Below are 229,317 nucleotides of genomic sequence, written 5' to 3'. Positions count from 1 at the left end.
AATAAAAAATAGACAAGTATATGAAATCAGGCGGTAATATTACCTCTTCTTGAGCATCTATATATTATCCAAGTGTTTGGACAAATTCAGCCGGGGTACATTTATGGTCTAACATTAGCACCGATGTTAGCCAGGTAGCCTTCTCTAGCTATGAGAGTGTGCACAGAACGATATACGTCGACTGTTTTATTCGCATTGTTAACAATGCAGCTAAACCTAAATATTTTATTGGCTAAACCCTGGTGCAACTTCACGGTTCGAGTTTCGTGGACTCAGTGCATCGTGGCTTTTCAAAAAGTATTCATCAAAAAATAAAAATGAAAAAATACAGCAATATTGCAGAAAGACACATTGTTTCAAAGAGATGAGCTGACTCGGAGGCTTTGTACATACACGCGGGCACTCAAAGGCACATGATTGGTTCCCGGCACGATATCGACCAATGAGAGCACGAGTGGTTTTATCAGTTAGTCAGAGTCAACCCGGATAAGCGGATAGTAAACAGCTGAGTTCAGAAGTTGTGAGCGGAGCGTGCCCAGCCACCCGGCCAGCACGACGCGCTCAGCAATGACAAGGACAACGAAACATGGGCAAATAAAATGTTAAATTGTTTGCTAGTTTTGTCTTAAGATTGTCTTAAAACAGCTTACCTTAACTAGAATCCCGAGTTGCATTTTATCCAAATGACCTTGTCGGTGTTATTGTGCAAATAGAAAGTTAAGTCATGATTACTTCCGGCGGCCGTGCTTCTTCTTCGTTTTAAAACGAGAAGAAAGACAGAAGAAGACGATGACAACGAAGAAGAAAAAGGCAACCAAGAAGAAGCGCAGCAACAACATCAGCAGAAGTAATGACAGCTTCGCTTTGCACAACAACGACGACAATGGTTTCAAGCGCATTCCACAGGATTGTACCTTTGGCTAAAATGCACCACGGGATTCTAGTTAAGGTAAGACAATTTTGGGATAAAAATGAAAACTTTGACGTAGTTAGCCAACATCCCGTTGCCGGGTTGTAGCTCACGTTCCTCTCATAGCCTGCAGATTGGTATTGATTCTTCATTGTGCATTTTTAAAGTTACATTTCTTGTAAAACAATATTTGGAAAGGTGGGAGCCATGTCAGTCGGTTCGCAACGGCGTAAAGAGGCGTAAATCCCCCCAGAATAACACTTTAAAAAATAAGTATAACATTTTAAAATAATCACAATAAAAATAAGTCAACCTCTACTTTGCGGTTTTTCACCTATCGCAGGGGGTTCTGGTCCACATCAACCGCGATAAACGAGGGATTACTGTATATATAAACCTTTTGTTCCTCTCTTAGCGTTAAGGAGAAAATGTAATAACTTTTGACCTTTATTAGTCAGCATGAATCCGTTGGTTATTTTCCACTATGCATGAAAATATACGCGTCAGCAAATGGGCAAAAAGGCCACTGCATAATCCTTTTTTTTGTCTTGTGTAAGAGAGATGACAAATAAGACTGTATGAGTGATTATGAAATCTTTCCCCACAAAGGACGATTGCATAAAGTCTTGTTGTGCAGTCAGCGTACAACACCCCAGGGTGCTGTGCAAGGTGGGAGGAAACGCTCTGTATTATGTGTAGTTCAAGTTATACTCAATAGGAGGAGCTGTTGACCCACCTACCTATTATTCGGACGTTTCAGTGGACTTGAGTACACGGTAATTCTTTTTTTTTTTTAACACAGTAATACATCTTCCCCATAGTACTACAGCACCTACTCACCACACTTCTACTTAGAATTGATACTTGGAAATGACAAAAACAAACACTACTTGGAACTGATACTTGGAAATGGTGCCAAAAATAAACACATGCTTAGTTTACCTTGTTGGTGCGCCCTTGCGCTAGTTACTTCCGTATGATGCTCTAGTTTCCGCTTGGCTTTCACCTTGCCATCCCAGCGATTAAAATGCGCTACACAGGAGGAGACCCTCTGTCGCTTTGGTAGCATGTCTCGTTTTCGCAGTTTGCCGCATTAATTTTGAAGTAGAGGTGATAAGATACGGAGATAAAAGTCACTAGATTTTTTTGGGGCATAATTTTGAATAAAGATACATTTTTTGTTTTGTTTTTGTATTTTACTCCTCCCATCCTGTTGTGTTAAAAAGATGACGTATAGCTGTGACAAATTGCATATGGTTGCAGCAATATGCCACCTTCAGGAGGTTCTATGTAAATGGCACAACAATGTCAAATCTGCCGTTTCAGTTTTGATAGATATTTTATGGGATCTAAGCAGCCCCTGACCAAACTACCTTTCAAAGCTGGCATTGTTTTCGCCTTCCTAGTGTGACAATGTTAAGTTTAAAAAAGGCTTGGTTATAGTAGTAGCTTATAGTTATTTTGAGGGATCTCTAGTTCCTTTCACACTGTCTAAAGAAGCTGCCATTTCCCCCATTTGTTTTACATGATACACAGAGCTGGGCACTTGAGCATTTTTTGCCGGTCTGGCCGTGACCCTCCACCCTTGACTTGGGTACCCTTGCGGCCGCGACCCTCCGGCCATATTCATAAACATTGTTGGTCCCCGCCCCATTCTGCCCTCCGACCCCCCCCCCCCAAAAAAAAAAAAGCGTCCGTGATTGACGTCGGCCTTCAAAATAAAAACATACCAGCAAACCACTATACACTGCAGGTTTGCTATGGCGTATTTCCAGACATAGTGAACGCCAGAAAAAGTGCATGAACTCCACCTTGATGTGCTAGCGTCTGAATATACTCGTGGACACAAATTGTTTTGAAACAAGTCGGGGGGCGTCGCTTCAAAAAGACAGCGACAACAATGCATATCGTGCTTGCTACAACCATAAAGGGATGACTAGACGATGCATTTAATTTTATTGCGAAAACGATCTGGAAGGTGGCAGCTAAGGGGGAACGTGGGTGAGTAGCTTGTTTACTTTGAGTGATGGGACTTTGCAGCAGCAGCAGCAACGAGCTGCGTGGCTCATCCGTCTCCGTGTGGGAAACTGGATGTCATCGCAACATGTGAGACAGCAACGTGCGCTCAAGCGCGTTTGTATTTCCTCATTGTCACATCACGTAACCCGCGCCTCCCACCTGCAACTGGGGCATACCATTACAAGAGGCGGCAGAGGGCCAATACCATAATCCCTATAACAGCAGTTGTCGCTCGCGCAGACGCGGGAGTAGAAAGAAGCCTAAAAAGAAGCCTTTCACAGAGAAGGCGGAGATGATTTTTGGCCGCCTCGCGAATAGTGGGCCGGACTAAAATCAACTTCCTGCCATGCTTAGTCCAGCCATTTAAAAAAAATTGTCACCCCCCCACCCCTCCGCCCCAAAAATGGGCATCCGGCCGGGCCGGAGGGTCCGACCGGTCCGGCCCAGGGACGGACTGCCCAGCTCTGATGATACATGATGCCATTTTATGCCTTTGGAGGTGGTATCAAAGCCACAACACAGGTTAGAAAGGTACGTTTTTGTCAGAGAATGCTGCATCAGAGGTGTGGAATTTAACACCTGTCTCTCACTTCTGCCACTCTATTGTGTAAACCTTATTTTATTCATCGCGTCACACCAAATGTGGTACTGGCATCAGTTAAACGTGGCAATGGCAGTGTGCTTTGCTTCTTCAGGACCTGGAAGATGGGTGTGTGAAGTTGAACACTAATTTCCCCCGCCTTATTTATGAAGACAGTTTCATACGTCACACCAGATGTTGCAGGATGCTGTCGCTGTGTGAAAATGCACACAATTGCAGCCCACTTCGTTGGGTACTGCGTAACAGATACTGGTGGATACATTTTTGGGCAGTTTTGCACGATATCTGCCAAACCGAGGCGCCTGCATACGTGTCGTTTGCACAGTGGTGATTGTTGTTGGTTTTTTAGGTGTCATGTCACCAGGCATAGGCAGCATCCTATTACGTACTCGCTGAAGGGAGACGGTCATAATGAAGTAGATGAGGACGCCATCAGGAAACAGCACGAGACAGGGAGGTAATTAAGGCTATCTACCGCATCACGAAATCACCCAAAGGAACCCCGCGCATCCAATTAAGAGTCACCCCGCGCATCCAATTAAGAGTCATCTTCAGCATGGAGGGGGGTGTTTGGAAATGGGAGAAGAAGCATGCGGGCGCCCTTTGTTGTGACATTGGAGTGCACTGTTTGCAGCGTCACACCTTTTTAATGGCTCTAAATGAACAAACATCAATGGCCGGAGAGGAGAGCGGCGTTCCAGGGAATTTTAATTAGGCCGTTTGCCGCATTCTCTTGTGATGGCCGACGTGTTGCTTTTGTGCGCACCAACGGCCTTAAAAAAAGAAAAAAAAAGGCCTAAATTGCCTTGTAGGCCGTCAACGAAAAAGAGAAGACACCATTAGCGTCCTTGTTTATGTCAGGGAGGCGGCGGCCGTGACGCAAGGCGTGGAGTTTCTCGTCAGGGACTTGCATGAGTGCAGAAAAGTTGCCATACTGTTTAATAAATACTAACCACATAAATATAGTGTGTGAAATCGCACTAACCTAATGCTAAGAATCTGAGAGCCATGGCATTTATTCACTCAGCTTCAGAGTAACTAATAATTGTCAGTAAGTTTATTAGTGCATAATGCTGCATGTTTTGTGAATACAAAAAAAATACAAAAAGAAAATTATCCTATTTATGTAAAACCTTCAACAAAAACCTCCAAAATAATTAAAAACGATTTTATTAGTAACGTTTTCTGACACAGAATTACATTTCATTAAAATAGTGGGATGCCCATTGGCCCCACCTCTGCACGCCCCTGGTAGGTTACTTGTGCGTGTGTCTACGGGGCACGGCTGTTAGCATTTGATCATGTGAGTGACACCCTATCCCTTTAAGCCTAGCCACCGCATGCCGGAACTCTGCCGTTAAAATGGAAACATTAAAAAAAGAGATCAAATTTGAAATCCTGGAATTTGAAACTGAAAAACACACCAAAACAGTGTCATATTAAAATTCCCTTTTTATAATCAAAAATACAATCCAAGCAACAACAATTCTATGCAACTCTTCACAGCCTTTACAGAAAATGAAGAAATATATCATTTCTTTTTTTTCATAAACTATGTTACAAACCAGGAAGGACAACATAAAATAAAATAAAAACAATATGAGGCGGGGCGGAGGCCGCAGGGTTTTGGAGGTTTGCAGAGTTCGACCCTGATGACTTGGCAGCTAATAGCCCTGTGTAGTCCTGCTCGCGCCCACCCAAAAGGCTCAGAAAGCTTTAACGTCCAACCCACGTGGGGCGCGCTCACGTCCGAATCCAGTGACTCCTCTGCCCCAACTCCCGGAGAGTCGCGGCGGTGTCAAGCAAACATTTCCTGTAACCGCGGAGATCAACATCTTGACAGCTGAGGAGGGTTTTGCGCTCCCCCCCACGAGCGCACCCTTACGTGCTCTTGATGCCCTGGAATCCGCAGAAGTTCCAACGTTTCTCCAGACTGGCGCCCACACCCGTCAGCTCCTGCCTGAAGGTGCAGGGCAGCCGGGAAAGGAGCGCCTCCACCTCGGTCGGGTTGATCTACAAAGACAAGAGAAGGCTATTCAAATCGGAAGTGGGGGACTCCAGTCACAATATTTGCGACTTACTTCCATTGGAATATAAGCTACAAAACGCTGGGTTGTTTTTCTAACCCACTCGAAAGGGAGCATCGGAATGGGTTGAAGATTTGGGAATTGGGCGGGCTGAATAGCTGAAGCAGGTCGATATTTATTTTTAAGCACAGCCATAGTGACAACCTGGTAACCCAATGCGCTGGGTATGAATGACCCAGCACCGGCTCAGTCCATTTTGGACCTAGCTCTGGGTTCGATATTTGACCCAATTTGGGATACTTTTGACCCAGCGGTGTGTGTAACGATATCGCTCAAGCCCTGTCGCATGCTTGCTCATTGTGTCGTGACACGACAGCGTCGTGTGTGATGTCACCAGATAAGCAGAGCGGCCTTGGCTCCTTCTTCTTCTAACTTGTTGTTGTTGTAGGTGGAGGCCAGCCAGGCATATTGACAAATGTGCGTGCGGCTGCCTAATGAGTGTTCTACACTGGAGTGTGTGTGGGAAGAGCAGACAAAACGTGGGCGCCCAAACGCATCGCCGCAGCAACAAATAAACACGAGTCAAGAGAAGACTTCTCGGACATGTGTGCGACACGATGAGTCACAGCGGTGGAGAAACATGCTGGCGCTGTATCATTTCTCGCGGTGGCCGAGTCCATAACGAGAGAACCTGCATGCACGTAACAAATTAATGAATGCTCAATAACAAGTGACTATTTTTATCATACTCTAACTAGAGTATTAATAGCAATAAAAAGTAATTCATTAGTAATTTACACTCGTAGAACTGCTGGGTCAAAATGAACTCAAATTGGGTACAATAGCTAACCCAGTGTTGGGTCCAAAAGGGAATGAGACAATGCTGGGTTATCAATACCCAGCACATTGGGTTGAAGATTTGACCTATGTGAGGCCAAGATTTTGCTCCAACAAGGGGTAGAAACTACCCATGCTGATGAGTTAAATGCTACCAACAAATGGGTTCCCAGATTATCAGTATAGCTATGGTTGAAAATAATGAAATTAACACTAATTTTGGGCCATTTGCCCTGACTGATTTGAACCCTGGCCCCGTGTTTCCAAAGTCAGCAGTGCTACCCAGTGGGCCAATAGGAACCTTTCTTAAGACTTTACTTCAACTGCACTACACATAGTCAAAGACAAGTACAAAACCAAATCTTCAACCCCATCTTCTGGGTCAAAAATAATGAAACCAACTTTGGGTAGAAAGCTTCTCCAAAAAATCTTCTCAAAATCCACAGCAAGTGGTTTAGAAAAAGCATTTTTTATGTGTATACACATTGGCTGTTAATATGGAACTTATCTACAGTGAGGCAAAACACATTTCAGCGTAAGACGGTAACTTGACTCAAGATTTTTTTTTTTGTGTGGCGAGCAAAAATTTGTCTTACCAATTTAAGAGCTTTGAATACACAAAAATGGATCAATTACGGTACTCGAAAGCCCTTGCGTGTGGGCACAGTCGCCGATGCACTTTCAGCGTTTTTTCTAACCTGAGAAATAGTCAAAACACACAAATGCAAAATGATAACGCTTGCAAGGAGTTGCTGTCGATCCACAACTCACGCCGACACGCTCCCACTTTTTTTTTTAGGTTAACCATTTTCCGGACATTACAAGGCCACACCCCTTGATGGCATACAACACTACAGGCTTCTTTATACTCCCGCAGGTGACGTCCGTGACCAAGTCACTGCGGCAGTGCCGCATGCAGTTTGCCTTTATACTCGCATGCGTTTTGAAAATGTGTTGCAGTTTCACTAAGTCGTTGCTACGGCTGATACTGACGAGGACACCGCAAGGCAGGAATTTCCTCTGCCTTTTATAGCCAATTTCAGTCGGCGTTTTTACTGCCGGGCGACGATCAAAATGACAGCGACAAAAATGGATATCGTCAATGCTACAAGAAAGGGACCTAAATGACTAGACCATATATTTCATTGTATTGCGAAAACGATCTAGAAGGTGGCAGCGAAGGTGGGACTGTACCTGCGTGTGTCGGCTTTTTTACACACACATACGTGACATAACACCCACCCCGCTGCCAAACTAGTTTCATTCGCAGCAGCAACAAACTGGGGGTGGATCCCCTCCTCCATGGTGACAAATTGCCCTCAAATTAGCCGGGGAAAAGTACGTCATCGCAACATGTGACATAATGGACCAATCATGAGAGAACGCGCGCGGCGTATACGCAGCAACAATTTTTGCAGACCTGTCGCCATATATATATATATATATATATATATATATATATACATATATATATATATATATATATATATATATATATATATATATATAAATAAATCAAACTCTCAAGTCAGCACCACCATTTGTACGCTTTTCAGAGAACTGAGTGGGAAAGAATTTGAGCGTAAAACAATGAAAGCAAGAACGGCAGATCCGAACAGTGGAGTAATAGCATGTCCAAAACGTCACTTGCAGACGGACAGAAATAAAAGAGGGGCACTTGGGCAGACGTGACGTGAGTGAAAGGAACGGCGGGCGTCCGTAGGATTGATGCCGCTATTTGGCTAGCGGCGTCTGGACGTGCTTTTAATATGTTGCGGCATCGGGGGAAATGGCCCAACCGGCCGGATCGTGCAAGACGCGTTCACCGATGACATTTCAGTCTGGGAAACGGCGACAAACTGTCTGAAGGAGTCTCTTGGAGTTTTACTTTTTCAACCTCTATTCACAGATGGCGACTGGAGCTGAACCATTGACTGTTTTACACAAACAACCTGGATGCAATTATAAGGCATTTCCTAATGGCCACTTCACCGAATAGGGAAACAGCATTGGGCATATGCTTTCTTAAAGGGATCAATAACCCTTTTGGCTTTGTGAGCTAGCCAATTTGACTTCATTTTCATCTTGAGACAACATACAACCACAACATGAGAAAAAAAGATATAGTTCCACTCCCAGCCTTGCAGGTGGCGCTCACGCACACCAACATATGCACATCATATTATACGTCTCTGCAATTTGTCATCAGTTTTATTCCTGGGAACTTGGCTGCTGTGGATCTTTAATTTTTGAGTTGCAAGAATTCTGTTGAACCACAATTCAAAAGCAATGAGTACTTTTCATTGGTTAAGTTTCATAAATGTTTTCTTTGTTACTTTTGTCAGACTGAAGTTATTTCTGTGAGCTCCGCGGGGTTTCCTTTCATTGTGCCTACAATTTTGTCCATGTGTGTAATAGGATTTGTTAGCCTATGCTAACAAATCATATTTATGTGGCGGTGTTATAATGCTTTAAGCAATGTATATTTGCACATAAATTGTGCGCCAACACATGAGACAGACAACATAACAGTACTCACAGGCATATATTCTTTATCTGCTGTGAAGAAAAACAACTAAAATTATTGCTGCTGTCGCAAAAACCCAAAACATACACAATTAATCATTTATGATTCATAACCTGTTCAACTCTTTACATTCTATTTAATCATGTTATGAGTATATCTATTTTTATATTTTATAAAGCACAATATTATAGAGTGCTATTTTCCTCACTTAAAAAAAAACTTTAGGTGGGTGAGGCTGGAACAGATTCATGGCATTAATTAAATGTTCTGTTCATTACTGCCCAACCAATAAATAGTAAAATATAATTATGTGCTCGGTGTAAGGATGACACTCATTTTGAACTGATAATGTCAGATGTATTCTTTTAATTAACTGCTACTCACAGTTTGGTTACTTTTTTAGCTACATGAGAGGATCAAACTGCTCGGAACACCTCACACTTACAGTCCAACAATTCCTCCTTTTTTTTTTATTCTTCCGCAGAATTCCCCATTTTCATGAGCACATTTTGAAATGAATGGGAAAACATTAGCACATTCTATACTCATGTGGCGCTCTTTTACTTTATGTCAGCATCCTGACTGTTAGCATGCTAGCATTGCATCTGGATGACGTGGAAGTACCTTGGCGTCGAGGCGCTGCAGGTAGGAGCAGATGTATTCGATGCTGGCTCCAAAGGGATGCACATGTAGGAACGTGGAGATGATCCCTGAGGGAGGCCACAAACAACTTGCATGTTAATATTCAAAATGTAAAAATAGGACAATGGCGGCACCACCTCTTCTCCCCCCTTGTCCTGAAAACAGGATTAGGACGAGTGTTTAACGACGGCTTTGTCGCCAAGACCTCGTCAAAGACAACCTCTCCCCCAAGTGAAAGTAACCATCTGCTTTGTGCTCACACACGGGGCCCCCGGGGAGCTGTAATACACCCGCTCCGCTCCTACCGACCTCCTGTGGAGCATCAAGAGACCTGTCGTGATGGCGGATACCAAGGCCGCCACCGCTTGAGGCTTTTTGGTGAGCAAAACAACATTACGTCCCTTGTAGCAAGTAGGTGGATGAACACCAAACAAAAAGGACGAAGACATGGAGAATTCTCCGTGCTTTCAGTGACACATTTAAAATAAAAAAAAAAAGAAAGAATGAATGAATGTGAATTACAGCTGCAAATCTGCTTCGCTCGTTTGCGCCAAGGTCCAATTCAAGCACTTCAAAGAAAGTTTTGTAAATCGTTCCAGCACATTACTCAGTGGATGTAGATGCACAAAATATGACTTTGATACGTCATTTCAAAACATTGAAAAAACAAAAAGCCCATAAATATATTTAATTCCATTGAAAAAAATGTTAACATGTACATGTGTTCTACTTGATTTATTCTTTGTGATATCAGGTAATAAATATTTTTTCATTTCATCTTAGTTAAAATGTTCAGTTTTACTATATGCTATCAATGGTACCATTCTATGTTGGCAGTTATAAAAAGCCAAATAAAAAGCAGAACACACTTGAAGTAGATTTTTCCCACGTTCAAATTGTAACGCTTTCAAAGGGTTCCACTGTACAGCAAAATCTTATGGGGCTTAACTAGGGTTATTGTAGTTTTGGAGTGGAAAAAACAAGGGGAAACATTCAAGCCAAAAGTCAAACACACAAACTCATCGCCAAGAAGCGATGTCATCCATTGGCACTTTTTTATTGGCCGGTGCTAGATGACGTTGCGTTAGTGCGACACACATTAACACAACTTCCACTCCCAGAAGATAATACGGCTAATACCGAAATAAACACATTTAAAATCACATTTCAAACCAACCCAATGTATTAAATGAATTGCCAAAGATGAAAACGAATGACATTTTCGCTATAATCTATTTGTTTTGTAAATGTAAAATGTAGTTTCATTTAGTTTTCATCTTATTTAGAGCATTTTGATTTTACTTCGTTAATGAAAACTATTTAAATTTTAGTTTTGGTTATTTCCTTAGTTTTTGTTGACGAAAATAATCTTGGGCCGAACATGACCCTCTGAGGGTATACCGGTAACTGCAAAATAAACTGTCCGTTGGGTCTTACCGACGAGCACGGCTTCTCTCTCTGAGTTGACGGGGCTTGGTGACCTCCTCTCTGTAGGACCTTCCCTTTCCTGGCTGCAGGACAATGGTGTACTTTCCTGCGCACACACACATACAGTATACACAAATACACATTTGAAAGGCATATATTCCAAAACAACAAATACTAGTAGAATTCAACAACCAAGACAATTTTTCGTGAGCTACCTATTAGAAAGCCAGTGATTGAGCAATTGTGAATTTTGTCTAATTGTGACATAACAGTGGGAGTAATTTGCATAGTACCACCACCCATACTCCCACATGCAAAAGAGGGATACAGAGCATGTAGTGTGGCCTCCACGAGTGGTCTCTTTCCTCCAAACTACTACGATAGTCTGGGTCATTAGTAAATTTGGTATATGTTTTGAAAAGTTAAATGTGTAAACATGTAATGACTTTGTAAAATATATGTTTATTTTGTAATCAAATAAAGTATTATAATAAAAAAAATCTATAATAATTATAATTAAAAATAAACTACAGTAATAAAAAATACCAAATTGTAAAGTTGTTAATCTAATTGCTTTAATTTGCTATTTACAATATATCAACTAACCAATTATTCAAGGAAATAAATTAATAAAAAGGAACACAAGTAAAATGCATAAGCTTATTCTAAACATAAAATAATCATTAATGGTACCTTATCTTAAGAGTCCTAATTAGCGTTTATTGTATATGTTACAGCTATACTCTTGCGTAAAAAAAAAAAAGTCAAAAAACACAAAAAGCAAAACGTCAGAGTAGCTTTCAAGGAGGATGTCATGTCATGTCATCTTCCAAAGCGCTTATCCTATACAGGGTCGCGGGGAGTTGCTGGAGCCTATCCCAGCCGTCAATGGGCGAAGGCAGACGACACCCCGAACTGGTCGCCAGCCAGTCGCAGGGCACATTCAAGGAGGATGTTTGCGACTCAATAAATAATAAACACCCGCGCGAGGGGATATTTTCACATTCAACAAAGGCTTTCTATTTACAAGACATCTCCTTGGTTGACTTCAAAACAAAGAAGCAAATAACTTATTTAGCTATTGATCATCTAGACTTGTGATCCAGTGTTTAGTGGTTGACAAACTGTCTCGCTCCTCACTCCTTCACCACAAAAAAAAAACAAAAAACCACACCAGCCCAATCAGCTGTCTTAAATCTTGAATCAGCAGGATAGCCTGAGGAGGAGGAGGAGGAAGAGGGCCAAAAACAGCAAAGAAAATAATTCAAATATTCATTATTATTAACTTAAGATAGATGGACAGTTGTGCAAGAATTAATACACATGCTCCTACAGTAGCATATATATTTAGTGTAATTATAATTTGTTACATAATTATTTAATACAATAAATACAAATTGTGTGTTAACTACATGTTAATCAGATACATTAATAATAAATACAAAATGAATACATGTAAAATATGTCAACATTTATGGCAACAAAATAATGATCCACATTCATTTTTAAAATTGTTTTACTTATAACTGATACAATTATTGGATTAATTAACCTTTTAAAGCAATAAATAAACGATTGAATACATGAATGCATGTGCATATACATGAATGAATACATTTTAAGTAACAATTTAGTGGGAAAATAACGATTTTAAAATGAATGCAACACATATTACAGGACTCTTTATAATGTCAAAAAGAGTGGAACAGGACATATGTGACCCGGAGGTCACACTTTGCCCACCCTTGATGTCAAGTGTAATTTCATTCCTAATCCTTGGGCTATTTTGACCAGAACATGTTACAAGTGTTATTGAGATGCCTGGGAATGGGTTGAAATTGTGAAATAAACACACAGTATGTCTCATTTTACATCATATTAGCTTAGAAGGTAAATAAGTAACCAGCAGGCGTGGAGAAAATCAAATTGATGCAGACAACAAAGAGACAATCAGCATGTGGATAAGTGGGGGAAACATCATATGTGGAGGGAAGAATGGGTGGAATGAGGCGAGGAAGGCACTTTGCCTGGAGCGACACACAAACAAACACACGCAGAAAGTAAACTTGGAAGAAGAATCATCAAACTGTGTTTGGGAGCTGTGACAGGTGGCAAAAAAGACAAGGAATAATGTTTGTGTTTGGCGTCCAACGTAATATTGCGCGCTTTACAAACACTGCCGAGTGGTGAGCATGTCGTCTTGAAGCCACCCCTCTGCCCCCAAACCGTAATCCCCCCCCACACACACACACACGTGTGAAACTATATTGGGTGACCAATGCTGAAAGGAAGGCCAAGGGAAGCAAAGGGAAGAAGGCTGCCACTTACATGGGTTTGATTAGCAGCCTCGTCGCCGCCTGTGTCATCTTGTTTGGATCCTTCATGCTGCAACACATAGTGAAACACACATGAGGAGCTGGACGTGCACTTCTAATAGAGCCCTGAGTATTTCCAAGGTTGTAAAACGAGTTGGGAGGAAAGCATTCAACTTTATTGGAGGGGTTAGTGGTTCTCTTTCGTTGACGCAGCTTTTCCCCTGATGCTGTAATTATAGATAAGGTAGGTGTTATTGTTGCTTTTAGTTTGATAGGTAGGGTTAAATAATTGGTAGTTATTCTGTTAATTATTCTGGTGACTGCTGGGGTGGACTGATGCATTCACATCACTATATGAGTCAGAATTGTTTGCATCATTGATATCATGGACACACAGGACTGCATTTTATCATTGAAATTCATTTATTATTTAATGTGGAAATTAAAGAAAGTAATAATTAACAGTCACTACATGTTCATAATCCAGTTTTTCTCAGTCACTTCCGCTCAGAAAATTCTTTTTGAGTAATCCTGCTACTCAACTAACTAGCTAGTAACTTCAGGGTGAAGAAATTAACAATATTGTGAAGAATCGCATCATTTTCTATAACTATTTTCTACCTTACGTAGGTACCATCACTGCCCAACAAACTAACAAATGAACAAACTAACAAAATAGCTCCCTAACTAACTAGCTATGGTTTATAGTACCGTAAAACATTTTCTGAGTAATTTCACTACTCCCATCCCACACTAGCTAGCTATCTAACTAGACAAACTAGTCAACTAACAAAATAAACCAAATGTCAAGCTAAAAAACGGACTTAGCTAACTAACAAACCAGTCAGATAACTGACTGCATAATTAACCAAATCGTTAACTAACGCACACTAACGAACAAGCAGGCTAACTAATTAACTAAACTGTTAACTAACAACACAAAAAAACAAGCTAAAAAATGAGTGTAGGTAGTGAACAACTAACTGGCTAACAAGCTAAAAAAGCAAACTATTACTCTAATAAGCTAACAAAGTTTGTTGACTAACTAGGTAAATAACAAAATAACTAACCAACTAAAATACTAACTAAGTACAAAGGCTAAAAGTTGCAAAAGTACCATGTACTAACAAACTAATTAGCAATCTAGATAAGAAAACAACTTGCTAGCTGACAAACCAAATCGCTAATGAACAGACAAATTAGCCAGCTAGCTAGATAACCGATTAACTGAAGGATATTAATATTTATCAGAGCTGGGCATTTTACGAAAAATTGAGCGTCCGTTATTCGTCATCCGTCTGCAACGTGGGTACCACGTAGCCAACACACACACACACACAGACACACACACACACCCACACCCCCCCACACCCACACACTGTATGCTATTTGAACAGAAATAGTGACTCACTCGCTTTGGAAGCCTGGTCACAGCCTGGTCCCTCACTCAAATATGTTCCCCAAGCAACAACAAGTCACTATTTTCCTCGCCGCTGCCATCGAAGCCTCGCCTCGAAAAATACACTAACGACGGACTGCAGACGAATGGTGGACTAAATGAAGCGGTTCCCGTCTATGCTTAATCCATCTATTTTAGAATTTGTGACCGTCAGCAAAACAGGCATCCATCAATGACGGATAGACAGACCGGTCTGTCACATAGATGGAATGCCCAACTCTGATATTGACAATAATACATCTCATTTGGTTAAACGATGAAGCTGAGAGTCAGCAGTGTGCTGCCAAACCCGCTAACGCATGCTAACTCCGAGGTTAGTGGCGGGAATCGCAAGGGAGTTGGGATCTGTCGATGGTTGGAAAAGATCTCGTCAACATGACAAATAACCCAACAAGTGTAGCTAATCTTGAGGGAAATGCACACCCAGAAATGGATTTTTCTGTCTCCCAATAATGAGGGTGCCTCTCGCGATTCATGTTTGCCCCAACGCTGGAATTTAATTAGCATATTTCCCAGCGTGCTCCGGGAGGGGGGAATGTATGTATTATAAATCCCATTGGTGTTAATGCAGTATTGACAACTTTGTCCCAGGGCTTGAAGCGACGGAAGGAGGAGACATACTCAAATCTACCCGTAAGTGGCCATATGGTTCCAAACATGGACTGCAATAATATCCGTCCTTGGGCCCGCTTTTAACGAGGGCCATTCCTCTCACATGCATTAGTGAGGGCATCACTGTGAATATGAGCCGGCAACACCTGAAACTCGAGTTGATGGACAAAATATTGAGTGTCATCCTCTCGCAACGATGCAGGCCGTCGCTGATCGATATCAAGCCCTTTGGATGGGAAACGTCTCAAGGGCGGACACTCGAGTAACAAAGGTGATCCTGGGATGAATGGTTGAATAATGATGACAATGAAGAAGGAAACTTTGAACATTAGGAGTCTATTTACACAGTTAATGATCTTCATTATGCTACAATTCAAGGTTGATTCACATATCTGACCATTGACGAACAGTGAACCCCGGTTTATTAGGGATAGGCCTAAATTTCAAGCCCACCCACAAAAAATGGTGAAAATCCACAAGAGAACGAGATCATAAAAAAAAATAAATAAATAAAAAGATTACTTACATACATTATAAACATACATTTAAACTTAACTTCAAAACAATAACACTTACTAGGGCTAAAAAGGGTCCTCGAGTAATTCGGATACCACGGTAAAAAAAAAAAATGCTTGAGGCATTCTTTCTGTCTCGAGTACCGGCTACGTGTACACTGTCAGAAAGAAGAAGCCAAGCTAACCGCAGCAACAATAGTTCATGGTATGAATTACAGTAACACGCCACCAACGCGGTATGAAGGGCAACTTATCTTATCTTATCTTATCTTAACTTCAAAATAAACCTTACCATACCAAATAATATATGGATATCAATGCCTTGGTCCGCTTTTACTTTCAAAATTGCTCCCGGCAGCATGTCGCCCATAACGGCTGACTTGACTCATCCACTATCGACAACACAATGACGTCCTGAAATAATGTTTAAGCGATTTATTTATGCTGACACTGTACTGTATGGCGCCTGTTGCCAGCATTTATCGACAGGTCCAGCGTTAGCGGCTAACAGATAGCTAAGCTAAGCTAAGCAAGCAAGACAGCGAGAGCCATCAGATCAAAGCTAGTTTAACAATCGTAAATGACTGCGCTTTTTGATGCTGATAGCCTGACACAGTTGCGGCTACTCTTGATACAAAACAGGCTTACTCAAATGTGTTGTATTAGCCAGCAAAATCGCTGCTGGAGTTATGTCACTTGGTCTCAGACTAAAAAATGGGGAGAAATGTGTGTAAAATCTCACTATTGTTTTTAGAGAGGAAAATAGAATGCTAAATTTAAGTATTAAACCTTGATTACCTAAAAACGAAAACCAGTTGGTCGGTCATTATTAAGTGGAAATAACAAAATCATAATCTCATTAAAATTTGCACAAAAACATGACCAAACATAATAACCCTTGTTATATATCCCAACTGTATCGGTACAATTCTGTACAACGTAATTGTTTTTTGTTTGTTTTTTGGTCCATAAATTCTAACATGAAATAGACCATCCTCTGCAAATGTAGCAACCCACCATACCAAGGCAAAGAACCACCATACCAAGGCAAAGAAAACAACCCTCCAATAAGGTATAATAATCATTTCCAATATGGAACATTTGCTTGGTTATGCAAGCTACATGTGAGAAGATGCGATGTGGGCAAATGAATCGGCTCATTTGGTAGCAAAGTGCAGGAAAATGACTGTCCATTTTCGAGCGTCTTTGAGAAAGAAAAAAAGCACAAGTGGAGCTCATTGGGAGGGAAACAAGAACATTAGAAGACTCAAGCGGCAAATCGGCGTGCTCGCTGTGCTTGCTTCAGTCGTGCAGCACTGGAAATGAAGCCAAAATAAAAAGACATTTTTGGGGATGTCTGATGGCGCCTGTATGAGTTTATTCAAATGAGCCAGCTAGTTCCTGCGATGCGAAAGGAGCCCACGCTGTCCTTTTATTAACAAGTTGGACGTTTTGGAGGAAAATATTCCTTAAATGGGACTTATCATGGCAAATTAATTGTATACAAATAGTTGAGTCCCTGGACTGCGTCTTGAACACAACCGTGTAAATACAGTGGTAACTTGACTTACAGGTTTATTGAATCATTTTAGTCACGTATCATATTTTTCCCTTTGAAATGCTATTAATCCACATGAGGTGTTGCTAGAGCTGAACAATTAATTGAACAGAAACGGACATCACAATGTAGTATTGTGCTATATACAGTATATACATATATATATATATATATATATATATATATATATATATATATATATATATATATATATATATATAAATATATACATATACATATATACATACATATATATACATCTACATATATATATATACATATATACACACACACACACACATATATATATATATATATATATACACACACACACATATATATATATATACATATATATATATATATATATATATATATATATATATATATATATATATATATATATATATATATACATACAGTATAGTGGTATTTATTTATATAGTGTCTCAGAATGTTTAGTGAAAATGAATAGTGGGTTTGTATACTGAATGATCAATGAAAAATAAAAACATTCTACACATTGTCCCTGTAACTGCTCTGTTTTTGGGGGGGGGGGTGGGGGTCATCAAAAAATTGATCACACAACAGCTGGTAACTGAAAGAAAAATCACAAATTGGGACACTCGTAAGTCAAGGCACCACAGTATTTTTTTGATCTGTGCATTTTTGGAAAGGTTTCAGTGAGTGGCCCACAAGAACCAGAGGCAATTTCGAGCTCTGGCCGCTGCACTACGCTGTCTGAAACGTTCCAATGGACAGGCCCTATCTACAGAAACTGCCACATCACCCATGTGTGCTGTTCCCCTGCTGCTATCACGCCAAAGCCAAACGATAAGCATATCTGCTTGGGGTTTTGGATACCCAATGAGTGCGAGCTAACAGCGTTAGCTTCTGAGAAACAGTAGATAGAGGGAATCTCTGCCTATTAGCTGTTTGCTATTCACAAATTCACATTTTCAAGTGTTTTTCCTGAGGACCCTATACTCAGCCAGTCACATTTTTTCTACTCGTTCTCTAACGCCCTAAGATGGCACAAGAGCCCGGGCTACTAGGAAAGTTGCAAATGGTGTCAAGGAAGTATGTTGAAGTGATGTCGACTGATAGACTTAAAAACTTTGAATGTCGAGGAGGAGCTAAGCCTGGCTTGTTCACCGAAGTTATGTTTTTGCTTGCTGAATGCATGGTAAAAAGCTGAAGCTAACAAACAATGCCTGACAACTGTTATTTTTACAGATTGAGGGAACGTACATGCCCTTCCGATACAATTTTTTTTGTTTGAAATCTAAGGATATTATTCAACTTTTTTGTGTATTTGGTTGTGGAATATTTACGGTTTGAAGTATTGATATGGTATGTATTATATATGGTATGTATTTTTTAGGGGGAGTCAGGCTATGTCCCTGTTTGGTTGCTTGGCGAATTTGATGACGTGGAGGTGGCAGATTGGTATTTGCGTTTAGGGATGTGTCTATGTGCCATGTGTGCTGCTTACATGAGTGCTTTTATTGTCTTTGTGGTTGCTTGCCATTGGCCCAGCAGTATATGGTTCGGGCTACGCAATCGCTCATTTGCATGAAACGCCGCTGGCCCCTTAAAATTTGCTTATTTCAGCCAGACAAGATATGAGGTGTGTAAAGTTTATTCTAATTCTAGATCCTTGTGGAATTTTCACCTAAGCTCTCACATTTGTTATCAAAGCACCAGGAAACGGTTTTAAATTGGGAAAAATTTGACAACAATGCAAATTGCTGTGTGAGTGATGAAAATCTATTGGTTCACTTTGACTCATATTTTTGTGACAGCAAATAATATTCAAATGTTACTCACTTAATCCTTGCCTGTACAGTTAGTAAAGGATATACAGTAGGGTGATGGCTACGGCTAATTTCGATTATAATTGCCCTCAAAGGGACTTTTTGTATTATTTTGAAAGTGGACCGTGTGATTGTGCGTGTGTTACCTGTGTCTTCTGCAAGTTTTGCAGTCCTTCCTTCAGGGTGTGAACTTGATTCTTGAGTTGCTGTTTGTCCTCCAGACTCTTCTCCAACTCGCACTCCCGCTGCTTCAGCTCCTCACGTATCTTCAGGAGTTGCTGTGACGAGAAGAACCACGACGACGCTTATTGTGGGACGGGGTGCATGTCATTTGCTTGCTCAATATTTAAGGGTTTGAAACTGCAGTAAGACCAAAGTGTGACGATGGAAAAGCAACAGGATTCTGCTCTGAAGAACAGCAGCACTGCAAACTGCAAACAAATTAAAAAAGGAATAATTTCTCTTCCATCGCTAACAAATATTCTGATCATCGCAAAAAGGAGGGCATCCTGTGGTGAAGTGATGTTTCCCGAGACAAGAGTAGGGTGGTGGGGGGTCTTGGCGAGTGCTTTTGCACTCTCGCTAATTCAGCGGGAGGAACGCGTGCGAGATGCGGATGGGCGATGCGCGGACGCCCCGGTGAGGGAGACCAATTTACAGCCTTCCAATTCATTTAATCCATTCACCTGCTCAATATAAAAGGTAATTACTCTGCACGCGGACATGAACAGCAGGACATGAATGGAGCGTCTGCTCTTTAAGCATAACACACTGAGAGAGAAAAGAGCCATGCGATGCGAGACGAAAGATGATAAACAGACTTTCAAAATTAAGATTAGGGCTTTAGAAAATGAATGGCAATGTTCTTTTGACGGTATCATACTACCATCAAAAACAATGTGGCTGAAAAAAATAGTCGCACGTATTAATCAGTATTTCAACTATTGTGTGCATCCTTTATTTTGTACGGCATCCCTCTCTCATATTTACAATCAAGCACAAAATTATTCATATATCAAAAAATCCTCGAGAATTCCGGTACCTCGATTAAAAAAAATATGAGGCATTTTTTTTTTCTGCCTCGGGTACCCGCTTATTTCCGTGTACACTGCCAAGAAGAAGTCAAGCTAAACACAGCAACAATTGTTTATGGTATACTTGACAGTAATAAGCGTCCTGACTTACAAGCGTGGTCCTGGAACGAATTAAAGCCATATCTCAAGGCCCTACTGCATGCATATTTGTATTTGTATTTTTTTTAAAGTATACAGGGACAGTGCATATTAGTTAAACAGTTTCCCGAAACATTTGACAGATTATAGCCAATGGCTAATTTGCATCTGTTGTCCCTGTGGCAGGTTGATGTTATAACATCATAACATCAAGTTTAAAATACATCATGATTTCGGAGAAGAAAAAGAATACAATAATGGACAGTCATAAATATATATGACAGAGTATCAGTATGATTTGTAAAGTGCTACAGTGCTAGGTTTCATACATGTTAACGTGCTTTTGTGCAAAGTGCATATCATCGCTGTCCTGTGAAAAACACTTATCTTAAAAATGAGAAAATGAAAAAAAAAATGGAGATAAGTGTTTTTCACATGACGGCGACGATATGAGACATGGCAAACCACTAAATTGCCACCAGGTGACGGTATGGATACCCCAATCCCTTCAAGTTCCCTCTCCGTTACATGTCCGCAGGCGTCTTCAATTGACTAGTTTTACTTGATTAGAGTTTCCTAATATAGCGGATAATTCCTTCAGCAACGTGCTGTAGTGGTTAGCACATCTGCCTCACAGGTAAGAGGTTCTGTGTTTGAATTTGCATGTCCTCGGGCTGTTACCTTCTGCATGCCTTGCAGCGCCTGCTGGAGAAAGCTGAGCTGCTGAGTGTGCGTGCTGTCCTCCTCGCTCCTGATTGGCTGGTTCTTGCCCTGCTCTTGCTTGAGCAGCTCTACCTCGTTCCGATAGGCGTCCAGCTGACAGCGCAGCGAGTCGTTCTCCTCCTTCAAGGCCTCGGCTTGCAACACGCCTGCGCACACGTCAACGGGAAGGCGGTACGATGACGAGTGGTCATACGGTCACATTGAAGAGATTTTAAAACGTTGCGAACAAAATGTTACGATTCGAACATTTTCAAGAATGTCAAGCACCTGTGGGAAGCATGCTATCATTTAGGATGGATTGAGACATGCCTGCCTGAGAGCTGTCTGCTGGTAAAAGAAAAAGTAGGAAAGAAAATAATAGCCATGAGATCTCATCACTTCCTGGGGTATAATCAAAAGGCTTGAAATTAAACCCCAGACAAGGAAAAAAGCTCATATGCAAAGGGCTTCATAGGTGACAGATGGGCGGATGTGGCTCACCACCATCATCATCAAAAGTGAGAAACTGAACTTTCACAAGAATGATGGGCATCCTTTCACTATAGTTATGTTGTCCCAAAGGCTTAAAGTATAATTGCTTTAACCATTTGGCAAAAGGCACAGCCAGTCAAGTTTTCTGCCTAGATGTGCTGCCATAGAAACATAACAGCGCGTAAACAAGAGAGCAAAATTTGTGGAACTATTTTTAACTAAATATAAAATATGCCATTGCATAATACAGTGGTCCTCAAACCTTTTTCAACCAAGTGCCACCCAAAAAAAATACTGAGCATTTCAAGATCCAACATTTAAATCCAGTGGCAAAGGAGGTCGAAGAATATCATTGCAAGTAACTGTAACATTATGCACGGATTCAACATTAACACTGTGGCTAAATATAGCAAAATTTTACTATTAAAAATGTAAATACAATTAACTGTACATGGGCAGTGATTCTTTCAAATTTTTGCCAAGTTTCAATTTCAAGAGTGAGCCCGAGCACCAGAGCGGTGGTACAAGTACCACACTTTGAGAATTACTGGCATAAAATATATAACAAGAAACTAGCAGGGGGTGCAAGATTTTCAGGCTCGGCTCTGTTTGGTGCTTAGAGAGGCTGCCACAGAAATCTTAAGAGAGATAAAAGGAAGAGAGCAAAGTTTGCATCGATTTAACAATGAGGCTGCCACTGCCAGAAAGTGCAAGGCCCAAATCGTCTGCTTCCCTAGACGGGTTGCCATAGAAATTAAAACAAATAATAAGCAGAAAGGGAGCAAAGTTTGTGGATAACTGGGAGAAAAACAATTGTATTCATTGTATTCAATACATTATTTAATGTGGCAACCACCAGTCGAGGGGGCGATTCATTTATGCTTAACTAGTTTGCTGCTTAGACAGGCTGCCACAGAATTATTAAGAGAGAGTTCAGGAACAAAGTTTTCATTGAATTAAAAATGTGGCAGCCACCAACAGAGAGTGCATTTAATTCCGTCCCAACTTGTTTGCTACTTGTTGCCGTAGAAAAGGAAATTGAGAAGAAACAGGAAGCACATTTCTGGGGGATTTTATAACTATAAATACTGCAACGGTCCATGGGTGTATTTATTTTAATTTGGCAATTACACATTTCAGTTTTAACAAAGCAGCCAGTATTTCATTTTTACGTTATTTATGAATATGGCTGTAAAGTAAAATAAAGTGTGTGAAAAAACGGATTTGATCATTTTTCCGGAGTGACCATGCCTCCAGCTAAGATCTGCGAAACGCTTCAAACAACAATAATGCAAAATCCATCCATCGATTAATTCCTTTGCTAAATCGCTCATCGTGAGCTGGAGCCTATCCCAGGCACCTTTGATTCAATATTCCTCGCAACCCGTGATCAACAGCAGATTAGCGACTACTGAAACGAAGGGATAATCCCACAGCGTTTTGTCCACCAGATCTCCACTGGACATATGACCCGGCCTATCGAGCAGAGCCAAAGGATGGGTTATTGTACGCTCGCCCTCCGGGGAAGTCAATTGGAAGACGGGGAGGGAAAAGCTCTTCGGGAAAGTGCAACACGCCGAGAGGAGATAAGAGCCATCCTGTGAGTGAGAGTGCTACGTTTGGTTGGTGTATTTATGAGTGTTGCATCGAGGACCATTCATGAACACTCGCTCGGCATGATTATAGTCTTCTGGCAGGTTTGGAGGTGAGAAGTATTGATTTGAAACGTGTCAAACACTTGGACAGATTCGGTACGTTTGTTATTTAACAGGCGGCGCTATCGACCCGCAGGCGTCCATGATAGGGTTCGCGCTACATGCACACGTGGACGGATCTTGCGCTTTTCTATTCCGGAGTCCGACGCAGCTTATGGAAAGCGGCGGTGGGGTCGTCGTGGGGCTGGATGGCGTGTTTAAAAGGTCAAGAGAAATGGCGGAAGTTTAAATGGTCAGGCCCCGGCACCCGCAGAAAAGACCAGACATTTGAGAGCGCGCCCTTGGTACCGCAATGACCGACGAGAAGGGTGGCAAAAGGTCGACGGCTTCATTTGCATACACCTCTAAATTGATTAGCAAATTAGCAAACAGCAGAAATTAGGACCGTTATAAAGTAGGCGGTCGTTAACGATGTGTCAGCAAACAGCAGAGGGCACAGTGTCTGCTGCCTAGATGAGCTGCCATAAAATATAAACTGACAGTAAATACAAAGAAGTTTGGGGGAATATTTTCAAATGATAATAATAACTACAACGTCCCTAAAATGTGACAGGAAGGGGATGCAATGTTTTCAGGCTGCTTTGCTGCCTAGACTGGCTGCCACAGAAATATTAAGAGTGAGTTTCTTTAGATCTTAAGAGAGATATTGTTGCAGCAAACAGCAGAGAATGCATTTAACTCTGGACCAAATATTCTTCTGCTTAGATGGGTTGCCACAGAAAATAAAACAAGAAGGTTGGGGCGAACTAAAAAAAAAAAAATCATTGTATTGAATAAAAGACGGCAACAACCAGCCATACATAATTGTGTTAAATAAATTGTTCCATGTGGCCAAAACCAGCAGATTAATTCGGGCCAAACTAGTTTGTTACCCAAACGGGCTGCCATAGAAGACAACACTGAGAGTTCCAAGGAAGAATATTTAGTGTGGATTTGTTTTTTAATAAAAACATGACACAAAATTTGATTTCACAATGTGCAAGCATGCGAAAGGCACAGCTAATTGAGTTTCCTGCCTAGAGGGGTGCCATAGAAAATGTAATGAAGAATAAACAGGAAGGATGTTTGTGAAATAATAACAAGATTAATAATAATAATAATACTAATAATAATAATAATAAAGAATAGTAAAATAGACCATGTTAATGAGCCAAGGTGTCCTGTTAGCAAACAACGCAAATCAGTACCATTATGAGGCCAGGAGGGAGCTAAAGTTAGGCGGCACCGTTCCATTTTTGTTACTTCAGCAAACAGCCGCCTTGTTCTATCCTGGGCTGACAGCTGCTGGCAGCTTTGAACTGCTTCACACGCTACACTCACACTATTCACATACACTCTGAACGTGTCTTCTGCAAGCCTGAAAGGTGATGGAGGTCTGAAAGTGTTGATGATGATGTTGATTTTTTCTAAAGGCCTAGATACACCAATACGACGTCGGTGAGCGTTGGGGCGTCTGATTGCGCCGTCTGATTGATGCAGCGAACACCGTCGTAACATCGGACCTCGTCAGGAAGCGTATGGTGGGCGTTTCAGCATGTTGAATCAGTGTCGTGAGTCGTGACATTTGGTCATTCTGATTGGCTGTTAGCTAACAAATCAGCGCTCGGAGCGCACGAACGGGAAGTGACAAATGCGGATAAACAGTGAGCACGCCTTTGCTGCCTTAATCGTCTTACAAGTACAGGAGCGAGGGTTGACAATGTAAGTATTTCACGTTACCGTGTCAAGAACGTGAGGGTTTACTTCGCGCGGGAGTTCACCGTGAGCGAAAAATATAGCTGAATGCATTGTTTACGTTTTTTATATTCCGCACCCGGCCAATAGCTTTCCGGTTGTTTTTTTCATGAGGAATAATGAATACCACCGCCGATGGTATGCAGAGGTATTGCATCTGACGCATGCGCAGAAGGTACTTTAATGGTCAGCGTCGCTGTCTTTCGTGGCGTGTATTCCTCCAGCGTGACGTGCCGACAGTCTGCCCGACGCCACAGGGGTAAGCGTCGGTCACAGTTGGCTAACGTCGGATTGGTCTATCTAGGCGGTGACTAGAGCACGAGCAACATTTCCTGACACTTAGCCATTCTATGTGGCAACTTGGTACACCTCAGTCCTGTTCTGAAAACATCTGAATACAAATAAATGTACTTTTTTACAAGCTTCCCGCAACCCGCAAGTTGAGTACCACTGATTTAGGGAATCATTGCATTAGAACAACAGCCACTATGAACTGTCCTCTACTTTATGGACAAAAGTATTTGGACATTCAGACTTTGTATGTTGTCACATTCATCCAGAAAAAAATTCATGAAAGGCGTACCCGGGTCCTCAGAGTCTTTGCTGTCTGGCACCTCCTCCATGTCGTCGTCGGACATCTCCATTTCTTCCTCGCGCCGGATGCCCATCAGCTGCTCGTTGTGCATGTTCCGAATCTCCTGGAGGACAGAACAACAGGGAGACGGCGTCAGGATTTGATTTCACAGTGCTGGTGTTAATGGGACAAAAGGAAAGAGTACTCTATTTCACTTGTATTTTCAGAACCCATGCTTTTTTTTCTCTGCTTGCAGGTTTATTGTGGCATAGAGAAATCACTTCATCCGCGGCGACTCGTTTTATTTATAACGCAGGAAAGGGCAGAGATACCAATCGGCTTTCTTGATGTTCTCTATGGCTGATCAAAGAAAGTTTTCAGTCAAAGAAAAAGATGCAAACTAAAAAACATCTATGTTTATAAAGCATGCTAAATGTTCAGGCTGCTCTGTGGGGGACACATGCACAAATAAGAAAAAAAACAAGGTGACATGATCCCCATGCCCCCCTGCTGAAAGCTGCCATTAGAAGGCAGTCACATGACAAGATGGACGTGGCGAGCGCCAGGCGAAGGCGATAAGCGGCCCTCGATTGAGGGGGAATCGTTAGCACACGAGGCGAGAAGCATCCATGCCACCTGCAATCTGACACACAATTCACACACTTTTACAATCTCTTGTGCCCCCCCTCCCCATTTGAGGCCTGTTTCCTGTTCTCAAGTGACGAACAAGGGAAGCTTTAACCAGTTTTACTTTTGTTGTGAAGTGGAATGTGCTCTGCCCTCAGAGATGCCCGTCTGCACAACAAGAATGAAACTCAAAAATTATTGGTATTTGTGCTGCTGTTTGTCTTTCCTATCAACCCTGGCAAGAGCACGTATTTTCTCTGCTGTCTTCAAGGAGTCCCCACACAGAGAAAAACATCCGCTCTCTCGATTGTTTCTCTCATGGATCACAATAAAAATACAAGACAATAATTCATGTAAATGAAAAGCAATGACAATACACAAGTCTTAACCTTAAAGAAAAGGCAACCCAAACATATTTTTTTCCAGAATATGTTCTATGCAGGCCCACAGGTCTAAACACGGCATTCTGATTTATACTGCGTTTGTGGAATATGAGAAATCCACCTGTTTTTAGCTAGCTCTGGGGGCGGCCATTTTGTCACTTCTGTCGATTGAAGATGACATCAAAGTTGTTACGGGCTCAGATAACGACCAATCATGGCTCAGTTTCAGAAATCAGGTGATCCGTGATTGGTCATTATCTGAGCCCTGAGGGTGTGTGATGTCATCTTCAGTCAACAGAAGTCACAAAATGGCCAGCCCCTGAGATTGCTAAAAGTGGGTGCATTTTGCTGCTTAACTTATATTACACACACGCAATATTAATCAGAATGGCATATTTCAACTAGTGGGCCTGCATAAAACATATTCTGGAAAAAAATATTTGGGGTGACTTTTAACAATGTGAATATAGTGCTAAAGTGACTTTTGGGTTTATTTGTTCAGGGAAGCGTGCAAACAACAGCATATGAACAAATTAAGAAATATCACACAAATGTAGCAATGTACTCACCAATATTTTTCAAACTGAGCTACTTTTTGGGTACTGATTAATGCGAAGGGTGCTGATTAATGCTGGTATACATATATGGGTTTGCTTCTGTTTCAACTACACGTCAGTTACAGGTCATTCATATTACGGCTGCAAATAATTATTTGGACAATAGATTAAACTGACTAACATTTTTTTTTGCCAAAATTTGAATTATGATTCAGTTACTGGTTTGGTTTGTAACCTCATAAAATAGGCAAAATTGTTGATCATTGTTTTTCAAAGTAAAAGCTGATGTTTGCAAATGGCTTTTCATTTTCAGAATAGAGGCGACTTTCATGAAGGACAACAGGAATCAGAAACATTGAAGGCACAGCGACGATAAAGACTGCATGCCATGTTTTGTACCAAAGGTTGTTGACAACATTCTGTGACGAAAACTCAGAAGAAAAAAACATGACTCCTGTTATCTATTTTGTAACATGCATCCTGTAAGGTATTAATAATAGAAATCAAACGCGGCCATCATCATAAAACCAACAGACTGAATAAAATATTTCTCCCAAAAGTGCCAAAGGGAGCTTAAAACAAAGTGCCTGAGAGTAAATAAACTTTGAGCCATCTGTCAGCTGACATTTTTCAGACGGAGCCCGATGGCAGAGGTCACACACAAACACCTGCAGATACACACAACCATCTGCTGTGTACACGCACACAAAAAGGCTAGCGGAGGGAGGCAGCTGTAGTCTCGACAGCGCCTGGGAGGATGGAGTGCATCTTTCCATGCTTCAACTCCAGGCCAGTCAACCCCACAGAATAGACACAAGATGGCCGCCTGTGTGACGATCGGCTGACTCACCTTGTCCGGCCACTCTGTTCCTGACAGAATGTATTCATCCAGTCAAACGCCACCCCCGTCCGTCCCTTAATAGTTATTTGGCTCCCAGGCACCGCTAAATGCTTCTAAAGCGCCAACGATGCATTACTTAGCAGGAAGTAGCCTGTCATTTTCTCGCCTTTTATTTTATCTGTGACGGAATATCGGCCGCAAAAGTGACAAGCAGCACTGGCAGAACCGCATGTGGCATAAAGGAAAAAACAATTTGCACAAAAACAATAACACATTGCATCAGAATTCTTTGGGGATTAAAAACAAACAGAAAAATACTCTCAAACTGGTTTTATATATCATAAATACTGGACACTGAGTCCCACCAACAACTGTCGTGTTTTATGTGTGCCTTTGAGAGGCGTGGCAGGGTTGGTGATGTCAGGAACATGGCCGGTAAGTCTTCGTGTGAGCGGCAGGATTTTAGTATTGGCTTACTGTAGCTGCTTGCGTGTAACAAAGAAAAATACACAATGTGCATCGAACCAAAGCACAAAACTTTGCCCTACAAAAGTCACCTAGATTAATGGAAGCGCTAATGAAACTAGCACCAATACTGCATTAGTTATAAACCTTTGAACAATTTAAATTTTGAACACCAACGGTAGTAACACATGCAGACAGACATGACAAAAATACTCACAGGCATATATTCTTGATCCTCTCTGAAACACAACTAATATTACTGTAGTTTACAGTTCAGACAATATTTTGTGTTTCATTATCAAATTTACATGTACCTGTAGTATGTATGTATTATATTGCCCCCTGGTGGCCAGGGCACACACAGCAGAAACACAATACCCTTTGAATGAATGCATAAAATCATGACCACAATCTGTCTCATTGCACTGCTCAAGATTTTTTTTACTACATTTCTAATAAGAGATGCAAGTAAATGTTTCTAGATTAAATTGTTGCGCTGATTCCGGATCTTCCCTCGTATTTTCCTTTAGCATGTCAGGTTTTCATAATAATAATAATAATAATAGTAATGTGTAATATAGTTATATTTAGAAATGTTTATCAATTAAGTGTAGTTTCAGCAACAGGCAGAACTTTTTTTTATGAAACGTCAGAGCTATAAATTACAATGCATAGTTAAGAACCCGATGTGCTAGAAAAGCCTTAAAAATATGTTTGTGCACTATGTTTGTGCACTTTTTAATCGTAGTAAAATTTTGAAATAATAGACAACTTTCAATGCCTTTTCCTTCAGCACACACTCAATAAACCCAATATAATTCTGTACATTTACACTATTTGCTGCCAAGTGGTCGAACGAGAGGACTACAAATGCTATTTTGCAGCACACTGAAATATGGAGTACTTTTTCATGGTTAAGTTTTGCATGAATGAGGCCGTATCTGCCCACAGTGTTTTCTTCCGCTCGCATTGACGGTCATGCTTCACCTTTCTGAGAGTAAAAGCCTTTTTAAATGGGCCTGTTTGAAAAGGAAGAATGCCCGAATCCCTGAGGCCCGATGAAAACAAAATGGTTTTCACAGACCAGTCGGATGCACTGCTCATCCAGAGGCGGCAATGGTCAGATGGAAGAAGTACAGTATATACGAGAGGAAGGGTCTTTACAGCATGTGCGCATGCAAGCAAACCATGTGTTTGCATAGAAACACATCTCATTTATCACCCATTAGTCTCACACTTGGTCACAAAGCCTCTTTCACACAGAAAAGTTGCCACAACAGAGCCGTAACGTTAGATCCGGCTTTTTACAGGCAGTGTTCAACACCTACCTTTAAAAAGCCCTTTCTGTGAAATTTGGACATGTATGTGTGTACATGTTTATTTTATTCCAATTAAAACCAGATACAGTGGTACATTGACTTGTGAATTTTTCCATTAACAATCTTGTAACTCAATTTACCCGCCTATTATTAAATCAATATTCCCCATTAAAATTACTTGAAATGTCATTAAGCCGTTCCAGCGGCCCCCAAAAATATAGATTTTGTTTTTAATTAAAAAAAAATAAAAAAAATTGCTAATTGTATAAGCATCATAAAAAATAGAAAATAACTAAAAAAAATAAAACAAATAATTAACTGGTTTAATTAAGTGTAATTACTGTACATCAGGAGTCACCAACATTTTTGAAGCTGCGAGTTATTTCTTGGGTACTGGTGAATGTGAAGCGCTACCAGTTGGACACACACTTCTGAAATTACAAAGTTTCTCAAAATACCTTTAATAATCTTACTGTTATTAGTTATAATGAATGACATTCGTTTATGTGAAGACAATGATCATGTTAATGATTTATCGCAATAATGGGAAACAACAATATGCAACACTTTTTTTCCTATAAATCTCTGCTAATGTTTACATTTGCAAACAATCCCTTCTACAACATTCCTAAGAAATCACCACGTGACATCACTGGTGAACCACATTGAGGACAGGTGTGTAGACTACTTATGTGGTTCTTGAGGGGGCTACCCGGTGTCCACAGGCCCCAAGTTGGTGACCCCTGCTGTACATACTACAGTATTCGTGTGTTGGTTGTGCGCCTTTAAGGGCGCGGCCAAGTGAGTGACGTCAGGAGCTGGAGTCCGTTTGGTTGGGTTACCGTAGTCTGCGTGATTGCATATGGCCGTCAGTTGCGGCCTACAGCAACTCCGTGCGAGTGCTCTCATTTTGATTTTGTGTATTTGACTTTTCCTTTCAATAAATGGCCTAAGGTGCATCTGCAACTGTGGTCATATTGCTCATATTGCTCATATTGCTCATATTCCAGGGCATTACGCTACCCTAATCGCTCAATTTGTTCCACTTCAAAACTTGTCATTTGTAAGTCATGGTACCACTGCATTAGTTCAAGACACTTACCAAACAGATTTGTTCTTAAGCGGTCCAGGCTGCACCACAATCAAAATATTATTAAAAAATATTGTTAAACAATTACATAGCATCACGCTAATCGATCGAGTTGATGAGGTGGTATAAATTACATATTTATTGCTACTGCAATGATTAGTTGAAAAAAAAAAAAAAAAGTTGCTTTTTAAAAAAGGTTTTGAACAAAGTTACCTCATATCTGGATTACCCTGTAGTTTGTTCCCTTCACATGGGAGGCAAGTGATGAAGGAGCTCTCGTTTTCCAGGATTTCCTGGCTTCATTCAAGTACTTACTGTCACACACGGAGTCTTTAATGTTCACCTGCCTGATCTGAGTTGTGCTTCAACAATCAATTGGTTTGAAAAGGAACGTTTCCATACTGTGTAGAACGAACAGCAATCGCAACAATCGAGTAAAATGTAAAAAAAAAATCTCAAAAATGTCAAAAAACAAAAACAAAAACAAAAAAACAGTACCAACCTCTGCTTGCTTGCGCCACACATCCAGGTTCTTGCGCTGCGCTTTGGAGAAATGGTCCCATGCCTTTTGTTTGGAAGCGGCTTGGAATACAGACAGAATCTGCTCAACTGCGGCGGGATGCAGAGAGGATGTCGGGGGGAGGATAGCAGAGACCATCCAGAGAGATAGACAGAGACAGAGGGCAAGGTGGGAGGGAGCAGAGGAGCGAGAGAGTGGAGTCAAACTATAGGGGTCTAAAAGAACTGACTCTCTTTGTGTGTGCGTGTGTGCATGTGAGTGCGTGTAAGCATGTGGCCTTCTTACCTGCGGATGCCAAAGCATCATCTTGCAGTTTGATGGTCGTATTTCTATATACACCATATGGACAAAAGCATTGGAACACGTTGAATCTTCACCAATAAGAAATCAACATCATTAGTTCTCCTTGATTTCTTCATGTTGTGACAATTGTGCACTTCTGGTTTCAATGGGAACAGTTTGGAGAAAGGTGCACAAAGGCATGCTTGGAAGAGTTTGGTGTGGAATAAATGTGAGCCAGGCTCTCTGGGATGTCCAACATGAGGGAGCTTGCCTGGGCAAAAATTCCAAAATGTGATTATAATTTAAGAGTTTTCATTTCCTGATCGGTGTGATTAACACGTCCAAATACTTTTGTCCAAATAATGTAACTGCCGCATGTCTTGAAAGGCTGCCATTCACTTTGTTGACACGTTGCTTACTTTTGATTATTTACACAGCAGTTACCTTATTTATTTATTTTTTTTTTACTTTATGACAATTAAGAGTTAAAATGTTATGTAGAATATTGCCTGAATAGTTAATAGAGGTTTGGATCTGGAAGGGATTTTCGTATTTCCTCAAATAGTGGCCCCAACTCCCCAAAAAATGTTGTCAACCTTGAACCAATACACGCCTTCCTCAAAATGATGCCATCCTTGATTGTTTGCCAACCAACTACAGGAAACCTATAGACAAGCAAGCATTCACACTCACATTCACAATGAAGGACAATGTAGAGTATTCAGTAGGGCTGGGCAATTCATCGAAATGTAATCGTGATGTTATCCTGCCCTCACTGAGCGTGCTTTAAGATGTTTATCGGCACCACAGTTGGAGTTTACTGCACACAATACATAATACAAAATATGCTTTGTTTTAGAAAGATCAACAGCTTTTTGCTGCTAGCAATCGAGCAGTCTATGGAAAACCGTATTGACGGGCGAGCAATGATTTGCAATAGAAGTTAATGAATATTCCATTAACACAACAGACAGGTAATATAACAATACTCACAGGCATATATTCTCCCTTACCTGTGAAAAACGAGTTATATGAACAAAGTTCAATTTCATCACTTTCTTCTTCTACTGTTTTTATCTTAATGTATGTGTCCATCTCCAGGCTCGACACTGCCCGGAAGTGGCCAAGGTGCGCACAGCAGGTTTTCTTTACCGCTATTATTTCAATGTATTATTACTTTATTTATTTAATAGTAGTTCTAAGTTATATTTAAAGTTGAATTTTTGGTGGTTGAATATATGCAAAATTTTGAGATCAATGACTATTTGCATTTATTAATCAAGATTTCAAGATCAAGCAAAAGCAATCGGCATTATTATTTGTTCCAGAATCGGCCAGAGAAAACCAACGCAACTAACGGGAGAAGATGAACTCCACACAGGAAGGAGCTCAGAATCGAACCCCGAGTCTCAGAAGTGCGAGGGCGACGTGCTAAGCACTTTTCTTCATCATGCTGCACCTAAATACATCTTGAACAAAACCGATTTCAACTCTATGACCCAGCGAGTACACGATCTGCTTTCATGATGGGTGGTCATGAGGGACAGTACGGGCGGTCTGGGTATCCCGCAAGATCTAATGCATAAAAGAGGGAAGTCAATACGACCACCGCATCAGAAGCGCGTGTGTGCACAGAGTGGCGAGCAAGAGATCAATAACGTCATCCCGCGCGCTCTGTAATTTGATGGCACTGATCAATATTGAAGGCAGAGAGAGTGCATGCGCGTTTACGGCTTTCATGCGAGACGAGTGAGAGGCCGGCGTGCTTATTCCGCTGGTGTTGATTGGGACTATTTATCTGCTCGGAAACACGAGTTGCTTTGGAGACTTTTTTAATTGTTATTCCGCAGCTTGTTCAGCACCGCAAATTGTATTATCTCCACTAACAATGTGCTTTAGTGCCGCACTGCAAATATGAGCTCAGTGCCGTGTTACCTAAAGTGAGTAAAATACAAATCCTGTTTCAAAACAGATGGCGTTTGTATACCTTTTACCAACCTCATTTGGACAAATTTGTTTCTTAAACATGGTTAAAGGATATTACCGGGATATTGAAAGTTATATCAAGCGAAACTGGAGTCTAAAACTGAATAAAAGGGCTATTATAGAGAAATACAGAAAAATGGCAGAAACTACAAATCAAAATCATGGTTGCGCACAACGTTTTGGGATGCTCATGTCAGAGTCTACTGGAACTTTGTGTACATAAAGTGAGATCGTCTTTAATACTGCGCAGGGAACTGATTGCTTCATACAGTGAGACTCCACACACTCCCGTTCGTCTGCTTTGGTTGGCAACACAGTTCAAATTGTCTCAGCTGTTAAGCAATAGCGTTCGTAACCAGATTTTTTTTCCCTTTGTCTTCAAATTATGGAATCGCATCTACTACAGGTATGAGGCTATTTGGGGAAATACTGTACACAGGTGTCACGCCACGGGGCACGGTGTAGTAGATGTGCACATTGCATACATGTTACAACAGCGCTGTTGTGACAACTATTTTCTATAACACTGTATCAAACATTGGCCAACAGCAAGGGCTTTCTTTGTAGTTTATACACTACCTCGCAATATGGAGGATAGATTGCGCACAACAAATGCACAGGACCTTTTTATACAAGGACTAACAAATAAGCTGCTGTTCCACTTTTACCAAACGAGAAGCCTCCTGGTGATAATGTAATGAGTTATTGTATCATAATAGTCACTATCCAGCTGGCTTCTGCTCAAAACCACGTAGCACAAACTGAACCAAACCCGACTATTGTTGCGATTTCTGGAATAACAATACCTTGATGTTACCTGCTGCTGGTCAACTTCCCTGCGAGTCACCGTCTCCCATCAACGAGCGATGATACGCAAACAAAAAATACTTACTTCTGGCGCAGCATTCAGAGCTTCAGATACGACCGCCTTGTTCAATTTGCGTGTAAAATCATTCGAACCAGCATGCCCTATGCTATGTTTCTATCATTGGAGACTTACATCAAACCAGAAACAAAGAAACAGAATGGACTTATTCACGTTGCTTTTCCATTCATAGCATATCATGTGTATTATATAAAATTATAAGAACACTAAACTCCCTATAAAGACTTTCAAAAAGGTTTAAAACTCACACTGAGCAAGTATGCCCCACAGCGCCGTCTTGAACTTGTCTTTGGCCTCCTCCATCTCTTTCTCGTGCTGACTCTTCTCCGTCATCAGGCGGCGAATGTGGCTGCTGGACGATTGGATCATGGAGTAGAAGTTGTTGGCGTTGCGGCGGTTGACTTCGCCGCGCTCCAGCCACGTCAGAAGCACGCGCACCGCCTCGGCGAATTTGCTGTCGTCTGATTAAAGAAGGGACATGAGAAGGCAGTCGGGTATTATTGGATGGCGAGGCACTGTCACTGTTGACAAGGGAGGGACCTTCCACGTCAAATAATTGAGACAATCAATGATGATAAAAGACAAAATCAACTTTAACATTATGTAATGTGATTTCCCACCTTTTCACCGTTTGCGATTCACAAACTCATTTTCCACATTTTTGCTAAGAAACAATCTTCTGCTATTCCCTGTTATTTTTCTATTTCAATGCATTTTTGTGCTCGTTCTGCCATGCGTTTGGATGTTACAAGATGGCATCAAAGCTCTGGCTGATAGTAAAGTAGAAATGGATTAGTTGAATGATAAGAATCCTGTCATTTCATTGTCGACGCTATGTGTAACATAAAATGAATGTTCTTGAAACCTACAGAAAAGTAAAAAAAGTACACGAAATAATAGCAGCCGATAAAAAGACCATCATGCCAACAAATAAATCTTTTGGGGAGCAGTTCCGGGGCTGCTTTTACTTCAGGGCGTGGATGACTTGCTGCAATTAACGGGACAAGGAATTCTGTTGTCTCGTAGAACATTCTGCTGGCGAGGGTCTGGCCATCAGTTTGTAAGTTGCTCAAAGACCCTCCAATAATTGAATTACAACAATTCTGCAAAGAAGAGACTCATCACTAGATATCGCAAATGCTTGATTTCAACCGGTTATACGTAAAGGGCAGCTACTTTTTCACAGACTGCCAAACAGGTTTGGATTTTGTTTTCCCTTAATAAATAAAATTAAAATAAGACACTGCATCTTATATTTACTCGGGTTGTCTTGCTAAAATATTAAAATTGGTTTGATCATCCTAGGCGGCACGGTGGTCGACTGGTTAGCACGTCCGCCTCACAGTTCAGAGGTCGCGGGTTCGATCCCGGCTCCGGCCTCCCTGTGTGGAGTTTGCATGTTCTCCCCGTGCCTGCGTGGGTTTTCTCCGGGCACTCCGGTTTCCTCCCACAGTCCAAAAACATGCATGGTAAGTTGATTGGATACTCTAAATTGCCCCTAGGTGTGATTGTGAGTGCGGATGTTTGTCTCTGTGTGCCCTGCGATTGGCTGGCAACCAGTTCAGGGTGTCCCCCGCCTACTGCCCAAAGACAGCTGGGATAGGCTCCAGCACGCCCCGCGACCCTTGTGAGGAGAAGCGGTACAGATAATGGATGGATGGATGGATGATCATCCTATACATTTACATGTGAAAAAAAAATCTGAAATCAGATAGGGGTCAAATACTTTTTCATGGCACTAAATCTATTTTTGCCATCAGAAATTAATAGAAAACTCCTATTTATTAAAAAAAAAAAATGACAATGGATTTTAGGAATTAACAGGGACCCAAGTGGTCATGATGACCTTTCAAATCAATAGTGTTCCTACTTTGATACAGAACAAAACATCCCTGTGGGTTTGAAGAGCGCTGACAGGAAATATGAAACAAACCTGTCGGGCGACCTTAGCTCCCTCAAAGTTATAGGCTTAAAAAATAAATCAATAGGGTTCTTGGTTTTGATATAGGCCTGCAAGTCTGATGGAACTTGCAGAGCCAATGAGACGAGCGAGGGGAGGGCTTGCGGAAAAGATGAAAAATGAACCAAAAAGCAAAGGTGAGTGAGTGGAAAGCTGGCCTAAGGGATGAAAGGCAAAACACAAGCATACACATAACAAATGGCCTTACACGGACATACGCAGAGAAAGAGGGGTGGGGGTGGGGGGGTCATTTATCGACTGTCAGCTTGTAAAGTGCATCTCTGAGCTTGTTGCCATCAATAGCAGGGATTGTTCTTTGGAAGAACAGGAAAAAGGGATTCCCTGCTGCCTTTTTCCCCCAGATTCAGGGAAGGCTTCATTTCACAAGAGCCAGTGCCAAGCGATTAAAAATAAATCTCGGGCCTGGGCCGAGAGAGGAGAGCCAAGAAAGACACAATGATGGAGAGCGGCTTTCAAGTGAAGGGGCGTTGTGTTATCAGGTAGCCTGCGACTGAAAGAGACCTGGAATTGTCTGCCCTCATTAGGGTAACAAGTTTGTTCAGCCAGAAACAGAGAGGGCAATTCACGAGTGCGGAGAGGAAGAGACAACCTTGGAAAAGGCTCGCTTTAGTCGGTGATCAAACTTGATGGATTTAACTTGCTACTGTTCAAGATTGGATCCCCCAAAAGGAAACGACCCAAAAAAGTGCTACAATTTGGAGGTCATCCAGCTGGATGTGATTGGTTGACCCTGAACACAGACATAACCCAATTAACCCATTAAGCGCGGGAGCGCATAACCGCGTTTCTACCACTAGAGCCGGGAGCGCTGTTGCGTCTTTCTACCTTTCAAACCGGGAAAGCGGATACCTCACGGTCCTTTTATAATCCAATTCTCAGTCTCTTAGCCAACTTAATGCATCAGAATATACACGTGACGGTGTCGCGAGACCGCGGACGATGTCATGGCATTGTTTCGAGCCGTAGGCAGGCTAATGGCGGACGCCGTCGATCGCCGGGAGCTCTGATTACAAAGTAAGTTAGGGCAGTGATATATAGACGACGTGCACGACCAGTGGAACCAGTCGAACGTGATATGATATGGTTTATCGACAATTACGATATTGACGTCTTTGTAACAGAATGGTAATTCCCACTCGATTTAAAAAAAAAATTAAAATAGTGCTTCTCTTGCACTGACACGTTATTTTTACATCTTCAATTGAAACAGTAAATAATAATAAATGCTGCCTGTGTAAAAGCCACGTCTAAGCTCTTTAATTCTTTTGGAATTATGTTTCTGTCTGCAACACGGCCTGAGACATTAATCATTTTGTTAGTGTTGAATTTCTGGGAGAACTTCAGGTTTTCCAGGGTAATTCCAAAGGCAACCTTAGGTTTTGGGGAGCTGTTGAGAAAGGCGCTTTAGGCCTTAACGGGTTAAAGATCAGTGTCAACAAAATGCTACCAGAATTTAGGAACTTTTATTTGGGGTTACTCCGAGGCACTTTAAATGGTGGCAGTTTTGTGCTGACTCGATGGATGGCTGGTTAAATTGGAACACATTCAAACCTCCAAATTAAAAGGGTGTGAACACTTGTGCAACTATGTTATTGCAGTTGTTTAGTTCCTCTTTCAAAAAGATGAAATATATAAATAGAGTTGTACAGGTTACAAGTCACATTAGAATTGTTGTCTATGTACAAAAATGGCAAAATTTCTTTTGGAATTGATCTATCTTGGTCTCATTTTTTGAACAGTGGTGTGCAGACTTTTTAGCAAGGGATCAATAAAGTGAAGTCTAAGTCTAAGAAGAAAAGGAATTCCCTGTCTGTGATGTGATAGCAATAATGAGCCCACTAAAAAGATAAAGTACCGGTCATCCAAAGACGCTTTCCAGTTGAGTATTAGTTCGTAGTTAGTAGTTTTTTTTGAGTAAACTACTTACTTCTTTACTTTGCTTTTAAATGTCTTAAAAGAGTTTGTAAATGATTCTTAACATGTTTTCTAATTATGTGAGGCACACTACGTTAACGTGTATGTGAAATGTGCTATAAAAATAAAGCCGCATTAATAAAGTCACCTTATATAGCCGATGCTTTAAAAGATTAAAAATGGGAGAGAATAAAGTCATGCTTATGTGAGGAAAACAATCTTGTTGTATTGTACAGACAGCTTTTGAAGTAAACAAAAAAAAACTAACTATAAATTGTAATCAGATGAGAATAAAGTCATTTTTTCTCAGATGAGGTCAAACTACTTTTATTCTTGTATGATGGTTAAGAATGAAAAGTGACTGAAAAATGAAAAAGGTTTGAAAATAGTAACAACCTGGGATCGATTAGTTCACTTGACATTATTTTCTGTGGGAAAGTTGCTTCGTAATTAGAACAACTCTGAAGTAAACCAGAGCCCTGAAACTGACATTGGAGGTTCCACCGGTATTTTACATAACACTAAATTTGATACTTAACCTTTAATCTTGTCTCCCAGCTGACTGCACTCGTGCTCTGAGAAGTGCACAATCGGGGGAGGCGAGGGAGGACGAAGGCGGTCTTCCTCCATCTTGCGCCGGTGCCGCTCTTCCCTGGCCATCATGCGCTGGCGACACTCCCACTCGTAGAGGTCATCCCGGGCCTGGGCGAAGTCCACGTGGAGGCGGCCCGCGTCTTTTTTGTCTGTACTGGATCCCAGACGGATCCGATAACCTTCAGAGACAACAGATGAGACCAACCGTAACTCAAAATGCAACGCCGTGCATCTTAAGGTCCGACAACCTGACGTCATTATTCCCCGCAGTGTTGAGCGCAGAGGCGCCAATCGCTGTCAGCTTTTCAAATGTTAACAAAAATGCATATTTAGCGTTTCATCAGATATTTGACAGTAAAACGCGACTGTGCCGAGCAAGGGTGTCAAAAAGATGGCGGCGGAAGCCTCCTCTTTGACAGCTGTCGACTTTTTACCGCCCATTCACACGAGAGCGAGTTATAATTGTCTCAACGATGCCTTCAGACTTGCATCTTCACCACAATTTACATTAATTTTGGGGACCGCACAGCTCCTCGTGGCATGGCAGCAATACCATTCCGTTGAGTATCAGGATGAAACAGGAGTCATGAAAGTGAGCACCAAGGAGACTTAGTCCATATCTTGAACGCCTTCCTCCTCACCCAATATGGCTGAGATCATTTTCCACAAATTGTGTTTGGGACATTTGAGACTATTGATTCTTACCGTCAGCCACCATCTTCGTTGATTGTTGGCTACCTTTGTTTCAGAGGTTGTACAGACTGGGTTAGAAGATGAACAGCAGATGTATAGGATGTATTGGACTATAAATGGTATTTAGAGAGTATGAATACAGGGGGTGTGTATACAGCTAGTGTATAGCGGGGGAATATACAATTTACGCCACTTGTCACGCTGGTCACGAAAACAGAGCCCATGTTGAAGGTGGGTAGAAATGAATGAAGGTGTAAAGAACGTGTTTGGAGGGTGTATACAGTGGTATGGAATGTATAGAGGGTGTCTATCTGGAAAGGTCACAGATCCTGTTTGAATTGTATACAGGGGGTTTATAGCCATGTACGCTCTAAAAACAACTGGGTTAAAAATAACACCATTTTGGGTCAAAAATGGACCCATCCACTATTTGGGTCAATTTGATCCACCTTCTTGCATTGTTCTGTACAAAAGTACCCATTTTTGGGTTGATTTTGCGGAAAACAACCCCCCAAAAAAGTAGTTGATCGGTCCATTTTTGATCCAAAATGGTATCATTTTAAACCCAACTATTTTTAGAGTGTATCATATAGTGGTATACAAATGGTGTATACAAGGTGTACAGAAGTGTATAGAGAGTGTACAGTGGGAGTATATATAGTTAACAGAGGGTAGGGCGGGCATACAGAGGACATGCAGAAGATATATAGAGATGAATAGAAGGGAGAATGAGTTGTTATAACAGAGGGCCTGCAGTTCTTAACAGCGATATGATGTTCGTGATGATGTCAACTCTACACATTAACTACTCATTTATATTCAATTTTCACTCAGGATGACTCATGGATTTAGAAGTCCATTTTATGAACAAATTGTTGTTGAAATGATTCAGAGTCTATTTTCATCCGGGTGCCCTCCAACGTAACACCTGGATGGTGTCCAGTGTGCGTGATTCACTCAATTCTCATCACTAGAGACAGTGGAAGCGGTGGCAGGGATTTGTAATGGGGTGGGGATTGCGCAAACAGGAAAAGAAATGAGCTTGGGGTCCGGGGCTTAAAGCTAGGTCTGCCGCGCAATGTAGCACACTTCAATATTTCATGTCGAGAGATCTCAGAGTGTTCAGGCTGCAGTGTATGTGCAATGTGTGTGTGTGTGTCCAAAGTACTGGCTAATACATGAACTGGACTTACACTTCACACACAGACAACCCCTCAGTCAAAGTCACATGACCACACCAACAAACAGGCTTCCAGCTGTTTATTGCCACTCTCAGTTGAAGTTTACTGTCAAACTAAATATAAAACAAAGCAAATGACATGATGTGTATTTAAAACAAGCAAATAGATAAGTCCCTTTAGCATAATGCTAAAAACAATACAAAAGCCATACCATCGTGTTGTGGTTTTATAATCCTTAAAGTTTAAGACATTTGAGCACAAACGGTGCAGCAACACATGTGGACAGGAAATATAACAATACTGAGTCATACATACTTTATCCTCCGCGGAAAACGACTAATACTATTGAAGCTTACAGTCATTTAACGTAATTGTGGAACTCGTATTCATTGGCGTCTGCATGAGTGTATTACACTGCCACCTGGTGGCCGGATCGCTGGATAATAGAAAAATAGCACTTGGCATGAAGGAGGTGTGTTGAAGTCCTATATCTTGATTCTTCTTCTAAGATACAGTATGTGGATGTTAGGGTGGAACCAAGTTTAGTATTGGTTGTTAGCGGAAATTACAGAAAATATCTACCATCTATGTGTTAGTGTTGCTGAAGTTTTTTGTTTAGCAGATTTTTTTTTTTTTAAATCAAATAATCTGTAAACCATATATGTTTAATGGAAGTCCTAATGCTGTAGTATGAATTTGAAATGACAGTTTGCAGTTTATTCACAGCTTGCCATAAACTATTAATTTAGTTGAATTATAAAATATTTAAGAGATGTGAATTACTACTTTTTTGTTGCTATTTGCTGTAGGGCATTCCTCTGTGAATAGCAAGGGTTGACACTACTGGTAATATTGGTAAAATTTAGCAACACTTCTGACCAAAACAGACATCTAGGCCATCTGCAGGAATTAGGTCTTTTTGCGATTTAAAGCAAGCTAAAGTGCTGAAAAGTGACGATCCCATGGGTGACGCGTTTTTAATCACTTCAACTTCATTGAGCCAATGCTAGATGAATCACACGTCAATAGTTTGGGAAGACAGATGGCGTGGGATACTACAATACCCATGAGCCTCGGCTAGCGTTGCTGTGCAGAGGCAGGTGTGAATCAGCATTGCGGCAAATAGGCTGTTTATGTCCCAGCTGGTAATTGAGGATTTGCAGTCACAGTAAGTAATGTGTTGGTGTCGTCCTTACTGAATGTATGAGTTGTTGACCCACAATATGGAACCATTCTTGTCAATAACTATTCTTCTATCAAATGACAATGACAACTGCAAAGAGCACCAGGTGCCTATTAGAAGGAAGGAGTTTATTTGACAGGAGGCCTTTATTTGTGCATACTTTTTTAAAGAGGGAAGTCAACCCAAACATATTTTTCCAAGAATATGTTCTATGCAAGTCCACTAGTTGAAACAAGGCATTCTGATAAATATTCAGTTTGAGGAATAAGAATGAATCCACCCATTTTTAGCCATCTCTGGGGGCGGCCATTTTGTCACTTTTGTTGACTGAAGATGACATCACAACTGCTGGGGGCTCAGGTAATGGCCAATCACGGCTGACCTGTTTTCTGAAGCTGAGCTGCGATTGGTCGTTACCTGAGCCCCCAGCAGTTGTGATTGTCATTTTCAGTCAAAAAAAGTGACAAAATGGCCGCCCCCTGAGATAGCTAAAAAGGGGTGGATTTTGCTGCTTTTCTCAAAAAATATATGTTTGGGTTGATTTCCGCTTTATGGTTATTTGTATCCATTCATTGTCTTTAGTGCTTATCTTCATTCATACATTTAGGTTAACATTCACACCTATGGATATTTTAGAGCAGCGATTCTCAAAGTGGGTACGAATTCCAGTGGTGGTACGAGGAATCTCCCTCTAGTGGTATGCAAAGACATCAGAGAAATACACACAAACTGTGCATGTTAAAGTGATTGAATACTTTGCAAACACTCACTTTGTTTGTTTTCACACATTCGGACAGAATTTATATTACACTTTTATGTGCAATACATTTTGAATCATTATTTAAATTTTTTTTTTTTTTTAATTCTCCAATATTCATAAATATTTTGGTAACTTTTAAAGAGTATCAGAGTAAATGTAGGAGTATTTACATAACTTTAAGGGAGTACAGGTGTTTAACTTTTTATTTGAGTACATGTAGTAGAATTTCGGTCACTTTTATGGAGCACTGCAGTAGATTTGACAATATTTAGGAAACTAAGTATCTGAGTACATCTAGGAGTATTCATTTAACTTTTTGGGAGTATTTCACAGATTTAGGAGTATTTTGATGAGTAGAGATTTATATTTTAATCAAGTATTTCAAAGATTTAAGAGTATTTCGTTAACTTCCAGTGAGGATTTAAGAGTATTTTTTATATTAAGTATTTGAATATATCCTGAGGCGTTTAGGTCCCAAACATATATACACGAACACTTGGGCCTACGACACTCCTGTATATTAATGTCGGCCATTTTGGTGGTACTTAAAGAGCAAGTATTTTTTTGGAGGTGGTACTTGGTATAAAAGAGAATCATTGATTCAGAGTCTTCGATGAAAATAAGATGCGTGTTTTTGGAATGTGGGAGGCAGCCGGTGTAGCCGGGGAGTAAACACACAGTCAGTAGCTTTAAACAAAGTAAAAACAAATAAATAGAACAGACTACTACAAAAAAAAATCTGAGAAACTATAGCCAGTGGCTCCTTGAAACAATCTATTTTGGGAATTTTTTGTATCCATTCATCTGTTCCAAGGACCAAAAATTACTATGTACTTAGCCTGTTTTCAGGAGTGCGGCCACTACTTACCCAGCCCTGTCTCTACTGCCTGGCCAACGTGGAGTACGGCTTTTGCTACATGACAACTGGGGGTGGAGCTAGGCAGTTGCGACTAAGCGAGCCACTGCTTACTATTAGCCCAGAGTGTGAAGAAAAAAATTAAATACTCACGAAGACAGTAAAAGCATTGATTTTCACTCATGGTGACGGGAGCACTTCATCAGCAAGCCTCCTAATTACATTTGGCAATTTGTGGAGCAGATCAGCATGTTGTAGACACGGAGCCAAACACAAATAGCCTCCAAGTGTGGAGGTCTATACCATATATAGCATAAGTAGTGCAGCCCATTTGCGCTCAAGACGTGATCAACCATTGTGATTAACCATCAATCAATCAAGCAGGGATGCATTGATACTGATGTAAATAATAGTACTGATGCAAGTGTTGGTATCAGTACCAATACAGTACAGTAAAACAGATGGCTGTATTAGTCATCTGTCCACTAAAATAGTTAGATCAGTTTGTAGGAAATGATGATGTTCATGCTCGAAGGCATCATTATGGATTTTCAAAAGGTCGGGACATACAACGTTTCCATCAATCGATGAAGGAAAAAATAACCGCCAACAATAGTGGCAAGGCTGAGAAATGTTCCTTACCAGACAGGAAAAGGGCCTTGTCCACAGTGAACTCCTCGGCGAATCGGATATGACAGAAGTTCTTCTTGCTTTTGCGAATGGCCATGATATCGCCGCATTGTCCGAAGATCTCCATGATGAGCTGTTCATTGGCATTCTCCGGCAGGCCACCGACAAACACCGTCTTACAACCTGGAGGGCGCTCTCTAGTTGCTGGAGGCGGGAGATCTGTTGGTTGAAAAAGAATGGCTGGACTGAAAACCGGAGATGGGGATAGTAAACAAACAGTTTTTTTCTCCATCCACAGAAGTACTAGCCAATGAATCATTTATTCCTAGCAAGAACATTCTGTGAAGATTAAACAGTTGAGCCAACTTTTTGAAAGACAATAAAATCCAAGTCACAACACTATTTTACTATTAAGAGCAGTGAAGGGAGCAGTAGCGACAATTGAAAAATACTAAATAATTTAATACGTGCTTGAAACACCAACATCTGAATAATGTCTGTTCTATCGGGCTCAATAAAAAAAACGTTTAAGTGCTGCAATACATCAAACTGGAGGTGGGAAAAAGTGATAGCCGACATTGCTATCCTGAAGAATAACAAAAATCCATTAAGCCGTTCAAGTGAAATTTCCAAAGAGGGAACAACAAAAGTAGCAAATAGCAAAGAAGCCAATCTAAATTATCCAGTGCTCACGTGACGCTCGAAGAAATACACATCGTCATCAAAAGCCGAACACATGAATAGTGATGACTTGGGAGCAATGGTTTCTTGATTGTATTTGTAAGATTAATGCAACTAGTAAAGCATCCCATGCATGAAAATGAACCAGGTTTAAGGCCCCTCCGCATGGCAGCAATCACTTATAAAAAGCAGTCGAGTGTTGACTGATCTCATCTCCAATAGATCAGCCACGATCGATGTGATTGGAGGAGTCGACGACGGGAGAGTCAGATAATCAAAGGCACGTCAAGGATGCTTCTCGCTCTGTCGAAGAAGCTCTGCAAGCTTCCAGACAATCTGATTTGAATACTTTTAAGAGGAACAGCAACCCTTGATTCACAGTTGTGTCCAAGGGTGTGCCTTCATTTGCATCACTGTGAACAGAGACGTTCAGGTGGTCTGCTTGTTGGTGTGATCTTAGCACTTAGTTATTATACTGTAGCTTCAAATATTGGGAAGGTAAGGTTTATGTTCTAATGTATATACATAGAGATACACACTGAGTCCATTTCCTGGAAGCTTGCAGATACGGTTCAAATAAGATTGAGATTCAGATGAAAGCAAATCATTTTCCCTCAATTACTGCGTTCCAGTTTTGAAAAACCTTCAAATATGTAGAATAATATGGACTTTTTTTAGAGGGTTTCACAGGGCATCTCAAAGAGTAAAACAGCATAGACAGGTCGTTTATTTAACTTAGTACTTATTGGACTTTAAACCACAACTGGTTGACAATGTAGGCTCAAATTCACACATTTTTTTCATCACTAAAAGTTTCAACAGTAAGTGGTTTTAACTCGATCTAGTGTGAATTTATACAAAAACTGTCACACAGTTTCCAGACAACTGGTAGACACTCCCAAGCATTTTTTGACAAAATGCTCTCCGTAGCTGTTAAACAATAGTGTTTATACACTTTGTACTGTAAATTCAATAAATCAAGCTGGCATTTGTTGCTGAGGCATGTTCAATGAGATTGGTTACTCACAATGTGCAGTCTTTGTTGGTGACCCCTTTCACACAATAACTACTATGTTTAAGTGGATCAGTAAAAATAATACAATAGATGTTTTAGAACATTTGATTTTTATCACACATTATTAAGCATCTATTTCGAGGGTGTCTAAATAGTTTGACAATCAGGTTTTCAACAATCCACTAAATACTCTTTGAAGTTGTGTTGGGTTTGGATATATTTGAAAATTAGGTGCTCTGTAGGGCATTGCTTTTGTTTTGTTTGGTTAAGTGGTCCTTTTTCTGAAAAGGTTTGAAATTTGAGTGAAATGCATTCAAAGCATATGTTCAGCCCTTAAGGGCAAATGTACAACAAACCAGCTGTTGAATCTGTCTGTGAAAATGATAAATGGTGTGGCCTGGCTTGCTCAAAGCACGCTAATGTCTCCCATTTCAGGACAGTTTTACTGTATACATGCAAGATAAATCGGATTTCCAATCAATGTCTTGACGCGTTACTGGTGTGTTAATGGCTTGGACTCTGTACTAACCTCACTAAAATCATGGCATTGTATTGAACAAATGAATATGAATGTTTCAAAGATTAAATCAATCAGAAAATTATTAATATGTGTACTTTTTTCAGTGACATCACGACAATGGACATTGCACACATATACACACGGACACATTTTTTTTTTTTAATTAAAATCATTCTTATGTGAAGACATAGGCCTACTTCCAAGGACCAATACAAAAACAAATGGCTAAAAATGTCACTCACCATTAGCCATGCTTCACTGAGCATGGTCATTTGGAGTATTTAAGCAAGTATAATTATGACCCTGACAGTAAAACAACACAGTGCAGTGTGATGGCGTTTGTTGTTCTATGATGGATAAAGTTGTCATTAGCACATAATTGTCATCTGTGCATCAATGGACAAAATAATTTGCCAATAAAGCTTCACTTTCACTCCATTGATATGAATTTATTAAAACTAGCAGCGATCGGGATGAGCCTCCAGTCGTTAGCTTTCGGCTAACTTTGGGCTCATCTGCTAGCTTGCGCAGTGAAACATTACATCACCGGAGTCACTGGCAGAAGCGGCGTGTTGTCAAATGCATGTCGCAATTATCTACCAAGTATTTTTGCTTGTTTTCAACCTGTTTTGGCAATGTGACCTATGATTTTTGGCAATGTGACCTATGACTTTATTTTAAATATCCGGAAAACCACGTTCAGAGATTTACGTAACACAAACAATGCAGAACAGTTGGCAGCTCCGACAATGTGTCATTCCCTTTGTTTGATGTCCAGTTTGCCAGATTTGGACTAACTCGTCGACTGATGCACATTTATATTGCACAAATTAGGCCAATAGGGAGGACCCAAAGGGGTCTGCATGTGTTGGGCTGGACTAAGCAAAGGTGAGATGGAAGTCAGGAGAAATGAGGTAATGCACACCGACGGTGAGGTTACTTCGCAGCAAGGGGATAGAGGAGGAAAATGAATCTCCGACGGGAGTTGGCGAGGGAGGGGCAAGGACTGCAGGTTTTAATGCTCAGCTAAAGGTCAGCCAGAGGGGACGCTGTGTGAGGTGTAAAGGAGGGCCTTTGATGGAAGCCATATGCAACACTGTTACACAGACACTAAACACCTGAATGCAGTTAGTTTCACTGCTGTGGCTTTTGCAAACAGGCACATCTTGTGCTACCACAGTCATTTTCAAAATAATACCAAAACACAGTGGAAAATTCTTCATATTAAGATTAAAGACAACTGGTGCAAGCCAAAGCAAACTGCTGCACTCATTTTATGCTCACATTTTATTTTCCTCACTTAATTTTGTGCTCACATACAACCCTCTTGACGACGTACATACTGTACGATATAATTACAAGGCTCCTTCATGGTGTTGCGGTTACTTATTACATCCTCAAATCTAACACTTTTTTACAGCACGGCTGTCAAACTCCTTTCCATCAAGGGCCTTTTCTGAGTTTCAGGAGCTCAACAGTAACTGTGCAACCACACAATTGTAAAAACAAGAGTACACTGTGCTCCCTGCGTTTCAATGGAGAAATGGAACTGCAATGTCAAAAAGTGTTCGGTATATCATATGAGCAATCCTCTTTCTAAAATGACCTTCCCTTCCTAGGGCAGTGAAGCAACTGGGATTTAAACTTAAGTCAGAATGTGACGGTTCATCGCGGGATGGGAGTCAACTTTACCTTTAATCACGCACAGGATTGGGACAGTACAGGATAAAAAGTTCACAGGAGCAGACGGGAGCGGGATTATCCAGTGGCGAAAAAAAAAAAAAAACTTTGACAGAGGTACAGCCTTTTTTAAAGAAGCTGACCTCCAAAATGGCAGCGGTAGAAGAGTGGGAGTCATTCTGAAGGGGAGGAGGATGGGAGTGGAAGTCGTTTTCACCTGACCTCCAAAATGGGAGCGATAGAGGAGTGGGAGTCATTCTGAAGGGGAGGAGGATGGAAGTGGAAGTCATTTTCACCTGGAGCGGGACTGGACAGGATTCTATTTCTATTTTTTTTAATGTGTTCTGAGACTGGGACAAGATTTTTTTCGATAGGAATGGAATGGGACGGGAGTGAAAATCCATGTCACCCTGTAATACAAAATATGAGCACAAGTAATTATAATTAAGATCTTTGCGATACCAAGTAAAGTGGTACCTCAAATTAGAAACTTAATTGGTTAATTTGTAACCTGGGACATTCATAATTCGAGGTAATGTTTGCCATTGAAATGAATGAAAATGCAATAAATCAAACCAAACTAAGGCTAGGTTCACACCGTACTTATTTTCCGGACTATAAGTCGCGGACTATATGTCGCGGACTATATGTCGCGTTTATGATGTTTTGCCTCCCTCTGCAGGCGCTTTAGCGCTAAAGCGCCTGCAGAGGGAGACAAAACTTCATAAATACAAGTCAGCACTAACAAGCCATGACAATTATTTCTATATCATTTCACATGTTATTGTAACCCACGTAAAGAAACATAAGATACATCTTAAAAGCTATTAAAATGCATGAATAATTTAAACGGTTAAGGTCTAAAGTCTAGTCTGTTTTGTTAAATAAGTAATTAAAATGGTATGATAAAAAGACAATTTGACTGTAAAGGCCTTGCTAGTCGTGGAAGCCAGCTTATCCATACAGCTAAACATTCACAAACAAACGCCACAGACTCTAGGTGTGCAGCGAAGTTGCCTGTTTATATTGTGAAACTGCACAAGAAACAGAAAATACTATCGATCTATGCATTACATACACATGTATTTTCATAGACATGAACAAGATGAGCCTATGCTAACGATTAGCGATCACGATTAGCGATAGCTATTAGTATGTTCAGTCAACAACCTACAATCATCCACAATTCAGCTCATATATAAATGTCATTACACACAATTGTCTAAGTTAGTTTCAGACGATGGTTGAACAAGAATAAACCACAAACAGGCAGACATACTAAGGATTAGCGATCGCGATTAGCATTAGCGATAGCGATCAGTATGTTCAGTCAACAACACAGTACAATCATCCACAATTCAGCTCCTATATATACGTTACATGCTCATTACACACAATTGTCTAAGTTACTTGCAGACGATGTTTGAAAAAGAATGAACCACAAACAGGCAGGCAATTCTGGCTGGGGTATTGCATCATGCAGCCACACACACATAAGAAGCCGAGCACAGAGGAGACGAAGACATAATTACGAAGGAATACATAAATACTTTTGGAGACTTGGTCGGGGATAAATAAAAGGCTTATTTAATCAATCTACAACCGTTTTGGTGAGTTTAAAGTTATCTTACAGTAACTTTCTTGTATGCTACATGTGTGAATGTTAGCTAAATGTTACCATCGTAGCTCAGTGGAAATGAGCGCACAATTTCCTCCCAAAATGCGACTTATATATGTTTTTTCCCTTTTTATTATGCATTTTATGGCTGGTGCAACTTGTACTCCGGAACGACTTATAGTCCGGAAAATACGGTATTCATTACTGACACCTTGAGCCCTTTGTCGTCCAGAGTCAAGCAGCATGTTGTGGAATGGGCGACGGGGCTCGCCTAACAGATGACTCTGCAACCTGAGTTGAGGTAATCATCCATTTTGCAGAGCATGATTTGCAGTCGGTTTTAGTGTTTTCCCTGAAAAGGACAGCCCCCCTACGGCTACCATGGCTACTACTTCAGGCTATTAAATGGCTAAGAGTGCTGCATTGAGAGCATTTTACAGACATACAGTATCAGCGCCAATACTAATACTGGTATCAGAGTATCCATAATTAAATTTCCTTGGATGTAACTGTGAAAGCCATGCTTCGGGATATATCACTTAATTGGAGCTAATTTATTAGAGCAGGACAATTCAAGTAAGACATCTTGGCAGAGAATGGACGAGCATATTTTTCCTTGATTTGTCATTGTATCCCATACAAACATTTGACAGGTATTATAATACCCCAGGTAGACATTATATCATCTACCCATTTCCAAGTCTTAAAGGTCACATTCTCCAGACACCCTCACAGAATTCCGACTTTTCAATCTTAGGTAGGATGTGAAATCCATCCAGAATTACCAGGAGGAATCCAGGACACATTCCTACTGATACATCCCGACCGACTCGTTTAAATGTTAAAGAGCTGCCACTAGCTCGCAGGATGTCCCCAGATGAACTCAGACTCTGGAGCGACCCTCAATCATGAGCTCTGAGAGAACAACGATGAGAAAACGGGAATGACTTACAACAAAAGGTCTGGAGATCCAATTGAGCCCCCGGACGCTGCGGTATGCATTTAAAGAATGCATCTACTCAACTCAAACAATTCAACCACGAACTGTATATCAAGACTGTAACAGTTTATTATCGTCAATATACTATTTATGCTGATTTGTGTTGGGTGTTTGCAAATCCGCACGGGTTCTGATTTGCAAATGGGACTCATTGATATTCAAGGAGAAAGAAATGCTGCGGTCCCACCTTGAAATAAATGCTTGTAATAAGGAAAGGGGGTTCTGTGCAGTTTGCCAAGGTGACCCCAGATCACCAGCTTTAACACTTTGTGATATTTGTGGACCAGCCTGGTACCATCTTACATGTTAGAGTTTAGAGTTTAGTTGGAGCTGCTTGTGGCAAGGAAGAAATCATTTTTGTTATAATTTGGTGAGGGGCTGTATAACTTTCAAGATAAACCAAAAGGATCAGGAATGAGAAAGACAAACATCAAGAACTGATGCAAACTGGGTGGAAAAAAAAAAAAGTGGTGTGGTTTCCCGGAGCACAAAATTACACACACAACAGAGTGGAGGAAACACAAGACAAATTCTACCACCAACTGTTGTAACAGATGGCGTCGCCACAGAATGGAAGATACAGCACAGGTAACCCATTTACTCCTCGCACGACACCACACTAATTCACCCAAGAGGATATTTGTGCCTTGTTCGGTGCTGCTGTTTTGGTTAACAACATAGTTCAAATGGGTTAAGCAAGTCTTTAATCACTTGTTCGAAAAGTATATGCCTTTTCACTTTTGAAATGTATTCTACGTTAATTATGTAATCTTTGGCTTCAGTGCGAGGATAGGAGAATGGCCATTGTTCCCCTGGCTCTCTCTAATATAGAATTTCCACTGTACAACAAAAAACGACTTGAATTGGAAAGTCGTTTTTTATTTTAACCTAACCGGATCGTTCCACCTGAAAATGTATCGTTCTCGAATCGTATTGTACCCCTTGTAGCGAATCGATTTTTACTGGAGAGATGCACATCCCTACTTGCAAAACACACCATGCAATATTTTGGACCACACTATTGGGGCAATAAAGAACAACAAATGAACCATTCCTCATTTGTCGTATAAAAAACATCCGCGCTGTCTTAAGAGCAGAATTGAGAGCAGAAACTTGGCTTTCTTGACGAAAATCAACCCTATCATCTGTTTCTTCAGATGTCGGCTTCTTTGTTGGCTCGCCGGGAGATTAAGTGCTTTACGTGACATATTGTGAGATGTGAGGCGAGGCGGGAAGAGAAGAGCAGGGCGGGAGGAAAAAAAGAGAAACTGGGGCCCCCAAAAAAGGCTATAATCAGGGTGATAAATAAAACCACATAGAGGTCAAAAATAGACTCCGGCTTGAGGCACAAGCAGATTTTATGAGTGTTTCAAGTGGTCCAACCATAATCATTGCTGTAAACAGGTGAATCTAGACTTTAATAAATCACCTTTTCCCACCACACTACAGTAGAACTCCCGAGAGCAGTTTCCCATTACGCCACTCTGTGAGTTTATTTAGCTAAACTTTCAAATGTGACACTATCAAGAGCTTTTATCTCATAGAAGATGACAATAAGAAGCCCCCCAAACTTTTCTTCTGAAAACGGAGCCAAGGTGCGAACCAGTGACAGCGCCGCCATTGTGACTCGCAGTAATTGGGGAGGCGGAAGGGAGATAAATAACGCTTCACACTTGTACTCTGAATAAACAAATGTGACCTGAAAATATCACAAGCTTGCTTTTGTGTGTGACTATGAACCCTCATTATGGGCTGACTTGAAGCTAAAAGAAAAACAGCACACGTTTTATCTCTTAGAATAACTGTTCAAGTCAAAACTGAACCTTTTCTTTTTTTCCCGGGCATTTGATGACTAAATATTCACTCACATCAACACGAAATGTTTTCTACTGGGGCTCAACAAAACTGCATTTGCAAAAACTAAAAAAAAAAAAAAAAAAGTATCTCGAGATATTTCTTCTTCGCAAGCAGTTTTTGTAGAAGAGCATTTCACTTGCTTGAAGCATGTTTTCCCTTAAAAAAAAAAAAGAAAGTATTATAAATTGTTGTTGACATTTAATTTCTGGTTATTAGTACATTTATCTTAAAAGTAAAAAGTAAAGAAAAAGTTAAAAGTAAAAAGTGTGATCAAAAGGTCAAAAGTGTGATGATAACCGTAGTACCAAAAATGGAAGATAGTGCAACATAAGCAAGGGCCTGCATGCTCAGTATAACATCAGCAACACAATTAATTAAATATAGTATCAATTTAAAATATTTACACAAATTAATTTCACGTAGATGATTCTAATGTAAGTAGCATAGGGGACTCACAAGTAATGGATAATGACTAGAATGAATGTAACCACAGAGTAGCTTGACAAACAATTTCCTGTCTGTCACGTGTCATTAAAGGACAAGTCATTTGACTTTATTTTAGTTTGACTTGGAATTATTTATATGGCAGGTAAGAATGTCAAAATGAGCAACTAACACATTACTAAGGTGTGTTTTTAACGATTATTTAATTATGTATGCTGATGTGCAAGACGCTTCACTTCTTACGTTTTAAGAAGTGGAAGCTCCATCTACTGACTGTATAGAGACAGTACTATTAGCAATATAAGAAAAAAAAAAGTGATACTAAAAATATGCAAACATTTTGTTTTAAAATATGCCCACTGTGTAAACAGACTGGAACTTTTAAGGGCTAAAAATAGATTTTTTATAATAATGAAAAGAGCTGATTAAAAAACCTTCATTAAAATCTTTATGAAGTAAAACACGAAAAAAAAATTCTTACAATTGTAGACAATGACTTTGTGATTATACAATGACTGGCTGTGGTAAAATCAAATTAAGCCTTATCCGATACTATGACCCTGATACCACTTTACAAGCCTGACATATACGATATTTTGTGACACTCCCGGTTCAGGTTTACTGCAAAACTAACAAAAATAAAGAGAATCACATATTGTATATCGCTGGCAACACGTTTGGTCAATTTGATAATTTTTCCAAAATCTATCCAATTGGCCAGTCCACATGTGTGGGTGTTATTTTTACCATTTTTTAACACAGTTCTGCAGGTGCAGTGTAGTGGTGCAGTAAGGTTATAACGTGACTTACTGGGGTTGGCGGGGAAGAGGGTGCAGCTCTTGCAGTGGATGATCTCCTTGATGACGGGCATGTCGTGCGACAGGGCCGTGGGCATCATTCCCAGGCCGGGCATCAAGGGGTTAATGGGGGTGATCCCGGCCATCATCCCAAGGCTGGGGTCGAAGTCTGGGAGGAAGGCAGACACCGTGATCAGCTCTTGCAGCAATTTCTCACCCGGTGACACATCATCACATATTGATCATATTTTTCCCCACAGTTTAAAAAATTCATTGTGAATTGATTGTGTGGTTATTCCCATTCATGACTAAATAATGCTGCAAACAATCTACATTATTAAAACGATAGCTCAGTGAGTGCCTTCTGTGACACCTTTCACTGTCGTTGCTGCTGTTGGGAGTTCGGTTTCCTCCGGCACAAACTTCAACCACGATAATTAACGTGACAAGCCGTTTATTCAAGGTCTCGCTGACTGTGTCAGTACAAACGGAGCAGGATCATTTTTCAACAGGCAATATTTTTTTTATATAGCTCATTAGATTCTGCAGGTATATTCGATAATATGACCAGTGAGTGCAGAAAACATCACCTGCTATTTTGGTACTCCTTCAAAGAAGCTTTGTTGTAACATCATCTACTTCCAGTAATCATCTGTATTTTTATTCTATGTTTCATATTAATGTACATTTTGGAATAATTATATATTTTATTTATCATGAACTAGTATAATTGACTTTCTTGTGACTATTTGTAGAAAAAAAAATGGAAATAAAATTTATTATTTTCATTCTTCCAAGTTTTATATCCAATCCTTAAAAAATACGATTTTTCTTCTATTTTTTTTATGTTGTGTTATGTGATCATTTAATTAACTCAATTAAAAATATTTGATGACATTACACACCATCTGTGTAAAAAACTGCCCAAAGACTGCTGGGATAGGCTCCAGCACGCCCGCGACCCTTGTGAGGAGAAGCGGTATGGATAATGGATGTTTAGATTAGTGGAGGCGCATAGAACATATTATTTTAAAGACAATTATTTGTAAATAATTCTTCAATATATTTGAAAAAAAGCATCATATTTTTGTTTATTAAACATTCAAATAGATTAAAGATATTTGAGAAAATAACATCACATGCACATAATGTATTTTAGTTGAAAAGAATATTTAAAAGCCATCACATTTCCATTAAAAAGTCTCATAATTTTATTCATAACATCTCAGGCATGCCATATTTTTCATGGCATGGGATAAGCAGCATTGCGACAGATATATTTAAGGACTCAACGATAACATTTTGACTATTTGTACCATAACAATGGCAAATATATCGCTTCCATTTCCAAGCAGACTCATTTGGATGTGCAGTAAATCTCATGCAAGCCACGTTACATCTACAGCACTAAATGGAAATAGATCCTATAATTCCTTATAAATGAAGGGAGTGGTAGAATAGAGGCATTAGCACATTAAAGGTGCAGACTTGGAATACATCCCTGGAGCCAGCGAGGATGTAATAAATACTCAAGTTATAAAACAAGCTGCAATAATGAGTGGAGAGAAATAGAGTAGTGCGCAAATTGTATCAGGCAACGGCACTCTGCCAATAAATCCCTTTGAATTGAATTGAAGGAGACCCAAGTAACATGAAGGGAATACAGCAAAAATATATTTATATCCATATTACTGAACACAAAGCAAGAACAGTGCAACGGGGGCAATGCGTCGCACCACCTTGAGGACGGTGCGCCACGTCTGTGCATAACATTTGCTGGTGTCAATCAAGACCAGCGCGGCACGGTGCATTGCGATGTAGCGGGTAATAAAGTTGATTTCCTCCCAACGAGGTCCCTCATTTCCATTTGTGTGGTACAGCTCCGGGATACGGTTCAGCACCAGCATACTATATTACTATTGTTATTCCCTCCTTACTTATTACAACGTACTGTATGCCAAAATGTGTACATCACACATTTATAAAGGAGAGCAGGTTGTAATTTACTGAACGTTAAGTATTAATCATGTTGAATTGTTCAGTTTTTATGCTAAAGCAATACATTGCTATTCCATTGCTGAAACTGTGAATGCTGAGTGACGATGTCACTGAGCTGAAATGCTTGGAATGTTACAAATGAGTACATCGCAGCATATCATAACAACACCCAGATGCCCCCATTCTTTAAAGCCACACAAACTCAAAGTCACAGATACTAGTCTTTTCTGATGTTGATCATGTTTCAGACCAAACCAGCAGATGTGGGCATTTTACTAAAGTTTGCCGGTCCGTCGAACGCCACCCGTCTATTTTTCAAGCCAGATCAAAATGTAATCGTCTATTGGTCAGTCCGTCTAATATTTTAACTGCGCTTCCATTATCGCTTCAGTCTACATATGAAGGTGAAAGGCTTCACTTTGCTGGCGCTAAACTGGTCTTTTGGACGTCCGCACAAGTTGACCTATCAAATCACATTTATCCCTGTGAGTCTTTGGCTTCGGGAAATGAATAAAAATACATCCTTCATATGTGGACGGTCATAGTGTCTGGAGTCGTTTCTGCAATTTCCATAGCAGCTATGTTTATGTGGCATGTTTTTTTCTGAGATAATTGGGCAGAAAACGAGCAGTATTAACAGGAGCCCGCGTCTATGTTGTTCCTCTTCCGGTTCACGATGTGATGTCACGTGGCCTTGAGGTTTAAAAACAGCACTTGTGCGGCACGCAATTAGGACCCATTAGCTGACCAAAAACACGCCTGATGAAAAATACACGAATCAAGCAGCAAACTTACCTGAATCAAACAAAACAATAATCATCAACGTCAGGTTATTAACGATTACACAGATAGGCGAAAATCCACTTCTGCCTATGCTTAGTCCATCTTTTTTTTTTTTTTTTTTTTTAAATTTGATTTACTTTAATTTTTTATCGCCTGCAAAACATGCGTCGAAAATGGACCGGTCTATGACGGTCTGCACTGTCAATGTGCTGTTTTTGAATAAAGGCCTATTCAATATCGTTCCAAAATACACACCACTAAACTGAAATGAAGCAAACTGGTTGTTGGCGGGCTTTCTTCAACAGTACGCTGTCAATGATGCATCTTCTTAATCCATAAGTGCCCCACAAAAGAGAAGCTTGTTATCTTTGCGTTGGTGGAAAGAGCATAGAGCATAGTGACATTCACAGAGGTCTTCCTATGGAACCGCAAGAATCAGAAGAAAGAAGATGCCTTGGTCCACCCACAACAAAACATACATGTGTATGATCATCCTTTTTACTTGTCTTATCTTTGTGCTTCAGACTGTGCATTCTCTTGTCCCCTGCCAACAACATCTTGCTCACGCACGATCAACCGCGTTTCATCAAGAGCTCGATGATGCGCATCTTTTGACCACTCGTTCCTCGACTGACTGGACGTTTGTTCATCATAATTACATTTGGAGCGGCCCATCAATCACACGTGAAATACGAAGAGATTCGTGCGAGGCTCGTGGCCAGAAATGTTCCTCGCACCTCCCACTGGTTTCTTCTCGCCCATCCCTGACGTAAACGCTCCTCGGAACAGGTGGTGGTCGGGGACGACATGGGCGCTTTTGGTATAATATTCTTTAATGAGGCGAGATGGCCCTGCCACCTGGACCACCAGTAGGGTTCGTAATATGCTTCTCTCAATCTCTGACACCATCATTGGATTTCTATATGAACACGCCAGCCTTCATTTTTCTCTCCTTCTGCTCGCAACCAGCAGCAGAGACGCTCAGAGAAAGTTATTCCATCTCGTTGATCTTCTCTAAAAGGAAACTACTTGACCTTTTTCTTACCTTTTTGATTTCATAGCTTTCACCCCCCAAGCTAAAGAATAAAAAAGTTTCCATCGAGTGCTGAGTTTAGTTGGGTTTCACAGTTCGCTCTGGGAAAGTGTAAATCCTGATCTGGCTTACTATATGATTCCAAAGTTATAGAATCGCATGGTAATGCACTGTGTTTTTGTACCATAAGAATCAAACCTTTTGGGACTTCTGCTCAGTTAGCATCTCACATACCACAGAGCATCTCACATAACTCCACATGTGCATCTTTATTTTTCTTTTTTATCTTACTGATTTATGCACAAAGTTGTACTCTGTCAGGGCACTTTGTGAACATGTGGTTTTAAATGTGCTATATAAATCAAATTATTATTATGAAACTGTTTTTTACATTTCCGTTCCTCAAGATGATCACGGCCCAATTGCTACTCTTTTCAACTGTATATTATAAATGAAGTCCTGAGTGGCAGACAATTTCCTAAAATGCAACCAGGACTACACTATTGTTTCAGTTATTGGTCTTGGTACTCAGAGAGCGAGAGAGAGCGAGAGTGAGAGTGAGAGTGAGAGTGAGAGTGAGAGTGAGAGTGAGAGTGAGAGTGAGAGTGAGAGTGAGAGTGAGAGTGAGAGTGAGAGTGAGAGTGAGAGTGAGAGAGAGAGAGAGAGAGAGAGAGAGAGAGAGAGAGAGAGAGAGAGAGCGAGATAGAAACATCTCAAAATTACAACAACTTTCTTTTACTAAACCATACAAAGTTAAAAACTTGGGCATTATCTTTTGATGTTGCTCTAAATTCTATTCCATATGTTAATGACAGTGCAAATTTTATTTCACAACCTAAAAAACAATTGTCAGAATCCATCTGATTCTCTACTTAGAAAACACGGGCTTCTAATGCACGCTTTTATCTCCAGCAGTATTGATTACACTCTTCTTTTTGGTCTTCCTAAAAAAAAAAAAACTACTAGTAACTTACAATTACTGCAGGATTAAGCAGCACATTTGCTGACGAGGACCAGAAGGAGAGCGCATTCCAATGTTTGGAGAGGCTTTGCATTAGCACTTTGTGTTTCAGGATCGATTTTAAGGTTCTTTTTATTAATTCATAACCCTTCATGGTCTCAGTCCTTCTTACCTAGCAGATCGTCTTTGAACATATTGACCCCTACTGCTCCTGAGGTCGTTTAGATACCGGCCTCTTAGAAATACAGCGACTCAGATCCAAGACTCATGGGGTGGCGTCGTTCCAGGTCTGCGGACCTCGTATGCGGAACAGCCTACCAGTCGGGGACGCAGAGACGTTGATATTTTTTAAAAGGAGTGATTTGTTTGTGTCTTACAGCACATTGTGTATATTTGTAGAATATTTAGTACATTACTAAACAGAAAGAAATCAAAGAATTGAATTTTTCTAAACTAAATCAAAAATGCAGTTCAACAGTCACTACGTTGACATGGACACATTTATTCGAATTAAATGCCTGATCGGAATAAAAATGTACACACCCAATTCGGAATATTCTGACCCGATCAAGACCATTTCGATCAATATTTTATTCAGAACGAGGGAGGTAGTTTAGGTCGATGGTTAATCCGATCGGGGCGCATGAAAACACTTATTCCGACATTTTGGAACAAACCGTGTTTGCCGCGCATGTCTGTGACGTCAGTACACGCGTTAGTAGAAGCAGGGCGAGTGTTATATTGTTTGTTGTTTGATTCTATAAAGTTTCTCATCCAAGCCGGGGTACCCGAAATATTACCCAAAGAGCTAACCTTTTTGACAAGGGGAAATGTCGACTGCTTGCACCAACAATGGGAGGCGGAGGGGACATGTCACTTTGCCTGCACTGATCCTTTAAAAAGAAAAAGAACAGCTATGATGCATGATGCACTGATGGAAACTTTTAGTGGTTTTGAAAAGACTTTTTAAAACCACGGCATAACTTGAGAATTGATTGAAGCGTTGGTCACCAGTCAATGAAAACCCACGCTATGAAAACCATAAGTGTAAATCAAACAGAAGCGAGGTAGGATGCAACCAAAAGCATAAACACTTCTCCGTGCCTTCTTCATTATGTGTCGGCCAGGCATCTTCAACAATTAATTTGACATTGTTTTAATTTTAGTTCATAACGGCTGACCTGTCCATACATTTTTTTACATGCATCCAGTTTCTTTTCCATATGGTGTCTTGATAGAATGAGTATTTATTCTTCCTTTATCTATCCATCCATCAATGTATTCCTTCATTAGAGTGACAGATGAGCTGGAGTCAATTTTCCAGCTGACTTTGAGCAAGACATAGGGTATACCCTGGATTGGTCGCCAGGTACATTTAGACAAATGACCACTCAAAGGCATGCACATTCACACCGATGAACAATTTAGAGTCATCAATGAATTCCAGATTAGATCCAGACCCCTAGAACTGTAAGGCCCGCAAAGTCCCCAGAAGGTTTACATCAGACCTAAAATAATACAGGTTCCATGATCATGACAGTTTGAGCCTAGGCAGAAATGAATTCACTTAATGACTTGGTCAAGTACCACCCTCTTCCAGCTGGTGCTCGTAGCAAAGGGGAGCCAAAAACCTGTTATAGTACTTTGGAGTCCTCATCATTTTTGACAATAGGCGCACAAATAAATTGCCTGAAGGACATAAGTGGATTGAAGTGTATTGCTTGATGGAAATAACCTAAAAACATCCTCCACGAAAGGGAAGAATCCCATTTTAGCATCTCTACACCCAACCCTCCATTTCTCTTTTCCAGCATACACACACCTAATATGCAAAGTCTTTTCCTCTCCACTCTGTCCGCCTCCACACTCTGCCTAAACCTCTTGGCACCTTCCCAATGCTGCTCCCAGGCAGTCAGCAGAAAGGCACACCGCAGTCCATCCAAGGATGGGAAATGCGCTTACGGCAAAGCAATGACCTCCCAGATAATGTGTGATGTTAATCTAGGTGAGCGACAAAAAAAACCCCACATTGTACTCCACATTCATTTTCAGGAATGGCAGTCAGCTGATGCGTTATGAGGTTTGACATATATTTCGCTACAGTGTGAGTGAGAGTATTTTTTCGTATGTGTGTGTTCGCACGGCGGGGAGGGGATGTGGACGAGTAGGATGCAGCAGACAAAGGAGCAGTTGTTTATTCAAGGAACAATCGTTTATCCCCGGAGCCTGCTTATCTCGTCTCCGCAGTGCATTTGAGCATAAGTATATGCATCTAAATGAAGCCTGATAAACTTGCAAATATATTTGTGTAAAAATAAGAATACTTCTGCCACGGGGAAAGGAAGTTTGTGTGTGTAGTATGATTTTATTAAACACTCACATCTTGGAAAATATCAAATTCTTGATTCTGTGAAAGTGGACACCTCATATTGATATGTATCGCATATCACCCAAGATGGTTTAGACATTTAAATATTTAAATTCCAGGTTGTATTGTGGCAGTGATTTGCGGGAATCCACAGGGGTCTAATCTGGGACTCCTTTAGCTCAATCTTTACATGCTGCCCTGCCCCTTGGCTAGTCAATATCAACAACTATGCAGACTATTCTTGACAGCAGATAAATATCTTTAAACTCTCCTGTCACTGCTTCCAACAGAGCACTGTGGGGATGTAAAACAATTTTCTTTCTAAACACAGACAAAGGCTGAAGTCATTGTATTTGCTCACCTGCAAAACAAACAAACAAACAAAAAACCCCATAAGCAACCATGAATGTTTTACTTTAAATCTGTAAAAGTTTGCTAGAACTCTAATCATAACAATGGGCTCAGACCTAAACTTAAACTCTAAACACCCACACAGAATGAAGAATATCAGCAGCCTTTTGCAGACTCAATAACATTGTTAGAGTCATAGGTTTAAAGTCTAAATCTTACAGACTGACTTGGAGAGACCTATCCAGCAGGTTAGACTACTCTAACAGCCATCTCACGGGACTCTCCAAAAGAACTGGAAGACAGCTGAAGTACACCCAGAACCCTAAATAGAATCAGGAAGTCCGACCACATCAGTCCTGTGCTCCGGTCTCTACACTGGCTTTCTGTCGTTCGGAGAATACACTTCATAACAACTTTGAGTGTGTATAAGACTCTCCCATGGCCTGGGACCAAAGTACATCTCTGACATGTTGGTTCCATATGAATCCTCCCGGACCTATGACAACCTCAGGGACAGGTCTTCTCCTGGTGCCCAGAGTCAGAACTAAACAGGGTGACTCTGCATATCAGTTCCAGGCATATAATAGCCAGGAACAGTCTTCCTGATGATGTGAGACGGGAGCGCATAACCGCGTTTCTACACTAGAGCCGGAACGCTGTTGAGTCTTTCTACCTTTAAAACTGGGAGAGTGGATAGGTCTCTTTCTTTTTTAATCCAATTCTCGGTCTCTTAGCCAATTTAATGCATCAGAATATACACGTGACGGTGTCGTGAGACGGCGGAGGATGTCCCGGAATTTTTTCGAGCCGTAAGATAATGGCGGACGCTGTCAATCACGGGAGGTCTGAAATAAGTAATGGCAGTGATAGAGACAACGCGCTTGTGGACTTTGAACCAGTAGAACCAGTCGAACGTGATATATGGTTAAGATATATGTTTGTAGATAATGGCGATATTGACGTCTTTGTAACAGAATAGAGGATTACCACTCAATTTAAAAAAAATGAAAAAATAGTGCTTCTCTTGCACTGACACGTTATCTTTACATCTTGAATTGAAACAGTAAATAATGATAAACTCGGGCCTGTATGAATTCCACATATATAAGGTCTCAAATTCTTTTGGAATTATGTTTCTTTCTGCTACTGGGGCTGAGATATCAATTATTTTGTAGGTGTTGAATTTCTGGGTGAACCTCAGGTTTAAGAGGGTGATTCTATAGTCGCCCTTAGGTTTTGGGGAGCTGTTGAGCCAAGCGCTTTAGGCCTTAATGGGTTAACGATGTTTTAGTCCAGGCTGAAAAAGTATCTTGTTCATCTGTGCATAATACAACTGAAAGTGTTCTGACTGCACTAATCTCTTTTGTTTTACTTTAATAGACTGTAAGTTATGTTTTATTGATAATGTTTTAGTTGTAATTGTGTGTTTAACGTCTTTGTTTTTTTCATTTTTTTTTGTAAAGCACTCTGAATTGTCCTGTGTATGAATTGTGCTTCATTCAACTCAACTCAACTCAACTCAACTCAAGTGTATTTATGAAGCACTTTAAAACAACCACGGCTGCATACAAAGTGCTGTAAATGGAGTAAAAATTCATACAACAACAAAGACAGTTAAAACATCAAATTAACTAATTCAATAGCAGACATTTACATCCCCTCTTTTACCCTAAAGTTTGAAAAAAAAAATGCAAAAACTGTAAATAAATTCCTGGGATTGAATGGCTGGACTCTGAAAATACATAAATATGTCTTTGGGATTGTTAATAGCAAAAACGGTAAAAAGCACAAAACACCAAAAACAAAACCAAGTCTCATGCTGAGCCAAAGAGTAAAAATGTGCTTTACGACAAGTTTTAAAGAAGGGCAGAGAGGGGGCTAGTATAACACTTTGCGGGAGGTCATTCCAAAGAGAGGGAGCGGCAACGGAAAAGGCTCAATCCCCTCTGGGCTAGAGGTGGGCGATATATATCGTCATCGATATCATCGTCAATCTTGCTTTCACGATGTGTAATTTTACATTATCGAGTATTAATACTGCCTCGATACTGCATCATAACGAGTCAGTCGACGGCCACAATGTATGAGGAAATGCTGAAACTCTCATTTGGCAAAACAGGTTGCATTGACGGCAGAGGAGTAGAAAGTGATAATCATTCGACGAATCAGAGGGCAGGACCCGGTTACGTGACTCTGTCCGCAATGCAGCCGCTCTGTTTCAAGTATTGGCAGTGGTGTCCAGCGGGAAATAATAGCAAGGCGCAAGTCAATGTCGTCGGTAGTCTGTAAATGATTTGATCTAGACAAAACTGACGTCGGTGGGAATAACATTGCCAAAACGTTCACCGTGCAGAGCAATTCTGTTGCACCACGAGCCATATGCATTACGAGGAAAACTTGGCGACCGCAAGTAAGCTAAACAAAAGCTTAAACACACACACTCAGAAAACAGTCGCCGAGTTGAACCAACAAATATAAACGCACGCATGCACAGTCGCACACACACGTCCAGTACTTTAGCGAGCAAGTCAAACGTGACAGCCTTGGATGTTTGGTTAACATTCAGTTTACACGCTTGTAGTCCGCATCATTCATAACTAGCCTGTATTCCCAAGGCATATTGCACAAATTACAACGGTTTATTAGTATGACGCCAGGATACACCCAAACATGAATAAAGTCACAAGTCGACATATCACAGCGATGAATGATTGGGAAAATGCACTTTTCTGTAAAATGCAGCTTTGTTATTCAACTTTATTCTAAATACGGTGGCCAATGTATGAGAATGGGTGTTGTCATGACGACGTCTTTTTTTTATCTCGCTGGGTGACACCCCTGTCACACAAATCACATATCAAATCCATTTATTTCCCATTCTGATTGCTCTAGTAGTTGGCAGTGGTACATCAGTACTTACGGCAGCTCAAAATGTCATATCAGTATGGAATAACAGCAGAGACATTTAAATTCCATAAATATTCCCCAAAATCAATGTAAGTATATACATAATTTTTGTTCATTATTGTTAAATATTGTCCTAGAATATCATTATGTTTTGCAGAAGCTATATTTAGAACTTCAAAAGAGATGTTCACAAACGCTGTCTATCCACAACTGGTCTGTGAAGCAAATGCAGATTTAAAATATTTTTTGTAGAATATCGTCAAATTCTCGTTATTGAGTTTTTTGAAAAAATATCGAGATTTTTTTTTTTTTTTGCCCATATCGCCCACCCCTACTCTGGGCCCTCGTTTAGTACTCGGGACCTCAAGTAGCGTCTGGTCCGCTGACCTAAGACACCGGACAGGTGAACATGGATGGAGGAGATCAGAGAGGAAAAATGGGTGAGACCATTTCAAGATTTGAAAACACAAAACAGAATCTTAAAAATAACTTTTACAGGGAGCCAATGAAGGGACGCCAGAGTTGACGTCACAATTAAGTACTGTATGCCTTGGCTTACCTTGTCTATTTGATACAGTAGCAAACAAAAGGACCTTTGCAGAGAACTGGCCTACCTAGCAGTAAAATAAATAGATCTGTTCCTCTGATGAAGAAAGAGTGTCATAAACCTTGAAGAGTATCATAAAACACTTTGATCAATAGAGAAAAGCTACATGCACCAATATGACCTTTAGATACTCCAGCCTCAGTATTTGAGACAAAAATAAATCGGGTTCTTGCTTTGAAGTACAACAACTTCAATACATCATAATCCAAGAAATATTGACATCTGAGCCATAACCTCACCATTGTAAATGGTGATTGACATTTTTTTTCAGGGTGCAAACGTTTGGCTGGTCAGTTTTGCTTTTTTCTCACTGTTATGCAAATTGTTCTGCGAGAATCTGAATCAGCTAAAACGCTTGCCTTGGCCAAAACAATGAGTCCGTATTCAGAATTTACTTTTTGGCCATAGTCGGAAGTCAAATTTAATCTGAGAGGAGACTGAGGACAACAAGAAAATGGAGTTTCATGGCATAGTGTAGAATGTAGGGAATAATACTGGAGTCCACAGCTAATGCTATCAGTAAGTACTGTATAGTCCGGCGTGTCACCTTGTAGTGGAAAAGCAGCAATAGCTTGTGAAAGAGGGCCATGAGCTACTGGTTGTGGTCCTACACTTAACTACTCATGTTGCGACTTTTCGGTACCTACTTGGCTATACTTGCGATTGGTGCTTTTAAAGTAAATTATATCCCAAACATCCGGAATCTCTGGTGCTCATGCACAGGGGGACAAAATGAAGGCTCATCAACAGGAATGGCTTTCCAGAACTCCAATTGCGTTAAAGGGATGTGGTTGGTTGTCCATGGTATGCTTTGAAGCTGATTCAGTTGCTGGAAGCAAGTTGCCTACGCAATCTCTAAGTGACCCCTGGGTACAAGCATGCAGAACTGTAGAACACAATCTACAGTATAGATGGCCATCTGGTTCTACTTGAAGTCTGGATGTGCTTCAGTGAACACAGGGTGAAGGACGGGTGAATAATGAGGACTGCTCCTGGAAGAGGATATCTTCTCTATGTCAGATGTCGTAGATGTTGGAATCAGATGTTGGCTCTCGCTGATCCTATTACCAGTTATGCATACAAACAGTTGGGAAGCTTGACTTTCCCATGGACCTTTCATGCATGTAGCTTTCTTCTCAATCGGTGAACCGTTTGTGTCATTGATATGGAAATTGTATTATTCACTTCATTACAATATTCATTGCATTATAATTGTATTCTATTTTTAGCATTGAATTTCAATTAACAATGTTTACAAGGTCACATATTAGTAACAGTCCTGCGTTCCAGCCTTAAGAATAGCAAGGCCACATTCCCAGGTTCCTGGTTGCTATGCCAACACATACATTTGAGTGTGATTGCTTTGACTACATGAGCATGAGTGTGAGTTTGGCCACAAAAAGTTCTGACGGAAAACTTCAAGCATATAGCCTTAACAGGTCTTTGGTAGAGTCTTGTCAGCGACAAAGTCAAATTGCAAAGCAGTTAATAAGGAATACTAACAAAAAATACAGGGTATTAAATATCTAAAATCATCTACAACAACCTTGACAGTTTTGAAAAGATCGCGTAAATGCAGAAACTCGCTATATTAGGAGCTCCTCTACTTTGTTTGTAGCTTCTCAACATGCAATAAACCACCACTTGTATTCAACCTGCGCACCGTCTGTCAAATAAAAGCCATTTTCTCAAACGGATTCTGACAAGAAAAGAAAAAGTTATCTAAAGCCAGAAGATTGCAGCAGCAACGACTATGACGACAAGGCATACATCAATACAATTCCCCAACCATTCCATTTCGCTGGGCACAATATAACACAAACACGCCACACATTTTCCATTTTGACCTCGACCGTTATATTATTGTGTACTTTTTATACAAGGCTTCTGCTGCGTCCTTTGTTAGTGGATTGTCAGCTTCTATTTAGACCTCGTCACCCCGCTCTCCTTTTCCATCTTGAAAAGTTTTCCTCATTATGTGTGCTGACACTCGGCTGTACAATATGAGTATTAAAAAGCATCGGCTTTTAGAACAGAACTGGGAGCGACATCACACATCTGTCTGATGAAAATACTACCTCCACGTTGTGAAGATTTTGACGTTTGAGCGAAACGTTGGAGTATTTCCATTCACCACCATAACTGCTTTAGCCATCTACTGTACCTGCGCTTTAAGCACATGTCCTCCATTCACTGCATATTGGAGGAGAAGGAAAATTGTGGTGACAATGTTTCCACGCTGTGTTTGGAACAAGCACAGTGGTACCTTGACTTATCATCTTATCATTATAATTACTCTAGTGCCGTGATCAAGCTTGTAATTATATATTATTATGTTTGTATATCAAATCAAATTTCTCCATTGAAATGACGTAAAATGCCATTAATCTGTTCCTGCCCCGCCCAAAACAACGTTTTGTGTTTTTGATGAATCCGCCAAGATATGTCATTGTCGTCATGTCACAATATTAACAGCAGCAAATCTGTTTAACAGCCCAAGCTGTTTTCCATTTGTGCAGTTCCAGTACTCTCTGGTGGTTAGTTGATTTGTGCCATTTAATTTGATGTGAATGCTGTTATTATGTAAAAAAAAACAGAATATTGTGAATTTGTTTTTTTTTTCTTTTTTTTTTACAATATTGTGAGCTTGTATATAGTATCGTGAGCTTTTTATATATTGCCAACCGCCCCACAATATCGTGACAATTATCATATCGTGAGCTTCATATCGTGATATTATCGTATCATGACATTTGGATATTGTGACATCCCTAATAAATACAAATGTATAAAACCATAATAAAACATAGTAAGGACAATGTAAAGAAAAAAGTGTAATTACTGTACATACACACATACGTGTGGTCGATGTGTGTCATTAAGGCCTTAAGGCCGAGGTACACCACTCCGATGTCGGAGGTCGTGAAGTGTTGTGGCGTCTGATTGCGCCGTCTGATTGTGCCGTCTGATTGTGTAGTGACCACCGTCGTAGCGTCGAAACCCGTCAGGAAGAGTCTGGTATGCGTTTCAGCATGTTGAATCGGCGTCGTGAGTCGTGACATTTGGTCACTCTGATTGGCTGTTAGCTAGCAAATCAGCGCTCCGGAGCACGAACAAGAACGTACAAGAGCGAGGGTTGACAATTTTAAGTATTTCACGATACTGTGTCAAGAACATGTGGGCTTACTTCGCGTGGGAGTTCACTGTGAGCGAAGAATATAGCTGAATGCATTGTTTACATTTTATAATCCGCCCCCGGCCAATAGCTTTCCGGTTGATTTTTTCTGACCATTAGAAATAGTGACTACCGCCGCCTATGGTATGGAGGGATATTACATCTGATGCACGCGCAGAAAGTACTTTAATGGTCAGCGTCGCTGTCTGCCGTTGCGGTGTATTTTTCCCGCATGATGGGCCGACAGCCGGCCCAACGCCACAGGGGCTAAGCGTCGGTCACAGTGGGCCAACGTCGGATTGCTCTATCCAGGCCTTTAGCCACACGATGGTAGTATAATATAGACATACTAAGAGTTTCACAACTGACTTAGTAAGCTGCATTAATATTATTCATTTTTCAAAAAGGATAAGGAAAACATGCCTGTGAGCATTGTTATATTGTCTGTGTAAACGTGCAGCTCCACCATTATTCAAATACTCATAGCTTAAACGGTTATAACGTCATGACATTGATGCAACTTGTTAGCCTAAGATTGGCCAAACAATGGCTGCGATCAAAATGTCCAAGAAAAAGTCAATTTACAATTATGATGCTGAATATTGAAAAAAAAAAAAAGTGCAATGACATTTATTATGGTTATGTTTTTATGAAATACACACTTCTTTCTTCACAGATTCCGCCTCTTGCCTGCCTCACACATAATTGCTCCACTCGCAATGCTGCATTTGGTGTGATTGTTGTGTCAAATGGGAGGAATAACAATGCAGCAATTGGTTTGTGTATTTTGATCTCTTGAGGATCCTTACCCTGTACAAGAGAAGCCCCGTTTGGTTAAAAGAAAACAAAGCAAAACAGCATCACTCTTAGCACTGGTAATCAATAACAAAACTGCAAAACGACTTCACTTTTACACCGCCGTCATAATCCTGACATGGAATAACAACATTTACTGAGCTGTCCCTCATCCATTGCTGCCGCTGGCCGGACTCCAGTCTCCTCCTCTATCCAAACACTTCACTCATGAAAACATGTGCTCCAAACCTCCTCACAGACACAAATGCTGGCAGCCCCTTCCGCAGGAATAAAACTGTCATCATTGCCTAGTTTGTAAATGCTGAAGTGTGTTGGAGGCTTTGCCCTAGGTGGTCTGTTTATTCAGCTGTCTGACTGGACACATGCGCTTGGCCGCAGGCACCGTTAAAGAAGAAGAAGAAGAAAATTAAAATCGCAGCTCCCAGTGGGTGAAACTGGAGGCAAATGTGGAATGAAAGCAGTTGGGCGTCCTGTAATGAATGAGAACAGCAACTTAAATGGTGTATACAGGAAAACACTATACACACAAGACACACTTTAAGGAGAGAAAATGGAAAAGAACAGTGAATTGTCTCACAGGTGTTTAGAGGTGAAAAGAAAAGATGATGTTCAGTCATGGAGAATCGATAGGTAATCCACCTGGATTAGTTCAAAGTCACAACGGTGGTTTGGGACTGCGCGTGTGTGTGCATGCGTGCGTGCGTGTGCGTGTGAGAGATGCGGTTGAGAAAATGTCTACTGGCAATGTAGGCGCACAGAAGTGTGCAGACAGCAAGTACTGTAACCAATGCTATTAGACATAACTTTAAGTAGTAGTATTAATCTCTACTCAATTATATTTTCATTCTTTGGATCAATACCAGAAATGACAACACTGGTGGTAAATTATTGCCTGTGAGTAATAAACCCCAAATGCGAATGCACAATTATTGATTACAAGTTGTGATTTGTGAGTGGATTTGCCTTTATCGAAGATATTTAGAGGCACATTTTGACAACAGTGTTTGGACTATGGAATCTTAGTTCTAAATTAATTTTCTAACTCATTAATCTTCCAATTAATGTTTAATTGGAAGAAAGAATGCAAAAATAACTTTGAATGAGCCACATTCTTCACCAAGTATAAAGACAGCATTAGTTGATGCTGCTCTGGTACATTTTCATCTGCATCACATTTGAATGGTTGAAATACGTCTCATTTTATCTTCTGAATGGCACAAAGGGTTACAGGTTACAGCCCCACCTGTTGTTTCCCTTTAAGTTCCCTTTAAACATCGACGCTTGAATGGATATGTTTTTGAGACCAGCAGTAGGGAAAATATTGATTCGTTTTAGAATGTGTACAGAATGTTCAGCAGGTGAGAACATCCATCAGCGCTCCTGTTTCATCTGCCAATTTGTGTCTTCTCGACTTGATGCACGACAGTGTGAATTCATGCCGAGCCCAGTATAGGACTGCTAATTTTGCCTGATTAGCACTCCTGTCTAGATTGTGTGGGTGTGAAGATAATGTGCTCGTACTCAAGCATAATTAGCCCTTTCTGACTTGTGACGTGTGTTGGCGTCACCAACAAGTTGGATTTAAAGAGACACCATTAAACCCATTCTTCAAAAGCCATCCATCCTGTTCACGGTCACGGGAAAGCTGTAGCCTGTCCCAGGAGACTTTTGATTTAAAATAATAATTCATATTTACTCAACTGCAAATAGGGGGAGATGTGTATTAGGAGGGAGGCCTTGATTTGTATCCATCCCTCCCACCAACCAACCACCCAATCAAGCGCTTGTCCTCATTTGGGTTCCAGTTGAGCTGGGGCCTATTCGAGCATTTTGTGGTAGGAAGATGGACTACCACGAGAAACCAAGCAGCAAAGAGAACAAGCAACAATAGCGATATTAAGAGGTGGATGAGGTCGGGAAAATCCCCACTGAAACCTCTGGCACAGAATGCACAGAATCACAGATGACTTAGTGTAAATACAGAAATTGATGTCAAGTGAAACTGAAGTTTAAAACAAATACAAATGACGCTGAAATGACCATAGATGTGAAAACTAGTGTGAATAGTTGTCTATATGCGCCCTACAATTGACTGGCAACCAGACCAGAATGTACCCCACCGCTCGGCCAAAGGCAGCTAGGATAGGCTCCAGCTCACCCGTGATCCTAAGCTATGTTTACATTATGTTTCCGGCGGCCGCCGCAATAAAGTGTCAGGCCAGTGTGGGCAAGACCGGCTGGACATGAGACGGCAAATTCCAAATGCTGTGATTGCCGTGGATGCTAGGCAATCGTTTTAAATAGGGATGTAACGATTTACTCAAGCCCCGATTCGATTCGATTTTCAGTTCCCGATTCGATTTTTTTTTTTTTTTTTTTATCGCTACCATGCTTGTCTCTGTGTGCTAGTGTGGTGCTGCGGCCATTCACAAATGCAATATGCGATGATGTTTGGCGCAAGCGTATCGAGTATGGCTGCCACAAACTATTATTTTGCTAGTCGACTAATCACCAATGTTGGAAAATTTCAGCAGATCACTCACTTGGGATGTAAACTCAATTATTAGTTCACAAACAACCATTTTCCAATGCGTGTTCGTTTAATCTTTCAAGAAATCATCCAATGTAAATCAAGACTCACACAAGTTGATTGAATTTGCTCATCCATTTCTTTCAATCTCTGGAATACAGGAATCAGACAAGGTCAGATCTGGGCTTCTTTTCTTACGACGGCCGCAAAGTTGGAGGAAATGCTGAAAAATCAGTGTGCATTGACGGCAGAGAAGGAGGAAGTGATAATCATTTGCCGAATCAGCGGGCAGGGCCCGGTCACGTGACTCTGTCCGCACTGAAGCGGAGCTGTTTCCTCCTCATTTCATGGGGGAGTGTCTAGCGGGGATCTATAGCGAGGCGCGAGTCCAGGTTGTCCGTAGTCTGTAAATGCTTTGGAGTTGACAAGACTGACGTCGGTGGGAATAACATTGTTAGATGTGATAAAACGGTCACCGTGAAGAGCAATTCTGTTGCACCATAAGCCATATCGATTACGAGGAAAGCACGCTAAACAAAAGGTTAAACACACACACCCTGAAAACTCAGAGTTGAACCAACAAATATAAACGCATGCACCCACTTACGTACACACACACTCAGTACTTAAGGGAGCAAGTCAAACGTGACATCCTGGTTGATCGGTTAACATTCAATTTACTTTCATAACTTGCCTGTACCCCAAGGCATGTTGCACAAACTACAGCGTCTTATTAGTGTGACACCAGCATACACCCAAACATGAATAAAGTCACAAGTCTACATATCACAGCGATGAATGAGTGGCAAAATGCAGTTTTCTGTAAATTGCAGTTTTGTTATTCAACTTTATTCTGAAGACGTTGGCCAATGTATGAGAAATGGGTGTTGTCATGACGACGTCTTTTTTCTCTCTCGCTGGGTGACACTTCGTCACACATCAAATACATTTTTTTCCTCATTCTGATTGCTGTAGTTAACACCTTTTTCTCATTCTGATTCCTCTAGTAGTTGGCAGTGGTACACCAGTACTTACAAAATGTCACATCATTATGGAATAACAGCATAGACATTTAAATGATATAAATATTCCCAAAAATCAATGTAAGTCTATGCATAATTTTTGTTTTTTTATTGTTAAATATTGTCGTAGAATATCATTATGTTTTGGGCACCAATCCTTTTTTAATGTAGAGGAGAGTGAAACCAAATGAGTAAAATTAGGGAAAGGCACTGTGCTAAATAAAAAACACTTTAAGCGTTTTTTTATTTAGCCTTAATCCAAAACGTTTTGTTTTGCTTCTCTAATACGCATAATTGAATTTACACATTCAAAATGTGGTATACACCTGGAATGGAAAAAAAATTGCAATCTTCAGCAATCTAAATTAGTATATTCTAATGAGTCAATGTTACGTCTTTTATAATGCAGTAACCATTTAAAGGTTTGTGGAAAATAGGTCATGTTGTGTTAACTTGGAGTGATGAGATTTCCGATTCCAAAACGCAACACTCAGTGCATAGTCACAGCGACCATGAGGCAGCACGATCCTATTGCTGATCGATGTTTGCTCACTAATGCCTCCGTAACCCGTAGATGACGCTACCATATGTTAGCGTACCACAACAGCTAACTAAAGCTAGCTTTCAGAAACAACAGTCCCAATGTGAGAAATGAAATCGGGCATCGATTGCTAACGTTAGCGCTAACTTGGGAGCCATGACGCTACTACCCACAATGCTTCAGTTTACATCACCGATGACCCGGATTGCCATTACTGCGCATGTGCGATGCAGAGAAGCACGGCGGCCATTGGATGCTAGGCTTTTTCAAGAGAAAAACACAATAGCAAATAATTAGATATATAAATAAACAACGCGCCCACTATTAAAGTTAAACGTCTACGATTTTGATCGTTGAAGTTGACGTGAAAGATGCATTTTGTCAAGGTGCTGTGTCTTTTTGTTGCTTTCTTTGAAATGTCAAGCAGAAAAGTAGACACAGTTGTTCCCAAAATTTATGAAGCACTTGTTTCAATTTGCTTGGAAGTTTGAACACTGCATAAGATAAAAATTCATATGTACAGTATTCCCCTGATATCAGTGTACGTTAGCAGTTTTTACATGTCACAGAGTCCTGGCGTGTAATAATTTATGGGTCCTGTGAGATATGGTGCGTTGGGTTCGACTGAGGTCTGGTTCGGCTTGTGTGGGAGGGAGTTTATGTTCCACAGTGGCCCTGTTTGTCCAAAACGCAGAGCGGCATGGGACTTTGGACACATTTTTTTTTCTCAATATTCTCCATTTGTAAGTTTTGCTACAAAAAAATGATAACAATAACAAAAAAAAATGAATAAAAACATTTTGGGCAAACAGAGCTGCTGTGGCCACTAAGAACTAAAATAAAATAAACATAATAGCATAATTTTGACAAGGGACATGAGAAACAGTGTAGGAAATTTACTATGACCATCTGAGGACTTCATACAAACTGAAATGACCCCAGATAGGGAAACACAGCAGTGCTCAGTGTCAAAGTTGTTTGTTTTAGCGACCATATTTGGCTGTAAACAAAACAGGTGTTGCTCATTACACTGCTAATTCCTCCACTCCATTCAAGTGTGCAGGCTCACGCCCCGTCCTGTAGCACGCTGCTGCAGAGGCGAGGCTTAATGATGTACTTTAGAGTCACCGCTAATGTCATTAGCAACATAAGCTTGGACCGCGATTAAACGTTTTTTATTTTTCCTTTACACATACACAAAAACACAGCAAGGCCTTGAAGTTGAGACAAGAACATCTGCAGAAGGAAGTTGACATGGAGGCTCACATTAAATGTGACCTTCAATCCCGCTGCTCTTCATTTATTTTGGTAAGTTTTTGTCCCCATGTTAGGTTTGGGCGATTTAGCCTTAAATGAAGAAAAATAACACTGCCACATATAATAACATGAAACATTTTAAAAGACTGTTAAGAAATAAAGTGGTTTCATAAAGTCTTACCAAGTTGAAAGACATGCACAAATTGCAATAGTATGTTGATGTGTGCCTTGAAGGGGTGTGGCCTAACAGTCAGGTAGGCTGGTTCGTCTGTGGGTGTCTGCTTCTTGCTTATGTTTTCAATTTGTATTTGTGTGTTTGATTTAGGGCTGAAAGACTTTCAAAAGCAATCCAATTGCTATTTTTCCCCCCCGCAACTCATACTGAGTGGACGTAAGGCAGGCAAACATTTACCTCTTGGAAGCACATACCATGGGGTCAAAAGTTCCCAACACGTCGATACATCACTGTTTTTGCAATGTATGACTGGGCACCATGTCATTGGCATGGTTAGCATGACTGACTTTGCGATTACCTTCCTGCAGGCTCCTTTCTTGTCATACGCAAAACAATGTGAAAATGACATTTTGTCTGCTCCTACGTGGGAATATAAAACAATGCTAGTCACTATAAGGCTCAGAAATGTTGATGAGAGCAGTAAATATTGACGCTGCTTTTGGAAATTGTTGTCACTAGTGTAAGCATCGCACGTTAACGGCGAAACACTACACAATACGTGGGCAATTCCGTCCCTCGAGTAACTCGGTATCCTGCCTCCATCTGTCCCTGCTGTAACACACCCCTTTGCCCGCCCCTGCAATATGCAAACCCTCCATCAATTGATAAAATCAATTAATCGCAAACTTCTACCCATTTACTGACCAACTTTTGTAAACAAAAGACTTGTATTAGGATCTGGTCTTGTACATTTGAGCCCCATCTGTTTCAGCACAGATTGAAGACAAAGATTGTTGTTATCTTATGGAGTTAGTTAATAGCTTGCAGCCATATGCTTGATCAAAAGGTAGTGTTTTCTTTCCATACATGTTGTGATTGAAGCGGAAATCAACGCAAACGTATTTTTTCCAAGAATATGTTCTATGAAAGCCCACTAGTTGAAACAGGGCAATCTGATAAATATTGCGTTTGTGGAATAAGTGTTCTCCACTCGTTTGTAGCCATCTCTGGGTGGGGCCATTTTGTCTTCCGTCGACTGAAAATGACAACACAACTGCTCACAATGACCAATCACGCCTCAGATACAGAAAATAGGTCTGCCGTGATTGGTCGTTGAGAGCAGTTGTGATGTCAATTCCAGTCGACAGAAGACAAAATGGCCCCACCCAGAGATGGCTAAAAACCAGTGCGTTTTGCTGCCTAACTTATATTCCACAAACGTAAAATTAATCAGAATGCCGCGTTTCAACTAGTGGGCCTGCTGGGAACATATTCTTGAAAAAAATATGTTTGCGTTGACTTCCGCTTTGAATAATTAAACAAACCAAAAGAAAGCATGTTTATGTAAAACATATGACTGCCCTAAATGTTAAAAGTAAAACCCGCAGCCATTGGATGGTTGACATTGTGGGATCGCAACACCATTTTAGACAACTGAGCAGTTTAACATTCACACCATGACCAATGTAACCACACAGGAAATTAACTCACTCTACTCCCCAAGACAGAAAATGAAAGTGCTCTGACCTCGAGAGCAACTCAAGGAAGACCTGCTCTTTTTACGAGACTGTTAAAAAAAATGTAGACGTTCACAAACTCACAACAAACAAGACAGGCGAGTTGATTCATTCTTAAGGCTGTATTTTCTTCTTTTGAGTCTGCTAATCCGTTCTAAATACTCTATGGTGCTTTATCTTAAATGGAAAATAGCCTTAAGGACAATTCAATTAAAAAATAATTACAACTTCGATGACGGGGAACAGAGCAGCTCTGGCAAAGCTCCTGCATTAAACATTGCTTTGTCCATGTTATTTAATGGACAAATGCCCACAAATAGCACAGGTGGGGAATCATTAATACAAAACTAAATAAATACAAATTTAAAAGTAAAAAATATGTGTTGGGTAAAATTGTGCGTTCCACGTCAGAGGTTCCCACTGTATTTTTACATGGTTGTGTTGTGGTACCTGGCATGAGAGGCTGTCCAGTGATGCCCATTGGAGGCATCCCCAGGTTGTTCATGGCGCTGGCCCACACGTTGGGGTCTGACATGGGCATCGATATGGAGTTGGTCTCCATGGTCATGTTGTGGACCCCCTCTAAAGAGAGAAACAAGCAAAACAGGTTACAACCCAAGGAGGTCACATTACTGAAATTTAGGCGGAAATCAGACAAAAAAGCTAAGCACTATTTTGACAATCTTGCGTTTCAACTGTACCTCATCATTTACCGTAACGTGATAGTCAAGGAAAAGTGATAAATCCTACCGCAACAATTTATGCGAACATAACAATAAACCTTGAAAAGAAAATATGTAAAACCTCTACTTTTTTTTTTCTCAAGAAAAACACCCTGAAGCCCTGTACATGCTTTTCACTGGGCAGTAATTAAACTCACCATGCAAAGGCTATCGTTTATGAAAAACATTACACGTAAATAGAGCAACAAAATTTGGAGATGGTATACATGTTTTACAATAGGTAGTGGTGATACTTTGCCGTGAAAAGGCTACATTTTTAGAGTAAAATAATGCTGCTTTTTAAAAGTAAAAACACATTTTTTTTTACAATGCATTTGTATTATCTGAAAAAAACTTTCTAAATAAGAAAAACAAAATTGTGAGGCACTACACATTTTTAATCCTGGGTCATTGGCATTAGTTTGCCATGAAGTCAATTTTAAACAAACAAACCCAAGTATACAAAAGTAAACATCTCCAACTTTTACAATTTTATATTTTTATATTAAAAACAACAAAAATTCCTTTACAAACCGTGAAGAATTAATGAAAAAAACAGGTCCATATTATATTAATATTTCATTATGACAAGGCTATATTTAAAAATAACAACATATTTGACTATGAAGGATTGATTGTTTCTGTGGTAATAGTGTTCAGATATGCGAAAAACTCGGACTGTTCTGAACTGCTGTCTTCTATGCCAGTGTCGTACTGAACATAATAACTGTGCCTCGAAGACGGAGCTCAACTTCCCATAGCTGATGTGCTGTTGTACCTTAGACAGCAAACTTTTTGAGACTCAATCAAAAAGCAGCCCAGTAGTGCACCCCATTTTGCCTCAGGACACGATTCGTCACACATCAATCGAACAAAATTGTTGACTCAATCTTTACGCTTCAAAAAAATTGTTTCTATTCTCCATTTAATTTCCCTCACCACATCGACATACGTGGACAAAATTGTTGGTACACCTCTTAATGAAAAAGAAACCTACAACGGTCCCAGAAATAACTTGAATGTAAAAAAAAGTAATACTAATTTGGAATTGAATGAAAATTAACCAATGAAAATCAGATATTGCTTTTGAATTGCGATTCAATAGAATTATTTAAAAAACAAAGTCATGAAACAGTCCTGGACAAAACTGATGGTACTCCCAGAGTAGGGACATGTTCAACAAAGATGTGTCCTCTAATTGGCATCACAGGTGTGTTCAAACCTGTAGTCAATCAGTCGGGCTATTTAAAGGGTGACAAGTAGTCATTGTGCTGGTTAGTGAGATGGTGGGTACCACACTAAACATGGACCAGGGGAAGTGAAGGAGCGAGTTTTGTCTCATTAGATCAGAAAAGAAAAAATCTGGGCTGTACAATATAATAATGTAATTACAGTTCATTAGCTAAGAATACATTGAGATTGCTTATTTTTCTGCATGAAATAATGTAACTCTTTAGATACTAAAAAGGTAATTTCTTTAGGTACATCTTAAATATCGCAATAATATCGATATCGCTACATTCAAAAACAATATCGCATGTTACATTATCGTGCAGCCCTGCTGTCTGTCTGTCTATCAGCTAATTAACAGAACGAAGGAAAGAAGAGGAGCAAAAACACATCAAGAATACAACTGATTCCCATGAGGACCGTATGCACCAAGACAGCTAGCAGGTTGTTGTCATGGCATCTCCAATCACATTCTTAGAAGAGAGCTGAGTACAGGCCGCCGGGCCCTGACCCTGCAGCCTCACTCAGAAAACAATTGGAAAATTAGCCATCTCCCGGCGGTCTGCACATTTTATTGTGATTCTCGGACACCAGAAATGAACAGGGACTGTTTTCACATGCGGTGATAATCTTGACAGCCAACGTCCACCTGGTGTCAAAGTGCGATCAGAGCGGCGCTGGGCACAACTGACGCTTGGCAGCTCAAACTGTGGGAAATCACAAACGTTTGTATAAATAATAACCCCTGTAACAGCAAGCCTGCAGTCACGTCGCAGCGAACGCATCACGTGTGCTCAGCCGGTGGCCGCCGTCCATTTCCCCGCTCGAAAGCACCTTTCACTCTCTCCTCTGCTCGCCCTCTGTCCAGCTGACGGAGCCACAAATTGCTGCGAGAGCCAAACTGCCCCCTCGTCGCCCCATGACCACACACCGCTGTTCATCACGGATAGCCAATGCTGTGTGTGCTCAACAGAGGCAGGATGCAGTGCAAACAACAAGCTTGTCGGAAAAGCGTTCTCTCGACACCATGAGGATGATGACAAAGACGGCGATTTGCTGATGACGGGGACTTCGAGAGGAGAGGGTATTGCTGCAAGATTATTTCCGGGAGCTTTTAGTACACTTCACAATCAGTGGCTGCCTATCAGCAGGGATACACTTTGAATGGTGATGGCTTCTGGGCCACTGTGACTCAAGACCTCTTATCCATTCATCCATCCATTTTCTATAGCGCTGGTAACTTTAGGCAAGAGGCCGGCCGGGTACACCCAGGACTGGTCATTAGGCAATTTGAGAGCTTTTACTTGCCACCTACAATCCACCCATAAAAAGAAAATGGACTGTAACCTTTAAAGGTGAACTTGAATTGACCTTCTCTACATTTTTGAATGCCCAGTCGTTCAATGTTTCAGTATTTTTGCAAGGCCCGCTGCTTTCGTTGTTTTCGTTAAGTTTCCCAAATCCCCATTTAATTTCCCATGGATTTTTCCGTGAATTTTTCCACTCCTAGTGACACTAATTCCTTATGGCCAATTAAGTGGTTGAGAAGACAGATGGAGTGTACATAATAAAACTCCAAAACAACTTGGATGGACGCTGGATGCATTCATAGTCATTGTTCCGTGATAAAAGGGAGACTTCTTTCTATTTTTTTTTTTTTTTTTTTGTGTAGGACAAAAAGCTATTACGTAAAAAAATATTTTTGGGGCGAAACCATTCTTCTTTCAGCCGGCTCTTTAAATGAAAAGTGTATGTGCGCGTGTGCACAAAAAGAAACTCAACTACATGAATTTCACAAGGTAGACAAATGTGAATGAGCAGATGTGGCATTGATATAGAGGTAACACACAAGCACACAAAACCGCAAACAACTCAGAGTGCATCTTTGTTCAGCTAAGAGGGACCACAGTACTGGGACTCTTATCCAATTCTGCAAACACAATAAGCCCACACAAAAAGACCACACTGAATCATACAGCAATAAAAAATAAATGCTTCAATAAATTCAAACACGCACTCTCATCTATCCAACATCGCTGTCCGATACCAAGCATCCATCCATCCATTTGCTCTTCCTGCTTATCCTTCTCAGGGTCGCGGGGAGCTAGCCCAGCCGAATTAGGGCTAATGGCAGACTACACTCTGGACTTGTCACCAGTCAATCACAGGTGACACATAGAGACAGAAAACCATTGGCACTGACATTGACGTCAATCAAACTATTAAACTATTTAAACACTTTTAAAACACAACAATAATGTATTTGAAAAGACAAAAAAAAAAATGCAAGCATAAAATGTATAGAAAATCCAAATGATGGACAAATACAGATACCAGGTATCGTATCGGGCTGAAATCGGTCGTATTTTTTTTTTTTTAGGTTTCGAGGCCTCATGAAGGCTGCGAACCAATCGCTGATACTTAAGGCAAAGAATATCTGACATTGAGTCAGTCCTCCTCTGCAGTAGTAGCTATACTGTAATTTGACACATTGGTAAATCATCATTTGCGTCAGAAAGAGGTTTTGTTCACAATGTTTTGTCATTGTGTAAAATGAAATTTTATTTCTCAAAAGTATTGGTACTCAGTATCTATGAGTACTCAAAGCACAAATACTCGTACTGGAATCTGTCTGAAAAAAAAAAAAAGTGGTTGAAAATCCCAAGAAAATAGGTATTGTAGACGTGTTAGACGTGTGCCTCTAAGAGCCAGGGCCTGGCGGGGTGGGGCGTGAAATCAACGAGGGAGTGCCCGGGCGTGAGCTGTGGCTAACAGCAGCTCAGAGAGTGGTCATTGGGTTCATGTTTTACAATGTTGAAAATTTCAACAAAATCGAGAATGTGATCACTTTAAGAAATTCAGCAAAAGATGGGTGTCAATAATTAATCGTGACTTAGGAGGGGAATACCATATTACAGTCTCTCACTCCCGCTCGCTTTCTCTCTCTGACGCACTCACATACACACACTCATATAGACTGCTTTGTGTGTCAATCACAGGGGGCTTCGGATTGACCGTGAGGGCAGAAGTCAGGACTTTGCGCGAGTGTCATCAATATACGGAACTCAGGGAGGATGCCTGCCTGAATGGCAAACATGAAGCCCAGAACTCAGAGCACACATGGCAACTATTAGAAAGTGTGTAAAGGACCCCGGCGCGAGAGAGTCCCACTGTGTGAGCCTCTTTATTGGCGCCTCCATGATACAGCTTAGTGTGCATTCTCGCCACGACAATTAAGAGCGTTTGGTTCTGCTCTCCGGGGTTAAGGCCTGAAAGCTCCCCCGGCGGGCAGTTGGAGAAATTAAGTCATTTTCAGGCCCATTGGCCGTAAGCGCCAACAGTAGGCAGATGGCTGCCGCGGGCCATTAATGCAAAATTCACGTGGTTTAAACAGCCAACTACTGGTTTACTCACACACCTGGGGAGGTCAATTGAAAGATGAGGGACAGGGAGTGAAGGATGTCGACTAGGTTAATAGACAAGACGCAAAACATAGTCATAGAGAGAGTAAGAGAGCACTTTGCATTGGATTTCAAAGCAATGCTTGAGTACGGGGATTTGATCACAGTCATTACCGCTAAGTAGATGCTAGAAAAATCTGTAATTAGTGCGTAACGTAGCGCCGCCGCTGAACACAAAGCGGTCGAGAAGACAGATGGAGTGTACAATGGAAAACTGGAAAACAACATTAATTGTAGCTGGCTGCATTCTGACTCATTGTTCTGCCATACAATGGTGACTTTGTCATTTTTTTCTGCTTTTTTTTGTAGGATAAAAAGCACCCAATTGGAAAAAAGGACCATGCTTCCTTGATTTGGATCTATTAAAGCAGATGGAAAAATGTTTATTATTTAATTCAGGAGACAAACTATCATAATGTTGTCTTTATAAGCATGTTACGTGGAGCCTTCAGATATGAGTTTAATTTGTTCTGTGGCTCATAACTCAAAACAGCCGCAGCTCAAATCCTTCTTTCTGATCAAAATGAATGGAAATGCCATTATTCCCATTAAAAAAAAAAAAAAAAGAGTTGACGACGAATGATGTCAACTGCGCTCCTCGCTGACAGCAATTCAAAAAGTTAATTGCGTCAAGGGTGGAGGACTCAGGTCACATGACCTGATCAAAGTTCAGTTGCTAATTTCAGGACTTGGGACTTTCTTGTCTAAAACCTCTGATGAAAAAGAAGACAGCAACGTATGTCACTATACACTGTTTATCTTATGTGCTCTTATGAGTTTTATTTTTATTGCCTTATCAGAATTTATTATTATGGCCTTGGAACAGAGGCACTTGTGTAGATGCCAGTGTTGTCAAGGAGCAACATCCGTTGCCGGACAAGAGCGTGACTCTTTGGCTTCTTATCAGGCTGGAGAGAGGTGCCAGACAGGTAGTGATACTGTGATAGAGGGAGACAGACGAGGGGAAAAAAGAACGGGAGATAAGAAAGAGTGTGAAAATGAGAAAAAGCAGAGCTGTGACCCGGGCAACGTCGATACCGAAAGAGGATTGCAAACAATGTGATGCCGTCGCGATAAATAACAAGCAGGCCGTGCCTGCGTGGAAAATAAAGCAGTTGTCAATGTGCCTATTAAATGCAATCAAGCTGCTTGATGAGCTTGTGGCAAGTTAAAAAGGGAAAAATAAAGTAATAAAGAAAAATAAAGTATAGTGTGGAAAATAAAGTGTGCATGCATGATTATGTGATTTTTTTTTTTCAGGTATAAAAAAATAAATAAATCAAATTGACAGTATTAAGTGACCTCCACCTGATGTGATTCCAAAGAAACAAGCAGACTAATTTTGCTTGATAAGAAAAGCTGACTGAGTATGTTTTGATTTGGCCGATTGGTTCAAAGGGGTTTTAGATTTCAGTAATTTATCCATTCGAAAAAGCCTGATAAAAAAACAGAATGTACGAAACTGAAGCGGTACAATAATGTAAAACCAACGAATCCATTCCAGACTCCCAAAAATCTGAACAAAAAAAACAACACTTTTTATTGACAACAACTATAGTTTTACATGGAGAAAATGTGTGAAATGAATCTAAAAGACCAATGAAATGGATGAATGAACATCATTTTTACCTTTACTGAAGACGCTTGATTGTGTATGAAAGCCAGGGAGAAGGGGAGAGGGAGTTAATTATTTGCAAAGCAACTCCCCCCTGCCCGGGTTTACGTCTCACGGATCTCTGTTTCTTGAAATTGGTAATATCAGCTTCCTTGATTTCTCTGCGTTTTACGACAATGGAAATGATTGGCCATGTCTGCGCCGGTTTCGAGTTCTTTCTTGAATTTGATTGTGTTTCCCCACCTTCTTTATCACAGCGCCGGTAGCCTTCTCAGCATTCACACTCAAGAGACACGCACAAAACAACAATGCTTTACATTATGAAATGCTTTGCATGAACGCGCAGGGTGATGCTTATTCAACGAGAAACAAAGGCAGACTGAGTCATAAACGCAAGGGATGTTTTGTGTGGGTGCTCCATTCTGTGAAAAAGAGTGCAGTTGTCCCATTTCAGGCCCCCAAGGGTCACCAATTCAACAGTTTCAAGGACCGGTGGGCCGGAAAGACTCAAGGGTTTGAGGGCAGTCAATTATTGTTTAGATATTTGATTTTTAGATTATGTTTATCGATATGGAGATTTCTTTATTTTTTTTTTTTATTTTTTTTAAACATGATCACATCAGTGCGAAGTGGCTTTCACTTCTCTAAGTCAAGCCTTCCCGCAAGGCCTTACCGTGACATAATTTATAGTCACTGCCATGGAATTCTCTTTAAGTCCCACCTTCTTGTATGTTATTACTGTCGCATCATTGGCCAGCCATCCATCCATTTTCTGTACAATGGACTGGTGTTAAAAGGTAAACTGGCAAATTCCTTGAGTGGATCAGATTAACTTTGACACCTGTAGGGCAGCCATTTTTTTTTTTTTTTAAGGATTAAGATTCAGCAAGCGTCACAGCAGTAAATGCCACCGACATTTGGGATTTGCCTGCTGTCAAACATGACACGTGGCGTCTAAATATGTCACCTCAAAGAGACAGTGAGTCTAATAGACTTCTCAGAGCCTCCATTCAAAAGTTAATCCCCCAGAACAGACTGCGCGATAGTGAAATATTTTAAATGTGAACTCCACTTCAACGCTGTTAACTGTGCTTTATGATGAAATATTCAACAATTGGAGCGACCCAAGTGAGGGGAGCAAAAGGAAAATATCAAATTATGACTTTCCTACTTTAAACTCGATGAAATGAACCAATAAAAACAAATGTGTGTGTTTTATGTTTAAAAACAACAACGGCAGATCAGACGAATTTCATTCAGCGAACGGGAGAAATGCCTGCTCCTTTTTTTTTTTTAAATGTGCAAATTATGTATCTATTCCACTCTAGTAGAGTGGGTAAATATGTGCAAGATGCACAACGGTGAATTTGAAATGTGTTTAATGGCGGCAAAGCCATGAGTAAATAAGGGCGGTGGGAGTATGCGCTCTAACACACAGACATGCACACCGCACACACACGCACACACACACACACAACAGGCAGATGTGAATGGAGTGAGTCCCAGTAGAGCAGCGCAGTCCACACGGGAGACGAGTGTTCATAAGGCAATTGCATCGTTACAAGTCGACAGTGCGAAATGAATGTGCGAAAACAATTTGTTTGCTAAACACAAGCACTTGCATATAGAAACATACGACATCAAGCAAAAATTTCACTCTGGCTGTGTTTACTATCGAGCCAACCAGGAATCAATAAAGCATCCCATTTGTTTTCTTCCAACATGCATGTCTCATTAGTGATGTAATCTAATGTCAGTATGGAAAGATTAAATGAGCGGCAGCTGTACGATACAGTATAACCTTACATACCATACTTCCTCAAATAGTGGTCTATCTATTAGACGCCTTGCCTTGATTCATTGTCTTACCTAACAAAGATTTGAATTTTCTTTATCATAACAATGCGTCTACCACGCGTGAAAACTGCAAGCCCCTTTTAAAATTCCTTTACAGCAGGGGTGCTCAATACATCGATCGCGATTTACCAGTCGACCACAAAGGTAGCATTGGTAGATTGAATGACATAAAAAAAAAAAAAAGAATAGATGTTCATAGTTAATTGTGTTGCACAGTATTGGCTCATGCTGTTATGCAAGGTACATGTATTGTACATGTAAAGAATCCGCAATATATTTGAAAATAAATATATGTTCTGCATTTTTTGTAGTGGCTAGGACCTACCCACTGCAAAAAAATCTAATCATACCCTACCCGGTAGGTAGATAATTTTGACTCTGTCAATTTATAAGTAGCTCGCATGCTGGAAAAGTGTGAGCACCCCTGATCTACAGTATATAATAATAGTGTACAAAACATAAAGGAGGAATGTTTTGCAGCAAACCTGCAATAGTGTTACATTGATTGTTCCAAGATTTCTCTTATTTTTTTATTTTTTTACTTTGAAGGTGAACATTTTGCAAGTGTCCATGCTAACGATCAGATTTTTAGGAAAATACTGTCATGCTTGAGGCATGGCTGATAGCTTGCTGCATTGACCCACCACCTGTTGATTTCAGTGAGTGGTCCGTGTTATTGCAAAAACAGGAGCTTGCCGATTAATCAACCTCAAGCTAAAACTGTCATTGAGGAGTGCTACGGTTGTTTTCCAATAATACTTAACCATTATTTATAACCGTATTTATATGTACCTGTGGCGAAAAAGCAATGTGAGGTGTCTCTGTCGCCAAAATGCACAAGTGCATTCAATGAATGGGGACATCATTGCCAACAACCTCTCAAGTATCCACACTCTTTACTTCCTTCTCTGAGTTATTATAACAGAGCTACAGTGGAGAGAATAATCTGCTTCTTTCTTGACAATTGTACCATGCTGTTTGTGATTCAATAGAAAAATAATACAGTACAGTTTGTGGTACCCCAAAATGTTGTTTCCCATTAAGAACACCAGGGGACTGGCACTCTGAGGTTGAGTAAATACAGTACAGTATATATCCTGCACCCATCTGAGGAAAAATGGTGGATGTATTTCCTTTTCCATCCGTCAAACATTTGCACATGTTCACTGCAGTCCAACTTCTGTTTGCAAAGTATTTGCGTGTCAAATACGAACGGCAATGGAAGCGACTTCAAAAAAGTAATTGCTAAGTTTCCTTGGAGCGCTGAACGATCCCACAGCAGCAGGAATTTTAAACACGGCATACTGTATTTGCACTAATGGAAAAAGGAAAATCATTGGGAGTGTTAAACTTTCATATCTATAGAGACTTCAAACCTCAATGCAGAAGCGGGCCTGACACGGTAGTGAATTTAGATAAACATGAATCTTAATGAAATGAGACATGTGCGCGCATGCTATATTAATCAACTCTGGCTCATCTATTATGCATTAGTCTGCAACTTGACTTATCATGAGCAATTTGTACTAGTACGCTGCCGTCGTCCAAGTAGACTGGCTAGGATGATTGCTTTTGGTCAATATCTGGCAAATTTCTAATTCATTTCAATAAAAGAGCAAAATGTCGTTTCACATGAAATGCACGCCATATTATGAAGGCATACCTGAGGTTGCACTTAATGAAGTCTGGTTTGATGAGCAACGTCTATATTATACGGCTATGCTGTCGAAATATCAATTATAACTGAAAACAGACACAGTAAGTCCACCGCAAGTGCTCCAAAGTTAGCTAGCTATCCAGATAAGAGTGACATACATGGTCCTTGAAAAATTGCAGAAACAACCCATTTAAAAATTTTAACGTGACATTTTTGTTGTTAAACTCACAATTTTACATTACTGATAACTTTATGCAATCAAATATCTCAATAACATCATGCATGCATTCTGCTGCGGAGCTGTGGCATGCGTTTCTCTTTTAAGTACAACCCTCTGGCACAGTCTTGCTGTTGAGTCAGCTTTTTAGTCAGTGTTCATTAAGTGATCTACTTGTCAGCCATTATAGCAGCACCACTATTTGGCCATAAGGTCACTAAGTGTGGGTAAAAATACACAAATTGATTGTTGTCACATTAATTTGATGTTCACAACAAATTAAATAAAATCCTGTGCATAATGCACCCGCGTAAATATATATATATATATATATATATATATATATATATATATATATATATATATATATATAACAATATGCCCGTCATAAATCAACGTCAAGAAAGGACCCATTAGCTGCCCGAAAACATGTCTGGTGTAAAACACACAAGTTAAACGGTAAACCAATGCCTGAATAAACAAAGCACTAATGAGGAATTTACAACAGGTATGTCAGAAAGACTGGGGGGAACCAAAGTTGAGTTCCGCCTTGGTGCGTTTCTTCCGTGTCTCCTCCTGATTCACTGACCGGGATCAATGGTCTGTACTACACGCTTCAGCCAGTGTAAATTCTCTAAATTAATGTGGACAACACTACAAGGTAAGATAACTTTAAACTCACCAAAACGGTCATAGATCGATTAAATAAGTCTTTTATTTATTTATGTAGAATGTTTCCAAGTCTCCAAAAAGTATTTTTGTATTCGGTTGTAATTATCTCTTTGTTGTCTCCGCACCGTATGTGTGTGTAAGACCACAGTCACAACAAGTAGATGTATTGATAGTCAAATTGCCTTTTTATCATACTATTTTAATTACTTATTTAACAAAATATTAGGATTTAACTGTTTAAATTATACATGCATTTGAATAGTGTTAAGGATTTATCTTTATGTTTCTTTATGTGAAATGATATACAGGTAATAATGTGTTAACTGGACAGTAACAAGTGTACCCATAAAAGCCAGCAAGGTATTAAAGTAGCAAAATACATTGATTCTATTGTATAGAGCACAGAAAAGTAGATACAAATATACCGCGAGAAAGCCTCCAAGAGGTCATCCTTGTGTTTCCTTAGCTATCCCCGCCCAAAATGTCATGACTGTTTTCTTCAACACAAAGCAAACACAGGATTAAATCTGAGAGCATCGCTTGCCAGCAGCGCGTCAGATGGCGAATACTACAAGAATTTTACATTTGCCGCCCAAATAATGCGGCTAATTCTTAACAGTGCAGGGATGTCAACAGAGAGCGGGAATCAAAACAGCTGTGCGATATAATTGATCCCACGTGTGATACAGTCAATATGTCCAAGAAAATTTTATTTCCAGAAGAATGGTGGTTTCCTGAAGGAGCAAGGCAAGATTGCAAATTTACAAAAAGGGGTATGGACATTAAATTGCTAAATACAGCTTCTGCAAAACATAATGATATTCTACGACAATATTTAACTATAAAGAACAAAAAAATATGTGTAGACTTAAATTGATTTTTGGGAATATTTATGTCATTTAAATGTCTCTGCTGTTATTCCATAATGATGTGACATTTTGAGCTGCAGTAAGTACTGGTGTACCACTGCCACCTACTAGAGCAATCGGAATGAGAAAAAAATGTATTTGATTTGTGACGTGTGACGAAGGGTCACCCAGCGATTGAAAAAAAAAAAAGACGTCGTCATGACAAACATAACGTCATAACAAAATTGCAATTTACCAAAAAGTGCATTTTCCCACTCATTCATCGCTGTGATATGTAGACTTGTGACTTTATTCATGTTTGGCTGTATTCTGGTGTCACACTGTTATTCCCACCGACGTCAGTCCTGTCAACCACAAACCATTTACAGACTATGGACGACGTGGACTCGCGCCTCGCTATGAATCGGATCCCCGCTCGGCACTCTGTTTGAAACAGCTCCGCTGCAGTGCGGACAGAGTCACGTGACCGGGTCGTGCCCGCTCATTCGCTGAATGATTATCACTTCCTCCTCCTCTGCCGTCAATGCACACTGATTTTCAACATTTCCTCATATTTTGCGGCCATCGACTGACTTGAGTCGTTATACTTGGCATGGCAGTATTAATACTCGATAATGTAAAATTACACATTGTGAAAGCAATATTGACGATGATATCGATAACGATATATATCACCCACCTCTACGACATTATAAAGCATAACTGTGCCTTTTAGGTGTTGAAAGCCTTCAACAAGACAACAATGACAAGGTGGGACATTGCCTGAGTGAAACATAATAGTGGAAAGCTGTAACAGGGATCCGAACCTTAACTGCAGACATTTCTACCACCCTTTTCCCATTTCACTGTTCTCTGTGAAAGGTTATGACACCAAATTGGAAGACTGTGACTAGGCAAATTCCCACCTTCCGAGGTAATAGCAGAGGCAGGACTGTGTCTTTGTGAAAGGGAATACAGTGCCAGAAAGTCAGAACAGGGGGTTTGTAGTTTTAACACTAGACTGACTTCTACCACTTTTCTTTTCATATTGTTGTTCTGTGTGAATGATACTGACATGAACCTGGCAATTTTCTGGCTTTGGAGATATGTTGTATCAGAACCGTGACAAAGGCGGAACAGTGAATCTTCGTGAAAGTGAATAGCAGAAGCAAGGCCAGTGTACATTTTATTGTGTATTCTTTTCATGTCAGTGACTGGATGTTGGTTTTATTGTTTTGCTCTTATCACTTTTATGTAACTGCCTCTTAGCCTGGTTATTATAAATGAGAAATGGTTCTCAACTGACCTACATGGCTAAATAAAGGTGAAATAAATAAATAAAACATTTTAATACTTAACATGTGTCCTGTCTTGTTTCTCCTTGTTGCTAACTGTGATGGGTGTGTGATGGACCAGAAGCAGATATCATTCATGGTTTCACAGAAACACAATATTGCTAGAGCTCTAAAATGTATTATTTAGAAATGTTTGTGTAAATGACAAGGATTGTTTTCCATTAAATGCAATCTATTTTGAAACAACATATTTTGTACATTCGTAAACATAAAAACAAAATACTCATTGGATTTTTTAAATGTAGAACAACAGCAAAAGTATTTATTTCTCAGAAAATGAGTAGCTACTTTTCTGCTCGCCCCGCGCTTGGTGAAGTCCGGTCAAAGCAGAAATGAGCTGATGTCCGCATTGTTAGCTAGCTAAGCGATCTGCCTTTGTATCAAGTCTAGAATATTTATTTCACCAATTGTAGACAAACTCACACTTATAGCTAGTTGAGTTATATTAATATATTAATGTTACCGAGAATTTGTTGAAGAGGGGTGGCGCTCTGGTAAATGTGATCTCATATTGGGAGTACCTCATTGCCTTCTCTAGCAACCATTCTTCATCGAAAGGCCTCGACGCACCAATCGGCCGCCGGCCGTTGGAAAGTCGATACATGCCGTCTGTTTAGTATAGCGCGCAACATCATAAAGTCGGAGCCGTTGTCAGCCAATTCAGCATGAAGAATCAGGTCGCGCTGTCAGGACAAATGATCACTGTGATTGGGTGTTTGCTAGCGAATCAGGGCACTGGACAAGAACGGGAAGAGACGAATGCGGACAAAAGGTGAGAATTTAAGCTATTCCTCAAGAAGTAAATCAACTTTACTAATTTTTTCACATCTCCTCTATGGACATAAAATGGCTGGTTGGACAAAAGAGCGCAAACAAATTTAATTGTTTGGTAAATATACTAACTCTAATAGCATGCGTGCGCAGAAGGTCCGGAGTAGTTAGCGTCTCCATCGGCTTTTGTAGTGTGTTCTTTGACCACGACGACCGACGTCGGATTGGTGTGTAGAGGCCTCAACACGTTTTGCATATACTTCCTCTAGCACGCCGTGAAAAATTTGCAAGAGACTGTTTCGACAATGGCGATAGTCGTAGGGCTCGCTGACTGGTCAAACCAACAATAGGATGTGCAACAGATGGAAGAGTTTAGGGGTTTTGAAACCGTGACATTTTGAAATCGTGTTATACCTTGAAACGGCTCGGACGTGATTGCTAATTTGTGTGAAAGTATGTGACACGAAATGCCTAATTGTCGCGGTCTGACAACTACTTTATACACTGCACCAGGCGCTGAGTTCTTTTTAAAAGAAGTTAGCATTCTGTGTCTTCTTTTATAACTCTATGTAAAAGAGCCTGGAAGAAAATGTCATCCACAGACAAAAAAAAACCTCCCTGCCGCTCCCTCTCTCCGGAGGGGCCAAGTATGAAGCATTCTAAGCGTCTGATTAATTTCTTCCTGGCTGCTGTCAGTAATAATGTCCTCCATTGTCCCTCCCCGCAAGAGGATATGAGGGAGAAAACATCCATATTATTGCTTTTAAATCCATGGACGGGAAGTTATGATGAGAGCAAGGAAAGTCTAAACATTGAAAAACTAAATAAAGAGAACACTTGAATCTTCCAGCTACTGAAAGGTTTGTCAGTATTTTCAAGAACTTTGGCATCTTGTGTCCATCTCTCACTCTTATAATTGTTGTTGTTTAACAAGTTGTCACAATACAGCCCAAACTCCCGCTCTATGCAAGTCACACCAATTCAACGTGTCAAATGCCTCAAGGACAGCTTGACACTGTCAAAGAGGAAAAGCTGCATTTTATCTTTTGAGCTTTCCCAAACATTAAAAAAGGAAAACCATCTGGATTTTCTGTCTTGTTTGCATAGTCGTCATAGCGAAAAGCTAATACCGTATCGTGTCTTTGATGGTCGCAGCTGGAAACGTCCCGAGGCAAACTGTTAATCAATTAGTCAGCGGCAAGAACAACACATTACAACAAGGCTCAGTCACTTAAACACTATGGAAGTGGACAGCCTTAATTAATTTAAAACCTTAGTGAGTACATTACTTTACAGCGAACATGCAAGGAAAAATATTCATATTAAAGTGGAATTGAACTATTTTTTTTCCATGATCTACAGTCTCCCCAAAAGACATTTGGGTTTCAGATCAAAAGATGAATATGAGCCAAAAGTTCAGAAGTGCAGCTTTTATTTCATGGCATTTACATCGAGATGACAAATCAGGAAAGAGCACCTTTTGTTTGAAGCCACACACTGTTCAAGTGAGCAAAATATTGGAACAGACATTATTAAATTAACTAAAAGTGAATATATTTAAGATTTGGTGACATAACACATACTTGCAAGAATTCCATTAAGCCTGCAACTCATTGACTTCACCAGACTGTTGGTTTCTTCATTTGAAATGCTTTTCCAGGCCTATACTGCAACCTCTTTCAGTTCTTAATTATTTAGGTCACTGATTTGGCCAGTTTTAAAGTGAAAGTCAACCCAAATATATTTTTTTCAAGAATATGTTCTATGCAAGTCCACTAGTTGAAACAAGGCATTCTTATCAATATTGCGTTTGTGGAATAAGAGTTAATCCACGCTAGCCGCTAGCTAACAGCTAACAGCTAATCAGAGAGGCCAAATTTCACGACTCACAACGCCGATTCAAAATGCTGAAACGCCCACTGGCGTTACGACGGTGTTCGCTACATCAATCTGACGGCGCAATCAGACACCGCGACACTTAGCGACGTCCGATTGGTGTATCTAGCCCTATATACCTTCCCCCCTCCCCCGACCCCAGACGAAGTCTTTGTTGGGTTGGCAGTGTGTTTTGGGTCATTGTCGTGTTGTATGGTGAAGCTTCTCCAGATTAGTTTAGATGCATTTTTCTGTAAATTGACAAACAACATGCTAGTTAGTTATATCAGCAATAAAGCCCATTCTAGAAGCTGCCTTGCAAGACCAAGCCATGACATGACCTCCACCATGCTTCACAAATGAGCTTGTATGTTTTGGATCATAAGCAGATTCTTTCTTTCTCTATACGTTGGCTTTTCCATCACTTTGGTAGAGGTTAATCTTGGTCTCATCAGTCCATAAAACTTTGTTCCAAAACATTAATGACTCATCTCTGTACTTCTTTGCAAAATCCAATCTGGCATTCCGATGCTTTTTTGCTGATGAGTGGTTTGCATCTTGTGGTGTGGCCTGTACATTTCTTCTCTCGAAGACTTCATCGAACAGTGCATCGTGATACCTTCACAGCTGCCCTGTGAAAGTTGGCAGTGATGACCCTGACTGTTGTCTTTGGGTGTTTTAAAATGGTTTGCTTTTCTCCCATAGACTGCTCTCTGGTTTCATTTCAATATTTTGGGAGGGGACTGCAAATTGGGTGTATTTATTTGAGGCCTTTAATTGATACCAACTCCATCCAGCTGTTTTATATAAAGCTTGAAATCATTAGGTTTTATGTGAGCTGCAGACTACCCCAACTGACTATGCAAGAGGCGGGATACACCCTGAACTGGTCGACAGCCAGTGCAGGGTACATTTAGACAAACGACCATTCCCACTCACATTTACACCCATGGATAATTTCAAGTCTGATGAAAAATATAATCTCAACAGCAGCGCTGGGCATTTTACTAAAAATTTGCGGTTGATCACCTTCCGCCTACACCCGGGGTACCCTTCCTCCATCCGTTTATCCGCCATTTTGACCGGCCTGGCCAAATAGTAATCGCTTATAGGCCAGTCCAACTATCATTTTAAACGGACATCCGTTAGCCTTTCCAACTACCAACTTTGACAAACTCAAAAATGCATGTGGGATTTTAGTTAAGGTAAATCAATTTTAGGATTATTTATCCTATATCCACCATAACTCTTGAACCGTTTAAGATAGCAACGTAATTCCAACGGATTCTTAAAGCAGAGAAGTGGAGCTTTCTGTCGATACCACATACATTGCGGCGCGGGGGCAGCAGAAAATAGACAATTACATAGACAGGAATAAATGGCCTCCGATTAAGTTTCCCGTTTATTGTTTAATCACCTCCCAAATGGCCATGCGTCCTAGGCGGATAGGCGGACTGGTCCATCACACAGGCAGAATGCCCAGCTCTGCTTAACAGTTTCATCTCTGTTTTGGGTCGTGACAAAAAGAAGAAGATCACAGATCCCAATTCAGTTTCCTCCTCTAGATTTTAACTGTATACAGTATGTATATAATATAAAAGGACTATACTGTATACCTATCTGTATTATACACTAAGATGAAACAGATGAATCTCAAGTATGGTAAAAAAAAAGGAACATGGATTGAGTTTTACTGACAGTGAGGTGAGCTGAGGGCAAACTCGTTTAAACACCAGTCCCAGATGAAAACGCAGAGACTCAAGGCGACGTTTGCTTGCTGGAAAAAAAAACATCTGTTAAATCAAGTACAGCATGAAACATGACCAAATGGGCCGGAGATTTTCAACTTTCGAGGTGGAAGAAAAAAGCTCTGGCTTGAGCAGAGTCAGCTGAAACACAAAGCCAGGACCTGTCAAATGGAATAAAAAGAAAACCATGATGTTCTTTTTTGATGACAAGACTGGACAAGTTGATCCAGGATAAACAAGTGTTGCGGATGTCAAGAGACCTAATAAGAAACAAAAAAATAATCACATTGTTTAGAAGTTTACCAGTACCGAGGCATTACTTATGGTTTGTAAAAATAAATACATAAATAAATAAAATAGAAAATACGGAAAAATTGATTATAGTGCATTTCGTACACAACCTAACTCCAAATGCATCACGTAGTATAATTAAAAGCACAACAGTTAAAAAAAAGTTACAGCGTTAAAGAAATTTAAAAGCAAAGTAAAGAATTAAAAATAACATACTAAAATTATCTAAAGAACGCACCGTGCAATAAATAGAGTTTCAAAAACAATATTTTAAAAATATTTTAAAAGACCTTACACTCACTAGTATGGGAAAATGGCATCATTTTTAACTTGGATTTAAAAGCATTTACACTTTATTGGTATGTTTTGAATCTTAATTAATTCATATTATTCACTCTGATAATAAAGGATACTAGCAAATCGGGGGATCATATTATACACAAGTACAAAGTAAAAAAAAAAACACGTTTTTTTTTTAAGGGTGAGTTGGGTGGCTAGAATTTACGGGTATGTGTTATTCACAGGATTTTACAGTATATCTGTTATCACTATTTTTAATGTTGTGTATGTTGTCAGATTGGTTTGAAATGATAGCAAGGTGTTTACAATCATAGTTTGTGTTACAGTGGTACTTTGATTTATGAGTGATTGAGATTTTTGAGATTCAAGCCGTCACTAGGCCAATTTTTTGCTTTGACTTGCAAGCAAAAAAATGGCGATCTTATCTGCTATCTGTGTAGAGTGAACTCAATTCACTTTGCAACAAGAAGCAGATTGGCAGGCACAGAACAATTCTTCAAAAACAAGAGGCTTTCAAGCTTCTTATTGCACACTCACAGTTGGAGTTTAGTATCAAACTAAACAGAGAATTACAAATTGGGTATTTAAACAACACAACTGACTGAGGATTCTGCATTAGCATAATTTACAATATTATTGCAGCCTTCAGAGCAGAGCGCATCATGTATTGTATATCCATATATGGTGGGCATTCTGTCCCTGGGATGGGACGGATGCCGACGGAATGTACGGACAGAAGCGCTTTAAAAGGATGAGGACGGACGGTGTCAGAGGACAATAATTTTTATGAATAAGGTCGGGGGGATGTGGCCGGAAGGGTACCCATGTCGCGGACGGCAAAAAAGGGTAAAGTGCCCAGCTCTGCTAAAAAATACATGAAATCACTCATTTAACTTTTGTATCTTCCTGCGGCACTTCATTTGATTAACTTTAACAAACACTGTATAGTACTATAATGTGTGTTCAATGTTGCCCACTCTGCATCCATTGCAGGCTGATCATCCTGGAAGGGGGATTCCCCCATCTGTGGTCCCTTCTCAAGGTTTCTCACTTTTCCCCAAATGAGTTTTTTTTTTTTTTTTAGTTTTTCCTTGCCCTCCTGGGGGCTAAGATCAGGGGATGTCGTGTATATGATCTGGTGCATATGTGAAGCCCTTTGAGACTTTCCTGTGATTAAGGGCTATACAAATAAACTTGACTTGACTATTGATTACAAACATTAAGCCGGGGGTAGCCGAGTACTTCAAAGTCCGCGATCACGTGAAGCCCCCGAAGTGCAAAAAGCCTTTGAAAATGTCAAAAAGCAAACATCTGCCCTACATCTTCACAAAACACCTTCTTAAAAGTCTAAAGCCATGAGTGATGCATTAAATAATACAGCCAACTAATAAGTGGATACAAAAACGGAGACCTACCTCATGATCAGAGCTGGGCAGCGACCCTCGGTCCGCGGTTTCCGTCCTGCACATTCAATTGACCCACGTGTTCCCAGTCGGTCGGAGTCAGCCAACCGGGGTCGAGAACGGACTTTACAGATACCGCGTCACATGCAGGTGCCGCACTACTGACACGCGGCCCAGTAAGGAAACAATAAAAAATAAAAGGGTGTGGTGTACGTTGCGGCCCCACAGATGCAATGACGTGTCCCATAGTCTTTTTATTTGCATGTGTGTGCGTGTCAGTTGTTTTTGTTTAATATTGTTTCTTTGTTTGGCCGTGTCATAGGGACGGGACCATTAGTATCGATTTGTGAAAAAAAAAAAAAAATTGACAATATTTCTCCGCAAGAGATCTCCGCCAGACAGCGACGGCAGTGAGATTTTTTAACTCACTGCTGCAAATTGTGAGTTGCCTAAGTGATTTTGATTGCACCTGTGACAGTGAAAATAACAGTTCTATATTATTCTATTCAATTCTGCTATAGAGCATGAATAACCCACACAGAAATATAAGACTTGGTTTTAGTGTGGAAGAAGTGTGCCGAAATCTTGCCATAGTGTCAATGTCAATCAAGGTCGAGTCTATGGATTTGCCCCCCTTCGGCCCACTGACGCCCGAGCTGTCGTCACCTCGCCATGCCGCTGACAGCATCTTATCAACAGCTGCCAATTACAACACGGCATCTTATCTGCACAAGCCAATTACAAGCAGAGCAGTTGCTGTGAGGAAATGTCAACAGCTCAGTGAACTTGCCAGGCTACTTTATCTGGAACCGCCACTTCCTACTGTCACACTAAAGGCTGCCGCAGGGCAATGCTGTGACAGGAAAAGGCTGCAGGTATGACCGACTTATTCGCCTGACTAAAGAAACACGTCACATCTCGCAATATGGATTTTGAACGGGGGACAGCTGATCCTGAAATGGCACTTCACATTAAAATGGCTGACTCACTGTGCTTTTTCAGGCATGCATTCTTTAGACTTTTTCATTGGTCTTCTCATGATAGACCCGCCTAGAAAATGTCACACTGCTAAGGGAAACTGGCTTCAGGGGCTGGACTTTTTAGCGTACCTACTACTACATCACACAACATGCTCACCCTCATACAATGTTATTTGAACTGTTTTAAAAAGTCCCAATGTGAACAAGAAAATGTTGTTGCCCTAAGTCGTTGACACCAAGCAGTACAGTTTGTGTTTTCAATTTCCCAGTGTCAAAAGTGGTTAACAGTACCAAAATAAAGTGAATGATCTGATCTGTGCTGCTTTTTGCCACCCTACTATTGAGTATACAACCCAAGTGATACCATACCTAAAGCGTAGACACACTGGTAGTAACTAAAAAAAGTTACTAACTCAATTAACACATAGGCATTAAGAAGTTAACTGTCGAGCCCACTGTTGAACACACATAATCATAATATGTTACCGTAAACATTTGTTGGATCATTGCATCATATTTCAAAACAAGTATGGCCCACAGGGGACTTTTTATATGTTTGTGTTCATGTTGAAACAAGCTTTTCCACTACCCCTAGTTTTAAGAATGATATATGTCCACATATATAACCATAAATGTATCCCACGGGACAGCTTTTGAATATTTCTCATGCTTTCTGATGTACAAATGGATGATAGCATAATTTGAGCACAGTTTCTTTACTAGGGAAGTTGTAGGAAAACTTGTCATAAATTTGTCGCAGCTGAAGCGGCATTTTTTGGCACCTGCTGAGATCTTTAGTGCTATAATAAAAACATAAAATCTGTTCACACATTGCAACTATAATGTGGTGGATATAACAATGTGCAAACAAAAGTACAAGCATCTCGATAATCGGCCCACATTTGAGTATCCTCCCGATTTTGATCAAAGTCACCAAAGGCCTGATTAACTATTGATGTCACAAAAAGGCGGATTCTCAAACTGGAGTGATATGCAAAAGAAGCGCTGCCAAATTATTGTTCAGAATGTAAAACTAAGAAAAGGTGATTGACTGTCACTTTCTCACATTTGAATAATGGTATACACACAAGTAATGGCAAGGCAACAATTTAAAAACAGTTTAATTCATTTTAATTTACACCTCCTAAACCAACTATTCTCAAAGCGCTACGAAAAAAGTAACAATTTGAAGCACTTTATTTCAAGTCTTAAAATACAAAAACCCTTGCAATTTTACACACTCTATTCTAGTGTTTTGTTTTGTTTTTTTATATAAAGGATAAGCTCAAAGTAGTTTCAATTAGTTATTTGTCATAATTGTTGAATGATGAACAAATGGAAGAAAAGGGGATTCTTGGGCTGGTGTTTCAATAATTGAAATGATGACACAAAAAATTCGGTGGGATGTGAAAGACATGAAATTGTGTGTTTTCGCTCTAATGGTTCTAAGTGCGTACGCATACATTCTCTGTCACGTCATTCCAGATCGCATGAGTGCTCATGTTCTCTAATGCATGGTCCGACCACATATGAGATTTGGCACGGATCTCTCCAGTCACTGAATGAATGCCGACTCTAGTAAATCTTTCTGCACTGAAGGCATAGCAGTGTGTTGAATAGTTCATCTTCTCCCGAACGGCGGCACGGTCGACTAAAGCCATCAGGCATACCTGCGCTGATGGTCTTTCTTTCCCTGAGCTTCTTCACGTCATGCCTTGAGCCAAATTGAACAGGGCTTTGCTTGCAAGGGCCATCTTTAATGGATGAGGCGCTGGACTTGAGTAAATGTTTAAATACAGCAGGATTATAACCCACTTCAACATAGCATACAACATTCAAAATGAACCACTCCGAATGTTCATTACTTTGCATAAAAACATACAAATCTAGATACGGTTAAAGACGATTATGGATCTTGGATGTTTGTACTACTTTGTGGAGCCGTTAAAGCAAGGCGCCAGGACAACGACGATGGCTTAAGCGGGAACATGAGATTTTCTGACACACACACACCAAAAAACGATTTTCTGACATGGACATCAGGCAGAAACAAGCAGCTGGTGTGGTCCAGCTAAACCCCGTCAGGAGGTACAGATGACAGACGGAAAGACAGGGATCACTGGTAAGGTGTTAAGAGAGAAAAAATGGAGGTTTTTTGAGTACAGATGCTGACAAGAAACAGGAATGCAGAGAAATGTCACAAGTGTATTCAGGGGGAACACCAGGTTTTTATGGAAGATAATCTTAAAACAACATACCTTTGCTGAAGGCTTAGGTTGGTAAGGGTTTTGTAATTAATATTGTACTCATTACAAATAATTGCATAAGAAAAGAAGCTCTCTGCTCAAAGATGAGAGGCAGAGGTTTTAGTCCTAAAAAGTATAATACATGTTATTGTAAGCCACAGTGACATGATGCACAGTTTGAACACAAATATAGTAAAAATTGTTGTACTTAATGCATCCATCCATTAGTTCTATACCGCTTATCCTCACAAGGGTCGCGGTTTGCCAGCCAATCACAGGGCACACAGAGACAAACAAACATTCACACTCACAATCACAATCACACCTAGGGGCAATTTAGAGTGTCCAATGAACCTACCATGCATGTTTTTGGAATGTGGGAGGAAACCGGAGTACCCGGAGAAAACCCACACGGGCACGGGGAGAACATGCAAACTACACACAGGAAGGCCGAGGCCGGAATCGAACCCATGACCTCTGCATTGTGAGGCGGACGTGCTAACCAGTCGACCATCGTGCCGCACCTTTGTACTTATTGATCAAGTGAAACTGTATTGCACAATTAAAAGTTAAATACAACCAAAATGCACCAATAAATAGTTCTGTACTGTTTGTGCTGATTTGACAAGGAGTAGGAGCGGTGAATAAAGATGTCGATTGCTACGTTAGCTTCTTGTGCTAGCCGCGTGTAGGAAGTCAGTCCCACAAAAGTGGAAAAAAGAACAAAACTCAGTATTTTCAATGCTTGTAGACATAATAGCCGCATAAGAATAATATGTCTTTAAAACGGGTACATAAGATGGAAAAAATTGCTTATGAATGGCTTCTATAAAAATAGCTGTGTCTTCAGTACATTGATCCTTGGGGTATTTTGACAAAAGCCCGTCACAAACATGTTAATCAGACACCAGAGAACTATTTTTAATTGCGAAAAAAAAAATGCTCAGTGCCACTTTTAAAATCGCATTCAGTTTAAAAGTTGATGGAGTAGTCATGTTTTGTTCAAGCTTGGTCGGAAAAACAATGTTTGCCTGCTGTGAAAAATAAATCAAAAGCTGAAACAAGTGTTTCCCTTGGTGTCTTAATGGTGTTTGACAAAGGCAGACATTAGATAAGACCACTTCTCGGCTTTTATCTTTTCTTTATTTTTTTTACATCTGTCGTCGAACCCGCTGAGCCTGGGTATCTATAATTTTGTTGTTTGTGTTCGTACGTGCCCTCGACGCGAGGAAATGCCAGCTTTTAAGTATCACGCCCATGGATGCAGTAGAGACAAACAAATTATCAAAGCCCACCTCTTGACTTTGAAATGATTATACAATCAATGTAAGATCAAACTACATGTTCAAATGAAAGTTGAACAACATTTTCTTGTTTTGGTGTATGAACTTGGTGTCATACGCTCTACAAAAATAATCGCTGTCAGAAGTTTCGTAGAGTAATACATGTAGTGCACTAATTAGTCGTCATTAGAATCATACGTAGACAACCCGCGGGACACACACCTCTCTATCAATTAATTACAAGGGTAGGCTCATAAAATTTGGAATTCGGTCAAAATTTGGGAAGAATACTTTATGACAGGATTTTTATCATTATCAATTAGTTAAGAGTGGAACTTCAATTCTCGAATACCCTCAAGCCCATGAAATCATACGTTTAAAAAAATCCATCCATCGATTTACTATGCCACATATACCGATTCGAGTGGCAGATGCGCTGGAGCCTAATCCATCAGATTTTGGGCAAGAGGAAGGGGGGCACATATAGACAAATAAGAATTCACACTCAGATTCGCACCTAGAGACCACTTAGCATCTTCAAATAAACTAACATGTTTTCGGAATGTAGGAGGGAGGCAGGGTACTCAGAGAAAACTCCAATTTGCACAAAAAATCAAGAAGCGATCTCTCATTAACATTTTTAACCCCACTTACTTACTCTGTTGCAGCTAACCATCTGAGATGTTTGGAGGTGATGGGATGAAAATGTGGACGTGTAAAAAGCTCTTGTATGGTCCACCTCAAGCGACAATGATGAAAAACATGCAACATGAATGAAAAACGGATTTCCTTTAAGTTTACTTTGTAATGTCTCTAAGGCAGGAGGAGGAATCTTGAAAAAATATTTTTTCTTTTTTGAAAATGCTGCTAATCTCCTCAATGTAGCAGTGCTTGCCTCGAGGTAGTGAAAGGATCGAGGCACAACAACATCATCCCATTTGGCTGTGATCAAACAAGTTGAGGCAAAATGCACTTTTTTAACATTGCAGCGTGCCGAGCTGGAGTCTGTCTGCAAGCTTCGCCATTAGCCTCGGTGAGAGTCCACTGAGCACCTTCTGGCACCATTCATTATTTAGCTCTCACATGTTTGTAGGCGCTGCAAGATGGGGTGAAGTGGCAATAAATCTTTGACCGCTGCGGTGCACACAGGCGCGACAAAGCAAGAAGAAGAAGAAGAAAAAAAAAAAGTCCAACATGTTGTCACCCTGTTAAAATAATCACTTAAGTCATTTTTTCAGTTTTTTTTCAGAAAACACGAAAAACTGGACCGCATTCTGATGATCGTATACGTATTAACGATTTCATTTCAGGCGTAAAATTGAATGGTCTGTTTAACTAAGGATGCAGACGATTTTTACCAGAGGTGGCACGCATCCTGAGGAGATGGTAAAAGAGGAAGTCAACACAAAATTTTTTTTTCAAGAATATGTTCTATGCCAGCGCACACTAGTTGAAACAGAGCATTCTGATAAATATTGTGTTTGCGGGATAAGTGTTAATCCACTCTTTTTTAGCCATCTCTGGGGGCGGCCATTTTGTCTTCTGTCGACTGAAAATAACATCACAACTGCTCACAACGACCAATCACGGCTCAGATTCAGAAAACAGGTCAGTCGCAAAAAAATAAATTTTGTCAAAATATGACTTAGGCCATTATTTTAAGAGATTGACAATTTACTACATAGTCGCTCATGATGTTTGGTTGCTTTGTTTTGGCCAGTTCAATGCATTGAGTGTGATGCGAGAATGGGATGCTTTTTGCGTATTGCTGACAGTATGTGAACATGAGGTTTACTATAACATATCGCTGCAACAAGTGGCCAGGTGTGTTTATTTACTCTACTGCTGAAGGGGGTAAGTGGAATAAAGACTCAGTAAATTGCACTCGTAATAGATGTTTTGAAATGAAATGAAGAATAGATGCCTGTTAGTATTGTTATGTTGTTTGTGGACATGTTGGTGAAATGTTTATGTTCAAATATCCATTGCTTACATCTCTTGAGCTCCTCCACCACTACGCACCTTCTTGGTACCTCAGGTCAGCGAACCAGACGTTACTGGAGGTACTGAGGACTTAGCCATCTCTGCCCATCTTTGTAACTGGTCTTAAAACACATTTTTATTCTTTGGCTTTTGACTCAGCATGAGTATTGTTTGAGTGTTTTGTGGTTTTTACTGTTATTATGTTATTAATTTCTTGTTTTAACTGTCTTTATGGCAAATTTTTGCTCCATGTACAGCACTTTGTGTGCAGTGGTGGTTGTTTTAAAGTGCTCTATAAATACACTTGAGTTAAACCTAAAGTGGTATAACACAGCCACATAGCTGTGATTTGTTAGCCTGTCTATGGTGTGTCCCATTTTGCGTTAGCATTAAGCTAGCGGACTAAAACGCAGAATTATGCGGCTGTTCATATGAAGTCTCGTTTACCGTGTGTTTAGTTGGGCTTTCTCTTGGAAGTCTACTGAAACCTGGCACTCTTCACCAAAAATAAACTGCTGTTCGAAATGTGTCCGCAGATGCCAGAGCGTGTTCGCAAAAACGCTCATCAGGCAGAAATACTGACACGATTGCCCCACGCATCACCGGCCAAACTGGCGAGTACGTTTTTATCAACACCTGACAAAATGAATTGTAACTCGCATTTGGTGGGTGTTAATTGTGCACCCCGCTCTAGCCCATTTTATGTTCTCCAGACATCAAATGCCGATTGCAACTAAGTGGTGCACTCCATTTACTCTCTACTGCTTCATGATGTGATTAACCAACAATCACTCCTAAACAATTGGAAAAAGAAATAACCCCAATGATTCATCAGCGGCTGGACAACACATCCAAAGAAAGTAAAGTAGTCGAATGTTGTGAAAAGAGATGCGAGTCAATCAATGTACAGTCTTTATCGCTGGTAGTGCAGAAGTGGAGACTTTTGTGTCATGACACACACACACATAAATATGCAAACATGAATCCCCAAATGAGCAAAAAGGCGAGAGGCAGAGCCCTATATGCGGTCTGCTATGCATTTCAAATCACTCCTCCAGTCTTCCATCACCACTAAGACAGCATTCAGAACGCCGGCAGCCGCTCCTCGCACGCTGCATATTTAATTTAAAGAGAGTCGGAATGCAAAACTTCAAGTGCGTTCATGATATCAGAGTTGAGGACTGCAATCAGTTTCCTGGGTGCAAACGCGTTTGCATAATTGTATATTATTAGAATAAATATCACTTGGTTGTTGTTGCAAATCATGTTATTAATTTGACATTTCGTTCAGCGCATTTATGACCTCGCCTGGCAACAATAGCGCACTAACAAAGGACAATCAGAGCCGCCCACCTGCCAAAAATATAAATAAATAAATCAGGGGAAGTGCAGTGATGTGGAAATGTCTCATTTCAATGTCAATGGTGAGTTACATGTGCTTTTGTCATTCATTTTTCTCCCGTGGCCAATAATCAGGGCCAGCCCGAGCCAATGTTGCGTCCTAGGCCAGATTTTAAATGGCACTCCCCTCCATCAATGATTTACATGCACTTACAAAAGAAGTCATCGTTTTTAGTTTTACCATTGCCTTTCATTTACAAGATAACGTCATACAATTTAAAGTACCAAATGGAACATTTCAGTATTTTCATGACTGTATCGTTACTGACAATCAAATCAGGCGAGTGACTCGCTGTTAATTGGACAAATTAGATAATTGTCTAATTGGACAAAGTGAAAAGAACAACAACTTGACCTCTCTTTCTCAAAGTTTGACTCCTCTTTTTTGTCCCTCCTCTTTTTTTCTTCCAAATGCAGTCATCAATTCAAGCCAAAAGTCAGGGAGGTTCGGGGCCCAGATTCCAACCTGCACCTCTGAACTGTGAGGCAAATATGCAAACCACTTTTTCACAAGGCTGCCCAAAGATAACATTTGAATTTCAAAATGCTTTTTGTCTGGCACAGAGTAAAATAAAACCTACCTGCCATTTCATATGAACACTATATTGTACCCATAGTGTGGATTTGGGATCAACGTGGCCTTTAGCGCCGGGCAGAAAAGCAGCTTTTGGCTACCCTCCGCCCTTTGTTTTTCCACAGGATGTGAACTGTTGAACCCGGCAGTGTTGTCCCATGGTCCCCGAGCCTATGCATCACTGGTGCAAAAGCTGGTGCTGTTGCTGTGAAGGCGCATACAAAAATAAATGACATCCTGGGGTAAGATGTCAGTCAGCAAGGCAGCCTATTCATTTATTGATCGATTTTTTGGGGGGTTGTATCTTACAATTTCAAAAGGGCTCAGGAAAAAGCTATAATCACATGGGCATCCAAGTTGAAAAGATTCAATGGTGATGGTAGATTCACTTAGATTCAGAGCAAGACAACATGTCAGACATCCAAATTCACCCGAATGGCTAGCATTAAACATGCCATTGTCTCCATTCCTGCGCCTAGCGTTGTGATATATGGCTCTAAAGAATGGTTCTGTTTTCGGATAGGGAGCGATGGTCTTATGTTGCCAAACGGGGATTCATTTTGACCCAAATTGTGCAAAAAAAAGTTCAATAGGAGCGAGAGGGGTTAAACTTTCATGTCACTCATGGAAATAAACGTATCTCTAATCCAGACAGTGCATGATATGCTGCTGGAACATGAAGACATTTGCCCCAAACCATACAAAAATGCGAAGCTTAGTAGCAGTGCAGTCATACTTTGATGTCTGTGGCACAGATATTGGCTTCTTAATTCAAGATAGTAAATGCTTGCTGTTGAAAAATGAAGACATTTGATCCAAAATGTGCACAAATAAGACAAGTAGTGGTGCAGTCGTACTTTGACGTCACAGTCATGAAAATACATTTCATGACATGCTGCTTGCTTACATCTAACGTTTGCAACACATGATCAGTATTTCCATAAGGCCTTGTCCAGATTTACTCATTTATTTGTTAAATCAAAGTGACTCTAGTATAGTAGCGAATATACAACATTGGGGATTTACGTGTATTTTTAATCTCTAAGCATCAACCTCTGTTGGGTATTCGTTAGTATGTGTTCCATTACTTTAAAACACTCTACCTCCCTGTGACCTTGCACAAGTCCAGCAAGTCCATCTTCCTCGCTTTAAGACACACACCCACACACATGCACACACGCAAACACATGCACACGCACGATATCTCAACGGGCAATGAGCTGTCAACTGTGACAGCTAACATCGCCTATTACATTATTTACTTGCTGACAACTCAACTGTCTGCCAGGACTCAGAAGAGTACCTTTGTTTATATACATTACTTGTAATGGTGATTATTTATTCATTTGTATTTTCATGTGTATGTTTATGTTTATGCGTATCTTAAAATAATCTTAAGGTAAATTCAAGTACTTTGATGAACAATACAATAATAATAGTATAAATGAAAGAAAGAAATTAAGCACAAGTAGCACAAAACTTCAACGCCTGTACGTTTTTTATAACAGGCTCCGCAGGCAGAACAACAAGGTAGCCTATGACCTCATATAAACTGTGTGGGTGTGGGTGCGTGTGGGTGTGTTTCAGTCTTGTGTGTATGTGACAAAACATGCAAAACAAACATGTTTCTCAAAGAATCACTCGGTCACTATTAAGCTTTAACAGTAGTTGGCTCTCAAGGTTCTTGCAGTGAAGCTGCACTCTAAAAACAGTTGGGTCAAAAATAACTATTTTTGGGTTAAATTTGACCCAACTGTTGTGTTAAAAAAGGACCGACCCAGACTTGGGTCAATTTGAACCAAAAAATTGGGTTATTCAGTTTTGACCCGACTTTTAGGGTTAAATGAACACAACAAATTGGGTTATTCCATTTTGACCCGTTTTGAACAGTAAGAGAAAGACAACTGTATGTGCGATTATTGCAAAGACATTTGAAGTGATGACAAATGCAGCCGTGATCTTTTGTCAGATAGTTTCTGAAATGTTCCTACGCATATACTACGCATGATATAGTCACAAATGTAGCTATGATGCGGAGTGTGAGCAGGTAAGAACTGAATGTGAAGCGAATATCGAACATCGGGCAAACATTTACCCGCTGACACAAATATAAATCATGTCTAAGTGATGTCCTGTTAAGGTTTACTTTCTGCGTGTGTTTACTCAACTTGGCGAGGGTTTCATGAGTGTGCTCAGCTTTACTTAGCTTTTCTGCAGCGGTCGTGGAGTCGTGACGCCATGTAACCTTTTATATGGTTCTTGGTGGATCACAAGTGTCAGCAAATTGCTCTTCACTGCGACCGTTTTTCGGTACATCTTACAATGTCTTTTTGAGCGACGTCAGTCTTGTCAAACCCCAAATCATTTCTAGGCTCGGGACGTGGACTTATGTCTCGTTATTAAATTACTCGCTAAAACGGGAGACTCCTCCATTCCTCCACTTTCCTCACTTTAAAACACTGCCGTCTTCCGCCTGCTCGGGCCACCAAATGACGTGACTGAATCCTGTGTGCTGACTCACAGAATGACGACTTATCGTAACCTCTTCCTTTGCCGTCTAAGTACGCTGATTTGTCGAATGAGGATTTCATCACTTCCTCCCAACTTGAAGCCAATGAATGGACCTTTTTGTTTTTGTAAGGGTCCGATTCGTCTCGATAATGTCAAATTGCACATGGTGAAAGCAACTTGCCCCATAATATCGAGGACAATATATATCACCCACCCCTAATATGTTTACCGGTACACTTAATTGTTGCGTGCTATGTTTACTTGTGATCATGATGGTAATTAGCGTGATTATCATTAAATGATGTTTTCCTTCTTCTGACTGCGGTAGTGCAACCATTTATAAACATAAACTGAACACTAGAAAATTGACTGATTTGTATTCTGTTGTATCTAGCAGTCTGCTGTGCATCTCAAAATCAGACTTGGCTCACCACCTGCAGCGAGTGCTCAGCAGGGCTCGAGGGAAAATGAGCATCTCTGGCTGCGTAGTGAGAGTGATCAAATCAGAAGCGGAGGGTCTTCGCCGTGTGCCCGCTGGCCCCGAGGTGAAGCTTGCTTTGTGGACATTCAGAGAGAATGAAAAGGTTCTCAGTAAAAAAAAAAAAAAAAAGTGCTATTTAAGCAGAGCAGTTCAAATGTTGAAATATTCACTTCCACACAACGCACACATACGTACTGAATTTCTGTGTGTAAATGTCCAAATAAACTGGTCATGAGCTTTTTTCCCACTTACACTTAAGCTTGTTAACTGAATATGCCTGGTCTAAAATAGCTTCTTGCATTCTTAACTGTCGGACATGTAAAAGCACACGTTATTTAGGATAATATATCGAATTAAAAACAGTAAAACACTCTTTGAACAGGACAATAACTTTTAAAGGTAATGTTTGCAGTGTTAAAAAAAACCAACACTTTTTGTCATAAGTGCTACAACTGCCTGTTTGAACTGACAGTATAACAACATTTAAAGAATCTTTTGGAAAATCACCCCCCTCTGGCCCCATCTTATTGTTTCATTACGACGTCTTAACTTACGCAACTAAATCGAGCAAATCAAATACTGTCGAAACAGAAGGTGTGACCAAGGGATGCGTCAATCAATTGACGGGACAGGGCAGACAGGAGATATGGTCATGCATGTGGTGTGCTGTGTTGATCATGTCGAGTCCAGCACACACTATTACAATAGCCAGAGATTTTTTTTTCCCCTTCTCATGCGTGGTCTATCACATTTTAATAACTGCTTAATATATTGAAAATGAGTATGTGTGTATCCGGCTTAATTCTGAACAAAAGTATTTGGACACCACCAGAGACTTTTCTGCGTACTTTCTTTTTTAGACACCATGCTTCTCTCAGGAAAAAAAACAAAAGTATTTATCCTTTGATGCTGGCTGAAAAAAGGTCTAGTGACGTGCGGCAAATTTTACGAGCTTTAATTAAGGCATTCGGCTTTGGATGTCAAAGCGTAATCCATTGCCACTCACAGGATGCGAGGACATCTGTGTTTGTGTTGTCTTGGCTGGCTAGCTAACTGAAACATTGTAAATAATCTGTCAGCAGGGAAACATTAAGTCTGAAATGAGTCAAATTCCTCAAGGGCTGCATCAGACAAGTCGTTTGTTTTGTTGCGCTCTTAAATTTACCCCTAATTTAATGAAATGAAATTGCAGCTGAGCAGTGTTGTTTCAAAAAGCGTGTGTTAAGGATGTTTACACGCACACATGCATACACACAGGCAAACACACACACACACACACACACCGGATTATGAAGCGTAAAATCAAGAGTAATGAGAAAAATCTATCCATTAGTGGACCCTCAACGAGACTAAATCAGCATGGATGTTAATGAGCTCCATCAGCAGCTGAGAACGCCCGGGTTCAGTGTGTCACACACACAAGACATCCAATGAGAAGGCAGTATCATCAACGGTTTGACGTGATTGGCTATCTTAAGCCGAAAGGTATTGTGTAGAGTTAAAGAGAAGAAAAGATATCCAAAAGAAAAAAAGAACGACAGTTTGATTTTATACTCCGGAGGGGGAAAATATGCTAGCATAAAACCTCCACAGATGCTCGGAATATATCATCTCCCGTGAGACAAATCCTGTTACGTAACAAACGACATGTCACTCTTCATCACATTCGACGGCGGACGGTAAAAAGTGACTATACGAAGGCCATGACTTGAACAGGATGTGACAGGAAGAGGTATAAAATACTGAGGGATTCATTGCGTTATACCTAAAAGCTATTTGCCCAGCGTGCATTATTTAAGAGGAGCAGGAAAGTTGTCCAAGTCACTTAGGCTGGATTTATACCGCATGCTTCAAGTGATATAATTCTATTTTTTTAGCTCTCTAGTGGCACAATTGAGAACTGCGTCATGGCAGTGAAAACAGTATCAAGATCGCATGAAATCGGCCATCTAAAGATTGTTATCAGGCTTCTTTCAAATGTGGACAAAATTCTATTGCGTATATGCTAACGCGAGTACCGCGTAAATGCACAGATGGAATACACCCCATCACTGCCAAATATTTGGTATCACAATACACTGATGGTTGCTGTATGCCAGGGATCCGAATCTGCCCATCTAACATAGATTGACACATTAAAAAACACCTGCTGTAAATCTAAACCAGAGCTAAAGCTCAGACAAGTAAATACCATGCAAGTACGTAACACATGTAGCAGTGTTCGTGCGACTGGCAATCAGACCAAGGGTTACCCTCCATCTCATTTAGTTGGGATAGGTTCCAAGTCACACTTTAATGAGAAAAAGCGCGATTGAAAATGGTTGGATGGATGGTCTATCCCATACCACGCAAAATAATTGTTGGCAGAAGTCAGTGGAGTCATGTCGAAGTTATCCTCATTTAAATCAGTGGGGGGAAAGAGCTCAAGTGACTTCAGAGATTTGTTTCTAAATACACTACATGTGAGACTGACAACTACTGCAGGTAGTACTGAATTGTGGAGATATAGCGTTACAATGTTTAAAATCATTTCGGTTTACCTGAAAACAGCCTACAGTGGCACACTCGGGTACAGCTAGAGTCTCCTCCTCCAATGTGTAGAACTTGAGCACCTTTGTTCCTATCAGCGATTATCCGGCGCAAGTGCGCCTTTTATTTAGCTAGCTAGTTAGCTATGCATACAGAGGGAAAATGTTTCTTCCCTTTGGATAGTCTGCTGGCATGTGTGTTTTAGAGCTCCTCATTGTTGACCATGAGTACGCGCACATCAAAGTGAGAAAGGTAGAAGAGCGAAGGGAATTCAAACATCGATAAAAACTTAAAAAAAAAAAATTGGCCCAGAGTTCGCACACGGAGAGACAAAGGCGAAAGAGCGAGGGGAATAAAAATGAAAAGTCATAAGTGACAGCCAGCATATAGACACCGGGGCTTTGTGCTAGTGTTGCCTCTTTAGAGTGCCTCGTTGTTGTGGAGAGAAAAAAATCCCTGTGATGACCCGGTGTACAGTTACTGAAGGCTTTATGATGGATAGACACTGGAACGGATTGTGTTTGAAACAAATGTTTCTACTGTAATGACCTTTTAGAGCAGACATGTCCAGCTGTGGTCCTCAAGGGCCGCTTTCCTGCTTGTATTCCATCTGTACCAGCTGCAACACAGTAGTATGAGTCCTCTTCTGGTAAGAGTTCTCTCTAGATAGGTCAGGGGTGGCTAAGTTTGGTCCTCGAGAGCCCCTATCCAGCCTGTTTTCGATGTCTCCTTCCTCCAACACACCTGATGCAAATGATTAGCTCATCAGCCAGTTTTACAAAAGCCAGCTCTTACGGACCAGATTTGGGCATCCCTGAGTAATTAAAAAGAAACTTCTTACTAGTTGATTTGATATTTTATATCCCCACTCTAAAGTGTTTCAGTGTAAATAAGCATATGCTTTTTATTTCATATCTCTGTTGAGCACTGTGAATTGCCCTCTATACAAACATTGCCGCCTTGACTGACGCCGTGCATGAAAGATAGATAGATAAAACACATTCAGGCGTTTGCTGCCTCACAAAGGCTGAGGGGCAAAAGAACATGTGCGGTTTGCCAACAGTGTTTGGATTGGCATCTTTGAGAGCAGAAAAGAAACATCTGCGCCGAAGTAGCTGCTTGTTTAACAACACTGACATATGCATTCAGACTATGTAAAGCATATTGTCACTAAGACAGCCATGCTACACACAAGTCATGCCTTAAATGTCATATTGTGTCAAGTGTGAAAACATTTTTAACGTAAAGTGAATGTGTCCTTCGCAAAACCTTTACTAAGTGTATATTTTTAAAGTCGCATTTCAACATCCTGTGTACTAACAGCGAACCCCCCACAAAAATGTTTACAATTGCCTACATTAATTATATAAACCAAAAAGCATACCACCAATTATATGATCCTTTAACATTGTAATATAATTTTAAACAAATCAATAAATGGCTTACAGATGCTTGATCTTTTTAACAGACGCTCAGCAGGGCAAAAACAAATGTGTTAACGAATCTCTGCAATGCCTGCTAAAGTCCCACAGAACTACATCTGCCTGACAGACATGCAAGCTTCTCAGGTCATTTCTATGCTGAGCCAGTTTTTTTTTTTTTTTTAACTAAGCATGCTATTTAAAGGGCAGGGATAGCCAAGTACAGTAGATGTTTAAAAAGTAAGAGTCAGACAATATGTCCCCCCAAAAAATCCACAGGTTTGCAGCATGTTGGGACTAGTGGTTGGCACATCCGCCTCCCAGTTCTGAGGTACTGGGTTTAAATCTCGGCTCAGGCCTTTCTGTGTACATTTTCTCTGAATAATCCGGCTTCCTCCCAAATTCTAAAAACACGTGTTAGTAGGGCTGCTAGATTATGAAAAAAATAGTAATCATGATTATTTTGGTAATAACTGAAATCACGATTATTCAAATGATCATTCATTTTTGGTACAAAACAAGAACAAATATAAAGACAAATGTAAGCAAGTTCCTTTTGGACCAAACAAAATAAAAAATGTTAAAAAAGGTGCAAATGTCCTTGACAAACAAACAGTGCATTGGATATAAATAAATATTAATAATTCTTTTTACGATTATGCTAATTTTGTAATCATGGAGTGTAATAATCCTAATTGTAATTTAATTTCAATTAATTGCACAGCCCTACGTGTTAGATTAAATTAAAACTGCCAACTATCCATCAAATGTGTGAATGTGAGGGTGAATAAAAGCTTTTAGAAAAGTCACCTGGGATGAACTCCAGTTCACCCGCCATCCTAATGATGACAAGTGCTCCTGAAAAACGATGGATGGATGCTATTTACATCTACTTGGTAAAATTACTTTGTGTGTTTAATTACTGTGGAGCAATTGTTTTAGATTGATAGATATAATGTTGCTAATGAGGATAAGCAGTTCTGAAAATGGATGCAAGGGTGGATTATGCTTGAGCATCTAGACCTTTTTCCATGTGTTGCAATAGATTCTATCCTGTCCTATGGTTATCATTGCACTTGCAGTATCCTTCTTTGTGACATCACGAAAGCATAAAAAGTGCCCTTCTTTCCTGGTGTTTGAAGAGTCAATTTGGTTTCATTTGGAAGTGGCTTCATTGTTGACCTCAGCCTTAACAACTTAATAATTAGGACACTTAAAGCCTTTTTGATACGGTACATTATCTAATTATTGCTTTCCATGCAAAGGGAATTAACATTAGAAAGCAAAGCAGAGAAAGAATAAGGAACGGCACCTCCTAGTCTCAAGGACAGTTTCTTTTCATGCGTAAAAGCAGTTCATTAACTTGTGTAATTAGAAAGTCTCGTTTTAATGTGACGTATTGACGGGCGGGACAACCTTTGGTTAATCCAAAATACAAAATAATTATGGTGTGTAAAAGCCATGTGAGTAGACACATACACAAGCATACGCAAGGTCACTTGGTGTTAGCGTGAGGAAAAAAAAAACGGTTGCTGCTGTGTTGATTGGCAGCTGGCGTTGGCATGGCAACAGACAGTCAGTCAGGCACACTCTCAACAGAGCGCTCAGAGATGGACAGACAAGCCGAGCCGGAGGACACACCTAGCATGGCGCAGACTAAGATTCTCTTTTCCGCCATAGTGACGGCAAATAATAATGGGATTAGAATTCCCATTCCTATGATTTGATGTTGGCGAAGGAAGCAGAGAGAAAAATGAGAGTAACCACGCTGCATCACATTTGCAATTCAACAAGCACACAACATTTGACGTAAAAACCCGCCGCGGTTGAGTCAGCGTCAGTACCTGCAGGCAGGCTGGCTCGCTTCCTCTTCTTGCTGTTTTCGGACGCGTTTTCCAAAGGTGGACACTCAGTCACCAGTGAGCCGCTGGAGCTGTTGAAGTGCAGGGGGTCGTTGTTGGCGGCCGGATCAAAGGGCAGAGCATTGAGTCCTATGAGAGCAAAACACAAAAAGACACCGCGTTAATAAATAAACATGGGCCGACATGAAAATATGCCATGCGTGGGAAGACCACTCAAACATTGATACTTTCATGTCGATTGCTACTGTAAACAAGCAATGGCGAGATTCAGCATGGGATTGACAAAAGCCGGTGATGCAGTCAAACATTCCAGATCCACCCACAAAAGGTGTTTATTATATATAATTCATATATAGTTTCACCTAGTTATGAACTGATACCGATGCCGGTTAGAAATCCACACCAATACTTAGTAGTAAATATTCTCAGATACAGTACATACCAATGCTACATCATTAGATTGATATACTGGAATACCTTCCGGGTCGGAGCCATTTCAACCGTGTGGGGGCCCGGATCAATATTCTCCTAGCCGTGTGTGTGTGTGTGTGGGGATTCACTATGAAAAAAAATGGGTGTGGGTGTCCACGTTATTTTATCACTCGTTTGTCATGTAAATAATGCTGGTTAGCTGTTCAGTGCAGCTGTCCTTCATGCTAGTATTAGCAGTCACAGAATAGCTGTGTGATCTGCCACATTGTGAAAAATGCTGGATTAGTCAGATAAATGATGATTAGGAAATCCGCGAATGGTGTTGAATTGATTGTTGATTAATTAGTGAGGATGAATGAAGTGCGCTACTTGGATACGACCCGCAGAAGTTGTTGATTCACTCTCAACCGGCTAAAGAAATGCAACAGCAGCTGGATGGGGGTAAAATTGTTCATCAGTGCTCCTTGGGGGCCACATAAAACTAAGCATTTCCTAACCAGATGTATGACAAAAATGCGATTTTAAATATGCATATGTGCAAAATACATGCTCTTAGTAATATTTTTTTCAATGCATGTACTGTATATATAAAAGATCCACAATCCTAACCCAATAACAAAAGGTTTGAAGCAAACAACAAAATAACCACATCATGTATTTATTTTCCAGTGCAAAGGGCTCGTTTGCATAAAAATGACCATTCTAGGACGGCACAAAACATGTGAACAAGAAACCAACTTTAAGTGCATTATTGAGGAACTATGTTTGTCCTGCATATTATTCAAAATACGCACAAAAATGATCATGCCAACTCACGTAATATAGGGCAATATAAGACACAATGTAAGCAAAACTAAGACATGTCTGCCATCTAGTGGTGATTGGTAATATTACAACGTAAAAGTATAGTTGACCCGGGCATATTTGCAAATCGGCACCCGCGGATCTGCATATTAGTGGATGTTTTCCCCTTTGTTTTTCCATATTTATTCATATTTTGGATTTTTTCCGTGATTCCTCCGAACACCCCCACCCCCCGACCTAATTTATGCCTGTTTTTCGTGGAAAGCGTATATTGACTGTTTAACAGCATTTCATGAAGAATATCCATCCATCCATTATCTCCCGCTTATCCGAAGTCGGGGCGCGGAGGCAGCAGCTTCAGCAGGGAAGCCCAGACTTCCCTTTCCCCAGCAACATCTTCCAGCTCTTCCGGAGAAGAATATTATTGATTAAAAAAAAATGGTTTTCTGAAAAAAAAAAAAAAAAATTTGGTGGTGTGGGAGATTGAATCAAGGGGACTCACCAGTGGCCCATCCTGGCCTACAGTCACACTAACTCCAACACAGCAAAACTCCTCCAGGGAACCCTGAACGTTAGAAGACCGGAATGAAGGCAACAGGCTAGTCAAGCTTCCGAATCAGTCATCTCTGCATTACTTCAACTGTGTTTACATTTACTGGGCTGGACTGTCAGACGGTATTTATTTTTATATTTTTGACTAAGCAAATATTTCTTAACAAGCAGCGGTGAGCTGTATGTACTTTATTATGTTTATGTGGTGTTTATGTTTATTAGGACGAGGTTGAGCTGGGCCCATCTTCCACTTTCTTTCCTGGCACCAGTTTAAGCGATGGACATGAAAGTGAGTGGACATGTCAACAACAAAACAGGAGGCACAGACAAGTCTCAAACTTGAACAGGAAGTCGGTCATTTTGGTTTCAAGTAGCCATTTATCGCGAATTCTATGGCTCCTACTTGAACTAGAGGACGAGCGGGATATTCATCCAAATAAGCCCCAGTCAAAAGGCGCTATTCAAGATATTTGTGGATGGAGCATGGTGACAAAGGTGAATGATCAGTTCACAGATTTAGTATGAAAACGGGAGAGAGGGCCCATTTATTGACACTTCCTGCCTAAATTATTACTATACTTGATTTTTCACCCAAAAAAATTGAAAAATAAATATTCATTGTGTTACAAATGGTATATCGTATTGAGCTCTGAAATCGAAAGAGTCTAATTAAAAGCACTACATGTTATTGGGTGACCTCATCTTATTTCTAATGACAGGTCAGCTCATAAATGTGTTATGAACTGTATACAGTATATATTCATTATTTTGAATGTGTTGGGACAGGAGAGTTTTCCCTGAGACAATAATGAGCCCAATTTATTCGGTTAGGCTTTTCTATTTTGCTCACTAAATCTTTTTTACACCAACTAAATCCATCCATACACATGCAACAAATGAGGAAGTCTCCTTAAGTAATGAGTGAAGAGATTCACTTGGAGATCACTAATGAATCTTACTTGATTTGTTTTGAATGCTTCCATATATCAGCACTTTTGAGTTCAATGTAGTCGTTCATAATTCACAGCAAAGTCCTGCAGAGAGTGGCTCATGAAACATTCATGGCCATTTCTTTAGCACTCACATTTGTTGTTGTTCCTTCTAAGGCCTTGCAGAAACAACCCAAAGAGCCACTATCGGTTACCAGGCAAACACTGACAAAGACCTCTTTGATTAGTTTGACAACGTTTGTAATTTAACCTGGAAACTTTTGGAGGATTCGGAGCAGTTTCATAGTAACATTGGCAACGTTCCTGGTCGCTTTTAGGGTCAATGCAGAAGGAAATTTACAGTATGCACACAGGAAATACTCAAAACAGTAATGTGATTTGGAACTGGCAAGTGGGTACGTGGTAGGCAGGCAAGCTGTAGCAAGTTCAACAGATGGTTTTTAAGATAAAAAAAAACAAAAACAGAAAATGAAATGTGAATGATAACGCGTATTAAAGTGGAACAGTTAGTTAGACTCTTAATGTTGGAAATACTTTTTCTAATGTAATTTACGAAAAAAATGCAGCATATACTGGAACCTGTCTTTCATATACTGTATACTGGTTCAGTATAGACATGTTCCTTTAATTATTAAACAAAGACCCCTGCTTCAGACTCAATCTGACCTTGATTGAGCAACCAATAAAAAAGAAGCAATTCACAACTTAAAAAAAAAAAAGAAAAGCTTGATCCAGAACTTGGTGTAAGTTGCAGTATTTTTCATTTTTGCTGTCAATTCACCAACAAGATTTTTCCACTAGAGAAAATGTATAAACGTCGCAGAGGCAAGGGGTCATGTTCTGATCCACCGTGACAAATTGAGCCTATAAACACATTCAACAAGCGTGTGTGTGTGTGTGTCTGTGAATTTGTATGGCTGGGGATCAGAGGGAATGGGAGGTGGCTCAGGTTGTTCGGTTTAGAAAGGAGAGTTTATTACTTTGTATAAAGTCCGTCTGCTCCTCAGACAGGGAAGATGCCATCTGTTTGTAGCAGTAACAAATAATACAAGTTTACCAACCTGTTTTTCTGTGTGTTTGTTTTTACTTGACTTGAGTTATGACTTGGATCTTGGTATTCTGGTACTGCATGTAATGTAAAGATATTGTTGCTGATCAATGAAACGCATATATTAAAAAAATAACTACTTAAAATGTTTAATTGTTTTGAAGTGAAAAGTCAACACCGGAGGCATGAGCTATCAATCGTTACTTTGTTATAATGAATCAAGAAGTGCCGATACAGTAATGGAAATTTACCAGAGCTTGTATGTGATCACATGTAGTTGCTATTGGACTTGGTGAAGAAGCCTTTTGTGCATTATTGGGTAATCTTGAAACAACCTGCTCCACATAATTGTAAACAACTGTATGTTTGTTAACATGAGGCGGCTCATAGTTTAGCTGGACAGATGTGTTAAGCCTTAAAATATATATTTTTTTTTTTTTGCAGAAGCATACGCTCATACTGAAAATGATAGAAATGGTTCAACCAGACACATCAGACATCAGAATCAAGCTCCTCCCATGGTCCTCTCAGTCCCCAGACCTAAACCCCATTGAAAACCTGTGGAGTGAGCTAAAGAGGAGAATGCAGAAGAGAGGGGCCAGGTCGCTGGATGATTTAGAAAGATTGTGCAAAGAGGAATGGCCGAAGATTCCTCTTTCTGTATACATTATAGGAGAAGATTTAGGTGGTTTTGTTGGCAGAGGGGTGCTTGTACAAAGTATTAACATCATGGGTGCTAATAATTGTGGAACACATTGTTTGAAGCAAAATAATTATACCCCACCCACTGAATAAATGCACTTGAATTAAAGGTTGTATTTCCCTCTTTATTTATTTTGTACTTAAGTCCTATATTATTTAACAAAAACGGAATTTGTCATTAGCTAAATAACACATCTTACTCAACATTGTCAATAATTATGGAGGGCACTGTATTAGTCAGAGGAGATTATAAAGTATGCTGTTTGCTTGGTCTCTGTAACTTCTCATTCATCCAAGGAGCAAATAAGAAAGGCAATTTTACAGCCACTCTACACCAATGTAATCCAACTTTTATTGAGGTGCACACGTTTAGCATTATTTAGCATCGTTAGCACAACACTAACGAAAAATGTCACAAAAAATATAAATACTGACATGATGATAATCTTAAGACAATTTACTCACAATAGACTGTCAGATTTAACTCTGGGCCGTCTTAAGCACAAAACTATTATTCGGCTGTCTGAGTGGTAACAAGTGTACGTGTCCACACAGGTTAATTATATCTTTTGCCAGCTAGTGGATGATTATAATGTTCGGCCTGTCACAAAAGGCATCAGGCATAAATAGATGAACATTTTATACATTATTCATAATAAATAAAAACTAATATTTGATGCATTTAAGTTAAACTGGATAATGATCTTTCACGGCACACAAATATAGTTGTCAATCATGGTCTTTAACACTTAATGTTTTAAAATACAGGCAAAATAACGAAATGCCTCTACCTCAACAGTTGGATAAAAAACTCCAATAAAGTGAAGGTGTTTGTGTTAGCCTGGTCGAAATTCACCCCATCTAAAGTTATTGGTAGTGCCAGAACCAAATGAGAAAACAGTCAAACTCATTTGGGGTCAGCGTGTAGCCTTTCAACAATGATGTACGACTGAAACAGTCACAGGTCCTTAAGGTTCCTCAAAGTTGTTGTTTTTTTTCTCCCGATTGTGTCTGGCAAGGATTTGGGAACCGCAACAACTAACAGCGCATTCACAACCCTCCCCACTCATTCACATCCGTTTGCTCCACCCTGCAGGTGAAGTTATACTTTAATAATAATAATAATGACTTGCTGCCGGTGTAGATGAAACCTTCCAAAGCTTTACTTAGTATGCTGCTAAGATTCTTTAGCCTTCCTATTCCCTTCCACACTGTTAATCGTAGTCTTAAGAGCCTATAAATTCAATTGTACAGCATGAATAATGCAGATCGTACAGGAAAACATGGTAAGTGCTTCAGTGGGAACTAACATAAAACTATAGAAGCCATCAGTAGCCGTGTGGGGTCATTGGTTCGAACGAAGACCATTAAAATATTAACCATCTGAAAGTACCCTTGCTCTTCTGACGGGATCTTGCATCACTCCAGTGGATATAAAAAGTCTACACACCCTGTTAAAAATGCCAGGTTTTTACGATTGAAAAGAAAATTGACAAAGAGAAATAATTTCAAAGCTTATTCAACTATAAATGTGACCTGTAACCTTAATAATAATAAAAAATAGAAAAAAACACAGAAGTATAGAATAGACATCTTCGATAATGCGGTTGCACAAGAGTGCACACTAATTAACTCGGTACGCGACTGTGTTCAGAATTAAATGTTAAATGGGCGTCAGACCGCAATTGTCACCTTCTAACGTGCCTGTAATTAACCACAAATAAAGTTCTGCTGTTCTAGTAGGCTTGCCCTAACGTTTTACAGCAGAACCCTAGTGGTTTTGTGGTTACACTGTCTATTGTTTGGAACTTTATTTGAGGTGGATCAGGGGCCCTTTAATTGGTGGCAGTTGAGTGCTGAGTCCCATTCAACATAAGTCTGAGTGTGATCGGATAATTCTTAAGACGGCCACATCCCCAGTTATAAGTGCACACTTGTGCAAACACATTAGCCCAGCTGTTTATTTTTACTCAGCCTCTCGAAAAAGTGACTTCTGTTTTGCTATTGAATCTATAGAGTTATAGGTCGCATTAATGTAATGGTGGAAAACGTTTTTCAAGTTAGCTTGAGATCCTTTTATCAATATCACAAAAAAAACAGGCATTTCAGCAGGGGTGTGTAGACTTTTTATATCCCCTGTACGTCAATATGAATGCATTGAACAATAACCTGAGAATCCAGCTTCCGACTTCTGCCATGACTCCATTAAATGTGGTCAGCGCAGCATCCGAGTCTTATGATTTAGGATTCAAAAGCCAAAGCATTTCACATACATTAGTAATACGGGTCACAAGCCTCCGTTTGATAACAAGACCGGCTGCCGCGGATCACAGTACAGTGACAGTGACAGGCCGTGCTGGATGACAGCTGGCGGCTCTAAAATTAGCCTCCAGTCACCTGAAAGATTACCGATGAAATAAGATGATGGCGAGGCCGGAAATATTTTAACCATTACAATGAGAGCGAGTATGCAACAACATACCATGTTACCTCAAATAAAGACACTGTGCCACCAATTTGTCAGCAGACGCATCACCCACTAAAGACAAGAGAGAAATGCCTCGCTCAATACTGTAGACATGTCCTGTCAGGAAAAGAAATGGTACAGTGGTACCTCTACTTACAAACGTCTCCATATGAAATTTTCAAGTTACGAAACTCCTCAACAGGAAAATATTGACTCTTGCTATGAAAGAAATTTCAGGATATGAAAGGTAGAAATACAGTATGGGCTGCTTCTCGCAGCGCCAGAGTTTCCTGAAAGGAACATACTCATAGCTGCTCTGCCATTGGCTATTACCTAGCATCTTCCTTGCATCCCATTGGCTAAGAGGGACCTCTAACGTATGTGTCTATGTGTGTAGATAGACAGGTAGATAGATATATATGTGATAGATATGTCTATGCAGCGTCCTTGTCAGTCGCCCCTCGGGCCATGAGGTGTTACGATAATATTACGTGAATTAGAAATGAGGGAAAGAAAAAAAAAGAAAATAAACGGGTTTTTTTGTCCATACAAACAAAGCAAGAGATAATAGAAAAGTATGAAAAAGGGATGCGTTTGGCTGATCTCGCCAAAGAATATGACCGTAATGTATCGAAAGTCGCAACGTTATTAAATCAGTTCTTTACAAAACTTCTGAGAGCGAACATGAACCAAAGAGGGCAAAAAGCGATGAGGACAGAAATTAAAAGGTAAATGACCATCATTTGTATTCTTTGTTTTTTACAAAGGGGGGGGGGGGGGGTTGACTTCCTCTGTAACTGCACTGCTACCTAAAAACAGGAATTGAGGCCCGATTTAAAATGTAAAGACTCAACACAGGTTGTATTCGATTCTATGTGGAGTCAACGTCTTTAAAGACGAACAGACATTGACGTCTGGTCAATGCTGTGTACATCCATCTTATGTTCCGACTTGGATGGGCATGTCATAGTTGTCTGTAAAAGTCAATAAACGTATGATGTTTTAAAACTATGCACTAAATCGCGGGACATTAAACCTCTCCCACACGTATAATTCTAATTAATTATTGGGTCTAAGACAAAGCAGCAGCATGTTTGGAACATCCGCAGCAATGGCTGATAACTTTATTAGCAGGCTGTGTTTGTCAAAAAGAATTCTGTTCTTACTGTTGGCTAAAGGTTAATCTATTCCCTGATGTGATGACATTTGGAGAAGATGATACCATCGGAATATCTTATTTTGTAATGTTAAATGCTTCTCTGCATAGTACACAATGCCACACATATATAAATAAATATATTGGCATAAGTAATCAGATCATTGGGACTGACAAAGGTCAAAATGCAAGCCCACAATACAAATTTGCACATTAACATTTGCAATTTCCATGTTAAATGTTCTGGATTTTTGCAATAAGTGGCTGGAGGACTACAGATGGGGTCAGGCATATCAAAGCGGTGGTTGTGATTTTACTAATGCATTTTTTAAAACAATATTTAACTATTGCAATTCACGACAAGACAAAGCGAGTTCAAATGGGTTCATAGTCAACTATTTAAATTCTGTATATGAACAGTAGTGTCTTTGAGTTGACATGATTCAAGTTACCACCCACTGTGTTCCTGATGGGTCTATTTGCAGGAGGCTGTTATTTGTGTTAAGTCAATGATGCACCATGGCAAATATTTCATGCATTTAATGCGCAACAGTAAATACGGTTAATACCTTTGCTGTAATTCGTGTACGGGCTCATGTTGACGTGATTGTAAGTCTACCAGCGCAATGCCATCCGATCATGTCAACATGTAAAAAGAAAGAATTCCCCCTTAGACCTCGTCTGTCATTACCTCAGGGAACGTGCTGAAGGTTAATTCATTTAAATCTCATTTCCAATGATCCTTAGCCCTCTAAACTTACCCCAAATCTTTGCGGTGGCAGTCTAATCCGCTTTTAGCTGCCAGGGGCATGTGCCCTTTCTGCAATCCGCCCAGTGAAAAAGTGGGTATGTGTTAATGAGATGGCACAACGGTTGATAAGGTCATGTCAGCATACACGGTCGCGTTCATTGTCATAGTTTGGGCATATAAACGTCTTCAAAACAACACAGGAGAGAATTGAGCTGTCATTAAACGAGTGTGTCTCGGCCCTCACCATCTGTGCTCTTTTTCTTAAGAAGACTTTGAAAGATACTTCAATCCATGCACTATATTTAGTCAGATCCAAAAGCCAACAATTTGGATGGAGAAAGATAATATTGGCTATGGTTACATCTCTATCATTATTGCAGCGTGGCACTGAACATTCTAGGAGAAAAAAACTTTGAAAACCTTGCCTTACTTTTAATCTATGTTGCCTTTGTTTTCTAGGGTAACAATCAAGGGGGTGCAAATCCATCATCTAGAATTCGATGGAATATTCGAAAACGATAATCAATTCTTAAACAATTTGATAGTGATCGCCCTAGCTGGGGGACACAGTTTTGTAATTTAAGTGATACTGGTGTTTCAAACCTTTCCAATGGCAGTGTGCCAAATTCAGTGCCAGTAGCACTTTAACAGATTCTGACAGTTGAGGAGAAAAATTCAAAGTGTTATCTTCAAAAGGAGACCCAAACTATGCTGATACTCCAAATGGTTCAAGTACAGCTTCAAATTGACTTTGGGCGCACCTTTTTAAGCGTCCATTCGAGGTAGCCTTTTCCTGACCAAGAGCTGCAAAGTTGTAGCCTGACTTCAAAAAGCAGGCCCACACCTTATCACTGCAGAGCTTCAAGGAAAGCAGATGAGGCATCGCATTCCCTTGTGTGTCAATTAATGCTATAAAAAAAAACTCCTTAGCTGTCTGTATTGTTTGCGGCGTGCTTGCGGCCCCCTCTCTCCTTTCCCACCTTGAAATGAAGTCAGTCTGAATCTGTACCCAAAAACCTCAGACCCCCTGAGAAAGTGAGCTCTTCAGACGCCCACTTTCAAACACCAGCTCGGCCTGTTTGATGCTATTTTGGGGATGTATTTTCCCGTACGGATCTGGAGGAAATAATGAACAGATGGCTATTTGTCATTCAGCACGACATCGCAGTCCGAATTGTGTTCCGGGAAGCTTTGAAGTGCGATGACGTGTCATGATCGACGCCACATACACACTGCATTCTCGTACACGTGATGCTACTGTTTCCCATTGTTAAAGCTTCAAGATGGTTCTTTGAAACTACTGCTCACAGGCCCTGACAGATGTGAAACTCAGCAGGTGTAGATTTAGTTTGGACGACGACCGGCTGTACTCGCCATCAGTCTTGTCGTTGATATTTTCAACACATTATTATCACCCCCAAGCATTAGATTACAATTTAATTTTCTGGGCACATTACACATCGGATTGAAGTAAAAACACATGCTCGTAATTTATGCAAAGCTTTTTTTTTCTTTTCTTTTTTCATTTCCTAAGTCCTGGCTCTTCAGCAGCTTAATACTCCGCCAACGGCCGTCAGTTAGCATGCAAATGTGTCTGTCACATATTTGTTGGGGGGAAGGTAGCGCGAAGTGAGATGATGTTGCTGCTGGAAACATCAGGCAGAGGAATGGAGAAGGCCATCAGCTGGGAACTGTCGACAGTCTGCACAACACAATTAACTCATTCAGCAACAGACTTTTCAGACCCTCTCTGAAATGACATAAATATGTCATTGGGATGAGAGTTAAGTGTTAAATACTTTAAAGGTGAGTCTCTCCCTGTGTATCAAATTAATGTATTCCAGCCAGTTTGTATAAAAGGTGGTTTCTACTAGGGTTGTGCAATTAATCGAAATTCAATTACCATTACAATTATTATACTCCACGATTACAAAATTGGCACAATCTTAAAAAACGATTTGTAATATGCATTGCCGTTGCGATTTCATCGGCCCACGGGTGGGACTTCACGTCGCGCTATATACAGAACAACTTCAAAGTAGGGCTGCTTGATTAAGCGATTTTGAACCGTAACCGAATTTTGTGGATAAAACGATGTTAAAAACATTCAAATCGGCACGTTCAATTGTGTTATTTTTGGTGTATCTGAGTGTAGCCCATTTGTACTTTCTGTATTGTGTTCTGTTTGTACATTCTCTTCATATTTGTACTTTCTGTTACACTTCTCTTCGTATTAAGATCTCTGTTTTCCGGTGGTTACTTCCGTGTTTGTCATGCGGTCACGTGAGTAGCGCGTTCAATCCAATTGCTGAAATGCGGAAGCGATTGTCCGCTGGCTGAGGAGAAAGTGACGCATGTGGGGGATTGTTTGCTGCAGGAGCCGACTATCTGAGCCGACTGCCGAGTGAGTGAGGAAGTGAAGTGGAGCGTATGCTCAACTGACGGAATTGACCAGGTCGATGGTGAGCTCGGGAGCCCAGGATTGAAACTTGGAAATTGCTTGGAATAGAACTGAACCATTCTGAATCATCCCTGCTCTGGTCGGGCTGGTAGGAGGCTGCATTTTAGCCAGCCGATCCATTTCATTGAACTTAAATTGACTGGCATTTTGAGTTCAAATAAAGAAAAAATTAAGTTTAAATAAAAGACTTTCAAAATACTTCATTTTTGATTATTTTTTTTTATTTTACAAAGAAATCGTAATCGTAAAATCGGGTTTGAGAGAAAATGATCAGGATTTTCTTATTAGGAAAAATCGAACAGCCCTACTTCAAAGCATTCTTGGGCATGTTATATATGGTAAGAAAGCTGAGTTTCCGCAGATTCGAATGATACCAAACATTATAAGATATAATCATACATGCGGGCTTGGCGAGCATTTAAGTCAAACATTCGCAAACACACAAAAAATACGGAGCTCACCATTTCAGCCTCACAAATGTCCAAAATTATGTTATAAGCCATCAAAAACGATTCCATTGCGTCAACATGGGTCCTGTAAAAGTATTCCAGTAATATAGTTAGTCCAATCCAAGCCTTACATCCATAAAGCCACGTTATTAGCTGCTGCAACTGTTTCATATTTCCATAAACTACGCATATTTTCCATCGTAGCTGGAGCCCGCGTTGATTCAACTAAGCATGCATGGTATCAAACTAGAGCTTTGCTTCTTGGTTTTTGATTGACACCTAATTTGATCCAATAAACGAATGTTTCCCATGTCAGGAGTTCAACAACAGCCAATGAACAAATTAAGTGCGTAAATAGTACCACCCCTGCATATCGACGATTCGTCAGCTGTGTCGGCAGTCACAACCAAACTTGCTAAGCTTCCTGGTGATTGACGCATTCTTCCATTCTTTTATAATCAACAGTAGAAAACAGGTAGGTTGCACAAAATGAAGCCGTTTCTCCCAGTGGACTTACAAACTGTGCTGATCTCTTATCTAAAATCGTCTGGCATCAATGTCATTTACTGGCGGTTGTGCATCAGTAAAGTTGTTTAAAGATTGAAATTTCCAGTGGAATCGGATCACACGCCCCCACCCATCTCCATTAAATCCATCCAGTCTAATAACCTTTGCGAAGAATTGATGAAAAATTATTCAAATGAGGCACAAGTCTAACGTTACATTCCTGACTGAATCGTCAAGTAAATAGACAAATTTGCTATGTGACATTATAAGATTTTTTTTCTCCCTGGTTTGGGTGATCCAAAGACCCACAATGTGAACATTTTGCATCCATTCAAGGTGGACTACACTCTGGACTGGTCGCCAGTCAATCACATAACACATACAGAGACACACAATTATTCACTTGCATTTGCATCGTCAAAAGAACCCACACTGTAGTCAGGTGAACTTTAGCGAAGCAATTGAAATAATCTTCCAAAAGAAATAAATGTACCTAAATATAATATATAGTAAATTTGCTAATGTGTAACTTAGTTGAAGCAAACTCATTAAGTTAGAACTTATTACATCCAGCCGGGTCTGTTGACCTTTGCAAATAATCTGAAACAAAACAAAAGGTATTAAAAAAACGGCAAAATATTTTAGTGTCACAAATAATATGGTAGCCCACTCCCTAAAAATTTAGGTTACTTCACCTTGTTGTCATGTTGACTATGCATGCAGATTTGAACACACTATTAACTCATCTTCAAATGTCTTTCTTGGGAAGAAACGTTTGCACCAAAGGTCATATTAAAATTGTGATTGACTTTACCCTTTTGGCTCCACTCTCTCTTTGCTTAGATGAGCCGGTGCTTCACTTTAGCATGCATCAGAGAAAAACCCAAGGCTTTTTTGAATAAATCACAGAAATCATTTTGTTCCTAAGTGGATATTTACTTGACTGAGCATAACCTATTGTGACCCCCACCGCTCCCTGGCCTCCCTGAAGTCAAACAAAGATGTTGTGTTGTGCTTCAGTGCCCCAGTAGGGATTTGCCTTGTTTATGCCGCGCATTTCAAAGTGGCAGCACATGGAATAGATTCCCGCCGACTTTCCCCCTCGTCGTGGCGTAGCATGGCATCGCTTGCTTGACTGAATAATGCCTTCTGGCACTTGAGAAGCCTCTTTGCCACAAACACCTTCGCTCCGTTTTGCTGTGACAAAACAACAAGCGACATCAAACAATGAGGGTTGACATTTTCCGCCACAGGCTTCATTAGCTCACTCATGTATGACTAAAGATTGTCTTTTGTATGCAAAGCTCCAAATGTTAGCATGTGGAAAATGGGGCAGAGAATATTTAAGTCTTTATGGAATGTGCTTGAATGTGAGCCACTTCCTTCAGATGATTCGTGTATGCTCTTTGCAAAGGTTAACAGACTGGATGAAAAGTTCAAACTATGAGTCTGTTGTGCTTAAATATTTTCTACAGTGTTGTAATAACCAAAGGCAGCTTTTTGGTCTAGTGGTTAGCACGTAAGACTCGCAGTTATAAGATCCTCTGTTTGTCTGCGACATGGGGGGGTCCTAAATCTGTGCGGCGTACAATTACTTCTCAAGTCTATCACCCCATTCCTGAGCGCAAGGTGCTGCCGGTGTCAGAAACCTGAAGGTATTGGATGCATATACAGTAGACCCACAAATCACAGAGAATACTAAAGAATGGGTAAGAATAGACTGAAAGTCCGTGGAAGAAGCTGAAACATGCAGGCTGGTGAACGCAGGCTTCAAACTCAAGACAGCCAGACCTGTTTGCTCATGAGGAATTGGCCAAAATACTTGTCGAGAGGTCCCTCATTAAGTATTTCAGTGCCCACTGAGGAGTTAGTCTATCTTTTACTGAAGATTACCAAAAATTGTGTTCATGTGTGTATAGTAGTTTTTCTCCACTTGGATCCAAATTGAGTATAACTCAAAAGTGCTTATTGCAGTGTCTACTTTGGCGAACATTTTCAAATCTTTCCAGGGTGACATGGCCAACGCCTAAAAGCAGTTGTGCATTCCCAGCTGTTTGCGCATTCCAGACTCTCTCCCAAAGGACAAGCGAGTACCATTTACCATATACAGTCAAAACGCAATGCTAATATCGGGGAAAATCATCATGTGGAGTGTGGAAACTCTCAGCTGAGGCTGTGACTCACACTCATTGGTACTTGGGGACCACGACGAAGAGGAAATGACCTTTCCAGAGCAAATGTTCCGGTCATGGAAACGATCAGGACCGAGGCAATTAGCCAGTACGTAGATCACACTTATATAGTGATAGAGAAGGCGACCATGCCCACAAGAGCTCACTCAACCAACACGATGAAAAAAAGTCCTAACATCCATCAACAGAAGGAGTGAAGAAAATAATGGGCTACTGCCATAAAACAAGATCCCTTCAACGATTATGTGTTAAATTGACAGTTGTTCAAATGGTCATCTAGTATAACAAATGTTGTCGATCATGTGGAATGGTTGGCAAAATGGGGTGAACTACTTGATTAGCAGAGGCGCAGTTGATTCACACTAAACAGATTTACAGATTTCAGAAGAGTGCAACATGACATTATGTGCAGGACCTTAAGGTACTGGATTTTGAAGGATATTTTTCACAGAATTTTCAGTGAATTCCAAACTCTTCAACTTTGGTGGCTTTTGAAGTTCAAAGTATCGCCATATCACTGTATTTCCTCAAATAAATGCCTCCCTCAAATAGATGCCTTCTTTATCCTGTCAAAAAAAAAGATAGCACTTTTCACTGTTGGGAACCACAACAACAGCACATACCAAAGCACACAAATGGTCTCTCTGATGAATAAGTCTTACCACATGTGGAAACGGGTTCCCCACGCAGTTTTAAAACATATCTTATAATATCACGGTTCCCCCGATCTTTTCTTCAAAATATTTTCCAAGTTTCCAGGACTTTTCCATCTACTACAGTGCGAATCAAGTTATTACAACACACACTATCGATAAATCGATTCTCATCGATCAGCCCAAAAGAGCCTTTCAGAAGAACAACTCATTGGCAAAAATCACGGCACTAATATACTTTAAGAGCTCACTTGGATGTTGCCATCTAAATTACTTTCATCCCAAAGCAAATCAAGACAATGGAATACAGCTAATTGACTAATGAGCTGTTGATGGGTTGGAGAGAGACCAAACCCCATTCAAGCATCCATGGCACTGCCACAGCCAGGTTGACTAGCCCAGAGCCGTAACAATCGCTAGAAACGCATGAAATGTCGGAGTATTCTAATAGGGATGAATTCCTAATGAATTTTCTTCTCATTCGGACAATGGAGCAAATATGAAATACTGAATGAAACGCGGTCCAGTAAGACTACTTGTTAGCCGTCTCCAAGCCTTCATCATGGTGGCTCAAACTCTTCTGAAAGTAGAGATAATTATGTATTTCACCTTAGATCACACAGCCAAAACTGACAGCGCACCAACTACAGCTCTCTGTCACTCAACAGACGAGACAGAGAAAGGAGAAATACCTCACACTCGATATACAGCGCTACAGCAACACTCTTGAACTAGTCACTAGTTTTGGCGCTTCTAATAAATCCTAAAATAAATCCTTACTTGGGCCTGAAAATACAGTAAATCTAACCACAAAGTCATATACTGTAGAATCACTGGGCAGCAGGACCTATCTAAGGGAATCTCTAATTTGATTGGTTGGTAGCATCACGTGGGGCGCTGTGCCAGCTAGAAGCAGAGACGAAGCAAAAAAGAGCTAAAGCTCAATGTTGCCTATTGAAGGCAGCTGAAAAAGTCATATATGTCTGTTTGACCCATTTATGTTCATTTACAAGGCAGAACGAAGCAGACGGAGGAAAAATCATTTTCCAGGACAACTGAAGTTTTTCCAGGACTCTTTTCTCATTTTACATGGATTTTCCATGACTGGAAAACAGCTCACTCCTTTTCCTGGTCTTACAGGACACGTAGGAACTCTGAATATGTGAGACAGCACTTTCTTAATGCTGATTAGTGTTCCAGGAGACTCTGACAAGGGGCCGCTCCACTATGTGGTGTGTAAGTAATGAGCATCGGCCGGTTACCTGTTTCAATATATACTTACTGCGGTTTTAAAACATCTTGGTTTCAAAACCGCTGAGACTTTCCATCAGCAGTATGAGCTGGGTTGTTGTTGTTTTTGAGTCATCAGTGCAGGCAAAGTGACACAACCCATGTCCCTCCAGCAGTTGGTGCAAGCGATCAGTGAGCCTGATGACTTTTCTCATTTTGTAATGGCCAGTTCTTCTGGGATTTTTTTTTGTCCAAGTACCTGGGTAATCTAATGCTGTTTTTAATCTTGGGAGAGGAAGGATGTGTAAGATATGTTAATAAAGTTCTGATATATCACATTTTATGAGAACAGCACACTTTACAAAAAAAATCGGCTTTATTACTATAATGCAGCCTTGAAATGAACGTTTGCAACTACAATTGCTGAAATGTGTAATATAGTATAGTTTGGTAGTAATGTAGACTGTAATATAGACTCGCTACAGCGGCAGACCGCTAGTTAACTAGCATGGCTAACATTAGCTTGATTTCGCTCTGACGTTACTTGACAAAGCAGAGAAGAGTGGTGAAATAAATGCTTTTAATGATGAACTATATTTTTATTTTATTGAGCAGACAGTATTCTTTTTCTGTGTGACAACAGACAAAAATGTTATCTATCCAACATTTCAAAGTAATACATTTTAGAGCTGTAATTGCACTACCATAAAACCGCATTATTTTTGCTGATGTTTATCATATCTTCAGAATCTAATCGCGGCCCATGTTTAGTTGGGGCATCCACATTTTCATTCCAGGAAGCTATCTGACAACCAGTCTGTGCCATTTCTTATTGTAAAGCACATAGCACAGCACATACAGTATGTTCTTCTACTGGAAGTGTTACATCTAGCAATATGAGGGGGAAAAAAATAACCTATTGCTGCCATGAAAGGATATTAGTTCTCAGAATTCATTATCTATACAATTGCTCTGCGGGAACACCATTTTAACTGCTGTGATTCACTGATTTCACTCTCCATCTCAATCAATTTCAATCTCTTTCCCAATCAATATGACCCTCTTCTAACAATGCAGTCAACAAGCTGACTGTACACTAGGAACTCTCTTTAAGAAACATCTGAATTTCCTCGACACTGAAAAAAAACTATTCGATTAACCCCGCACTTTAAATGATCATTTTAAAGCAGCAATCAGGTTAGCCCATTACACACATTTTCACATTTAATACCAGTGCAATAATAATCAAATTTAGAATCTGCTAAATTATTTGATTGACAATTAATTACCGGTAAATGCATGCGTTTGTCAGGGCTTCGACAGAATATACAAACTAATACTACATATTAGGGCTGAACGAATTTAGGAAAACATTGTATAGCGATTTTTCTGAAAGATATTGCGATTTCGATTGGCTTAGCAACTTTCTTGAAATCCTACTTTGGTGAAATTTTCACAATATACAGTACAATGTGTACATTAGGGCAACACAATATTGGAAAAACATGCGATATGGTTGTTAAATATAGCAAAGAATATTGGGATATTTAACATGTACCTAACAAAGTGACATTTTTATTGTCTAATGAAAGAAGTACATTTTTTTTCCGGGCAGCAAAGTAAGCAAGCTCTATGTATTCTTAGCTAATTTTAATTAACCTAGGCATAGATAATGTACTACTATTGAATGGCGATGCACAAATAGGTTTGCGCCTCAAATTCAAATAAAAGCAACCAGATCTTCAGATAAGGGCCTTCAGGTACGAGTTTAATTCGTTCTGTGGCCACTCCCCACTGAAATGAATGGAAATGCCATTAATTTGTTCTAGCCTCCCTGAAGGAACAACAAAAATTTACTGTAATGTCTTGTTAATGTGTAAAAAATGACTATAACATTACAGTGTGTCCCATATGTTACATTACTATAACATACTGTAATCACATTATGAAATAGAACTGAAAGAATTAAACTGTTTTTGCCACATTTTTTGCTTGAACTCAACGGGCATTGCTCTGCACCTTTTGGTATATGCGGCTTGAACAGCTGAGGGCAGTATAAAGCAGACAGACACACAAAAAAAAGTGACTTAGTAAACTGCTATAATATTAGTCCCTTTATTACAATGGATGACAATCCTGTGAGTAATGAGTATTATCTGTTTAAACTGTTTGTGTCCAAATATCTATTGCTTAAAGGGCAATTACGCAATGACACAATGCTTTTCATTAACCTGTGTATTTTGTTTTGCATTGTTTATTAGTATTAAATTAAACTGATTTTAAAAAGGGGCGGCACGGTGGGCGACTGGTTAGCACATCCGCCTCACAGTTCAGAGGTGGCGGGTTCGATCCCGGCTCCGGCCTCCCTGTGTGGCGTTTGCATGTTCTCCCCGTGCCTGCGTGGGTTTTCTCTGGGTACTCCGGTTTCCTCCCACATTCCAAAAACATGCATAGTAAGTTGATTGGACACTCGAAATTGCCCCTAGGTGTGACTGTAAGTGCGGATATTTGTCTCTGTGTGCCCTGCGATTGGCAACCAATTCAGGGTGTCCTCCGCCTACTGCCCCAAGACAGCTGGGATAGGCTCCAGCACGCCCGCGACCCTTGTGAGGATAAGCGGTATTGACAATGGATGGATGGATGATTTTAAAAAGGCTATATGGCTCTCTTCAACACACATTTAATTCTCTTATGTTTCGTTTAGTTTGATAGTAAAGCTCAACTAGGAGTGGCAATAAACAACTTGAAGCCTCTTTTTTTAAGGAATTGGTCACAATGTGCCAAACTGCTGCTTTTTGTGAAGTTGAATTCACTGCCATCATACAGCAATCATATCTGCATTTTTTTGCTCAAAATTCAAAGCAAAAAATTGTCCAAATGACAGCTCGTATCATGAAAAACACACAAGTTTAGTCATTCATATTTCAAGGCGCCATTGTATTAGTGAATAAATATGACCTGTGTTTATCAGAGCCTTTGGTATTATAAGAGAGTTGAACAAAATATCCTCAAGCCTTGTGGTTATCAGGCAGGATGCTTTGTGACATGAAAGTAGCAAAAAATAAATAAATAAATAAACATAATAGCATCCAAAATTAGAGAAGTCATGCTGAGGCAACTTTGTCTTCGATTCATCTTTCAGATGTGCACTGATGGGGTCACATGCAGTGAATTCCCAGCAAGACAAGAAGTATAAATCATACAAGAGTCTCTATTTATAAACTACTCATGAGCCACCTCGCTTGTGCTTTTTTCCTGCTTGTCCTAGTGCCTTACAAGCACCAGCGGCTGCTTTTAGAATATGTGTGTGGCTTGGAGAGACAGAAAAGATATTCCATTACGATCCCGCAGCCAGGACACACTAGCTTTGTTAGGGAAGTGCGAACCATCCTTCCCACTCATCTACAACACTCTAAAGCAATTACCTTACTTGCTAACGGATGAGCACATGTTCCTGTCACTCCAGTGGACATTACATTTATTTACACTTGTGTCCTACATGCATGGACCCTGAAACGAAGACTTTTGGAATGATATGCAATATCACAGTACATCACAATTCATGTCAGGTTAAAGTGAAGTTAATAACAAAATAAAATGAATATTAAGCAGAAATGCTGAGAAACGGTAAAAACCAAGGCAGATTGGCCAGGCGCATCATTTTGACGTGATCACGTCAGGGCCTACTGGAACGCTAATCATCTTGAAATGTATAGTCTGTAGACAACATCTTTAATAATGCATCATGGACCTGTTTACAACATGCAGTAATAGAGGAAAATCTAGATTTACAAATGAGTTCCATTCCTACAATGGCAATGTAACCCAAATTTCTGCATGCCTTGGTACAGTCCCCAGCATGAATGAGTACACTCTAACAGGTTTGTAAGAACACCGTTAGTTTCCTTTCAGAATCAAGATTTTCTATGGGATACTGCACTACAAAATACTCCCACAAATGTGGGCCATTGAATGCAAACAAGATTTGTTCATTTGTACACACAAAAAAGTCATTTTCTTAACAAATTTCTTAAAGAACATAAGTAGAAAAAGACTGACAACTTGTTCATTCCAGGCCCAGCAGATATGTCGTTTTTGTTGTGGGCTGCATTAATTTTTTGCATTCATCACATTGATTAAACTTAATAATTGTTATGTATACATTATATTATCAACCTTACTTTCATGTTAAAATTTTCAAGGGTGTACTCATATCGAATCAAATCTAATTGTATTTAAATAGCACTTTTCACACATAGAAATGCAACTCAAAGTGCTGAACAATAAAAACATCAAAATACAACATCAAAAAAGGGCCCGCTCGAAGACCTACTCCCTCCTTCCCTCCAATTCTCCCTCGCAATATACACAAAGACGGATATCCACAAGCACACCTGCACTCACACACACACCCCCGCGCACACCCCAAACACACATTTAACCCGATAAACGATGAGTAAAACAAATACATTTAAAAAAAAAATAAAAAATAAAAGACATTTCAAGGCACAGATAAACCATATGAGGAAAGAGTACCCAAGGGGAGCTCATCCACGCTGAGAGGAATGACAGTCCATGGCCAAGGGGAGCGCCACCGTCACAGAGACCCCCGGGCCACATAAAACATATAGTGCAAAGAGGCAAGCCACACCTCCCAGCACGGAGGCCCCACATGAGGAAACACTGGAGCTAATAACACCCCCCCCCCCCCCCCAAAAAAAAACAAAAAACAAAAATTTTAAATAAAAATATTCTGAGCACTGTATGTGCTATTGTTTTGGTTAGGGTTAGGAATCAGCATTCAAATGGGCTCATCAGTTAACTGTTTCATGTTTAATTAACATGTTTCTGCGTGGGCGCTAGCATCCAGACAATGTGACAATTACAATGTTTTTCTGATGGGAAGCGAGGCGGGGTTTTTTTTTTTGTCTCAACTGGACAATGTAGCCCGTGACTAATTGGTGGCCAGCATCAAAAGAGGAATTACATTAAGAAGGAGTGTCACTCTGTTGTCTCTCACTAAATAAACACTTTCCCCCCTGAATGAAGCTAGAATTGTATTGTGTCTTCATCCAGCCTGTTTTTGGGTGGCGGAGCTGGCTAATGAGTGTCTGGTCAGGGGGCTGACAGCACAGCTCTTCAAAAAGCCTTTGTCAAAATATTGCTCCAGGGGACATTTGGGCAGCAGGCTGTACACAGTAACATTTCTACCACGGGGCTAGGCTGTTATTTCCCTGCTGCTTTGTTAACCCGCAGGCACCGCGGGACATCCAAATAATGTATGTGACAATCAGACGGCCAGTGCAAAGGAATGTACATTGTGCATAGCACAGACAGTGTATTGTTTGCGTTGCCAGAGGCAACGGCGCTTTCAAAGTAATGATTAAAATGTGCTGTTATTGTAAATACTTGCTGAATAGGTAAACGTGCATTCCTCCCTTGATGACAATAGCTCATAAAAAAATGCTTACTTAACACTACAATGCACAGATGCATTGAAAGTAGGGGTGTAACGGTACACGTGGGTGTATTAATACGTTTCGGTATGGCATGTTCGGTTCAATCCACTTGCGTTGGGTTCGGTCCACTTAATAGCGCGATCTTACGCACGGGCGCTATTGACTGTTGCATGCAGGAGACGAGAGTGGCGGCACAAAAGTGAGAGCCAGAAAAGAGCCAGAGCTCGAAGGTCCCCCAGTACACTGCGGTCTCCTGTTTGGAAACATTCTGGCTGTCCTGTTAAAATCGCCGATGGGGAAAGGTATGTGGTTGAGTCCGAAAGTTGTGTGCCGACATTGCTACATGAGATGGGCGGCAGGTAGCACGTCTAACATGCACGGCATCACCCTACTGTGAATGATTCTTAGACGAGGGAGCAAAAACGTCAAACTTATATAGCGAGATTTATCGTATTATAGCGTCTTCCAGGAACACGCCGTCAGACGTAGTACAACTGCTCGCGCTCTTCTTTCTCCGCTGATCCACTCGCTTGCCGTGCGATGCATTCATGAACCTCGGAAACGTCACAACTCAGCAACACACAAATCCAAGCACAACACAGATAACCCAATTCGTGTCAATATGCTGTTGAACATTCAAAGATTTCAATGCCTAAAAAGTGGATAAAATTTCATAAAGACTTTTCTATTTTTTTTCATTATAAAAATAGTTTTAATATAGTTAGCAATAATTGTAACTGTTATTGTATGTATTTTCTTCATCACAAAAATTGTATACATGTACCGTAATGACAACTTGGCTTAAGCTTGAATACCGTATTTTCCGGACTATAAGCCGTGACTTTTTTTTTCCTAGATTTTGAGCGATGCAGTTTATAGTACGGTGCGGCTATTCAGTGGATTTCTCTAACAGGAATGACAGTACAATTCAATACAATACATTTCCCATGAACTGGATGTGACTGCAGGTGAAGGAGTTCAACAGGCGAGGGCGCTATGCACTAGGTTGTTGCATTAGGTGCTGTAATGCTTTGATTTTATGCTTTCCGAGAGGTCCCTGAAGTGCACAAGAATGCGATTGGCTGGTAATCGTACTTATACGGCAAGGATTTGATCAACCCGGAACTGTTTCAGAGGCCATAACATAAAAACTTCAATTTTACTATTTAGTTAGAGGAGAGCTCAGTCTTCATCTGATGATATATGTTAGGATGTGGCGAGAAATGCCAGAACTTTCAGCACTAATAATCTGTCTGATCTCTCAATGATGATGAAGAGCAAAGAGAAGGATGAGGGATTAATCATACCTGAGAATGTTTGCATCTGCTGCAGTGCCAGTAGACGTCTGACACATCCTTGACAACGGAGACCTCCACAGTCACACTGACATCTGACCAAGACCAGCATAGGGAAACAATGGCTAAGTTGAGTAAACAAGATGAATCCTTTCCATTAGCCATCACGACTGCAGCCTATCCAGTCATTTCACCATTAATTATGTGGTCTATCTGAGGATTAAGGGAGTGAAACCATGCCAAAGACAATCCACAGAGTGGGCCTCCCCTATTTAAATAGCAATAGCAATCATACAACAAGATGGCTCGAGATGCCCAATGTCTCCCGCTATCAGTTTTTTTTAAATATTGTTGCCATGTGCTAGATACTTATCAGTTCCATTATTTTATTTATTATTCTGTGGAATCTTCACAATCAAGTGCCACAAAAATGAAATGGTTGAATAGAAATATTTTTTGTCAAAAGTACAATTACCATACTCTTATCTACCTTGTCCCTTCTACCTAAGTTATAAATGCACTTAACACAAATAGAAACACAAACAACTTCAGTGTGAAGTCCAGTGACCTTAAGGTCAAACAAAAATGTGTGGAAAAAATCTGCCTCAAAGACTCCAACAGAAACTACTGCATGAGTCACACCACTATCATGCAAATTACATCAATTGAGATTCTGGATGTAAACTGCCTCCCACCCACACAGACCCTTGCTTGAGGATGCTCCAGTGATTGTGAACAGGGTTAAATTTAGGGGAGTTTCTCCCCTTTTATGCCCATGGTAGCCAATGCTACTACTACTACGATGATGCAGAGGTATTCCTTGCATCATGAGATTGTTCACTAATGAGTGCCGTTCAACCCTGAATGGTCATGATGGATGGAATAGGGTATGGGTGTTGGATGGCCGACATGTCCCAACAAGGCTGCAATGTCAGCAGGGAGGTAGCAAAGTCATGTTTTGAGCCAGAATCACGAGGAGAGAGCTGGTCAGCCCGTGAAGGTGTAAAAATAACCTCTGAAATGTATGTGGAGTTTCTAACTGATTACTTCCTTCGAAGGTACAAAATTAAGAACAGACCTTTGAGAAACAAACTCATCTATATGCATGTCAATGCGCCATCTTATGCCGCAAGGAATACCTCTGCATCATGGGCTGCTTTGGGCTTGAAAGGAGACAAACTTGTGTGGCCCCCATTCACCCCTAATGATCAATCCTATTGAGAACCTTTGAAGCATCCTTAAGCAAAAGGTCTATGAGGGTAGGAGGCAGTAGGGAAAGATGAGAGTGTGAGGCAGTTCACAAATATGTAACAATTCAGAGAAAAACATCATTTGTATATTAATTTGAAACATGTTGCATTGTATACAATGTCTTATGCGAAAACACAGTGTGAATTTTGGACTACTTGGTAGTCAACCGACGTTCTGCGGTATTCCACAAAATCACAAGGAATAATAGTCTCAAGATAATGTCGACAAGGATTAGATCGAAGGCCATGAAGAAACACTTGAAAACACATAAGAGGGAGGAATATGGCTGGCGTGACAAAGTGCTTGCTCTGGTTGGTGGGCTATTATTGGGGAATTTGCTGACTGAGGACTTGACTTGGCGTCACGGCAACAAGACCAAAATGTCTGTATTATTCAGTGAAAACGCCAGGTTAAATGAATCAATCGCCCCTTGAGTAATTACGAATAAAGACCCCCAAGACAAATACGACACGCATGGTGAATCCAGACAAAGCAATGGTTCATACTGTTGTACTGATAACTTTGAGAACACTTAACCTAATACCTTTGGTATTGGGGAGCATTGACACCATTGGTGGGTGATGGTGAGCTGAGCTGCAAAACTGCTACGCCTCAGCATGCTGCCTCTCGAGCCCCCTGTCCAATTTTCTCGCAGCACAGCTTCGGTCCAAGGACTGCACTAACAAGCCAGAGCTCAACACTCATCAAGAAAAGGGAAAGCATTCACAGGAGGCGTGGGGGAAAAAAATGTAGGTGAGGTGGCACAGCCCTCAAGTTGGACACAACAATTAATCTTCATATCGATCCAGCTTGCAGACTTCTGCTGGGACAAGCTTGCCGAGGATGACTGAGAACCTGTGCTTCACTTCAACTTTCACAGATTAAGTTGGTGAAATGGATTTAGTCGTTTCTCCTACATTCATGTGCATCCACACCACACATTAGCCACACAAGTTGATTTATTAAGTTGTTTTGACTTCAGTGAGACACAAAATGCATGGAAAAGCGCAACTCCAACACAATTGAATTGCTATTCTAATGTCAACATCATGCACTTGTGAATTGGAAATTTATTCAAAACACAACATGACAAATAATAAATCAAATGTAAGCCTTGAGACTGATAAACTGGTGTCTTTAAACTAACAGCAAACCACAACAGACCAAATCAAAGCCCAACACATCTTCCCGCCGATTCTTAACACATCACAAGTTTTTAAGTTTTCAATTGTTGATAAGCAGCAGCATAATTATTTCTGACAGTTCTGAATCTCAGCCCCAACCTTCCTTTTCTGATTTTCTCCACATAAATTGCATGAGCTCTTTCTGGTTGCTCTGGCTTCCTTCTACGTTCCAAAAACATTCATGTGAGGTTTATTTAAGACTAAATTGTCCATTGATGTGAATGTGAGTGTGAATGGTTGTTTGTCTCAACGTGCAGCGCAAATGACTGGCAAGCAGTCCAGGGTGTTCACCGCTTCTCTAACAAAGTCAAACGAGGTAGGCTGGAGTTCACGCAACAGCCGGTTGAGAAAAAGCACTATGGGAAATGGTTGGATCGATGGATATTGCTGATGAGCCTGATCAAAGTAGGAAAAAAATATATATATATGGTGCACAAATTTGATCCATTTCACTTGACTTTTAAATGTCATTTATAATAATCAGAAGGGGAAAAAAAGCTGCTGCGTTGAATATTCCCAGCCAGCGTTCACATCAAGCTTTTGTTTCCATGCCATAGGGCATTTTTCTTTTGCTACTGGACACTTAGCGAAAGATGTGTTTTTAGTTTCACTTTTAGTATATTCAGTATTGACAAACTCACATATTCGCTGATTTTTTTTTCTGGAACTTATCCTGTTATTCACTGAAAAATCGTTTGTTTTTGTGCTTAGGCCAAAGCAATGAAAGTATTGCTTTGCCACCATCTTGTGCCAAGTAACTATGTTGAAGTGAGTTGAGGAGCTTAATTTAGACTAAAGCAGCCCTCTAATAGCATCTTGAGTCCACAGAACTGTATTGAAATCCGTAGGTGAGCTACATTTAGACTAACAATGCTTTGTTGCCATCTTGTGGAACAAAGTTGAAGTGAGTTGAGGAGCTTCATTTTAGACTGAAGCCATGATATTCCAGTCTTTTGTGGCAAATTGATTCCACAGAACTATGTGGGAGTGAGTTGAGGGCTTCATTTTGATAAAAGTAGTGCTTTGATACCACTTTGTGGCATCTATAGGCGAACGTTCTTTGCATTAATTAATCATGGACTTGCGCTATTCCTCGGTCTCTACGAATAGTGGGGGTTGACTGTAGTGTTGTCATTTGTTAAACTGAACATGGTCATTGTCGCATTGTTGCCGTTGAGAATAGAGAGCAATATGTTATGACGATGGTTTGCCATCTTTAACAATTGTAAGGGGCCAAAACATCCTCACAAATATCCTTTCGTATGATGTCGGCAATGGACAAAAAGGGAGACACTCCCTTGGACCACTTTCTCATCACCAACAAAAGCCTCCTGTGACAAATTGCACGCAAGACTCTGAAATATGACCCATCCAGCCCAGTGCCACTGCAAATCCGGAACCACAGCTGATTTGTAAATCCAATTACCTCGCTGTCTGTAATGGCTGCGTTCAGTGCCATGATGTTAATTCAGCTGTTGTCAGCGTGTGTCCTTAAGGCCAGAGGCTCACCCAAGACTGGCATTCAGCCTTTAGGGCAGATCACTGAAAGAACTGCGTTGAAGTGATCAGCGCCCAAAGGGAAGTGGAAGTGGTGTGGGACTGTGGATGAACAAACACTGAAATGTGACGCATAGAAACGAGCTGGCAGAAATTATTCCTGGCAAGTGAGATGAACCACATGTATTGGGATTTTTATTTATATATATTTTTTTCAACATTTTCTCAGCCAAATTTAAAAAGTAGGCCAGATTTAGACTAAGGGGCCTGTATAGAGCTGAGTCTTTACGCTAACGTTAGTTAGTGGGCACTAACATCTGTTTAATTATTGAATTTAATTTGAATTCCATTTTTTTAATACAGTGGAGCCTCCAAAGTCCAACAAGTGGCACAATTTGGAGTTCGACCAAACTGTGCTCACCACACTAAGTTTTTATGATTGATTGTTGACTATAAAACAGACTATTTATATTTCCATCATTTACACACAACAGTATTCCGGTATGGATCGTGTTTGACATCCAAGGTTCCATTTTAACAGCAAACTATTCGCTCATTGATATTATATAGCATTAGCTTGCCTATCTCTGCACTGAGCATCACTACATCAATGATTTAGTGGCAAGAATAACATGAAAGCGCTATGTGTATAAAGCACTTCGTAATGCATTGGGCTTTAGTAAATTTGCCTTCGTGCAGTAGCTCCTTCTCTATGCTCCATTTGAACTAGGATGAGAAACTTAAACCAGGTACAGTGATGCCTTAAGATACAAGTGACCCAACTTGCATGTTTTTCATAAACGACATGATATGAGCCATCATTCACCAGATTATTTTTTATTTTTGTATTTTTTTGGCGTTGACCTTGCGAGCAAACATTTTTAGATACGAGCTCTGTATGGTGGCGGCGAACTCAACTTGGCTCAGAGCAAGCAGCAGTTTGGAAGTCGGTAAACAATTCTTGAAAAAAAAGGTTTTCAGCTGTTTTCTGTCACTCTCCGTTGAACTTTACTGTCAAACTAAACATAAAACAAACGTGTATTTAAAATAACCGCATAACGTTGCCTTACAGCCACCAAGCTTAATGCGGACACTTAATGGGAACCGCCAGAGAAAAGCTAACAAATGCAGTGGTGTTGCGGTATTATGACACTTAAAGCGAAGGATATTTAAACAGTGACGCAACACATGTAAACAAATAAGATAACGATACTCACGTAGTTGCATATATTCTCTATCCTCTGCGTAGAACAACTAAAATTAATGTGGCTGGGGGTGGGTCAAACAAAATGATTTAAAAATATTGGGGGAAAAAATTTGACTGTATATGCTGAAAAACATTGGTCTTTACTCTAACGTCTTATTTTGTGACTCCAATCCATGACGACTCCAATCCATGACGTCATTGATCGACCGACAAATTATGACATTACAATCGATGACCGAGTTTGCACAAAATGCTTAAACATCTGCTGATCCAATCTAGCCGATCAGACCTAAAGAAAGGGTGTCAAACAAATTTTTGTGGTGGGCCACTTGCTAGTTACGGCTTCCCTCAGAGGGCCATTATATCCATGAAACCAAATACATGTTTAATCGTCTCATTGTATTACATATACACAACAAATTGATGGATTACTAGTTTTGAAATCAGAACTCAAGATAATAGTTTGTTCGGTTATCGTAAAAGGGTAACAAAAAATTATTGCAAATGATCGTTATTTATTACACATGAATGTTGGTTCGTCTTTGTGTGCCCGAGGCTGCGACTGGCTGGCAACCAATTCCAGTAATTTCCATTTCAATTTGGGGAAAGATGATTTGAGCAAACAATGTTGCGTGTGTGGTCACGGAACGTATTACACTTTTATCTTCAGGCACGACCGTACACCCACTGTATACTGTCTGAGACATTGAAAAGGAAGAAAAATGTGTGTTTTTGTGAAATGGGACAGAATGGAGTGATCTAACAGCGTCACTGTCAACATGAGCAATACTATCTTCCAAAGAAAGATGTTGTTTCACTATTTGAACTAGGGCATCACAGTGGTGGTAAGCATGACTTGAAACTCTGAATCTGGGGCATTCGTGCCTTTTGTTGTGGAATTTGCAAATTGTTCTTGTGCTTGCGTATTTTCTCTACTTCAGCCCAAAACTCTGCATTACCATCCACATGATAAAAGGTACAGAAAATGTATGAGAATTATAACTACACAATCATTACAGATGCTTATACGTCATTCCTTCAAAGCCGCCAAGGCAGAACAACGTTGGGTTGGTAAGTTCAACTAAAGTTTGACTTCAGACGGTGTTCCAGCGCTCTAAAGTACAGCTGTAATTTAAAAGAACATAAATTGCACCCCATTCCAAACCGGCATTGGATCATCTCCTCCTAAGTACTTTCCTAAGAAAGTGGCATGGGGGAAAACGGAACACTGGCTAACTGTAAGACTTGCTGAACGTTATTTGAGCAAAACCTCATTGCTGTAAACATGCAAGCGGCACAGGGCCTTCTTTGAGCTTGAACCTTCTAGATAGCTTATTTATCCCACTCCACAGCTCTCAAGGCTTCTGCACATGCACAATCCATGTGTTATGATCTTGTTTGTGTAATTAAAAAAAAAAAAAACAAAGTTCCCACAAAAATGTGTCATGCAAAAGGAAAAAATCTTGGGTTACCTCCCTGGTTCCTTCCTACAGAAGGCCAAACAAATGGTTACACATATATGGGGAGTATTTTAACAGACAAATCAAACAAATCAAATGTTATGTTTTAGTACAGGGCTGGGCTATCTAATGCCCGTGGTCATCTACAGCCCAGAAGAGCATCCATTCCGGCCCAGAGTGCGATTCTACGTATATGCTGGGCATGCGAGGAAGCCAAATGTAATGTTATGTCAAGCCAATTTCAACTACCATCACCATCTTTAACATCAGCTTGGAGTGGCCAATAAAGAAACGTGACTGCAGCGGGCACGCTCATAATTTAATGCCAAATGGCTAACTGCTTATAACTCGGCACTCTTCGGCTATGTATTGTTTATGCCTCTCGCTCTGTGCTTCTTTTTCATCTTTTTGCGTAGCACACTGCTGTTGTGCTCTCACACAAGGGATGGTGGAACAGAAAAAATTGGAGCAAACCATTTGAAATCACTGTCTAATTTGGGGAAGGGCTCTGTGACAACGGGAAATAAGTGATAGCATGCTATATAGCTATATACAGTACAGAATTTTGCTGACCAAATACAAATATCCTAACAGTACAGCTCGATTCTGATCTGGGTTATTCTAAACATGCAAAACACTTGTGACTTGGTTGGTCAAACTCTTGACAAAGATTTCCAAATAACATATAACGACCTTGTTTATTTTGTGTGTGGTGGTCTTTTTAAGACATCTCAACAATAGAGTTGAGGCTCAAGTGACCATTGTAAGGATAAGGAAGGATGGAATTATGGAAAATGTCATTTAAGACTTAAAACATGTGCAAACATCCTGTGCTTATGGCCCTTGGAGGACTTGATACAAACTAAAATGGTTCTACGCCACTGTTTTAGTCTGGAAATGCCCTAAAAACCAGACAGCACACACAACCAACCCCCATTAATAATACATTCTTTGTTACAGCGGTGCCATTCATTCCGATACCATTTTGTTTCTGTTTCTTGTTCTCCGCCTGAGCCATTTCTTCACCCCACTGTAAAAGCGACGGAAATCTCTTTTGGTCTCAGTTACAGCACAGTGATGGCTGCTCGCCAAACAAGCGAAATGTCTGGACTCCCCATGTTCACCGGTCCAGCCCGCAGAACCACAGTGTCTGCTTTCGCAATTCTCTCCATGGAAGAAATGTTGAGTATATTAATCTTTGGGAGGGAAAACTCGCGTTTCAAGCCAGGAGGATCTAGTCCTTCAGAGTTGTATATTATGACAAGGATTTCCCAAGGTATCAAAAACATGTTCCATGAGGCGTGCTGAATGAATTTGTGACAGAAGGAATTCCATTCAGACAATAGAATGAAACCTATAGGTTTGCAATTTAAGGTTCAAAATATGCATCAAAATTTAAACCACAAATATCGTGATCAGGTTTTTATCATCAGCAATTGGCAAGAGGCGCAATCGCAAAAATTATAGTGTAAGAGAAGCACATGAATGTGCACGAGCCAAACGAGGACTTTTTGACGAGATAAATTATTGTATAGTTTATTTCTATTGTTCAAGGTGGTGGTTATAATCAATAACTGGCGCAAGAAGCGACTGCAGACTGCATCAATTATAGTAGGACAAATCATGCATGTGCATGTAAGAAGACTTTTTTTTTCCACTCTGGATTATTTCCAGTCTTTCTTTTCATTTCTATTCTGCAAATTGTTGGTTACTGTATCATCAATAACAAGTAACACACACACAGCTCTTACTTTAATTTATGTTGATGTTCCTACAATGTCGTTTTCTTGTATGTCTGATGTACTGTTTATTTTCATTTTTTTTTTTTATATACTGACTGAATATGAAGATGTACAATGTATAATGAGGTCGGATGATGTTCATTTTATAAACACTATACAGATCTCACCTGCACAATTTCTTCCTGTTACTGGTTGTTATTATATTGTTGTGTTGTCAAACATAAATAAATTACAATTCAATAACTGTGTGGAGCAACTACTTGAATTGTATGAACGTGCCCAAACTAACAATGCTGTGAAGTGTGATTTTTTTTTTTTTTTTTTACTGGATTACATTAATTTTCTATTGTACAATGTGGTGGTTATCAACTATAACGGCAAAGGAGTCATCACATATGCCTGTACGTGACTAAAAATACAGTGGACTTGACCAGATTGTTTCTAGATCGTGTTGCAGTAATTGCATGACCCGTATTTCCCATAATCGTTTGTAATATTCAAGATGGTGGGTACCATACTTTAGTTACAAGAAACAATCATTTTACAGTGATTTGATGGCAGATCTATGTCGCACATGAGCAAGTGCTTGACCAATAGTTTTGGGCCATATAGCCCACTTGTTCGAAGAAAAACAAACTTGAGCACACAACAGAGCACTCACACTAGCCAAACATACCTGACTTTAGGTGTCAAGTGGCCTGAAGCGCAGCACAGATTGCCTGGTGCAAGTATGCTGTTAGACACCTCAGTAGAAAGTGCAAGGAGTGAGCTGGTTATAAAACCCAGAGCCAGGTCTGGTGTATTTCAAGCATGGGGTAGTATGAACACCAGGCACCTGGGTGTTATAATAACCCTTTATGAGAGGGCAGCAAAACGGATAAACGCCCACTCGCATATTGCCGCAATATAGGCAATGGCTAGTTGTTATTATATTTAAAGTCAAAAACCCGGCTCGAACGGTGAATAAAACTCAGTGGGTCCATTCATCACCCAAGATTAAAGCATTAAAAGAATTATTTGTTGCAGTGGCAAGCACCGCTAACTTCCCCCACTGTACATCAGCGGTGTCCTGAATCCCCGCGGTGATCCATCATACTATTTCTTGTCCAACTGCTTTTGTTAAAATTGCTAGCATACGAGAGCACAAAACATCTCTTGGGAATGGCACCCTGCCAGGTAGGCACAAAAATTTTACGACCAAAGTGGGACACACTGGGAAGCGCAGCTACAAGTGCGTGCCTGCACAATGGATTATAGCAAGTACAACACTATCTTAGGATAGTGTAATAACGTGTCACATTGTGCTTAGGCTTGTGCTTAGGCACAATGTGACTCATTATTAAGCCACTAACCTAAGGTGGTTAGGCGGAATGCTGCTGTCTTTCTCTAAGGTCTGTTTAGGTGAAATATGATTAATAAGCAAAGATTCACAGTTCTCCAAATAGGAGGACTTCTGAAAGGCGTATTCGGTTTGAAAAAAAAAGTATTGTACATCCTTCTTTCCATTATATACTTGGCACATTCACTCATGTTTTGAAGGGTCCTTTTAGTTTACAGCCTGTAAAAGTTGATCCCCACCCACAAGTGAGCGGCAGGAAGATTTATTAGTTGTCAAACATGAGGAACACTGTCGTCTGTTTTCTCTCCCTCGCATTCCAAACGGTATACACTGTTTACAGACAAAACTCTAACACAGCAAAATCCAAACCGTATGTATTCATATAGCATTAATATGCAGGAGGAGTCGTGATTTACAAGCTACAGAGTATTCAATTACAGCTAAATGTGAAGAATTGTATTTGTAAAAACAATCTGTTTGTAAAATGGATCACAAAGGTTTGTGGCTACTCCAAGCCCATGCCTCATAAATGCCAAATTAACCAAACCGCACTGCCTTTAACTAGATTTTCTCATGCAGAACAACAAATCACATCGGTACATTGAGAATCGACCACAATCTATCAAATAATGCTTTTAAACTAGTGCAAGAAGACAATACAGAAGTGTACGTTTTCCCATAGTGCACCAATTTGTCAAACAGCCCAAGCAAAAGTCCTATAAATCTGATTGGTTAAGAAATTTCCCCATCCAGACAAAGTAGAGTTGGAATAATTTACTGCACAGTCAGAACTTTCACCATCATAAAACCTTTATTAATAGTTCAACCTCTTAAAGAAGTCAAGTCAAAATGTTCCTTTACAATAATATGCTCTATGCGCCCCCACTAGTCTAAACTCAATTTTCTAATTGGCGACTTTAAGGCAATTTCTAATGGCTCAGGTAATGACTGTCACGGCTCACCTGTTTTCTGGTATTGGTAATGTGACATTTGCAAGCAGAGCCCTTTGGCAATGTGATGTCATTTTCAGTCGACAAGTAGCAAAATGGCCACCCCATGAGATGGATAAAAATGGGTGGATTTTGCTGCTTAATTCATATTCCACAAACACAATATTAATCAGAATGGCGTGTTTAAACTAGTGGGGGCGTATAGAACATTTTCTTGTAAAGAACATTTTTGGGTTGATTTCCTCTTTGAAAAGTGTGTGACTATAATCTCCAGAAGAGCAGTTTCACATTCAAAATTTGACTTTTAAGATCCATTTTTCCTGAATATTTGGGCCCATCTCAAACTAATTTCACGATCTTTAGGGCCTTCAGAGGCAACACTGTATTTGTCACCCAGTCACCACCTGAAACACGACTCCTACTGTTTCCTAGTCCACCTGGTTCAATTTAGAGGGCTCATATACCAGGTCATTGGGTTCACACTGAATGCTAGCCTAAAAAGAAAATCAAAACTTGATATATAATCAAAGCAAATAATCACTATACTTTAGGTGGCTCTCCATGGTTCTATTTGTGAAGCGTCCGGTCAATCGTGTTGGCCTGCCAGGAAACTGTAACTGAGGTTATTTGAGCAAACATTTGTCGAGGGATAGATGAACCTCAGCTTTTTAAGTGACAGTATATTAAACATGGAAATTCACCAGTGGTAAATAGGAGTAAGATGTTTATTTGAGACTCATGAATCAAAAATGCAATCTAAATCTAAATCTTTATTTGAGACTCATGAATCAAAAATGCGATCTAAATTATAAGTTTTATGGCTGGGGTTTCAAACTTGTTTTCATTGCGTACCACATTCCAGTTATGGTTTCCCCTATAATGGTGAAACTTAATAAATCTATTATCACAGAAAATTAACGGTGTACATAAAAAAATCCTGCTTCTGGTATTGGTTTTTCATTCATGGTTTGGTTCATATTCCGTAAACAACAACTTAAATGCTTACTTTTTGGGCTTCTTTTTAGGAAATAAAGGACATAGATAAGTACAACAGCAACAGCATACTTGACCCTGCATTTAATTAATAGAATTTGTGTGGTTACTTGTGTAAAATTCTGGGAAACTAACGGCCCACCAAAAACGCTGTGGAGGACCAACTCTAGCCCTCGGCTCTTGAGTTTGAGACATACCTTTTTCAGGGGAGTTGGTGATAAAATGTTGGAGACTTTTAACCCGGTGAACGGTATAATCCAGCGTCTTCAAAACACTTTGACTGTGCTGTGCTCAAAGGGACTGTCAAAAGGGTTTAACTCAGCAAGCAAGGAAAGCAGCCGCCATACCGCCCCACCGCTTCACGGAATCAGGCTGACGGCTGACTATGTCTCTTGTGGAGCTCCTCAACTTGCAGGGTCCTTAGCTCCAATTTCAAGGTTCCCTGTGTGGTTGCTTATCAGGAAAACGATTAAGGCATGAAAAGCTTGAGCTGTATCACCGATACTCTCCGCAGTTCTTGTCATCGCGCTGCCAAGCTCTCTTAGTGACTCGAATTCCATATGGCAGGTTGAACCGATGCTGCCGCAACCGAGCCCGCTGATCCTTAGAGTGATCTTCCAACTCTGACTATTATTGTATACTTCTTCGTCTACCATTTGATAGTAGCGAGACATCAGCATGGGCCTTGTTATTCATTAGAAAACAATTGTACAGCAGATTTGCTGTGGGGCATATACAAGTGAGCAATAGGCACAGAAATAAACAGCAATCATTACTTTGCATTAGCATGCTAAGGATATTCAAGAGTGGTGAGGCAAAAAGAAAACAATCAAATTATTACCTAAACAGCCTTTGACTGCTGGCGTGTGAAGGGAAGTGAAGTTCATAGCTCACTTGCTAGCTCACATAGATTATCAGGATTTGACAACAAAATGGGGTTCTGTGCAGCAGTGATGCCATTTCATTCAGCACATAGAAAAAGCCTTCTTTAGGTGCACTAGGTCATGAGTCTACCTTTAATTAATTCAAGTCACAGACACTGAACTGAGTCATGATGTTTCCAGCTACTTGGCGAATCTCGTCCACATCAAAAGTCTTATTTATGCTACGAGGCATTGAGACAAACTGCAGATCCTGCATGAGTCAACAACTAACTGCTGACCATGGACTCAGCTGGAGCTAAACTGCTTTGATCAGTACAGCAACAAATTAGACTGTTTTCCGTCATATTGTTGCTGTCCAATGGAAATCTTGTATCTTCACTTTATTTTACCATAATGACATTTTCGCTCTTCTCCTCGACCTACTGGAAAAAGTGAGTCGCTAAACCGTCAACATTAATGAGAATAGCTGTATTCCTATTCAACGCTTGAACTGTCCTTCAAAACATTTGGATAACAAATCGCCTTTTAATATCAACAACCTGGGTAAAAACAAAAAGATGATTTACAGTCGAGTTATACTTTCAACAAATTATACCCTTTTGAACATCAAATAGCCAAAGTGAAGATGCTTTAATGACAGTGTGTGAAAATGTCAAGTCAAATGAATGATTCATTCAATGATTCAATTTTTAATACGTCTGTACTGTAATGTCCATGATGTGACACCACATGTATTTGTTTTATGATTTACTCAGTGCAGCCTCTCCTGGTCTCTTCAGATGGTGCCAAAGGAATAAAAAATGCCATAGGTGTTTTTATCGTATATTATGTGAGACTGCTTGTGAGTTAGCTTTAAACCAAGTGATGTAAACTCATTGAGATAACATAACGATAGTTGTTTTCTCCATGTCACTTTGTTTTATAATTACTTTGGACAGCCACAACTGACAGAATTCACTTTAGAAACACAAATTGTCAGGAATCAACCAATTAAAATTTGTGAATTTGCCCAAAACTGTCGATTCTCCTGACGTTGCAGGCTACAGCCAGTCGTCCGCTCAGCATTCAACACTCATTTGTTCTGCAGCGCTATCTTCCTCTGCCAGAGATGAAATATTTAAGCGCTCCCTCTCAAGCAAGCACAGTGCAACTTTTAAAAAGCAACCACTCGCTCCCTCGCACCATTAAAGGCCAGCTAATAGATGCTGATTGATCATATTATCTATAGACGGTCATGTGCCTTTTTCTCTTCCTGTCGGTCGCACAAAGGCACTCAGAGAATTCATTCATTAAAGAGACAGTGAAGAGCGGACAGACTTCTTGGCAGAAACAGCATTAAACTCAACATCGAGCTTTGATTACTTTAAAAAGAGGGAAGCACACTGCCAAAGGCACTACAGACAACCATACCCAAACCCACGTCAAATGTCAAATGTAAGGTGTAACTTTTGTACAGATCTCAAGGCTCGAAATTAGGGCTGTTCTGATCCAATATTAATATTGGATGTCGCTCCGATATCAAACAAAAAAACAGGATCGGATTATATTGTCTCCATCCAAAATCTCAGATATTAGCACTCATACATTAGCAGTCCATTTCAAACTCCACTTCTGCTCTTCTATCCAGCAGCGTGAAAGTAAAAAAAAAATTCTGGATGTACTGAAGCAAACTTGAAATGTTATTTTGCACTTCAAAGAGCATAACTTGTTTTTATTTACTTTATTAGGGTTATTTCTCAGGATCCTTTAATTTGTTTTGTATTTATTTTATTCAGGTGCAGTACATTCTCATGTTTGAGGTTGAATTTATGCAACCCAAATGATTGGAATAAATAGGTCATATTTTCTCATACCTACTGTTGTTGACTATTGTTCTTTGTTTGAATAGCATCACTTGATCAAATACCTTGTAACATTTCATACAAAAAATAAATAAAAGCACGTATCATTCCTGGTGATATTGTATTGAATCGACATCAGTATCGAACAGTACCTTAAAGCGGATGTCAACCCAAACATATTTTTTTCAAGAATATGTTCCCAGCAGGCCCACTAGTTGAAACACGGCATTTTGATTAATTTTGCGTTTGTGGAATATAAATTAAGCAGCAAAATCCACCCGTTTTTAGCTATCTCTGGGGGAGGGGGGGGGGGATTTTGTCTTCTGTCGACTGAAAATGACATCACAACTGCTCACAACGACCAATCACGGCCCGTTGTGAGCAGTTGTGATGTCATTTTCAGTCGACAGAAGACAAAATGCCCCCCCCAGAGATGGCTAAAAACGAGTGGATTAACGCTTATTCCACAAATGCAATATTTATCAGAATGCTGTGTTTCAACTAGTGGGCCTGCTGGGAACATATTCTGGAAAAAAATATGTTTGGGTTGACTTCCGCTTTAAGATGCAATATTGGTATTGTGTCAGATGTGGAAAAAGTTGCATCAGGACACCCCAACTTGAAAAGGGTGGTTTTGCATCGTAGTTTTGCTAGCCAAAATTTTCATCTTGCGCCTCTTCAAAACACAGTGAGTAGCAAAACTGAGAATCACAAGCTTAAGTTAAATTGGCCCACTGAAAATGTTTCTATACATGAAATACAGTTTACTGCTATATACAATGTACATTTAAGGAATATATAAAGTTGATTATCTAAAAAGAAAAAACAATTGTTCATTTGTTATATTTAAACAATATTTCAAGCCTTGATAGCCATTGAAGGACAGTAGAATAAGACCACCAGACCTTACATCCTTATATGTCAACAACGCTGCGGGAGGCTGATTAAGAAAGCGGATCAGTTTTATCACTCTCCCCTAGATTGCAGGAAAGCACTTTTCAAGCCATTTCTGCAAATAACTGCAATAAACTCAGTTGTGTGCTTTGATTGCATTGAAAAGGGGAACAAAACAGTAAAGCCAGTGAGTGAAATTTAAGCTGTAGTTCATGCAAATATGTATTAAAGGACTGTGACACAGCCTGACACTCTTATAAACCAAGAACACTCTGGGGCAGACTAACTCCGAAATTATAAACACAGGAGCCAATTTTCAAACCGCTACTACTGCGAGTAACAGCAATAAACCAAAGTGTGAGCTTTGATTAGACTGAAAATAAAGAATCACATTGCTAATACTCCTCCAGCAGACCAAGCAATAAGTCAAAAGGCCAACAATGCTGTGAAACATCGGAGCTAGATTAGTGCCAAAGGTACAAACACAGACAGGATGTTCATTCAAGAAGTCGAGATCAGATCAGGTTTCTCACTACACCACAAATTCCCTAAACGCTTATTATAGGGCAATGGGATGTCTGACGTACATTACTTTAATTATGACGTACATTAAACACAGGGACCGCTTTTCAAGCAGTTTCTGTGAGTAACACCAATAACCCGCAGTGTAAAGTATGATTGCATAGAAGTGAGAGGTATGTTGCCAAAAAGTCAACTTTTGTATTGAGGGAAACGTAAAACCATTCAACTACTAGACCTGACACAGTTTTAGCTTAACAATGCTGTGGGACATCTGCCGAAGATGAACTCCAAAAGGATACATTTCAAAAGACAACTCATGGATTGTTTTGTCGCGATGTCACAGATAGAAGGGAAGCACTTTTCTGAAATATTTAAAGGCCAACAACTCTGCGGGACGTCTCGGATACATCATGTCATAAAGTATGAAAACTGGAAACGCTTATGAAGACATGTGTATCTGCAATGAATGCAAGTGGCAGCTTTGTCCAAGAAGAGACCAAGTCTACAGAGGTACAGCAAGACAATTTTTTATCAGACCTTACAGGTTTATAACCCAGCACTCCTGTGGGATGTTGAAGGTAGATTAACTCCAAAAGGTATAAACACAGCCAACATGTTCATTCAGGAGGTAGCGAAGCACAGATAGCAGCGGAAGCACTATTTCCCTAAACGCTCATTGGCCAACAACGCTGCGGGACATCTAGTAAAGTATAAACACAGGAAGCTGAACACAGTTGAGCAGGTTAATGGGAGCACTTCAAAACAGTAACGCTGCTAATGAGATCCTGTGAGGCCACACAACAACAACAAAAATCGGGACGACCCATGCATAGGAATGAGTCCGAAATTTGAGCGTCACAATACAACCAGACAACATCTAATATTGGGTGTGAAAAACAACCCATACAATGGATCCAACGCTACATGCACAAGCAAGACTGCAATGCCAATCAAGATAATACTGTAGTGCCCAAAAGAAAAAAAAAAAAAAAAAAACATCAGAACATTACGCATCTGGTACACGCCCGATAGAACACAACAAAACACTCATAAATAAAGACAGGCTGTTCAAGGACCCACATGGCGATCACCAATCAGAGCGTTCAAACATGCCCAAAAGTGGCGCAGTCAGAGTGGCTACAGCCCGCCTAAGTCACCCGGGGCTACACTGGAACAAAAAACATTGAAAAGTTGTCAGCATGTACCTGTGTACTGCAACAGAAACATTGTCCAAAGAGGCTCCGAGATGCGATTTTTGTTCCCACCCCCTTTTTTGAGTGTGGTCGTCCTCTTGCTGCCAATAAATCCCGGGATGGAGATGCGGTTTGTCGTCCCCACTTTGCTCTGCTCCGCGCTGCTCGGCCGGCTGGGCTGCAATGACAGCACAGCAGCCACACCGCACACAGAAAGAGACTCTTTTTATTTTCCCCCTCCCACCCGTCCTCTCTCTCTTTCTCTCTCGTCTTTAAACGCAAGTCCCGCCCTCACGACAACGACTGCTTGGGTTCCAGTCCGTCCACATCCAATGGGGGAGAGAGAAAGTGAGCGAGTGGAGGACAAGACGCCGGCGACCGAGGCTTTTAACGCGGCTGGAGAGAAGTGATGCACGGACGCCCTCCCCCTCAAAGACAACTCTCTGGATAGGGTGTGTGTGTGCGCGTGAGAGAGAGAGAGAGAGAGAGAGTGAGAGAGAGGAGGAGGAAGGAGGTGGTGGTATTCGAGTGGATCCATCCGGCCATGTCACGAGAAGACGCTGCATAGACGCTGGCGTCAAAAACAAATATTCAACTAGTTCACAAAAAATAATAAAAACTTTGCCTTATGCGTCTGTCTAAAATGAAAAATAAATAAATTAATTAAAAAAAGGCCGCCAGTGTCTAAAAACTTTTGGCATGCTTTGAAGAGGTAGTGATACCTCGCTCTGCCAGCTGGGGGATCAGCAGCAAGCAGATGATCACTTCAATGCTGGTAGAGCAGCGTTTCCCAAACTTTACGGAGCCAAAGCACATTTTGTGATGAGAAAAACTCACTGCACTCTACTCAACAAAAAGTGGATACACAGGTCAATAATGAGATCTTAATGAATATCAGGAGTTGCGTAATTTTCTGCAGCACACCAGCAGTGAATCACAGTGTTAGTCTACACAAGCTGTGTAGAAGTGAAGTTAAATAATTGTTGAACCAAGTTCTTTTTTGAGAGAGGGCTGGTTGACAGTTTGCTGATTAATAAAATGCGACAATAACAAACGCAAATCCTCTGTCTATTTTTATGTACTTTTACAAGCATCACCAACACCATAACAGGGTTAAAACCGCTTTAATATGGTCACTATTAGTGATGGGAATGACAGTTGTTTTCAGTGAACTGAATCATTAGAATCAGTTCATCAAAAAGAACTGTTCAAAAGATTCGTCCACCAAATCATTTGAACGGCAGCTGCATTTGTGAATGACATGTAGCCTAATAGAAGTCCGAAAAATTATTTCATTTTTGTCAAAAAAAAAAAAACTACTTACAGTGTATGTTGTTTATTGAAATGTAGCATCTCTTTTATTACGGCAACGAACGGCTAACGTTGGTCTAATGACGTGAAAATAGCCATCCGCTCATGCTGTTGCCAGGCCGAAGTTCCACCTATGTGCAGTACATTTCCCCATCACAGATGCCAGGAGCAGCCGCACTGTTATGAATGAATGCTCACGTAGATCCCATTCCGATACATTGAATTTTTGCCAAACAGTCTGAATGGCTTCTAAAAAAGGCAACCTGCTAAAGGAAGAGTTTGGAAGCGCTTGTCATAGATCAGCGGGAACATCTGTGTCCGCGCGCTTCTCACGTTTGGTAACCGAGTTCTGCATCACACAAGGCAAGGTAGGCACTGGCCGGTTCGGTATCTTTGGAGTGTTCCTCTTTAGTAGACCGACAGATGAGAAGCGCTTGCATGTAATTGCATGAGCGAGGCAATAAAAAAAAAAATGATAAAAATGATCAAACAAAATTTGAAGCTAATTCAGATTTTTAAATGACAATATAACACCCCACCTTATTTTCGTTAATTTTTTTAACAGAACAAGGCAGGTTTTCCTGGATCAGTATGAATTAGAAACGACACAGACTAATTACAAAAAAATTCACAATCAGAATATCCCCATGTTATTATGTAAGAAGACTTTTTTCAATGGAGGAGCTGTAGTCCTCGTCCTATGTTTCCCCCCTGAGTTAAAGTTAATGTTTCACTTATTTCTATGCTGCATTATATTTCGTTAAACAACACACTGGTTTGAAAAAAAAGATAAGTACAACTTAGTTTTGGTCTGGATTGGATTAGTTGCACTTCCACTCATTTCAATTGGAAACATTGCCTCAATTTATGAACGTTTCAAGTCAGAAAGGGAATCACAGAACCAATTATGTTCATAACTTGAGGTTCCACTGTACACACAGGCAACATAACACTCAAAGGCTATTAACAAGACGAAACGATTATTCATTGACTCCAAAGGTTAGTAGTACGCTACTCAAAACTGTCATCTTAGACTCCGTAATTAAGCATCAGTGTAGTACTTGTTTATTGACACGTGCTTTTAAAAGGTGTGGCCTAGTGACTGATGTCATGAGCGCTGTCCCCAGCTCTTTTTGTTCACTTACCACACAGTTGGTTCAATGTCAGCATCTTCTCAGTGCTCTTTGTAAGTATTTTCATTTTGTATTTGTCCCGTTCAATAAATGGGTGGAATGTGCATAGCGACTGTTGCTCTCCTTTTTTTCCCAGTTAACTCGAGCGTGATGGGAAATAATGAGAGTTTAATTAATCTGTTCCAGGGAAAGCCTTTAGTAACTATAAGGGCAATGTGTTGATTAAAATTTTAAATTGTAACCTTATTAACTGTCATCCAAGTGAAAACTGAAGTGAATATAAATAGTAAAATATAAAACCTCTTAAAAGTATTTTTAACCTTTGATGCCATGTGATGTAAAATGTGTCCAAAATTTAGATTAGTGCTTGGGGGGTAACTTCACAATGAAGACGTACCATTCTTGTCTTCATTAACAGTTTCAAAAGAGGCCTGTGTAACCTTTCCCCACATTGCATCAGGTCCAAGACAATGCACAACCACACTTGTGGAATGGATCTTTTCAATTACTAAGCTGAATTCTTGGCATGTACGATGACGGTTGTGTTTTGTGCTACTTCAGAAGCATATTCCATAGATCATATCCATAGATCCATTTTTTGTACCACTAATCCTTATTAGGGTTGCAGGTGTGCTGGAGCCTATCCCAGCCAACTTTGGGCGAGAGGCTGGGCACAACCAGGACTGGTCGCCAGCTGGTTGCCGAGCGTAAATATATGAACAAGCAGTCACCAACACATTCACATCTATGGACGATTTTGACTCTCCAAAATTTTTTTCCTGGGAATATTGGTACATTACAAATTGTACAACCTGAGGAGCATTGAAATTCGACAGTGGGCCGGCAAGTTCTCATTGCAAGGATTTAGCTCCAATGTTGACATCGCGCTATCAAAGAGTTAAGGTAGCAAAATGCTCCAGGCTTCTAACCCGCCTGATATGAACACACTCACTAGTTCACATGAACGCACAACCAAAAAGCAGAAAGAATAGTGTGGTGCATGCATTTTTTTTTTTTTTTGAAGACACAAGCTTTGGAAGCAGGCTTGTTCTTTAACTGTCTGGACACTAGATGCTAACATAAATACTATGTAGCTGAAATCATGGTGGATAATGACTTGAATGAACATGTCCAGAGAAGCTTTCCAATAAACTATTCGTACTGTCTGCCCTTTATGTGTCTGTCAAGTGTCTTTAAAGGGTGAGCAGTTTTATTAAACAACTTTTATTATTTTTTTATTATAGTTTTATTATAAAACTCCTCTTACTGAGACATAGTAAAGGGCTGTTTAGTACAATATAAAATGATATAAATATCATAATTTCATATTAACTCACATATGCTGAGAATTAGCCCATAATGGATCACGACAAGATAAAAATGGCCAGAGACGGTTGTCTGTTCCAGCTCATATCTCTCAGGTATCTTCAAAGGTTGAGTCATTTCACTCTATTTTATTTGCATTATACAGTAATAACTTGTCTTTATACTTGTATGACAGTTGAAAATGTTGAAAACTGGTTTCAAAAACATTGTCTGTACTGCTCCACTAATGAAGGTTTTATAATGGCGAAAATATGACATTCAACTATGTGTTCCGCCTGTACACACATACACACACACACACACACAATTGCCCATTAAATAGAAATATTAATGTACAAATGGAGGGTGCATAGTTCAAGTCAAAAACCTTGGACAAAATAAGAAGCAAATTATTGTGCCATCTTCCAAACCAAAAGGTCTCCTACCACATATGTCATATAGCGCACTCATTTCCAAGGTAAATATACACTTTTGTTGAAGGCCAGAATACTGTTGCAATTTCCACACCTTCCTCCAAAGTGGAAAAGAGCTCATACTTCACAAAAGTACAGTTTCACAAACAAATCATGAAATGTGCTTGGCAAACAAAATGTGTTTCTCTCCACCAAGTGATCGTCGGTTAAACGTCAAGGAAAATAGGCTGGAGATTGCAATGTAGATGAAAAAAAAAAAAAAAAAGGTTACCTAAAGCCTCTATAATTTGACGGCATCAATTTTCCCCTTGTTTTGACAAAGAGAAAATCATAGACTGAATGATAAATGTGAGCCTGTTCTATCATTACAATTGGTGTCAATCATAATCAATTGGGTCCTCATACTTTCAGAAATTGCGCGGGAATGCCAAGTGATCTTGTCGCCAGTGCAGATGCTATCGAAAACAGCATGTACCTGAATGAAGCATAACGGCTAATGACTAGAATGAAACTGACCAATGACAAGGTTGCCAAAAAACTGTTCTCTCTCCTAAGTCTGTTAGAAGCCTTTAAATAGAGAGTAGTTGAATATATTTTATTTGTATTAAGTTTCTCTATAGTATGAGAATTAAGAATGTTACCTGTCTGTCTGTCAAGGTACTAAAGGTTTTATGATGGCGAGAGCCCTAGAACAAATGAATTCATTTTGCAACATAAGGGATGAACACAGTTTAAAACTCTGAAATCAACCAGAGTCACGGAAAGGATGTTATGTTCCACTTTAAAATGGATAAACTCTGAAGAAACATGTTTGCCTTCCAGATCCAATGCAGGAAAGTTGATATTCACATAACGCCAGCAGCAGGTTGAGTATGATTTTCAAGGGTATGTTGAAAAACTCCAAGGGGAAGTGAGGGTCAAACCAACAATCCCCCTTGCAAAAGACGGCAAAGCATACCCCCTTCAGTCATGCCGCTCAGACATCGTAGTGAATACAAATATTTCATCTGAACCGCACACTTTTTAAAATACACACACTCACAGGATAGGTTGAATCAAAGCGAGTGTTGTCAGGCTCATTTCATGCTACTTAAAGAAGAGAATGCCTGGAAACACTTCAGCGCTATCACGACAACGTGAGGACCACATCTGACACATTTGGACGACACCCTTGGCTTTTGGAATATTTTCGACCGACGAGGGTGCCTTCTTTGCCGAGCGTGCTCTCTCAACTGAATTAACTGAGGCGAAGAAAGGAAACATGGAACACACATTGCTGCATACTTGTGGTACCTCCCGAGTGGAACACAGTCACATCGGGGAAGCTGGTTAACTTCCCAGTAATTCTAATTTAAAAGCAAGTTTTCCCTGCAAGAAACTAAGCGAACCCATTACGTTCAGATTTCAAAGTGCCATCAAACCTTATTAACTCATTGAACTTAACTGACAGAAGGGTACAAAAATGATGTCACATAATTGTTTGTCTCAAGGGATTAACCGACGTTTGTGAATATTATCTCTGCCAATGTTGCTTGTTACCCCAACTCGTACCACTCTTAGAGGTGGTTGATTTTGGCGGTTCCTTTGGATCTGCATGGCGAAGTGAAATTAACACAAAGCCGGCAACTGCTGGTGCATGTGTTAATCAGAAAAAAAACGTGTCATAAATAAACTGACTGTTTTGCAGGGGGAACAAAAATTCAATTACCCTTGTCAGGCGACAGTAATGAGTAACAGCCAGTGCGTGCACTCATTCAATTCCAGGGGCCCTCGGGAACGACGTCTGGATTTTCTTTTGACAACGCCGCTTTTGTGCAGCCTGTTAAGTGTAGCAAAATCAGTCCAATAGAAGACTAATTTGACTTGGAAGATGAAAGCTTGCTTTTAGGTTTATCTGAGGGTGCTGGTACTAGTTACACGCCCCACTCGATACTCTGGGGTTTTTTTTGTTTGTTTTTTTTGGGTAAATTAAAGTGTCTGACTTGAAAGTAGGGTGAATACGTCATTCTGGCTGTACAAACAAAAAGAAAAGAAAAGCTGCAGTAAATGTGAACGATTGCAAAGATTACAGTGAAACTTCCAAATCCAAACATCTTAATAGTCATACATGAGGAAACGAAACAAACTGTTCAGGAAAAATATACCTCCAAAGAGCCACAAGGGACATATTTTGGAGAATATACTTTTTAATGCTGCCAATTCCAGTGGCAATGGTGATGTTACCGGCGGTTGCTTCTGATAACGGACCAGTAGTGGCTTTGCACAGGCACCATTCATTTGTCGTCTGAAAAAGGAGACCTCTTTTTCTCGAGGAAGTTCCACAAGTACAGAGTAACAGCATAAAAAGTTGTCTTGCTATTTGCTTAAAAGAAAGAAAGAAAAAGAAAAAGCCAGTCGCAAAAGTTGCAAAAGATGGCAACAAAAAATTTACTTCGTTGCATGCCCTAGCTCCATTCATCAAAGGAAAAATGACATACTGTATGTGTCCTATGACTCCACACTTACACAGTACAGTATGTGATGCCACCACATAAGAGTACCAGTGATGGAAGAATAACTCAAAACAGGAAATGAAACTTCACCTGGACAAAAGGACACAAATCTCTGTCCTGGTTGCTCAGTATTAAAGAGCAATGGTCTTCAGTCTTGTTCCTTGAGGGCCGCTTCCTGTTTTCCATCTCTCCCTGCTACCTGATTCAAATGATCAGACAATCAGCATTGAAGGGCGCTGCTATAGTCTCTTTTACACAGCTCCAAGAAAAGTCGCATCGCAGTCGTAACAGAAAATTCAACATTCATCCGTCTTCCGCTTTCACACAGAACCCAGCAAAGCAAAGCGAGCTTACTGCAATCAGGTCATTAGATCACTCCTGCGTTTGATGTGATGTACTGCATAACATACTATTGAACAACGACAATTGCTTTCAACTAACAGGGGCAAAGGTGAGTATCAGGTGGTAAAATGTCATCCCCCATGCCACCTCACCGACACCGCCTTCCACACAGGAAAAATCATGGCTCTGACTCTGCTACATTTGCAAGCGGAACATTGGCGGGTTGACTTTGTTCCATCAAAATCTTTGAAAATGTCTTGGTTTACAGGCATTGTAAAAGGGTCAATAATAATAGTAAAACAATGGACTGTACATTGTTTAGAGAACAAACAGTAATACTCCTGCAAATTTGTCTTTGACAAAGGCCTTTTCACACTGCACTTGGCAGTACGTCGTAGACCAACTACTTTATTGTGCCGATATCTCAGCCCATTCTATAGGAAAAATGGCGCTGAAGTGATTTCAGAGTCACAACAGCAGGAGATCTTGGTTTCGTAGTAACTGGAAAACACAAAAATGACTAATGGAGTGTCCCCAAATCTGGGATGCAAGACAAATGCTGCACTGTGACATAGTAAAGAAGGCACAATGCAGGACAGCGATCTCCACTACTCCGAATAAACCGGGTTGGTGGAAAGTGGCCGAAACATGTGGTTTAAGCATTTTTAACGATTAAAAACGTTTAGAGGGGAAGTCAACCTAAACATTTTCTTTCAAGACTATGTTCTATGCAGGCCCATTAGTTGAAACAAGGCATTCTTGATTAATATGGAATAAGAGTTAAGCTTAAGCAGCAAAATCAATCTCTTTTTAGCCATCTCAGGGAGGAGGCCATTTTGTCACTTGACTGAAAATGACATCACAGTTGCCCAGGGCTCAGGTAACGACCAATCGCAGCTCACCTATTTTCTGAAGCTGAGCCATGATTGGTCGTTATATGAGCTCTGAGCAACTTCGGTGTCATTTTCAGTCGACAGAAGTAACAAACTGGCCGCAACCTGAGATGGCGAAAAACGGGTGGATTTTGCTGCTTAACTCATATTCTACAAACACGATTTTAATTAGAATGTTGTGTTTTAACTAGTGGACCTGCATAGAACATATTCTTCTTCCTTCTTCCAGCCAAACATACTCCTCCTGCACTACAACGCTTGCTCCTCCGTATTATAAACAATGCTAGGGCTTTCCACTGTAACATTGACAAATACATATTGCCCAGTTGCCATCTACTTTGCCAGATTAGTGGGACCAAGGCACCAGGCTACTTCTTGTTCAGACACTTAGGAACTAGGGCAAGATCTGGGCAAGCTTGCGCCGTGCTGCCGTCGTCCCTGCGCCATCGTACCCCGCAGTGGACATCTTACACTCTAAAAACAGTTGGGTTAAAAATAACACAATTTGGTGTAAAAAAATGGACCAATCCACGACTTGGGTCAATTTGACCCACCTTCCTGGGTTGTTTTCTGCAAAAACAACCCCACAAATGGGTAGTTTTGTACAAAACAACGCAAGAACGTGGGTCAAATTGACCCAATTTGTGGATCGGTCCATTTTTAACCCCAAATTGTTTATTTTTAACCCAACTGTTTTTAGAGTGTATGACTAAATAAAGAGGACTCCAAATTAGTGTTCCTTTATTGTACCCTACAATATTTGTACACTTTAAGAGTTAACAAAGCATGACGCATGAGGTGGACTGCTTTCAGAAAGCCTTCCTCTCGACTTCCCTTCCGCCTCGCCTCTGCAATGTGTCATCAAAGGGTAAGTTGTTTTATTCTATTTGAGTTTTATAAAATGGGTATCTTCTTTTTTTTTTATTTAAGCATGTGAACGGAGGAGAGAGCTGACGCACTGTACTTTACACATTAAAGCAGAAACATATAGACAGTTGACCCACTTGGATCTCATCTAGTGCTTAACCCATTTGTTGCCTTAACGGGGAATGCTGACTGAATGAATAATTCAGAAAGAATGACTGCATATTACATGGAAGCACGGACTCATCTGTGACTGCCATGCTGCCTTTTAAAGAGTCTTTTGCCAAATCACATAGTCCGCACTTAACTTAGTATGGTCAGAGTCTTGTATCAATATGCCCTTTCCAGTGAAAGGAAGCAAGGGGGTGGGTATTTTGAAAGGTTCTGCTCATTTCAAACAGACTGCAGTGTTATTTGTTGTTGTCCGCTTTCAGATCGATGACTGCTGTGTTTGTTGCTCGGGTGAAAAATGACATTTGTTCCCCTCGGAGCAGTGGAGAAACGCACATCTGTTCCATTTTGACCTCTATCATCCTAAATCCTTGCTTATGTAATTACCTCCCCTTGCCTCTTCGTGTCCCCCGCATATTGACGTATGGCAAAAAGAAGATCACTCAGACGGGGAAAAGGTTGAGGTGACTCCCTGGCTAAAGTCACATCTCATTAAACAGGCTTCGCAGTGTCCGGTGCGCTGGCCCTACCGGGGTGAAATTTAATGAGTTGTGGCGCAGTAACAAGGCGCCATAAAAAGTAACTGGAGCTAATGTGTTTTGAGCTGCGGCACCGTGTCTGCCACACTTTTTGCGACGTGAGAGACCGGGGAGTTGCTCCAGCTCTTTAGTGACAGCAGCATCTGTTCTGGAAACAGGATTACGCAAAATCCTAAAAGGAGGCCATCCCTTCCTAGAGAGGTTGCCCCTCAGCCTGAATATTGATGCAAATAGCTCTCAAACAAGAGTGCAAAACAACTGATAACCTACGCTGCCTCAGCAGTCAGAGCCAAAGATATGAACTGCACCATTACGGCTTCATGGATAACATTTTTTGTCACTGTATGATCCAGCTGTATTCAAATGTTGCCATCCAAACAACATGCAGCTGTGTTATTTGGCCACGCACAAGCCAGTTGTGCCATTTCAGGAGGCTGCTGGGCATTCATATTTTGAATATTTTCACACTGGAAAAAAAAATGGAAATAACCTATTCCAAAGGCATGTTAAATGTTAAAATGTTAAAAAAACTCATGTTAAAAAAAAACTTTTATAAACCATCCATCTATTTTTTACTCTTATCCCATTCGGGGTTGCGAGGAGCTCGATCCTGTCACAGCTGACTGTAGGTGAAATAAATTCTACACCTTGGACTGGTCACCAGTGAGTCACAAGGACCTTTATGAACCACGGAGGATGTTTTAAGGGGGGCTAATCGATTTTGAAAAATCATCTCAATATTGCGGGGCGGCACGGTAGGCGAATGGTTAGCACGTCCGCCTCACAGTTCAGAGGTCGCGGGTTCAATCCCGGCTCCGGCCTCCCTGTGTGGAGTTTGCATGTTCTCCCCGTGCCTGCGTGGGTTTTCCGGTTTCCTCCCACATTCCAAAAACATGCATGGTAAGTTGATTGGACTCTCTAAATTGCCCCTAGGTGTGATTGTGAGTGCGGATGTTTGTCTCTGTGAGCCCTGCGATTGGCTGGCAACCAATTCAGGGTGTCCCCTGCCTACTGCCCAAAGACAGCTGGGATAGGCTCCAGCACGCCCCGCGACCTTTGTGAGGATAAGCGGTATCGATAATGGATGAATGAATCTCAATATTGCGATTGAGATTTATTATACCATTATTTTTTCTAGGTCCATTTCCCAAGTATTTTTTGAACAAGCAAGCAATAAATAGATCTGTATTACAAAAAAACACTATCAGATTTATTATGCATAAATGTTTAGATCTTATTGGTTGGACTTACGCTAAAATAAAGGCGGATAACCAATGAATTAATATGAAAGACAGGTTATACTACTTCAATTAGAGTTGTTAACTTACTTAACAGACTGGGCCCTATTTTCAAAGACAGGGACTCGTGCCCTCAAGCGTAAAACCGAGCGCATCTACATTTTTGTGCCGGGGCAAGTCCAGTTTAGCGTGTTTGTGAATTTGGTAGACAGTGCGTAGCACGATAGACGTTCCGGCACATTCTATTACACAACCCCGGAGCATCTGGCAATTTGGTGACCAAATCTAGAATACATTTTAGACTACCTAAAAGCGGGTCTAACTTGTGGTGCAGGTAGTGTAATGCGATTTTGGTGGATTCAAACGAGGCGCAGGCAGAACAATTCCGAGGTCCACGGACGTGTGTGGCGCATGTCATCATATTTGTCATCGTATTTGATTCATAGAAAAGACAATAGCGTGGGACAATCCCTCTGAATCATTGAAGAAATCGGTTCAAATTATTATCATTATACTTATTATCATTATTCTCTTAAAGATATTTTAATAGCACCACACTGACCGCGGTATACCTACAATTGATATGGTACAAAATTACCTATACTATTGGGATATAATATTTCAACATTCCCAAGATATTTTTCTACTAACAAATATACTGCAAGTCATCGTTTTTTTGCAAGGTCTTCCAACTATTACAATGAAGCCTCTTTGTTATTTCAATTAATGTAGATGCTCTACATAGAAGAGTTTAATGACAAAACCTCTTTAAGTTTTCAAACGATCTGCACTTAATATATAGTCTTTCACATTTGCTTTCTCAAGAGTTGGTTGCTGCATTGGTCACTTTAAAATATGCGGCATCATACAGTATATGAGTCACAATCACTGCTGAATGTTCACTTGCATGCCGTTCTGAATCGATAAGTACCCTCTTTTTATATCTCTGACTCAGGAGGGTGCAGCGCATTTGTAACAATAACCAAGCCCAAATCCCTCACTGCTATTTCATGACTGACAAAGCAAATTTGCATCTTTTTTTAGTCACACAGGAGCACTCTTCTTTTATGAATAAAAAGTTGGACGCATTCTGCCAATCAGCATCACAATGACATCATATGAGATCATGGGTGAACAAAGGTGCCCATCTGGCATTTAAGGAATGCAGTATTGTTCATCATTGAACAGAATTGGAGATCAAAGTTCGGAATGGGCAGTACAAATGATTAATCGAGTCAAATTGGAGTGCAACACTTGGTTTGGTTAATTCAACTTGTTTGGTGTCTAAGGATGGACAACATGACAGCTATGAGAACTTGAATAACATCCATACTGTAGAACAATTCTTCTGGGCAGCATTAAAATGATAACACTGGCAAGGAAACAGGAGTTAAGAACTTTCACCCCTTTAAAAATAATATTTATAAAATCGATGACTTGATTTTTCATTTGACTTTAATTTCTAACTGTTGAGCAAGCGTTATTCTGCACAGTACAATGCTGGCATGCCAACAGCAGTTAAGAACATCCAGCAAGAACGATCCCGACTCAATGAATATTTAATGAAAGAAGGCTCATTCTGCTCAACATGATATGGACTTCGAAACAGAAGTTCAGAATATTCGGAACATATAATTACACCATCGAAAATAATACAAATCCATCCATTAATCTATTGTTATTTTTTTTATCCAAGGGGATGCAGGATTATGCTGCACAGTACAACACTGGCGTTCAGAACATTTAGCGTCAAGTTACATCATCCAATTACAAATACTATAAAATACATTAAAATGTATTTATTTTTAAATTGCTTCCCATGGTAGATAAAGGATTTATTCCGCTCAGTACTACACCGGAAAGAGGAGCTCAGAACATTTTGATAAAAGATTGAGAGAACATGCCATTAAAAATATTTTTTTTAACATATATTTATCCGTTTATTGTTGTTGCAGTACAAGGATTATTCTGTTCAGTACGACAGTGGCAGAAGTTTCACACAGTCACACAATACCATCCGATTAAAAATATTCTTAAACTTTTAAACTTTCACGGATCACGTAGATAGAGTCAAATGTTCAATAGAGGCATCACTGATAACAAACTTAATCCTTACAAAATGGGCTAGTAGTGCAAACAATTGTCTAAATTCAAGGAATAATTTATAAAGACAGACACTGAATGGCTTTACACAGACTGACCTGAAATGAATATAAAATCCTCAGCCTTCACCAGCAGAGGAGAGAAAACTGACAGGCGGCTAATTAAACCTGACCCGGTGAAGTCAAACAGCAGAGAAAGTGTGCGGCATAAAAGTGAGAAGAAAGCAGGAGGCGAGAAGAGAGCGAGCCGAGCAGACTAGCAGGGAGGAGGAGAGGAGGAAAGGCCAAGCATCAGACTGAGCGCTCATTATCGCCACCATATTGTGCTGCATAAGAGTAATGGCAGAGGACACAGTCATCTAGCGACGACCAACAAGAAGGCCGCATCGGAGGATTCTCTTCTCATTTTTTTTTTTTTTTTTTTTTTTTTTAAATCTCTCACACCATCTGAGACCATTTTCATCTCCTTTCTTGGAAAACATCAAGCATCATTGTCTTTTTTTTCTGAAGAGGATCACATAAACACTATACTCAACCCCATTTGCACTCAAATTATTTATTATTTGATATTTAATGCAGAGTAGTGATTCAATGGCAGAATACATCGGTTCTTACACTCTGCTAGTTTTGAACAGCCAGGTAGGCCGAACTAGCATATCATCAGTGTCCACCAAAAAGAATGTACAGTGTTCCCTTGCTATTGGCAAGGGATAGGCACAGCAGTACATTTGGCTAAATGAAGCTTCTCAACTTACTTCAACATTGTTTCTTGGCACCAAGATGCCGATGATAAAGGGCAGCCAATAAAGCCGGCAAGGTTCGGTTTGCTTCAGATTATTACGATATGTGAACACAATAATGGTATCCAATGACAAATGGATATTATCCCGTACTTGTCATGCACATGGGGTTATCGAGCTTTCTTTTGTTCACACATTTGTTCTGCATGAACGAAAGAAAGCGAAAACCTATTATAACTATTATCATAAGAAGAAGACAAGATGAGGGCTATAGTGCTAAGCGTAATGGCGTTAGTTATTTAGCAGCCAAGTGTTTGTAACCGAATGCGTCACGACAACCAGAATATGAAGATGCTAAATTTTCATCGTTCAGCAACAATGTAATTTAATCAAACTAAGTATAAATCACTTGAGTTACTTTTATAGACATTGCTGTTGCAGAGGAGGTGAGAATATAATCGTCCAATGAAAAGCATGCAACTCTGTTCTGTGAATTTGAAGGGTACATTGTATAGGAAAAATGACTATAATTAATCTAATTGGGACCTACCAACCCATAGAGTGTGTAATTCAACACACAAGTAAATTCTTTATCTGACCTTTCCTAAAAATGGCTTCACACAAGCACCATTCTTTTGCTGTCTGGACATAGTGGGGTGAACATCTCCTCCTCTGGAGGGAGGCTCAGGGTATCCAATAACACCCCGAAATGTGATTAGATATTTTTTGCTCATTGAATTTCTTAAAAAAATATATGCTTGAGAGTAGGGCTGTTCGATTTTGCCTAACAAGGAAATCCCGATTATTTTCTCTCAAACCCGATTTTACGATTACGATTTCTTTGTAAAATAAAAAAATAATGAAAATGAAGTATTTTGAATGTCTTTTATTTAAACTTAATTTTTCTTACTTTGAACTCAAAATGCCAGTCAATTTAACTTAATACACACAGAACAATCCATTGGGATTAACAGCATTTTACTTACACAATATATTTCAGATCTGTTCTTAATTAAACCAATAATGAAAGAAGAAATGTATATACCACCTGAAACGAAATCAACATGAGAGAAGGTAGACAGTCAAGTCTGTAAACCAAACAGTCTGTCAGCAAGTCAATTTGCCAACCAGCTAGTGACTAGCCTTTCACCTTTCTCCCTGGTCTTACTTAAACATAAATCAATGATTAGTGCAAAACTGTCATTCAATAATACAATGCACTGTCAAGCTTAAGTACGCGAGAACCGGCTGGCCAGTGGTCCGCTGTAGAGGAGAAAAAAAGGGACGCTTTCAGAAGTTGAGTTACCTGCTCACCGGTTGTATTGTACATGCGGGGCACACACTACACTACAGATCTATATTTGCCCGATTTATTAACCAAACGCTCACTTGCCTGAGCAAATAGCAGAAGCACCGGTAGCCATGGATGGTGTTGTAGTTTTTCCGGTATGCACGTGCGTGGGAGGAAGCGGAAATGCAGAGGAAACTACGGTGGCTTGGATACACCAAAAATAACAAAGTCGAACGTGCCGTTTTTAACATCGTTTTATCCAGAAAATTCGGTTTCGGTTCAAAATCGCTTAATCGAGCAGCCCTACTTGAGAGTGGTCGGAAGAGTCGCTAAATATAGAGACAAGGTGCTAAGTTGGCAACACTGACTCAACGCTCACTTTGTGGTATGCCCTAGCTTCGCCCGGGACGTCATGGTAACAGAGGCTATACTCATCATTTGCATAAGACACACCTACCACCCTGGGAACTGTTTTAATTATGAAAAAAGACCTCTTCTAAAGTAAGAAAATCTCAAAATAACTGGGGAGTGGATGCTTTTCATTGGACGGAGGTGATATTAAAACTTTTCTAGTGCTCTGGGCAATGCCAAAGTTTGCTAATGACAGCTTTAAACCAGAGCAGCACCGTGTATTTTACCTCAGCTTGCCCACTATAGCCCCTTTCACACCCCAGGAACTAATTCGGGAACTTCCGTATGTACCCTGGTAGTTTGCGTCATACAAGGCACCCCCGTTGACCATGAAAAAGCAGCCGTTTTGTAGAACAAACCCTGAGAACTAACACGCACCGTGGCCTCTTACTTGTTACTCTGCTCACTCTGTAGTGTTTGTACATGGCGGGGCCACAGTTGTCTTGTTTGATTTCAGCTTCTTTGGCTTGTTTCTGAAAGAAAACAAACTTCTGATGAGCAGCCGTTTGTTCACTTCATAAAAGACAGAAAAGATATTCTCGTATATCACAACTCAACGCAGCGTGTTGGCTTTGCAGTCATCCAAGGACGCTCGAGTGTCTCCATAAAAGGGCTTTGTCTTGACTGGCTACAAAAGACAAAAAGAGGATGTAATTCCTCGACTCCTCCGTGAAGCACGACCCTCAGAGGGTCCAATTGACGGCGCTATTAGCACTCCAACTGGGGGGGGGGATCAGCGCAGGGAAAACACAAAAACGGCGGGGCAAGAATACTGTTATGCATTTCATTCCACCCAGAGGGCCTTCGAAGGGTGACAGGATGACCGTAATAATTGGCTTTCCGCGGCTATGATAATCTGCATCAGTCACACCATGCCAACACAGCTTTCGGGCCACTAAGAAGGTCGCACTTATCCCTGAACCTCACCCAACTATGCTCGTAGCGGCCCCACGGCTGGTAACACAATGACTGTGAGGTTCTTTAACGCTTTTTAAATCTCTCAGACCATCCCCGAAGACGTCCTTTGCACAGTGTTTTATTTCTTGAATAAAAGCATATTTTTAAATATTCTACTGGGTTAACAATTTGATAATGAAGCCTTTGTTTCCAAGCAACAGCCCTGTGTTCTTCGACTTATGAATGAATGTGACAGTCAACCCCCGTATTCTGCATTTACAGTACAGCATTAACGAATGTGCAGATTTTTTTTAAGAGGAGACTATCCTCCAATATTTGATCAAAAGTCTCCTACTTGTTGGGTTTTTTTTTGGTCGGTCAAAGCCATGGCTAATGTAAAAATGTTCTTTTGGCCATCCAATGGCAACTTGGTACCCAAGAACTACGCTGAATAGAGACATTGTCATTCTGTGGTGTCTCTGGGCAATTACTTATCTTTTGGAGTGGGTGTCAATTACATTTGCAAGACCTTCACAGATACTGTTTTCAGGGTTTCAACAAAACCGATTAATTGCTCAACTGTGTGATATTGAATTATTTGGTGCAACGACTAACAAACGAATCAACAACTAGTCGATTACCAATTCATTGACAACTATTTTGGTAATCGATAATCATTTAGATGATTAAATAAACTTTTATTTAACTTAAAAGTTGTCCAAATCCTTGTGATTTCAGCCTCTCAACAGTAAACATTCTTACATTTCTTTAGCCCTCCATTAAAATAGACGGATTATCTTTGTGTTTAATCAAAATAAGACATTTGCAAATATCTGGTTTTACTTTGCAAATCAATTATCAACATTTCTGCCTATTTTCAGACATATGTACCAAGCCTGTAACTGAATCATAATCGCTTTATTTATATGTATTTATATTTCCTTGAATAATGTCCTATTTTTGAATAAAAGGTTGACATTTCAAATGTTTTAACTCAAATCAACTATGGGAAGATGAGCTACATCCACACAGACTAATAATCAGGGACATTCTGTCAAATGCTCACCCCTAATTAACCATATGTGGGATTCGCAGGAAGAACAAAAGCGAGCATCCATCCATCCATTATCTGAACCAAGTTTCACAAAATGATACAAGCTGATTGTTTGGGCTGTTTTCTTGTATTGTGCACACATTTGTTATTGATGGCTCCTTAAGTTTAATTATCAAATCAAAAGTAACTACAGAGACGGGCAGTTCCCGTCAGGGACATTATGTGGATGGACGGACGGAGGACGAAACGTCTTTTAAAAAGGACGGACTAAGCAAGGCTGGAAGTGGGCATTCGTCCATCCCTCTATTCGTCCCTAACCGGATCAAGTACTGACTTACATGTTGTGTTGGGTTCTTTTAAAAAGCAAGACCACTGTTTTCTTCTGCGATACCACGGAGCCGCCTTAATCAACTACTTGCACAACACTTTTCATGTGGGTTCCCTGCAGTAACATTAAACAGGCATTGTCTGCCCTCTAGTGGTTCAATACATGTAATACCATGGATTACGCCACAGGAGTCAAGATGCCATTTCACTGACTGACAGAAACACGCCCAGCCTGTATTGAGTGTGTAATCTGGGATACGGTATGTAATGGACGTAGGAAAAAGGTGAAGAGTGGATCGACTGAATGTAAGACAGAAGCGCTTATAAAGGACGATTATTTTTATGAATATGGATGGAGGGACCAGGACAGAAGGGTGCCCAAGTCGCGGACGGAGGCCAGACCACCAAAAAAAAAGTGCCCATCTCTGGTAACAACTGTAGATGTTTCTTATGCAGTCACACATTTTGTTTTGCATGTACTGTATATTTGTGTGTATTTGCCCAAACATTTGAGTGCATTATTCACCTTGATGAATGGAATGCAACCAGACACCCATGTCTTGCTGTGATTAGAGAAGCACTACCTCTATCCGACGAGGCTTGTCAGAGTCGAGCAGCCCCTATAGTGATGGAGCAGTACGATAGCCCAGCAGCGTAGCCCCAGTAGGCCTGTTCATCTTTCTGTCTCTACAGCGGGATCCACAGAACTCCACAAACAATGTGGTGTCTGATTAATCATGGCAACTTCACAAGGCGTCACTGTGACTTAAGAGGCAGCTCTTGTATACCTTTTCTTTAAAGAAGCGCTCGCTCCCTGAGCCTGCATACTTATCTATGTGATAAAGGGTCTTATCGCCCACACGAGGCCAAAGAAAAGAAAGCTTGCAGTTCTTGCCCAACCGTATTTCCCATATGGATGCATGACAACTAAGATTCTCTGTATCATATTTTTTCTCATGCATTTGAACGCAGACTGATTGTAATGCGATTATACATTTTCACAGTTTGTAAATAACTTTCATGTGCTGAAGAAATATGGTTAGAGGCATCAGTTTGAAGAAACAGGTTTCAACCATCATGGTGTCCACAATGACAATTTCCAAAACAGCTTTGTATAGTTATGGCAACAAGACCAACAAACTACAAGGCTGCAATACAAACGGACGGGCAAATACCATATTGTTATGGAACCTCTAAATTAAAGCAAATACTGTACATCTGCATTCTCCAATGTTTTATTTTAAACCCAACAGGTGGTATAAAAAAGGAAGAATCAAACTAGGCCAACTAGATATGTATTGTAACTGTATACTCATAACTGTGCGATGAAGTACATCTGTGTCGTAGCACGTAAAGCCAAAAGCTAAAAGTAGTAGCGGTCATGTGCCTGCTATGTGCATTTCTTCAAGATTAGGTCATAGGATTGTTTGTCATGAATGTCCACATCCTTGCATTCAACATTGTCTGCTGATCAACAAATGGTTTTAATGGAGTGACCAGAACCAACATTTTCTCTGTTTTTTTTTACTCCATTTAAGAGTAGGGGATATTGTAAATCAAGCAACTGGAAAGCAACATGTCACAAACGATGCTACTCAAAATACATCATATTAAGCACACGGAGGCCAGAGGGGCTGAGCAGGGGCAAAGAGTGCATCCTTCGTCTTGTAAGCACAAGTGAAAAATGCTGAGCACAAAAACAATTTTACATAGCTAGAGGACGAATAGAGTACCATTTCTTATCTCGAAATAAGACTATATTGAGAAAAACTATTTTCACAAGGTCCAGAGTTTTTGATGCAATTGCAATGGATTACACAAAGTGCATATAGTATGGACAAAAAAATAACCAATGCATACTAGGCTTTACATTGATGACATTGGATCAGGATTGATAAATAAGCTGATAAATAAGTTCAAAATAAAAATGATAACCGAGCACCGATCTGATTAGAAAATGGACCAATCTATTTAAATAGGAAAATCAACCCAAACATATTCTTTTCAAGAATATGTTCCCAGCAGGCACACTAGTTGAAAAACGGCATTCTGATTAATATTGCGTTTGTGAAATATGAGTAAAGCAGCAAAACCCACCAATTTTTAGCCATCTCAGGGGGCGGCCATTTTCTCACTTCTGTTGACTGAAAATGACATCACAACTGCTCAGAGCTCAGGTAAGGACCAATCATGGCTGACCTGTTTTCTGAAGCTGAGCCATGATTGGTCTTGAACCTGAGCCCTGAGTAGTTGTGAAATGACAAAATGGCCGCCCACTGAGATGGTTAAAAAAAATGTGTGGATTTTGCTGCTTAACTCATATTTCGTATTAATCATATTGCCTTGTTTCAAGTAGTGGGGCTGTATAGAACATATTCTGGAAAAAAATATGTTTGGGTTGACTTCCGCTTTAAACAACACTGGCATAAAATGTTTTTCTTACCAACTCATTTCAAAGGGCGTCAATTATACACGGGCTTTTGCTATTGGCTGGCCTGGTTCCTATTCCCAGAGAAGAGTGGGAACTGTAAATATACGGCTAAAAGATATTACTTCCCAACAAAACACTTTTTAAAAATACAATGGATACAAACTACAAAGTGCAGTGGTTTTAAAACAGCGGTTGTTGTTTATGTACAACATCAGTGAAGTACCGTAGTGCAAATATGTTGCGATATTTATGTAGTAGAGTGTAGCTATTAACACATGCAGTAGGTGCAATGTAAGAGAGATCAGTATTTACCGTTGAAAAGCATACTGCGGATAACATACTAATTCTGTAAATGAAGAAATTGCAGAATCCATTCATCTTTTGCAGGTGGAGAGAAGGTGTATTGTTTAAAGATGACTTTCGTATGGCTATCTGTATTAAATAGTGGGTGCTAATGATGTTAGTACGGAGTGGATTAAAATCAAGTGCCTGCCATTAATGTGTATAATGTTCATTAAGCAAAGTAAGACAAAGAGGTCTGAGTCTGAAAGGTGATTAAAATTACCATCAGCCTCTTTCGTCTCAAAAAAGTCAAACCTATTATATCTATTAATTCCCCTTAATGCCCTCTAAATTAGGGGCAACTATTTGATTGTAGTGTCAAATCAAAATAAATGGCTCTAGATTGGGCTCAGTTCTTGCTGTCACATGTACTTAAATTGGGTAGGCGACCACAATACAACACACGCATAATGCAGTACTGACTTGATTGTCATCAACTGTAACATTCTCATGTTACAAGCGGGTATGATTCGGATAATCCAGTGTGACCTCTCCAAGACCTGACCAGAGAGCAAGCCCTGCCATGAAACACGAGTCTCTTCAAAGCAAAATCCTCAGACTTCAGCTAATTACCTCATTTCTCTTCCGACCCCGATAAGCCCAATGAGCTGCTTAGAAGTAAAGACTATCTGCTAGTGCTCACGAAGGGTGACGATAAAATTTTGAGGAAATTATGGTACGGGATGACTCATTATTTTGTTAACACTCAGAAAATCCATCCATCTATTTTTTGTACCACTGATCCTCATTATTTATATAGCATTTTTCATACGCAAGGCAACTCAATATGCGTCACACGAGGAAAGAAAACACATCGAAAAGCATTTACAAACAGAACCGTTAACATTTAGAAACAAAGAAGAGGAAATAAAAGTATCTTGAACGTACAATTACATTTTAACACGTTAAAAGAAAACTTCAAAACCTTTGAAATGTACATTTAAAACAGATCCCCAGGTGTGCTGATGCCTATCCAATTGACTTGAGCCTGATTGGCAGCACATCGCAGGACACAGAAAAACAGCAGAGTGAGCCCAGCTTCAATTACCCACGTTTGTAAATGTTTAAACATTTAATTCTCAGGATAAAACGAGTCGAGAATAGATTCTCCCCAATTAATCGAATCGATTAATCGAAAATCGAGTTGATTCAATTCAGCTAGAAAATGATGTCTTGAAAAGTTTTTTCATTCCAGATACATATCACATTTTGAATGTGAGGATCAAAGTATGCTTTTGCACCAAACAGCATTGCTTATTGCGTTTGTGGATGGCTGCAGAACCACACGACGAGCATGGTAGCAATTTTTTAAAAATCGAATCAAAAAATCAAATCGGGGCTTGAGTGAATCGTTACATGCCTATTTAATACCCTACAATTTCGCAAAAGTGATAGGAATATTAAAGTACGGCAGTTAGCTTGTCACGTGCTAGCGTGATAAGCTAATTTAGCTGTCTACATCATCACTCACTGCTCCTACTCAAACGTCACAAACACAAATGCACCAACACCAATCACAACATAAAAAAGGTCCTTTTGTTAACAAAAAGCTGCTGAAAACTACCACTGATTGACTGACATTCCTATGATTCCAAAGTACTTGGGCATCACAAGACTTCTCTGGTTTAAATGAGTGTTTAATTCTCTGTATCTTCCAGTAGACGTTCATCTCTTAACACAGTCAGTCCCTCAATACGGACTGCAATGAGGTTCAAATAAGGTGCTCAGTACTATGAGAGCTGAAGGTCCAAAATACCTATGACATTGCCAGCATATTGTTTAAGACATTTTTGGTCAAACTCCAAATTTGACTTGCTTTTAAGAGGCTTTGCCAATTGAGCTGGCACTCTATTAGCTTCCTTGTCCCGCAGTCACTAAAAAGACTTCTGTACTTCTAGCACAATTGACGCATGGATTTTCAAACTCTGTCTACATCAGCCAGAGCTATTAAGTGGTCTGCTGGAGTCAAATGACTTGTACTGCTCCCAGAGTACAGCATCAGGCTCAGCAATTCCCTCTTGCTATTATCTCAGGCCACTGTGACAAAGTTAATTTATTGCAAGACAAGCACAAACAACACTACAACATTTAAACAGAAAGACGAAGAAAAAAAACAAAAACAAAAAAGATACAGTACAGTTAAGTGTTTCCCTTACTGCTACTTTTATTTCTGCGATAGTATTTGTCACTTGCAGTCTAAACGCAAATGGCCTGTTCTTTTAATGCTTATGCACTGGTGGTGATCTATTGAGCAATTCAGATACTGGAGAGAGTAAGAACTACTGAAGATGGCTGAGCCCAGTCCATTTGGACAGATAAGCATTCAGCCTGGGACCAGCTCTATAAATCATTATTTGCTACAAAAAGGATGCCTCTCTACTGCCACTCTAGTCCCCTCCTGTGTTAAATATACATTATTACTGATCCTACCTGAGATTAAATGAATAAATCTTAAACTTTATATTCCAGGCGACGGCCTGGATGACTCATCTTCAAACACTGTGTGATCTAAACCTGCCTATGGTGGATAGCCAATATCTTTAGCGATTACAATAAGCATTATTTGAAGGTCGTACGGTTTGGAAAGCAAACTACGTTTTTCTGGAAAAAGTCTCACGTAAACATCCACGTCGATGTCAGCATATTGCGAGAGTCTTTGAAATCTTGCGAAACCTCACCATATTCCAGTTCGGCTCACATAAAATGATGAACTACAACCACAATGGACAACAAGGACCTCAAGCCAAATTTTACTTATAAATTAAGTTCTATGCTCTCCCTATCATTGTGTGATTCTCCTAAGAAGTAGCCCTGATACTCACACATACTATAACTAAGTCCAGGGCAAAAGGTAAAATTAAACTGGGGCAAACTTGTCAAATGTTATTAGTCCTTTGCCCATTGTTGTGAACCGTGGTCGAGGTGCGGTGCTTCTTTGTCTCGGGGGGTCTTATCTGCTATGAGCTGCAGTCTCTATTAGCATGGTGATGGAGCGCGGGCCTGCCAACCCAGATAAACCTCCCAGGGCTCTACCCGTAATTTCCAGTGGTTTCATTTTTTTTTTTTTCTGCTACAAGAAATGGTTGCATGGACTTGACAGGTTGTGAACAAGTTTGCATGAATGTAGACAATAAAGGAGACGTGACTGCAAACTAATTGAAACACTCTTAAATCATGTTGATAATGTTAAGAATTGACACACTTTATAATGTTATCAACATAAAAATATGTGGAGGTAAACAAACCTGTGCTATAGTAAAATCCAAGGAAGGCTGGTTCTTGTAGTTGCCTCACAGTAATGATAGTTGCTGCTCCACAACCATCATGGGAGAAAAGCGGAATATTCAACAGAGCGACATTATGCTTTTCTAGGTGGGTGAGCGATTGATACAAAGACTCATTATGAAATGTGCCGCCTCGCTCTTTCAAAATGAGTAGGATGGAAAGACTAATACAGATTGACTCACCGACTGATGAACCAATCAAAAACCTTTATTAACTGTACACTCAAGTTACGTTAACATTCTTGATTGTTGAAGTTAACCATGGTATAGCAGTGAATAGTACAACTACAGTACTTAACCTTTGAGGACACTTGACAGACACATGCTGTAGGGACGGAACAGGAAGGTCTTTGCAGAGCGATACCATCACCTAGTAATTAGCCAATATGCTTTCCACGACATGCTATTTAACAGAGGTGAGCATTTTACTACATTTTGCTGGTCCATCATCCGTCATAGGCCAGGGTACCCGTCCGTCATTCGTCAGTCCGTCATTTTTCGTGACGAACTGAACTAGTGTCACCACTAGTCTAAAACACATCATTCTGATTAGTTTGGCGTTTGTGAAATATGAATTAAGCAGCCCCCTGAGATGGATTTAAAAAAAAAACAAAAAAAAAAAAAACGGATTTTGCTGCTTAATTCATATTTCTCAAACACAATATGGATGCCGTATTTAGACTAGTGGGGGTGAATACAACATATTGTAAAGATTTTTTTTTACTTGACGCTAAAAAGTGCTTGGCAATGGCGAGCACAGCGGTTGCACGCCTACCGCAATTTGAGCCTGGAAGAACTATGACTATTTCCAGCTGTACAAGACATATTAATTCATATCCTTTGTCATCATTGCTACCTACATGGAGCGTCACAAAAAAGATAAAGCCAGAGAAAAAGAAAAACACACTTTTGGTGTTAGTTCTTAAGATGCTAAATGAGCAGAAGTCTCTCCTCCCTTAGGTGACGATGGCTTGAAGTCCAAGTTTTGTTTTGACTTTTGACGCATATATTTCTTCGAGAAAATTAAGGTTGAATTCCTATTCACGCGGCTTTTCTGGCATCTAAATGTACTTTTTATTCATATCAACAAAATGTGTAAGGTGAACAAGAATTATAGATTGTGATAGTGTTGATATAGATATGAACTCATGTCATCAGCTCGTTAGGATTAAGAGAGGTTTAACAAAACGACGCCACCTTCGCATCAACATACAAGCGTTGTTGCCAGGTCACATGCCCATCTGCTGAGGTCAATGTTAATGTGAGGACAAACAGCCGCCACAGCACCGAGTCATACAGAGGACTGGACACCGGACAGGCCCATTAGACCACCTAGCACTGCCAGACAGTCAGCGTATTTATATCCCACACAATGATTAATACAGGGGCTGCCCAAAAGCAGCAGAGCGCCCGAGAGTTTGGAGAAAGGTAGCGACGTGATGTTCCCATGGTGAAGACAGCAAGTCATTTTCAGACTCTCCCTGAGGAGAGAACTAATGACAGGCTCCACATGCTCCGCATCGGAACATTCGCTGCTTGTATGACTAACATATCAAATTAATCTTCACCTGCTAAATGCAAGTGAACCGAGTTTCAACAATAACACGGAGGGCTTCAATACTGCAATGCAGCACTGGCTGGAGCTGCGGGTGTTTTCAAGTTGATATTTTAATGCTAATGGGACTCGTGCCATATGCCAATATTATGTCGTTTCAAGACATCAGCAGATGAAAGGATGAGGATGGGCATGAAGTGTAATATCCTTCATGTACAGGTACAGTGGGAACTTGAATGGCCATCTAGAATGTCTGGAGTTCAGAGTGCCAAAGCATTCAATCTGTGTATGGTTTGCTTTTTATGTGGCTTTTATGAAACACATTTAAATTCAGACATCCCCCCCCCCCAAAAAAAAACAGGCCCAGGTTAAGTAAGTGGACTCACGTTTAAAGCAGTAAGACTTAAAGGACTTATTGAAGTTATTGTTTCTTCATTTTAATGTTTGACTATTAAGAGCGGTTAACTTGGTTTTACACATTGTAATTGAGATTGTATGTACAGTAACTCACGGTTCACTATTTGAAAATTCACATATTCTCATTTTTTTCGTTTCTTGTATTGATTGACCTTGACTGAGAGACTATGTGGTCTCTGTATGTCGGCGGGTGTTCGTGGACGTTACGGAGAGTCTTCTTCGCATCTGCATCTAAATGAGTGATTTTTTTTTTTTTTTTTTAAATCAAACAACCTGTAAATTAAAGAATAATGACGCAGACTAATTGGTGTTTGAAATAAAATAAACATGTTTTTGGATTATTGTTAGTGGTATATTTATGGTTTAAACTACTGATTTAGGCCATTTCAAACATTGTTAGAGCAACGTCAGTTACTTGTTTTTTTTTTTGCTATCCGCACCAGTGTTCTGTAATATTGAATAATAATATTTCAGGGTTTTTCTGCATTTAACTGAAATCGGTGAGGCACATCTGCGACGCAACTCAATTACAGTATGCTTTTATCATTCGTCATTAAAAGAAAAACTGAAGTGTTTTAAGAGCACCGTTAACACTGCATAATTCAATTCATCTGCATTTGTCATTCTGCACTAACAGCACATACACAAGAATGGGGATACCAAATATTTCAGATGTAGTATAGAGCTGTAATAGAGCCGTATGATGCAGGTGTAATCGGTGAATGCCAGGATAGTGGGATGTGGATGTGAAGTTTAACACCAAGTTAATAGTCACTTCTCTGACTTGGTTGTGTTAAAAGCAATTGCCACTGTCAAACATGTATCGGAAACACACACACAATTGCACCAATATCCCACACTCATGGTCTCTGTGTAAAAACCAAAGCTTGTTATTGTGGGATCTATCTCTGATACAGCACCTTTGTAGGTTCTATGTGATTTGAAATTATATTAGGTTCACAGTATACTACAGCGCAATTAGAAGCCTCAAAGAGCTCCAGCCGCTGATGGCATTTCCCTTATTAGTGGCACAGGAATGTCATTTGGAGGGAGAGACATTTCATTTCGGAGAGTGTTTAACACAGTAATGAACAAGGCGCTGGTTTGGAATTAACATGTCACTGGACAGAATAGATCCCCCCCAAAAAAGTTAACATACTTGTGAAGCATGCCTTAGTGCAATTATCAGTAAAAATCCCACTTTCTGCAGTAGTTTATCTGTAAGAATCGGCAAGTACAACAACAATATACAGCAAATCTTCGACTGAAATTCCTCTTGAAGCTCATGTGTCAAGTGAGACACCGATCATTAATTTGAACCAATGTGTGAATAATTCTTTACGTATCATCGCTTTTCACTGTTGGCACATCAGTCATAGTGCTTGAACTTTAGGAACAAGCAATATAAGCAGACTGAGTGGAAAACAACATGAAATGGAGATGCTACACTTTGCTAAGGCTATTATATTATATGGAGCGAGGGTTGAAGTAAGTCCAAAGAGGCTGAGGCTTGGCTTTCTTGTCCAACTGAGGAAATGTGGAGCTGTATTTCAGAAGCGATGACAGACTACGACAAACAACATCAGGAAATTAAGTGTTTGCTGACACGAACAGGATTTATGATGGATTACGACAGAGGGACCATTCTCATAGGTTTACATTTAATATGAGCTCACTGTTAAAAAAAAAAAATGTCCAATTTGTTGCTGAAGTAGCTGAAATCTCAAATACATGTGATCCCCACGTGTTGGTGGTGCACTGAGTGCTGGAGTGTGTGTAGGTGCTCTGAGCCAAAATGCTATCTAGTCATCAGTACTTCTTTTCAAAGTACAAGAGACTGGAGGCAGTGATAGATCTGAAGGTGTTGTAATTAGCTACCGACACCACAGAAAGGACTGCTGCTCAAAAAAGAGAAAAATTGTGACATTTTCGTTGTTTGCATTTTACGTTCTGGTACTCAGATATTGTCAGTAGCAATTTTTGCTTCCCACGCCTGTAAAGCTGGGAGCTTCTGTTCGTGCTCCCAATGTGTTAGCCCTGCAGTGAACTGGCAATCTGTCCTGGTAAAACCAACAATTTTGGGGGGCCAATGTCAGTCTGAATAAGCATGGTGTTGCTGAGTTAAGCAGAGAATGAAGAAATTCTAAGGTCAGCCATTCAGTCCCATTTCAAAACAATGTTTCCCATAGGAAACCATGGCTGAAGAAATTATGTGTTGCGAGGTTAGAATGACGCAAATCCTAAAATCTTCACTCATTGTATGGACTCATTGTTTTTTATTTTACAAAATTAAAGGGGAAGTCAACCCAAATATTTTTTTTTCAAGAATATGTTTAATGCAGGCCCACTTGTTGAAACAAGGCATTCAGATTAATATTGGGTTTGTGGAATAAGAGTTAAACAGCAAAATCCACCCCTTCTTAGCCATCTCAGGGCGCGGCCATTTTGTTACTTCTGTAGACTGAAAATAACACCACAGTTGCTCAGGGCTTAGATTATGACCAATCATGGCTCAGCTTCAGAAAACAGTTGAGCTGTAATTGGTCATTGTAACATCACAGTTGCTCAGGGCTCAGGTAATGACCACTCACAGCTGATTGAAATGATTGTGCCTGTGATTTATTTTTGACAGATGAAGTGAATACCCTCTCAAATGTGATCATTGCAGTTGATCAAAAGTGGTTACTGATACAAAACAGATAACTGTGTCTGAAAGGAAAAACTGCTTATATTTTTCTCTTTATATTTGACTCCCTTGTTGTCGGTTTTGTTGTTGCAAAAGCCACATTGCAAAAGCCACAAATAGCCCAAGAAAAACCAAAACCAATGTGCACCTTTGAACTGTTCTGAATAATGGCAATTTTGTTCAGTTTTAGAAGCACAGAGCTCAAAGGCATTGGACTTAGGCTCCTTCGATACCAATCGGCCATAATAAAACTATCAAAGGATGGAATTTCCTCCTTGAACGTTTCATCGTGGAGGCACACAACTTCTTCACTAGTTCACTGAGTCTTCTTCCTTAAGTCATAAACCATTGGTACAAACGAGCAGTTGAGGTGACCCACATAGCCATCTACCATCTAGCCTCGAGTCTGCCAATTTTCCCTGTTTTCAAGACGTAAAACTTCGAGGATGATTTGCGACCTACTGCCAAATATAACACATACAGATCCCACTCAAAGAAGTTGTTATTCACCTCACCCATCGGTCGTTATGTCAGTGTTGACGCATGGTGGGACTGCAGGGCATTCCAGACTTCTAAAAGTTATTTGAGAATATTGGGCAAGCACATCATGTAATATTTACTGAGTTACATTTACTGAATTATATTAAGTGTGTAAACCTGAACTGACATTTTCCACCCCCAAAAAAGTCTTTTCACAGTCGAAACAGATGCAGAAATGGTTCAAAGTAGGTTGCTAAAGCCCGGCCGGCGCACACGGGCACCATCGGCATTGCGCCTTCGGCTGTGGGAACCGACAGCTAATGGTGCTGTTCTCCACACACTGCTTAAAGTTGCATAGATCACATGTTTGGGCTGATGTGACCATTCCAGATAGCGACCTATTTACATACCTTGTTGAGAGGCGAAAAGTGATCTCTTCCATCGCTTTGTCCCATTTGTGCTGGTCCTTATATTCTGGGGACCTGACATTGTTAAAGCCAGGCATAATCTTGCCAATGATCCAGTAATTTATCCTCCAGAACAGCCTCCGAACCGTAATATTTGGTGGATGAAGGGCGCATGCTCTGTGGATAACAGCCATGTGCATTTATCCCAAACACCTAGCGCAGATAGCGCAGATTGATGAAATGATCAAACATGCTTGATACTCAGCTCCGATGCTGCAAACTACCGAAATGTAATGACAGGGTGCCACCACATTTGGTGGATGAAGAGCGCATGCGCCGTGGATAATAGCCATGTGCCTTTGTCCCACACACCTAGCGCAGATAGCGTGTAAGAGACGAAATTATCAAACATGTTTGATACTCGGCTCCAATGCTGCAAACTATCGAGCACAGATGGGGACGAGCGCCGATGGCACCTCATGTGCGAACATCTTTACTTCAACAAAATTCACCAAAAAAAGCGATCAATATCTAGTGCACCAATCAATGAACCTTCTACTATCCCAGCTCATGTAGAGGAAGCTTTCATCCCCATGTACAGGAATCAAATGGAAGATCTGGTAAATACCAAAAGGGAGGTTAAAAAAAAGCAATGGAGTGATGTGCACGGCACTTGACGGAAAATGGCTCCATTATTACGGTGAATTAGAAATTGACGGCAATTTGTCTTGGACTGTAAAACGTCTTCACGGGTGACAGAGGGGAAAAACAGATAATACCCTCTCCATTCCCAACAGATTGCATAAGCATGACCACTCTCAGTTGTCAAATAGCTTTTCCCGGTAATAACCTGCGAGCTTGATGAACATTCCACTCGGAAGTATGTCTGCAGCTCTCAAGTGTTTTGTTACTGTGTGTTGTCTTGTGTTGTAAAGTCAAAGCGCCTCTCGGACGTTAGGGCTGGATTCAAGCAAGTCATAAAGGGGACATAAGATTAAAATCTGACTTTTTAATTGCTTTTGTACAGATAATTGTTGCCCACCCATCAAGTGTGGAAATTTTACAGCCAACTTATCAGCCGGTCACATGATTGTCTGCCTTCTTCCATATTATAACGGAATGAATCGAATGGAAAGGATGAAACGGGGATCGAAACCCTATCTACGCATCTCACAGTGATCTCCTGATGACAGTTTACTGATCTGACGTGGACTACACTACTTAGTAAAACAATGTTGCTAAAGTTCAAAGAATATAATTGTCCAAAATATCGTGCGAGGTGTTTATGAATTCAGATAAATGGGAATAGAGGGAATCTTGCGAAATCCCCAATTGGTTAAAGCATTGATTAAGTATATCCTCACTCATCCAAAGAATCTACTCTGTAGAGACTTGAGTTTTTGCTTAGTTTGTTTTTTTTTCCTGATAAAGGTTGTTGTTTTAAGAGATGGAACAGCCAAACCCACTGCAGAATATTCAAATGAGCGAGGTTCCACCAATTTGCGCTCGCACTCAGATGAAGGAACTCGGTCCAGTTGGAGGGATCTATTTGACATTCAGCTTACATCTGCCACCCCCTTTAGTTAGTTCGTAGGCAACAGGCAATTAGAGTGACACCACGGCTGCTGAATCCCACAACAGCCTGAGAGGGAAGCGGCAGAGCTTCTGGTGGAATAAATCCAACTTAAACGGTTTGTTTTCTCCCTTGTCCTTTATTTTAGCAAAGGACAGTTTTGACTACGTCTACGTTGGGAATTTTGTTTACGTAAAGGAATCCAGCCTTAACTTCATGGCAAGGTACTTGTGTGGGCAGTCGTACCTCATTAGAAATGTGAAAATCCACCACACTAACTGCAATCCTCACAAAATGACCTTCAGCAATGGCAATACGTCCTTTTTCTTGTTTTCAACCAGGGAGGAATATTGACAATGGCCACGTTTGATCAATCCATCCTTTAAAAATTGTGGACATGACTAGGTACAGTATGCAGTGCATACTTCACACTAACAACATCCGCAGTGCCCACGATCCTGCAACTTTATGATTCTCCAACCGTTGCCACTGTTTTTGCAGCAGTTCAAATTTTTAATGGAGAATTTTAATGGTGAACTGCATTGCAATGAGATAAGCGAGACCCAGCCAGCTGGCGGCAGTCATGGCATCACCAGGCAGTACCAATACAGTATTTTTCATTTTTTTTTACAATGACACTCAACTATATTTACAATTTATTATGTGCCTGTGGATACAAAACCAAAGTGTGGTGTGTCTGTCACCCAAATGCAGTGGGCAGTGAATGGAGCTTCGATCATTGCCAATAAGCTTTCTCCCCGTTTTTAATGTATGCATCGTCTGCCTGTGGCAGTCCGCTTATAGTTTGACAATCACGCCATGTTTTTTTGGTTCAATAAAAAGAATACAGTACAACATACTGAAGGCGGAGCCTCAAACCACGACAAAGGGTCCCAGTTTTTCAGTTCCTCATGTCAGTAGACAAGCGATCAATCGCTTGGTGTGCGGCCAAGCTACCGGCTACTGTGATTTTTTTTTTCATGATCTACTTCATTTCGCATGACGCCGCATCATTCAGCCACACCGCACATCCTCCAGTTTTTATGATACTGTACAGTCCCCTGCTATACTGTGGTTAAACGTTTGCTAGACCTTATATAATTATTTTGTGTAACATACTATTCATCTGTAGAAATGTACTTTTCATAGCAACCATTTTTTTTTTTTTACAGTATACATACTTCTCTTGCATCTAGGAAAGGAGAGCCAGAGTCAATGCTCTTTTTAGCTGTTCATTGAACACCGGGAAAACAGCACACATTTAAACAATATGCAGACACACACACGCAGGTGCTGCTGTCAACCACAGGTCCAACCCAGATACTCACACACAGAATCACTGATGTCACACGCACCCCACCAGGACTAGCCCCTTAAAGGCACAAATCGAATAAGCTACAATATGTACAGTGTTTTCTATACATTTTAAGCTTCTAATTTTTTTTTCCTTGGGGGGGGGGGGGGGGGTATTTTGAAATACATTTACAATGTCTTTTAAAACATGTGTGTTAATTATGAATTTAAGTCTCAATGTTTAAAGCGTGTGGCAGCGGTAAAATTTTATGTTCAATTATACAGTCTGAATCGCAAATTTTCATATGTAGCTTTTGGAACATACTCCCTGCAATAAACGGCGGTTTACTGTTCAACCATTGGGAGAAAAAGAAATGTTAAATCACATCTCAATAATGATGAGGTCCGCTCAAATAAAACTGCTATTGAAATACTTGAAAGAAAAAAAGTCACTAGTGAATTAAAAATGTAGAAAGAGTTACCTTTTTGGCACACATAGGAGTCAAGTATGGTAACAAAAAACAAAAACTGAATTGATCCAAATTAAACCGACCTAATTTGAAATTTAATGCACATTGGGATGCAGCTAAGTTTATTTGTGAATGCTACGAGAAGGCAAAGAACAGCTCAAACAATGACGTGGTAATCTGTGAAAGGTTAGTTCTAAATACCCAGATCATATTGAATAGCACTGCAACATTATCACTGTAGCATTGAAGTAGTCCAAACATCTTTCAAGCATGGAGATGGAGTGTGAATATTAATGTGATGATTAAGTCCCCAGAGCCACATAATGATCTAGAAGATCATCTTCCCATTTTCGGATTTTGGATTTTCACCTTGTGGTACAAAGCACACACCAATGCATGACCCCCTTGGCATTGTTTTTCCATCTCGCTATTGTCAGCGAAGGCCTTTAAATGCTGCCTCTATGCGCTGGAATGATGAGCAGATAGTGTTGCTTTAATCCCAGAGCATGTCAGCGAAGAAAAACATGGAGAACAGTAGTCCATGGAGACAGTCCTAAAAGGGGTACACAAAGAATCTGATAACCCCAAAGAGACATGCCTTCCGGGTACGATCACTAATTAGAATGAATAAATAAAGCTCTATAGGCGACCTTAAGTATATAACTATGTACGATTAAAGGCCTATTTACAGTTCAGCAGAAGAGTGGCAGACCATTATAAACTGCCAACACTTGAGTAAAAAGGGAATTCAATTTTTTTTTTTTTTTTTTTTACATCATTTGAAATACTGTATGAATATCCAGTATCTACATGTCTTAGGCCAGTGTTTTTCAAACTCTGTGCCGCGGCACACCAGTGTGTTATTTTATTGAAAAAAAATCCCAAGGCACACCACCAGCTGAAATAGTGAAAAAAAAGCTTATTTTAACGATATAAGTGTTATATTGTTTATACAAGCATTTTTTTTAACATTGAAGAATGACGATTAGACCGTCTTGAATAGGAATTAAATAAACACAAAGAAAAAAGTATTTTATAATGTTTCATATTGATACTTACTCGGTGTGAAACATGAGCCTGTTTGAATAAACATGCGTCACTAATTCGCTTGTCTCTCAACAAAGACAATTAGCTAGCTGTTGATGCTACTGCTACCTACTGGTATGGAAGAGTACTACAATGTAGTAACTACATGATTACGCTGCCAGGCGCTAGACCGCACAGGCACACAAATTAAATCATTTCCCACTGCACACCTGACAATATCTCGCGGCACACTGCACACATTTTGAAAAACACTGGTCTACAGTACACAAATAAGTACCAATGTCATTCATCATTCAACTGATCTGGTGTCACAATACATCAAATATCTGCCCACATTTCTGTAAAACCCACAACCACCATATTGCCCCCAAGCCTTCTCAACGAAGAATACATTAACTGTAATGAGAATCAACGGGGGTGTTAAAGGTATTGACACTTAACAGTCCAGCGCAGGGGCAGCTTTGGTGTCGTCTTTTTTAATCTGGAAAAGCAGCGCAGCTCTCCCAAGGCCAGCGGCACGAAAAGAAGTGTACTGATCAGAAGGTCAGGCCAGCTGGAATTCAGATCCTTTCATTTGTCGTGTCACTAGTCATTCTCCCCCTAACAGCCGTCCCTCTTCTCTCTGCTGATACCAAGGCCGTCAAATACAATGAAGGTGGAAAGACTGTGAATTATTTAAACAATAGGTGTTACGTCGAAATTCTAAAAAGCTAAACGTTTCGATTTGACATGTTGACAGTGACAGTGAACGAGACTTGCCTACTGGTTTTACGGTGATTCAAAATTGAAATTGTAGTTGCACAATGTAGCAACATCACAGGCCACAGCCAAACAAAGTGCAAATAAGCTTTCCCACATGCTAAAAATACACTTCCTGGTATTAAGAGAGCGGGAAATGGCCGCCAATCCAAAGAAATACAGTATAAACAGAACACACATAATTGTTTTTACAACAATACTAAACCATATTTATAATTTCATTTCTACCTGAAGATAAAACAGCAAAGCTTGTGATAAAATGCACGTGAACTAATGTGATGTCAGAATGAGGAAATGCAGGCACCCTAACCGACGGTACGTACTGCGCATGGTACATTCAAGTGAATGGGAGTGAGTCTTCCTCGACCATAAAAAATTTGAAACACACCCTAGAGACACCTGCCGTATGTCGTAAGAGCACTTTAATCGCTAGTGTTGAATTTTAAGGCGACCGAGTCGTACGGTTTACAACACTTCTGAATCGTACAGTGTATGCACAGCTTTAGTGTCTGCCCAGTGATTGACGGATGATCTCTCCAGGGTTTACTTTTCCTGTCCAGGCTAGAATAGGCAACGGATCACTCAGTGACCCTGAACACTATACATGTTGTAGATAATAGATGGATGGATGTACCATTCAATAGTGACAAGGGAGTCTGGCAAGATTGCCTTGTTGAGTGTGTTTGAACACATTTAGAACACTGAACTAATTTGTACATGACTAGCCTGGGAAGGGGGCACACCAATTTTTAACATCTTAGCCAATTTATTTAAATGTAAGAGTGCTTACAAAAGACTTCTTTTTTAAAAAAGTACAATTTCTCTTCAAAAAATCTTTCACAATACCAAGACTGGCTGTTAGCTTTTCTGGTAACTACATAGCGGTTGAAAATGTTTCCTCTTGTCATTTTTATTGGGGTGATGACTTGTGAGAGACGGGATACAAACACTCACACAACTGGCAACGGCCCGAAAGCTCCTCTGTCACAATTCAGTAAATTTAATATGTTTTCACAAATCTATATCACTGATCAATCCACACCTGTAAATGTTATTTTTACAAATTATTGACCAATCTAAAGTGTTGAAAATGGCTTGCACTCTTTGTCGATACAATATTAATGGTTGAACAAACATGCCGTTTCTGTGTTCTCTTGAAAAGTGATCATTTTAGAGGTATGAGGATTCACCCCGACGCCAGCGTGTTGCTGTTCTATATTTGTGTCCAGCAACAGCACAAGCTTGTTCAATTTCACATCACGATCACGGAATCAGTGGCTTGGTCGAAATTTACAAGGATGGGGAAAATTCAGCCAAAATATCGGCATGCGTTGTAAAGTTGGTGAAGGAGACATTGTTTTTCATTTAAATCCTGATAAACATCAAAAACAGTAACAGCCTTCAATGGGAGCCAACTCATTCGCTCTCGTTAATCTGATAAAACATGGACTCGACTCAATGCTTTGACTTTAATCTGCAAGCAATCACATATGATCATTTTATAATTTCTCGTGGTTAATATTCTAATATTTTTAAGTAAATATAAACATACTCTGAAGAAGCATTTTTGGGGCCCTGGCAGATGGATTGAAGTTTTTACAGTGCTTCATCTGATTCCAGCGTTTCCTCTGAGGCAGGAAAAGCAGTCAAATCCTTTCACACATTTATCCAGATGTCTCACCCGCTGCAGCCATCCTGGTTTTAGAGCTTGGAGTCTTTTCAAACGCCTTGGCAGCAACTCAGAAACTATCTTTCATCAAAAAGTCACAGTGACAGCACCGAGGATAGTTCTAGCCAGTGGGGGGGGGGGGGGGGTGTCGGGGGGTGCTGGATGGTGTTTCACTTGTGTAGTTGCTCGTAAAGCGCTATTGTTTTTGCGGCTTTGAGAAGAACCCCATTAACCAAATTAGAGTGTGGGGAAAACACGTGGCTACCTCCTGCAACTCAAATCTCATTCAAAAGGGGTACACGCGGTTAAATGGCAGCAACACAACGAAACAATGTGAAAATAAAAGCGAAAATCCAACGACAACTAAAGCGCAGCCTTGAGAACCCAGTTGCCAAAGAGTAAAGCACTGAGCACGGCTTCAAATTTGTTAATGTAACAAAATCTTTTTAGAGGCAGGCTTAGTAAACGTTGCTCCAACTGCTACAATTCCAGAGAACATTAAAGTACTTACAGTTTCAAATCTAGGTTAGGGTCTATTACTGTTTATTCCCACTGAGATTCACGCTGATGTACACCGCCACATGTCAATGTGAATGCGGTTCTCTAAATTACTGGGCTATGAAATTAATTTAGTCCACACCTTTAGGAGCTATCACATATGATTAGACTCAATTGGTATATGGTGACAAGATTGCTACTAAACGCCACATAGTGGAAAAGACAACCACAGGGCATGGATGTTTCAGCAGTGTTTCGGTCCAACCATTCGAAATCGCTATTTAGTCACAAGAACGTGGGAATGGTTGACCAGTATTAAACAAGTTCCTGGACTAAAAGTTACAAAAACAGATGGACCTCAAGCCACCTTGCACAAGTAATTGTCTCATGAGGATGAAAGGCTTAGAGGACAAGGTCTTCAGAAGTTATTGTATTGACTGGGTAACGTGTGCTATCTTCTCAGATCCTCAACTCTGCTGTTGAGTGAGCTGGCTTTGACCAGCCTAGCTCATGGAGTAAAAGACATTTTAAATGCTGCCATATAAAAAACAACTTTCATATCAGTGCAGCCTGCAGCACACAATCATCTTAGACAGCAGCATACATCTTAAACTGACATTAAACTAAAATCTAAAATGCTAACATACATCTTCTTCACAGCCTTTGAGTTATTCACGAGACAACACATCCCACAGAGTAAAGCTTAGCAAGACAATATACACTGACTACGTTTTTTTCGGGTTAAGGTCAAAATTCTGAAAATAACACTGAAAATTTCCCCACTGTGGGATCAATAAAGGCCTTCTTATCTTATCTTATCTTCTGATTTCTGAGTCATTCGGAATAACCCGTTTACATGACGAGCGGTGACGAAGCGGCGATGCACAGATATCATGACGCAATTATACGTCATCTCCACCTTGCTCGTAGGTGGATCCGGTCTATCACCGACATACATGTTGTTGGTTTTAGTCCAGCTCACCTGGAGGCCGAGCTGTGCTGCCTCCTCACTGTAAATGCCCGGAGCGTCTCTCAGATGATTGTAGGTTGTGCTGAGCAGGATGGTGCCGTCAGTGTACTCCAGGTCAGTTAGGTGGTAGTTGCCTAAGGTCACTCCGGGGGACGCGCTCGCACAACCTGGACATCGGCCGGTCGATGATGCAGTTAAAAAGGTCAGGAGCAGCCACGCAGCCATGCAGCCCTGGCGAAGGCCACTAGAGATGGAAAACCAGTCAGAGTTAATGCCGTTAATACGGACACAGGGTGATGGTCTTGGGTGGTGCGCCGAGGGCTTGGATGATTTTCCACACTGAGGAGTGCCAGACGGTGTCAAAGGTGTCCTTCAGATCAATGAATCAAATATACAAATGGCGGTCTTTGCGGAATTCACGGGTCCTCTCTATCAGCAGACGTACAGCAGAGACGTGGTCAATTGTAGAGAGATTGGGCATAAAGCCAGCTTGCCTGATGGGGACGGCGGCGGCTTCTGCTCGCTGAAGGCACTGAAGGCTTCCCACGAAAGGGCACGGATATTTCCTGGGAAGCCTAGGTTCATTTTGTTTCGTACGTTTTTTGTTTTTTTTGTTGTATTGTTGCGTGTGATTACAGGTAATTGTTGATTCATGTCTAAACAACTGAGTGACAATGGAATCCAGCAGAGGTTCTGCATCACAGTCTGCCTGAATTTGTTTGCCGAAAGAACATGACGTCAGCTATCACTGTAATTCTTAAATACAAAAAACTTTTGAATGAGTCGAATCCAACTTCTCAACTTTTGTTTGTTTCAGTTTGTGCAAACACCCTGCTTCACTTGGAAACCATCAACGCAACACCTGCCTTTTCTCATCCAGCATCACCCCCGCCCGCCCAAAAACCCAGGAGGCTCAATAAAACATCGCATAATAAGAAATGTCACCTCTCCTCAGCGGTAGTGGGGGCGGAAATAATTTGGTTGTATACAAGGCAAATGTTCTCAATGCAGTTCCGAACGAAAAAAAAAAAGCCAAGTTTAGAAAAATGCCTCAAGCGCCGAAGTTTAGTCAGATGGATTGAACCCGAATAGGATGCAGGAAATCGAAACAGTCACTGGAGTCATCATGTTGGCTGGCAGAATTGGTTTAACACAGCCGTTTCCAACCTATCCAACATCCAGTTGGAGTTGACGCACGACTTCGCAAGCACAATGGAACGCAATTAATTTCAACAAACGCTTTGCTTTTATTTTGATATTTGCAATGCCGCGACATAACAACACCCTTTTTCTAACTATGCCACACAGATCAATTAGAAAAACGCAAATGGGTCAACAGAGCACGTAGAGCACTCTGGCATGGGCAGACTCCATACACAAGGTCATGGAAGCGCACAACTGGCGGATCAATCAAGAAAGCAAGCAAGCAGATTACTGAAGCAAAACCTGCTGACTTCATAAATATTGATATCGCTATTAAAACGACTTAAATCAAGCTCAAGAAGAAGGAGGTGTGTCTGTGGTATCTTGAGTTGATTCAACTTATCGATTGAAAACATTTTTCAGTTAATAGAATACAATTTGTGGTTCACATGATGACGTTAGTATCTGGTTGACAGGTGTGGTGCAATTCAGTAGTAATACAGTATAAATGACAGAGCACTAGCAGCAGGTCCATTGCTTCTTTACACACAAAATGGAAGAGAAAACATGGAAGCCCAAATCTCGCCATGTTTTGTTTTTTTCTTTGGCTTTTTTTGTGTGATCCCACCACAGAAAGGTCCCATTTATGTCTAAAAGTGAAAAAATGTAAACCATGAAACAAACAATGGCAGTAGTATTAGGTGTACACACATTTGTATGTTATTAGGTTCAATGGGTTGCTGTTTTACGGCAGTGAGGACTGTTGACTACATTCCCTCGACGGTTAATTGTGATTTCATACATAACATTTGAACATTCTTAATTGTCAAAAAAAAAGTCTAAAAATGAAGTTAACCATTATAGTGAACCTTTGCGATTCACGGAGGTGAGGAAACAAGCACAACGCAAGTAGCAAAATTTGTGAGTAATGGATGCGCCCCCGCCTAAAGAAATGTTGATAACTGCCAATAGTATATTCATAGTTTAAACCCTAATTAAACACCAAACTATGATCGCAACTTAGAACGCTGTCAGATTTGGGCTTTTTTTTTTCCCTGAGTATTCAAGTCTTGGTGGGTTTTCTCATGGCTTATCTTGGTGTATCTGACAGGCAGTGGGGAGGAAGAGGCTGTCGAGTCTCTTGAGGCCTTAAAGACGCACTACAGTTTGATTTTCTACGGATGCCCGTACGTTCTGTGCTGGGCTGTTATTTTCTGATGGTGTACATCACATTTCTCACATTCTAATCAAGGTCTGACGAGACGTTTTTCACTTTCTTTCAAGGCTTTCACATACAAGCTCCCTTGGCCTGACACAACTTGATATCTCAGACCGTAGTTTAACACGCCGGGACTCGCCATGATTGAACATGTTGTAACAGCTATCGTATGCCCTAGCTTTCTTTGAAAACTGGAAAAAGAAAAAGGAAAGGACCATAAAATTTGTCCAGGCTTCCACGGCATACACGACCTGTCATGTTTGCCCATCCGCCCCGTAGTGTTGTCTCAGTTCCATCCCATTTCGCAGCGTTGGCCATGTCGCTTTTTGATGGTTTATCATTCGTCATCCGTCAGTTTCTTATATCACAAAGCATATTTACATCAGCAGCTGCTTGGTACAATTAATGTGTGTATGTAATTGCATTTAATTAACTGTACTGCTCATATCACTGATACTATACTGCGGTGAAAAACAAAGAAACAGCCAGACATATTTGGGTAGCGTTCGCCTGTGGAGGTTGCGCTATATTATAATGTAACAAGAGTGTTCCAACCTTGTGCTAAAACACCACATCGTTGAATGCGTGCAAATAATATACATTCCCTTATTAGCAACCAGTTGAAAAGGACACACATCATTCTACCAGCTAATAAGTGACCTGCACGGCAGCCTCATATTCAGATCACACGTTGGGAATCATGGCCATGCACCTGTCAGCTTGAATGAATGAAAGGTGAAAGGCACTCGCCAAATGAGGGATCAGGGGAAGTCAGTCGATGAGAGGATTAACATTTCGCAACAGGCTGGCCTTTCTTGACAAAAAAAAGTCAGTACTTCTGACCAGTGCCGATGCTGTATCGAAGAAATTACCTTTACGAAGAAAACAATGCTCACTTTTGATTGATACTGTCAGGTAGATCTGCATGAATAATTCTCTAATGTAATTCATTTCCCAATTAACTTTTGAGTTTATGCTCAGAACAATTTTTTAAGTGGCTTCAGTAGTTCAGAGTGTATCCCCGATGACGTACGTTTCAAAAGCAGTGCTTTATCGAAATATTGGAAATTTCCGACACGACGTATGTGTTCTCAAGCTCCAAATATCTATTAGAAAAAAGGTCGGAAAATTTTACAGATTTGAAGCTTCATTTTCACATGATGTGTAAAGATTATTTTTTTTCATTCGTTCTATTATTTCTCTAAACCTCTTGCAAGTTAATGCTGGGGGAAGAAAATAAACTGGAAAATAAACATTTTGGATCAAAAGAAATCAGGTTATATGGCTTTATATAAATTAGAGTTATAATTTGCACCACCCAAAATATTAGAAAGCGCTCACTAGCGCTGAATGATTAATTGCATTTGCAAAATAATCGCGATATAAGGTAACGCGATTATGTAAGCGCGAAGGCTGCATTTTAAATAGTCATTAATTTATTTACAGCGGAGGGGGATTCACCGCACACTGCCGCAGTGACAGCATGCTTAATCCTTTTCAAATTGCATGATTAAAACTTCCCGCGTGTGGGGAAAAAAACCTTCACCGTGTACATGTTGTCTATTTTGTGATGTTTTCGCTGCCGTCATATGTCGAACAGCGTGTGTGAGTAAGTGTCAAGGCATCACTGCTGCCCTTGACTTCAACGACGGTTCAGATTCAGAAAACAGGTCAGCCGTGGTTGGTCGTTGTGAGCATTTGTGATGTCATTTGCAGTCGACAGAAGACAAAATGGCCGCCCCCAGAGATGGCAAAAAAACCGAGTGCATTTTGCTGCTTAATTTGTATTCCACAAACGCAAAATTAATCAGAATGCCGTGTTTCAACTCGTGGGCCTGCTGTGAACATACTGTTGAAAAAAATGTTTAGGTTGAATTCCGCTTTAAGCAATTTAAAATATAAACAAGAGCTATTGTTCATAAACGCATAATTGTTCTGTGAAGCAAGTGCAGATTTAAAATATTTTTTGTAGAATATTGTCAAATTATTGTTATCCAATTTTTGGAAAAAATATCAAGATATTTTTTTAGCCCATTTCGCCCACCACTACCTAGTAGTAAACTGTGGTTCATATAAATGAATGCTTCATTTGCCTTTACCTAAGTGTTCTATAATGTATGACAGATCGGATATTGTTTGTTGTAATAAAGATTAATTTGTGAAAAATATATTAGAAAGTACTTTGAGTCATATCGCAATCCTTTGGAAAAAAAAAATTGCAATTGCATTATTTTCCAGCCCTTACCGTTTACAGTGTAATACAGTGCGGTTGAAGACAACTAAAACAATAAAACATACTGTTAGAATTAACTATTTTCTGACATTTTCTATGGCACTTGTCATTGGGCGAGAGGTAGGGTACACCATGAACTGGTCGTCATCCTATCGTACGGCACACGTGGAAAAATAAAAGTCTGGCTTCCTCTAACATTTCAAAAACATGCAGGTGAGGTTCACAAAAGACTTTAAATTCTCCGTAGTGTGAACGTGAGTGTGTTTGGTTGTTTTTACATGTGGCTGGCGACCAGTTCAGAGTGTACTACCTCTACCCAAAGTCAGCAGTGAGAGGCTCCAGCTCACCCACAACCCTAAAGTGAACAAGAGATAGCGAAAATGGATGGCTGAATTAATGGAAACCGTCAAAAATCACAAAGGCGGCTGCTCTACATTAGAACATCTCATTTCCCGTGCACTACAATGCAAGCAACTTGCAGACCGTCCCTAACGTCATCTCGACGCGTTTATTGTTCGACAACTAAGCATGAAAAGTAAAGAAAAGTCGATGACATGATGATACTTTAGGCTTTTTAATTGACTTTAGTTCTTTTGTTTTCAGAGGTGTCGTTATTGAACCCTCGCCGAGTGTCTTAAGATGAAATATGCAAAGACAACGACTAATATTATTAAACGAAAGTGAACACAGAGACGACAGCATTGTTATTTGCAATGCAAATGTACCCCTGTACTAGGAAACTGTAAACCTTATTTTGAACTTCCATAACAACTGCAAGTGTACCCAGCGAGGCTAACAATTTAGCACTCGATTGACGTGAAAAGAGAATAAAAGTTTCAAGGTACCTGGCGGCGAACTGCGCCGTACTAGATGCTATCTGCTCCGTGACGAATCCTCAGAAGTATCCATTAGAGGATGCACATTTATTTTATACACTTGATATCTTGTTAATATTTGTAAAAATATCCACGGCAAAGCGTCCAGTTAGCAACCATTCAAATGTCAACATCGGCGGAAAGTAATACGGCAAGCGAGAGGCGAACACGTGCTTCTGTTGCCGTTCTTCAATTCCGTTTACATTCAAAGTAAGAGTGTCCTCTTTTGCTTTCAAAATAAGAGTGCCCGTAAATATTTACCGGTTTAATGCACGGGGGGCAAACTTTGGCTCAAAGGCAACGTTTGATTATTGAAACGGATAGAGGGGCCAGGTCATAGAAACGATACAAACAATAATTGAAAATAAAAACGTGTATGTAAAATAGCTAATTTTAACAATAAAATAATTGTCTTTTTTTAAAAATACTTAACACCCAATTATTTTTTTAAATACTGTAGATACAATTGAATGTACTGTGCCAGTAAAAGTGTTAATTTTAGAATAAATGTATACATTTTAAAATTATATATACATATATATATATATATATATATATATATATATATATATATATATATATATATATATATATATTAGGGCTGTCAAATTAGCACGTTATTTTCGAAGTTAATCCAATCCCTTTTTGACGCCGTCAATTTTTTTGATCGCATGATTAAGGTTTCCATAGCAACCAGCTGCTGCATTGATAAAGGCTGCTGGTCACCATGATCTATACATGTATCTTGAAGAAAAAAGCTTTAGAGTAGAGGAGGCGTTACATCTGCTTCAAAATATTGACGATGAGGATGAATTGCTCGGCAGACACATGCACGGCTGTGTCCCCCTTAGGGTTGGGCACCAAAAACCCGGAATCGAGTGAAATCGGTTCCATCATTCCGGTTCTCCCGTAACCGTTCAGATTTTAGAATGTCGGTGCTAAGTTTCGATTCCTAGTTAGCCGCGCGGAAGAGCTACGAACAAAGTACGACCGATTAGAAAAAAAAAATTGTGTGCGCGCATGGCTCGTAACCTCGGACTCCTGCCCTCGAAGCTGCGTAGCAATAGCACGTTAGCTCGTCCCCACTCGCGCTCAGCTCCTCGGCTCGCTTCGTCCCGGCCGGCAAGCGTGGGCAGCGGCGGTGACTCTGGGCGTGCGCCGGGCCCTTCCCACTAATCTCCACAGCTGCAGCGGCCGCTGGACACCGCAGTGGCAGCAGTCGCCCTTCACAGGGATGGTGATCCTGCCCGGGCCGGCCCGGCCGGCTCATTCGTCCGACGCCTAGCCATAGAATGATGCGATGCGGCTCATGACCCAAAGTCAGAATCGGCTAAATACGTCTAATTGCAACATTGTACCAACAAGTTCAACACACAAATGCACATATCCAGCTAATATTTAGCTTATATCATACGTAGCTGCAGCATATACATAAATACTGTACATACAGATACATCCTATGGTTACATAGAATGCTTAGATTAAATAGAGTTTCCTTGCTTGCCCTTAAAATGCAGCGTTGTGTTTGTCATATATTTTCTTTCTAAAGCAAGACTAGGTTAGCCAATCAATTGGTGTTCAGTAGCATGCTTTCAGTAACAGCTGAAAGACGCGCGCGTGTGAGTGTATGTGTGTGTGTTTGAAAAGGGCTGAAGGGCTGTTTGCGTGAGTTGAATCCAATGCTTGTTTTTTCAATTGAAGGGAAAGTCAACCCAAACATTTTTTTTTTCAAGAATATGTTCTATGCCGGCCCCCTAGTTCAAACAAGGCATTCTGATTAATATTGTGTTTGTGGAATATGAGTTAAGTTGTAAAATCCATCCATTTTTTACCATCTCAAGGGTCGGCCATTGTATTACTTCTGTCGACTGAAAATGACATCACAGATGCGCCGAGGGCTCAAATAACGACCAATCATGGCTCAGTTTCAGAAAACAGGTGAGCTGTGATTGGTCGTTACGTGAGCCCTGAGCATTTGTGATATAATTTTCAGTTGAAAGACGTGACAAAATGGCCGCCCCCAATGATGACTACAAACAGGTTGAATAACTCTTATTCCACAAACGCAATATTTATCAGAATGCCTTGTTTCAACTCGTGGGCGTGCATGGAGCATATTCTTTAAAAATAATATGTTTGGGTTGTCTTTTCTTGAATAAAGTATTTGCATAAGAAAATCAATCCTCTTATTCATGTTAAGGGTATTGAAATTCAAGAAAATAATGGGACAGAAAAAAAAATCAATAAATAAAATATGCGATTAACTACGAGTTAACTATGAAAAAAATGTGACTAACTACGATTAAAAATGCAATCACTTGACAGCACGGTTAAATTCAGCTTGTAGGATTTTCTCACCAGAATCCAGACACATAATGATTGTCCTGCTATTTTGCTGTTCAAAGTTGGATGTTTAAACTTAGTTTCAGGCAGACGTCTGTGGAAAGTGAAATCGATCACCTAAGCACTTAATTGCTGTGTTAAACGCGCTAGCCATGTCATTCTTAGATTATCTTCTAGTTGCGTTAAATGGAAACAATTACTATCTATTAATATTTGTTTATATTTTTGCACTTGAATAAAATGGGCAGGCACTTCTCCCACACTGTCTGCTTGCATGCAAGTTTTTTTTAAAGTGGGAAATCAACCCAAACATATTTTTTCAAGACTTTGTTCCCAGCAGGCCCATTAGTTGAAACACGGCATTCGGATTAATATTGCGTTTGTAGAATATGAGTTAAGCAGCAAAATCCAACACTTTTTAGCCATCTGAGGGGGTGGCCATTTTGTCATTTCTGTCAACTGAAAATGACATCACAACTACTCAGGGCTCAGGATCAAGACCAATCACGGCTCAGCTTCAGAATACAGGGCAGCCGTGATTGGTCAACAAGTGGATTAACTCTTATTCTACAAACGCAATATTTATCAGAATGCCTTGTTTCAACTAGTGGGCTTGCATAGAACATATTCTTGAAAAAAGGGGGTTTGGGTTGACTTCCTCTTTAAAGTAAATTGTATCTTGTTTCTCTCAAAATGCTTGTCGTGTCTCTTGCCTATTACATTTTTCCCGTGACAGCTTCTGAAAAGGAAATGTCATCACATCACAAACATTTACAGTTCAATCATGTTTTTCTCCCAATAGCCATAAAATCCTTTCACTAATGCTTACAGCAGCCAAACAAAAATAAGGACTATTCATCAGCGGTTTGCAGTTTTGTGTAAAGTATCACTGATGTGCTTTTGTTGAAAAATCCTGAAAAAGTAGCAAGCAAAACACAAGCATGTGATACAACTTAAGTCTCATGTTGCGTCAAGCATCTAATTGGGGAAACCTGCTGTGAATCAGGTAATTGGACGTTCCCCCACCAACAGAGAGAAACACACTAACTAGGATAATGGTGCATTGGAGGATATTTATTCCTCAATATGTACTAGATCAAGGTTTTTTTTCTGCCTCACTAATTTTTCTGATTCTATTTTTGATTTTGTACACCAACAACATAGTACATACAGCGTAGTGCTTGAACTCCATAGCGTGGCAGGTCAGCAGACTTTGGGCCACAGGGGACACCATGGACTGGTCACCAGCCAATCACAGGGCACATGTGGACTAATGACATATTCACAAATGACATATTCACATTCACACCTATGGGCAATTTTGATTTTTCAACGAATCGAGCAAGCATGTTTTTAGAATAAGGGATAAAGCCAGAGGACTCAGAGAAAACCAACTCAAGCACGGATATATCATGCGATTTTTAAAAAAATTATAAAATCAAAAATTTCACATATAAATTTACTATTTTTATATTTATTTATTAGACAATTGGTTAATTTATTTATTGTAAATAATCAAAAAATGGTAAAACAAACCATTTCATTAAAATAAATAATTTATTTGATATATTGTAAAAATGTACAATAAACAATTTACAATGTACATTATTTGTCATGTTTGTATTTATTCGGTCAATAAATTTGTAAGTTGATTTATTTTGAATAATAAAACATTACATTTACTTTATAAACATGTTTGTATTCATTCTAGTGAAAGATTTGTTACTTGATATACTGTATTTTAAATATTAAAATAAAAACATTTGTACAATGAACAATTTTGCACATAATTCAATTTTCACATTTACTTGATAAAATATTAGTGAAATATATATATATATATATATATATATATATATATATATATATATATATATATAAATATATATATATATATATATATATATATATATATATATATATATATATATATATATATATATATATATATATATATATATATATAAAAATATCCATCCATTTATCCATTATTTGATCCGCTTATCCTCAGGAGGGTTGCAGGCGTGCTGAAGCCTATCCCAGCTGTCTTTGGGCATCAGGCGATGTACACTCTGAACTGGTTGCCAGCTAATCGCAGGGCACACATAGACAAACACAAGAATTCACACTCACAATCACACCTAGGGACAATTTCAATCAACCTGCCATACATGTTTTTGGAATGTGGGAGGAAACCGGAGTACCCAGAGAAGCCCACGAAGGCACGGGGAGAACATGCAAACTCCATGCAGGAAGGTCGCGGTCGGACTCGAACTACTACTAACTTCTGTTGTACCTAATTTCATTTTTAAAAATTGTCTGACTGAGCAACTGTAAATCATAATAATCAGTATTGTTCCTTGGCATGAATATAGCAAAACAAAGTGTGCTAAAAGTGAAAGGGTAGCCAGCCAGCGAACCACATGATTAGCATCATGTTTCCAAACAAACTGTATGTTTAAGCAGGTCTCGACCACACAGCCTTGATGATAAAACTCCTCAGGCTACTGTACATGAAAATGGAGATTAACTCCAAACATTAAATTGCTGTGGATCAGAGAAAACATGTCAGTCAATTCAATATCAGCCCTTCTGCAAGCCTCCAATATGCTTGTTTGCTTGTTTCCAGTCTCTTCACCACCACCCCTCATTAGATTATCCACTCTTGTGCCTCCCAAGTACTTTTTCAAGTGCACACTGTGTGGATTGGTGCGATGCATTCAAGTGTCAAAACCGCATTAATCTCATCACGTCAACGGTGAGAAGCATAAGGCAGGTTTGGTAGCCTAGCAACTGCTTATAATAGGTGGCTTTGATTGGGTTTTGGACTCAGAGGCCAGTATTCTATAGGGCTGACTGTCTCTCCCCTGCCCCCAAAAAAGTACTTTGATTAGTTTTGCAAAATGTCTTCGAATGGAAGGATTTCCAATAAATTATTTTTGAAAAAGTGTGAGTCTCTAACAATTTTGTACTTTGGTTCATGACAACGTAAAAAGGCCCAAACTCGATAAAGTCCTAATTTTAGGAGTCATAATCTTGATTTTCTCTTCAATATTCATAAGTGCATTTGCATTGATGGGTGCATCTTTTGGCAGGTGACTATTCATCTGCCAGGAATCACCATGTCTTGTTGTGTATACAAGACAACAACTGTGTCGAATTGATGGAAATCAAAACAAGATCAAAAATATGAGCTGATGAAACCATTTGAGTTATTCATTTGCATTCATATTTGGAGGGGGTGGGGTTGAATGGTTGCCAGGCAAACTTGGCATCTTCCTGTTTTGTTGACTGCCAAATATCTTGTAGTTATGGCAACACTATAAAATGTACTTCATGCTTCTCTTAGACGGATAAAGAATTAATGAACTAGTTTTCTGACCCAATTGTAGCTTTGATCTGCCACTGATACTTAACGTTTCTTTTTTGTACATGGTGACTATGTTTGAACAAAACACAGCAGGCAGATACTGTGCTACTGTAAAATTAGTGAGTATGCGGCATCAAAGTCCCAGAACATAGGATTATGGTTGTCTTTAGGCGATGTGGGTAATCGCGGATGATATGCTGATACATGCAAACATGGGAATGAGATTTTCTTTTTAACAACCAAGTACACCAAAGCCAAGAGAGCTTGACAAAATACATTTAAAAAAATATATATATGTTTCCGTGTGCTCCATTTTGTCCGAATTTAGCCCTTTCATGCATAGTGGTCAGTTGAGTCGACAGCTATTTAAAGTTGCTTTCACCTATATTAATTAATCTAAATTAAAAAAATATATTTTTAACCCTTGCATGCATTAATTATGATTTAATGTTATTATTTAAAATCTAAATGTATTTTTTTGTTTAATTAATATAGGCGAAAGCAACTTTTAAATAGCTGTCCACTGTAGTGACCACTTTGCATGAAAGGGTTAAAAGAAAAAATCTTCCCATCAGAAAGAATGCAAAGTGTCACCATGGTAAATGTAAGCAATGTTTGAAGTAGCATTTCAGTGTAAATGAAGAAACTGACACTCGCTGACTTGACTTTGGACAAGTTTTCGACAAAAATACCATAATCCCGATGGAGCCCTGCCACCAACTACAGTGGTTCCCCGTACAGTGTATATTCCTCGAGTTCCCCGCTGTGTCACGTTGTTGTTGTTTTTTTACCCGATCTACCGCTTATTCATGGTTTTTCTGAGATTTTATTTTATGCCAATTATCATAAAAATAAATTATTAGCAGATTTTCCTGTTTATTGCAGGGTTCCACTGTGGTTGACAGCCCTTCAAAATTTAAATGAAAAAATCCTAAATCAATTCATTACAGTGGCACCGTGACTTGAGAGTACCTCAACGTGTCAAAATGTAACGCAGAAGCTTCAGCTGTGCTGCTGCTCAGGTGCAGTGAAAGAAAAAAAGCGTGATTAACTCATTAAATGCCAGCCATTTGCTACGCAGCTAAGCCCCTGAGTGCTTACACTTGTAAAATAGTGTGTTGCTTATGAAATCAATGCAGCCCATCCATGTTTCAGAAAATTACATTTTATTTATTACATCAACACATTTTAAACTCTTACACAAAAAATCACTGAGATGAAGCTCTCTTTTACAAATGAATGAAAAAGCTATTCATCTAGCAAACAAAAATGCCGTCAGCAGTCATCCTTTGGGCTTTCAGATGAGTAGCCTTGACCTGAATTTAAAAATGCAATGGAAAAAAGAGCACTATTTCACTGAACAATGAAAATAACTATTTGGAAAACAACTGCCTGAATATTTATTTGACCTGGTTAATAGGACTTCTGCTCCTGAAGTTCTGCATACAGCGTCTGCAAATTAGATCACTTTCATCTTTACGCAGGACTGTAAGCTGCAGTCTTTTTTGAAAAAAACAAAACAAAACAAAAAAACTGATTTTTTTTTGTGTGTAAGCGTTCATATTACATGATAAATGCAACTTCGGTCTCTTTCGTGTGTGAACATAAAGCGTCCCTAAAGTGACTCACATGCGCAGCAGAAGAGACGACGTAACTCACGACATAGTGTTTACGGAAGTAAATTTGGTCCATTGTGTCAGGGCATTTCTACAGTGGAGCAATTTGGTAGGAGGTAGAAATGTAGTAAATGATGATGGATTAAGATATTTTTTTAAGTAGACTATACATGTACTAAATAAATGTATCTGGAAACAGATGATTTTGTTTTGTGCAACCACTTGATGAAATAAAAGTGAGTGAATTCAACACACTATTTTTTTAGTGTCAGTGGAAACAAACATGGCACGTCCTTTTGATAATGACGTGGATCAAGGTGCAGCAGAGAATTAAATATTCGTCGGGAGATTAGACTGCGCAGCTGTTTTAGCATTTCCAGAAAATTATCTTTTTGAGCGGTACTGTTTCTACATAAACTGAAAAAAAAGATTCTGTTGAATTTACTCAATATTATTTCTTCAATAGTGGTCCCACAAAATCTAATCATCTGAATCCAGATACCTTTTTTTAAGTAGACTATAATGAATATCTACTTCAAAACATTTTTAAGTCTACTTAAAAACATTTTTTCAGTAGACTACACATCTACTTAAAAAGTTTAGTTAACTCAAGATTATTTTATTTTGTGCAACCACTTAATGAAATGTAATTGATTAAATTCAAATTTCCAACAAACCATCTTTTTTTTTCACCCCATGAGATTATGATTATGTCTTAACTATTTGAACAATGTCTTTCTATATCATCAGCTGTTAAATGCGCTTCCCCCACGAGATTGCATCTAAATGAAATAAATTAATAGGCGGAAGCAAACAGTTTTCCTTTGTTAAATTATTGTGATTGCAAAGGACTTGAAACTCTTTTCATAGTTGTGGTACACGTGCTTAACTCCAGGTCAAGATACTCCGAGTTGAGTAAACTGATTTAAATCAGCTGTTCTGGAATCTCAGAGTAGAGCAACTCAGACTTCGGGATTAGACTCAGAGTTTGATGAACCTGCTTTGTGAAACAAACCCCTGGACAACAGACAAGAGGCAAGCACAGGTGGAAACAAAAAGACCTAACGAGCAGGGCAAGACAAGAAAACAAGTCATAACAAGAAACAAACCTAAATATTATGTAGTGAAACACAAACCACAACAGTTTCTTCCTCTTTTAAAAAGACAACCAAACATTATTAGATCGGCAGTAGTTTTTGAGCATTTCGACTGATTTTTCAAAACCCAAAGAATATTGTGTTCTATGATTTTACACTGTTTCCAAATGAAAGAAAAGAATCCCTTTTTAAAAAAAAAGATGACTCCTTTTCTTTTCTTTCATAATCAGCAGAGGAATATTTTTTATGGAATTCAAGCAGAACACAAACTTTAATATAATATAATTTCAAACTCATCTTACATTATCTTTAAAAATAAATAAGGATCATTTGATTTGGGGAAGGCGGCACGGTGGTCGACTGGTTAGCACGTCCACCTCACAGTTCAGAGGTCGTGGGTTCGATCCCGGCTCCGGCCTCCCTGTGTGGAGTTTGCATGTTCTCCCCGTGCCTGCGTGGGTTTTCTCCGGGCACTCCGGTTTCCTCCCACATTCCAAAAACATGCATGGTAACTTGATTGGATACTCTAAATTGCCCCTAGGTGTGATTGTGAGTGCGGATGTTTGTCTCTGTGTGCCCTGCGATTGGCTGGCAACCAGTTCAGGGTGTCCCCCGCCTACTGCCCAAAGACAGCTGGGATAGGCTCCAGCACGCCCCGCGACCCTTGTGAGGAGAAGCGGTACAGATAATGGATGGATGGATGATTTGGGGAAAAAAATTACCCAAAGTGCACGAACAGTATATATGCACATGTGACAAAGGCTAAATTTAGCTAGTTTAGCCTTAGACAAAGCTTGTCTATCTGTTGAGATGAATAACTTCAGTATGATTCCTGGACACCAATGTACTACTTTCCTATTAGAAATGCTTTGGAAGAATGTTTGGACGTGTCCGAAAGAACACATAACTGGGAATACAGAATAGTGACTTGTGAATATCCAATATGTGGGGATAACTGTATTTATATAGTACACAATGATTTTGAATGAAAAAAAACCCTCCAAATCGCTATTGTACTGTATTATAATTATTGTGTTTGTGTAATTTCACCATTGTGTGTGCAATGAACCTTAACCGAAGAAAAGGTATTTGATTCTACAGCAAATGTATGAATTGACTGCAGCAGGGCTTCAGTTGTTCATGTAACTGCACAGCCTTCACATCTCATTCCCGTCAATCGCAGCGCGCTTTGAACGCTCGCCTCAGGGCCAATGTCAACCACGAGAAAGCATCACGGCTGCGGCGTCCATTCAACACTTCCTTCTCCAGCAATGCCTTCATTCCCCACAAGTAAGATTAGACATGCGCTATTGAGTGGAGGCCCGCACTAAATATATACATATTGGGCGGCACAGTGAACAACGGGTTAGCATGTCCGCCTCACAGTACAGAGGTGCAAGGTTTGGTTCCGTGCGCCGGCCTTCCTGCGTGGAGTTTACATGTATTCCTGTTTCCTCCCACACTCCAAAAACATCATAGGAAGGTTAATGGAGCACTCTAAATATTAGAACAGACTTTGAATCTAAATCTACTTTTATTTTTTTCCCACATTAAGTTCAAGATTTTACTCAAGTAAATAATGGTTCCAAGCTTCGTAAAAAATGGTAGTTGAAAAATACGATTAATCGCGATTAATTATGGAAAATTCTGCGATTAATTAGTTAAAATGTTTTAATCGTTTGACAGCACTAATATATATATATATATATATATGTGTGTATATATATATATATATATATATATATATATATATATATGTATGATTTTTTATTTTATTTTGTTGTTATTTATGAAGGTAGGTTTGGCAATGCTGTGTGACAGTGACAGTGAGGGATAATCGTTAGGATGGAAACATTGCAAATTCTGTAGATTCCACAAACAATTGGGGGGGGGCTTTTTATTTCCCCACACATTGTAAATGGGGCTTCTAAAATATACCCTCTTGCCTGAATGTGTGTAGATTTGTCCTTTGTCCAACACCAACAAAGGCAAACAAATAATACTATAAGATTGAATTAAATGCATCAAGTTTTCCCTTGAAGACTACTGCTGAATGTTTTGGGAAGTGACTGCTTGTACAGTACGTGTTTCTATAATACGCGTGTGGGCAGTCTGCATACTGATTGTGCCAGCACGCATTCCGGCAAATGATTGTCTCCTTATACTGTATTTTTTGTCATGAGCCTGCAGCACAATAGAACACAGTGCTCATGCTCACCGCCATTTGTTGTCTCTGTGACCAGAAAACACAAGTGGACACAACAACAGGTGCCTACTATAGATTCAATTTACACTCTCTGATGTATGTATCAGAGATGTACGTATGTATGCATAAAAAAATAATGATAAAGTTGTCATATTGCTGCTCCACTTTCATGGATATGCAGTGCCAGCATAATATTCTAAGACTTAATATAAATGAAAGGGATGTTATCTTCAGCATGCAGGCAATTATTGTTTGACTCCATATTTTGGCGTCTATTCTGTTCTTGCGGGGTGATTTTTGTAATTGCACTAGTAAGCTTTTATTTTTGTATTTTTTTTTTTTTTTTTTTAGGGAGGACATGATTTATCGGCGACAAATCTTTGCGAGTTAAAAGGAGATGATAAGCAACTAGTTTTGTGCTAATCTGACTTGTTAAAATTATTCAGAAGATGAAAGGACTTGAACCATAGCATAAAACAAGTACAGTAGTCATATTTAAATGAGTACTGTACATACTCCGAAGATCAAATGTGAGATGAGAAAATGTTCGGGAAGAAAACAAAGAACATTTTTTTCATTCACTTTGCTGTTGGAAACGATGAGAATAGAATCTGCATAATACAACCGTTATTAACGCTACAGTTAGATAATGTTTTTTTTTTAAATACAGGGAGTCCTCATTTTACGAACGAGTTTCGTTCCTACACTGGCGATGTAACACAAATTTCCTTGTATGTCGGATTTCACCGTTAAAGTCTAAATTTACGTCAAAATACTTTGTATAAAAAAAAAGAAAATATATTAAAATAAAAAGCATAAGATACTGTACTTAACATTACTGCTGAGAAGTGGATGGAGAAAGAGGAGAGGCGAAAAGGCAAAGATATTGCCGGCACGCAAACAGACATGGTCGACACACTCTGCACATGCTCATTGCTCAACCGCAAGGAATGCTGGTCTTTGTAGTACAGGAAGTGCTTGTATGCGGAAGTGCGTTGTTTGGCGCAAAACCCATCGCAAATACATAAGCAGAGGTAAACAAGCTCAGAGACGCAACACAAAAGCACACTTTTGGAGCGAGGAGGAAACCGGCTGCTTCATTCATGTGGTGAGTGACATGAATATCAAGTGTTTTATTGACAGTTGAAAGGAACAAGCGGAAATGACGTCCATTTCAGTCATGAGGCCGTGTGTTGCCATACACAGTGAGTGCCGGAGCAACTCTGTGTATGTAAATACATGTAAACGGGATATTCAAAATGTTTCAGAAATCTGAATTTTGACTTTAACCCGAATATTGACTGCATGTAAACGTAGTCACTACGGTGCTGGGGACAAAATGGAGGAGGAGGCACGGGCGCCGCGCCGTAAAGTCGAAACGTCGTCGGTCGGGCGACTGTGGCTCTCCTTTCCCACATGCGAGGGCATTACAGTAATTAAGTTTACTGTGAAAAACTCATGAATGACGATCGCTACGAACCTCAGATTTCCCTTATATAGAAGGGATTTCCATGACAGATGTTTATCATTACTTTTTCTGGTTTCATTGCAAAAGTTCATTTCCGTGTTTTGTGAGAGGTGTTGAACAACAAAGAGTGCCATTTATTACCAGCATTGGCCCAAATTGTTTTGTGCCCTTTAACTGCTGCTCAGCCTTTGTCCGGTGTTTCCAATCAGTGAAGATGCCTCGTTGACCCTCAAGGGTGTCTGCAAAGATCACAAGGGATGCAGTGGATTCAATCAATATGCCTTTTACATCCTTACCTCCTACAAAAACGTCAGTGGTATGATGAATGTGGCCACCTGTGGATTGCACATTTGCACCAAAATATCGTCCGTCTGTAAAGTCTGCTAGAAGATTCCATTAACACACTCGTGCTCCCAGGATAGAAGCTTTTTATGGGATAGCTGACTAATTGTCCGGAAGACAGTTACAAAATACGAGCCATTTAAAAGCAGATAATTGCTCACGTGAAGAATGCCAGAAGAAAGTTTTACAGCGGTGCACTTGGCACAAATAAAATGTACATCAATGTAACTTTTAGAGGTAGAATGGCTGGTTAGCGGCTGGTGCCCTGTAAATCATGGGTGGGGAACCTTTTCCCTATCCGGAGCCATTTCAGGCCATAATGAATTCATGAAAAAATATCCATCCATCATAGGGCTTGTCCTCATGGCAATGGGGCCTATCTCAGCTGACTTTGGGTGGAGTACACCATATATAAAATCGCTGGAACGTGGGAAAATGTTACAAGGTCTGATGAAACCAAGGTTGAACTTTTTGAACATAATTTCAAAAGGTAGGCTTGCCGCAAACACAGCCCTGCTCAGAGCCAGAGTGGGACTCATTTTCAACATTGGGGAAAATTGGCTATGAAATATACTTTTTAGGAATAGAGCAAGTGTCTCACTTTTGATTGTCACTAAGGCCTACTACACTAATGTATTAATGTTGGTCATGATGATGCTGGTATTTAGGAATGTTAATTTTGTTTGTTTGTTTTTTTAGGTGTTTCTTGAAGCAAAACAAAATCTGGGAACCCTTGCTGTGGTGTATTCTAGGTTCATCCTGACATTGCAGAAGCAAAATATCCTTGACTTTTTGTGAATCAGTGTAAGTATCAGTATGTCAGTCCCGCTCTTCAATTGAGCTGCAAAAATTAAGTAGGTTTTCCACGATATTCAAAATGTATTGAGATGCACCTATAATAACACTGGCATTGCTTTTCATTGGGGAAAAAAACAGGCAAATTGTGTATTTGAAAACCATGACGTCATGCGCCGCAAGCGCACGGCTCGGTAAGCCGCATCTGACGCTTACGTGGACCCCGGTGACGTCATCGGTCGACCTACGAGAAAGGGTCCGCGGGGGTACGTTCCACACTCGCCTGTGACGTCACCTTTTTGTCGCTTCGCCGCCCGGAGCTTTGTTAAAAGGAGATAAAAGATCATGTTTGGCCAGGTGTAGAGGACGTGTCTGATAGAAGTGCGCTATGTCCAGGTCTGTGTGGATTTGGTGTTTGTACGGATGACTTGAACGTGAATCAGACCCTTTTCTTTCTATTTCTTTTTTTTCCCCATTGGACCGATGTAGGGGCGGGCTGCAATGGAGGAGCTCATTAAACCGGAAGCCATCGTGGAAGCGGTGAAGGCGCGCGTCAGCCAGATCTCCGCCCCTCAGAGAGCCCTACTGGTGGCCGGCACGCCCGACTCCGAGACCAAAGCCATATTGGTGGACACCATCACCGAGGTGATCCAAAAGATTACGTCAGACGTGGTGAAGCACCTGCAGCCGGTCTTCATCGAGCACCTGCGGGGCCACGCGTCCCAGGCGCAGGTCAACATGGCGATCGACCGGTGCAGCCCGAGGCTCAGCGAATGCATCACGGAGACCTTCTCGGCTGCTCTGGACAGTCCGTCGCAAAAGTGCGAGGACGTCATGGAGCTCACCTCCCTCATGGAGTCCGAGGTCAAGCACCGGGTCAACTCGGCCTTGTCAGTAGCCAAAAGCACCACCGAGTGGCCCTCAGAGCCCACCCTCCTCATCCGAGGCACCATGTCCAGCGTGGCTAACCTGGCCTCGATCTTTCGCAAGGCCGTGGAATACTTCCGCCACTGTTTCGCGCGAGCTCGCACCCCGCGTCAGTTGCTGTGCGGCAGCTCCAATATGAAAGTGAACGAGATGACCGACTGCGTGAGGCGGATCCTTCTCAAGTGGTCCAACCCGAAGGAGGCGAAGGCCCCCGACGTGGTGGACCCGGTCACGTTGGAGGACGCGCACTTAGCGGCGGTCGATATCACCAAGACCATCACCCAGGACCCGCACGGTGGCTCCGGGGACGCGTGCGTGCGCGGCGAGGCCCGCATCACCCGCTTCAACCTCAACTGGAAGTTGATCTTAAAGAAAGTGAAGAACTTCTTCAAGACCCTGGAGAGGCAATCCGGGGTGGCCGGCAAGAGAATGCGGCGCCTCCGTTTCTTCCGCTTTGCTCGCATGCAGTTCGCGCGCATGCTCGGATCGCTCAAGAGCTCCTTCAAGAACCGGGACGCGTGCCTGGTGTCGCTCACGCCGGACCGCCGGTCGCGAACCGACGACTGTAGCAGCCCGGCAGCTGTGGGTAGCGACGGCGCCAAGGTGCCGGAGCTCCGGCCAGCCTACCGGACCAGCACGCTGGCCGTCAGGCAGTCCCAGCAACCGGTTTTCGATTTCGAGTCCATCCAGGAGAGCGTGGATAAATTATACAACGAGTTCAGCCAGATGGATATTCCGGACCGGGCCGGGAAAGTCAAGCGGTACATTGACGAGACGATCGGAAGCTTCTCGGAGGGCCTCACGTCCCAGTTGTACGCGTACGTCATGTCCTGTCAGAGTGGCGTGTACGAGGTGCCGTCAGGTCGCCCGAGGACACCTTTAATGAACACGGTCCTCTGGGGCCGACGGGGTAAGCTTTGGGTTGCAAAATTCGGGAACTATCAAAAATTGGAAACTTCCTATGGGAATAACGAGGACCTTTGGGAATAAACGGGAATACCAGTTTAGCATATAGCGAAAATCCACGAGTAACTCACCCAGATACTGTGTTTATGCTCTGGCTGCTGTCTAGTTGCATTTTGGTGTCAAGCAAGTATGTCGAAGGGGAGTTTAAATATAAGGGCGTTTAACCCTCCTGTCATGTATTTGACACTTGACAAAAAATACTTTTTTTTTTCTATTTTGACATTCTGCACCCCAAAATGTTTATTAATCAGGATGGTTAAGTTAGACCAGTAGTTCTCAAACTTTACTCTGAGTATCACCTAAAAAAATACTTAGATCTCTAAGTACCACCAAAATGAGTAGTGGTGCTAAAAAGTAGTAAATGTTACTGTAAGCCACTAACATTGAAGTTAGAGGGAGCTAAAAAAAAAACGCGCTTTTGTTGGATGGTGTTATAAATTCCTTCCTTGGGATTTGTTGCCAAAGACATAGTTGCAAAAAGCCTGTCACGTCCATTTTTGAATTTTCATGTCGGTAGTCACTTGCTATTTCTTTTAACATTTTTCCTGAAACATCACTTTCATGTCATAAGAACTAATTGAGACGCTGATGTGAGGCTATTCAAAGGTAAAATGACTTATTTTCTATTTGAATGTGAGTTGTGTACATTTTAATGCCATTCTATCGGCCAGGAAAATTGTTCATGAGTATCACTAGTGACTCACGCAGTCACTGTCCCCTGCAAACATACAACAATGATACTCACTACTTGCATATATTTGTGGGTAATTACGTGTAAATCTTGGAATGGCTCCAAACGGCAAATTATGCCTCACATTGGTCAAGAAACAATTTGAGGTGTGAGAATTCTAAGCTAAATGAAAAAAAAAATTGTCTCGATAAGCCGAATCAATAATCATGATGTGTCACCCAGGGTTATAATAATTTTTTGATTTTTCATTAGTTTTTATTTTGGTTTGACATTTGTTTTTTGGATTCAGTTTTAATTTTTAGAGCATGTTTTAATTTAGTTCTTAGTCATTTTTTGCATTTGTAATGCTTTGTTTTAATTTGGATTTATAATTAGTATTAGTTTTGTATGGTTTAGTGTAGGACGGGTCTTGTGAGGCAAGATTAAAAAGCCGGACGAATGGCTAGACAGCTGTATAAAAAGACAGAACAATAGATGAAAATCCCGAAAGACAAAAATGAAGCATATTTTTGTGAATAATTTCATGACACAAATGCATCACAGCTCACTGCATTAAATCACCCTCAATTATTTTATCCCCATGGAAAGTTTCCAATTTGGACAATTTCCCAAATTCCACATGTTAGATATAACTGGAAATTTACTTTGCAACCCCAGGTAAGATCCACTGGGATGGTCAGATCTTCTCCCCGGAGGTGCTGTACGCCATGACGGAGGATGCCGTGTGGAGGTTCCTGCAGCAGCTTTTCCTCTGGCTGGAGATGGAGCCTGCCAACGAGGAGACCTACGCAGACGAGGTGTCCGGCGCTCTCACGGACATCAACCAGCTGGTCGAGAAGGCCATGACTCCGCAGACCACCGCCAGCGAAGAACTCCCCATGGAGGAGCAGGTGGTCCCCAAACTGGACTTGGAACAGTCCTCGGAGGCCTCGGCGTCAACGCTGCGCACCACCACCCCGGAGGTCCGAACCCGCACGCCGGACGTACGCACCACCACGTCGGACTTGCGCAGCGGCACCACGCAGGAATTGCGCACAGGCACCACGCCGAGAACCACCACCGATGAGGTTACGTCCAGGCTGGAGTCCGAAAACATCCCGGCATTGCAGGAGAAACTTACGCGTCTCCTGGTGTACACGCTGGTCACGCAGCTGGACCAGAGGCTGCAGCGCAAACGTAAGACGGGTGTGCGAATTGACGCCCTCGTCCTTGTCATCGAGCGACTCCTCTACCGGGCCCCGGAGGAGATCAGCCCCCGCCACATCGAGGACATCCGGACCTTGGCCAACATAGACCAGGTGGTCACGCCGGCGGTGAAGGACCTCATGGTGGAATTCGGCACCCCGCACAGACTGGTGGAGGCCGTGTTGGCAGATGACCCCATCTTCGACGACGCGGTCTTCCGGCACCTCAAGATCCACATCAGCGCCCTCAAAGATCCACCCAAGCGGGGTAACATCTTCTCTATTGTGGTCAAAGCGTTGACCATGCTCCGCTTCATGGGGATCTCCAATTGATTTCACTTTCCAGATGCGGAAGTCCATAAATTATATGCTGCGCCTGTGTGACAGGTTCGAAAAATGACGTGACACTCCACATGTACACACTCACAGGCAATTGGCATTGGGTACACCTGGACAATCTTGTGATTTAAGTTAATGCTCGGTTCTGATTGACACTGCCAGAGGTAAGAACTTATATTATAGTCAAGAGTCGGTGCAATGCATCATTGATAACCTTGTTTAGCCACTTGAGGGTCAAAATATTAGTGTAGTGCAGTAATAAATATTTTAAATATAAAATCATACAGATTATATTATTATAATATAATATGGATGTATCATCTTGTGACGACACATTACAGAGCAGTAAAGTTTCAATATGCTCAATTTATGTCCTTCACAGAGGAATCTACTTACTGTATGTGCCCCTTGAGGCTCATTATGGCACTCCAATGCAAGAATTGTCCATTTTTCCCCTTTTGATGTAGTCCAGTCCACCACGCAGTTATAAAAACAAAGCTTCAGAAGAATGCATAATCCGTCCACTTTGAAATATATCGAGATATGTATCGAATCGTCTTTCATTGGAGAGAGATATCTCAGAAGGAAATGGCACATTTCCAAGTCTGACAAGTTCATTCACATGTACTGTATGCAAAAAATGACTAAAAGTCTGAATCATACACTCTTCTATCATCAATTCCACTAAGTCGAACCGAATCAAATGGAATTGTTTCACTTTTAAATCGAACGTCCTTGAATAATTTTGCACCCCACATATCAAAAACCATATTAAATCATTTTCTGTGCACAGATAAATATATGGATTGACCTATTCTCTCTCTATAGCAGGGGGGTCAAAAATTACAAAAGCGAGCATAATGTTAGCAACATTCCGTAGCAATTTATTGTAAAAGGACAATATGCTTTTACAAACTCAAAGTTGAGGTTTGCATGTTGGCTTGCCCCTCGGCAAGCGTTCACTTTCTCATGTGGCCCCTTTGGAAAATTAATTGCCCACCCCTGGCGAAGCAGGAAAGTACAACACTGTAAACTACAGTAATAAACCTTTCTGACAGTGTCAATTAAAACAGCATACAGGTATTTTGTACCTATTTTTTTCAGCATTGTGGCCAGTTAGTGTTCATGGATATGATAAGTTATTTGATTGATTACAAATCAACATTTTGAATTGTTAAGACATTACCAGTCACAGTATCCTCAATGCAAGTCATGTAAATAGGTGTGTGTACAGTATATGTGATAGATATGTATATATAATATATATATATATATATATATATATATATATATATATATATATATATATATATATATATATATATATATATATATATATATATATATATATATATATATATATTAATAAAGACTGCACAAATACACAGCCACAGCCTGCAATGTTAACAGGTTGTTTTATTAATGGCAGCAGATGTTGCCAGGTGTGCAGTAATGTCCCTGCAGGTGCTATTAAAGTGATGGTGCTATGAATGCTGGGTAAAAAGTGGGGCTAAGAGCCTACTGCGCAGCTAAACGTTGACGGTAATTGAGTTACTTTTGACCCAGCAGCTGGTTCATTCATTTTAGCTCCTCACTAGAGATGTACTGACCCATCTGGCTGTGGCAGGAATGAATGGCAAATTAAAGTGATTTATTTTATTTTTTTCAATTCTTAAACTTTAGAGATCACCTTTTCTTTTCTTTTTTACTTGATTTCTTGTACGCTTACAGTGCATATTATCTGGTACACCTGCAAACGCAACCATTTTGTCTTACAAAGTAGTAACAATAACCCAGTTCTACACAACGGTAAACTGTAGCCACAGTTAAACATTGCATTGACATTGTTTAATGGGGATGTCCTGATCCAATCACGTAGTTTTAATGTCTAAGGTTTAATTTTCTTGATTTCTAAAGGTAGCAAATAAAGCTAGTATGAGGATATATATTGAAGTGCGACAGAACAAGCACTGTGCAGATGTACATTAGTCAAACCTCAGTAATCAAGAGCCTTCAGTCCTTTTTACACTGCACTTGATTTTCTTGCTGTTTGCGTGGCAGTGCGAAAGGACAACAGCGCCCCGGTGCAAGCTTACCCATATTTGAACGTGCCTGCATAGCAACCTAGCAGGAAGTAACAGTGAGGCTTTTCCTGCCGGTTGCTCTATTGCTGCTAGCATTCTGACATCACTCCACCAACCCCTCTCCTATTGGATACGCCTTCTGACATCAATGCGACAGCGCGGAATTCGGCTATCTTGCGCAACGTCACACGTTTCGTGCCTCATGCCCTCGTAGCACATTAACAATGAATGGGTTCGTCGACGCTGTGCATTGCTATGTTCAGTGTGAAATGGTCTTTAAGTAGCCACAGCTGGTGATTTGTCAGCCTGAACTCTCAACCTGATCTTTAGTGCACTAGACTCACAACAAGGAGTGTGGAAACATGGTTTTGAACCTCAAGCCAGATGACCATGTCACACATGTGGTTCAAGATAAACGAGTACCCTACTTTTTGGGGTCAAGAGTGACTTCTGCCCTACATCTTGGACGCAACACTTGCATTGTTTGTCTAATGAATGATTGTATAATGTATAATGATGATGTAATTAGCAACGCCACTACATTACCCGTAAATAATTCTTTACAGCACTGCTGGAGAAGCATGTACCTCGGATGTAAACATTGTACATTACATACATAGCAACAGTGTACATTCCTTGAAAACGTACTATCAGATATTTTGAATGATATTTTTCCACAAAATATTTGTTTTATTGTATTTTCATCTATGTTTTATTCATTGTATTGTATTTTTTTAATTTAAAATATTTATAAATAAATGGAGAAAGAATAAGAGAAAATTGCTATTGATTGATTGATGTCATTTTTAGGTAAAAAATATTCAGGATCTCCGGGATATACATTTTTTCCCATATTGCACAGTACTGGTCACAATGTGACAACATAATCTTGAAGGTCAAAGATTGCCAAATGGAATAGCAATAGCTTAGCAATAGCTTAGCTTTATATTGCATAATGTGTCGTTGTATGCTGTTGTGGTTCCGTGAAAAAGACAATAGGCTGGAAGAAAAAAAAAATCCATATCCACATGAGTGCTGGGATTTCCCCAAATGTTGCTTTATTCAAGCTGCAATTTATTAAGACCTGCTGTAGAGTATAAATGGACCATAAGAATGAGACCACATGTTACGTTGCATAAGGGGGTGAGTTGATTGACAGAAAATGTTCATTCTAGTTCTAGGTTAGGGTTAGGGTTGGGTCCTGGGCGACACACAGTTACAAGACTACTTTATCATGTGACTGTCAAAACTACCTTCATACTTAGTTACCCAGACAGGAAGCAGCTGGAGTAAACAACACAGTTTAGCAGCAGATGGCAAACTTTCAGGTAATGTTAGTTGTGGAGGGCCAGCTGTAACTAGTGGATTGTTTAAACGCTCTCCGGCCAGGGATAATGCCTGCAGTTTGTAAATATTTCAATTTGGAAAGTGACAACATTGCAACCGTCACTTGTAATGTTTGTAAATTGAGTGTTTTGCGTGGAACTAAGATTTGTTCATTTGAAGAGTACACTGGTTGGTCTATGTTCTGCACTACCCCGAAATGGAATTTCTTTTGTGGCTGAATGTGAAGCTACTGTACGTCTTAGAAGTAGAGTTCAGTACTCTATGGTTGCACTCTGTGAAAATGATCAATTTTCTTTTGACAAGATATTTTGTTACTGCACTTTGTGGAATTTGGATTTTTTTTTTTTTAGATTTTATTTGGTGTATTTAAGGCAGAAAGTTGAAATGCAACTTTGTTGCAACGTTGTTTGTGCTGCACCATTGATATGCTTTAAAACGATTTAATTTGTTTGCTTGGTTTGGAACATTGCTACACTAGACTTGTAGCCATATTAAATTATTTTAGTAGACTACTAGCCTTGGACGGATTGTTTTGTTTTATGCAACTGCAGAAAGCACCAGACATCTAAAGGGGAGTACTTTACTGTTATGTGTATTTATCAAGTGAAAGGACTGCGAAATAAACACAAAGCACTTTTACAAAGAAAATGCTCAAATTTCCAAAAACTGGTTGGAATAATCGAAAAAATGGACACATACATCCTTGGAGTGAGCATAGAGGTGCTTAGAATCTCTGGCAAAGAAATGCTGATTTAACAACTCATCGGAGAGACTTTTGGTTAGCTACAGAACACGATTTATTAGAAGTTGCGTGAAACCCTCAATACAAAGAATTGAAGTGCATATAGGGCTTTATCAGAAGAATCACGCTTATTTTGTGTTGCTTTAAGGGGGGAAAAAAAAATCAACATTTGATGTTCATACATGGTGAGCAGCATAATCCAAAGCAATTTATATTGTGCCAAGATGTGACAAACACTCAGTTAAGATGAAAGGCATTCTTATCATCCGGTGTTTTCATCTATGCTGCTAAAAACACTTTCTATCATCTCACGGCGTTTCTATTCACCCCATCACACCTGCCGGTTTCATGCTATGCAGGTAATGTTCTTATCCAATGGCAACACCTCTGCCACCGACGCTATAAATATAGCTGTCGCTTGGATGAAAGATAGCAGAAAACACGATTTGCCCGAGATTACATTTTTGTTGATTGCACTGAATGTAAATGAAGCAATGTAATTCTGAAGTAAATAAACAGCAGCAAATGCACAAAATCATTCTCTGGCTTTTAACTTTAATCAAACTTTGTCTGCCTGTATACCATCAATCTTGAGGCTTAATTTCCATATCTTTACATAATGCTTCCTACTCCTGATTAACTATGGGGAAAATATGGTAGGAGCATCTGTAGTGTGTACCATCAAGCTACCCACATCATTTTAAAATGTAAAAGCATGTTTCCAATGTGCAGTGTCTGTGAAAAAAACCTCCAGACACTTAGACACTGGCGGGCACACAAAATGCTCAGGCGCAGGCTACATAACAGGGGCCTCGTTGAGCAACCATACGCAAAGACGCATGTGTTACCAGTGCATATGAAGAATGGGATTCACCAACACAGAATACTCAGCGGTGTTATAAATCAGTTTTTCATTGATTTACTTAACGTCAGTCCTACAAGAATTTGGGGCCTTTTCTACAGACAAGTTGATAAATGAGGCCCCAGGAGAACCGTGGTAATATGCTTTAACTTATATCTTCAACTAGTGGCCTCCACCCGACATGCCATGTCACTCGAGATAAAAAAAATGGGAAGAAAGCAGATTGTAAGTGATTACCTCAGGTAATTGGGATGTAATGTTCACAAATGACTTTTAAAGACTTAACTTCAAAGTGCAAATACTTCATTACTGTTGTTCAATAGATTTTCAGGTATCAGAACTTTACTAGCGTCATTTTCCTTTATCTTTACTCCTTTCAGTCGAAAACAGATATCTGGAATCTTTACACCTTACTTTGTCTAACTTAGTACTTTTGTCGACCTCTCTGGATTTTGACATGATATCAAAAAGAAAATATAGAGAAAGGTAAACTCAACTGCAGTTGAGATCTTGATTGATTGAACCAGGGAGCATAAATAATAATGATGTACTGTACTGCAACAGAGTCGGAGGAGCAAGATATTCTCCATTTATGGCCTTATTTAAAATACATTTTTTATGTTGTTAGCTCCAAGAGTGATTCAAGGCGAATGTTCTGTATCTTGTGCCCGCCTAAAAACCAGCAGCTGCTGGCATAAAAAAAAAAAACATTCAAGTAAGGTGTATGGCGTCGATTAAGCGAATTTTCTGGATAAAACGATATTATAAACGTTCAAATCGGCACGTTCGATTTTGTTATTTTTGGTGATTAAGAATTGAGAACAGATCTGAAATCTATTATGTAAGTAAAATGCTGTTAATCCCAATGGATTGTTCTGTGTGTATTAAATTAAATTGATTGGCATTTTGAGTTCAAAGAAAGAAAATTACGTTTAAATAAAAGACATTCAAAATACTTCATTTTTCATGATTTAATTTTATTTTTTTACAAAGAAATCGTAATCGTAATCGTAAAATCGTGTTTGAGAGAAAATAAATCGCGATTTCCTTATTAGGCAAAATCGAACAGCCCTATGTTGAAGTGTCTTTGAGCAAGATACTGAACCCATAGTTGCTCCTGATGCTGCGCCATCAGAAGGTGAACGTGAACTCAATGTGAAGCGCTTTGAGTGCTTTCATAAGTAGAAAAGTCTATACAAGTAAGTGAAAGACCATTTGCCATTAGCTAATTCAACATCTTTTGTGAGTCACTTCCCAATGTTAGCAAAGCTACGGGAACACATTTTGATAGTAACTAGTGATTTATTTTTTTCCTTCTGAGTATGAGAACTACGCAAAGTAATTATATAGGGAAACTATTTTGTTTCATTGTGCAGTTGTTAAAGTGGGTATAGTATATAATTGACACAGAGAGTTCATTTTTATCTGATTGTACTTAAGTACACTTTAGAGTCTTTACTTTTTAAATTTTACTTAGAGGAGTTGAATGAGTACTTCTACTTTTTTTACTTCTAACAGTTTTTTTTTTTTAACACAAGTATCTCTGAAGTATCATTTTGCAAGTTGGGGAGTGGGGGGATTCTGACAGAGATTCACAATCATAAATCAACACTATCATTTACACTTGGATTGAATGCCACCTAATTTGGATGCCCGGGGCCTCCGCCTTGGCTCCTCCCTCTGCATGGCACTGGCCTGTCTCAAATAAATGTCTCCTTTTTCTATGTGGGAAAAAAAAACACAACTAAATAACTAACTCCTTAGACGCTATTGCTCTCTCATGGACATCTAAAGAGTAAACATTTGAGCCCATTTGAACTCAGTTGCTCACCAAAACAGCAGAACATTTTGTTGGAACATATTAATGACATTTCCATTCAATTCAATGGGGGAACATGATTTGCGATACAGTACAGTGGTCCACCGCTAATCGTGGGCGATATAGGGACCAGGCCAGATAAATACTGACATGATGAACATTTGAAAGAAAACAGTTAAATGTAATGATTAGCCTCATTTGTAAGTATTGATAAGGCTGTATTTTTATTTCACACAAAAGAATGGCATTTTCTGCAGAGTGGAAAATCAAAGCAAAGCTGGGAAAACTCATTTCACACAGATGTGTAATCTCCTCACTGTCTGCATGGTAGCGAATATTTGTTGTTGTAACGTAAGAATAAGCAGTTTGTCAATTAACTCTTATCAGGTATTCTTTGGCAAACAAAGGCTAAAAATGATAGTATCGTCTGTACATATGCGGCAGAAGCATAAAGGGGGAAAAGAAAGGTCGCATTGCGATAGCAAACAAAACAAAGGTTATTTTCATCTTGGTCCTCGTGGGGCCTGTGCTGGTTCAAACCATCCTGGATATCTTCAAGCAATCTGGCTCAATATTATCGAGCAGCTGCAATCACGGATAAGCAGTGTAGCATATAGGTGCTTATCAAGTCATGAAGTGAAATCCTGGTTGAGATCATGTAATTCTCAAGAACAAACCAACATCTTTATGGGAGCATAAAGAACGAGCAAAACAGAAAATATAAGCTGCGATGCTTTGTAATTGAGTTGCGACCTTAACACGTCGACAGATGTTTACTAAAGTTTTGAATCAGAGATGCAAGTAAACCTTTCTAGATTTTTTTTTTTTTCACAGATTTCAAATCTGCTGTTTTTTCTCAAGCACATTAGGTTTTCATCATAATATGATTAATAATAACTTTTTTTCTGAAACATCATTACAATGCATGGTAAAATTTGTACTGCTCAAGGTTTTATAGGTCAAATTTAAAAACAAATACATTAAAATATCTCATAACCTGATGTGCTGGAAAAAAAGTAAAGACGTGTTTTAAATCAACATCAAAAATATATATAGGGACACATAAAGCCATCCCTGAATAAAATTAGCTGTTGACCAGAGTAATAGACTCAAAAACAAACAAACAAAACAAAAAAATCCACAAAATAGTTGAACTGGGGGTTCAGGTGTCTAGTAGCAGGACATGTCGTTAGTACTCATATTACTAAATTCTTATGAAATTTTTGTGAGATCGTGTCCACCATCCACCATCTGTTCCCATGTTTGGCATGCTTTGATTCCACAAAATCCATCCTCTAACATTTCCTCCTCAAAGCTCTTGTTCAAATTTGCTGCAGGCGGCCACATTCCAAGAGCCCCTCCATCAAAGTGGGCGACGGTTTGAAGTAAATTAATTTCACATGAGGAGGCCCCATAACTCAGCCTAAACCTCCATACCTCCGTGTGTGTGTGTGTGTGTGTGTGTGTGTGTGTGTGTGCGTGTGTGTGTGATCTCACTGTACAGCAACGCTTTCAAATAAAGACTTTCATTCTTAAGTCAATAATGATTATTAGTTGGGCCGAATAGTACATTCAAAGACGGGCTACTCTTCTCGACCCTGGCACCGCACTTGCACAAACACTGTTTGTCACCGCAGACAGCCGGTCAGTGTCGGCAGTCATTGTATTCCTGGTGGTGGTCTTGAGCCGGGCACAGGTGAAGAAGTATAATCTGTTCGGTACAATCTAGAAAAGCGACACGGTGATAATTGCATGTTCGTACCTGACCCAGTCTTCTCGGGCGTAAATAAGCTGAAGGATGTCCTTTCAGCTCAGGGTAATGAAGGGTAGGAAATCTTTGGCCATTCTTCAACATAAGTGTTTTGACAGCCTTTTTTTCTAATTTAAATATTAAGACATGCATGGACGTAGAGGACTACATTTGTTCCCATTATATAGTTTGACACCGTGCTCGAAATAAAAATAAAAAAAACGTCAGAAGGCGTGTGCTATCTTTATTGGGATGTTGAAGGGGTTCTTGTCAAAAAAGTAGGAGAAAGGCTGCTGTATATTTACAATAGGTTTTCCAATGTAAATAGTTCATTTTTTGTATTAAAACAAAATCTGACTTACTTTCATTGTCGGAGGAGTATTACATGAACAATATCACTGCCAGTTGACTAACTTACGAAACTTGGTATTAAACGAGACAGTTACATCTTGAAGTGTATGTGAATATGCACATCAACCATTTAATCAGTTTATTGCTGGCTATGACACAAAATTGTATCTAACCAGTAATTAACAATTACACTCAGGTTCCCTCATTTATTCTGGCTAATTAGACATCTAATCAGGTCGAAGCCGGGCCTAGAGTTAGATGTCAGAAAAAACGGTGCTGACAAATTGGAATGCTAATGAGATCTCCCGCAGTTACGATAACATCAAAAAGAAGAGCAGAACGAGTAGCCAATCACGTTGTGTGTGCGCGCGTGTGTGTATGATCATACTGGTCATGAAACATGGGGGGGGGATAAAAGTTGCAATAAGTCAGAAAGTGGCGGCTATCATGGCTATTAGGATTACAGTAAAATTACTGCAATTTTTCAAAGAATGTCGTTAAACATTGTCCAATGAAGTCCAACATGATGTCACATATGGTGAATTGAGATACATCCACTTTACATCAACGCTGTAATCCTGCTCATTCAGAAATCCTCCAATCTGTCTATCAGTTGTACCCTGTTCCTCGCCCAAAGTCAGATGGGGTGCGGTTAGTGGTAGGGAAAACGAATGGATGGGTTTTGCAATTTGAACAAAGAAGAGGTGGGCCAGCGTTCTGGAATGGATATTGTTTGGCCTTAAGGTTTCACAGCCATTCGAAATTCTTTCCATCGGCATCAAGTGATTTGGTCTTCAAGCATCAGTGTTCCAGTATGTGGTTTTACACTCGTCATTAGTCGGTGTTGGAAACACTACCAAAGGTATTAGGGACAAAACAGCCCTTTCTTCTCTTAGTAGGCTGATCATCAAGCATTCCGTATTGCTGCGGTCCTCATTTGTGCAAGCATGACTGAAGACTCACGGTAGGACTAGAAATTGTCACTGACTAACGATGAGCACTTTATAATTGCAGGCAGCCATGTGCAGGACAATTATTCCTCCATGTTGGAATGTTGCGGTTGACGCATCGGTGACTGTCATCGGCTGTGAAAAGGGCAAACGAGCATGCCGCCCTGACCAACAGGTCGTTTGCAGCGTTCACCCCTGCGTGAATACCAATACAGACGGGCAGCAGATTTGACACAGCTGGACGTTCTTCGAGGCTGTCACCGGGTGCGGAAGAAGACCTCTTACCGAGGCCAAATACAAAGCTGGCGAGAGGGCGGCCGATTCTGAAGGTGATGCTTGCAAGCAGGGCTGAACGAGTTGCCAATGTCATGTCTGATGTCACAGTGAAAGGTGTAGTTTCTTATGCCGTTATTTTATGGTGGTTCACTTCTCTTTACATAAGTGGTGGGTTGCCCCTGCTGGGCTTAACACTAGGAAGCACTGAAATTATTATATTTGTTTCATGAATTGTATCAATTTATCCCCAACACAATGGTTTATCTTTTTTTTTTTCTCTAGCACATCTTTTGGCTGCACTGTTTTCAGTATGTCTAGGTTGGATTTATTGACCAATCAGAATATGTAACCCGTTTATGGACTTCAGAATCAGTAGGTCTGGTCGATGTAACTCAAACCATATTAGCAATGGGATTGTTCAATCAGGTTTCAAATTTGCCTCACAAACCAGCTTGACCACAATGTTCTCTTGTCTTTCTTTCGGCTTAACCCTATTCCGGAATCCCCACAGCAAATCCTGTCATCGCATCTTCTGCTCTATCTCCAGCTACAGTATGTGATTGTTGCGCTTTGCCTCCGACATAGCGGTTCCATTTCAAGCATCTTGCTGCACGTTTCTCAGTCCGTCCTCTGTGCAAGTCCAAACCATCGTATTCTCCCCTCTCTACCTTTGTCTCCAAACATTCCAGTACGAGCAGTCGTTGAGCTCATTTCTGATCCTGTCCATCCTCATCAATTCCAACAAGAATCTCAGCTTCTTCAGCTCTGTCTTCTGTCTTCTGGTCATTGCTACCGTCTCCAAGAAACCAAACCAAGAAACGTTTCCTTTTTTTTTTACCTCTCTTCTACATCTCCATTGCCAGCCCATAGCTGGCAAACAATAACGTCAGCACTTTTCCATTCTCTGGTTGGTTGGTCAGAGCAAAACTTGTTACAGTCAAGTCCGACTAAACAAAACACATCTGCAGCTATCTGCACAGAATCAAACATTTGATAGTCTATGGTGAGTAAGATTTAATTTATTTGTTCATGTTTTACTCCAGATGATATGTGGGGCACAGTTGCATGTTGCAATTTTGTGTGTTTGTATAGTATTTTTGGTTTCCATAATTGTGGTGGTATTAAGAGGAGGATTAAATTTGCTAAATCACCACGGACCACCTACTAGGACAGTTGAAGAATATTACTTAAAAACATCCCTTGCACAGTTAATAAACGTTTTACAATGGGGACAGTTTTCAGCCTGCAACAAATTAATTCAATTTTCATGAACAGTTTGTTCTTAAATAAGAACATGGAAGTCAACCAGTGTAATGGAACGGATTGTGTTTGAGTTATGACGCATAAACAAGATGTGAAAATGCAACAAACAATAACAACTGACAGTTGTAGTTACGTAGTGTTAAACATTACCCGAATTTTAAAAAGCCACCAAAAACTTGTGTCAAAACAAGGCACATAACTGATTCAAACATTCATTTTCGGTAGATTGAAGTATTCTAACAGGATTTTTACGGGTCTAAGCTACAACAGTTAAAACTTGTCCAGAATTCTGCTGCTTCTTACTTAGATCACATTGGTCCTAAAATCTCAACACTGGCTTCCCATGAGTCAAAGAATCCAACTGGTCAACAAAGCTCTGAATGCTCGTAGACCTAACACTATATACGTTCAAGACCTTTTAGTTCAACATGACACCAGGTCATCGGGTGCAGGTTTTGTGAGTGTTTTCAGAACCGCAACCACAGAAAGTGGAGCAGCATTCTGTTTGTATCATCCTCAACTGTGGAACAAACTCCCCGAACAGACTGCTCAGACTGTCAGTACATTTAGAACTGGCCTAAAAACTTTACTATTTATGGCTGCCTTTTCATAGATAAACCATATTTATTGTTTTCACCAGCTTGCTTTTATTTTGTGATTTACCTGAGCATTTGTGTTTTGCCATTTTCTTTTAAAAAGCTTTTAGGTTGGGATCTTTATCTCGAATTTCCTCATTTCATTTAATCTTGTTTTGAATCATTTCTTTGCCTCTGCAAAGCGCTATGGATTTTCCTTGTGTATAAGTGGAGCTAGACAAATAAACTTGCCTTGCCTTAGCTCAAACTATAGTAATTAACTTACAAAGTAAATGATTTATATTGGTTCTGAGGCAATTAGGTATATTCCCTCGTTACACTCAGGTATGTATGTAAACATACCTCATATGGATTCACGTCTGAGGTTTTGCTATAATAATAGCAACCCATGGAAACCATGCCAAAATGGTTGTTTTTGTTATTTAATGGATACGAAAATGAGATGCACTGCATACACAAGTACAAAACTCCCTAATGTTGACAAACCAGCAACACAATTGTTGAGGAACTACATCAATACATATACCCACAGTCATGGTGAATACCGTATTTCGTAAAATAGTGACTGTCCCCCCAAAACTGCAGTGGCCCTGCTACTTATTGAAGGATGTAAAACGTCTCCCTGATGAATTCAAGTGTGGAACCTTACAGGATTTCATGAATGAAATGGAAAACACACACACATAATTGGGCCAGACTTGAGCGTTTCCACGCCTTCAGATCAAAGTCAGAAAATGTGAAATTCTCAAATATCTCTGTAAGATTATCCTGTGTTGTGCAGTGTATTACGAGTGATCTGATCGGTTCAGAAAACGGGCAGGGTCAGTTTAGCGTAGTTTACAGATAAGGTAACAACTAGCCTAGCTGCTTCTATTTTTTTTCTTCTCGGGATCCCCCCAGAAGCGTTGTAGGAAGTGGCTAGGGAGAGAAAACTCTGGGCATCCCTGCGAGAGCCGCTGCCTCCACAACCTGACCCCAGGTAAGCGGAAGAAAAGGGATGGATGGATGTTTCTCTTCTGCAATTGAATCTTTGAAAATTCTCAGCAGTGTGGAGAGGCCCTGTGTAATCATGCTGCCTCTCACAGGGCTTTTCCTTGTCATGTATGGGGTCTGAAACAAAAATGGTTAAGATTCAAAAAAACAAAAACGTGTATGTGTATCCAGCTTCATTTTCCTGCACAGTAATAAACGTGGCAACTGGCAATAACGTTTAGCATTACAGTTAGACTCTGACGTGATTGGTCCACAATGAGTGTGTGTCCATGAGAATGTAATGTGGAGCTAGAAGAAGGGTGGGAAAGTGGTGCAAAATAAACGGTTCATTTCTTGGAAATTTCCAGTATATTTCCATGGGAAATTAGGCAGGGGACTTTTGAAAATATTCCAGGTTAGAAACTTTCCATGGGAATTATGGGACTGGAATGAGAATTGAGGATCATTTAATGTTACGGTATCATATTCAAGCATTACACTGAACTATAAGATAATTTGTTTTTATTAGCAGACATCCATGGGGAAATATGTACCGTAGATAACTCCCATTGCCCACATATGAGGGGATTTAAGAATAATTGGTCAATTTTCTTTTTTCCATTTCATTTCTATTTGATTTAGCCATTATCCTCAAACATATTTTCCATAACTAAAAAACTATGTAATTTCCCTATCTAGAGCCAACCTTATATTTTATAGATCACCTGGCATGAATTATAGTATGGTGCTCACATTATTTAATATTAAAGTGTGTTTGTATGAATATAATAATAATAATGATAATAATAATAATGATAATAATAATAATAATAGTAATAACAATAGATGATAATAGATGTTTCCCTCCATTTGTAGCGGGGTAAATAAACACCCCTGGCCACTATTTACGGAAATATGGTAGTAATGGACCATCTTGCACGAACAACCGTTTGCACGCTCACTTTCCTTTTTCCGTTTCCTGTCTTAGCGATGGACTGCCATGATTGCTGCTGACCTCACTTAACCACAACCTAATTGGCAGCCGCACAAGTGAAAATGCAGAGGCGCAGTGAATTAGGGAGTGAAATTCAACCCCGTCTGACCTAATCAATCCACCGCCATTTGGAGCTGACAGACAGGAAACCTGAAAAAGGGGGGTTGGACTATCAATTGTGCCTTACAGTTCCCCTCATGGCTCAAGGCATCACTTTAAACTGGATGCGGCATTGCATAAAACCTTTATTAGGTAACACATAATATAACAAATAACGCCACTGGATTGTACCAACCTATATGACCGGAAGCCATTCCCGTAATCAGCGTGCTCAGGGTGACAAAAAAAAGATGTCTTGATTTGCACATTTGACGGCTTATTCAACTCCCACCGTATGCTGCTTGGAGATGCTCATCGATGTGAACTGCAAAGTAAAAGTGGAATAAAAATGAGGAGCACCCCTTTTTTCACATTTTAATTCAAAGTATTTGCCTCCCAGGGGTAACTCTTTTCACTCAGTAAGAAAATGAAGTGAATGTTTCACTTTGTGTCATATTCCACCCTTTGGCTTTAGTAGCTGACTTGTTGCGCAAGAGTGGGTGAGAGCAACACAATCTTTGAGGGCACACAGTGATCCCAGTGAGGATAAATCACAGTGGCGTGCACTGATGTTCTTTTGTTTCATAGTCGGGGGAGGATTACGGCATCATCTTTAATGCACGAGCAAAGCTGCAGTAAGAACACAGATGTACTATGCAGGAAGGGCATGTACACAGGGGATTGCCTTGATGGATGCTTGTTTGCCATGTTGTTATGTTTTGTTACAGGATTGAGATTTGTAAGGGAAGGAAATTACTTTTTAAATGTTTTTTTTTTTTTTTTTTTTTTTTGAAAGAGAGCTTCCTAAGTCGAACGTTCCAAAAATTGAAAAATTTCAGTTCAACCGGAATTACAGCTATATATAAAGATAAGATAAGATAAGATAAGATAAGAAGGCCTTTATTGATCCCACAGTGGGTAAAATTTTCAGTGTTACAGCAGCAAAGATAAAGGTCACACAGGGACGGCGGCATAATGTAGCCATTAATGTATAACATTAACAGCAAACATTCAGAATCAAACCTATGTAAATATACGCAGTAACTATGTGTATATACACATGTATACACACACCAACATACATCTACATATAAAGTATGAAGAAACACTCATTTTAGCCTGTACATAGTACAGAGGAAAAATACTGTGTAAGTGACAGTGCTGCAGTGCTGCAGTGAAATATAAGGAACAGCATTGGATAAAAATAAAACTAAACTAACCGTAGTGGGGAATGTTGAGTATTGCACGATATAATCTCAGGTGCAGGACTGCACGATTGCACTAATGTCCGCCAGTTTGTAGAGACTACACAATGTTCTTGTTAAAGAGTCTGACAGCAGCAGGCAAGAAGGAGCGGCGGAATCTCTTCTTTGCACAGCGAGGGTGTAACAGTCTGTCAATGAAGGAGCTGTGGAGTGCTGTTAGGGTGCCCTGGAGGGGGTGGTCCGGGTTGTCCAGCATTGATGACAGCTTGGCCATCATCCTCCTGTCCCCCACTGAGTCCAGGGAGCAGCCCAGGACAGAGCCAGCCCTCCTGACCAGTTTGTTCAGCCGCTTC

At 40.2% G+C, this 229,317-nt stretch overlaps 2 protein-coding genes across 7 annotated transcripts; one reads left to right on the top strand and one right to left on the bottom strand.

Moving 5' to 3' along the window:
• Positions 1 to 4,964: 4,964 nt before the first annotated feature.
• enox2 (ecto-NOX disulfide-thiol exchanger 2) lies at positions 4,965 to 196,476 on the bottom strand. 6 transcript variants are annotated; one of them, XM_086017830.1, is made up of 18 exons: positions 196,281 to 196,476; positions 190,853 to 191,084; positions 169,073 to 169,154; positions 113,333 to 113,479; positions 76,508 to 76,639; positions 54,030 to 54,185; positions 44,417 to 44,623; positions 39,047 to 39,280; positions 34,861 to 35,073; positions 31,441 to 31,547; positions 25,666 to 25,780; positions 21,121 to 21,308; positions 19,414 to 19,545; positions 13,320 to 13,376; positions 11,001 to 11,097; positions 9,546 to 9,631; positions 5,416 to 5,543; positions 4,965 to 5,343 (listed from the first exon to the last, which is right to left on the bottom strand). In XM_086017830.1, the coding sequence occupies exons 2-18, from the start codon at positions 191,063 to 191,065 to the stop codon at positions 5,274 to 5,276; spliced, it is 2,364 nt and encodes a 787-aa protein (XP_085873956.1). In that variant the 5' UTR covers positions 191,066 to 191,084; positions 196,281 to 196,476; the 3' UTR covers positions 4,965 to 5,273. The 6 variants fall into 6 exon arrangements, with proteins under 6 accessions (XP_085873956.1, XP_085873957.1, XP_085873960.1 ...); XM_086017831.1 differs by having other exon boundaries at positions 4,965 to 5,543; XM_086017834.1 differs by lacking the exon at positions 196,281 to 196,476 and having other exon boundaries at positions 169,060 to 169,154; positions 190,853 to 190,875.
• Positions 196,477 to 209,963: 13,487 nt separating this feature from the next.
• Positions 209,964 to 214,901, top strand: LOC147151705 (uncharacterized). The gene is made up of 2 exons (XM_086023189.1): positions 209,964 to 211,384; positions 212,789 to 214,901. The coding sequence occupies exons 1-2, from the start codon at positions 210,049 to 210,051 to the stop codon at positions 213,646 to 213,648; spliced, it is 2,196 nt and encodes a 731-aa protein (XP_085879315.1). The 5' UTR covers positions 209,964 to 210,048; the 3' UTR covers positions 213,649 to 214,901.
• Positions 214,902 to 229,317: the final 14,416 nt, after the last annotated feature.

Source organism: Filicampus tigris, chromosome 2, assembly GCF_054856515.1.
Source record: "Filicampus tigris isolate MCC_2025a chromosome 2, RoL_Ftig_1.0, whole genome shotgun sequence".
Lineage (NCBI taxonomy): Eukaryota > Metazoa > Chordata > Actinopteri > Syngnathiformes > Syngnathidae > Filicampus > Filicampus tigris.
This window is presented reverse-complemented; position numbering and strand designations above follow the sequence as displayed.

Coding starts and splice junctions, on each gene's coding strand:
- enox2 (XM_086017830.1), bottom strand. CDS start 191,065: ATGGCTGCGTGGCTGCTCCTGACCTTTTTAACTGCATCATCGACCGGC. Junction 169,155..190,852: donor CAGCACAGCTCGGCCTCCAG/GTGAGCTGGACT, acceptor GTTTTCTTTCAG/AAACAAGCCAAAGAAGCTGA. Junction 11,098..13,319: donor AGGCTGCTAATCAAACCCAT/GTAAGTGGCAGC, acceptor GTGTGTGCGCAG/GAAAGTACACCATTGTCCTG.
- LOC147151705 (XM_086023189.1), top strand. CDS start 210,049: ATGGAGGAGCTCATTAAACCGGAAGCCATCGTGGAAGCGGTGAAGGCG. Junction 211,385..212,788: donor GGTCCTCTGGGGCCGACGGG/GTAAGCTTTGGG, acceptor TTGCAACCCCAG/GTAAGATCCACTGGGATGGT.